The following is a 248,408-nucleotide window of genomic DNA, read 5'->3' as shown; positions in this document are numbered from 1 at the left end:
CAATGAGAGCGCAGCGTCACGGAACATCAGCAAATCAGAGCGGAGCATCACACAGACACACACACACACACACACACACAGACAGGCACACCTACACACACACACAGACACACACACAAACACACACACACACACACACAGACAGGCACACAGGTCAGCCAAACTTGGGTTGCTTTCTATCAAACACATTAGAGTGAACATTAATATTAACACCAAGTTTAATGACTATTTTCGTTTGTGAGCTCGTTTTTTAACTCCACACACAGACTTGCGCTCGCACTCCCTCATGCACACACACACACACCCACACACACACACACACACACCTACACACACACACACACATTACACAGAAAGGAAAGCATGCCTCCACAGGTTCTTTCTTCTTCTCTTCTATTGCCTTAGAGTATATCTGTGTTAACCTTGACCCTTTCAGCTCCTGCTGTTGTTCTGGATCCAACAGCCTCTGTCATTGGGACTTGTCTTGTCTTTCCTCTTCCAGTTTCAGCTGTTCTCTTTGCATGTTTTGCGGTTGAAAAGTGTCTGTGGAGCGTCCACTCTCATTGGTGTTCCACCACAATATTTCAGGCAGTGCAGAACAGTATACTTCCGCTTTTGTGCAACACATCTGGAAACTGACTTGCACGAACTTTGGCAGTGATATTTGTCAGTAAACATGAGTGTTTTGAATCGCACGTCTTCATCTTCTCAACCGTCAACAAGGAAGTGAACGTGATGACGTACATGTCACACAGACAGGGGTGGGCGAAAGGGGGCTAAGGCGATTAGTCAAATTTGCAAAAAATTCGCGGTGATTGGACGAAATTGCAGCACCGCGCAGAATTCACAGTGATTGGTTGAATTTGCATTAATAGTTGCAATTGCAACATCGCGAATTCTTGGAGTAGTGATGGGAATTTCGGCTCTTTTTAGAGAACCGAACGAACAAACAGGATAAAGGCTCCCAATCAGGAGCCGGCTCCCATCGTTCACGTCAAAAAAATGGCTCTCAGGGCCGTTTCGTTCGCGACCGACACATCACTGTCCTGCAGGGACTGGCTAAGCTAACACTAAGCAGACCCAGCAGTACAAGAATTATATCTCTACTGATAAAACTAACTGAATGAGACAAAGAAGAGGAAAAATAAAGGTCACATTATGAAACAATGATTGTTAATTTTCTTACCTTTTCTGTTTTCTGGTCATAACTTTATTTTATGTGAATGAGACTTCTGCTATCAGCTAGTCAAATGTTTTGTGTTACACTGATATGATTCCTACTGGAAACAAAGGGCCAGGGTTACAAAGGTTAAAACCTATTTTTACTATCTTTTCAGACTCTGCTCTTCTTTTATTTATCATTATTTTTATTGTTTTATATTATTTGTTTTATATTTTGATTGATGTACAGCACTTTGTTTCAGCTGTGGTTGTTCTTAAAGTGCTTTATAAATAATAGTGAGTTCAGTCAAATGTACAGATATGACATAATGTATATGTACAGATTTGGTGTTAGTATCTGGATAAAATTTATATGGTGGAATATGGAGTTCAGATATATAACAAAGCACAAAGCAATATTTTTACTACACTTGGACATGATTTGAACTGTATAAAGAAATAACCTCAGTGTAAATTGCAATGATTTCATTGGATTTACTGTTGTATTTTACAGGAGGGTAAATCACAGCGTTGTCAATTTATTTATATTCACACAGAGTGATGCAGTAATTCTACAGTAGCAGCAGTAGTAGTAGTAGTAGTAGTAGTAGTTCAGTAGTACAGGAAGTTTCTTTTATGCATTGTCTTCTGTTTCGTTGTCATCTTTAATGTTTTTCTCTTGTATATACTTTTTTTGGTTTATTTTCAGTGTTATATATTCTTCGTTACATCATTTTTGTCTTATTTTCCTCTCTTATAACACTTTTATCTTGTCAAGTTTCTTTACATATTTTACATTTTTATGTCATTTTCATCTTTTACGATGATTTTGTTTTGTTATGCCTATTTTGAGGCCTTTTCTCTGTCTTTCACATGGGTTTGACATTTGGTGATCAGATTTTAAAAAAGCTCAGCGAGCTATTTTGTTCCCAACCCAAAGTTTGGGAAAGGTTGATGGAGTAGTACAACAGTAGAACTACGTTCAAAGACCAGTGGAAGTCTCAGAGTTGTCTTTTACATGTTTATGCCCAACCATCATTTCAAAATATGCTGCATAAAGATGGGGATGCTGCTTCAACTACAACATGTTAGCCAAAAAGAAATAATCTGTGAAGACTGACATGTTGCAGTGCAACAATATTCCTTCTGCAGCCAAAATCATACATAAAAAAATTAGAAATTATATAGTTAACTGACCACAGATAAGTGGATATTACAATATCTTGTCATAAAGAAATGCAAATATGTCATATATCTTTAATATTCAGCACATTTTAACATTATTTTACAATATTCTAAAATGAAGTTTATATACATGACAGTGTAATAATCAGAGCAATAAGCTTATATAAAAGGTCCGATATACAATATATCATCCAAATGTTTCATATGGTACCAGTTGAACACCACAAACATTCTTGCAAAGGATCACAGAGTTAATTTAGCCAATACTGCCTACTTTCATTTCCTTCTCCCTAATCACTTTGTCTTTGGTGCACAAATCTGTGATTGTAAATCATATGTAATATTTTTCTGCTTTGAATGATTACTCCAAGAAATGTTCTTTTTAGTACTGATATAAATCTCAAACAAAATGAGCTTTCAGTGAATAAAATAACAATAAATAAAGTATCATGATAATATAATAATCTTATTTATTTAACAGGTGATTTAACTCAGATCAAGGGGTGAAAATTGTGTTCAGTGCAATGGAGTAAATGGGATTTTAACTCAACACTGGGGAGGATGCAAATGACTTCTACTCCTTTTCTGAATAACTTTAACTTAGATGTATCTCAAACTGACCAGAAGAGTGGTGTTATAACTTTACTCCACTTCCATCATCCACCTGATTATTTGGCTTTTTTCAAGTCACTTTACAACAGTAGATGCCTGGGTGATGGGCTGCTACACATCGAGTGTCACAGGTTCAGGGCGTCGAACACCGCTAACAGCTCTGCTCCTTGTCTTCCATACTGGAGCTGGAACTGTGGTGACTGCCGCCGTGATTGGATCCATCAGGGGACATCGAGGACAGCAGGGGGTCACTTGGGGAAATGGGTGACATGGTGTTGTCCCTTACCAACTCCTTCATTTTACAGGTCCTGGAGGTTCTGTAGGGGCCGGGGTCCCCGTCTGCAGGCATCTGGTCGAAGGTGATGGTGCCGTTGTTGAGGTCCAGCGTGGTGGGTGGGGACATGTCAGGTGGAGACGAGTGTTGGTAGAGATCTGAGGGGCAGTCGCCGAGGACGGGCTCCTGTTTTATGGCTCGGGCCATGAGCTCTGATGCACAGACGGATGGAGAGGACACCACTGTGATACCGTGAGCCCGGGCCTGGATCTCCAACTCCTACAGGAAAATACACACAATGACAAAATGAGATGAGAAAACATTTTTATCTCACCGGCCGACAGGGCATGAGCTATTGTGTAGGCACTGTGTCCGGTGTTGTTTTCGTCATCTTTGTCTTCGTGTTCATCATCGTCATCATCGTTATCTTCATCATCGTCATCTTCATTATCATCATTCTTGTTGTCTTCGTCATCGTCATTTTTGTCATCGTTGTCTTTGTCGTGATTTTTTTCATCATCGTTGTCTTCGTTATTGTCATTTTTGTCATCATTGTCTTCATCATCATTGTCATTGTCATTGTCACTTTTGTCATCATTGTCTTCGGCATCGTTGTCTATGTCATCCTTGTCTATGTCATCGATGTCTATGTCATCATTGTCTTCGTCATCATTGTCTTCATCATCGTTGTCTATGTCATCATTGTCTCCGTCATTGTTGTCTATGTCATCGTTGTCTATGTCTTCATTGTCTTCGTCATCATTGTCTTCGTCATTGTCATTTTTGTCATCATTGTCTTCATCATCGTTGTCTTCATCATCGTTGTCTTCGTCATCGTTGTCTTCGTCATCGTTGTCTTCGTCATCGTTGTCTTCGTCATCGTTGTCTTCGTCATTGTCATTTTTGTCATCATTGTCTTCATCATCGTTGTCTTTGTCATCGTTGTCTTTGTCATTGTTGTCTTCGTCATCGTTGTCTTCGTCATTGTCATTTTTGTCATCATTGTCTGTGTCATCAGTGTCTATGTCATCGTTATCTTCTTCATCGTTGTCTTTGTCATTGTCATTGTCATTTTTGTCATCATTGTCTCCGTCATTGTTGTCTATGTCATCGTTGTCTTCGTCATCATTGTCTTCGTCATTGTCATTTTTGTCATCACTGTCTTCATCATCATTGTCTTTGTCATCGTTGTCTTTGTTATTGTCATTTTTGTCATCATTTTCTTTGTCGTTGTCCATGTCATCATTGTCTGTGTCATCAGTGTCTATGTCATCGTTGTCTTCATCATCGTTGTCTTCATCATCGTTGTCTTCGTCATTGTTGTCTTTGTCATTGTCTTCGTCATTGTTGTCTTCGTCATTGTTGTCTTCATCATTGTTGTCTTCGTCATTGTTGTCGTCTTCATCGTCATTTTTGTCATCATTGTTTTGGTCATCGTTGTCTTCGTCATCGTCATTTTTGTCATTGTTGTCTTCGTCATCGTCGTTTTCATCACCATTGTCTTCGTCATTGTTTTTGTTAACATCAGCAATTTCTTCAAACATCTTCTCAGACAAAACTACTGGTCAGATTAATTTCAAAATTCTTGCTTGTGCCAGTGTCTACAAAGTCTGTTCAAAGTTTCAAGAAATTTCGATTTTTGCATTTTTGGCAAATTTTTGTAATAATACAAATGTACTTTTACTCATAATGGCCCATATTTTGATGTTTTATAACATATAAATGGTTAGAGATATCAGTATAGTTTCTATTGATGAAACGTTTAATAACTGTTGAAACAATAAATCTATCAATACATGTAAATAACTGAGTTAAAATGCAGGTTGTCATCTTTTCATGGTCATCAGATATGACCCATTTGGACATCCAGAGGCTCTGTATTTACCGTGGAAACACCGTCATCTTCTGCAACATTGATTCACCAGTAAAACCCATGGAGTTGGATCAATGACAGTGGATGGAGATGCTTGTTTTATGTTCATTTATTGATATATTTTGCTGAAAAAGTCACTTTCTCTTAAGTTTTCTCTGTTTTGATATGATAACTTTTGAATTTACTCCTAGCTTTTGTTAACAACATGATCAGTGAATTAATAATCAAGAAAATACCTGATTTACACTGAAAAATGCAAAATGCAGAGGATAATGATATAATAAATGGTGATAAAACACTTAGGGAAGGTGAAACGCAGAGAAAAAAAAAATTAATTTAACCCTTTAATGCCAAACGTATCATATTTGATACATGAGTTTTGAAGCCCTCTCCATGATCAGTGTGATTTTTTTTTTCTTGAAAAACCTGATGTACACAATTAGATACATGCAATACAGAGATAATCCACCAGGGGGGAGGAATTCATTCACCAGAGGCCTTTCCAGTGACACTACAAGACTGTCATTAATGAGAAAGGAGGAAGAACTTTGACAGTTTTGAAAAGGAATTACCAATTTGTTAGACATGTTAGTGTTACATTATGTTTTTGTTTGTTCAAAAATAATATTTGAGCATTGAGACCTGATGTATCAAATATGATACAAAGTTGAAACTCATACATGAAAATTGATATTTGAAAACATTTTTTCTTGGTTCTTAAGAAGGACCAATAAAGGCTCCACTTTCAAAGAACTGGAATTTTCTGTCAATGATTTAATGGTTCAACCTTTACAGGGTTAAGGTCTTTAAGGGTTAATAAGCTGAACCCAGTGGTGAATATGTGTACCTGAGTAGCTTCAAGTGTTACCAGTAAAGTGCTGGTAAGTTGATTGTTCACTTTCTCTGAGTCACCCACCTGTATACGAAGCATCAGGTGGCGGTTGGCGTGCTCCAGTTTTCTCTGTCTGCACTCCAGCTCCTTGGCCCTCTGCTGCTCACGCTGTAGTTTCCGGATGTAGTCCACCGAGGCTTTCAGAATGGTGCCCTTATTCCAGCGCATGTCTCTGGGATTCACAACAGACAAAGCTCTACAGTCAGGGTCAGCTGACCAGATGACCAGAACAGCACAGGATTCTCTACGGCCCATCAACTCATTACACTTTAATGGCCTTTGGATGTGTGTGAACAGGAAAATGTTAAAAACAAAGTGGATGATGAAGGAATGAATGGGTCCTTTGATGAGAATTTACACAAAACACTCACGGGTCATTAGACTTCGGTATTAAGGTTCCCAGCTCCTTGATGCGATCGTTGATATTAAACCTCCGCCTTCGTTCAACTGGAATTAATCACACAGAGTTTTAGGGCAGAAAACAAACCAACAAAAGTAGAAATATCCTCCAGTTTCTGACTAAAACGATGCAACAGATAGTTCTCTGAATGCGCCCACAGCAGAAAGACAAAAATAATAAGTCATTTCACATTTCCTAAAGCATCAGTAGAATCGTAAAAATAGACTCACTTAAATTATGGTTGTCCTTTTTCTGTCGCTCTTTAGCTAGAGCTCGAACCTCAGCCTCTGTGAAGACAAAAGAAGCGACTGTCAACGCCGTGAGGAATCGACACAAATTAAATTAACAGGCTAATAAGGCTTTTAGTCTACATAATGAATGGAATTACATATCACTACTTCACATACAGTTAATCTGACACCTTTTCTACAAAGTGTTAAATTATCATGTTACAAACTGAATGATATTGTGTGCAATTTTAGTCATATACACAGAATACGTCATGTTTGGACAGTTACCTACTGTACTTTGCTTACCTACTGGAAAGCCCTCTGGCCTTTGATAGTTTTCATACTGGCCACAGGATCCAGACTTGTCCAGTACTTGCTTCATGTCAGGAGCTGGAGTAATTATTCGGCAAATGATTGACTTCATAGTATCTTGTGCATATGCAAATTGCACACAATATCTATGTACATTTCATTGACGACATCCTATTAAAAGTGTGATTTCTTTTTCTGCATGTGCATGTGTTTTTATCTGCATGTGCATGTGAATTCTACAAGTCTAGTGTGTATTTTTTAATCGTATTACATTGCAGTGAGCGTTTACAATTTATGGTATTAGTCACAGAAAAGTGTACTACATGAACTGTTAAGTGATTTCATAGTTGTAACTCACAGCAGTAGCTAATATCAGCCTACATTTTACAGTGTACAATAGTAAAAATACATGTAAATGTTGATAATTTGGGGTGAAAAGCAATTCTTAGTCATTTACCTGTATATTCCCTTTTGAGGTTTGGTGGGCAGGAGTTGCTGATGGCGAGGCCTGGTAGAGATAGTCCTTGGTTGCCGTACACATCGAGAAGGTTTCCAGAAACAGGGAGCTACAGGGTATGAAGAATAGAATAAAATAAACCATGAACTATGAACATAAATGCATGGAGAATAGTGGAATTAGCATCAGGAATTTAGCATCTTTCAAGACTTGGATTACCGGGTTGTTCATTTGGAGTCCCGGGTCCATAAGTCCGAGAACGTCGTCATTGTAGCTCGACTCTAAGCTGATAATGTCATCAATGACGTCATCCATCTGCAGAACACAAAGCCACATTTCATTTTATTACAGTAACACAGATCAGGTGGAGTCGAGTCCAGTGGGAACCTCAGCGGTACCTCTTTCTCGCAGTTGGAGCTGAGGGTGAGCAGGGCCATGGGGCTGTTGGGGGCGCTGCTGCCGGGCCCGGGTGGCATGCCGTGTTCGGGCGGCTGGCTCGGACACTGGCTGCCGGCTTTACCGCCCAGCGTGGTGGACAGGTACTGCCTCACCTGCTGCCTCTGAGCCTGCTGGATGTGGTACTTGGACGGGTTCTCCAGGTGGGACTGCACCTTCATGAGCAGGACATAAAGCACAAGAGGTTCATACAGGCCGATCATCTGCACTTTAAAATGAAATATCTCAAACGAATAAGGTAAAAAGAAAAAGAATAATTAACATGGATGAGGATGGATGGAAGCATACAAATATCTGCTTGTATTTTGTTGAATAAAACAGATGATGACTTTGCAATTTACATCTTTAAAAACCAGCAGCAAGACTGTGACTTCCATCAACTACTATTAAAAAAAGGCAGCGTTCCACAGATATTTTCTCAAAACATTTCCATTTAAATTCGACGAAGAAGATCACAATAAGAAAGTAAACAATTATCTCCACCGCTGGACTTGAAAACACAGTTTAAAAGCGGGATTGCAGGAGCACTTTGGAACATGTATTCTGAATTTCTACACAGAGTTGCAGACATATCAAGGTTTTTCTCTTTATATAACAATTAGAATTAATTCGCAAGTGCAAAAACACTATATTCACACCAACGATAGCTGATATTACACACCAAAGACTAAGGAGAAGTGATTGCATTGTGCAGTTCTAATATCATAATCAGTTCATGTAGCCAGTTTCAATAACATATAAGAAGCTGAAATGTTGGTTCATATATTTAACATAAATAATAAAATCAAATGTAGCAGAATACATTTCATATTAACGATGCTCACCTGATAATGGCTGTATTCAAGCATCTCCAACATGTTTTAAGTTGTAACAGATAAAAAACCTTATGGATACACAGTATATAATCCCTTTATCTCGTTAGCTTGCAGTGTGGATGGAACGCTAGCTTGTGCAAATCTGAGACCAGTAACTAGTTCTGCTGAATTTATCCAGGGCTCAAGGCTCATTAGTTATGCAAGTTAAGAAATGAGGAGGGCTCATCCTCCCACTTCTGTTTTTCCAGCTAAAGTATGAATTTATGTCTTTATACGGCCCATTTGACGTCACCACCTCCGTCTCACAAAGAGGTCTTTCTGCTGGTCGGCCGGTAGTCTGCGAACTGGAGCTTCCTCAAGGCCAACTAACGTTTAATCTTTAGTTCTGCTCATCTAGTATAAAACATTATTTGTTCTGAGGAACAGAAACACAATTGACGCCACTGTTAAGCTACAAACTCGCCATATGAAAACCCAAATGTATGGTGTGTTTAAAAACCACACCCATTTTTGGGATTTTCAGAGATTGATTAAATTTAACTGTTAATTGTGGTGAAACTAGAAATGTTTGCGGTCTTTTTAAAACAATGCAATTGAGATCAACTCGTATTTTTAGAGACTAGATGCTGATGCTGCTTCGAGTTCTGATTGGTTTCACTTTTGTTAATGTGTTGATACTTTATGGTATTCTGAAAGAGCCCCCGAGGCAAAACTATAGGGTAATAGTCCAAATAAAAAGATGTTTCTAAGGGTAAGAAAAAGTCTATTATTTTTTAGGAATTTTGACATTTCTCTGTTTGATACTGTTCCCATTATCTATCATAACTTAAGGGTTTTATGTTCAGTCAGATCTTCTACAGTATGAATGACAGATGTGTTGTTTACATCTTCCACTCGCCTGACTCGACAACCAGATACAGTTCAGTTTTATCAAATCACACCAAGTCAGAGACACGTGAGATCAGCACAACACCCCCTGAAACCTCTGAACGCTGCCAAATGTTTATAATTACACAGTGAAAGCAGCGATTCCTGCTTTCATCGCTCAGTAAATGAATCAATAAATCTTGGACAAGGAGGAAAAAAATCCAGTGTTAAATACACAGTAATTTCTGCTCGGAGGGATCTTTCAATCAGAACAATAACAAACACTGTAGTTTGTCTTGTTTTCAGTGTCACTGCCAGTGAATATCCAACTGATGTGACTCAGGCAGAAATCATGTTTTACAGAAGAGGCCATGGTTGAAAAGTGTTACTCACTGTATATTCTAATTAAACAGCCACAAGCAACAATCAGCAAAGTCACTACAGTCAGGTCAATAAGTATGTGGACAGTGATGAAAACAGTGTATGTTTCTTCTGTTCGGCAGCACAGTGGACCTGACATGAATCAGTCCAGATCAAGGTTATTATCGTTAACGAAAACTAACGAAATGACGAAAACTAGAATTGTAAAAACATTTTCGTTAACTGAACTAAATAAAAACTATAATTAAAAGAAAAAAACGATAACTAACTGAAACTGTATTGTGTGCTTACAAAACTAACTAAAACGTCTAAAAATTCTGGACAAAATTCCCTTCGTTTAAGTCTTTGTCAATGTCGGATTGATATAAAATCGATTTATTTCACTCAAGCAATTTTAGCTGCTAGCACCATATGATATTTAACAGTCCGTCACTTGTCGTCACTTGTGGTCTAGAGTCGTCTTCTGGTCCCCACTCTACCTGGAAACATGGAGACTAAAGTTGGGAGAAAACAGCAGAGTCCTGTACAGGATTTATTTGAATTCGACGGTGAAGATGATAAAAGATATAAAGAAACTAAAACTAAGCATTTAGAAAATAACGAAAACTAATAAAAACTAGCAAACCTGCTCTAAAAACTAATTAAAACTAACTGAATTAGAGAAAAAAAAAAAGTCAAAACTAAATAAAACTAAACTATAATGAAAAATCCAAAACTATTATAACCTTGGTCCAGATGTGGCTAAAGTGTGGACTTTAGGATTTAATTCAAGGGGTTTAAACAAGTGATATTTTACTTTTTAAATGGAATTATGCATTTTGAAACATGTGATTGACAAGTGATTTTAATAAATACTCTTATTCACAGTGAATAAAAACCACAATTTCTGTCGGGTCTTGACCTTATGAGCCCTTTGGGAGCAGCGATACTTCACAGACAATTCATGGAGGGATATTTTTCTTTTTTAAATAGAATTATGCATTTTAAAACATTTCCCTTTGGTCTACATAAACTGTAAATGCTAAGTTTGGGTCTGAATTCTTCATTAATTCAACTCCACAGGTCCATCTTCAACCCTATTTTTGAGTAATGACACCAGAAAGATGGTTTTGAGCGCTGGCTCTTTAAATGCACATGACCCCACCCCCTCCAGGTTGTTGACTGTGCTTCTCTGTCTCGTTCAACCACTTGGATTCGTTAATACAATCAACAACTGAACATTTTAGGTAATTGGCTCGAAGCTTGAACATATTTTCAGTTTTTACTACACTGGAAAAAATCCAAATCTTACCAAGTGTATTTTTCTCATTTCTAGTCATAATATCTCACCACACTTAAAATAAGACATAATCACCTAAAGGGTAATTTTTCAGTGAGATATAAGAACTTATTTTTAGACAATAGATCTTGAAAATCTTATTTCAAGAAATCTTACCAACATAATTTTCACTTGTTCCATTGGCAGATTTTTTTTTTTTTTGTTGCTTGAATTAAGCAAAAAAAATCTGCCAATGGAACAAGTGAAAATTATCTTGATAGATTTGTGCAGGTTTGTGTAAATTAAAACTTTTCTGACAACGATTTGGTGTGTCCAAAAATTAAGGTGGGAGAATATAAATTTCTACAAATACCCGGATGCGTGTATATATGACCTTAGTCTTGTTGTACAGCAGAGTAGATTTCGTCAATGTTATATTCATTAATAAAAACATAATTACTTTTTTATTATTACTACTGTTTTATTATTTATTTCCACTAGTACTTACTATTGTGCAAGTGCTCACTTTTCACTACTTTATATGCATATATTTACCTCCGCCAAGGAGGTTATGTTTTTGCCAGGGTTTGTTTGTTTGTTTGTCTGTTTGTTTGTTTGTCTGTCCGTTAGTGTGCAACATAACTCAAAAAGTTATGGACAGATTTGGATGAAAATTTCAGGGTTTGTTGGAAATGGGATAAGGAAGAAATGATTAAATTTTGGTGGTGATTGGGGGTGGGGAGGCCCACGGGGGGGCCCATTTCCAACAAACCCTGAAAATTTCATCAAAATCTGTCCATAACTTTTTGAGTTATGTTGCACACTAACGGACAGACAAACAGACAGACAGACAAACAAACAAACAAACCCTGGCAAAAACATAACCTCCTTGGCGTGGGGGGGCCCACGGGGGGGGCCACTGATCAGCCTTGGCGGAGGTCTGCGCTCTCCGAGTGCTTCTAGTTTATATATATATTAAATTAATTTCCCTCTAATTTTTACTTCTTATTTTGATGATATAACAAAGAGAAGAGTTATAAAAAGTAATATTTGGTTCATGGTTCATCTATCAGAGTCTCATCAGTAGCAACACCTCAAACTGCCTCGGTCATAAAACCATCATATACTTCATATTCTGATCAGGTGTCATCATAATCTACTGGTGTATGGATCACAGAGGACCCCTGGTTGTTGTGGAACCACGTTTCCACTTAATTGCTGTTTATTCAGTGAACTGAGACACTTCTCACATAGGATCCGTTCAAAGACCCCCAGGATGTGATGTGATCACACTATGAGACTAGAATCTTGCATCTTTGGTCAGAAAATCATTGCTGAAGCTTTAACATCTGTATGATAGTGACATTTTTGTTTGTTCCTCTTTGCTCAGTTGGATACAAACAGTATTGTATAACTCGTAAACAAGAACCTTGGAGACGGCCAGAATAATCTAGCTGGTTCCTGCTGTATCTTTGTGCTGCAGCTAAAGCCTTAAACAGATTTATTACCCCGCCCCCCAAAGAGGAGGCAAGGGATATACAGGGTGGGGAAGCAAAATTTACAATATTTTGAGGCAGGGATTGAAAGACAGTGTATGACCAATTAGTTTATTGAAAGTCATGAGAATTTATTTGCCACAAGAAAATTGACATAGAAAATGTTTTTATTCTATGTGTCCTCCTTCTTTCTCAATAACTGCCTTCACACGCTTCCTGAAACTTGCGCAAGTGTTCCTCAAATATTCGGGTGACAACTTCTCCCATTCTTCTTTAATAGTATCTTCCAGACTTTCTCATAATAGTTTTGCTCATAGTCATTCTCTTCTTTCCATTATAAACAGTCTTTATGGACACTCCAACTATTTTTGAAACCTCCTTTGGTGTGACGAGTGCATTCAGCAAATCACACACTCTTTGACGTTTGCTTTCCTGATTACTCATATGGGCAAAAGTTTCTGAAAAGGTATGGATAATAGTGTTAGGTATGATTATGACATCAATATATGTTTGGTTTCAAAACAATTGACGTAGTGCCTGCTGAGAAAAAACAACTAAATGTTCATTGTAAATTTTGCTTCCCCACCCTGTATATATATTTTTTTGTTAAGTTTGTTTGTTGTTAACGCTCTAGCACAGAAAACTATTGCTTAAATTCATACCAAATTGGGTTTATAGATTGTCAGAGACCCAGAATAGATGTCATTACTTTTTGGGAAAAGTAGGTCAAAGTTTGAATTTTTTATGAAGTTTTGTAATGTTTTTTTCTCCCATTAACTTATAATGGGCGAAATTTCACATGTCTACAAATACATCAATTTTGTTTCAGTTTACTTCAAACTTATATATGCCACATAACCACATACATAGACATAATGACATCAGCTGGATCGATGCCAAAATAAGCAACAATATGTGCGAGGGCGGGGGGTTGTTGTGCCTGACACCACTTGTTCATTTATTTATTTATTTAGTTTTCTTCAAGCAGTAACACATCAATGTGAAGTTGATCACCAACCTGTTGTGTAGACTTTATATGGTGTAAATGTAAATAAGTGGTAACTGTTACATGTCTTGTGTTGGATAATCTATCTCATATCACCCACATAATAATAGTTTTAAGGCTTTTATTAGTGCTCCTTGGGGCGATAACATCAGTGTCACGCTAGATTCTTTCCCAATTTGGCCTTTGTATTTCAACTATTAAGGATGCAGCTGAATTCGGCTCTTCACGTAAATGTTTTACCCTTGGAAATGCTCAAGTATTGATTATTTACAGTGTAATGGAAATTTATTTAACCCTTTCATGCACAGTGGTCACTACAGTGGACAGTTATTCTGGTCTCTTGTACATTTATGGATTTTGTTGTTTTACTTGCATATCAACCAACACAGTGAATACTTATGCACCATCCCATAATACACTGCAATTCATACCATTACTGTAGCATTCCTGTTCTTGATAAACCTGATCTGCAGCAACATATTTGTGTGTAAATCAATTGCTAATTGTTATTAGACTGTAGTTAACAGTTTTGTTTTTTGTTTTTTTATGTTGTGTTTTGTTGTTTTTGCATATTATTTGAGTGAGTAATAACTACTATTATAGTATGTTAAAATGTGAGAAAACATTAGATTAGCAACATTAAACAAACATTTATTTCATAGTTTTCACACAGTATATCAGTAAATACATGTTTCTTTGCTTCAAAAATTAAACGCATGGTGTCCAGCTGAGTGGACATTTTTGGAACTCCACGAAAAATAGGTTCATTAAAAAAAAAAATAAATCACATTGTTTTTTTTAATGCTCAAAGAGGAATAAAAACACTCAGGAAAAAAAATCTTGATTAAGGTTCTTATAATTCATGCATGAAAGGGTTGATTACATTTTTTTGTAGTTAACCCTTTATCGGGCAAGTGACTATTTTTGGTCATTCCTGCACACATTACAAGACAGTGACAGTAACTGTTAGAGTAAGAACAGTAAGTCAACAATCTCAGGTCCAATGTGGTCTACAGCATCTGTAAGGTCCACCTCTGCATGAACAGTGAGTGTACCTGCTTTGTTAGGTACCATGAAGTAATGGTACTGATGTACAGTTGCGGAGAAATTATTAGACCACCCCTTGTTTTCTTCAATTTCTTGTTCATTTTAATGCCTGGTACAACTAAAGGCACATTTGTTTGGACAAATATAATGATAACAACAAAAATAGCTTGTAGTAGTTTAATTTCAGAGCTGATATCTATCCATTTAACATGTTTTCTTGATGATAACCAAAATCACTTCAGTTCTTCCATCAATATCTATGGCATTGTACTGACAAAAACAGTGCTTTTAGGCATTCCATTTTTTTTATTTTCAGTCTGTTTTAGTCACATGATACACACAGGAGTTAGTACTTGATTGCATAAGCATTGTTTTTGTTGATTTTTGATGGTCTAATAATTTTTTCCGTGATTGTAGGTAATGATGTTCAATGGGATAACGTGGATGTTGACAGGTGTCTGGATCAGCACGCATGTTGGTCTAATGAGTTTTTCTTGTATTTTTTATATTTACTTCTTGGATATATATATTATTACTACCTACTCTACCACCCAGAATCTTATTGAATGTGCAATAACCTACTCTACCTCCCAGTATTTTTAATTCAAATTTGCAATAACGTGTTTATTACCTCTCAGGACTCTTATTATTATTACTATTACTCTTTTTTTTTTATACTCTATTTTACAAATGTGTATCTGAGCTGTATGTGCTGTTTTTTCTTTGTATGTTTTAGCTGTGTTTATGTTTTGGTGTCTGTCTGTTCTAATCATATCCTTACTTAGCTCTTTTTCTGACTCAGGGAAATGCACAAGAATTCCAATGCGCCTATACTACTATGTATCAGTGCAAATGGCAAATAAAGTTTATTCTATTCTATTCTATTCTATTCTAATATTTTGCCACTTAAGGCGGCCATACACTGTGCGATTATTTCGATCGTTGCTTGCAGCTCCATCTCAAACTGTGCGAATCAATCGTAAAGTCAGGCTCACGATTCATGTTCTCACACTGTACAGACCGATGCTCGTACGTGACCTGACTGCTCACACTGTAGGACCATACACCAGAGGACGCACGACACGTTCGAGTGTTGTATCTGGAAATACAACGTTAAAATACCAAGGAATCCGAAGTGCATAGACGATTGTGTATTGGTTTGAGTCACGAAATGGTAGTGCTAAACAAAAACCAACGAGCCGCTTTGGCAATATGTGCCATTATCTGCGGGGAATCAAAAAAGAAAAAAAGATGACGACGTGTTTGGTGCAGGAATTGGTTGTCCAGACTTGGACAGTATGGGCTGTCAATCCTACAGCAAAGGGAACTAGAGGGAAGCTGCAAAAGCTAAACTGCACTAGGCCAATAGTGTAATGCGGCTAGTACAAACACTGAATCCAAATGCAGTAACTCGGACACAAAAATAAGGTTCAATGGATTTATTATTCACACACAGGTGGAAGAATAATAATAATGACAGAATCTTGAGGATAAAGGTGGGAGATATCCTCCTCTGATTCGTCCTCCGGTTCGAGGGCGGCAGCCCATCTCCCCGAGCGGCGTTTGGGGTATTTTCCCCGACTGGGGAAAAGCAAAGGGAGGTCAGGGACGGAAACAGGTCATGCACAGGCAGGCTATCACTCAGGCAACAGGACATAAGGGCTAGACAAATACTCACGTACCAGAAAGTCAGGGCGAGAAGATCGAAACCAGGAAATCCAAAGAGGCAGACAAAAACCGACAGGGAGCAGGCAGTAGGCAAAAAACTGAGGAATCCAAAAAGGATCACAACAGGCAGACAAAACGAACAAACGAGGTCAAGACGCTGGTAAGAACTACGAGAGTTACAAACTGGCGACTGACAAGGGGAAAGGACAGGGTTTAAATACACAAAAGGGAGGGAAGACAACTAGACACAGGTGGAGCAAATCAGGGCGGAGACAGGTAATCAGGACAGAGGTCAGGATGAACGGGGAACAGGAAGTAAAGACGACGGACAAGACACATGAGGGAAAACTTAACAAAATAAAACAGGAAATGACAAACAAAACATAAAAGACAGACAAAACCAGACTAGCGTCTGGCAGCAGGTATGACAAATAGCCAGCTATTGTTAGCTTGTACGCTACTGTACGCTTCTGTGTTCGCGCATGCACAGTGTGAGAATTTGAGGCACATCAGCTCGTGACACTGCTTTGACAGTGCGATACCCTCACGAGGAGCGAGCAGGATTTCAAACAGCTCCGTTTTCCTTGCGAACACACAATTGCTGATCGTGAGGTGGTTGTGAGGTGCTAATCGCTTCTCCTTACCCCATGTACACTGCACGAAGCACGACACACGATTAGAGGCACATCTGACCCGATCCCAGAAAGAGTCACACGAGTGAGAAATCGTCTCTAAAATCGCACAGTGTATGGCCGCCTTTATGGGTAAGGAACCAAATATGGTAACTTCATTGACCTTGAATTTTTATATTTTTTTAAAATTTCATAAAAGTAATAAAGTCTTGTTAATTCCTCCAAAAACACACTTACAGGGTGGGGAAGCAAAATTTACAATACTTTGAGGCAGGGATTGAAAGACAGTGTATGACCAATTAGTTTATTGAAAGTCGTGAGAATTTATTTGCCACAAGAAAATTGACATAATAGAAAATGTTTTTATTCTATGTGTCCTCCTTCTTTCTCAATAACTGCCTTCACACGCTTCCTGAAACTTGTGCAAGTGTTCCTCAAATATTCGGGTGACAACTTCTCCCATTCTTCTTTAATAGTATCTTCCAGACTTTCTCGTAATAGTTTTGCTCATAGTCATTCTCTTCTTTCCATTATAAACAGTCTTTATGGACACTCCAACTATTTTTGAAATCTCCTTTGGTGTGATGAGTGCATTCAGCAAATCACACACTCTTTGACGTTTGCTTTCCTGATTACTTATATGGGCAAAAGTTTCTGGAAAGGTATGGATAATAGTGTTAGGTATGATTATGACATCAATATATGTTTGGTTTCAAAACAATTGATGTAGTGCCTGCTGAGAAAAAACAACTAAATGTTCATTGTAAATTTTGCTTCCCCACCCTGTAGGTTAACATTTTGAATTTCAGAGTGTTTCTATGAGTGCCCTATAAGCTGAGGGTTGAGCTTATTTTTTAACATTTCTAATAAATGAATCTGTTGATACAAGCCAAAAACAAAGCTTATTTTATGCCTCATGTTCATATTCTTACTGGCCAGTCCCTAGAATTGAACATTTCTTCAGTGAAATAAGTTACTCAGAGTCTTCACGTGTGATGCAGCTACATCAGTCCTGCAGTTAATTATTGAAAATGCCAGCCACAGCATCTCGTGTACAACCAGACTTACTGAGTATCACGCCTTTGACTGCATTATTGGAAACTCACTAGGAGGCATAGAGGTGAACGCAAACACAGGGGAAGTGCCCTGTGGCTGGACAAGGCCTTGGAAGATAAAACAGAGAAAGCATTCTTTGTAAACTCATAGTAGAGCGTTTCTTTGTTTTCCCTCTGCAGTGTGGCCTTTTCCTTCAGCCAGACCTTTGGGTTGAGAGCAAACTATTAACAAAGGGTGTATTTCATTTATCCCTAAAGCAAACCGAACTCTCACTTTATTCATAGTCCCTTTGTGAGACGGTGGTTTATTACCTTCTCAAGGAGAGCACATGGGACTATGTTTGAGACTTAACGCCTTGAGGACCAATAACATTTCGAAAGATAGTCGTCACTCCTTGACCCCTGAAAAGAAACAGATCCATTCATGAGTCTCGACTAACTCGAGTCTGTTTCTCACTTCCTTGGCAACCAGCCACACTGGAGGGCATTTTGTCAAAGGGGATGCTAAACATTTAGAGTGCATTAACATTTAAGGAGATTGTCAAACTGGAGCTGCTTTCAGAACACATCAAAGACCCAACAAGTTAATAGTCAAGTGAAAAGTTGGCATACAACTGGAGGGATAATCGAGCATGTAAGATGAAGAGCTACACATTTAAATTTTATAATATGACACTACGATGTGCAGTTTTATTCCATAAGTTTATGTTATTGCATTGGTTTGCATGTGACAGGTGCAGAGACTGAGGGCTAAAACCAAGCTACCGCTAACGCACTGAAAACCATGACCGCAAATATACACTGATATCCTAAACACCATGTAAATTCAACTGCTTGACAAATGTTAACACATACCACTGATGCTACACTACTATAAACTGTATTTCTTATCTTGTTTTACACTGCTTTCACATACCATTGATGCTACACTACTGTAAGCTGTATTTCTTATCTTGGTTTACACTACTTTCACATACCATTGATGCTACACTACTGTAAACTTCGCATTATGTACAGACACACTGTTGGTCTAATTAACTGCTCCAGGCTGTTTGGACCCTTCACACCCACAGCTTGGTTCACGTTTCCGGTTGTAAGTCAGACTCATCCCTGCAGCTGTGAGACTCCTCCAGGGCTGGCCTCCATCACCAGCTGGGTCTCAGCTTTTATGGATTTTATTTATGGATTTCATTTCTCAATCCAGCCAAGGGGGTGGAGGGAGTCTGGTTCAGTGACCTCAGGACTTCATCGGGGCTCTTCGTGGACGTTGGTCCCGGTGACTTCATCCAGCTTTGATGTCTCCCCTGAGACCGAGGCCATGGTTCTTATGGGGATGGAGCAGGAGATCAACAGGCAGATCAGAGTGGCGTCAGCAGTTATATGGATGTTGTACTGGTCTGTTGTGGTGAAGAAGGAGCCGGTGGCTGAAGATTTACCAGTCAGTCTACATGGGTATCGACTAAAAGGACAAGATCGTAGATACAAGTGGCAAAAATGAGTTTCCTCAACATGGTGGGTGGGCTGTGGGCTGTCCCTTAGAGGTAGGGGGAGGAGACTGGTCATCAGGAGGATGGTTAGGATGCCTCCTGATGCATCTTTTAGGACAACCTAGGGTAGGGGTCAGCAACCCTGGCCCTCGAGAGCCGCTATCCTGCATGTTTTAGGTGTATCCCTCTAACCAACACACTTGATACCCTACCCCACTGCAGTAAATGCACTCAATGCTGCTAAAAGATAGTGCAATAGAATGTGATTGTTTGTGTGTTTTTACTTTTTTATTGTATTTATTATGTGGTTTGTGTTTGTTTTTACACTGTTTTTATGTCGGATGAATGAATACCATTAAGGATTGCACTTTTTAATTTCATTGTACAATGTAAGATATAGATCTATTCTATTCTATTCTATTCTATTCTGATTCAAATGACAAGCCTATCATCAAGCTCTGCAGAAGCCTGATAATGACCATCAGGTGTGCTGGAAGAGGGAAACATCTAAAACACAGGTGTCAAACTTGTGGCCCGGGGGCCAAATCCGGTCCGCCAAAGGGTCTAATCTGGCCCGTAGGATGAAGTTGTGAAATGCAAAAATTACACTGAAGATATTAACAATCAATAGAGTAAAAAATCATTTTAATTCAGGTTTTGCATACACACACATACAGATCAATTAGATCTCAACTGGGTCAGACCAGAAAAATACTATCATAATAACCTATAAATAATGACAACTCCAGATTTTAGTTTTGTTTTAGTATAAAAAAGTGAAATTACATGAAAATGTTTACATTAACAAACTGTCCTTTTACAACGAAAATGTGAATAACCTGAACGAATATGAGCAACGTGAAATATCTCGAGAAAAGTAAATGCAATTTTTATCAATATTATACCTGTTACTAAATGTTTTGTGTATTTGTATTTGTAATGTAAGTTGTAATGCACATGTGTAAATGATAAACTGATAAACTGAGGCAGAATATTGTTAAAACTGCACTTGTTTTTCTTTAGACATTTCAAGTTGTTCACGTTATTCAGATTTTTAAGGAAATGTTGTAGATGTAAACATTATCATAATGTAATTTTACTTTTTTTCACTGGTATTATTCTACTGGTCTGGCCCACTTGAGATCATATTAGGGTGAATGTGGCCCCTGAACTAAAATGAGTTTGACACCTCTGATCTAAAACATGCAGGATAGTGGCTCTCGAGGACCAGAATTGCTGACCCCTGACCTAGGGGGTGTGTATGGATGCTCACTAATAGATCATAGGCTAACCTAATACAGTGGAACCTAGCAGTACGAATGCACCGTAGTACGACAATCAACTTTATGAGTCGAGACTCTTGAGAGTAAGTGTAAGTGGGCAGTAGGAGCAGGTGTTCCTCCAACAGGTGCAGCCTCCACAGGCTCACTTCATGTTCAGGAGTACCAGTTTTCAGATGGAGGAGGAGATTAGGAAACTCCCCAACGAGGACAGTGTAGTGGAGGAGGTGAGCTCTACCAGGAAAGTAAAAGAAGTATTGGCAAAGTGGACAGAGGTTTCTGATTTAGTTTAGGTCTTCTTATATTATCTTGTTTTGTTCTTATTTATTATTGTTTTAATTGAATGGCTTTTTATGCTTGTTTTTTTTTTTAATCCATTCTTGTATTTTATTCTTTTATTTGGGTTTTATTTATTCTTCTGTACAGCACTGTTTTCTTTTTTGTACAGTTCTATGTCTTTTAATCTTTTCTGTATTTTATTGTATTTTTTTTTTCTGCCTGTTAAAGTGAAGTTTTTCCTCACCACTGTCACCAGTCACAAGTGTTTGCTCCTGGAGGATTCTGTTGGGTTTCTGTAAATTGGCTTAGAGTCTGGTTTTGACCAACTCTATATGTAAAGTGTCATGACATAACTTTTGTTAAGATTTGGCGCTATATAAATAAAAATTGATTGATTGAAATAAATTTGATTGATTTATTCTTTTATTTTGGTTTGAATTATTCGTCTGTACAGCACTTTGGTCCACTGTGGTTGTTTTGAAGTGCTTTACAAATAAAGTTGGATTGGATAGGTCGTGCAGCTGCTTTATTTAATGACAATGGTCTGGTACATTTTCACAGTATTTTAAACACCAGAACAAAGCAGATTTCTGTAAATAAGTTTTTAATGAAACGACCCGCAAATCACAATTGAGTGAAGAGAGAGAGAAAAGGGCAGAAATTCTTCTGACATTTTACTGAAGGAGATTCTCCTTCCAAAGAATATTCCTCCTCTTCCTCCACCGTCTTCCTCATCCACAGATTTTTTCATCTTAAAGGTAAATATGTTAATAAAACCAGTATATTTGTTTTTATAATTGTTATTTTCTTTCTAACTATTTTAAATCTAACTGTAAATCCAACTTTTTGCTAAAAATCAGTTGCCTTTTCAACACGAAACATCCACCGTATGTGAAAATACTCAATATGTTCAATTAATTCCACCAAAAATACACGCTTATGAAAAAAATCTAATCTGGCTTTACAGTTAAACTATGTGTTTTCATTTTCTTTTTCGTAGTGTCTTGTATTTTATGAAATTCCTGCTAATAATAGGCTCACAGTTGCATCTGCATGCACATCTGACTTTTATTCAGTCTTCGTGAGGTTGGTCATGTTTAATAACACTCAGAGAAAGATGTAGTTTTATTAGATTAAAAGCAGCACAAATTGATTAGAGAGAAATTAAAAAAAAAGCTTGCTGCAGCAGTAAATATGTAGTAAGAGAAATCTTGTTATTGGACTATTTTCTACTTGTACAAATTGACCTTTGTGCTGAACGAATAAAAGTGGTTATTTTAAAACACAACAACTTTTTTTTTCATACTGTTAAGTTCTGCCAGTGCTATTCTTATTTCTGATCCCCCTCTGCACCCAAATGGTGATGAAAACCCTAGAGTTCTCATTTCTGGATTACACATGCATGGAAATTACTGCAAAAAACGATGGAATGGACAAAGGCATGTTAGTGGTTAGTGGACACAGTCAAAATAATCTGGTCCTCAGGGGTTCAACAAGTGGTAACTGGTGGAACTTTATCCTTCTGTTCCACCACCAGAGGCAAGTATTATACTTTTACTTCATTACAGTTGACAGCCTTAGTTCCCTTCCCAGTTTTTCATCTCCTTCCTGTCCTGTGAATGTCATGGATCTCCAGATGTTTAATGGGATTCTAAATGTTTGTAACAAACTAAAGGATGAAGTTTTTCTTGTATGTTTTGAGTTAAAATCCTCCACTGCAAAAAAGGAATATCTGACTTAGATAAACTGACTTGAATTTGAAGTATTTATGTTGAAAGATCATTTTTTAGATTTATTTGCTAATTGAGAGACTTAACCCATGAAAATCCAAACATCCATCACTGACCAAAAGTATCTACTGATGTAAACTGTTAAATACCTGTTAATCCACTAATGCTATCAATACATGTAAATAACTGATGTAAAATACAGTTTGACATCTTTTCATGGTCATCAGATATGACCCATTTGGACGTTCAGAGGCTCCATAGTTACCATGGAAACACTGTCATCTTCTACAACATTGATTCACCAGTAAAACCCATGGAGTTGGATCAATGACAGTGGATGGACACACTGGGTTTATGTTCAGTTAATGAGAGATTGGACTGAAAAACACCCTTTTTTTTTTTTTTTTTTTTTTTTTTTTTTTTACAGTTTTCTCTGTTTTAGATATAATAATTTTAATCTGAGATTTTATGAACATCTACTTGATAAATGAATTGAATACAGGAAAATACCAGATTTATACTGACAAAACACAAAATACAGAGGATACTTTTACAAATAAATGGCGATAAATCATTTAAGAAAGGTTAGATGTAGAGAGAATATCATTTGGGAACTGACATAAAGGTAGTGCTGGATCTTCATGGGTTAATCTTGTTAAGATTGTTTGACTTGTTCCAAGACTTTTCATCTTGAGCTACCCCACTTACAACTAATTTTAAGCAATATTTGTAACAAAACAAGCTGCGTTGTCAGGGATGAGTACAGTGGACACAGTAACTGTTTGTCCTCAAGATATTTTGACTTGTTTTATGCAACTTTGCCTATAAATACATATCTATTGAGTCATTACATTTCAGAAGATCATATATATACACTATAGATTTAACAAAAAAAAAAAATCTTACTAGGAAGACTTGAAACAAGTATATTCTGCTTAAAATAAGAAGTTTATCATATAATCCGTAGATAATATTTTATTATTTGAAGAAAACTTGATACTTGCAATTTGCTTTCTACACTGGCAGATAATTTACTTGAAATAAGACATTTTAAACCACCAATAATGAGTTTAACCCTTTCATGGATAGTGGTCACTACAGTGGACAGCTATTTTACAGCTGTTCTCTTGTATATTCATGGATTTTGTTGTTTTAGTTCCATATCAGCCAACACAGTGGACACTCATGCATCATCCCATTCACTGTAATTCATACCATTACTGTAACTTTGCTGTTCTTGATAAATCTGGTCTGCAGTAACATGTTTGAGTGTAAATCAAAAGCTTGTTATTGTCATTAGACTGTAATAAACAGGTTTTTTTTTTTTTTTTTGCATATTATCTCCATGTAGGGAGTAATGACTGAATATTAGCGTATGTTAAAATGTGACAAAACATCAGATTAGCAGCATGAAAAATGTTTTTATTTCATAGTTTTCACACATTATATCAGTAAATACATGATTCTTTGCTTTAAAAATTAAACACATGGTGTCCAGCTGAGTGGACATTTTAGCAACTCGATAAAAAATAGGTTCATAAGAAAATTTTCAATCATTTTGTTTTTTTCATGTCTAAAGAGTTATAAAAACACTCAGGAAAAAAAAAATCTTGATTAAGGTTCTCATAATTTATGCATGAAAGGGTTAATTTTCTTATTTTTGTGCAGGCCTTTTTTGCAGTGTCCTTCTTCAGCTCAGTAATCTCTTTAAAACTCCTCTAAAATGCATCAACACAAAATGGCCTGTTTTTCGGACTTCACAGAATGCTGACTTTTTAGATGCGATGCAATAAATATAGTATGTTGATCTTAAAGAAAATGATGCACTAGATAAAAATAACCAACAGTTCATAAACTTCTTCCAATGAGCTCTACTTAAACAATGCAACATATACATGAATTCAGCTGTAAAATTAATCCGGAAGATGAGACATAATAGGGACCATTTTACTGCACAAAGAACACTGACTTTTCATTCCTTAAAGGGGCTACATTTAATGTAATGTAATATTTCTACTGTCAAATGGTGGGTGAGTATATTATGCACACTTGGCACTTCATGTTATAAAAGGTCACATTATTTTTCACAATTTGTTTTAAGTCAGGAGTCAAAACCTGTTTATTTTTACATGATTTTTAAAATTGTGACCCAGCCACTAAAATCAGCACATTGTAAAAAAAACAAAACAAAACAAAAAAAAAACAGAAAATAACTGCACTACCACTGTTCTCTGAAGTGAGTAAAAAATGCACATTGACACATTTAGCAACATTTGACCTAGCAGAAATAAATAAATAAATAATACATACTTGACCAATGCTACTGTCTCACCACTGCCTCTAATAAGATGTTCTTCCATAATAAAGTTCCATGGGACACAGTTTAAATGGGCAGGACTCTTTAAACCAAAAAGTTGCTTCTATTCATATTTTATATGTATTTTTATTCTACTTTTCGTTCTATTCTTATTTTACTTTTTGTATTTTCTTATCTTACTTTTTAGTTTTTGTAATTTTATATTCGCTCGATTCTTATTTTCTGACATATTGTTGTTTTTTTTATTAATATTGTTGCACTGAATGGAGTAGCACTACTAATTTCATTGCATACACAATGACAATAAAAGCTCTTCTATTTTATTTTTCCAGAAGATGTTTGAAGGAGGTGGAACATCTGCCACCAGTGAAAATCTATTCCTGAAAATATAAACACTATTATTTTTTATTAATCGTGTAAACTGCTTCTGGAGTCGGGAATTTTGTCTTTTTAAGAAGAAGAGCAATGACAGGAATATTTGGTGTGTACAAACATAGTCACTGACTCAGAATGAAAACCTAGACAGAATCATGATTTTTTAAAATTATTTATTTATTTTTTAAATTTTCCTGGAAGTTTGACTCCTGTTACTAAAGTAGACTCAGTATTCTCATTAGTTTAAAATGATAAAATCTAGTTTTTGGTATCCGTATGTGCTGAGAGCTGCTGTAGCCTGTAGGAAGCTAATTTCGCTATCTCATCTCATGCTCTTAGTAACAATCCTCAGCAAACAGCCGGAATGCAGAGACAGTTCACTTCAAGAGGAGGAGCCACAGACAAAGACCCGTCTTCTTCGCTTCTTACCCTATGGCTTCAGGGTAATATTTGCAAGAATGTAACATCCTATTCCAAGAATGAAACACACTGTCCAGTTTGTGTGGGACAGGAACATGCACTTGCTTAAGTGACAACAATAGAGCCTGATTTAGCAGCTACACAAACACACAGAGTCTCGTTATCATGCCCAAAGCAGGGCTATGCAATCTGTCAGCTAAGCTTCCTATAACAGTAGGAACAGTAAAACGATTCATTTAAGATGCTATATTTTCCTAACAAACAGCCACGGAAAAGGTCGAACATATTTCTGCAATGAAAATCAGCAAAATAAGATGAAATATACCCACTTGATATGCAGCTAAAGTCTTGCAGTTAATTTCGAGACGTGTTAAGACATGTCTCAGCTCCTTAAAACTCTATCTTGAATCAATGCTGGCAATTCAGAGCAGAGCTCTAGGTGTAGTGTGATGGGTTTAAGGAACAAAAGACTCTCTTAGCTGTTCCTCTGCTAAGTTTGAGACCTCAGAGTCTACCCTGAAAAATCAAAGAGCACATAGATGCAGCATTATTCAGCTGCTTGTGCCTGGAGTCTGAGGAAAAGGTCAATGTAAACCATGAATCTCTGCACGTGGAGCTGAATCTGATGATTTTTTTGTAAGTCAGGGCTTTTCAGGGCCATCAAATAATGTGGATGTCTTTGATCGTGCTGCTTAATGCATTCAAAGCCCCGATTCAAGCTGAAACGTTTTGGGTAGATCGATTTCATGCTTTCATCCAAGGAAAAGACTTGCTTCTGTCTCTTTCTCTTTTAATTTCTTCCCCATAAGCAGATTTGAGTGGAAACACCAAATGAAGAACCACAACACACAATCAACACATTACACATGCAGCCACAGCATGCACTGTACCTGACTCTGGAGGCGTTACAGGGGTCATGTTTTGCTAAACCCACTTTTATTAGTCTTTGGTTCCTTTATTTGTGTATTTGGACCCTAATAGTTCAAAAAGTTCGAATTTGAACCCTCCAGGTGCTGCAAAGCTATCTTTTTATTCATTCCAGCAAAAACTGGAGTGGATTTTTACAACCCATTTCAATTCCTGCTTAAATAGTTACGTTTTATAACTAGTTACATCACAACATTTGCACATATAAGGTCAAGACTTCAGATTCAGACTGCTTTATTAATCCCCAAAAGGCAATTCAGTTCACAATTACCATGCCTTATTGGATGTCCAAACAATTAGGGACAAACAAACAAATGCAAAACATTCATAGCAGCATATGACAGCCACATACAGTACATACACATTCACCTGCCAGTACCCACACAACCAGGCAACAAGTTCAACAGGGAAATGAAATGAAATGACTAAGATGCTAATAAATAAATAAAAAAAACAACACAATAAATAGCAAATCAAATCACCTTCAGTCACTTCCCAGCATTAAGCAGCCTGATAGCTGAGGGAATCAATGAGTTGGAATATGTGTTCGTTTTCCTAGGGGGTGCATAGTAGCGCCGCCCAGAGGGTATGAGAGAAAAGTCGGGGAAGAACATGTGTCCAGGCTGATCTACAGGGTGTCCCATAAGTCTCCATACATAGGAGACATCATACAGGGGTTGGACAAAATAATGGAAACACCTTAAAAAATCAACAAAATATAATTTAATATGGTGTAGGTCCGCCTTTTGCAGCAATTACAGCCTCAATTCTCCAAGGTATTGATTCATACAACTTGTGAATTGTTTCCAAAGGAATTTTAAGCCATTCTTCAGTTAGAATACCCTCCAACTCTTTTAGAGACGATGGCGGAGGAAATCGACGTCTTACTTGAATCTCTAAAACTGACCATAAATGCTCAATAATGTTGAGGTCTGGGGACTGTGCCGCCCATACGAGATGCTCAACTTCATTAGAATGTTCCTCATGCCATTCTTTAACAATTCTAGCTGTATGGATTGGGGTATTATCATCTTGAGGTGAAGGTGTTTCCATTATTTTGTCCAACCCCTGTACATTCCATGGTTCTAACATGTATTTCTTTATATTTCTTCTTTATAGTTCTTCAGCAGTGGAGGACACGCATTGAAATGTGTTCCCAACAAAATGGCAGTCATATAGAGCATATTATACAAAATAAAAATGGTTTATGTCAAGAAACGTTTATTTTTCCTATGCATGGAGACTTATGGGACACCCTGTATAATTCCCCTGGCTTTCTGGACCACGTGTTTCTCCCAGAGAGAGCTCAGGTCCATCGCTGAACTCCAAAAATCTTTGAACAAACTTTAACAACCTGGTTCAAGCTGTTTTTGTTCTTTACTGACATTTCAGATGAACATTTCTCTGAGTACTGGATGGCCCAATCCCAATTCACCCCTTACCTCTACCCCTTGGCCCTTGCCCGAAACAGAGCTGCAAGGGTTAGGGGTTGAAACATTCCCCTAAGAAATGGGACAACCCTTTTGCAACCTGTTCCTGAATCAGCGGTCATTGATGTCGCTATAAACAGATGTGACAACTTTGTTTCTGAAAGTATTCCCCATGCCGTCAGCAGCTGTAACCGTCTCTGTTCCATGGGCTTTGGTCATCTTTTTGAGGCTATCAACCACAGGTTGGGGAAGCAAAATTTATAATGAATATTTAGTTGTTTTATCTCAGCAGGCTCAATTGTTTTGAAACCAAACATATATTGATGTCATAATCATACCTAACACTATTATCCATACCTTTTCAGAAACTTTTGCCCATATGAGTAATCAGGAAAGCAAACGTCAAAGAGTGTGTGATTTGCTGAATGCACTTGTCACACCAAAGGAGATTTCAAAAATAGTTGGAGTGTCCATAAAGACTGTTTATAATGTGAAGAAGAGAATGACTATGAGCAAAACTATTACGAGAAAATCTGGAAGATACTATTAAAGAAGAATGGGAGAAGTTGTCACCCGAATATTTGAGGAACACTTGCGCAAGTTTCAGGAAGCGTGTGAAGGCAGTTATTGAGAAAGAAGGAGGACACATAGAATAAAAACATTTTCTATTATGTCAATTTTCTTGTGGCATATAAATTCTCACGACTTTCAATAAACTAATTGGTCATACACTGTCTTTCAATCCCTGCCTCAAAATATTGTAAATTTTGCTTTCCCACCCTGTATAAACCTCAGAAATGTGATCTATAACACATTGAAATGGCATTAAATGGTCGATCAAATGATTAAGTTGTTTACAAAGAAAATACATACATTTGTGTGTTTCTTTCATCACACTGCTGCACTTTTTGGCTCTCTTTACCTTCATCTTGCCAATGATTTGAACAGAATTATGGGAAATTTTTCCCTACCCCTCCGTTCGTAGTGTGGTCCTGAAAAATCTCCGTTTTGAGAGCTATACAGCCGTCCACTTTAGCCCTTCCCCTTCGTCTAATTGAGAATCGGGAAAACACTACCCCATCATGTGTACGCACAAAATACAGGGGTAAGGGTAAGGGCTGAATTGTTTGTCAGCAGCAGTGGTTGTAGTAAAAACTGAAAATATGTTCAAACTTTGAGCCAATTCCCTAAAATGTTCAGCTGTTGGTTGTATTAACAAACTCAAGTGGCTGAACAGGATAGAAAGCACGGTCAATAACCTGGAGGGGGTGGGACATGAAGTGGCTCATGTGCATTTAAAGGGCCAGCGCTCAAAATGACCTTTCTGGTGTCATTACTCAGAAATAGGGTTGAAGATGGACCTGTGGAGTTGAATTAATGAAGAATTCAGACCCAAACAGAGCATTTACAGTTTATATAGACCGCAGGGAAATGTTTTAAAATGCATAATTCCATTTAAAAAGCTAAATATCACTCCTTGCATTGTCTGTGAATTATCACTGCTCCCAAAGGGCTCAAGACCCGACAGAATTTGTGGTTTTTATTCACTGTGAATAGGAGTATTTATTAAAATCACTGTATACACAATGCACTGTACAGATAATTCATGCTTTCATAAGCCTTAGTTATCAAATATGTGGCATTAAGATTTGACCTAAAGGCCATTTTAGGTCAATTTAGGACAAAACACCACAGCAGAAAAACTTAAATAAATATGTAATTTCTATAAATGACATACCTGTGTTTTTATTTCTTCACATTTCATTTAACATTTTAATTTCCCATAACAGATTTTTACCCATTCATTTATAAACTCACTACCTCCACAGTAAACTTTACAACTTTGCAAATAAAATCCAAGATCTGAGAGACTAAACATGTGAATTTGTCATCGAATAACTGTGGAAGAACACTGAGATCCAGAGTAAATAAAGTCTAACAGTTCTTTTATACTATGCCCAAAACCCCTGAGAATTTTGCTCGCAGATAAAAATAATCAGACATTAAATTGGATTAACAACAGCTGTTCCTATGTCAACAACATAAAATCAAAACACAAAATCCTGCACCATCTAATTTTTGACTAATTTATATAATTCAACAGTTTCATACAGTTTTCTCAAGTGCAATATCCTTAACCCTATAACGCCGAACGTATCATAGTTTATACGAGTTTTGAAGCCCTCTACATGATCAGTGTGATATTTTTTTTTCTTGAAAAACCTAATGTGTACAATTAGATACATGCAATACACAGATAATCCACCAGGGGGGAGGAATTCATTCACCAGAGGCCTCTCCAGTGACACTACAAGACTGTCATTGATGAGGAAGGAGGCAGAACTTTGACAATTTTGAAAAGGAATTACCAATTTGTTAGACATGTTTGTGTTATATTATGTTTTTGTTTGTTCAAAAATAATAATATTTGAGCATTGAGACCCGATGTATCAAATATGATACAAAATTGAAACTCATACATGGAAACTGATATTTGAAAGCAATTTTTTTTGGTTGTTCAGAAGGACCAATAAAGGCTTCGGTTTCAAAGATCTGGAATTTTCTTTCAATGATTTAATGGTTCAGGCTTTACAGGGATAAGGGCAATTTGTTGATAGTATTTATTTTTTTAGATATTTATTACAAGTCACTGTGCTACCGTCTTTTAATTGTTTTTATACTGCTTTTATGCTTTTATTATACTTTTGTACTGCTTATATCTCTGAATTCTATTTTGATTGTATATTTTAATGTTTTATACTTGTACTCTGAGAGACGTCTGCATAATAATTCCTATGTATCTGAATCTTTACAAATGGCAAATAAAACTACTGTATTGTTATCTTCATCCAGTGATCAAATTAATCATTCTCCCTGATCATACTGACCATTAAAAGGCACCTTCATTACGCCCTTACATCGCACCAGAAGTAGTTCGGGAAACAAAATGAATATTGACTATTTTCTTCATTAAAATAAATTCCAAAGTTCATCTGGAAATAGTTTGATGCTTCAGGCATCTCATTTGGAGTTTATCACTTGGAAATCTTTCAGAGGTTCTTTGCACAAATTCTTCTTTATTTAGAGTTTTATAGCTGATTAGTTGCAGGGGAATAATTTTCCACAAATTTATACTTTGCACCTCAGTTTGTCTCTCTTCATATTATTTTCCAAGCTCTGGGCCTGAAAAGTGAAGCTTATGCATTATTGTTAATCTGCAGTAAATTAAATGTCCACTAGGGGCTGGATCCAAAAGTGAGTTGATCCCATAGACTCTCATGTTAAAATGTCCAACTTTACAGCAGAAAAATAACATGTTTACAGCCTGTTTTTTTTTCTGTATGGATCATTTTCCCCTCTATGACAATGTGCAAGGGGGGAATTTATATATAAATCATCTATTGAGATTATATCAAGCTAAAAATTTCAGCAAAAATAGACAAGGGCCAACAGTGTCTTCCTTTACTAGCATTAGCGTAGCTGCAGGGTTAGACATTCAGAGTTCTAGTTACGGAATAAAACGTATTTTTGTCCATGACAGGCTCCTCTGCTGTAGTTGTGTTGAAGGAGTTACACTGACCAGACCTCCAGAGGATTCTGTCATGACATTTATGTTTATGTTTATGTTTACGCATTTGGCAGACGCTTTTTTCCAAAGCGACTTACAGGGGAAAACCAATTAAATCACTCAATCAATCAAATTTTATTTATATAGCGCCAGATCACAAGAAAGTTATCTCTTGACATTTTATATATAGAGTTGGTCAAAACCAGACTCTAAGTCAATTCTACAGAAACCCAACAGAATCCACACATTCTCTCATACCTCTCGTCCATCTGGACGAGGAGGTGGTGTGGGTCTGTTAATTTCCAACAAATGGAAACACAATCAACTCCTACCTTCAGTCAAATACAACTCCTTTGAATACCATGCCATCCTAGTGACAGCACCAGTCAAACTTTACATAATTGTCATTTATCGTCCACCAGGGCAACTGGGTGATTTTCCTGATGAGCTTGACACTCTGCTTTCCTCCATCCCAGAGCATGACTGCCCCATGCTAGTCCTCGGTGACATGAACATCCACTTAGACAATCCCAGCTTCTCAGATTTCATGTCACTAATACTCTCTTTTGAGCTACAGCGGGTTTGCAGTCCTCCAACCCACAAAGCTGGTAAAGAGCTCGATCTCATTTTCACCCGAAACTGCATCACAGATGCCCTCACAGTCACACCTTTACACCTGTCTGACCACTATTTCATTCAGTTCAGTGTGTCTCTCCCTGAAAAACACTCTGCTCCCTCCCCCATGGTCTCTTTCCGCCGCAACCTCCGCAATTTGTCCCCCACCCACTTCTCCACTGTCGTAGCCTCCGCTCTCCCTCCCCCCAGCACTTTTTCCTCCTTAGAGGTTAATGATGCCACTGAGTCTCTGTGCTCTACACTTAGCTCCTGTCTGGATAATCTGTGCCCTCTATCTACTAGACCCGCTCGATCCTCCCAGTCCCACCCATGGCTCAATGATAACCTCCGGTCGCTGCGTACCAACCTCAGAGCCGCAGAGAGAAAATGGCACAAAACAAAAAGCTCTTCTGACCTGATCACATTCCAGTCACTATTGGTATCCTTCTCATCCAGTGTCACTGCTGCGAAGAAGGCTTACTATAATAACAAAATTCATTCTGCCACCGACACCAAGAAACTATTCTCAACCTTTAAAACACTACTCAACCCTCCACCTCCACCGCCCACTACTAATCTGACAGCAGACAATTTTGCTTCATTTTTCACAAATAAAGTGTCTACTATCAGCAGTCAGTTCACTGATCCACCCATAGACTGCACGCCTCCTTCTTCAACATCATCATCATCACACACTGCTTCTTCTCCCCTGACTATGGCTACTACTAACTCAACTGATAAAAGCCCAACTGCGTCATTCCCCTCATTTACTCCCCTCACAGAGAACGAGGTGTCTAAACTCCTTTCCTCTAGCCGTCCTACAACATGCTTGTTGGACCCTATTCCATCCAACCTCTTACAGTCTGTTGCCCCTACTATCACAGCACCAATCACACATGTGATTAATGCTTCACTGACTTCAGGAACATTTCCTACAGTATTTAAACAAGCGCAGGTAACACCACTACTCAAAAAACCTTCCCTCACCCCCACTCAAGTGGAGAATTATCGACCAGTCTCACTCCTCCCATACCTTTCTAAGATCATCGAAAGGGCTGTTTTCAAACAGGTCACAGAATTCCTCTCCCAAAATAACCTCCTGGACATCAACCAATCTGGCTTCAAAATCGGCCACTCCACTGAAACGGCTCTGTTGTCTGTGACAGAAGCCTTGAAAGAGGCTAGAGCAGCAGCCAAGTCTTCAGTACTCATTCTACTGGACTTATCAGCAGCATTTGACACTGTCAATCATGATATCCTGTTATCCATACTCTGGAACATGGGCATCACAGGCCACGCACACTCCTGGTTTCAATCTTACCTTACTGGTCGGTCCTTCAGTGTGTCCTGGCTAGGGCACACATCAGCAGTTCACCGCCTCACCACGGGGGTCCCCCAAGGCTCTGTGTTGGGCCCCCTCCTTTTTGCCATATACACCACCTCACTCGGTCAGATCATCCACTCACACGGCTTCTCATATCATTGCTATGCTGATGATACCCAGCTCTATCTGTCATTCCCACCTGATGACTCCACAGTCTCAGTACGGATCTCAGATTGTCTCTCTGACATATCTGCATGGATGAAAGCCCATCACCTTCAGCTGAACCTGTCCAAAACTGAACTGCTGGTCTTCCCAGCTAAGCCAACCATACAGCTGGACATCTCCATCACTATTGACTCCATACCTCTGGCTCCTACCAGTGTAGTACGTAACTTGGGAGTCATGATTGATAATCAGTTGACCTTCACGGATCACGTTGCCTCTGTCACCCGATCATGCCGTTTCACTCTGTTCAACCTAAGAAAGATCAGGCCATACCTAACCGAACAGGCCACCCAGCTCCTGGTGCAGACTATGGTTATCTCCCGTCTTGACTACTGCAATGCTCTTCTAACGGGCCTCCCAGCTTGTGTTGTCAAACCACTACAGATGGTCCAGAATGCAGCAGCGCGTCTGGTCTTCAATCAGCCTAAAAGGGCACATGTCACCCCCTTACTCATTGAGTTACACTGGCTACCCATAGCTGCCCGCATCAAATTCAAATCTTTAATCCTAGCCTACAAAATTCTCAGTGGGTCTGCTCCTGTCTACTTAGGTGCACTAATAAAAGCTTATGTTGCCCCACGACCACTCCGCTCGTCTGGGGAACGTAGTCTGGTGGTCCCCAGACCTTGTACAAGACAATCCAGGCTCTTTTCATGGGTCGTTCCACGTTGGTGGAACGGTCTACCAAGTGCTACAAGAACAGAGTCATCCCTGCCTATCTTCAAGAAGCTCCTGAAGACCCAGCTCTTCCGAGAGCACCTCCTGTCCTAGCACTTTCAAACATTCCATTTTAAATATTCTAATAAGGTTTTTCCCAGGACAACCACAGATTCTTTCACGATTATCTCTGGACCTGCTGCGGTGGTCCGGCCTCTTCCCTGCCCTCATCATCACCACTCACTTATCCTCAACCGCCTCCATGTGTCTCCCCCTACTCCCCCCTTCTCCCCCTCTCCCCCAGTCCCTATCTCTATCGCTCTCTCTTTTTCCCCTTCTCTACTCATTTACTAGAGATTAAATAGAATAACCAGAGTAATTTAGCTACATTTGCTAATGTTAGCATTAATGTGTATTTAATTCTATTGTCTTTCCACTAGCATGCTAATTAGCTAATGTGTTTCTTCCTGAAACTATGTTAATTACTTCAATAATTTCAGCTCCTTAATAAATGGGTTTTTTTTTACCTTTATTTAACCAGGAAAACCTCACTGAGATTAAGAATCTCTTTTTCAAGAGTGTCCTGGCCAAGATGGGCAGCAGTACATTTAATAGTTACAGACAGACTTCCATACATAAAACGAATACATAAAAAGCACATAGACAAGTCACACCTTCCAAAGTCAACTCAAAAAGTGCTCATGAAATGTAGACAAAAGTGCGTCAGGTAAAACATCTGCAGCCAGATGTCGCCCTCTCTAAGTCATACAGCATCCTCTTAAAAGTGTCCAACGAAACCAGATCCTTCAGTTTCGGGTCTTTTTGTAGTTCATTCCAGGTGAATGGGGCCGCATACCTGAAGGCCTTTTTCCCCTGTTCAGTTCTAACTTTAGGAACAGACAACAAGAAAAGATCCTGAGAACGCAGATTATAAGCGTCTGTGGTTCTCCGACTGATGTAGGTCTGAAGCAGTAGCGGCTGCTCGTCTTTCAGACAGGGGAAGCTCATTGTCAGCTTACATCAAAACAAAACAAAAAAAAAGTCAAGTTATTTAAACATACATTCGGCCCTCTGTTCCTTTTTAAGAAAATGCTCAGTGACCTTATCGAACCAAGTAGGCGTCTTTTCCAGGGACTGGACCAGTGTCCTCTCTGCTTAGATTGCCTTGGCCCAGTGTGTTGCAGGTGTAAGACTTCAGCCTTTTTAAACAACAGATGCTCCTTTCACTCCGACCTAGCCGACAGTTTGATTGATTTAACTATCTACAAAACGATATTAAACTTGAACAAGAAATGATTAAATTATGAAACCGAAACAAGAAGACGCTGAAATTATGTTAAATTGAAACAAGGAAGTCCAATGAGTGTGTTTTATTTACAGTGCAAGAAACGAGTAATTTCGTAGTGGTTTCTCTCTCTCTTTCACAGCAGAATGTGTGACGGTATTAAACTGAACTGTGTCAGTGAAGGAGTAGATCTGAAAACAGCTGTCAATCAAACGGGATTCAGCCTTTCGACTGATCCTCCAATCAGCACGTGGGATTCTGGCGCCCAGCCTGGCCAAGCTCTGCCCACAGCTCCAGTCACCCCCAGAGACGCCCAGTGTCTGGGGGCGGGACAACATCGTGGCATTTATCCAATTACCGTCCAGTTTTGAGGCAATGAAAAAAACGGTTCCACTCAGTCCCATTGAAGCCCAGAGACGCCCGCAGTCTACGGACAAATGCACTGAGCAGAGATCGAATGAGAAAACAGCGCAACGGGAATGGATGAGAAGTGAACAACATCGAGTCTGTTGATTTGTGATAAAGCTGATTCTGAACGAACTCATCTTTAAGATGAATGTGTTCTAACACATTTGTAGTAAATGAAATGTCAACACAACCGAACATATTTAACCATTCAATTTTCGTAATTTTAGGGGAAGCCGGGCCTCCCTTGCAGTCTATGAGAAATCGCCACTGGTCTGAAGGTAGGATGGGAGCAGACCTAGAATAGACTTGTAAATTAAAATACGCCAATGATGCAGTCTGCGAGCCAACAAGGAAGACCATCCTACACGATCATAAAGCAGACAATGATGGGTAAGAGATTTAAAATTGCTGATGAACCTCAGAGCTCCATGATACACAGTGTCCAGTGACCGTAAACTATGGGTGGAGGCACGCATGTACAAGACATCAGCATAGTCCAACACAGACAGAAATGTAGCTGTAACCAGTCTCCTTCTTGATTCGAAAGACAGACATGATTTAATTCGAAAGAAGAAGCCAAGTTTTAGTTTTAATTTTCTAACAAGCTGCTGAATGTGCGCAGAGAAAGAAAGGGAGCTGTCAATTAAAATGCCTAAATATTTATAGGTCGGGACGAGTTCTATCTGTGTTCTATATGTTTGTGTTGTTAACGCATACAGTTGTGTTTGGTAACAGTATTTACACAGACTACACCTCATATAATATCATTTTCTGTTCCTCCCTATAAAACAGGGGTGTCAGACTCATTTTAGATCAGGTTCCGCATTCAGACCAATATGATCTCATGGGGGTCAGACCAGTAAAATAACAGCATAATAAGCAATAAATAATAACCATAACTAAAAAAGTAAAAGTGCAGTTTTAACAATATTTACCTCAGCTTCTCATTTACGCATGTACATTACAACTTAGATCACAGTGGATCAACAAATACACAAAATATTTAGTAACAGGCAGAATATTGGTACAATTACACTTATATTTCATAAGATTTAAGAATTTCAGGTTGTTCAAGATTATTCAAATTTTTTGTGAAAGGATAGTTTGTTGTAAACACTTTCATCATGTAATTTTACTTTTTCACACTAAAACAAAATGGAACAAAACCAAAAAATGTTGTCATATTTGTAGATTATTGTGTGATTATTTTACTGGTCTGAATTATTGAAAATTAAAAGTGACTGATTGAAAATGATTTTGACATCTTTGATTGTTAATCTCTTCAATGTAATTATTGCATTTCACAAGTTCATCCCACAGGCTGGATTGGACCCTTTAGTGGGCTGGTTTTGGACCACGGGCCATATATTGGATACTCCTGCTATAAAAACCCCTTTCTTTTGCATTTGTCTCAGGTCTCAGAATACCGTTTTATTCAACACGGAACAGACAATACAAATAAACACAAAAGCACAAAATGAGCCTGAAAACTGACTATTTCGGATTGTCCATCATCTGTAACAATCGCTAATCTATCTTAATATACCAGAGGTTGTGTGTGTGAGGTGTTTGTTCCCTCATGGTTTATTCTGATTAGTGCAGCGTTATCATGGAAAACAGCAGTTGTGGTTCGTTATTGGAAGCTGTGCTCAAATTATCCCAAAGTATCACGGGATGCACGAAGAAGGTCAACAAACACAGAAAATCAGACAAAGAACATTCACTGGACACTGAAATTCACTCTTACTTGTTCTGTTGTTCTTTAGTTTAGTTTAGTTTAGTTTAGTTTAGTTTGTTTTTGTCCAGACATTATACATGTTCTTCATTTGTATAATACTTAGCCTTGGCTTTAAATGCTTTGGTCTGTGGAATAAATGTGTTCCTACACAAATTAAATCAGTGTCATAGAAGCTGTGAGAGAACTTCAATGGATTCAATTTCTATTTTTTAACATTTCTGCAGCTGCTGTCTTGGTCTAGACACTCTAACAAAGTAGATTTTTAACCCACAAAGAGCCAGTGCTACTTTTGTGGCAGTTCCTAAATGGATGTCTCTATATTTGACTTTTCTTACATGAATTATCACAATTTATTCTAATATTATCCTCTGTATTTTGCAGTTTTTCAGCAAATATCAGGTATTTTATTATATTTAATTTACAGACCATGCAGATGTTCATAAAAGCTCAGATTAAAGATGATTGTTATTATATCAGAAACAGAGAAAACTGAAGAAAAAGTGACTTTTTCAACAAAATATATCATTAACTGAACATAAACCCAGTATCTCCATCCACTGTCATTGATCCAACTCCATGGGTTTTACTGGTGAATCAATGTTGTAGAAGATGATGGTGTTTCCACGGTAACTACGGAGCCTCTGACCGTCCAAATGGGTCATATCTGATGATCATGAAAAGATGACAATCTGCATTTGACACCAATTATTTACATGTTTTGATAGTATTAATGAATCAACAGGTATTAAATATTTTAGATCAGATGGTTTTTGTCAGCAGTGGCAGCAGTAAGTAAGTAAGTAAGTAAGTAAGTAAATAAATAAATAAAAGTAATAATAATAATAATAATAATAATAATAATAATAATAATAATAATAATAATAATAATAATATAGGAAAAAACCTGATTTTCACTGAAAATTTAAAATATAGAGGATAAAATTATAATAAATTGTGGTAATTCACTTAGGAAAGGCTACATTTATACAGTTGGATAAATATAACCCAATTTGGAAGTTGACACAAAAATAGCTCTAAATCTTAACATGCAGACAATCTGGTGTGTGTGATGTACCATTACTTTTCTACTCTTCTAGTGAGTGCATGTTGGAGATTGGAGATAAGATTATCTACAAAGATTTCAATATATTCTAATCTGCACTAGGTTCTGGGTCATGAAAATATGATTTATATTTCTGCATGTCCATTAGGACTGCACAATATTGGAAAAAACTGACATTGTGATGTTTTGTTTTGTTTTTTTACCCTGTGATATATTTTGCAATATGAAAAAATACTCAGGAGGCTATAACAGCTGTGTGCTGTTGATGTAAATGGTCAAACAAATGATTTGTGTTTCCTCTTGTTGTGGCAACAGGTGCAAGGCACTGTCAACACAGAACACGTGTTTCAATATCATCCTCATTGTTGCTGAAATAATTCCAGATAACTGATGTTGCTTTTCTTTTTGGAACCAAATCTTCATTTACAGGGATTTTTTCTTGTTCGTTGCTCATTTTTAGACTACCGGCCATAAGCTATTGTCGTCATGAGGCATCTGTCGGCATCTGTCGTCGTCTGTCGTCGTCGTCTGTCGTCGTCGTCTGTCGTCGTCGTCTGTCGTCGTCGTCTGTCGTCGTCGTCGTCGTCGTCTGTCGTCGTCGTCTGTCGTCGTCGTCTGTCGTCGTCGTCTGTCGTCGTCGTCTGTCGTCGTCGTCTGTCGTCGTCGTCTGTCGTCCGTTACAAAAATTTGAATCGTCTTCTTCTCTGAAACTACAATTCCCATTGACTTCAAACTTGGTATACAGCTTCTTTATGATGATGTCAACAAAAGTTAGTGAAATTATTTGGATCCGGGTCTGATTCTGGATTTGGTGCAACTTTAAAAAAATTTCCCCATTATAAGAAATAGGAAGTGGATCCATGCAATAACTCAGTAAATCTAAATGATATCCAGTGTAAATTTCTACAGTCCAGCCCTGATGGGGAGATGACCAAAACATAATGTCCACATGCTGATCAGGATCTTCTTCTGGATCCGGGAACTTACGGAAAATTTAACATGGGCTCTTATGGGGAAAAAATTTCAATCGTCTTCTTCTCCGAAACTCCAGTTCTGATTGACTTCAAACTTGGTATACAGCTTCTGTATGATGATGTCAACACAAGGTATTGAAATTATTTTGATCTGGATCTGATTCTGGATTTGGTGCGACTTTGAAAAATGTTCTCATTATAAGAGATAGGAAGTGGATTGAATCAGTAAGTATCAATGATATCAAGTTGGAATTTGAATTTTTTACAGATCTGATGAGAATATGACCAAAACATGGGCTGTTTCTGTAATAGAATAAATACACATAGCTGGGCGATAATAAATGGCATCTGGATACATTTCCCAAAGCTTTTAATTTGGCCAGTAAGCTACAGGGCCATTGGTCCTATTTTTCAATATTGTTACCGGTGACTCGCTCCAAACTGATTAAAAACAATTGTGATTGGTGGATCGCTGCTTGCAGTGTGTGTCAGGTACTCTTGAAATTAGATGAAAACACGTTGAGTTCATTTGCCTCCTACATTGCAGGACCTGCGATGTGACTATTGCGCACATGTACGTCGCGATGACGATGCTCAAACAATATATTGTGCAGCTCTGATGTTCATACTCTAATGAAAAAACTGACATAAATATTCTACAATTCCTGAATCCTGTTAGTCTTAGGCTATGTTCAGACAGCAGGTCTTAATGCCCAATCTGGATTTTTTGGTGAAATCCAATTTTTTTTGGGTGCTTGTTCATATTACACATTAACCCTTTCATGCATAGTGGTCACTACAGTGGACAGCTATTCCACAGCTGTTCTCTTGTACATTCAGGGATTTTGTTGTTCTTTTCGTTGTTTTTTTTTTTCTTTTTTTTTTTCTTTTTTTTTTTTACACATATGTTTATTAAAGTTTTAAGACACTACATATCTTTTCTGACATGAATTGGTATCATTATGTAGATCTCTCCTGATCATAAACCCCCAAAATTACAAGCCCTCCCCATAGTTTTCACACAATTTATCAGTAAATACATGTTTCTGTGCGTCAAAAATTAATCGTGTGGTGTCCAGCTGAGTGGACATTTTTGCAACTTCATGAAAAATAGGTTCATAAGAATTTTTTTTTTTCATTATTATTTTTTTAATGTATTTTTAAAATTATTTTTTATTTTATTTATTTATTTATTTTTTTTATTTTTCAGAAGAAAATTTTCAATCGCATTGTTTTTTTCATGCCTAAAGAGGAATAAAAACACTCAGGAAAAAATTTTGATAAAGGTTCTCATAATTCGTGCATGAAAGGGTTAAATGCAACTTCTCTCAGTTTTGAGTATGAACTGAATGTGACCCTGAAGTGACCCGTATGTACAAAAGAGGTCCTGATGTAATACATGACCACGCAGGGATGCACTGTGTTAATGGAACTAAATACATTCGCAGAAAAAATTATTAGACCACCCTTGTTTTCTTCAATTTCTTGTTCACTTTAATGCCTGGTACAACTAAAGGTATATTTGCTTGGACAAATGTAATGATAACGAAAATAACTCATAGTAGTTTAATTTCAGAGCTAATATCTACCCATTTCCCATGTTTTCTTGATAATAACCAACATCACTTCAGTTCTTACATCAATATCTATGGCATTGTACTGACAAAAACAGTGCTTTTAGGCATTCCATGTTTTCTTTTCTGTCTGTTTTAGTCACATGATACACACAGGAGTTAGTACTTGATTGCATAACCATTGTTTTTGATGACTTTTGACGGTCTAATAATTTTTTCCGAGACTGTATATGCTCCTCCTCCTGGGATGCAAAATTGTGATGTTTGTCGCATTTCAATGATGTCAAGATCGAATAAATGCGACCTAGCCATTCAGACTGAAGTCGCATTACAAAATATCAGATACGTTTCGGATGTAGGACCACATATTTTTTACTTTTAGTTTAGTTTATTTTGAATATGCAACAAGGCATAGCAATCTTACTTAGTCCTTAGAAATAATACAGGTAGGAAGAGGTCATGGAAGAAAACAAAAAAACAAAAACTAAACTTATACATATACACATACACGACCTCCTTTGCACATATGAAAATGGCTTGGGTGGAATTTGAAAAAATCGGATTTGTGTTGTTCAAACTGTCTTTAACAGATCGGATACAGGTCACATATGGGCAAAAAAAATCGGATTTGGGTCACATTTGCCTGCAGTCTGAACATAGCCTTAGACTGTGGACCTTTAACCCAATTATAACTGATTATAAGTGACTCCTTTGCCTTGTTGAACCCTGAACTGGTTTTCACTTGATTCTCTCAGAGGTCAAAGGTGACTCGGCTAATTAAAGAACATCTGAGCTTTATGTTTTCACTGTGACGGTCCAGCAGCTCTGCCTGGTACCACTAAGCTAATTCTGCCTGGCTTGCTTGGTTTTGGGGGGGTCTTTTGTTTAATACAGACAGGTTAGGTTCCAAACTGTCAAAACGGGTTTGGCCCAACAATCTCTGATCTTTTTTAGAGCTTTAAAAAAAATACAACATGAATGAAAATCACCCCTGAAATCCATGTTTTTCATCTGGAAGCAGATATGAGGAGGATTATCCAATTCCACTGGAATATTATTATGAGGAAACAAACAACACAGACGCCAAACCATGTGAGAACAGACTGTCCACGTGCCAGGAATGGACTGTTTTCACACTGAATGGACATGAACTGAAGGCTAAGTGAGTCTGTTATTCTACTAGTAAACACAGTAAGGTCATATAAGAACAGACGTGTTCATCACCCAGCTGTGTAGACGTCACACTTATGTTGCAGAACGTATTGGATCTTATAATATCACATGCATATCTGTGATAATTGGCAGATTTAATAGGAGACTTGGAGATAGATGGAATTGTCATTTAGATCCTCCACTTCACACCCATTGTTTCGGGTCAGTGGAGATTTTATTTGAATCCCAGATAGTGCACGTTTGCGGAATCTTCTCCATTGTTTTTGTTTTGTTTTTTTTTTATCCAAGATTTATATCTGCAGTTCATGTGCCCATAATGCATCTAATAACATTTGACAAGGAATTGACCTGATGCAGTTTATGAATAGATCGCCGACTGAAGGACTTTGGCACAAATCTACTTGTTGTGATAATAAATATGGGTGCTTGTTAGAAACTGGTCCCTAAAAACAGGACATGGGGGGTAAACATTCAAAACAGATGCAGACTAATGTTATGAAGCAGCTATTTTTAAAATCAATATTTACTGAGATGAAAGAGAAACTATTTTTCAGACAAAACACACTTTTAAATTATTTCTACACAAAAATCCGGTTGTGATACAGGAAAAAGGACACAAAAATTATGTGCTATTTTTTCTTTTTTTTTTAGTGTTAGGGTTAGAGTTTTAAAAAAAAGCTAAAAATTTAAAAAAGAAATGTAAAAAAAAAAAAAAAAAAAAAAAAAAATATATATATATATATATATATATATATATATATACACAGTTTTTTTTTATTAAATTTAAAACATTTAAAAATAAATTTGAAAAAACTAAAAAAAAAAAAAAAAAAGAATTAAAAAAATTATTTAAAAAATTACACGGTACAATTTTTCCAAATATTTTTTCATTCTCTCACAGGTACATCTTGAGAATCGAACTAACTGCCAGATACCAAAATGAACCCAGTTTCATAGAAGCACTCATATGAGTATCTTATGAAACACCCCATGAGGACACATGCTTTGAATAGAACTTAATATGGTGATTATGGGACTTATAATGCTGATGAGAAGAAAATGTAGAACCCATTAAGCCTTAAAGAGCTAGACATATTTTCGGGGTTACGTTAAAATGATTTTTTTTCTCTCCATTGAACTTTCCTCAGTAATTTAACTCCATATAACAGCCAGTGTATTTTGCACTTTTCAGTGAAAATCAGGTATTGTCCTATATTTAATTCACTGATCATATAGATGTTCATACAATTACTGAGTAAATTTAAAGGTTATTATATCAAAACAGAGAAAACTGAATAAAATATGATGCTTTCAGCAAAAATAACATTAACTGAACATAAAAACAAGTGTCCACATCCGCTAACATTGGACTGAAGTGAAACCACAGAGAAGGAGATTTTAAGACGTCAGACAGTTTCATGTTGACGCCTGAGTATTTGGGGTTTTATTTGGTAAATTTCAGCTCCATCTTTACACAACAGTGACTAATGTCAGAATTTAACCCATAAAGACCCAGTGCTACTTTTGTGGCAGTTGCCAAATTAAATTTTCTCCATGTTTAAACTTTAACCCATAAAGATCCAAACACCCACTGTCAACCAAAAGCATCTACTGATCTAAATGTGTTGATCCACTAATTCTGTCAATCCATGTAAATAATTGGTGTAAAATACAGTTTGTCATCTTTTCACGGTCATCAGATATGACCCATTTGCACGTTCAGAGGCTCCGTCGTGAATGTGAAAACACCGTCATCTTCTACAACATTGATTCACCAGTAAAACCCATGGAGTTGGATCAATGACAGTGGATAGAGACACTTGGTTTATGTTCAGTTAATTATATATTTTGCCTAAAAAGTCGCCTTTTCTTCAGTTTTTTTTCTGTTTTGATACAATAACCTTTGACTTTACTCTGAGTTTTTATAAAGATCTTCATGATCAGTGAATTAAATATCAGCAATAGATGATTTTCACTGGAAAAAATGCAAAATTCTGAGGATAATATTATAATAAATAGCGACAAATCACTAAGGAACAGTTAAAAAGAGAGAAAAATTCATTAGGGAACTGCCTCAAAAGTCACACTGGCTCCTTATGGGTTATGATTTATCACAATTTATTACAATATTCTCCTCTGTATTTTACATTTTTCAGTGTAAATCATGTATTTTCCTATATTTAATTCACTGATTATGTAGAGAGGGTAAATTATTTAATAATAAGTATGGGTCATATTATAGTATATAGTATAGATATTCTTATTATTACTGTTATTAATTATATAAGGAGAAGGGGTGGGAGTTTATAAGTTATGCTTCTTCTTACTCCTTTTCGAATATCTATTATATCTTATGTCTTTTGTTTAAGTGTTTTGTTTATTTATTTTCTTCTGTTTTGACATTCATATTCAAAATACGTACATCATCATTTTCCTTAAAGCTCAGAGTAAATTCAAAGGTTATTATACCAAAAACAGAGAAAACTTGAAAAAAAAAAAAGACTTGTTCAGTAAAATATATGATTAACTGAACATTAAACAAATGTTTCCATTCACTGTCCTTGATCCAACTCCATGGGTTTTACTGGTGAATCAATGTTGTAGAAGATGACAGTGTTTCCATGGTAACTACGGAGCCTCTGAACATCCAAAGGGTTCATATCTGATGACCATGAAAAGATGACAAACTGTATTTTACACCAATTATTCACATGTATTGATAGGATTAGTGGATCAACAGGTATTAAAACATTTAGATCAGTAGATGCTTTAGGCTGTTGGTTAAGACTTGAAGGATTAACATAAAAACACCTTGAATCCCTGTCATTTAGAGCATCTTTAGGCTCTGTTTATGGTTTTAATAATGTGCATAAAACCAAGCTGTGATTTATCAGATGTATATATCGCTCCGGGTGCTTTGCCTCCTAAGAAACAGCAGCATTAAAAGGCAAAAATTTGTGCATTCTCTAATTTATATAGAAGGTCTTCTGTTCCCTAAGTTTGGGGCCACATTGCTGTAAATTAAAAAAAAAAAAAAAAAAATCACATGAATGACCTTTGTTTTTAGGGCATGTTCTTATCTTTTCTACTGACTCATCTTTATAGCTTTGCATTTTAGGGTCATGTCAGGATCAAATGAATGGAAATATGTCGGCGTAGTGGAGCAAATAGGATTAAATGTGCTGAATGCCAAATGTCTAGAAACAGGAATTCTGTCAGGAGATAATCCCCCCTATGGATTTAATACAGTCCAGCCCTCAAAGAAGTGTTTTTGTTGCTCAGGAAATGAAACAGACCAAAAAATGTCTACAGCTAATTTCTGCAATCTTATTAAATCATAGACTCCAACAAATAAAAACGTTAAAAATCCAGTTTGGAATATGTAGAACATAAGAGTCATGCTGTGTTTCAGTTTCCTCAGGGATACCGTGGGTCTGTGGACGTACCTTTAGGATGTCCATGGGCGTCTGGTTCCCATCGGGCCGGTCTGGAGGTTGGGGGGCATGGACGGTGAAGGTTTGCTGCTGGTCCAGAAGGTTCCTGGTTCTCCTGTCGTGGTCCTGAACGAGCTGCTGACCCACCGGCTGCCCTCGGAGGTGGACCTGTGATGTCAGAGCCCAAAGAGGGGGGGCGCCGCCAAAGCTAGGACCACTGGAGACCCCGGCCCACCCAGGGGGAAAGACAGGAGGGAGGAGTTAGTCAGACTAGAAGAACGACCGGTATATGTGCACAAGAAGTGGCATTTTTCGGAGGCATCCTGAGCAATATGAGGTATTGTATTCGAGTACAATATGATGATTGACTGAGAGGGAATCCACACATTCTTTTACTCACAATATATGACTGTTTATTGTGAAAGACGCTGAAAGATGCAGGATCCGGGTTTGTCAGGTTATATCCAGCAAAAGGGTTATAGCCATTATATTTATATATACATGCATATATTTTGTGGTATTGATAATTACTTTCCTGCATCTTTAAAGGTAAGATATTTTGCTTTTTTACATGGAATTATGCATTTTAAAACATTTCCTATTTTATATGTAATTCTTTCCTCCCTTAATTCTAAAGGCTTGGCAGCTGGAAAACTATTGAAATTTACAGTATCTACAGCTTTTGTAATTCACATTTGACCACTTTAGGTGAGAAAAATCAATATTTGTTTTCAGTGCGGTTTGTGCAAATGACACTTTTAATTAAAAAAATAACCTGTTTTTAAATTAATGACAACATGAACTACATTTTTGCAAGAATAAATAATAATTAACATTGTAATATTTCTTCCCAAAGCGGTGTATTTAATTATTCAGACAGAAGAGAAGCAAAATGTTTGTATGTTAAAGGAGTGATATTTTGCTTTTTTAAATGGAATTATGCATTTTCAAACATTTCACTGTGGTCTACATAAACTGTAAATGCTCTGCTTGGGTCTGAATGCTTCATTAATTCAACTCCACAGGTCCATCTTCAACTCTGTTTCTGAGTAATGACACCAGAAAGGTGGTTTTGAGCGCTGGCCCTTTAAATGCACATGACCCCGCCCCCTCCAGGTTGTTGGCTGTGTTGTTCTGTCCCGTTCAACCAACAACTGAACATTTTAGGTAATCGGCTCAAAGTTTGGACCTATTTTTAGTTTTTACTACAAACGCTGCTGCTGACGAACAATTATGTTGAACTCTGAGAAATAATCGTCTGAGGTCTTGCTCTTATTTGTGCAAATGTTGTGACATAACTAGTTATAGACGTAACAAATAAAGCAGGAATTAAAACGGGTTGTAGAAATCCACTTGATTTTTGCCAAAATGAATATAAAGTTAGCTTTGCAGCACCTGGAGGGTTCAAATTCAAACTTTATGAACTATTAGGATCTAAATAAATAAATGAACCAAAGACTAATAAAAGAGAGTTTAGCAAAATATGACCCCTATAAGGGAAATCTGTGGCTGAAATGAGGCATAATTGCTCTGTTGTCGCCATCTGTTAATAGCAGCATCGATGACTGCTGATGACGTAACAGGTTGCAAAGGGTTGCCTCATTTCATAGGACAATGTTTTAACCTATACCGATTGCAGCTCCGTTTCAAGGGGTAGTGCTAAGTGCAAGGGCCAATGTGTAGAGGTAAGGGGTGAATTGGGATTGGGGCCATGGAGTACTCACAGAAATGTTCGTCGGAAGTCTTGACCTTATATGTGCAAATGTCGTGACGCAAGTAGTTATAAAATGTAACAAATTAAGCAGGAATTAAAACAGGTTGTAGAAATCCACTCGATTTTTGCCAAAATGAATCTAAAGATAGTTTTGCAGCAGCTGGAGGGTTCAAATTCATACTTTATGAACTATTAGGGTCCAAATACACAAATAAATGAACCAAAGACTAATAAAAGTGGGTTTAGCAGGAAACGGGAGAAAACAGGAGAAAACGCCTATGTAAAGATATGCTTCTTTGTCAAATATTTGAGTATAGTTTTAATTTATTACAATTTTGATTTTATATACCTAGTATTTGGAACCAATATTCGTTTGGCATCTTTGTGTTATTTATGCAATAAATTATGTAAATTTTTCCAATCGGATTTTATATTTTTTGTGTGTTTTTTGGCCTTTTGCGTTGATATAGTAGGTTAAAGTGAAAAAATAATAGGCAGATTGTGCTGGAAAAAAAAAAGATACCAAACGTGGGTATAGTAAACATTTGTTTATATAGTACTGTACAGAAAGGTAAAATCAAAAGTACTCAAAAACAGCCAAAATAGGCTCAGAGCCCTCAGGGTTAAGGGAAATCTTCAGCTGAAATGAGGTGTAATCGCTCTGTTAATTACTTCTGCCAAATCGGTTTAGTTTGGAGTATTTGGGGTAAGCTAATTTGCCAACAAACTACCAATAACAAACCTGATGCGAGGTCTGTGGTTTTACCTTTGGCCTCAGGAATAATATCCATCTCACAAAGCCTCACAGATTTATTCGTTCTTATGACACACTGAGTAAAACTGCCCGTGGAGTCCAGTTCATTCCATTTATTCCACGGTACCTGTACAGGGTGGGGAAGCAAAATTTACAATATTTTGAGGCAGGGATTGAAAGACAGTGTATGACCAATTAGTTTATTGAAAGTCATGAGACTTTATTTGCCACAAGAAAATTGACATAATAGAAAATGTTTTTATTCTATGTGTCCTCCTTCTTTCTCAATAACTGCCTTCACACGCTTCCTGAAACTTGCGCAAGTGTTCCTCAAATATTCGGGTGACAACTTCTCCCATTCTTTTTTCATAGTATCTTCCAGACTTTCTCGTAATAGTTTTGCTCATAGTCATTCTCTTCTTTCCATTAGAAACAGTCTTTATGGACACTCCAACTATTTTTGAAATCTCCTTTGGTGTGACGAGTGCATTCAGCAAATCACACACTCTTTGACGTTTGCTTTCCTGATTACTCATATGGGCAAAAGTTTCTGAAAAGGTATGGATAATAGTGTTAGGTATGATTATGACATCAATATATGTTTGGTTTCAAAACAATTGACGTAGTGCCTGCTGAGAAAAAACAACTAAATGTTCATTGTAAATTTTGCTTCCCCACCCTGTACATTTTAAAGTGGAATGGATGAGGCTGTGCATACGCTGTCAGAATGAGGCATTCCCAGGAAAATGATCCTTTTGATAAAACCAGTTTCGGTCCTTTCAGCCTGTGCAGCTGTGTGATAATCGCACTAATTAGACCGCCGTCGTGTCAGATCTGGGCCCGGCCTGCAGATATCGCTTCAGGAGACGAGACGTGATTTTCTTCTTTTTTCACCCTCACAAGAAGGTCTTAATTATTCACAGAAATCTGCACCTTGTTTCTACTTAAGAGTCATCATCATTACACCTTGTTTCTGGTTGTGAAACGTTGCATACATTCTTTTACACGCTCTAAGGCAGGGGTGTCAAACTCATTTTCGTTCAGGGGCCACAGCTAAATTTGATCTGAAGTGGGCCAAACCAGGAAAATAATAACATAATAATATATAAATAATATAATTTTAAAAATTTCTCAATGTTTTGGAAAGAAAAAAGTAAAATTAAACAATGAAAATGTTTACATCTACAAACTATCCTTTCAAACAATGTGAATAACATGAACAAACTGAAAAAATAAGTGTAATTTTAACAATATTCTGCCTCAGTTTATCATTTACACATGTACATTATAACTTACAGATCACAGTGGATCTACAAACACACAAAACATTTAATAACAGGCAGAATATTGTTAAAATTGTACTTACTTCTCTTAAAACATTTCAGGTTGTTCATATTTGTTCAGGTTATTCACATTTTTTGTGAAATTATACTTTGTTTTCAAGTAAATACATGAAAATATTTACATTTACAAAGAGAAAAATTTGGATTTGTGAGTGTTTATAGATTTTTCTGACCCACTTGAGATTGAATTGGTCTGAATGTGGAACCTGAACTAAAAGGATTGTTAATATTTTAGCGTAATTTTTAAATTTCACACATTCATCCCAAGGGCCGGACTGGACCCTTTGGCGGGCCAGATTTGGCCCCCGGGCCACATGTTTGACACCTGTGCTCTAAGGGAAACAGGGCTGACATGACTGATGATCCTATAATACGTAAAGCCCCAGAGCTACTTTTGTGGCACTTTCAAAATAGTTTTTTTTTAAAAATATAAATTAGACTTTTCTGAAGTGATTTATCGCCATTTATTATTGTATTTTGTGTTTTGTTAGTGTAAATCATGTATTTTCCTATATTTAATTCACTTATCGTGTAGATGTTCATACAATCACTGAATAAATTCAAAGGTTATTATATCAAAACAGAAAAAACTGTATAAAATATGACGCTTTCAGCAAAAATAACATTAACTGAACATTAAAAACAAGTATCTACATCCACTACCAATGGACTGAAGTGAAACCACAGAGAAGGAGATTTTAAGATGTCAGTTTCATGTTGACTCCTGAGTATTTGGGGTTTTAAGTGATTTATTGCCATTTATTATGACATTATCCTCTGCATTTTGTGGTTTTTCAGTGTAAATCATGTATTTTACTATATTTAATTCACTTACTGTGTAAATGTTCATACAATCACTGAGTAAATTCAAAGGTTATTATATCAAAACAGAAAAAACTGAATAAAATAGGACGCTTTCAGCAAAAATAACATTAACCGAAAATAAAAACAAGTGTCTATATCTACTACCAATGGACTGAAGTGAAACCACAGAGAAGGAGATTTTACGATGTCAGACAGTTTCATGCTGACTCCTGAGTATTTGGGGTTTTAAGTGATTTATTGCCATTTATTATGACATTATCCTCTGCATTTTGTGGTTTTTCAGTGTAAATCATGTATTTTACTATATTTAATTCAATGATAAGTAGTTCAGATTAAAGTTGAGGGTTATTATATCAAAAATAGAGAAAACAAAGACATAGTGACTTTTTCTGTCAAATATATCATTAACCCCTTTAGTCATATCAGCCCGTGGGTGGGTCGATAGGGCTAAAAAATGATATTAATATTCATCTACTATAAAAATATAATAAATCAGGACAATGGATGTTTTTTTCAACTTTTGCTCAAAGTTTAGACCCTAATGTTAATAAAAGTACATCAAAAGTGTATTTTAGTGAAAACTTTAATGTTCAAACATGATTTTTAATCTTTGTGGGGTGAAATATACGCTATTAAAAATCTCCAACACGAACAATTAATTTATGCATATCATTGTCAATCCAGCCGAAAAAAAAAAAACAGGCGAGAATAAAAAATTCTAATTTCTCTTTTAGTTTGTTACAGTTTACTCAGGCATAGTAATAGATACAATATTTTAGACAATGGGAATAGATTCTGTGAGGTCTCTAAATGTCCATAGACACCAAGAACATCCATATGAACCTTATTATTGTGAAGTAATTCTTCATTTACTTTGGGTATGTCTTTTTAGGCGTTTTTCCCCTGAAAATATGGTCAGGGTCAAACAGGTTTAACTGAACATAAACCAAGGGTCTCCATCCACTGTCATTGATCCAACTACACAGGTTTTACTGGTGAAAGTTGTAGAAGATGAAGGCGTTGCCAAGGATGGGGGAAGCAGTCGCCTTTTTTAGCCAGGCAATGATGTTTACACTGCAGCCTGCAATCCCAATTCAGCACAGTAAACCGTAAATATCTGTCTAAAGAAGTTACCACAAGATGTGTGCACTTTAGAAGATCAGGAACGAGGATAATTTACTCTGACTGAACGCTCAAACAGAACAACGCATCGACTGAATTGTGTTGTTGTTCTTATTTTTAAGGGTCTGAGCTGAATGGTATTGGAATCATATTGTTTTCACTGGGATTTTTTTGTTATTTTTATAGTAGAACTGGTTGTATAGACTGAATGGAAGGCAGAGCAAAGGTGAAATATCGAATAAAAAAATGGAGAAACTTGTCATCCAGAAGGGGGCGCTGGAATAAGCACAGTTGTGTTTTATTTTACCCATTAAGACCCAGTGTGTATTTAGTGGCACTTCCTTCCTTCTTGTGTGATTTATCACAGTTTATTCTAATATTATCCTCTGGTTTTTTTGGGGTTTTTTTTTGCATTTTTCACTGTAAATCAGGTATTGTCCTATATTTAATTCACTGATCATGAAGATGATCATAAAATCTCAGATCAAAGTTGAGGGTTATTATATCAGAAATGGAGAAAACTGATGAAAAAGTGACTTTTTTCTGCAAAGATATCAATAAGTGAACATAAAAACAATTGCCTCCATCCACTGTCATTGATCCAACTCCATGAGTTTTACTGGTGAATCAATGTTGTAGAAGATGACAGTGTTTCCATGGTAACTACAGAGCCTCTGAACATCCAAATGGGTCATCTCTGATGATGTGAAGATGACAAACTGCATTTTACACCAATTATTTACATGTTTTGATCGGATTAATGAATCAACAGGTATTAAAGATTTTAAATCACTAGATGTTTTTTTGTCAGCAGTGGATGTTTGGGTCTTTATGGCTTAATTAATTTCAACAAGTTTTTTTTCCTGATTAAATAAGTAAGTAAGTAAGTAAGTAAGTAAGTAAGTAAGTAAGTAAGTAAGTAAATAAATAAAATTATTAACAATAATAATAACAACAACAACAACAACAACAACAACAACAACAACAACAACAACAATAATAATAATAATAATAATAATAATAATAATAATAATAATAATAATAAGAAGAAGAAGAAGAAGAAGAAGAAGAAGAAGAAGAAGAAGAAGAAGAAGAAGAAGAAGAAGAAGAAGAAGAAGAAGAAGAAGAAGAAGAAGAAGAAGAAGAAGAAGAAGAAGAAGAAGAAGAAGAAGAAGAAGAACAAGAAGTGGAAGAAGAAGAAACACTTATGGAGCCTCTGAACATCCAAATGGGTGAAATCTGATGACCATGAAAAGATGAAAAACTGCATTTTACATCAATTATTTACATGGATTAATAGGATTAGTGGATCAACACATATGAAACAGTTACATCAGTGTAGATGGTTTAGGACGCCGGTGGATATTTGGGTGTTTATGGGTTAAAACCACTTAAAAACCATTAAAAATAACAGAAATATGTTGTAATACATTCTGTCTGTCAGATACTAAGGTTTTGTTACCAGTGGTTTTACACCTTGTAAACCAAATGTAATCACATCTATTCTGGCTCACTGGTAATCCACAAACCAAATTTGGTATGCATTCAACCAATAGTTTTGCTGTTAGAGTGTTAACAAACAAACAAACAAACCAAACCAAAAACATTACCCCTTGCCTCCCCTTCGTGGGTAATAATAATAGTAATAATAATGGCCTAATTTGGAGGATCTGCGTGTCGACTCGTGACCCGCTGACCTTCAGTGCTGGTCATGGTCATGCTCTTATCCATGACGAGGTCAGTGAAGCCAAATTTTAAAGATTTCACTTCAGACCCGTAACTTGTCATAGATACAGTGTGTGTCATTTTAAGTGCAGTTAAGGACAGTGAAATGTCATTTAGGAGACGCTTAAAAATATCAGTAACATCAGCAACATGTCATCTGACTTGGATTGTAGGCCTAAATCTCACAGTATTGTTTTTGTTTTTGTTTGGTGGTTTTGTTTTGGGTTTTTTTCCCCTTATGGTTGTATGTGTTGTCTGCAGTATGATGCATCCTATATGTCATTTCTTTCTCTGTTAATCCTATAGGCTTGGCAGCAGGAAAACTGTTGAGACGTACAGTATCTACAGCTTTTGTAACTAATATTTGACCACTGCAGTCGAGAAAAATCTATATTTGTTATTAGTATGGTTTGTGCAAAAGACACATAAAATATTTTCTTTACACTTTTAATAAAGAAAACACCAGTTTTTAAATGAATGACGACATAAACTACATTTTTGCAAGAATAAATAATAATTAACATTGTAATATTTCTTCCCAAAGCGGTGTATTTAATTATTATCCGACAGAAGAGAAGCAAAAAGTTTGTATGTTAAAGGAGTGATTATTTGGCTTTTTTTAAAATGGAATTCTGCATTTTCAAACATTTCCCTGTGGTCTGCATAAACTGTAAATGCTCTGCTTGGGTCTGAATTCTTCATTAATTCAACTGCACAGGTCCATCTTCAAACCTATTTCTGAGTAATGACACCAGAAAGGTGGTTTTGAGCACTGGCCCTTTAAATGCACATGAGCCACTTCCGGCCCCACCCCCTCCAGGTTGTTGGCTGTGCTGCTCTGTCCCGTTCAACCAACAACTGAATATCTTAAGTAATCGTCTCGAAGTTTGGACATATTTTCAGTTTTTACTACAACCGCTGCTGCTGACAAACAATTGTCATATTCGGAGAAATATATGTTGGAAGTCTTGACCTTATATGTGTAAATGTTGTGACGTAACTAGTTATATATATGAAATAAATTAAGCAGGAATTAAAACAGGTTGTAGAAATCCACTTGATTTTTGCCAAAATGAATATAACGATAGCTTTGCAGCACCTGGAGGGTTCAAATTCAAACTTTTTGAACTATTAGGGTCCAAATAAATAAATGAACCAAAGACTAATAGAAGTGGGTTTAGCAAAATATGACCCCTTTAAGGGTATAATGTCTGTGTAGGTTCTTCTTGGTAGTTCTTCTCAGTTCAACAGGGCTGCTTTAGTTTTTTTGAAAACATTTCGTCTGTCATCCAAGAGAGGAGAAAAACTACCAAGAATGAAGCATATAATCTGTAAAATTTGCATCATAAAATGCATCTCATTAAAAGAAAAGCCACACATTAGTCATAAAATAATGGTAAATATTTGTTTCCATTCAGCATGGATTTTATATTAGGATCGGTCTATAGTCAGTTTGCGTTTCTGTTTCTTTTTTATTAGTTCCAGCTGATTCCAAGTATATATTAAACTGTTAACATTATATCACGCTGCCACAGTGTAATGACAGTGGCACATGTTGAGAACTGTGTTGATTTTTTAATCTACAGTCGCTGAAAAAATTATTAGATCACACCTTGTTTTCTTTAATTTCTTGTTCATTTTAATGCCTGGTACAACTAAAGGTACATTTGTTTGGACAAATATAATGATAACAACAAAAATAGCTCATAAGAGTTTAATTTCAGAGCTGATATCTTAACATTTTCCATGTTTTCTTGATAATAACTAAAATCACATCAGTTCTTACATCAATATCTATGGCATTGTACTGACAAAAACAGTGCTTTTAGGCATTCCATGTTTTCTTTTCTGCCTGTTTTAGTCACATGATACACACAGGAGTTAGTACTGGATTGCATAACCATTGTTTTTGATGACTTTTGATGGTCTAATAATTTTTTCTGCGACTGTAACATCAGGGATTTCTCTCAGAGTTGGATGCTATTTGACTAGAAGCTGTGCATTTGTTTTGACACACACACACACACACACACACACACACACACACACACACACACATACAGATGTAAAATCAATCTCCAAGGTAATCCAATGAAATTCATCCCAATATAAAACTAAATTATGACATTTGCTATTATTGTTTTGTATCCCAGACCCCTGTTAGGAAAGAAACACCTGAATTCAACATGTCCCAATACTTTTGTCCAAAATAGTATAAAAGCCTCAACACAAAATAATGGGACGTTTAGTTCCACTCACACATGACTTAGCAGACGACCTTTGCTGTTCACCGCTGAAAAGGCAGAACACCGATTTATTTCACTTAGATCACTTTGGTCGTGTCATACGGATGTTGAGATGCTTTGCCTCCATAAGTAAACACATTGGGTTGACAGAAAATAAAAACAGTATCTGGCCTTTACATCTGCAAATATTGTTGTCTGTGAATAAAAGCATGTAGATTCAGTATCAACCGCAGAAACCTGATTGTCTACAGTCTGCATTTAAACTGCATTATACGCCTCAAACTCAGGTATGAAACGCTTGTTAAATTCTTCCAGATACTCATCAGTTAAACAACATAAACAGGAAACAACAACTTTGATGTTTCTCCTCAAGCATGACAGAGAAAACCAGACTGTTAGAATGTATTTCCTATAAAAACCTGTTGTCCACGCACAAACGGAGGCGTCTCTTACCTTTGGATTTTCATGTCAGACAGCAGTGGAAGTTCACTTCACTATTAGTGTGGTTTGAGGAATTGGGACCTTTCTTAAAATCGCTTTAGGACGTGAAGACTTCCTGATGTGACACAATAATGTCTCACTGGCAGAGAGTCGACTCACACATGTCGTACATCGTGCACAGCTTTGAATCAGTTTCGTATTGAAGGGAAGGAGGTTTTTGTCGTTTTGCAATGATGGCTGTGATATCACCGTCTTTGTTCCCATTTAACACAGATGAATGGAGCCGGAGTACAACCCATTTTAACTGAGGTGTATTGTAATTTTATTGAGAAGTGTGAAAAGTTCTGAGAAAAGAAGAATAAAACAGGACACAAATTAGAATTTTTGGCCTTGAATGTTTTCTCAGAAGCTCTGCATCCTCAAGGGTAAAGATAAGAGCTTCTGGAATGTTCTGAAGATGTAGTAGGATGTGTTTGATGATTCTAGGAATGAAGACCCATGATTCCATCATGGCCTTGGGGTCTGAAGGTAGACCTGATGTAACAGGCCAAAGTATACCCCCATCCAGACTATAACTGGGGTTAAAGAGACCTAGTCCAGATTAAACCTTGGATCTATTCTATTCTATTCTATTCTATTCTATTCTATTCTATTCTATTCTATTCTATTCTATTCTACGTTGTTATCAGTGTTTAACTTTGAAGATTCATATTGTGTGGAGGACTGGCTACTCTTAGAACTTGAAGTTTCCCAATGTTATAACTTTTATTATATTAGGGACAATTAAATTAATTGAACATTATGTTACAATTGAATTACAGTGTTTAGGTTTTAAATGTGCTTTTATTTAAAACACTACTGAGAAATGTGGTACTAAACTTTGATCTTTGTGGAAGTCCGATATTTTTATTGATTGAAGTTTTGAAGTTTTTCTAGTTGATGTAATACAAGTAATTGTTTAGAGTTTTCAGACTCAAGTCAGTTAGCTGTTTCTTTGTGGACATTGTCCCAAGGAAGCTACATATAAAAAATTTGAAATGAAAAACAACAAGTAATTTCAGAGATGATTGTGGAACTCTAGACATTGGTGACTTTGTCTTCAAGGTCAAAGGCCATGGACCAAAATGAAAGTCCATATATGACTTCTAGTAGTTTTGTCAGAGGAGATGCATGAAGAAATTATTAATAAAATGATGACAATGAAGACAATAACGAAGACAACAATGACGGTCACATCACCTTCACAATAGCTCATGGCCTATTGGCTGATGAGACAACATTGACCAGACTCAGACATGTCACCAATCTGTCCCATCAGGGCTAAGAAATCCACTGTGAACTACAGTACTACCTGTCATAAACCTTAGGAAAACGTTCAACATCGGTAGGGAGCTGATACAAAACTTAAGCTAATTAGCCACTAAATATCTTGTGATGTGAAATGTGAAATAATAACTTTTCATTACAAAGACTAGCAGCATTGTACCCGTGGTGCCATTGTATGATAGCATGAGAGGCTAAAATTGCCCAGCATACCTCACAACATTTGAATACGGACATAAAATTGTGCCTGGTAGATAGTCAGGTAATGTTTCTATTCATTTGGTGAGTTTGGCAGCGATCAGGCCTGTGAAGGCTGAGGAAGATCCATACAAACGCCCTCCTGTGCTGCAACATCGATCGGATGGACACAGAACGGGCATTATATAGTAGGATATTGAAAGTAGGGATGCACCGATTCCGATACGAGTATTGGGCATCAGCTCCAATACTTCGTGTGTGTACTCGTATTCGTACTCGTAAAAAATATCCGATACAAATGCACTGATACCACTTACAGCCGTGTGACATTCACAGTTCAGTGCAGCAGGTACGAGGAGGAGGAATAATGTGTGTGGAGTGTGAAGATTTTTCAAAATAAATGACGGTGATAAAAGTAACGCCTACTGCAAGTAACGTTAAAGACACAGACAGATACGGACGCAGCGTTCTGTCCGTCCTCTGTGTACATTTCATCTGTTTTCCAGGCGCTCGCAGATGCGTACCCAGACAGAGAATACCACCGAGAACCGTGGAGGTAGAGGATCTGTTCAAAGAGCCACTGTGTGAGTTAGAGAAAAACTACTGACACATCTAGGACAACTACCCAGGACTGGGCCAGGGGTACGGGGTGGTGCGGACCACCACCAGCGGAAGTGAAAACAAAACTTACCGCTCATTTCTCTTTTCTCTACCTGCTGAAGCTTCACTTTTAATCCTTTCATGCATGAATTATGAGAACCTTAATGGGTCAAAACGCAGTAATCTCCCATCAGAGAGCGAAATTTAATTGATTGCCATTCCAACATTTATTTCAATATAAAGTAGCTCCTTGTTTTGGATAATCCCTTATGGACCAACTAAAGCAAAAATGAATTTAAAAGTAAAAATGTGGGTCAAATTGTCTCTAAAATATCCTATCGGAGAGATTTTGGATACCATTTTTTGACCATAATCAAGATATTTTTCCTGAGTGTTTTCATTCCTCTTTAGGCATGAAAAAAACAATGCGATTGAAAATTTTTTTATGAACCTATTTTTCATGAAGTTGCAAAAATATTCACTCAGCTGGACATCATGCATTTAATTTTTGAAGCAAAGAAACATGTATTTTCTGATATACTGTGTGAAAAGTATGAAATACATTTTTTTAATGCTGCTAATCTGGTGTTTTGACACATTTCAACATACACTAATATTAGTTATTATTCACTTTATGGAGATATTATGCAAAAAAAAAACCTTTTTGTTTAAGGATAATGGTTAATTACAGTCTATTAGCAATAACAAGCAATTGATTTACACTCAAACATATTAATATAGATCAGATTTATCAAGAACAGCAAAGTTACAGTAATGGTATGAATGTCAGTGTATGGGATGATGCATAGGTGTCCACTGTGTTGGCTGATATGGAACTAAAACAATAAAATCCATGAATATACAAGAGAACAGCTGTAGAATAACTGTCCACTGTAGTGACCAGTATGCATGAAAGGGTTAAACCATACCAGTGAAAACGCTGCAATATTAATATCACATTAGTGTTACCTCTGTCGTCTCCATGTTTGTTACTGACTTTCTTCTTCTTCTTCATAAAGCTTTCCTCTTCTTTGTGGTATTCGTCCAGTATGGTTAATTCAGAGCGGCGCCCCCTGGTGGATTAATTGAGAAATACTCATTCCAACACATTAAATGTCAGTAGCAGCACTTTGTTCCAGTCAGACTAATGACAACGACAATAAAGCACATTTACAAAAGGAACGAACAACTGGAATGGGATTATTAAGTACTCATATTGGTACTCGGTATTGGCAAGTACTCAAATGTAAGTACTCGTACTCATATTCGGTCTGGAAAAAAGTGGTATCGGTGCATCCCTAATTGAAAGTAAACAAACTCACTGGGTCATTTTTGATCCATTTATGCATCTAAGGATTAAGGTGATAGGTGTTCATGGTTTCATGTGTCTTCATCCAGTTAGATGTAAATATGTTCATCCTGGAATTCATCGTAGATATTCTGTCACTATAACAAATGCACATTCCATGATGATGGCTAAGTACAGAAGCCTAAATATTAGTAGAATATGAGCCTCTGTCATAGATTAGTCTCCCACTCAGTATGCGACCACACCAGTAACTATTCACTCATTCATTTTCTGGACAAATTAGTCATTGAATGCTGCGGGGGTGCCAGAGTCTACCCCAGCTACCAACAGGTAAGGGTGGGGTACAACCTGGACATGGCACCAGCTCACTGCAGGGAGCAACATACACATATGAACAACCATTCACTTTCACATTCACACCTAGGGGAAATTTAGGTTAACCCGTTAAAGGTTCATGTCTTTGGATGGTGAGAGGAAGCTGGAGAAACCACACTGACACGAGAAGAACATGCACACCCACACAGAAAGGAATTGATTCTTGCTGTGAGGCGACAATGCTAACCACTGCACCGCCGTGCCGCCCCCATATGTATCTATGCACTAAAAATTTTGCTGACATAGTTACACAACAGTAGTGAATGGACACAGAAAACTGGATTTCCTCTTGCAGACTTTTCTGAAAATTAATTTGAGCGTAAACCTGACTTTAACCCATACAGCTACCAGTGACACTGATCTGAACTGTTTAATACCTGTTGATCCACTAATCCATCAATACATGTAAATAATTGGTGTAAAATACAGTTCAGATCAGATCAGTTCAGTTCAGATATGACCCATTTGGACGTTCAGAGGCTCCGTAGTTACCGTGGAAACACCTTCATCTTCTACAACACTGATTCACCAGTAAAACCCATGGAGTTGGATCAGTGACAGTGGATGGAGACATAGGGTTTATGTTCCGTTAAGGAGAGACTGGACCAAAAAAGACACTTTTTCTTCATTTTTCTCGATGTAATCAACTTTAAATTTACTCTTCAGTCTCTCTCAGTCACACCTCCTCATCTCTCTCAGCCACACCTCCTAATCACTTAACTCCAACCACCTGTATGCCCCAGCTGCAGCTCATTTAGCTGGGGCCTATATATGCACTTCCTCTGCTCCTTGTCCTTTGCCAGATTGTTTCTACCTCTGTGTATAACGCTCCAGCGGTTTCTTCTGTCTGAACCTCTGCTCCTGACCCGACTCGCCTGCCTGGATTCCCTACCTGCTTGCCCATCCGACCAAGCCTGCCTGTCTTCAGCCCCTAGTAACGACCAGCCTTCTCCTGACCACGTCTCTCTGTCTGTGCCCTGGATGTTTGACCCGCCTTCCGTCCCCGACTACGTCTTCATCCTTCGTCCTTCTCGTCCCGTTTGGATTCCTCGGCTCTAGACCCACCGCCTACCTTCGACCTACCTTCTGCCTGTCCCGTCTGTTGTTTGTTTGCCTGTCAAATAAACTGTTAAAGACTTTATTCAGTGGCTCTGCTTTTGGGTCCTCCTTTGTACCGGTGTCAACATGATCTGCGGATTAAATATAGGAAAATACAGGCTTTACACCAAAAAATGCAAAATACAGAGGATAATACTGTAGCAAAAATGGGTGATAAATCAGTTAAGAACGGCAGAAACAGAGAAAAATTCATTTGGAAACTGCTACAAAAGTAGCTCTGGGTCTTAATGGGTTAATATGTTTGTGGTACAAAGGATCAAAATGTTCCTGTTCCTCCCAGTTAATACTTGTATGTGAGGCTGTTCAAGAAACCACAGTAAAAATGTTTTTCAAATATAGGGTGTCATTGTGAAATTATTGTTATTCTGTAATCTCCATCCACTGACAGATGCACGTTGTCATTATGGCTAAATGTAGCTGCGTAAATATGACTAAGCTTCCTTTACAATATCATTTCCACTCAGACTGAAGCTGCAACTATGTGCACAAAACTCTGCACACAGTTCCTGCTGCAGCTAAATTTGTGTGGCCTTATGAAACTCTGAGATGAATTGAGTAACTGTTAAACTACAGCTTTGAACAGATCTCTGTAAGTGAACAAAATGTGAATATTTTGCTATCAGTTTAATCAGAATTCAGGGGAACTAACCCTGTAAAGCCCGAACTATTTAATCACTGACAGAAAATTCCTGTTCTTTGAGACTGGAGCCTTTATTGGTCCTTCCGAACAACCAAAAAAGAAAAAAAAGTTTTTTTTCAAATATCAATTTCCATGTATGAGTTTCAGTTTTGAATCATATTTGATTAATTTTGTATCATATTTCATACATCGGGTCTCAGTGCTCAAATATTATTTTTGAACAAAGAAAAACATAATAGGCCTATAACACAAACATGTCTAACAAATTGGTGATTTCTTTTTAAAATTGCCAAAGTTCTGCCTCCTTCATCATTAATGACAGTCTTGTAGTGTCACTGGAAAGGCCTCTGGTGAACGAATTCCTCCCCCCTGGCGGATTATCTGTGTATTGCATGTATCTAATTGTATACATCAGGTTTTTCAAGAAAAAAAAATATCCCGCTGATCATGTAGAGGTCTTCAAAACACATGTATCAAATATGATATGTTTGGCGTAGGGTTAACTTGGTGCATCTCATTAGTAGGTGTCCATCCATCCATCCATCCATCCATCCATCCATCCATCCATCCATCCATCCATCCATCCATTGCACCTAATTTTTCTAACTTTCATGGTTTTGCATATTATTCTTACACTACTCAATAGTGTTTGGATTATTTTTACACTCTTGTCTTTAATTGATTTAATTATTTTCTAAATTTTATTTTCTTTTTTTGTTCATTTAATGTTTTATCCCATTTAATTGTTTAATTTTAATGAAATACCATTTTAGAATTCTAATTCTTTGTCTTGTTTCTTCTTTTTTAAACAATTATTTTTAGGGTGTTTTATTCTTGATTTACACTAGTTGTCTATTACTTGGTGTGTCTTCTGAAAAAGCAACTACATGTAAATAGTTGCAGTCTGCAACTTTACCGTTAAATGATGATACTCAGCATATTTAGCTTCTACCTCCAATGAAATGTGCTTTACAAAATAAAGTTTTGCCTTCATGCAATGTGTGCATGGTCTAGACTTCCATTAAAATATTGCAATTGAAATTCAGATTTTTTTCTTCTTTTGGAAATCATCACATTAACCCATAAAGACCCAGTGTGACTTTTGTGGTGGTTCCCAAATGCATTTTTCTCTCTATTTAATCTTTGTTAAATGAATTATCACAATTTATTATAATATTATCCTCTGTATTTTGTGGATTTTCAGTGAAAATCAAGTATAATCTTGTATTCAATATACTGATCATGTAGATGTTCATAAAAGTTCAGGTTAAAGTTGAGGGTTATTATGTCAAAAACACATACAACTGAAGAAAAACAGACTTTATCATCAAAGATATCAATAACTGAACATAAACCCAGTGTCTCCATCCACTGTCATTGATCCAACTCCATGGGTTTTACTGGTGAATCAATGTTGTAGAAGATGAAGGTGTTTCCATGGTAACTATGGAGCCTCTGAACGTCCAAATGGATCATATCTGATGACCATGAAAAAATGACAAACTGTATTTTGTATCAATTATTTACATGTATTGATAGGATTAGTGGATTAAAGGGTATTAAACAGTTTAGATCAGTGGACATTTGTTGGCAGTGGATGTTTGGGTCTCTATGGGTCAATAATGTAAAGCATTTTGAGTGACCACAAAAAGCGCTATAGAAATGTAATCCATTATTATTATTATTATTATTATTATTATTATTATTATTATTAAAACCACATAAGATATCAGAAGTAAACAAATCATATTGCCCTACCTTGTCTTGTCTGCTAGTAAACATCACTGTCTCTGAAAATGAAAAGCACAATGAAAATAATCAATGGACATGCTTTTGTGTCTGCTGAGCCTTTTACACATACATTTCCTTCACAGTGGCAGTACTCGCACTAAACCACGAAACAAGCCGTGAGATGTATTCCGCATGGTTAAGTGTCCTCGTTCAACTCGTCCTCAATGGAACGGCTTGTGTTTTCGAGCTGACTCATGTTCATTACACACCCGGGATAAGATCTCATTCATATACATGTCAAACGGGAATTAGACTGAGTTGTTTTTGTTTGGCTCATTGTGGAAGTCAGTGACCTCTCTCACACACCTCAGTTTCCTAATATAATTGTTTTCTGTGATTTTTGAGGCCATTGAAAACAGGAAGCGTGGGCTGTGATTCAGCCGTTTCCATGCTGAAACTTTGCTCTAAAATTGGTGCCTTCTTTTTCCAGACGGTTTCATCACCTTCCTCTAGTTGCGTGTTATGTGGTCCACCTTCATGGAGAATTTCACAACATAACGGTCATCCTAAAAGCCTAAATCTGTTACAATTCAACCCCTTTGACGCATTAATCCGACTCAGATTAAAAACTTTGTGTAAGTGTCATTTCATATCCAAAAGTTTGCATCATAACATGTATCTGTCCTCGTGTGTCTGAGACTGGCACCGGCTTGTGGATAAAGAAAATACATGATGTCCTTTTGGCTGAAACTTCCCGTGTGTCTCCATGCTTCATCACTGGAGGAAGCATAAAAATGGATTTTGCTGGTTGAAAAGCAGGGATGCGAGTCATTAGAAGGCCAGTTGTGTCTGCACAAAAGGACAATTCACAGTAACATGTGTTCTTTCCAAATGAGTTATTCACACAATCTAATGCAGAATGCTGCATATAACGCGTCCTTTTTCTAATTATCTAACCCCAAACTTTGGCCAAAATGGGATGCATAGTTGTCTTCTTTGCATTGAGTAAGACATATTGCTTTAATATGACAGGTGAATTTAGTTTGCAAAATCATGGAACAAAAATGATAATACCAAGTTAGTAAATTAATTTCCTTATTTCATGCATCTGTTAGCCTAGCTGGTGGCAGTTAATACTAATCAGTGTTAGAAGCCTAAAGTTCCAGCAAAGTGCATTTAAAGGGGTCATATTTTGCATATTTTGGACTAAATTTACAAGAATATGTCACAGATTGCCCCAGTTCCAACCTCAGAAAAGTGAAATCGCTGCATAAGTGCCCAATTGTGCAGTCGGTTAAATGTTCTCTATGGTTATAAAGCAGTGGTTCTTAACCTGGGTTCGATCGAACCCTAGGGGTTCAGTGAGTCAGTCTCAGGGGTTCGGCGGAGGTCAAGACACACACTCGACTCATTAGTTGGGTGTGTGTGTCGGGCTAGGTCCACGTATGTAAACAAACGGCTTCGGAGACTCTTTCTCTGATTGACATCCAATATATGCGGTGTATTGTTGTTGCTTATAGCACTACAACACATCCGGAAGTGTTTATAATCTCTTCCACTCGTCTGATGATGAATTATTTGAGTATTTTCCACATCGTTGTTATGACTTTTGCTACATCCTGTTAACCACAGAGGCAGCCATGTGTAGCGTTTGTTTACATTTTTTGGTCACCGCACTGGTCAGTTACAATCATGTGACGACCAACGCACTGTCGCGGATGGAGAAATCGTATTACACTAGAGCCGAGCTAGGGCCGTAATAAAACAACGATCACAAAAATACTGAAGGAGTATAACGAGAACTTTTTTTTGATACACTACATGCAATTATCTTTTTCTTTTTTTTTTTTTTTTATGTCAAAATTGCGTGGTTCGGAAAGTTCGGAGCGAGATGAAACAAAAACCGGGTTGACCTGACGGCCATCACTGGCTGCAGGTGATCACGCTACATTGCCTGGCCAATCTGTGCTGCAGGGAAATTGGTGTGCTCAGTAGAAGGGTTCCGTGAATGTGCATATGAAACTGGTGGGGTTCAGGACCTCCAACAAGGTTAAGAACCACTGTTATAAAGGGAAAGAATCCACATAGACCTCCATGTCAAAGGGGTCATATTTTGCTAAACCCACTTGTATTAGTCTTTGGTTCATTTATTGGTGTATTTGGACCCTAATAGTTCATAAAGTTTGAATTTGAACCCTCCAGGTGCTGCAAAGCTATCTTTATATTTATCCTGGCAAAAATCAAGTGGATTTCTACAACCTGTTTCAATTCCTGCTTAATTTGTTACGTTTACAACTAGTTACGTCACAACATTTGCACATATAAGGTCAAGACTTCCGACGAACATTTCTCCGACTACAAAATAATTGTTTATCAGCAGCAGCGGTTGTAGTCCATACTGAAAATATGTCCAAACTTCGAGCTGATTACCTAAAATGTTCAGTTGGGACAGAGCACCACAGCCAACAACCTGGAGGGGGTGGGGCATGAAGTGGCTCATGTGCATTTAAAGGGCCAGCGCTCAAAACCACCTTTCTGGTGTCATTACTCAGAAATAGGTTGAAGATGGACCTGTGGAGTTGAATTAATGAAGAATTCAGACCCAAGCAGAGCATTTACAGTTTATGGAGACCACAGGGAAATGTTTGAAAATGCATAATTCCATTTTAAAAAAGCCAAATATCACTCCTTTAACATACAAACTTTTTGCTTCTCTTCTGTCTGAATAATTATATACACCGCTTTGAGAAGAATTTTTTTTTTCTTCTTTTTCTCTTCTTCTTTTCTTCTTTATGAGAAGAAATATTAAAATGTTAATTATTATCTATTCCTGCAAAAATGTAGTTCATGTTGTCATTAATTTAAAAATAGGTTATTTTTTTTATTAAAAGTGTCGTTTGCACAAACCACACTGAAAACAAATAGATTTTTCTGAGAGGTTGTAGTCCATACTGAAAATATGTCCAAACTATGAGCCGATTGCCTAAAATGTTCAGTTGTTGGTTGTATTAATGAACTCAAGTGACTGAACTGGACAGAGCACACAGTCAACAACCTGGAGGGGGCGGGGTCATGCACATTTAAAGGGAGTTGATAACGTTATTTATCTTGTTGCTTTTTTTTTTTATTTTTTTTTTTTGGGGGGGGGGGGGGGGGGGGGGTTGGTACGTTTGTTGTATGGTTTGTTTGTATATGTTGTGTCTGTGTAGTTCCCTGTGTATGGGTACATGTTTGTGTAAATGTATAATTTGAAATAATAAAAAAAGATTAAAAAAAAAAAAGAAAATGCGTCCAAACTTCGAGCCGATTACCTAAAATGTTCAGTTGTCAGTTGTATTAATGAACTCAAGTGACTGAACGGGACAGAGAAGCACAGTCAACAACCCGGAATGGAGTGGGGTCATGTACATTTAAAGGGACAGCACTCAAAACGATCTTTTTTGTGTCATTACTCAGAAATAGGGTTGAAGATGAACCTGTGGAGTTGAATTAATGAAGAATTCAGACCCAAGCAGAGCATTTACAGTTTATGTAGACCACAGGGGAATGATTGAAAATGAATAATTCCATTTAAAAAAGCTAAATATCCCTTCCTTTAAAGCCCTATTCACATGGGACCAGTGTAATCTGTGGACCTCTAGTGATTTGGAAATTAAGCTCCATCTGTGTTTCAGGTGGCACATTCAGCCTTGACCAGGAAATAAGTTGAATAAATGCTCAAAAGAAACAAAAGAATGTTGCATATTTTCAAAAAAATTACAGCTGTCAATTTGCCTTGGACTAATTTTATCACTGAACATCTGTGTTTGCCAATATAGATGATTACAAACACACTAATTACAGCTACCTGAGCTAATTAGCAGGCTAGCAAACCGACCATGGGATTCAGTACATATTAATGCTAACATTATCTAATGCAAGTTACTCTGGTTATTTTAACTCACCAGTGAACTTCACAACAGAACCGTCTGATGGTCTTCCTGGTCTATCTCAGAGGTGTCCAAACCTGGTCCTCAAGAGCCAGTATCCTGCATGTTTTAGATAGTTCCCTCTTCCATCACACCTGGTTCAACTAGTGATCAGCTCATCATCAATCTCTGCAGAAGCCTGATAACGATAGAACGGCTTCCAGGTGTGATGGAAGAGGGAAATGTCTAAAACATGCAGGATACCGGCCCTGCAGGACTGGATTTGGACACCCCAGATCTACCTCCTTAAACACAACTACTGTCAGAAGAGCTGACTATCAGTGACAAAAATAAGTTTTTTTTTTTTTTTTTTTTAAAAAGCTAGAGCTCTGAGTGTCTGAATCTGCATCTGAGCTAAAGCTAATGAAGAACAAACAGCATCTGTCATTGTGCCTTTAGTCGTCTGCACAGCACTTTGGTCCACTGTGGTTGTTTTAAAGTGCTTTATAAATAAAGTTGGACTGGATTGGATTGGATTGGACTGGATTGGACTGGATTGGATTAACCCTTTCATGCACAGTGGTCACTCCAGTGGACAGTTTTTCTCCAGCTGTTCTTTTGTATATTCATGGGTTTTGTTGTTGTGCTTGTATATCAGCTGACACAGTGGACGCTTATGGGTCCAAACACAGTACTGTCCAGTCAGACAGAGAACTTCAATTGATTGCCATTCCAACATTTATTTCAACATAAAGTAGCTCCTTGTTCTGGATAATCCCTTATGGTCCAGCTAAAGCAAAAATGAATTTAAAAGTAAAACTGTGGGTCATTTAGCAACACGAATCTGTCAGATTGTCTGTAAAATGTCCCATCAGACAGATTTGGAACACTGTCTTTTGACCCTTTCAATGCACACTGTAACTCAAAAAGCTGTTTTGTTTTTTATTGTATATTATTGGAGTGAGTAATAATTAGTATTATAGTATGTTAAAAATGTGAGAAAACATCCGATTAGCAGCATTAAAAATTTATTTCATAGTTTCAGTCAGTAAATGCATGTTTCTTTGCTTCTAAAATTAAACGCATGGTGTCCAGCTGAGTGCACATTTTTAGAAGTCTATGAAAAATAGGTTCATAAAAAAACCCTCAATCTTATTGTTTTTATTCATGCATAAAGAGGAATAAAAACACTTGAATAAGGTTGTCATAATTCGTGCATGAAAGGGTTAATTCAACTCCACAGGTCCATTTTCAACCCTATTTCTGAGTAATGACACAAAAAAGGTCGTTTTGAGCGCTGGCCCTTTAAATGTGCATGACCCCGCCCCCTCCAGGTTGTTGACTGTGCTTTCTGTCCAGTTCAGCTACTTGAGTTCATTAATTCAACCAACAACTGAACATTTTAGGTAATTGGCTTGAAGTTTGGACATGTTTTCAGTTTTTACTAGAACCGCTGCTGCTGACAAACAATTATGTTGTACTTGGAGAAATGTTCATTGAAAGTCTTGACCTTAAATGTGCAAATGTCTTGATGTAACTAGTTATAAAACGAAACAAATTAAGAAGGAATTGAAACAGGTTGTAGAAATCCATTCAATTTTTGCCGGAATGAATATAAAGATACCTTTGCAGCACCTGGAGGGTTCAAATTCAAACTTTAGGAACTATTAGGGTCCAAATACACAAATAAATGAACCAAAGAAAAAGTGGGTTTATCTAAACCCAAAAGTGGGTTTAGATAAATATGACCCCTTTAAAATTAAGGTCTATGTGGATTCATTCTCTTCATAACCATAGAGAACATTTAACTGACTGCAGAACTGGGGACTTCTGCAGTGATTTCACTTTTTTTGCCCCAGAGGTTACTACTAGGGCAGTCTGTGACATATTCTGGTAAATGTGGTCCTGAGGAGACAGTGGGTCTGGAGCTAAAACAGTTTGGAAACCACTGATGAGTGTGAATGCACACATGGAATACCACCAGCAGACACTGGAATGTGGAGACCGATTCATTCCCAGTCCACAGATGCTTGTTTTGATATGATTTATTATGGGCACAAATAGCTCTTGTCCCTTTTCTTCATTTTTATCTAATAGATCTCAGTCTCGCCATGTCTTCATGGAATTAAATCCTGGAGGGATTCAGCATAAAACAAATTTAAAGACAGTTGTAATATATTTTTGATGCACTATTCAACAGATCTGTGAGTGTGAATTTGTACATAGTTTTATTTCAGAAACTAATGAGTTAGACAAATCAACAGGACGTTCAAATAAAGCAAAAACCCACAATACCAGCCGTATAAATTCAAGCTTTAACAACAGTATGTCTTAGAGCGTAAATAAGCATTATATGAGGTTTTTCTATCTAAAGAGATAATCTATCCTTAATGTTGAGGTTAAATGTATTTCACTTCATACAAGCCCTTGAGTGTCACCAGAAGCTCTGTCAGTTAACATATTTTAAGATTACATACATTTTTGGCATTTATTTCATGTATACATAAGATATCAGTTCAAGTGCGTAAATCCTGACTTTAAACAAGAACAATCGCCCCTCTCAGAATGGTAGTTTTGACTAAGACCTATGTCTTTTTTTGCTTCAGTTTCATTTGTTGTGATGTAATTACCACAGTACTTCCTCATTCCCACATGCTCCACCAAAACCACATCTGTCCTGGTGTGATTTTGCAAAGATGCTGTTGCTACATCCTGCAAGGCCAGTGGGATTTGTGTAATCAGAATACTTTATTAATATATAAAGCTCTAACTACACAAACATATATACAGGGTGGGGAAGCAAAATTTACAATGAACACTTAGTTGTTTTTTCTCAGCAGGCACTACGTCAATTGTTTTGAAACCAAACATATATTGATGTCATAATCATACCTAACACTATTATCCATACCTTTTCAGAAACTTTTGCCCATATGAGTAATCAGGAAAGCAAACGTCAAGAGTGTGTGATTTGCTGAATGCACTCGTCACACCAAAGGAGATTTCAAAAATAGTTGGAGTGTCCATAAAGACTGTTTCTAATGGAAAGAAGAGAATGACTATGAGCAAAACTATTACGAGAAAGTCTGGAAGATACTATTAAAGAAGAATGGGAGAAGTTGTCACCCGAATATTTGAGGAACACTTGCGCAAGTTTCAGGAAGCGTGTGAAGGCAGTTATTGAGAAAGAAGGAGGACACATAGAATAAAAACATTTTCTATTATGTCAATTTTTTTGTGGCAAATAAATTCTCATGACTTTCAATAAACTAATTGGTCATACACTGTCTTTCAATCCCTGCCTCAAAATATTGTAAATTTTGCTTCCCCACCCTGTATACATATCGATCAGAAAAAAAAAAAAAATACTAGCGCTTTGACTCGTGGGGATCCATAGGTTCTAGGTGTGGCAGTTTTCATGCTGTTGTGTATTCGTGCATGCTGTGCTGCATTTGTCCAGCAGTCACCGCCAAAACAAAGCAATGTGATTATAAGGCTATTGTATTACAAAATTACTAATATCTCCCAAAGATTCTGTTGGGTTTCTGTAAATTGGCTTACAGTCTGGTTTTGACCAACTCTACAGGGTGTCCCATAAGTCTCCATACATAGGAAAAATAAACGTTTCTTGACATAAACCATTTTTATTTATATAATATGCTCTATATGACTACCATTTTGTCGGGAACACATTTCAATGCGTGTCCTCCGCTGCTGAAGAACTATAAAGAAGAAATATAAGAAATACATGTTAGAACCATATATGTATGGAATGTATTATGTCTCCTATGTATGGAGACTTATGGGACACCCTGTATATATTAAGTGTCATGAGATAACTTTTTTGTGATCTGGTGCTATATAAATAAAATTTGATTGATTGAGTGATTTGATTGGTTTTCCCCTGTAAGTCGCTTTGGAAAAAAGCGTCTGCCAAATGCATAAACATAAATATAAACATAAAATATTGGTCCTATCAACTTGCTGTTTTCACTACTGTCTTCCTTGACCAAAAACACATAAGTTTGCCAAACTGCAGCAGTCACCTCTGAACGGATTTTGAGTGATTCCTAAGACACACACGTATGCACACAGGGGTCACTTGGCTTTTATAATATACACATTTAAAAGACAAGGTGTGACCGTCACATCTTAATGTATTGTACTAAGATAAATACAATGTTTCCTTGACTTATTTTCCACTGCAGCAAGTTTGAATAAAAACCAGTGAATAAAAATACAAGTAAAACTATGACCTTTATAGATTCACAGTAGAACATTTTGTATTGAACTGCATTGTGGGAAACGGAGGTTCGCGCTGCCGCTGCAGGGATGATCGTGCAGCTGCGGCAGTGTGAGCCTATGTTTCCCACAATGCACAGGGGCGGCTGTGGCTCCGGTAGTAGAGCGGGTCGTCCAATAACAATGGTCTACAATTTTTTAGAAATGATTTGCTTCAGTGATTAAATGTGCTAAATGTTATGTATTTTAATAAGATTAATTGGAAAATAAATGACAAAAGTGCCGGTTTGCTGATGTTTTCAAGGTATATGATTAAGTGTTATTACACATATATATTGGTTTATGTACATTTATATAATAGTTTTAGAAATCTTCCACTAAACAGAACCTGTAAAGTGAATGTATTCCAATGTGCAGACAGTGTTTTGAAGTAGATCTTGTAGCTCTGAGACAAATATTCCTTTTGAGTCAAACCCATTCTCTGGTTAGTGTTATGTATTGAGCATATTGGGGTTATTGGCCACTACTGCCACCCATTGTTGTGCGTAGGCTTTACGCTATTCACTGTCCTGGGTACGTTGTGTAGAAAATAAATAAAGCAGGCACATGTTGCTCCCTGTTCCCGAGCTGAACTGTTCCGTTCATTCATGTTGTATGAAGTATAAATTGAGGAAATACACAGAAGATACAACAAAGTGGCGACGAGGATTAACGGCATCCACGTTTGTTTTCCGGAATTAACTGACCGAGCTGGAATTTTGGCCGTGACGTTGGAAGGCTAACGAGCTGAAAAGCTAGCTTCACCATCCGGAAAAGTAAAAAAAAAGGTGCATGTCTGCATAAACGAAGGACTTGTGAGTACTGTTAAGCTAACGGGAGCTGCTACTAAAGACAGTAATTTACGAACGAGCTAAAATGTCTGGGATTATCGGCAGCATTGGTCCGTTTGATGAAAATGCAGAGCAGTGGAGCTCTTACACGGAACGATTTGAGTGTTTTGTGGAAGCTAATGACATCGACGATGAAAAAGTTGTGCCGACATTTTTGACCGTCATGGGACCGAAAACATTCAACTTGGTACGTTGCCTTGTTCAGCCAGAAAAACCCGGGAACGAAACCTACGACAGCTTAGTTGCTATATTAGCTGCCCACTTCTCACCTAAACCCTTGGTTATTGCCGAACGTTTTCGCTTTCATAAGAGAAATCAGGAAGAAGGGGAGTCGGTGACGGTGTTTGTGGCTGCGCTAAAAAAGCTTGCGGAGCACTGTGAATTTAAGGATGTGTTAAACGACACCATCAGAGACAGGCTTGTATGCGGGCTGAGGAATGAAGCAACACAGAAGCGTCTGCTAACTGAAAGTGCGCTTACTCTGGATAAAGCTATCGAGATTAGTGTGTCAATGGAGCTAGCCAGCAAGGAGGCTCATCAGCTTAGCACGAATGGAAAAGTGTACAAGGTCTCCACCGAAGGACAGAAAGCTCAGCACAGATGTTATCGCTGTGACAAAACAGGACATTTTGCTGCAGAGTGTTGGAGCAAGGATGTGAATTGCAAAAAGTGTGGCAAAAAGGGACACATTGAACGTGCATGCAGAAGCAAAGGACCACAACAAACCAAGAACACAAAACAATGCTACACCACACCAAAGCAAAAGTTCAAGAAAAGACATTCTGTACACAATGTTCAGCAAAGTCAGGCTCCTGTGGACAGCGCCTCATCGGATGAGGCTGCAGTGTATGTGCTGTCAGTGACCGGAGGAGTAGAGGGATACTGGGTCTCTCCACTGCTGGATGGAAAGCCAGTGCGCATGGAAATTGACACAGGCTCAGCAGTCTCCCTGGTATCGGATGCAGTTTACAAGAAAACTCTACAGCACCTTCCTTTACAACCATCCAGCCTCATCCTGAGAACGTACACCGGTGAGCCAGTGCCAACAAAAGGAGTCATCAGTGTCACAGTCCAGGTAAATGGTCAATCGGCTAAGTTGCCCCTGTATGTGGTAAAAGGGAACTTTCCATCTCTGCTTGGACGCTCCTGGCTAGAGGAAGTCATACTGGACTGGCCTGCAATCCGCAGGCTGTGCAGAGGAGATATTGGCCTGACAACAGTGCTTGACAAACATCCTGATGTGTTCAAGGAGGAACTGGGAAGCATGAAGGAAATCACTGTCAAACTGAACATCAAACCAGACAGTAGACCGAAGTTTCTGAAAGCCAGACCTGTTCCTTATGCAATAAGACCAAAGGTGGAAGCAGAGCTGGACTCCCTGGTTAAGAGTGGTGTGCTGGAACCAGTCAGCCAAAGCGACTGGGCAACTCCAATTGTACCAGTTATAAAAAAAGACGATTCAGTGAGGGTCTGTGGGGATTTTAAAGTGACCTTAAATCCCGTACTGGAGGCTGAACAATATCCGCTTCCTCACATTGACGATCTGTTCACAGGTTTAGCTGGTGGACAAAAATTCAGCAAGATTGACCTGAACCAAGCCTACCTGCAGATGAATGTGGATGAGAAGTCGAGAGAGTTACTAACAGTAAACACTCACAAAGGCCTTTTCAGGTACTGCAGGCTACCATTTGGCATAACTTCTGCTCCTGCCCTTTTTCAGCGTGCGATGGACCAGATACTGAGTGGACTGTTGGGCGTTCAGTGTTATCTGGATGACATCCTGGTCACCGGAAAGACTGACGAGGAACATCTGAAGAACCTGGATGCCACGCTGCAGCGCCTGGCAGAATATGGACTCAGGGTGCGCAGATCCAAATGTGAGTTTTTCCAATCTTCAGTGGAATACTTGGGGCATGTGATTGACTCTAAGGGCTTGCACAAGGCTCCATCCAAGATTAAAGCGATTGTGGATGCACCAGCCCCCCAAAATGTAGGTCAACTAAGATCATATCTGGGACTGCTCAACTATTATGGACGTTTCATCCAAAATCTGTCATCTTTGTTGAAACCACTCCATCAGTTGCTGTGCCATGACAGAGCCTGGAAATGGACTGAGCAGTGTGAGCAGGCGTTCCTTCAGACAAAAACGGCATTGCTGGAGTCTAATGCTTTGACACATTTCGATCCAACTCTACCCATACAACTCGCCTGTGACGCTTCCCCTTATGGAGTTGGGGCAGTTATTTCACACATAATGCCTGATGGTGGAGAGCGCCCCATTGCATTTGCTTCACGCACACTCAGCGCAGCAGAGAGCAAATACGCACAAATTGAACGAGAAGCACTGGGAATTGTGTTTGGTGTCCGGAAGTTTCATCAGTATCTTTTTGGGAGGAAATTCATTCTTCTGACCGACCACCGCCCCCTCACTACAATCTTCGGGCCATACACTGGAATTCCACCATTGGCAGCCAGTCGGATGCAGAGGTGGGCCTTGATGTTGTCAGCTCACTCCTACGACATCAAATATCGAAGGTCAGAGCAGCACGCAAACGCAGATGGCCTCTCTAGGCTACCCCTACCAGAAAGTCATGTTGGATCACAGCAGGCTGACATCTTCTACTTCAGGCAGGTGGAGGACGCACCTGTCACCTCTGCTCAAGTGAAACGCCATACCAGAAATGATCCAGTGCTATCAAAGCTGTTGGACGTAGTTATTAAAGGAGAGCGTGGAGATCTCCCTGAACTGAAACCTTACATGGCCAGACGAAATGAACTGTCTGTGCAGGGAGGATGCCTCTTATGGGGACGCAGAGTGATTATTCCACCAGCTTTGCAAAAAAAACTGCTACAGCAGCTACACACTGGCCACAGTGGCATGGTTCGCATGAAAGAGTTAGCCAGAAGCTACATTTGGTGGCCGGGACTTGACGCACAGATCGAAGAGACAGTTAGAACATGTTCATCGTGCATGCTAATCAGCCGCATGCCACAACCAGCCCCTCTCCATCCATGGGATTGGCCAGCGGAACCCTGGCAACGTGTCCATGTGGATTTTGCTGGTCCTTTTGAAGAAAGGATGTTTCTGATAGCAGTGGATGCTCATAGTAAATGGCCAGAGGTGTCCATAATGAGATCTACAACGACAGAGAAAACCATCGAGAAACTTGGTGAAATGTTCAGTCGATTTGGCTTTCCTGAACAACTCGTGAGTGATAATGGACCTCAGTTTATCTCACAAGAATTTGAGAGATTCCTTGAGATCAATGGAGTACAACACATCCGCTCTGCCCCATACCACCCATCCACCAATGGAGCAGCGGAGAGATTTGTCCAGAGCATGAAACACTCTTTGAAAGCTTCACAGGGACAAGGCTCCCTCCACCAGCGACTGAACAGGTTCCTGCTGTCCTACAGAAACATCCCTCACTCAACCACAAGGGTTGCTCCAGCAGACCTTCTCATGAAGAGACAGCTTCGCACCAACCTTGATCTTGTGAAACCGCCGAAGACCAAAGACGTTGTCTCTCGGAGACAGCAGGCTCAAGTTGAGAGACGCAGTCGAAGTAGTAAAGACAGGATTTTCCACCCAGGTCATCCAGTACTGGCTTGTAACTATAGCAACGGTCCAAAATGGATCCCTGCTACAGTCATAGCACAGACAGGCCCAGTGTCATATATGGTTAAGACCACCACAGACATTGTGTGGAGGAGACATGCTGATCAGCTGCTTCCTGGAGCTACACCGCCAGTGGAAACATCACCAGGTCGTGCTGAGCCAGCAGAGCAGACCAGTTCAGCCCAACCCACACTCATTCCGGACCGACCGTGTGCCAGAGAGCCTGAATCAACTGCACCTGTTTCTTCAACTCTCCAAGAGTCTGAACTGTCACCATCATCCTCCATGACGTCTGTTCCGGGGACAGCCACAGTGGCTCTGCCGGATGGCAGTGCCATCCATCGATACCCTCTAAGAGAACGGTGACCTCCTCAACGCCTTAATCTGTAGTTAGTGACTTACCCTGAAGAACAGGGCAGAATAATCCCTGGGGTAATGTCAGGGTCTGAGCAGTCTACCTCATTCCCTTAGTTAGAAAAAAAAAAAAAAAAAAAGGACATTTGGGACATTCATGTTGTGAAATGTTGCATTTTGGTTATGCTGACTGAATAGTTAATATGAGAGATGGCATGGCTATATGCTTAACATATGTGTTTGTGATTATATGATTTTGTGGAATTGGTTGCAGTTATATGGTAACATGCAATACATTTTAGTTGTCACTGAGATACTTAGTCATTTATACTAATGCCATTATACTCTATTTCTCAGCAGCATTTCTAAGTTGTGGATGCAACTTGTTTACTAAGTGGGGAGGAGTATGTTATGTATTGAGCATATTGGGGTTATTGGCCACTACTGCCACCCATTGTTGTGCGTAGGCTTTACGCTATTCACTGTCCTGGGTACGTTGTGTAGAAAATAAATAAAGCAGGCACATGTTGCTCCCTGTTCCCGAGCTGAACTGTTCCGTTCATTCATGTTGTATGAAGTATAAATTGAGGAAATACACAGAAGATACAACAGTTAGTTCTTGAATTTCACATTTTGACCCAAGGCTGTATCTTGGAAAGTTCAGCCAACCAGCATTTTTGACTTGATTTTTCTTTATCAGTGACTCTCATGTGGTAAAATTTCATTACTTTATTCTGGAAGCTTTTTCCTTGTAGACCAGTGTAACCAAAGGGTTGGCGGTTCCAATCCCGCTCTGTCCTAGTCAGTCTGTTGTGTCCTTGGGCAAGACACTTCACCCTCCCTACCTCCAGTGCCACCCACACTGGTGTATGAATGTTCGGTGGTGGTCAGAGGGGCCGTAGGAGCAAATTGGCAGCCACGCTTCTGTCAGTCTGTCCCAGGGCAGCTGTGGATACAAATGTAGTTTACCACCACCAAAGTGTGAATGTGAGAGTGAATGAATAATGGGTCAATAATGTAAAGCATGTTGGGTGTCTAGAAAAGCGCTATATAAATCCAATCTATTATTATTATTAATGCACACAAAAAATGTACAAAAAATTCTGAAGATGCCCGAGTTACCTCCGGGTTCTGAATGTAAACACATAGCATTTGTTTATGGTTGATGACACTTCGAAATTGTTTGCCATAATGCAAGAGATTCAGGTGAGTAATCACAGAAAGACTTAAAGATTCGTGATACTTAGGCTATGACTGAGGTTTGACAGATCTGACGAAAAATTGGTCACGAAAGTCTCCCGCACCTTTAAGTAAAACTGTCAAACTTTTGTCCCCTACAGAGGACAAAAATGCATTGCTAGGTCTCAGGAAGCTATTGCTTGTATTTTCAATATATATATATTTTTAATTTTCACAATTTATTTTCCCTTTAGAAAAAGTTTTTCTTCTTCAAACTTGAATGAAATATGTGTAATACCACTAACGAAAGTACAATGCATGTAAGAGTACTGACTGAAGTACAATGTGTGTAATAGTACTGACTGAAGTAGAATATGTGTAATAGTACTGACTGAAGTAGTATGTGTGTAATAGTACTGACTGAAGTACAATGTGTGTAATAGTACTGACTGAAGTACAATGTGTGTAATAGTACTGACTGAAGTGCAGTGTGTGTAATAGTACTGACTGAAGTGCAATGTGTGTAATAGTACTGACTGAAGTACAATGTGTGTAATAGTACTGACTGAAGTAGAATATGTGTAGTAGTACTGACTGAAGTAGTATGTGTGTAATAGTACTGACTGAAGTACAATGTGTGTAATAGTACTGACTGAAGTAGAATATGTGTAATAGTACTGACTGAAGCACAATGTGTGTAATAGTACTGACTGAAGTAGTATGTGTGTAATAGTACTGACTGAAGCACAATGTGTGTAATAGTACTGACTGAAGTACAATGTGTGTAATAGTACTGACTGAAGTAGTATGTGTGTAATAGTACTGTCCAGTACATGTTTCTGGGTGGTTTGCGGTTCAGTTCCAGAAAAGCTTCAGTTATCTGTAATCACACACCATCTGTCCACATATTTACAGTTCATTTCGTGTAAATCCACCGTTCAGCATACATGTCCACTGTTGAGTCTGTGTCCTTGTGTTATGTGAGGACAGACTCTGTGGTACAGATATGTCTTATGGTTGTATGGAGTCTGGGGCTTATGGGAAATTAGTGAAGGACATTAGTGATGCCTTTTCACATTTCAGGCTGAACAATGCAGATTTAATAAAGTAATATGTGTAAATAACCAGTGTTAAGTGTGTTTTTCATAACACCTATTTAAACTATAACTCGTATTCTGTTTTCCATATATATTTATACATTTTATGACATGTATTTCACTCTCCCTAATTCTGTTGATACAAGTCATGTATGTGAACCAGCAGATAATCAGATATGGGTCTAAACATAAAGGAGATGGACATATGGAGGTGGATGTTCAGGTTCAGTAGTATTAACAGTATTTTAACCAAAAATGTAAAAATAAATTATAGTCATTACACTTGGCTGATACTAATGATCTCTGGCTGGTATCTCTGGCTAATTTTGAATTTTTATTTATTTATTTATTTATTTATTTATTTAACCCTTTCATGCATAAATCAAGATTTTTTTTTTGTGAGTGTTTTTATTCCTCTTAAAGCATGAAAAAAAAACAAAAAAAACACTGCGACTGAATTTTTTTATGAACCTATTTTTCATGGAATTGCAAAAATATCCACTCAGCTAGACACCATTTGTTTAATTTTTGAAGCAAATAAACATGTATTTACTGATATACTATGTGAAAACCATGAATAAAATATTTTAAAATGCTGCTAATCTGATGTTTCGTCACATTTTAACATACTCTAATATAAGTTATTACTTACTTTATGGATTTAATTTGCACAATTATTATTTTTTTGTTTAAAAAAACCTTTTAATTACAGTCTCATAACAATAACAAGGAACTAATTTACACTCAAACATGTTCGTGCAGATCAAGTTTATCAAGAACAGCAAAGTTACAGTAATGGTATGAATTGCAGTGTATGGGATGATGCATTTCAGCATCCACTGTGTTGGCTGATATGGAACTAAAACAATAAAATCCATGAATATACAAGAGAACAGCTGTAGAATAAATGTCCACTGTAGTGACCACTATGCACGAAAGGGTTAAATGACTTGACCTTTATTAACTTTTTTTAAGAAAAAAAAAAAAAAATAGACCATACAAAATATACAATTCCACACCTTAAACCAGTTATCAATGTGAATACACCGAAGACGTGGACAATCTCAAACAAAACAAAACATAAAACAATACAGACGATGCCTACAATACACATATATATGGTTACAGCAGTCATTACTGATCACTGAGTCAAATTTAAATTCTTGAGCTGGAAACGTCACTAGTTGCTTTTCCATTGACCCTCAAATTGTGCAAATAACTTGCGCATAAAAACTTACCTAATGGAAAAACGACAATTTCACCAAACGCTCATTTTTTGATTAAAAGTTTTTGCGCTGGCAGGAGGTGGTTTTTCAGGCGTAGCACAATTGGTATATCACGCAAAAGTGCAATGGATAGACCTTTTCTCAGGTGAATTAAAAAAACGGATGTTGGCGTACGGTACAAAAAGTGAAGAAGAAGAAGAAACATGTCGCGGTACGTGTGGACACACCAGGAAACCCAATTATTTTTTAATTTAGTACAGAATAGAGCGGTAATATATAATAATAGTGAATATATCTGTAAATCAACACTATATTTATGTTCATCGCCATGTTTATGGAATGACTTCTCGTGTCATAGATAGATAGATAGATAGATAGATAGATAGATAGATAGATAGATAGATAGATAGATAGATAGATAGATAGATAGATAGATAGATAGATAGATAGATAGATAGATAGATAGACTTTATTAATCCCCAAGGGGAAATTCAGAATACAAAATGCAGTCACCGCTCCACAAACACAGTCATACCATATCAACAATCAATAAATAAATAAATAAATGCAGAGTATAAGTAGCTGTGAATAAGTTAGATTCAAAAGAAAGTAGAATTAAAAGACAAAAAGTGTTTTCTACCTATCACATAAAAGCATAAAAACATAAAAACATTTGTCATTGTACTTATTTGTCATCTAATCTATTTAACAGTCTGTACAACAATCTTTCAAATGCTACAATTTGACCAAGAGAGGTATGCCACTGGAGGAAAGTCAGAGTCAAAGGGGCCTTCCACTCACTAAGAGTTTTCTCCCCAGCATGATGGCAGTTTGTACCCATTGCACAAGAAAAGTGGGCAAGTAACTCCAAACAGAAGGATCCCCCTGGTACATGATGCCTGTTAGTCAAGGGAATGCCCTGACCAACAACTTTCTCCTCTACAGTGTGAACAGAACACCAGTATTCTTGGACATTCCCAGAACATATGCAAAAGTGTGCCACTGTCATGCTGGTACTTCCAACAGGCGTCAGTATCCACTGGCCCAACCTTGTGTAACCCAGAAGGCATCCACTATACTCGACTGAGGATCTTAAATTGGACCATTCTTGATCGTAATCCCATGACAATTTTTTCATATTCTTAAGAATTCTACTCCACTCCTCTTCTGAGAAGCTGAGCTTTAAATCAGTTTCCCATGTTCTTTTTAAGAGACACTGTATTTAGCTTAGAGGCTGACAATAACATTTTATAATAGACTAGACAATTTTTGACAAAACAGAAAAAGTAATTTAAAAATTTTTTTTAGAATGAATGTGCGCAGTAGCTTTAAGATGTAAATATGCTCCTCAAACATGCCACTAATCTCTCCCATCACAGATTAAAAATCCCCTCTGCTGAACCACAGGATTAACTGCTGTAAACATCAGTCAAAGCTTAAACTAATTAGCCACTGATTATAGCTATTAGGCTTTCATTACCAGTTGAACAAGCAAAACTGGAATCTGTCATCTTTTTTATTCTGTGTATTGTTACCAGTGACCATATTTGGACAAAAGGGGTGGAGTTGCAGGATCCTGAAGTCAGTCAATCAATCAATCAATCAATCAATCAATCAATCAATCAGTTAGTCAGTCAATCAACCAATCAACTGATCACAGAACACTAAATAGAATGTGTAAATAAAACAAATTGGTTGCCAGTGCGTTTTAGAGTTGATTTTAAAACTCTTCTATTTCCCTTTAAATGTTTGAATGGCCTTGCCCCCTCCTACCTGTCTGACCTGATCCACCCCTATGCCCCCCCCCCCCCATGCTCTCAGGTCAGCAGATCAGCTGCAGCTTGTGGTTCCAAAAACAAAAAAGAAGCTTCGTGGGGACCATGCCTTTTCTGTTGTTTCCCCAAAGCTGTGGAACCACTTGCCCTTAGATGTTAAACAGGCTCAGTCTGCCTGTTTTTAAATCACGTCTAAAAACACACTTTTTCTCATTGGCTTTTAATCAATGAGTGACATGTTTCTTCTTTATGTGTGTGTGTGTATATATATATATATATATATATATATATATATATATATATATATATATATATATATGTACATATATATACACACACACACACACACACACTACCAGTCAAAAGTTTGGACTCACCTTGTCATTTAAATGCCGTGAGATGAACCACAGATGGACAAGTGCTCAGCATCACTGGGAACTCCTTTAAGACTGTTGGAAAACATTTCAGGTGACTACCTCATGAAGCTCATCGAGAGAATGCCAAGAATATGCAAAGCAGTAATGAAAGCAAAATGTGGCTATTTTGAAGAATCTAAAATATAAAACATGCTTTGAGTTATGTCACACTTTTTTTTAACTACATAATTCCATATGTGTTCATTCATAGTTTTGATGCCTTCAGTGAGAAACTACAATGTAAATAGTCATGCAAATAAAGAAAAAACATGTGAGTCCAAACTTTTGACTGGTAGTGTGTGTGTGTATGTATGTATGTATGTATGTATGTATGTGTGTGTGTGTGTGTGTGTGTGTGTGTGTGTGTGTGTGTGTGTGTGTGTGTGTATATATATATATATATATATATATATATATATATATATATATATACACACATACATACATATATGTATAAAAAATGCTGTATTTATCACATTTTAATTTGTCTTTGTTTTTATGATGGCTGTATTTTGTTCTTAGCCTGCTTTGCACCCTGTGTTATCACTGTTTTTACTTATTTACTCATTTAATCCCTTGTTTTATGTTTCGTGTACGGCACTTTGGCCAGCTGTAAAGTTCTTCAAGTGCATTATAAATAAAGTTGGTATGGTAACAAATTACACTCAAAGAAATTCCAGGTTGCACGTGGTAGCTCGGGTTATTCACATTTTCTAAATGTAATTTGACTGTTTTTTCACTCTAACAGTTATTATTTATTGGTTAATATGTGTATTATTTTACTAGAGATGTAACTGAGCTGTGTGTGACCCCTGAAACACTGAAAATGAGTTTGACATCCCTGTACTAGTGGGAAAAAATACTTTCTTTTTATTCTTTTCCCCATTTTTGTCTTCATTCTACATGCATATCCTCCCCTTGAATGTAAATTTTCCTCCAGTGTATCTCTATGCAGTACATTTAAAGTTTTTTATATCCTTTCACTTTTGTTTTTTATTTATTTATTCATTTATTTATTCATTTATTCATTTATTTGTATATTTATTTCGAACATGCACAGAAACAAAATAACATTTAAATGAACAGAATCTGTCTCCAAGTACAAACGAGTCTAAATTTGCTGTGAAAAACTTTAACAACTGTTGTCCATTTAAAGCCCAGAATGCGACGCTGAGACGCTCACATACTTTGACGTCACATTTGATTTAACTCTGACATCAGTGCTGCCATTCTTTCATCTTGTGTGATTCCCCTTCTCATTTCACAGATTTTGTGTGTTTCTTTGCCTGTAAAATGAGTGTGAAATGTATAAGTATGATGAGTCTTATAATTTGACATGGGTTGTGTTCTTGTAGTTTTTTATAGTAGAGTCACATGTTTCCACTTGTGTTACAGAGTCTGCATATAAAAGCACATATTTGTTTATTTATTACAGTTTAAAGCTTCAATGTACATGTGCAGCCAGATGTAACCACTGGGAAAAGGTAGAAACATGGATTTAAAACATGCACAAACTTTGAACATTAGGCATGATACTGGGACTGGTTCTTTGGCATAGTTCAGTCATTCATTTACTAATTCTTTCCCCTGAAGGCAGATTGTCTGTTCTGAACGGTTGGGTTTGCAGGGTCAGTCGACTGAGCGCCCACAGATCACAAAGATTAAAGTGTTTCACAGGCTTTGAAAGAGCAGCTGAAGAAGATAAACAAGTAAATATAGCTGATTTTTTCAAGGAAATTTCCAAAAACGGACGTCATGATGAAAGCCGAACCAGTAATAAAGTACAGGAAACATAAAAGTGAAAAAAAAAAAAAAAAAAAACAAACTAAAAAAAGACATGTCTGTGATGGCAGTTCTCATCTATCAGCCATCCAGCTGTAGTTTATTATTGTGTCCATCAGAGGGAGACAAAAACCACCACACAACCAGATCTGACATTGAGAAACAATAACTTTGTGCATCAGAGTTAATCAGATGTTTTCATGTTTTTGTCTTCTTTGATGAATAGAAATGAAATGAGGGAGTTTTAACTGCTCTTCTGCAAATATTTGTTATTATTCTATTTGTTAAGAGTTGTGTTACAACTGAAAGGGAAGGGGAATTATAGCAAAAATTCAGATAAGATAAGATCGATCCCACAAGGAGGAAATTCACTGGTTGAGGAAGCAACAGGGTAAAGTGTAGGGCGAAGACATTGAGCATGCAGCATCAAAAAAGATAATGTTTAAAACAGACAAACAAACAAACAAACAAAAAAACATTACAAATACAAAAATATAATAAATAAATCACAAAAGCTGCAGAAAAGCCATGAGGCATGAAAACAATGGCAAAAACAAAAGGATTAACAGAAGCTACTCACTTACAGATCACTTTCTACTCTAAAAAATAATAAATACAACCTTATACAACAAAAAGTAAAATATCATCATTATTTACATTATGTTTTTTTGTCAAATTAAGGAGAGTAGTTACATATGTCACACTGTGCAGGGTTAGCAAAGGAAAATCCATGAAAAAAGACAATAGATAAGTATTTATTCTGATGTAATGAAGACCCAAATATGATCAAAACATCTTTAATAAGCACTTAATAGTGCCTAAACATGCATTTTAGTCTCCAGAAGGTGGTGACTTTTACAATAGGCACAACAAACCCCACCCCTCACACATATTGTGGTTTATTTTGGCATCGATCCAGCTGATGTCATCATGTCTATGCGTGTGCTGATGTCAGCATATCAATTGTCTATATATATGTGCCAAGTTTGAAGTAAATTTCTTTTTTTTATGTTTTATGTTTATGTTTTTATAGACATTTGAAATTTTGCCCATTATAAGTAAACTAGCACGTTGACCTGTGGGGATCCACAGGTTTTAGATGTGGTAGTTTTTATGCTGTTGTGTATTTGTGCTGTTCCGCATTTGTCCAGTAGTCACCGCCAAAGTGCTCTGAGTATAGCAACGTGATTGTACAGCTATTGTATTCCATAATTACTAATATCTCCTAAAATACTGGTCCTATCAACTTGCTGTTTTCACTTCTACTTACCATTTTTGCTAGTCTGTTCCTTCACCAACAATACATAAGTACGACAAACTGCAGCAGTCAGCTGTTTACGGACTTTTTGTGAGTCCCCAGACACACACACACACACACACACACACACACACACACACACACACACACACACATGCACACAGAGGCCACTTGGGTTTTATGATATAGATGGGAGAAAAAAAAAAGATTAAAAAAAAAAAAAAATTCAGTAGTTTTGCCACTACAGTCATTTGAAATTTTGCCCACTATAAGTAAATGGGGGAGAGAGATTTTAAAAAATCATGAAAAATTTTAACTTTGACTTTCTTTTCCCAAAATGTAATCTATTCTGCTATTCTAGGTCACTGGCCATCTATCAACCTGATTTGGTATGAATTCAACCAATACTTTTGCTGCTAGAGTGTTAACAAACAAACAAATCAAACCAAAAACAATACCCCTTGCCTTGCCTTTGGGGGGTGGGGGGGTAATTGCATTTACAATACATGACTATCAACGCTCATCTCAGCAGATACTTATTGCACTGCACATAAAGTCCACATGGGGGCACTGTCACAGCTTGTAAAGACAGTTTCATTTTTAACTGAAGTGTCCTCAATAAACCTCTGAGTATAGCAGTCACATTTACTTTACAATAATAAAAAAGAAAACAAGGAAAGGGATTGTTTTATTCAATGCTGATAAAGTGATTTCTTAGTAACAGGAAGTTTTTTTAAGTTCAGAGTTTATCACCAACAGAAAATGAAACAGTCAATCTGAGTCATTTAAAAGAATGTATTGACTCATTAAAAACAACTGAAAAGGTGTAAAAAATATTAAGATTAAGAGTCAGATGTTCTTTCCTCTGTTTTTACTTGATCTAAACCTGAGTCATCTTCCTCAGGATGTACAGTGTCTTTCCAGCTGCGTCCTAATCCCTAAACCCTGTGAAGGTTTCGATTCTCTCTTACACTGACTCTTTAAAGGAAAAGTCAAAGTCATGAGACCGGATCCGTCTGGTTTATCTTCACAAAAACGAGGATCTGTGAAGAACCGGGCGATGGGTGGACGTCCTCCAAGTGGCTGAGGGGGAGAACACAGTGAACGTCACACTTCATCCATAGGGCATCACCCATTTTAGAAACATTTTAGAAATACTTCTGCTTTGACCCAGTTTAAAGAGTAACATAAAAACAAAACACAGGAAGTACTGCCTTTATTAAGTCATTTCATAGATATTTACATGTGTCAAAGTAGATGGAGTAGTTTGCATTATTACACCGTTTTTTAAAGGTTCAATTTGTAAAATTCACAAGACTTTAACACCAGAAATCCATAACTACAATTGCATTAACTTCACAACTCACTACTTTCTAAATTCTATAAATCCTTTAGTATCTCATGATTAACGCACAATTGAGATATTTGTTTGTGTTGTGTTACATTATCTTTTTTTTTTTTTTTTTTTTTTTTTTTACAGTATACATGTGGCACATTTATCACAAATTTATACCAGCATGTTAAACTGTAATGGCTGTATAAACTGACTTTCCATATGTAAAACTCATACATTTGATGAGCAATTAGTTAAACTTTATGGAAGGTTTAACACTGCAGTTCTTTAGAATGTCCACATGAGGGAGCTCTACAATGAAAATCTGCCATCTCTGGTTCATTTACAGCTATTTATGTTTCTGTTCATTAATTAAAAAAACAAAACTTAATTTTTCACCATTTTTCCCCCAACATAATATACAAAACAATTCTGTTTCACAAGTAAATACACCAAATTAAACAAACCAGTGAATGAACAGGCAAAAAGAAAGATGAGTGAAAAATAAAAGTAAAATATGTAGAAAAAATAGTGGTGAATGCTAGTTAAGAAGAAAATAAAAATCAGTTATAAAAGTAACAGTTACATGCCACACAAGACTGTATCCTGTCCCATATGGTTCAGTATTTCAGCTTTTTAACAAAACTATAAAAATACATCATTTTTACTCAAATAACAGTCAAACAATAAAACACCATCACTGTGTCTCAACCCACCACAAACCTATGGAAAACCAGGTGCACAGATGCAGACTATAGGAACACACAAACACAAAAGCAGTCTGATGTTCTGTCTGGCAATAAAAAAGATGAAGACCCACTTTTTCCATGACCTTATATTTCCCACAGCATCAAAAACCAGTGAACAAAGCTGAATTTAAAAGCTTCACAGTAGAGCACTTTGTTTTCACTTACTGCTTGTTGTTGTCACTAATCCTCTTTAAGTAAAAAAGGCTCCAGAGAAAGACAGGTTTAACCTTTTCTGTTTTCCCACAGCGAGAAATTGATAAAGGACAATAACAACTTTTCTGTTCAGCTGAATATGCATCCACTGTCTGGTTAAAACCATCAGATAGATACAATGATGTAGATATAGCATTATGGGAAATGAGGGATGCCTTTAACCCTCAGATTTGGAACAATTTTGAAGTGCTTGTATTTGTTACCTCCGCCAAGGAGGTTATGTTTTTGCCAGGGTTTTTTTGTCTGTTTGTTTGTTTGTTTGTTTGTTTGTTTGTTTGTCTGTCCGTTAGTGTGCAACATAACTCAAAAAGTTATGGACAGATTTGGATGAAATTTTCAGGGTTTGTTGGAAATGGGATAAGGAAGAAATGATTAAATTTTGGTGGTGATCGGGGGTGGGGGGGCCCACGGGGGGGCCCATTTCCAACAAACCCTGAAATTAGCATTTTTGTTGTTTTTGTTCTTTATGAAACTTTTTTTTCTCTTTTAAGCCCTTAAAGTTAGCCGTACATGGTCAGTTTCTGAATGAATCCTTCTAGAAATAATTCTTCCTGGGAAACTTAGTCATGTTATTTATAATTTTACTGATTTTCCCCCTGGGGATCAATAAAGTTCCTCTGTATCTGTATTCACTGACTCAGAGGAAGATGATTCTTGGTGAATCAAGGCTTTAGTGTTATTATTTATTGTCACTCTGAATGTCCAAACTGGGTTTTTATGAAGCCACTGAGAAACAGAGAATATACAGTCGCGGAAAAAATTATTAGACCATCAAAAGTCATCAAAAACAATGGTTATGGAATCCAGTCCTAAGTCCTGTGTGTATCATGTGACTAAAACAGACAGAAAAGAAAACATAGAATGCCTAAAAGCACTGTTTTTGTCAGTACAGTGCCATAGATATTGATGTAAGAACTGAAGTGCTTTTGGTTATTATCAAGAAAACATGGAAAATGGATAGATATCAGCTCTGAAATTTAACTTATGAGCTATTTTTGTTGTTATTGCTATATTTGTCCAAACAAATGTACCTTTAGTTGTACCAGGCATTAACCCTTCGGTATCCGGGTGTGCTTTTTAGGCACACTTTGCACTTCATTTTAAAAAACTTCATATTATTTTTCACAATTTATATAAGGTTAGAATTCAAAAGTTGTTCATTTTGCATGATCTTTAAAATTCTGGCCACCAACTAATATGTGCACATTGTAAACAAAAGAAAATTACAAGACTAGCATCTGTCTCCCAAGTGTGCCAAAAATGCACTGTTTCTTCCATTTGATGTCTATGATTAAGGCTGACCTGGATTTACAAAAATAAAATCAAATTAGAGCAGAAAAATAACTCAATATATAATATTTAATAGTTTGATTTATAGGTGTGTATTTTTGGCACACTTGGTGACAGATGCTAGCATTTTTGTACATTTGACCTAGCGCCAAAAATAATAATGCAAATTAACCAGTGTTGGAGTTAATCATTGACATATGCCAAGATGAAAAAATCAAATAATATGTGATCCACTTTTTATGCAGTATATTGAAAATTGTTTTATTTTTTGTGTTTTTTTGCATCCAAAAAAAAAAAAAAAAAAGGTTTGTTTACATTACAAACACGGCATTTAAAGGGTTAAAAAATGTGACAATTATTGAGTATTTGGTATTTTTATTTACACCTGAAGTTGATGAAAAAGAAACAAAGTGTAAAAGAATTACGAACTAACTGTATTTTAAATTTTTTGACATTATTCCACAAGTGTGCCAAAAAGGCACACTTGGTGCTTAGTAAGGGCCTTGGTGGACGGGATACCGGAGGGTTAAAATGAACAAGAAACTGAAGAAAACAAGGGGTGGTCTAATAATTTTTTCTGCGACTGTATAGGCAAGGCAAGGCTAGGTAGGTTTATTTATACAGCACATTTCATGTACAAGACAATTCAAAGTGCTTTACATAAAACATTAAAAGCATTAATACAGAGAAGCAATAAAAAGTATAGACATGAGAGAAAAAAAAAAACAAGTAAATAAATAAAACAAATAAAAAAGATAACATTTTTAAACTTAAAAGAAACAGTGCAGATCTGAACAGATGGATTAAAACTCTTTTCAAATGCAGCTGAGAACAGGTGGGTCTTCAACCTGGATTTGAATAAACTGAGTGTTTCAGCTGATCTGAGGCTTTCTGGGAGTTTGTTCCAGACATGTGGAGCATAGATATTTTCCACAATTCTTTAAAGTGTCAAATCACTAAACATTTTCAGTATTTAAGGGTTAAATTTCATAATATTGCAGACGTTAAAACAGTAATCCCTCCATATAATGTAGTGGTTTTATTCTGTTTTACAACAGTTCATGTATCACAACACAAATGTTTCCCCATCACTGTTCTGTTCTTCAAGAAGATGCCCCTCTTTCTTACAGGAACATATGGGGGAGGGGGGATAAGTCACAGCAGACTATTAATTCATTCACCATGACCTGGAAAATACTAAAGCCACAGTGAAATGACCAAAGCTACCGAGGAGAATGAGGACTGGTGGCACGAGGGCAGCGGCTCCACAGCTGACCTGCTTTGAGGATGAGCCCGGATGGAAGCGCTCACTTTATTGTGGATGGAACGTATTGTCATCCCAGCTTTTGTTTATTCATGAATGCATTAAAAGTTGAATGAAAGTTGGCGAGAGTTAATGTCTGGTCCGGGCACAAAAGGGTTACGACGTTACCAGTCCATCAAGGTCAAAGCTGATGGTAGGGGGGCTTAGTTAATCTGCACTCACGGGGGTGGGGGTAATGTGCAACCAGAGACTCTGAAGACAGGATGCACATTGACAAAGGGCCAACGAGTGTCAGTCAGGGAGCGCTCTCAGGAGGCCGGGCCCTCTCCATGTTAACATCTGCTCCATCAACACAACATAATCCTCTTGTACTTAAAATTCATAGTTTCCTCCTTCTGCGCAAACAGAATCCACTCAGACGGTTTATATTCTAAATGTTCTAGTGTTTTTGTGTGTTCCTGTCCAAAATGTATGTAGATAGATAGATAGATAGATAGATAGATAGATAGATAGATAGATAGATAGATAGATAGATAGATAGATAGATAGATAGATAGATACATACATACATACATACATACATACATACATACATACATACATACATACATACATACATACATACATACATACAGGAATATATAAATATACACATGCATGCATACATACATACATACATACATACATACATACATACATACATACATACATACATACATACATACATACATACAGGAATATATAAATATACACATGCATACATACATACATACATACATACATACATACATACATACATACATACATACATACATACATACATACATACATACATACATACAGGAATATATAAATATACACATGCATACATACATACATACATACATACATACATACATACATACATACATACATACAGGAATATATAAATATACACATGCATACATACATACATACATACATACATACATCTGTCAGTCTGCCCCTGGCCAGCTGTGGCTACAAATGTAGTTTACCACCATAGTGTGAATGTGAGAGGGAATGAATAGTGGGTCAATAATATAAAGCGCTTTGGGTGTCTAGAAAAGCGCTATATAAATCCAATCCATTATTATTATTATTGTTATTATTATTATTATTATTATTATTATTATTATTATTAGTAGTAGTAGTAGTAGTAGTAGTAGTAGTAGTAGTAGTAGTAGTAGTAGTACATACATACATACATATATAAATACATACATACACACATACATACATACATAAATATATACATAAATACATACATGCATACATACATACACAAGTACATACATACATACATACATAAGTACATACATACAGATAGTTAGCTTTTGAACATAAGTAGGCAAAAGAAATGACCAATTTAAACAGGACACTCCAATATCTTGAAGGAAATAAGTCAGCCAAAAAAGAAAAAACGAATGTCATACAATGTATAGGCATTTCATTGTAGCTCTTTAACAATACTTGATGTCCGAAAAGGAGTAGGAAGAAGCCAGGCTTTTATTGCCCTGCCCCAATTTTACACACTGCAAAAAAAGCGTGTCTCAAAACAAGATAAAAACACTAACCCTGAGGAAAAAGGTACTCAAAACAAGTGAATTCATCTGTCCATGCAGCAAGATTTTACTTGACAAGATTCTTGAATTAAGACTGTTAAATCTAGAAATAAGCATGTTCACAATGTATGAACACTTAAAATGAGAAGTTAACTCTTAAGACAAGATAAATTATCCAACACTTGTAAATCTAAGTTGTTTTTTTTTTTAATCTTGGTAAGAACCAAATAATTTGCAGTGCATGGCTTGACTCTACAGCTAATGTATTCAGTCCATAACAGAGAACGTATCAGTCATTAAATTACAAAAAAAAAAAACAACAACAAATGATTACATACCGTTAATAACTATTACTGTTGCACTCCCGTTCATTGTTACTTTATCTCTGGAAATTATACATCTTCTTAAATTTTGTGATGTTTTCACTCTGTTTGATATTTAGTTCCATTCTATCAAAGCACCTACCAGGGTCATTATGGTTAATTTTTTATTCTTTTCTGACATTCTATTCAACAGTCCCCATTGAATCCATTATTTAATTTATTCTCCAGGTTCACCAAGTAAAGCAATGCCGTCTCTTTCCATAATGAGAGTATTTCTTCTATGAAGTGTCATCAGAACAATAGCTGGTGGGCTAATCTCAACGGGAGCCCAGGCCGAGCAGAGATTTGGCGAGCGTGGTTGGGGGGGTGGGAGTGAGGGGGAAGGTGGGGGCACTTGGTGCACACATGGCACTGGGGTGAGCCTAATCATGGACTCACAGAAATCCTCACAAATGGGGCGGGGGGGGTGAGGGCAGTCCCCCGAGTGACTCATTTAGGCTTCCAAGAAAGCATTTTGCTCCAGTAACACACCCTGCCTCTGCCCAGACACGAGGGTTCATCTTTTGTTTTCTTTTTTTTGTTCTGTCTGTTTCAGCACAGATCGTCTGCAGAGCGTCACCTTGTTACTGCCCCGACATTCAGTTCAACTAGATTAAAATAAAGTAGACTGTTTCATCCCTCCCATTTCCTCACTCCTGCATTTTCTGTGGATTACTGGGCTTTTCCATTGTTCAGCTGGTGGCACTCCTTTCCTTCCCTTCCCTTTAGGGCATAGTGGAAACTCTGCATGTCCAAAATATCACACATAATGATAGATAGATAGATAGATAGATAGATAGATAGATAGATAGATAGATAGATAGATAGATAGATAGATAGATAGATAGATAGATAGATAGATAGATAGATAGATAGATAGATAGATAGAGAGAGAGAGAGAGAGAGAGAGAGAGAGAGAGAGAGAGAGAGAGAGAGAGACAGAGACAGAGAGAGACAATACATGGATTAAATTTGGAATAAATTAGTAAAACTTGAATACATGGTACAAAAGTCTGACTGTATGAGATAAAAGTCAGGATATGTGCAATAACATTCAGAAAATATGGAAAGAAAGTCAGAAAACATAGAATACTTGGGAAATATATGAATGAAAAGTCAGGATAAGTGGAATAAAAATGGGGATATATGGACAGAAACTCAATGTTACTTGGAGTTTAAATTGGAATATATGGACTGAAAGTCAAATATATACATTGAATATGGAATTTATGAAATGACATCAGACTATGTGGAAAAATGTTGGACTACATGGAAAGAAAGCTGGAATATATAGGACAAAAGACTGACCGTATGGCATACTCTCTGTTTATGATGAAAGGAAAGAGAAGAACAAACAGATGTAATTGTTTTTTTTGTTTTTTTTTTAATTGAGGAAATTTATACATAAGTATACAAACATTTCAGGATGGAATGCAATTATAACATTTTTATCACAACAAAGATACAACAACAAATGAAAAACAACGTAAAAAAGCTCCAGGTTAATTAGAGTTCAGGCAACAATATAGGTTTCACACAGACTGCTTGATTTGATTGCTTTGTGATTTAAATTTTGCTCAATGCTTTCTAAATAAGACAGCACTACAGCTTTAACAACAATCAGGTTTGGTCATTGTTTAGCAAATTTGGAACAGCAAATGTGGAATTTGGCTATAATTAAGAGAAGGCTGATGATATATATTTTATCTATGCTTTTTTTTTTTTTGACAAACCTACAGAAGAGGGTTAGGGCCACTAGGAAAAAAATAAATATATGTGGTCATATATATATATATATATATATATATATATATATATATATATATATATATATATATATATATATATATACACACACACACACACACACACACACACACACACACACACATATATATATATATATATATATATATATATATATATATATATATATATATATATATATATATATATATATATATTATGGGAAAAAAGTCAGAATTCTGATATTGAAGCCAGAATTATGAGTTTAAAGTCAGAATTCTGAGATTAAAGTCTGATTTCTGAGGAAAAAAAGTCAGCATTCTGAGATTAAAGTCTGAATTCTGAGGAAAAAAAGTCAGATTACTGAGATTTAAGTCTGAATTCTGAGATAAAAGTCAGAGTTCTGAGTTTAAAGTCAGAATTCTGAGATTAAAGTCTGATTTCTGAGGAAAAAAAGTCAGCATTCTGAGATTAAAGTCTGAGTTCTGGGAAAAAAATAAATCTGAATTCTGAAATTAAAGTCTGAATTCCAAGGAAAAAAGTCCGAATTCTGAGTTTAAAGTCTGATTTCTAAGGGAAAAAAGTCAGAATTCTGAGAAAAAAGTCCGAATTCTGAGTTTAAAGTCTGATTTCTAAGGGAAAAAAGTCAGAATTCTGAGAAAAAAGTCAGAATTCTGAGTTTTAAAGTCAGAATTCTGACTTTTCTCTCAGAATAATAATTATACATTGGACCTTAATTTTTTTTTTTTTTTTTTTTTTTCTTCCCCAGTTGCCTTAATTCCTCTTCCGTACAAACCAAACAGTACATGTTGGATATTTAACCACACAGATGCAGTGAAACTCTGTGGTCTGGCTCCATGATGCTCAGTTAAATGAAGTCCAGACTGACATGTGCACGCGGACCCGTTGCGCTCTGGTGCGTTTGCGCAGCAGTGGAAGCGCGTCCATTGGCCAAACGCCGTGCGCACAGGCAGCGGCAGAGGGAGATTCATCTGTCCCGGTCTGTCCCACCAGGAGCCGGAGGACGATGGACGACAACTTCCCTGTGTGGACTTTTGTGTAGTGAACTGTGCCGAACCGGCTCCGGACCATCCGAACGGACCCGGTGTTCTTGTGTGGATCAGAGGTGGATTTATGTGAGTGACCCGGCGGAACCCGGCGGAACCCGGCGGAGACGCGCTGCGCTCAGACAATACGCGTCAGCGATCGCAACAAAAGACACAAGGTAGGAAACGTCTTCTACCACAGATATTCAACTCATTTTACGCAGAGTTTTGGATGAAAAATGAGCGTTGGAAGTGGAATTCTTTCTGCTACACGGTTTCTTTTGTGTTTTCTACATTTACTTTACTCTTTGTTGACACACACAAACGCGTTTACATACTTTATAAAATGTATTGTCTTTACGTGGAGGAGATTGGAACCTGATAAATGAGTTGTTTTTGAGTGGATCCACATCCTACATGTCTTCCACCTGTGCTCTTTCCCTGGTGTCAGCTGGTTCTTCAGATGTTGACATGTCAACACCACTGCTTGACCAGAAGAACTGGAGATGTGAAGGATTAGTTCTGACATTTATAGCAGAGTGAGGAAAGTAGGAATATATTTATTTGGAATAAAATAGGAATATATGGATTAAAAGTGGAAATATATAGAGTTGAAGTCAGAATATATGGACTGAAAGCCAGAATATGTGGAATAAAAGTTGGAAACATTTGTAATGAAAGTCAAATACATGAATTGAAAGTGAGAATATATGCAATAAAAGCTATAATATATAAAGAGAAATGTCAATATATGGATTAAATTAGGAAAATATGGAATAAAAATGGGAATATATGTAATGAAAGTCAAATACATGAATTAAAAGTGAGAATATATGCAATAATAGGCATAATATATAGAGGGAAATGTCAAATATGTGAATTAAATTAGGGAAATATAGAATAAAAGTTGGAATATATGTAATGAAAGTCAAATATATGAATTAAAAGTGAAAATATATGCAATAAAAGTCATCATATATAGAGGGAAATGTCAAATATGTGAATTAAATTAGGAAAATATAGAATAAAAGTTGGAATATATGTAATGAAAGTCAAATATATGAATTAAAAGTGAGAATATATGCAATAAAAGTTATAATAAATAGAGGGAAATTTCAATATATGGATTAATTTAGTGAAATATGGAATAAAAATTAGAATATATGGAATTAAAGTCGATATACATGGAAAGAAAAATGTAGAAAATAGAATAAAGGTTGATAAATATAGAATTAAAGTCGGAACGGAAAGAATGAAGGCCCATCTGGAACACTTTGGTCAAAATACATAGTATAAAAGTTGGAATATATGAATTGAAAGTGAGAATATTTGCAATAAAAGTCATAATATATAATGGGAAATGTCAACATAGGGATTAAATTAGGAAAATATTGAATAAAAATTGGAATATATGGAATAAAATTCTAATATATGGAGCAATTGTTGACTATATGAAATGAAAGATGTAATTTATGGAATTAAAGTCACCATATATGGAAAGAAAGCTGTAGAAAATTGAATAAAGTTTGAATTAAAGGTGGAATTAAAGTCAGAATGGAAAGAATGAAGGCCCATATGAGACACTTTAGTCAAAATATATGGAATAAAAATTGGAATATATGGAGTCAATGGAGAATATGTGGATTTAACATCAAATGTTTTATTGAAAGTCACAATATTTGGAAATAAAGTCAACGTATATGGCATGAAACTTGGAACATGTGTAGTAAAATTCAGAATATATGGAATAAAGTGAATGTGGACACTAGTGGTACCTGGGATGCACTAAATAGAGTGTCTAGAAACTGACTGGTGTAAAATCCATATGTCTCTTCTGTCTTTTTGGACTTTTCTGTGGTCAGCTGCTCTGTTTTGCTCTGTGTGAATATCCTGTTCCCTGGACAAAACAAACAATGTGAGGTCGGCATGTGATATCCTGTATGGGTCTTGTGTCACCTCTGACTCTAAAAAATACCAGCAGGACGTCAAAACACAGTCGTAAAGGTAGATATAACGCAGTAAAAGAAGCGCGGTATGTTGTTCTGTTTTAGTGCCTTTTCATTTCCTGTAAGCGTCTGGTATGAGTAAACCCAGGTGCGTTGGTGATACGATAATACAGAACAAAAGCACCGGGTCTGGTTTGTGTAGGTTGACTGTAAATTCACACCTCGTACGCTCATGCAAACTCTCGCTTTCGGACACACAAACTGCAAAGGCAGCGGGGCTTTGTGTTGACTTTAGTCTAGGATGTTCAGCTGGGTTTTAATGGGGTCAGCGCTTCTGATTCAATAAAGCTATTAACACCGCAGAATATTCCAACACCGCCGCCGCTGTTGCTGCTGCTGCTGCTCGGCTTTGCACAGACACAAGTCATTTACCCACGGTGTCCATTAACAACCTTATCCCTGACAGAGAACCAGGGTAAACAACAGTAAACGTCTCATCCAGTCAGTTTCAGGCTAGTGTGACCTGGACTCTATAGTCGTTCCCACCTTTGTGTTCAGAGTTGTCAGTCAGCATCCCCCCCCCACCCCCCAACAACAGATCTTGATTAGAATGAGTTTGTCAGTTGGGCCATGTGATACTGTTGTCAAGCAAGATCGTACACCTCTGCCAGATAACAAGTTCCTGCCCAACTGGTTCTGAAAAGAGAAGAGATCAAATTCTTTATTGAGGTGCAGCATGTGACAGGTGGTAATCCGCAAAAAAATCAATACTGTTTTGCATGAAACACCAGAAAAGAGGCAATAAAAGTGTGTGAGTTTGATACAAATCCAAGCCCAAAGGTTCAAAGCGGTTCTATGTAGTAGTGATATTCCAAACTCTCACCAGCAGGGGTCAGTCTAGTACCAGAATAGGGCTGCACGATATTGGAAAAAGCTGACATTGCGATTTTTTTTAACCCTGCGATTTGAAAAAATACTCAGGAGGATATAATAGCTGTGTGGCGCCGACGTAAATGGTCAAACAAATTAGTTGTGTTTCCTGTCTTTGTGGCAACAATTGCAAGGTGCTATTGACACGGAACACATGTTTCAGTATCATCCTTCTTGTAGCCAAAATAATTCCAGATAACTGACGTTGCTTTTCTTTTTGGCACCAAATCTTCGTTTTCCGTGATTTTCTTTTGTTCGTTGCTCATTTTTCAATGTTGTTACCAGAGACTCACTCCATGTGCAGGGGGTGTGGTCTGCTTCGGCAAACTGACTAAGAATGATTGTGATTGGTGGATCGCTGCGCGCACCCTGCGGTATATATTGTAATATGAAAAAATACTCAGGAGGATATAATAGATGTGTGGCGTAAATGGTCGAACAAATTTATTGTGTTTCCTGTCTTTGTGGCAACAATTGCAAGGTGCTATTGACACGGAACACATGTTTCAGTATCATCCTTCTTGTAGCCAAAATAATTCCAGATAACAGATAACAACCAGCATTTTTGACTTGATTTTTCTTTATCAGTGACTCTCATGTGGTAAAATTTCATTACTTTTATTCTGGAAGCATTTTCCTTGTAGACCAGTGTAACAGATGTTGCTTTTCTTTTTGGCACCAAGTCTTTATTTTCAGTGATTTTCTCTTGTTCGCCGCTCATTTTTCAATGTTGTTACCAGCGACTCACTCCATGTGCAGGGGGCGTGGTCTGCTTCTGCAAACTGATTAAGAATGATTGTAATGTGGATCGCTGTGTGCAGTGTGTGTCAGGTACCTCGGTTGAACTGAGATGAGAACACGTTGAGTTCATTCGCCTCCTACATTGCAGGACCTTGCAATGTGACTATTGCGCACACGTACATCGCGATGACAGTGCTCAAACGATATATTGTGCAGCTGTACACTTCGGGCAGAGGACTCTACCCATGCTAACATTTGTGGAACGGTGAAAGACGGGTCGACTCTGGAGAGGTTAGCAACACAGCTATGCTTGGGGTATTTCCGACACACAAGTTATACGTCACACTACACGCTGCATTGCGTCAGGTCCCCTTTGATTTCGGAACGTAGGTCCGCTTTGTAAAAGTCCAGCCTGTCTCACCTCTTTTACTTTTCTCTCCTTGATATGTATAGCATTTTTGTGTTTTGTGCTCAACCAGAATGTAGTCTGTTATGTGTCGGATTTTTGAGTTACTTGTGGGATCTGACATAAGAATTTAGGGTAGGTAGAAGAAGGAGATTATAAATTAAACTTTATCCCACTCCTTTTTGAATGTTTGACTCTCTTTTTATATAAATCTTTTCGTTGTATGGTTTTAATGTTATATTCAAAATAAATAAACAAACAAACTCCTTTGGTTTGACTGTGGAAATCGTCAATGGTGGAAAAAAAAGGTGGGATCACCAGCTTACCTTTTTTCCGGGATCTCTGTGTAAAAGTGGCTAGTGACTCTGACAGTTGTTTCAAGGTTCAAGGTTCACTTTATTGTCATTACATGTAGTGTATACATGAAACGAAATCAGTACTCAGGTCCAGCAATGTACATGGTAAAATTCTATAAAAATGAATCCTATATTAAAAATAATAATTATAAAATCTGATAATAACAGTAAAAATCTAAAAAAAAAAAAAAAGAATAAATATACATAAATAAATACTAGAGAGCAGGATTAAAAAAAATTAGCAGTATGTTAAACCAGAATAAAAACAGCAGTGTATTTCTGGTTCTCATCCTCAACTTGACATTGGGTGACTCACTACTCCCTCTAATGGTCATGTAAATCCCCTGGCCCATCACTGGAAATAAATGTACTTCGTATCTCTACAATCCAATACACTGGGATCTTTAGCAGAACTTCACAGGTCTTTATTTCCAAACACTAGTGATAATTTTAACAGTAAGGCAAGGCAAGTTTATTTGTATAGCACATTTCAGCAACAAGGCAATTCAAGGTGCTTCACACAGGACATTGAAATACAACAACAGGGAAAAAGAAACACATTTAAAACATTAGTAGAAATGTTAGATATAGCTCCTTTAAATGACAGGTGATTTGTAGAAAGAGATTTTATCTGCTGTCAGAATCTGAAAAGCATGTTTGTTGTGGATTAACACTTCAGTCCATGTAAATAGGTTTACAGCTGGAGGCCTAATTCAGGGTCATCTGCAGTATTTTGTGGTTCATGTGTTTGTGGGTCAGTAGTAATCTATAGGCTTAGCGGCAGAAATCAATTCAGGTCCAAAAGAGACATGTGAGTAAAGAGGACGTGGTGTTTAGTAAAAACATCAAATGTCCTAGTTATGTTCGACTGTTTCTGTGTGTTTTTTTTTGTCGCCGTCTGTAAAGTAATCACTGCAAAGTTCTCTCCGAGCCTCTTCCTCATTGGCTTCGGTCCACTCAGCGGCGAAACAGGCGCTACATTACATCTCTTTTCCTTGTTTCACGTCTGCTTTGTCCTCTCAGACAGGACATCCTGAGTAAAACAAAGAGTCTGGGCCTCAGTTTCACACTCAGACATTGTGAAACATCCTGCATGCGAGTGTTGTAAACAAGAATACCATGTGCAAAGAGTCTGGTGCAAATATTTTACTGTTTTTCATTGAATTTCTGAGGGATGTCATCCTTTTAAGTGGCGCTCTGGTGGAACAAATGATGTACAGATTTGCTTGGGGGGGGTTATTTCTCATGAGAACACTTGAAGCAAATGGTAAAAGCAGCAGCGCTAGAGGACACCAGTTGTAAACCCTGGAGACCTGATTCCCTCTGGGACCTGGTTTTAGATAAAAGAGACTACATTAAGACAAACGGCGATTTGTTTAAGGACAGACACTCAGCGATTTGTGTTCACCATCCTCTCCGAGCGCACATTCAGGTCAACCTCCATATGAATTATTAAAATAATTGACAAAAGGATGGATTTATAGGTTACTCATGTGTATCAGCGACTATTGACCAGGGCACTTCAGAGTAAAAGCCCAGCATCCCCGGGGAACGTTAGTGTTGAATTAATCACAGCTCTAACAGTGCATGGTTTTTTCTGGTACAACAGCCGATACAAATTAGGTAAAACAATAAGCTAGTGATAAATCATCATTTACTCATTATGAGGACAGACATTATAATAGAAAAACATGAAAAGACACAATGTGAAACAGGGTTCTGCCTCATTCTCATTTGTGCTGCAATTCACTGTGTTTCATTGAAATTTTTCTCCATTTAAAGCCTGTTTTAGAGTCATAATAAGTAACATTTCTGCAAAATATCGAACAACATCCAGGCCTGCGTTTTATGTTTAGTTCACTTGTGTACAATTGATTCATCACAAATGACCTGTATAATTCGTTTACAGCTAAAAAGGTATATTTTAGTATCATCTTAATGACAAACTTGCAAATAAAGATTCTATTACAGTCTGTTTGTCAGTCTGTAAACTCCCATAATACACCTCTATTTCACACTGGCATCAAACTATATCCATAATTTTGTGAATGAAAGATGTACGACCTACAGAAATTGCCTAAAGTGCACTTAAATGTACCGATGAATGAAAGTTTCCCACATAGTCCTGATGATATGAGGAAAATCTGTAATGTGTGATGTTATTATTTTAATTTTAACCCTCTAAGACCTAAAAGCATCTACTGAGCTAAGCTGTTTAATACCTGTTGATCCATTTATCCTATCATTACATGTAAATAATTGGTGTAAAATGCAGTTTGTCATCTTTTCATGGTCATCAGATATGACCCATTTGGACGTTCAGAGGCTCCGTAGTGAATGTAGAAACATCATCTTCTACAACATTGATTCACCAGTAACACCCTTGGAGTTGGATCAATGACAGTGGATGGAGACACTGGGTTTATGTTCAGTTATTAATATATTTTGCTGAAAACATCACTTTTTCTTCAGTTGTCACTGTTCTGACATAATAACAGTTGAATTTGAAGGCTTTGGGGTGCCTCAGGGTTCTATATTGGATACTGTTTTCTTTGTATATGCTGCCCTTGAGTTCCACTTGTAGAAAGCACAACATCCAGTTTCCTTGATTTGCAGATGATGTGCAAATCTACTGTACTTGTCCCTTAAAGTAAATAATAAACCCTCTGTGCAGGTCATATTGGACAATCTGTAGGATGTCGTCTGTCATCTTTGATTCCCTAGTAAAACCCATGGAATTTGATAAATAACAGTGGATGGAGACTCTTGTTTTTGCATTCAGTTAATGATATATTTTACTGAAAAGGTCACTTTTTCTTCATTTTTTTTCTGTTTTGATATAATAATCTTTAAATTTGCTCTGAGCTTTGATGAACATCTACATGATTAGTGAATTAAATATAGGAAAATACCTGATTTTTACAGAAAAATGCAGAGGATATGATAAATCGTGATAAATTACTTAGGAAAGGTTAAATGTAGAGGAAATTTAGAGGTCCTCATAGATGTATTTCTTTGTCTTAAATTGTTAATTCTCTCTTGATGACTTTTTGCTGTGGATATTTTAAGTATTTGATGTGAAGGCTGGACTCCAAGGGTGATGACAATTTTTTAGGAAGCAAAACCTACCAGATTTGTTTCCTCACAAATCTATTTCTGTTTCTTTTGCACAACAAGTGGATTTTTTAAGCGCCTCTAACATGTATAAGGTAAAAAAGTAAAACCTGGGTAGGTGAGGTGTACATGTGATATATCGAGGACCTGCCTCGTAGCGGGTTCACCCACAACCTGACACCGAACCGACAGATGTGCGTTAACTCCAAAAGCACAATCCCCCAGTTTGTGTTCATGTTCACCGCCTCCTCGTCCTCCTCTTCCTCCTCTTCCTCCTCCTCAGTCTGGGATGTAATTGCTGTGAGGCTGAGAAAATGAAAATAACAACAAAGCAAAAGCCCTCATTCACCTTTTCTCTTCCCTGCGTTCTGGTGGGATTTGGACTAGAGGGAAAAGGAGGAGTGGTCCTCGCTGTAATTATCCTCCTTATGCACCACTCTCTCCATGTATTCATCCATCCATCCATCCATTTCCCTCTTTAGCTCTTCCTATTTTCCTCTTAAATGCATGTACACACATCAGGAGAGGCGTGAGTTGGTGATGTAGAGAGGCTGTTTGAAAGCCCGAATACTAATGACCAGCATGAGACTCTGAGACACCGAGTGTGTGTTGAAGGTAAAAATAGGGAGGGGTCGGTGGGTGAATGGGTATAAGCTGCTATTATTACCCTCTCAGGCACAAATAGAGCCATACATGGTCTTGGGTCTGGAAAAAAAAAACAACCGTGCTCCTGCAGTAGACGTACCCTACAGCCTTGGATCCATAGTGATCAATACTACTCAACACTTAAAACCCCATGTGAGTTTTTCACACGTTTAACGCCAGAAGGGATAAAAAGACACACTGGAACCTTCTGTGAATATGTACAGAAACTGACAACCCCCTACCTCAATCTTTCACCCCTCCAGTCATTTCCTGTTGCTAGATTATTTCTTTCGTTTCCATACTTTGCCCCAGTGACTAAATGTTTGGGTTGGATTTATTGTGTGGGTGTTTTGTGGTAGACAATAGAGATGGAGGCCTCGTAGAAGCTCAGAATTCATCATTAATGGAGTGTTATGCGAGCCTTTTTCTTTTTGGGAGGGAATACTGGACACCGACACCCACCCGGGCCGATGCAGATCCTACCCATCACAGTCCTATTCACATGCCCTGTAGAAGGGATAAAGGACTCGTCCAGCTGCAGTCACCTTTACCTCTCAGCTCGCCATAGAGGAGGAGGAGGAGGAGGAGGAGGATTTGGAGGAGGAGGAGGGGGGAAGTCATTATCACCTGCCCCGTGGACCGAATCCAAGAACCCTGCTGGTGTGCTCAGACTCTGAGCTGTGTGACAGTGACAGAGGGCTGTGGAAAAGACCCAGTGCTAACAGTAACCTGGAGGAAATACGCAGCAGCGGGGTACATGTCTGCAAAACACAGATATACTGTATAATCTCAGTGTTTCTGAACCCAAAATACACTTTTAAGTCTATTTTGAACAGAGCTGCGTGATTAAAAGAATCGCAATGTCAGCTTTTGCAGTTATATAATTGCAAAAACCTGCAATTTAAAGGTCCAGTGAATGTAGGATGATATTTTAGATTCAAAGGACAGAGAGAGACGCTGGGTGAAAACTATGGATGAAAGTCAGTACGTACAGTATATGACTTGTTTTAGTTTTTTTTATATATACATAATTTTTGGCAAATTTTACATTTTTTAACAGACAATAAAATGAAAATGCAAAGACATAAGAAGAGCGTCTTGTTTTAGGTTTTTGTAATTTTTTACACGTGCATGTTTCAAGTTGATCGGTAACCTATGCATTTTCCTTGATTAATAAGCAAATAGACTCAGTGACAATTCATGTCATCATGTCTACATATGGGCGACACAGTGGTGCAGTGGTTAGCACTCGTGCCTCACAGCAAGAAGGTCCTGGGTTCGATTCCAACACCAGTCGACGTGTCTGTGTGCGTTCTCTCCGGGTACTCCGGCTTCCTCTCACCATCCAAAGACATGCACTAATAGGTTAATTGGTTAATCTAAATTGTCCATAGGTGTGAATGTGAGAGTGATTGTTTGTCTCTATATGTTCAGCCCTGCGATGAACTGGCGACTTGTCCAGGGTGTACCCCACCTTCGCCCCTATGTAGCTGGGATAGGCTCCAAGCGACCCCCGTGACCCTAGTGAGGATAAAGCAGGTTCAGAAAATGAATGAATGAATGAATGTCTACATATGTATATATCCATGTGAAACCACCCAAAGTACTTAGAATGAAGAGGGTAGAGTGATGCTAATACTGACGTTTTACAAAACAAATATTTTTCTCTAAGTTTAAGCCTCTCGTCCACATGTAAACAGCGTTTTAGGCACAAAAACACAGTTTCTTAAAGTGGAGATTAAATAAAACATTAAATGAAATCTAAAAAAGCATCACTTGTATAAGCCCAGTGGGGGCAGTTACTCTTCTGTTGGTGTTACCACAGTAATACTACGCAACACTTGCTATAATATACACATACTATGCATCCATATAACCAGAAGAACGTTGGCTAAAAGGTCAATAAAACCAGTTTTTTGACAACAGAACACAATCCAGACAACAAACATGTAAATTGATAAATATCTAAACAAGATAACAGTATGAGACCAGCTTACGTTTTGAATAATTTAATAAAACAACAGAGTGGTGAGACCAACTTTGCAGCGCTAAGCTAACACTAAGCAGATCCAACAGTACAAGTAAAACAAGAAACATAGATCAAACCTAGTGGATAAAAATGACTCATTTAAATCAGGTGAGAAAATGTTCTAATGCCTTTAGCTGATCGTTCTGAAGAACCTCCACTTCTATACAACCTTCACAGCTAAGTTTATTTTCTCTAAAGCAGATAATGTAAACTCTCTTAACCTTCCAAGTGTATTATGCACACTTTGTACTTCATGTTATAAAAGGTCATTGTTTTTCACAGTTACTATTAGGTTAGAATTCAAAAGTTGTTCATTTTGCATTATTTTTTAAAATTCTGAACCAGCCACTAAAATCAGCACATTGTAAATAATGGAAATTACTACACTAACACCCATCTCCGAAGGTCCATTTGAGTTTGCACAAACAATAATAATGCATATTAACCAATGTTGCTGTTAATCATTGACATATGCCAGGCTGCAAAAAAAAAAAAAAAAAACAGTAATCCAATTGTTATGTAGTATATTGAAGGGAAAAAAAACAACATATGGTTTATTTACATTACAAAAATGGCATTTGAAGGTTTAAAAAATGTGACAGTTATTGAGTATTTGGTATTTTTGTTTATGGCTCAAACACAAGAAGTATGGAAAGTTAAAAACAAACTGTATAAAAATAATTTTTATATTACTTTTTTTATTTATCTTTTTTGAGCAATGTAACAGTACATACAAAGAAGTGGAATTACTTTGCACACATTATACGTTGCCTTTTATATAATCCCCCCCCATGGCCAAAGTATTTTGACATTACAATGACACTGCGCAGATTATGTCTTTTTGGTGGTTTGGAAGGGCCTTTCTGGGAAACGAACTGGAGGGTTAATCCCTTTTTTTCTTATTTTTCCATTAAAGTCACTTAAAAATTCAGTGTAACCATTGTTGTCTTACAATTTAAACCCAACTACAGTCTGTGTAAAACTCTAACCTGAGCTTCCGACATAAAAACCTACTGGACTCCAACTCCTATTCCACTCACCGGTGTCAAAGTCCAGCTAAAGAAAGGCAGCCCATTCAGTGACATACTCCATTTATTATATATATGGACGACCGTTTATTGTGGTTGTGTAGGTGCGTGGTGAGAACGTGAAGCTGTTTTAGAGGAAACTCTAACTCAGTGGAAGAAGCTGTTTGATCTGGAGTTCTTTTCAAGGTCTTATTGTGCTGCTAAAAGGCTTTTCTTCTTCCTTTTATAACACGCTGTTTGTTGTATGAGTGTGGGTAGGTGTACCCTTTCACCTACTGTACTCTTTTGTAGCCTCGGTAAACACACGTAGCCGGATTTGTAGCGTCTTAAAAAGTGCTTTTATGTCAGTATTTGTGAAGATCTGAGCGTAAAGACAGTCCATCAGCCTCGTAGTCATCATCAGTCATCAATGGAAATGAATGACAGGCCAGCGTTTGACGGTATCTTTGCCTGGAATGAATAGAAATCTGATATGGAGGTTGTTCAGGCCACAGTTGTAACAGGTGTCGAGCACATTAGAAGGAAAGATAACACTGAGTGTCCCCGGGGGAAGGCAGCGATGGAGAAACGAAGCCCAGGCTTAGACACGGACGCATATGTGACCATGTACAGCACTGGTTTGTTGGTTTAGTAAAGTTCTGATGACCACACGTATGCATTCATCTCTGTATTTAGATCCAGTCTGATATATGTGAAGTATGAACAGCAGGAAAAAAGAAAAGTTTCAGGGTAAAAACAGCTTCTATAAACCAAAGTGGTCGTATTTAGCGTGACCTCCTTTAGCACTAAATATGCCTTTAACTCTTTTGTTCAGACAATATGAGATTTAAGGCATTAATCTTCTGAAGTTTCATACCAGTCAAAAATTTAACATAAGTAAGCTAAATGAGTCACAAATTAAAAAAAAAATCAACATGAAGCAAAAATGAACAGAAACAATCAATGTATAGAACAAAGATTACAAAAATGCTCAAGAAAATGAATAAAAACGAACAAGTTAAGGACAAAATGAATAAAGTAATCGACGAAGTGAGTAAAAATGACCAAAGTAATAAACTAATTATATAAAAATGAACGAAATAAAAAGCTAAATGTATAAAAATGAACAAAACAGTAAGCAAAATGAACAAAAAAGAAACAAATGAACAAGATAATCGACAAAATGAACAAAATAATAAACACAATGAACAAAAAAATCAGCAACTTGAATAAAAATGAACAAAATAACAGGCAAAATAAACAGAAATAAACAAAATGATCAACAAAATGAACAAAATAATCAGCACCTTGAATGAAAATTAACAAAATAACAAGCACAATAGACAGACATGAACAAAATTGTCAACAAAGGAACAAAAATGTAAAAAATGAGAAAGAAAATGAATAAAAATGAACAAATTAATCACAAAATGAATAAAATAATCAACAAAATGGGCAAAAATGACCAAAGTAATCAACAAATGATCAAACACAATGAACAAAACAATCAGCAACTTGAACACTTGAACAAAAATGAACAAAATAAGCAACAAAATGAACAAAACTAAATGAAAAAAAAAAAAAAAAAATTGAACAAAATTCATAAAATACTCAGCTTTTATTTAACACACTGATGTTTCTAATTGTTTGTGCTGCTTCTCATCATAGGGTCAGAGGTCTCATTAAATAAGGACTTTAACGTTTTCATCACATTTAGTTCATTTTTTTGTGTGTCTTTCAAGCCTGTGCACATTTTTCCTGTATTTTCTTATTGAATGTGAAGAAAAGAGAATGAGAAATAAATATATGTTTATTTTAACTCTGAAAAACAACAAACCTAAAACTTTCGCTCAGCACTGTAACTGACAAACATGTTATTAAGCATTCGCGTGTGTAGTTTCCTCATCGCTTTGGTTTCCAAATGCTTCTTTTCTCACTGTCACATCATTATGAATTAATTATGGCTGGGTTTTGTCTGGTTGGTCAACACAGACACAGTTTCAGCGCTGGAAAACTGCCACAGTCATTAATTATTCCTCAACACTGTACTGACTAAACAAAAACAAAATGAACAAATAGATGAGTAAAGTAAGCCATGAATATTTCATACCTGTCTGACAGACTGGAAAATAAAATAGTCACTAGCGAAATTAAAAGAACAGTTAAAGTTAAAAGTTAAAACCGATACTATGTCACCTGCAGAGTGGAGGCTTTTTGCTGCATTGTGGTTTTGTGGTTCGTCCCTTCATTACCACAGACCTCTGTAATTAATTCAGCTGCCTCGATGACTGATGATCTGAGTTCATATCTAAATTGAATCCCCTGGTAACGCTACAATTATACCAGACATGACTGTGGAACCTCCACTGGAGTCATATTAATCTGAATGAAGACATCCTCAAACTGTGGTGACACCGTTTTCAAGGGTCATTATAGTTAAAAACAGTGACGCTGTGGGCGGCAACACGGAAACAGAGCGCTTTAAAAGGTTAATACTTTTGTAGAGCTGAGTGGAATTGATTATCTGTAGTTCTGTGGGTGTTTATGCAAAACATTTAACATCCACAGAAGTTAATGTAAAGATATCTGAGGTTCAATATTTAAGACCAGGGCATGTTTTTGTGCTGGGGAGTTGGCCTTTAGTCGGTTTTGTGCTGGGAGGTGGCTATTTGTCGACTCATTTTCAGAATCAGAATACTGCATTAATCCCAAGTGGGAATTTTTGTGTGTTCCAGTTGTTCCATTTAACCCTGTAAAGCCTGAACCAAAAAATTATTGACAGAAAATTCAAGTTCTTTGAAACTGGAGCCTTCTGAACAAACCCCCAAATTTTTTTTTTCAAATATCATTTTCCATGTATGAGTTTCAATTTTGTATCATATTCGATCCATCTGGTCTCATTGCTCAAATATTATTATTTTTGAACAAACAAAAACATACTATAGCACAAACATGTCTAACAAATTGATAATTCCTTTTCAAAATTGGCAAAGTTCTGCCTCCTTCCTCATTAATGACAGTCTTGTCGCACTGTGCCCAAGATGAATTTCCCTCAGGGGACAATAAAGTTTGCTTTACTTTACTTTACTTTGTGTCACAGAAAAGGCCTCTGGTGAATGAATTCCTCCCCCCTGGTGGATTATCTGTGTATTGCATGTATCTGATTGTATACATCAGGTTTTTCAAGAAAACAAATATCACACTGATCATGTAGAGGGCTTCAAAACTCATGTATCAAATATGATATGTTTGGTGTTATAATGTTAGGATCAGGGCATGTTTTTGTGCTGGGGAGTTTGCCTTTAGTCTGTTTTGTGCTGGGAGTTGGCCATTTGTGGATTCATTTTCAGAATCAGAATACTTCATTAATCAGTGGGAATTTTTGTGTGTTCCAGTTGATCCATTTAACCCTGTAAAGCCTGAGCCAAAAAAAAAATCATTGACAGAAAATTCCAGTTCTTTGAAACTGGAGCCTTTATTGGTCCTGCTGAACAACCCCCCCCCCCCCCCCGCAGTTTTTTTCAATATTTATTTCCATGTATGAGTTTCAACTTTGTATCACATTTGATCCATCGGGTCTCAATGCTCAAGTATTATTATTTTTGAACAAACAAAAACATACTATAGCACAAACATGTCTAACAAATTGGTAATTCCTTTTCAAAACTGTCAAAGTTCTGCCTCTTTTCTCATTAATGACAGTCTTGTAGTGTCACTGGAAAGGCCTCTGGTGAATGAATTCCTCCCCCCTGGTGGATTATCTGTGTATTGCATGTATCTAATTGTATACATCAGGTTTTTCAAGAAAAAAAAATATCCCACTGATGATGTAGAGGGCTTCAAAACTCATGTATCAAATATGATACGTTTGGTGTTATAGGGTTAAGATCAGTGGATGTTTTTGAGCTGGGGAGTTTGCCTTCAGTCTGTTTTGTGCTGGGAGCTGGCCATTTGTAGACTCTGTTTCAAAGCTAATAACAGTCTTATTTTAAAAATCAGAATACTTCATTAATCCCAGGGGGACATTTTTGTGTTACAGTTGCTCTATTTAAATATAATAACAAGTAGCAGGAAAGAAATTATAAATATAACTTATATATAAAGCTCTAAATATACAAACATATATAATACAGCTCTGAATTAGGGGTGTAATGGTGAACTCGTTTGTACCGAACGATTTCAGTCTGTGGCCTTCAATTCAATACGGAGGTGTACCAGATGAACACATGTTGCCTATGTGAGGAATGCAAACACTGGCCTTTACCTTTTATAGGGCACTCATTGAAATACTGTGAAATTCAAAATTTCAACCTTAGTGTGTTATTGGAGGACCTAACGAGACTTGAAATGTTTATTATGTAGAAAATCAAGGTTAGTAAAATTACCATATTTGGTTCACAATTAATTACACAATTATTATTGATATTTTCAGATGAGAAAACACTTGTTCATGTTTCAAATCTTTAGTTGATTTATCAAAAGAGAGCCTACTAGAAAATTTCCTCCATTTCACGCTAGTTTGGTTTGGTTTCCCACAAAATGAGGATAAACATTCTGACTGAACCATAGACCAATGTGTTGCATGTGTTTACTGCAAAGTCTCTGTGTTTTTTGGGTGATGACATGACAGAAACTAAAACTGCACAAACATGACAACATGTCATGATAGAAAATGATAAGAATAACATGTAAATGGGAATAAAGTCATTGTACTGGTTTAGTCTCATATAGCCTGAAAAGTGCTGCTTTGGTTCTGCTTCTTCTTCTGTTCCATCAATTAGTGTTTTGCAGTGTTGTTAAACCATCTTAGAGGTGCTTTAGTGCCAAAAAGCAGACTGGAGTCTCTACACTCTAATTCAGACTCTAACCGTGTCAGTATTTCCATTTTTGAGTGTCATTTATGTGAAGTGTGTTGTCTGGTAGCTTCATTTTTAGCTTCATATCAGCTTGTTTAATAACTTTTTACACAGGCCAACCCTACAAATTTGACCATTTTTGTCTTGTTTCTTACTGTTTCCTGTTATATCAGGGCTCAGTTCCTTCCTCTATTGTTAAAACTGTGATATTTTTACTTCTTTTTTTCTGCCTCCACTGCAGCTCCTCTCTGAAAATACCTGTAGTTTAAGAAACATAGTTTGCTCTCATGCAATGTCTTTTCTGAGCACTAAATACTAAAAAAAACATGAGCCGTGTTTTTCCATCAATAGTTAAGCAGATGTTCAGAATCCATGATGGCGTGAACACAGACAGTATTGACCTGCAGTAAAGCAGCGGCGGACGTCCTGTTCTGAGACGCAACCTGCTTATAAATCTCCATTTGCCTCCCAGTGAACTCACCCTCTCTTTAAGTCATGGCATCTCTAAAAATTGCCATGACAGAGCTGGAACCTTCAGCAGCTTTCAGCCCACTGAGAGCTTTTGTATTCATGCAGCAGGACAAAAATATACAGTATCGGTGCAGGTTATTACTGACAGGACAGTGGCGAGTATTCTTCTGAGACCGCTGTGGTCGTTTCAAAGTGACATCCACACAAGCTCTGCACCGTCGAGTGGAAATGAGCAGTTTCCTACGTATGGTCCACTGCATCTGGATCAGTGTTAATTTGTCACGCATGTGTTGTCTGCTCAGATAAGGCCCAGTAAGCGATCTGATTATCTAGTTAGTAAATTGGATTGAGGGTGATAGGGCAGGAGGTTTCATTATTGTAAATCATCCAACTGCAGATACAGTAGAACAGGGTGTCAGACTCATTTAAGTTCAGGCTCCACATTCAGAACCAATTTGACCTCAAGTGGGTCGGACCAATACAGTAATAACATAAAAACCTATAGAATGACATCTCCAATTTTTCACATTTTTTTAGTGTTAAAATATTAATCAAATTATGAATATGTTTACATCTGAGAGTGTCCGACATAGAACAGTTTTAAAACTCTCTTAACAGTGGCTCCTAGAAAACCACAGATGCACTCATTTTTAATTGACATACATACATACCTATACACTTTCTCTGTTTAGTATAGAGGTGAATGTACAGGCTAATGCCCCTGTGATCATACTATGTCTATTTGTTTTTTACCTCCACCAAGGAGGTTATGTTTTTGTTGGTGTTGGTTTGTCTGTCTGTTTGTGTGCAAGATAACTGAAAAAGTTATGGACGGATTTGAATGAAAATTTCAAGAAATGTTGATACTGGCACAAGGAACAAATGATTAAATTTTGGTGGTGATGGGGGGGGCACTGATCTGCCTTGGCGGAGGTCTGCGCTGTCTTTTCTAGAAAAGCATTCATAGAGCGCAGACCTCCGCCAAGGCAGATCAGTGGGCCCCTGCTGTGGCCCCCGTGCGCCCCCCCGATCACCACCAAAATTTAATCATTTGTTCCTTGTGCCAGTATCAACATTTTCTGAAATTTTCATCCAAATCCGGGGCACTGATCTGCCTTGGTGGAGGTCTGCGCTCTCCGAGGGCTTCTAGTTGTTTATTTGTTTGTTTGTTTTATTGATGATGCCTATGTCATCATTATTTGTATTTTTAATCTTTTTAAAAAAAAATTTATTTTATAGTGAACGAGTGATGTATTAATGTTGGCTGTTTTATGTCTTGTTTCTGTCACCTGCCTAGGGACTGCAGATGAAAAGTAGTTATTTTTACTAATTCTGGCATATTTACATAGGTGTATTTTTCATACAGCAATGGTCATAAATGTGCATGGTCTCTATTAAATAAACCAATAAAAAAAAATAAAAATAAATCAAATTTATAAACTATCCTTTCACCAAAAAATAGGACCAATGTCCCTGTTTCTCACCAACATGTTCTATGAAGAATCAATAAGTTGAATTTGTGAGGTTGTCAGCTTCTGTCTCTATGTTAGTCCGATGGTCTGGATGCAGGAGATCAATCTGCCAATAGAAATAGGTGGTACTTTCACTGGAGGAGAACTAATTCAATCAAAGTCCATATATGACTTCCTGTCAGTGCTCAATAGTAACTATATTGATATCTGTAACCATTTACATGTTATAAACCATCAAAATATGGACCATCCTTTATCATAAAAGGGAAGTGGACTCTGTGTGTCTGTGTGTGTGTGTCTCGGGCATCACACAAAATCCGGAAAGAGCGTAATGCTACAGTTTGGCATCCTAATGTATTTTTGGTCAAGGAAGAGACTAGCGAAAACGGCAAGTTGATAGGACCAATATTTTGAGAGATATACAATGCAATAACCTTGCCTAGAATCATAGAATCATAGAATTGAAGTGGGTTACCTAGCAACAGGTAAACAATAGGGCCACGTTGCCATGGTGTTAAATTTAATTTGCAGAAACTTAGAGTCTGGTTGCGACCAACTCGATATGTAAAGTGTCATGGAATAACTTTCGCTATGATTTGGCACAATATAAATAAAATTTGATTGATTGATTGATTGATTGAGAAACAGACAAACCAGCTGAGAGGTTATTCAACTGAAAATACCAAGAAAGTAACGAAAGTATAGGAATGAACTCTATCAGAGGTAAGTTTATTATCTACCACATCAAGAGCCCATGTTCCCCACGGGTCAATGTGCTAGTTATAAGTAAAGGCAAATTTTTAATATTTCAAAAACTTGTCAAAGATTAAAAAATCTAAATTTGTCAAAACTGTGACCAAAATTTGTAGACATTGGCCCAAGGAAGATACATGTAAAGTTTGAAATGAATCCGACCAGTAGTTTTCAGAGAAGATTATTGAAATCTAGACACTGATGACCTTGAGTTTGACTCTTCAAGGTCGTTCAAGGTTAAAGGTCATGAATCTAAATGAAAGTCCATATACGACTTCCTATCAAGTCTCAATAGTAACTATATTAATATCTCTAACCATTTCCATGTTATGAACTGTTAAAATATGGACCATTATAAGTAAAGGCACATTTTTAATATTTCAAAAACTTGCCACATTTTACATTTTCTTTGTCTGCGAATGGATAAATTCAGTAGAATTTCTAACAGGGTTTCAGGAAGTTTGCCTTTTTTTTTTTTTTACAAAGAAAGTCAATGTTTTCAGCTTCCAAATAATTTTTTTGTCCATATAAAAAACTTAAAACTTTTTAGTCTCATATTATTGTGGTTGTTTTTCATTTTTTTTAATTCACATTTCATTAACTGACCATGCACAATGCCCAAAAAGAGTCATATTATCCACTGAACTAATGCAAACACTGACGCAAATCTAAATTCTACACATTCTCTGTAGGGCATCTGAAGATCCAAAAGCAGATAAATTCTACATTACTTGACTTTACATTAATATGATTAGAGGTTTAGCAGTGATTTTGCAGTAAATAGGTATGTTCTGTTCCTGCCTCCGAGGGTTAAAACACAATAACACTGATGCAGACTTTTGAGATTTACGTATGAAACATATTTTTTAGTTTGGACACACAGTTTATTCTGGCAACTGAAGCACTGAAAATAAACGGGCCTCAGACGCTCCTGTGTTGACATGTTCAGCATTAACTCAGACCTTCTTCCAGCCTCCCTCGGGCGTCATTTATTTAACGTTGAATGGAAATGGAACAGACAGTGATTGATTCATTTCTATTTTTCCTCACACAAGAGGTTTTAATTCAGATTTATTTTGAGAGGCAGAACAGTGTGGTGTCTTGAATGAAACCAGATGTTGCTGATGATGCTTTTTCTGTTCTGGGATGTGATGAATTGTGGCAAAGTGGGTAATTTATATTTTTAAAAAATCATAAAACTTAAAAATGTGGATCCATTCATTTGTGTTCAGAGTGTCTTTTGTTTGATAAAAGCCACCAGGAGCCATAGATTCTAAAATGGTGTTTTTTTTTTTCTTGTAATAATTTCAGCTGCTCCTCCAGGCTCATTACCCCCCCACACTCAGGGTGTCTCCTCCCCCTCCCCCGCCTCATCTATTGCATCTCTTTGTTTCATTTGAACGCCCGTGGAGATGTCCACAGTGGCCATTCATTTGACTACGATATTGAAAACTAATGAGTCCATCTCTTCATGCTCTAACTACGAAGTGTCTCTGAAATCCCTCGGGAAAACATTTTGCTGTTGTGGACAAGGGGGGGGGGGGCGGGTAGCAGGGGTAGGGGGGTCTGGTGGTCGACACGGTGGCCTCTGTCCCCACACACTTCCCCCGCTTTGACCTCCTACTCCTCGTAGCATCTGGGTTATGCAAACACATGGTTTGTCGTGGCCTGTGGCCCCCAGTGAGTCCCCCCAAGCCCCATCCAGTACAGCAGGGGTGTCAAACTCATTTTCTTTCAGTTTCCACATTCAGTCTGATTTGATCTACACTGTAAAAAAAAAAAAAAAACTGTAAAAAAACAGGGTATTATTCCGGCAGCAGGGATGCCACAAAAAATACTGTTAAATAACGGAAAATAACCATCTCATAAAAATACGGTAATTTTCCATAATTAAAATACAGTTTTTTGCCCTAACTTTACATGAGATTTTGCATATTTTTTTGACTTTTTAATGTTTAATAAAGAATGTTTACATGCATTAAAACAATCAAATTACCTATAAATATCTATATAAATAATTTTCAGTGAGACTAAGTTGTACCATCCACTGATAAAAACTGTATTTGGACAGTTTATCAGTGCTCATACATGTTATACATTCACAAAAATACATTTATTCAACATTTTTGTTGTGAAACCTTCCGTAATTACACAAGATATTTGTCAATTAACAACCAAGTCTTGGTAAAATTACAGAACAAATACTTCTTTTACGGTTAATTGTCAGTAATTATATCTCGTTTTATTATTTTTTTTGCAGTATTAAACTTTAAATGAACAGTTTAATCTCATAAATAGAAAAGCAATATTTGTGAAATTATGATACATTTGCAAATGTATTTTAACTGTATTTTTTGTGAAAAAAGAAAAAAACTTCTTTTAAAAAATGGAAATTTTTTCATGTTATTTCATGTTATTTTACATTTAACATGAAAAATCACAGTCTATTTTTTGTATTTTCATTGATATTTTCCTGTATCTTAAAAATAAAGGAAAAAACTGTAAAATAAACAGTGAAAATTCTGTTAAATTACAGATTTTTTTTTTATAGTGTAAAGTGGGCTGAACCAGTAAAATAATAACATAATAACCTATAAATAATGACAAAATGTGTTTTCTCTTTGTTTTAATGCAAAAAAAAAAAAAAAACCCATTGAATTCTGAAAACAAACTACCCTTTCACAAAAAAATAATGTGAATAACCTGAAAAAAAACTAAATAAATGCAATTTTAACAATATCATGCCTCAACTTATCATTTATACATGTACATTATGGATCAGATCTACAAATGCACAAAACATTTAGTAACAGGCTGAATATTGTTGACATTTTGGAGACTGGATTTTGGAACTAAAATGAGTCTGACATCCTTGATCCTTGTTAATATCTTCAGCAAATTCATCCCATGGCCCATATTGAACCCTTTGTCGGGCTGGTTTTGTCTCACAGACCTTATGTTTGACACCCCTGCAGTACAGCAAGTGGCGCTGGCCCCAAATCCCCCTGACACAGACGAGCTGATATGTGGATGGTGGCAGCCCGGACCCCCAGGCCCTCCCTCGCCTCCTTCCCTGCCTCTTTTCCCTTCTCACCCCCCCGCCTGGATGCACAAAGCCGGGTTTGACTGTACCGCTGAAACGCACACAAAAACGCTTTTCTGTCACGCCATTGACTTGGTAAATGGAGCTTTATCACATGGTGTTAATTGGCTGTAATTAAGATGCCTTGTGGTTTTTAAACAGATGCAGTGACAATTTCAGTCAAGACATAATGGTGAGCTCTGACTGTCTGGCACCGTCTTCAAATGTGACGGCCCGAGGGTACACGTCTTCTAAGAATCTGTGATTTAATGCTCTTAGTCATTCTGATCAATGGGAAGAACTGTTACCATTGTGTGTCTGGAAACCATGGATTTCCACGCAATTTATCTTAAAAAAGAAAGAAGTTGGCATTTTTCATTCCACAGATGTGTAATCAAATGGTTGTTTTTCCCATTAGGCAGGAGGAGGGGCTGAACTTTGCCAGCAGAGCAGACTGATCACAATAAATGGCGTTATATGTCACGCCAGTTCTTATGGCATTTGACGTCTTATACCTATGCATTTTCGACCTTTCACATGTTATTCAATGCCATTTGATCGCGTGTCAATTTACGCCAAGATCTCCAGTTCATATAACCCTAACCCTAAACCTCAGTGCATGGTATTTGGGTTGAACAGGGGGCTAATAACGGTGTGAACATGCACGTGGAAAGCTTATAATGCGTACAGATAACACACCAATTAAAAGTGGTGTGTATATTTACATGAGTTATGATATCAGGCTGAACAGAAACTAGAATTTATATTCTAGTAGTACTGAAAAAGATTATCTTTTTTTTTTTTGTTAATTTATCAAGGTTTATTTATTGGTATTTTAGCAAGTTTTGACAAAAAAACAACATAAAAACAAACTAGTCCCCGCTGCAGTACAGCTCCAACAGAGGACAATCATTCATATGCAACAAAAGCAAAGAAATCTATACACTGGGCATATTCACTTTCAGTTGTTAGAAGGAAAGGAAAGGAAAGGAACCATAATAATAAAGAAACTAACTGACGTATACGATTAAATTCAAATAACAAACAGAAAACAAACAATAGATAAATAAGTCATATGGGCAACGAAAGGTTATGTGAGGTCCCGCTAGCCCATCTTGTAGCCCATTTTCTATTTAGTCAATAAACAGCTGCCAGCCCCTTGTAGAATATCTTTTTTTTTTTTTTTAGTTTTACATGATATATAATATTAGTAACCCACGGTTTAAAGGTTGGAGGGAGTTCCTCTTTCCATTTCCACAGGATGAGTCGACAAGCTAACAGAGATCCAAAGGCAATTATATTCTCTCCCCTTCGATTTATTTGGACATCTTCTGGTGTCACCTCGAAAATTGCTGTAATGGCAGACAGCTCAAAAGGTTCTCTCAGCACATCTGAGAAGGTTTTAAATATTAACTGCCAAAAGTGTCTGAGTTTTGGACAAAACCAAAACAAATGTGAAAGGGTGCCTGGTGATTGTCTACATCAGTCACATTTTTGTTTTTTTTTCACATTTTTATTGCTGTCTATATTTAACCAATAGTTTTTTTTCTTTAGTTTATAGCCATAAAATTGTCTTGGTTGGGGATAAGAAGTCATTTTCATCACATCTTTGTGGAATTTCTGTGTAGCTTGAACAAACATATGAGCATGATTTCTGTTACAGATGGTTGAAAGGGCATCAGTCATTAAAGCTGAAAGAGCTGAAATCACAGGAAAAGCACAAGAATCTGGTGTTCCCCTTCCCCCTTACTCAAATCAGAAGACTAAAGATTTAAATATGAGAAAGTTGATTCACTAGAGCAGTAGAGTCTGACCGAAACTTATTGGTGATCAATAATTATGACTGTTAGTTTCATATTTAACCTCCCTGTTTGTCTGTAAAGTCACATCAGCTGCCAAAACTACCCATCAGCAGATCTTGTATGGCCCTAAAAACAGAATCCGGAGAAGATGCAGAAGTCTCATTTCCTCTCCTTCCTTATCATCTACATGATCAGTGAATTAAATATAGGAAAATACCTGATTTTCACTGAAAAAATATGAAATACAGAAGACATTATTATGATAAATAGTGAAAATTGGTTAAGAATGATTAAATAGACAAAATAAATTCATTTGGGAACTGCCACATAAGAAGCCCTTTGGTCTTTGGTCTTGTAGATGCTTGATTTTGTGTTCAATTAATAATTTATTTTGCTGAAAAAATCCTTTTTTTCTTCATATAATTACCTTTTGAATTTACTAGGAGTTTCATAGTCATCAGATTTGACCTATTTGAATGTTCAGAGGCTCTGTAGTGTTGGTGGAACATCACATTTAGTATTGTTTCAAGTCACTTAGAAGCTTAACAAAGATAACAGAATGTCAATGGGAAGTAGCAACGTAGTATCATGAATTGCGTACAGATAACGCACCAATTAAAACTGGCGTGTTATCTGTACGCAATTTTCACGCAGCTTTCAGCGTGTATATTTATGTTGCGTAAAATAACACGCCATTTGTGTGATTAGCGACTAGCGTGATTAGCGGTTAGGGTTAGCGATTAGCGGTTAGCAATTAGCGTGATTAGCAACTAGCGCATTGGCACATCATCAAATGGCATTAAATAACATGCGAAAGGATGAAAATGTGTACGTATAGCATGCCAAATGCCATAAACTGGCGTCACATACAACGCAGTTTCATGAAATCAGTACATGGTATCATGAATTGCGTGCAGATAACACGACACTTTAAACTGACGTGTTATCTGTATGCATTATAAGCTTTCAGCGTGTATATTTTCGCCGCGTAAAATAGCACACCATTAGCGCGATAAGCGGCTAGTGTGATTAGTGGTTAGGGTTAGGTTTAGGGTTAGCGATTAGCACGATTAGCGGCTAGCGTGATTAGCGATTAGTGGCTAGCACATTGGCACACCATCAAATGGTGTTAAATAACACGCGAAAAGATGAAAATGCGTACGTATAGCACGCCAAATGTAATATACTGGTGTCACAATTTCATGAGATCAGTAGGTGGTATCATGAATTGCGTACAGATAACATGCTTAACCCTTAAAGACCCAAACATCCACAGGAGACTTAAACCATCTACTGATCTAAACTGTTTAATACCTGTTGATACATTAATCCTATAAATACATGTAAATAATTGGTGTAAAATGCAGTTTATCATCTTATCATTGTCATTAGATATGACCCATTTGGACGTTCAGAGGCTCCGTAGTTACCGTGGGAACACCGTCATCTTCTACAACATTGATTCACCAGTAAAACCCATGGAGTTGGATCAATGGCAGTGGATGGACACACTGGGCTTATGCTCAGTTAAAGTGGCGTGTTATGCTCATTGTACCTGGTGATACCTGCTCCATCACTGTGGAAACTGCAAAAAAGCTAGGCTGAGTTGGCGTGGGTTAAGCTGATATCAGCAGTGGAAAAGTGCCATTAAAAAGAGAAATAAGATCAAGCAGAAGGCACGCAACATCTCACTTCGGCCTCAGTAAATCCATTAGAAGGTGGTGCATGTGCTCTATATATGCATGGCCTGAGATGGCTATCATTCATGTTTTATGAACTTAATCTATTCATGTATGATGTATGACTACAAATGATCATAATTCCTGACAGCTGCTTCCACCTGCTCCATTTCTAACCAGAAGTGACAATGAGGAGTGGCAGGATCCTTCCGCAGCGGCCCAACCGTCCTGCATGTAGACTATAATATGCATGTGGTGGTGTGTCAGGCATCCCGCCCATTCAGCGTGTCAGCTGCAGCCTCAGTATGTGGCGTGGCCCGTCAGCTGGAGGCCCGTGTGGATGACAGCTGTTTCCCTGCCCCGTTCAGGCTCCGTTAACTCCACTCTGAGGCCCTTCCGCATTTAGACAATTAATCTACCACTTACTGTACACGGTAATTGCCATCCCGTGTTAGAATAAGCCCGGGGAAACAGGACTGTGATGGTCTTGGCAGTGTCATGCCCTGCCTTGTATTCTCAGCAGATTCAGTCCTATTAATACAACTCTTCTGGGACTTGAACAGCCTGTCTGTCTGTATTCTTATTAAACCACAGTCCCTGCATCACAAGTGACAAAAAAGGCCCATATATTAGGAGAAAGAACATTGAGTATAGAAAAACCCACAGGCACATCATTTCTAGCACGAAATATATTTCCCCTTTTGTCCCCAAGGTGCTCAGTTTCCCCATCTGCTGGCAGTAAAAAGAACAGCAGTGAACAAGACTTCTACAACAATTGATTGTACTCAGCCTGAGAGGGAAAGAATGACAAAAGCTTGAACAGAATGAGCCTTTAAGGGAACAGAGTCTTGCATTCAGCACATGACTTCTGGAGGGAAAATATGTTTAGTAGTGACATCACAGAGTATGACGGACCGCGATGTGAGGTCATGGTGGTTACGGTGGCGGTGCCAGGACGTTGACTGTCATCATACAGTCACGGAAAAAATTATTAGACCACCCCTTGTTTTCTTCAGTTTCTTGTTCATTTTAATGTAGTTTAATTTCAGAGCTGATATCTATCCATTTTCCATGTTTTCTTGATAATAACCAAAATCACTTCAGTTCTCACATCAATATCTGTGGTATTGTACTGACAAAAACAGTGCTTTTAGGCATTCCATGTTTTCTTTTTGGTCTTTTTTAGTCACATGATACACACAGGAGTTAGTATCTGATTGCATAACCATTGCTTCTGATGACTTTTGATGGTCTAATAATTTTTTCCGCAACTGCATATTACCTAGAGCAGACTGATCTCATGAATTTGCGTTGTATGTCAGACCAGTTCTTATGGCATTTGGCGTGCTATATGTACACATTTTCATCCTTCCACCTGTTATTCAACGCCATTTGATCGTGTGTGAATTTACAGTAAGATCTCCAGTTTACATATCCATAACCCCTAACCCTAATCGCTAATCGCGTGGTATTTGACGCAGTGTGAACATAGACGTGGACAGCTTTTCATGCATACAGATAACAAAGTGGCGTGAACATTTACACAATTCATGATATAACATTGCCCAGAGGGAGATCTGTTAGAGCAGAGGTGTCAAACATATGGCCTTTGGTCCAAATCTGGCTCAGCAAAAGGTCCAATCTGGACAATTTTTTCATAATTTAGGGTAGATTTCATGTCTATGATGTCCAGCAACTGTAAAATGAACAAAGATTATTTACTTCAGTGCCTATATGAATGAATTAATTTAGTAGTTTCTGGTGGAAATTTTAAATTATATATTTAAGCTTATTATGATATTAAAAAAATGATAGGAAGCTAAAGGATAGACTGTTGTGTAGAGAAGGGGTGGGATTAAATAAATTATACTTCCTCCCACTCCTTTTTAACTGTGCAAATAAAGTCATATGTATAAGCTATAAGGGTTTTTTGTTTTTTTCCCATGACTTCTTACTACCTGTTTTATTCCTAAGGACTAAGTAAAATTACTTTGTCTTGTTGCATATTCGAAATAAAGTAAACTAAAAAAAAAATTTAAAAAAATTGGAAGATACATAACATACAGTACAAATTCATATAAGGGGTCAAAATACTATGGGGTGGGTCAGTTTTCCATACTAGAAAATTGACCCATAGGTGAGATTTCCATGGGGTCAAAATTCTGGGATGAAAAAAAATGACACTGAAGATAGCACTTTTCCACACCTTCATGGTGCCCAAAGCGTTTTACAAAGCTTTACATTCACACACACAGAATTGGGCGGCTGCTGCCATGCAAGACCCTACTGGGAGCAATTTAAGGTTCAGTGTCTTGCTCATGGGCGACACGGTGGTGCAGTGGTTAGCACTCGTGCCTCACAGCAAGAAGGTCCTGGGTTCGATTCCAACACCAGTCGACAGGGGGTGGGACCTTTCTGTGTGGAGTTTACATGTTCTCCTTGTGTCTGCGTGGGTTCTCTCCGGGTACTCCGGCTTCCTCCCGACATGCATTAATAGCTGAATTGGTTAATCTAAAATTGCCCATAGGTGTGAATGTGAGAGTGATTGTTTGTCTCTATATGTTCAGCCCTGCGATGAACTGGCGACTTGTCCAGGGTGTACCCCGCTTTCGCCCCTATGTAGCTGGGATAGGCTCCAAGCGACCCCCGTGACCCTAGTGAGGATAAAGCGGGTTCAGAAAATGAATGAATGTCTTGCTCATGGACACTTCAACATGTGGATAGTTGGAGCCAGAATTCGAACCATTGGATGGCCAGCTCTACCAACTGAGCCACAGCTGCCATATTAACAATCCATCATGTCAAAGTTAATTTCAGAGGTCACATACAGACCAATTCTATCTCAAGTGATTCAAACCAGTAAAATACTATCATAATAACATAGAAATAGTCCCAGATTTACTTTTGTTTTTGTGTAAAAATTTAAATTACAGGAAAATGTTGACATTCACAAACTATCCTTTCACAAAAAATCTGAATAATCTGGACAAATATGATGTGTTAAGACAATTGAGTGCATTTTTATCAATATTCTATCTGTCTAGTGGTAGATCCATTGTCATCTGTAAATTGTAATAATAAGATGCGTCATAATATTGTTAAAATTGTACTTATTTTTCTTAAGAAATTTCAGTTTGTTCCCGTCATTCACATTTTTTAAAGGATAGTTTGTAGACGCAAACATTTTCCATAATGTAATTTAACTTTTTTCACATTAAATCATAGATAAAAGTTCAGAGTTGACATTATTTATAGGTCATTATGGTATTATTTCACTGGTCCAACCCAGTTGAGATCACACTGGGTTGTATGTGACCCTTGAACTAAAATGCGTTTGGCGCCCCTGTGTTAGAGGCTCCAGATATTAATATGTGTAGTGATCTGAGCATCATTCTATGTTGTTGACATACAATTCCTACCTCCCCCTGAATGTGAAAAACCACAGATTTCATTTTGGCTGCAGGTTATTTCCCCTTTCCACACATCTCCTCCAACCTGAGAATGGAGAGTGGAAGTCACCTGGGATTAGTAGCTGCCTGCAACTGCATGAAATGTGTGGTTTGTGGGTGAATATGAGCTCATAAGATGTGAATATGTGCAAACAATCAGCCTCATGCAGTTCCATCCATATTCACTTCCACCTCCACTGTTCTACTACCACCCGGCTATATAACACCTTAGTCTAGTGATGCATAGACCAATTATTGCTTTCATTTTTATTTGGCTTTGTTTTACTTTCTAGGGGGTGAATAAAGTTTATTTATATCTGTGTCTCTTTTATTTAGTATTGTGGGCGTCTGTGAACCATGTAACATCCACCTCCAACCAAAAGCATCTACTTATGTAAAATGTAGAATATCTGTTGATTCAGTAATCCTATCAATATATGCAAATAAATAAGGTAAAATGAAGTTTTTCGTCTTTTCATGGTCATTAGATATGACGTTTTTAGACATTTAGAGGTGCTGTAGTTACCGTGGAAACACCATCATTTTCTACAACATTGATTCTCCAGTAAAACCCATGGAGTTGGATCAGTGACAGTGGATGGAGACACTTGTTTTCATATATTTTGCTTAAAAAGTCACATTTTCTTCAGTTTTTGTCTGTTGTGATGTAATAACCTTACAATTTACTCTGAGCTTTTGTGAGATTCTACATGATAAGTAACTCAAATATAGGAAAATACATGATTATCACTGAAAAATCCAAAACACAGGGGATAATATTAGAATAAATGGTGACAAGTCATTTTAGAAAGATTAAATATGGAGAAAAAATCATTTTGAAACAGAAATTGTTTTAGGTCCTTAACCCTTTATCGGACTAGTGACTATTTTTGGCAGTTTCCTCAAACATTAAATATGGGGCCAATCTTACGCCTTAGTGAGGGCCAGAAGCTGGACCTCACTTGTTTTTTTTTTTTTTTTTTTATAAAACTATACAGTGATTCACAGAGATTTTATATTTGATAGACATTTTGAAGCTGTAAATAGTGAATATGAGCGATTTTTGTCAGTTTTGTCAACGTGTTTACTTTTTAGCAAGTGCTGCTCAGATGTTTTATGGCAAAAGGATGTAGATGACAATGTCCAATAACACACTAAGGTTGAAATTTTGAATTTCAGAGAATTTCAATGAGTGCCCTATAAAAGCAAAATGGCACAATAGCAGAATAAAAACAGAAAACAACACAACACAATAAAAGAGATGAGTAGAGCAAACACGAAAACATGACTAACTTTCAATGTATCATGGTGGAGAGGGCAGAAATAACATAACATGATGCAGTTAGATCAATGCAAAAATTAAGGAATGGAATAAAGCAACATCATGTATGTCAATATAAATGAATAACTAAAACAGGGTAAAATTAAGTATTCAATTCTAAAAACATGAAAAAGAGACATCATATAAAGGCAAGTCTATGAAAATGTGTTTTAAGAAGTGAAAGAAAGAAAGAAGACACAGAAAAAGAAAATCTGCTTTTACATGTCAGCAAATTGACCACATTATGAATAAAAGGAGCATAAAGAACAATCTTTAACACGATACTTGTGCGTTTACAGGAGTAATTTCAAACAGAAGTGTGAAATCAACCTATTAATACAATATTTATTTATTTATTTGCACATCATAAAACAGCAAGAGAAAATTAAAAAACAACGTTCTAACAAGTAACATTGTGCAGGGGAAGTTACAAGCCAAAAAAGGCTTATGTGAATACCTTCCTGGAAATAAACAATACACAGTAAAAAAAAAAAAAAAAAAAAAAAAAAAAAAAAAAGAGAGAAAAAAGAATTAAAAATACAATATAACTGAAATAATAAACTAATAGAAAAACAAAAAAATGCAAATCAAATTACAAATCATCAGATAAAATATCTGCTGCTGCACTTCATCATTGGCAAAAAAACAAAACAAAAATCAAACAATTTCTACTTTAATTTCTCATTTTCTTTGACCTCAGCCAAGCTCTATAGGGTTAAGTGAATACTGAATAGACTGACCTGACAAGTGACACATATTGACGTTTTTCTAAGAAAGTTAACTTGCTTTGTTATCAATGCTTTCTTATATGCACCAGAGACCCAGCATGTATAATGGTCATGGCCTGAACACGCTGCTCTCCTTTACACATGTGGCGATGACGCGTGGTAAACAGCAGCTTGTGTCCGCCATATGTCCGCCCGCCGTCGCCTGTCGTCGCCTCAGGCAGCTGTGGCCTCGTACGTCTGTCCCTGTCTCTCCTGCTTAACCACTGATGGTGCATTTATACCCGCAAAATGCATTTCACATGACGAATCCTGCCCTCCAGGAACACATCCATCTGTATTTTGTAGTGCTGGATTACAATATCAAGGGTATTTAATCCTGTTAGGCGATATTTTTACACTTCAAATAGGTTTTAAGATGAAATGGAATTGTCTTCTTTGTACTGTGTTCACAATAGAGACAGCAAATTGCTATTCTTGGTGGAATATTACTCTTATGTTTTCTTAAGTCTTTTGCAAACAGCCTCCAGTGTAATGTTAAGAAGCTTAGAGTGTCTCATTGAGATGAAGGGAGTATCAGGAGGTTCAATGCCATCGCACAGAACTTTGTGTTTATTTTCTATAGATGTGTTTTGTGTTTGTGCCTGAATAGATTTGTACACTATAATCATATTTTCTATAAAAACTCACTGTCACAGCTGCCTGGCTTTGGTTTGTAGTTATAGTAAGCTTACTGCCTGTACAGACACAGTAATCTGATCATTTCAACACTACAGTATATTGTTATATTGGGTGATTTGGAGCAGATGTAAACGATACATAAGCGTTTAGTGAAATGCATGGATACTTCTAGTCGGTGTTGAGATGTTGTTTATTATTTATACGCAGCAAAGTGGAAAATCTCTGCAACGGTTCCACATTAAAGTGTTAGTTGAGATCGTATCTATTTATAGTCAGTCTATTACATGGAGTTGATGGAGTTTTGAGATGCAGATAAGAGGGTCCAAAGCCAAGCCAAACAGTCTTTATGCAGCCTGAAAAAAAGAGCTACTTACAGGTAAAATGGGTAAATCTATCTCAAACTAGAAGCACTCGGAGAGCGCAGACCTCCGCCAAGGCTGATCAGTGGCCCCCCCCGTGGGCCCCCCCACGCCAAGGAGGTTATGTTTTTGCCAGGGTTTGTTTGTCTGTCTGTTTGTTTGTTTGTCTGTCCGTTAGTGTGCAACGTAACTCAAAAAGTTATGGACAGATTTTGATGAAATTTTCTGGTCTGCGCCCCCCCCCCCGTGGGCCCCCCCACCCCCGATCACCACCAAAATTTAATCATTTCTTCCTTATCCCATTTCCAACAAACCCTGAAAATTTCATCAAAATCTGTCCATAACTTTTTGAGTTATGTTGCACACTAACGGACAGACAAACAAACAAACAGACAAACAAACCCTGGCAAAAACATAACCTCCTTGGTGGAGGTAATAACAAGATTTTTGAAAATTTTCCCAACTGACCATCTCGGATTTGCTTCATACTTCCAAAAAAAAAAAAAGTTATTATTAGGGCTGTCAAAATTAACATGGATTAATCCATCATCATGATTAATCTGAATAAAAATATTATCATCTGCAGCTCAGAATGACTTTGAACGTCTCTGCCAACGCATTCGAGTCAGTTTGTCCAAGTAGAGTTACCGCCGTGCATGAACAAATGGGCAGTTGATCCAGTAGTGACAGGCAGCAGAACCAACCCATAAGGATGGAAGACAATAAACAGCACGTTGGTCCTCTGGATGGAAACATGAGGACAAAAAATCCCAAGATGGAACAGTTGTTTATAGTTGTTTTGTTGAAGCTGTTGAAGGTGTTTAATAAGCATGTTAAGTGCATATATACTCCTTTCTTTCTTAAGTCTGTTTGCTCTTGCAAAATGAAACGCAATTAATATAGATTAAAAATGAATGATATTTAATCATGATTAATTGAAATTAATCCAAGCAACCCTGTGATTAATCTGATTAAAATTTTATATCGAACAAACAGTAACAATGAATGCTTCATGGACCTCCAAGCAGTAATGAAAAACAGTCATGAAAAATAGTAGAAGAGGTGCTCTTTGGTGAAGGGACCGTCAATGCATAAAAAATACAAAAACCAGAACTGTCTTATAATTTTAAAATGCTTTTATTAATTATGGCATGTCTCCATGGACTTCACTGGGGCTCAGTGAGGTCCATGGAGACACGCCATAATTAATAAAGGCACTTTAAAATTATAAGAGAGTGCCTTGGTTTTTGTATTTTAAAAAATGTAATAGTCTGACAGCACTAGTTATTATACGTCCCACTAAGCACTATACAGAATTTAAGCCTGACATATTCATTGGTTTTTGAGATATTGGTCTTTGAAAGTGGAGCAGGATGATGATGTTAAAAGCAAGTGGTACAGAAAAAGAATATATCTATTCAGAATAGACGCATTAAATTTTCAGGAGTTCAAAGGCAGATGATGTCTTTAACTTCTGTAAAAGAAGTTAGTGCTTCAAGGCAAATTCATCCCGGTGTATCTTCACATTCAACCACGTCGGATCTTCCACATTTTGGTATTTATTTCTCATGTTGTAGTGCTAGGTTGGTGAGAATTTTTATAAAACAGATCAAATTATATGATTTATGAAGCATTAAAAATGAAAAAAATAGCCCTATATTTCAAATGCATATTGCTCATGTGTGACATAATTTACCATAAAATAATTACATCACCATAAAGAACATTATTTTTACATTTAACAAATTATTTGGAGTATAAAAAGCACGTCTGACTGAAACCAGTATTAGTTTGGATATCAGACTGCCCATTCTGACAAGACCAAAGCCATTATATTTTCAAAGTCAACAGATTCCTTCATAAAAATGGTCATTTCAAGTTGATCGCAGGAAGTTTTGTGTGTGTTCATATACAAACTAACAAACTAAATAGTCAGTCAAATCAACAATAGATCAACAGCTTCCCAGATTTATGTGAGGTAAAATGACTGCATTTATCAAGGGAGTCTGGGAGCTTTGAAAAGTCACACATGCATTAGAGTATGTTGTATTAAGAGCGTTTTCCCTGCTTCACTTTGCCATTAAACCCACCTCTCCAATGAAACTAAAGCTGTGATGTGGTCTGTTTATAAAAAAAAAAAAAACCAGTCTTTTTACTTCACAGGACATAGGAGTTTCTGGTTGACTCCTGCTATTTAGATGAACTGTATATGTAACTTGTAAAAGCTACATTGGGCAGCATTGGTCACTTTTCCATTGACTCTCAAATTGCGCGAATATATCTTGCACAAAAAAATTTGCCTAATGGAAAAATGACAATTTCGCCAAAACTCTCATTTTTCGATTAAAAGTTTTTGTGCTGGCAAGAGGTGGTTTTTTGTGCATAGCGCAATTGGTGTATTATGCAAAACTGCAATGGAAAGACCTTTTTCCACAGCTAGAGTTATGTGAATAAAAAAACGGATGTCAACGGACGTTACAACAAGCAAAGAAGAAGAGTTTTAAAAGAAACATGGTGTGGTATGTGTGGACACACCAGGAAACTGAATCATTTTTTAATTTAGTACGAGATGGAGGGGTGATATATAATAATTAGGGATGCACCGATACCGATACGATTATCGGCATCGGCTCCGATACTCAGTGTGTATACTTGTACTCGTACTCATAAAAGACATCCGATACAAACACACCGATACCACTTACGGCCTTGTGACATTCACAGTTCAGTGCAGCAGGTACGCGGCGGTGGAATAATGTGTGTGGAGTGTGAAGAGTGTGGAGATTTTTCAAAATAAATGACGGTGATAAAAGTAACACTGACTGACAGTAACGTTAAAGACACAGACAGATACAGACGCAGTGTTCTGTCCGTCCTCTGCGTACATTCCATCCATTTACCAGGTGCTCGCGGATGCATAAACGGAATGAGAATACCAGCGGGTGTACAGAGCGGTGCGGACCGCCGCCAACAGAAGTGAAAATGAAACTTTAGCTCCTTTCTCTTTTCTCTACCTGCTGAAGTTAAGCTTTTAAACCTTCCCAGTGAAAACGCTGCAACATTAGTATCACATTAGTGTCGCCTCTGTCGTCTCCATGTTTGTTATTACTGACTTTCTTCTTCTCAAAAAACTTTACTCTTCTTCGTGGTATTTGTCCAGTATGGTTAATTAAGAGCAGTGCCCTCTGGTGGATTAATTAAAAAACGCTCATTCCAACACATTAAATGTCAGTAGCAGCACTTTTTTCCAGTCAGACTAATGACAACGACAATAAAGCACATTTACAAAAGGAACTAAGAACTGGAATGGGATTATTATGTACTCGTATCGGTACTCGGTATCGGCAAGTACTCAAATGTAAGTACTCGTACTCGTTCTCAGTCAGGAAAAAAGTGGTATCGGTGCATCCCTAATAATAATAATGAATATATCTGTAAATCAACACCATATTTACATTCGTCGCACTGTTTATGGAATGACTTCTCATGTCATCTCGCAATAATAAATAAACAAATCATCGCATTTGTGATTTAATGAAAAAACCGACATTACGCACTTCTGTTTTTTCCATATTTAGTAAAAATCGGTAAAGTTTTGCGCAGATGTCCAATGGAAAAGAAACTATTGTTATGTTATGGTTGGCATATCCACCTCCTAGCTTGAAGGTTCCATGTTTGATTCCCAGTCAGACTGAAGCCGTTCTGTGTTGTGTGGGTTTTCCCTTCCATCCACGGGTTCTGTCGGTGCCCTTGACCTCAGTACTGATGAAAACCTGGATTTAGTCTGTGAGTGTCTTCAATGGCAGCTCACTGCTCCTAAGTGCTAATGCTAATCATTAACGCTAAAGCACCATGTGCATTAGAGTGGGTAAATGTACAGACTGAGTGTCCTTATGGGGATAATAGAGTAAGTTAACCTTTAACTTCAATTGAAAGTCAACGCTAGCATTTGTGCATGCTTGTGTGCTAATGTGAATTCTGTGTTACACTTGGAGCTGAATGTTTGTTGACATTGGACACAATATTATGTTTCTAAGCTAATGATTGACTAAGCCTGTACTAGAAAAAGAAACTCTATTTGTCTGTATATTTACATGTGGACATGCAACACACACTGAAACTGACCCTCTTTATTTAACCTATCACTGGCTGAACATGCGGGAACACACCTCACACTGCAAACTAGGAAAGGCCACCTGGGGACCCAGTGGGGGGGTTATATGCCTTGCTCAATGGCACATCAGCCAACAATTTTTATGCAAAAATCCTCATCTTTATCTCGAGTTCTTCTTTTTATCTCCTCTGCTCCTCTACAGCAGCATCATTTTTACATTATTAGAAATGAAAGGAGTTATATTTAGCTTTTTTTAAATGGAATTCTGCCTTGTCAAACATTTCCCTGTGGTCTACATGAACTGTAAATGCTCTGCTTGGATCTGAATTCTTCATTAATTCAACACCACTATTTCTGAGTAATGACACCAGAAAGGTAGTTTTGAGCGCTGGCCCTTTAAATGCACATGAGCCACTTCAGGCCCCGCCCCCTCCAGGTTGTTGACTATGCTGCTCTGTCACGTTCAACCAACAACTGAACAGTTTAGGTAATAGGGTCAAATTTTGCACTGCAAAAAATCAAAATCTTACCAAGTGTATTTTTTCATTTCATGTCAAAATATCTCATCACACTTAAAATAAGACATAATCACCGAAAGAGTAACTTTTCGGTGAGATATAAGAACTTATTTTTAGACAATAGATCTTGCAAGTCTTATTTCAAGAAATCTAACCAAGATAATTTTCACTTTTCACTTTCACAATTTTGCTTGAATTAAGCAAAAATATCCTGAATTAAGCAAATCTTGAATTAAGCAAAAAAAAAAAAAAAAATCTGCCAATGGAACAAGTGAAAATTATCTTGGTAAGATTTCTTGAAATAATATTTTCCAGATCTATTGTCTAAAAATAAGTTCTTTAAATCTCACTGAAAAGTTACTCTTTAGGTGATTATGTCTTATTTTAAGTGTGATGAGATATTTTGACTAGAAATGAGAAAAATACACTTGGTAAGATTTTGATTTTTTTCCAGTGTGGACATATTTTCAGTTTTTACTACAACCGCTGCTACTGACAAACAATTATGCCGTACTTGGACAAATGTTCATCGGAAGCCTTGACCTTATATGTGCAAATGTCGTGATGTAACTAGTTATAGATGTAACAAATTAAGTAGGAATTCAAACAGGTTGTAGAAATCCACTCGATTTTTTCCAAAATGAGTATAAAGATAGCTTTGCAGCACCTGTAGGGTTCAAATTCAGACTTGTTGAATGATTAGGGTCCAAATACACAAATAAATGAACCAAAGACTAATAAAAGTGGGTTTAGCTAAATATGACCCCTTTAAGTTAAGTCATGACAAAACAACAAACAACTGCCTCCCAGTAAAACAACACCAAATCATTATTAAACAGACATGTGCATTAACAGACCTGCCTCTCTAACCTTCCAAACATCTTCCTTGTGTGATATTTCTGCAGATTTAGACGTGACAGTCTTCCTGCTCTGAAACAATTATGGCCATCATGCTCGGTGAAACAGCGCAGCGTTAACTGTGCACACTTAAGCGTTCTTGGAAACTGGGGTCACATAAACAAACAGCAGGATATTGTTTCCAGATGAAAAGCAACACGTCACTGCTGAGAGCTGCTCCACCTCCTGTTTCTTCAGCCTTGTTTATGCGAATCAGGTGTTCAGTCTTGTGTGCGACATTTACTTATTAATTGCAGATGCACGGGGGAGAAGATGGCTGCTACATTTTTTTTTTTTTTTTTTTTTTTTTTTACATCAAAGCTTTTCTTAAACGTTCCACCCCAGTTAATCGGTTTCACTTCTGCCCTGTCAGTACTCCCATCCCTGCTGATGCAAACAAGCTATTATTTTTAGTGTTTCTGCCGAATAAAATGGGTGTGGACGTCTGGACTGCTCAGGAAATTATGATTCCCACACCCACTGTAGACAATGAAGCTGGCGCACATGTGGAAATAAAACACAAAATATAGAAAGATGAAGTCATTTGCAAGTCACTTCACTGCATCTTCACCGGTTTATTATATTTCCTGCTATTATGAGCAACAATAGGAGAGTATTCCTGGTGAAAGACTTAGTTGGGTGCATGTTTGTGTTTGTATACAAATGTGATTATGTGGAGGAGCCTCTGCAGCGGGGGCCTCATGGTTCTGTCCTGCCCTCCCTGCTCTCTATGAGGCAGTGTTTTGGACCGGGGCCCAGGACCAAGCCTGAGGCAGCCTCTCCACAGCACCGACTCTCACTGACATTACATCAGCTGAGGAGGCATAGTAGACAATGTGTGCAGCGCTGGTGCGTAGATGCTCCTTTCAGATTGTCGCGGTCCAAGGGGGTGAAGTAAACCAGAGCGGCCTGAAGTGAAGTGTTATTAGTAGAAAACTGGCTGTCAGGGAGAAAAGGCATCCCGCCATGGCTGTACGTATCATCAGAGGGATGGAGGACCTGGTGGCATCCAGTAGTCAGCTCATCTGGAGCATGGCACACCAGACCCTGAGGAGGTGGTACAACCGGGGGCTCATTCCATGCCAGCGCTTCCTAGAAACTTGGTTCAGGATCGGAAAATGCTACCAGGTATGACAGCTCAGCAGCTAGGACTTTATTGATAGCTTTATTGACACCAAATGTGAGCAATTACTCGGTGCCAGATGGATTTCTTTGATTAGCCACTAAACTTTTCCTTTTTTTTTTGGTTTATATTACCTCTAATTTCCCTCCAACTTTCCTTTGAAAGTGAGTCAGTCCTTTTCCTCCACTGGCTCATTAGTGTATGCATGTGTTTATTTGTGTGATTGTGAGGAGGCTGCTTCGTACTGAGTCACACGGTCTGTTTTTAACGAGGGTTTCTCTCCCGGAACATATGGGAGTCATTAGAAAGCAGCATGACCGGCCGTTTGATCTCACTGTCTGCCTCAAGTGGAGACCTTTAAAGTGGGCTTTGAAATGCATTGTTGCTGGAACACCTGAACGCTGTTGGTGAACACACACTCTTCCTCCATGGCCTCGGTGTAAACTTAGAAGACTTCAGGCTCTACTTCTTTAGTCCAACATTAAACCCATCATCAGTAATGTGATCATTACTCTTAAGTTTGGATTTCTTTGGTATTTTAAGTATAAGAACGTTGGAAAGAGTGATGAAAAAGTTGTAGTTTCATCCAAAAAAATTCATTAGTTTTAATATTTATGGATCTTTTCCGTTGGATTTTGGGTTTTTATGTGTGGTGATTAGAACTAAAATGTTGGACGAGGACTTAGGGGAATGCGTATCAATAAATATGATTTACAAAACTGTTGTTTTTTAATGGCCCCATTTCAAGAAAAGTCACTTTAGTTTTATTAATGTTGCAAAGTCCATTGCAATTTTGTTTTTATTGCGTTGAAGTCTTCAGGCTGTACTGCGCTATTTCAACATTAAATCCATCATCAGCAATCATCATTTCTGTTAATTTTGGATTTCTTTGTTATTTTAAGTATGAAAAAGTTGTAGTTTCATCCCCAAAAAATTGTTTTAATTTTTATTTATCTTTTCTGTTTGGCTTTGGGTTTTTGTGTGTGGTGATTAGAACTAAATAAACAAAGCTAATGCTGGACGAGGACTTAGGAGAATGCCTGTAAATATGATCAACTAAACTGTTATTTTTTAATGATCCCATTTTAAGAAAAGTAATTTTTATTCTTGGTAATGTTGCAAAGCGCAATCCAGTTTTTAATTTATTTATTTTTTGCATTGAAATCTTCAGGCTCAACTATTTCAACATTGAATCCGTCATCAGTAATCATCATTACTGTTAAGTTTGGGTTTCTTTGATAAAGAGTAAAGAAACAGTTGTAGTTTCATCCAAAAAAGTCATTAGTTTTTATTTATTTTCATCTTTTCCATTGGGTTTTTGATTTCACTTTTAGTTTTACAAGTTACAAGTTGAACTGACTGGGTATGGTATAATTTTTTATACATTTTCTGAGTTATTTTTTCATGCATTACTATCAGGAAAGGGCAGAATCACATGGTACATGTCATTAAATATGATTTACAAAACTGTTAAAGGTCCTCTATTGTGCAAAGCCATTTAATTCTTCTTAATTATGCATAGTTCATTGCACTTTTTATTTATTTTTACATTTTAGTCATATTTATTGTTAACTGTAACGCTGGTAGGAAAATGACATCAGGTATGAAGCCTCGTTCTGCATTTTATTGCTACCATTTTTTTGCTTCCTGTGAGTTTTTTGTCATCTTTTAAAGTGTTCCGAAGCAAAACAGAAGATCTTTTCCATTTTTACCTAAAATATCAGTAGGTATTTCCTCTAAAACTCATGCTGTATATAGGTTTTAGATGTGGTGGTTGCCCATAGGGTTCACAGTATAATGGCCATGGTGTGGATGTTGTTCAGAGTGAACCTGGTCCAGCCTGTGCAGGTCAGCGGCTGAAGGTCATGTGAAGAGGGCACTTCCAAGCCCTCCGAGCCCATAATGACAGGGCTTTGGGGGGGTGACCTCCGTGACATGGTCCTGACCTTCCTTTTCATCATCAGGGACCTCACTCTGAAGAGGTCCTCCCTTCAGCTGGATCTGTCACCCTTAAAACAGGATAAAACATCTTTGAAAAGCTTTCTTTTCTTCTCAGATGCTGTTTTTGTTGCTGTTGTGCAGAAAAGGAATACAATGCATGTTTCAATGCCATGCAAATATACCGTCATTTAGTTTTAACTTATGTAGCAGCTTCAAGAAAAGTGTTTATGCCAGATGTGTCAAACTCATTTTAATTCAAAAGTGGTGCAGACCAGTAACATACTATCATAATTACTATCATAATAACCTAAAAAAAACATGTCAACTCCAAACTTTTGTGTCTTAGAGTGAAAAAAGTAAAATTATATTAAGAAAATGTTGACAATGGCAAACTATCTGTTAAAAAAATCTAAAAAACATGAACAACCATGGACAAACTGAAATTTCTCCAGAAAAAAAAGTGCAATTATAACAATATTAAGCTTCAATTAATCATTTATACATGTCCATTGCAACTTATGATGACAGTGGATCTACAAATACACAAAACATTTAGTAACAGGAAGAATATTGTTAAAATTCCACATACTTCTCTTCATATTTGTTCAAGTTATTCACATTTTTTATGAGAGGATAATTTGTAAATATTAACATTTTTCATGTATTTTAACTTTTACACTAAAAACAAAAAAGAAAATTTTGGAGTTGTCATTATTTATAGGTTATATTGATAGTATTCTACTGGTCCGACCCACTTGAGATCATATTGTTTGAACTAAAATGATCTTGTCATCTGGCCATTTAGACTGAAGTCACATTGCAAAATATAAGACATGTATCAGATTTAGGACCACATATGAAAGTGGTCTGGGTCCGATTTGAAAAAAAAAAGGACTCGTGCTGTTCAAACTGTCTTTAACAGATCGGATACAGGTCACATATGGGTAAAAAAATCGGATTTGGGCCACATTTGCTGCAGTCTGAACGTAGCCTTAATAGTCTTAAAAAGGTCTTAAAAGAAACCTGTAGGAACCCTGTATACAGAATGATGCTGACAGAGACGTTGAAGTCAAAGGGGTCATATTTCTCTAAACCCACTTTTATTAGTCTTTGGTTTTCATTTGTTTGTGTATTTGGACACTAATAGTTCATAAAGTTTGAATTTGAACCCTCCAGGTGCTGCAAAGCTATCTTTATATTCATTCTGGCAAAAATCTAGTGAATTTCTACAACCTGTTTTAATTCCTGCTTAATTTGTTATTTTATAACTAGTTACGTCACAACATTTGCACATATAAGGTCAAGACTTCTGACGAACATTTCTCCGAGTACGACATAATTGTTTGTCAGCAGCAGCGGTTGTAGTAAAAACTGAAAATATGTCCAGACTTGGAGCCGATTACCTAAAATGTTCAGTTGTTGGCTGAACGGGACAGAGCAGCACAGCCAACAACCTCATGTACATTTAAAGGGCCAGTGCTCAAACCCACCTTTCTGGTGTCATTACTCAGATATAGGTTTGAAGATGGACCTGTGGAGTTGAATTAATGAAGAATTCAGACCCAAACATAGCATTTACAGTTTATGTAGACCACAGGGAAATGTTTTAAAATGCATAATTCAATTTAATGATGCAAAATATCACTCTTTTAAATCTAAACATATGGTCGTATCTAATGGCGTTTCTTCATGTTTTGAGGTCACCGACCCACGGGCACTGCTACCAACTGTCAGCCCCATGAAAGGTAAACATTATGGACCCTTTCATAAAATTCAGTATCTTGTCAATCTGTCAGAGCAGGGGGGTCCGTACATGACATCACTTAGGCTGGCGTAAAAACGAAACTGAAACTTAACATAGTTTTAACATCTGATTCCTGACTTCTGTGCATCTCTTATATAGTGAATTTTACACGAAATTTTCACACCTTCTAGCCTGTATCCACTGGACCCCTTCCACTGCTCTATGGGCTCCCCACAAATTCTGGGCCCCATGAATTTGTCATGTTTACCCCCTCTTATCGGCGCCCCAGCACCAACCTGCAACAGTACAGCACTGATTAGATTAATGGTTTGTGCTTTGGACGACCACATCCAAAATAAAAAGTAATACAAATAAATGGTAACTATAGAGATTAATCCATGGCCAAGCAATGGGGCATGTTTAACTGGTAGCCAGTGGTATAACAAATCTAATAGATGTGTGTTTTCCTTTGGGTTTATCTTCAGTCCTGTTTTTTCTTTTCCAGTTTTGTTTCAGTGGTAAACATCTTTGCCTTTTGGACTGCTCAGATATGGAGCTTAAAACATCCCTGCTGTGCGGCTCATATCACTCTTAGACACACAGTAGAAGTACGGTGCTGGGACCTGCGGCTTTAGAGCAAAAGTGTACATATAATACCAAGTTAGCGTGACAGTAAATGAAACCCTTTGTTGAGAGGAACAGTTCTGCTCACAGAACTGTAAATCTCACTGTGGTTTTAAGGCGTTGAAAAACAACAAAGTGGAAAAGTATCTTGTGTGGTATAAAAGTGAAATCATGGCTTTGTTGTGGCACAGAAGACAATGTGTCCGGGTAGACGCCACGCCACAGGGCGTCTTCCAGCGTCGCGGTCACGACTGGACGTCAACATGACCCTCACTTTCCACTACGGAGGCCAAACAGTTGTACACCACATGGTTTTTTCACAGAAGAAACAGGAATACAAGGCCACATGAAGACAAGTCACACAACACTGTCACGTAGAAATACTGACACATTTTATGATTAGACTCAGTCAGATTTTATCACTTTGTACTAAGTCACATTCTCCTGAGACCCAGTAAGTCAACATTTTCACCATTTTATGTTAAATAACTGCCTTAATTGGAAACAGCGTGATGCAACTGTTTTTTCAGATACATTAAAAAAAAAAAAAAAAAATTAATATATCGTCCTTTTCAGTGGACATTTTTTAATTTTTTATTTGAAAGTAAAGCTGTAAAACTCTTGTCCATTACAGAGGACAAAAATGCATTGCAGGGTCTCAGGAGGATATCGTCCTGAGACCCAGCAATACATTTTTATCCTCTGTAGTGGACAAAAGTTTAACAGTTTTACTGAAAAAAAAAAAGTTGTCCATTGCTGTCCATTAAAATAAATAAATAAATAAATGAAAATAATTAAAAAATATATATCTGAAAAAACTGTTGCATAATGCAGTTTCCAATCAAGACAATTGTTTCATGTAAAAAAGCTAAAATTTTCACTTTCCTGGGTCTCAGGAGGGTATAGACTATATATAGATGGACTCTTTCCATCTTCAAGTCCAGACTCAAGACTCACCTGTTCAAGACTACCGACCCACCATAGTAGTTCCCTTACATCTTACCCCATACTACATTTCTTGCACTTGTTTTTCCTTTGTATTTTATTTGCTGTACAGTGTCCTTGGGTTTTATGAAAGGAGCTTACAAATAAAATGATTTATTTATTTATTTAGTTAGTTAGTTAGCTAGTTAGTTAGTTAGTTAGTTAGTACATTAAAGCTAGAATGGATGGAATTATTATATGATAAACTGATTGTGCTGTGTCCAATGCTATATCAGCTGTAGCCACTAGGGGGTGCCACAGTGACTTTTTTGCCCCTTTCTTGCAGTTGATTAGTAGTTTCATTTCATATTTAATGCTAAAATGTCAAACACTGTAATTAGAATCCAGGGTTATAGCTGGATTATTTGCTGCTTTTGTGATACAGCGATCTTTAGTCACAACTTTGTATAATTTTAATTAAGACCTAATAAGACCTAAACTATTTTTGTGCACTTCCAAAATAAATTTTTATCTACATTAAACTTTTTCTAAAGGACTTATCAGCATTTATTACTCAACATTTTGCATTTGTCAGGGAAAATCCAATATTTTCCTTTACATAATTTAAGGATTTTGTTGATGTTCACAGAAGTTTTGAAATAAATTCAAAAGCTATTGTATCAGAAAAGAGAAAAAAGTGGCTTTTTCAGCATAATATATCATCAACTAACCATAAAAACAAGAGTGTACACCCACTGTCATTGATCCAACTCCATGGGTTTTACTGGTGAATCATTGTCGTAGTAGATGACAGTGTTTCCATGTTCACTACGGAGCCTCTGAACGTCCAAATGGGTCATATCTGATGACCATGAAAAGACGAACTGTATTTTACACCAATTATTTACATGTGTTCATAGGATTAATGGATCAACAGTTATTGAACATTTTAGATCAGGTGATGCTTTTAGTGCACGGTGACTGTTTAGGCCTTTAAGGGTTAAAATGTCACTTCTGATACTAAAATGTTCATTTTTGGGGGATATTTTGCAACCAAAAAAGTTCTTCAGATAATTGGTGAATTTTAGATTTATATTTATGTAGAGAGAGTCTGGATAAAATACATAAATTGGACACTGTGTGTGTTATTTTAAACTAAAAGTACTTTTGTGGTGAAAATAAACTTGTGGGTTTTTGGTTCTCAATTTAGTAAAGTGGTTTTATGCTGCACTAAACAACTCAAGTGGCTGCAGTGATAAACATACACAGCATAAACTGTGTCTAAACACATGAAAAGTGTCATCTTCCACAATTCCACACTTTACTTATAATTATCCTTCCTGGAATTTTCATGGTCCATCCACAGACTTTTAGAAGTGGAGCCAGATTTTACCAACAACTCACCATAAGTGCTTTAAATCAGACTATAAACATTATGTTATCAAGTCATATAAAATATATTGAGAGTATAAACAACTCTAAATAGCTTTTGACTCTGAAATATGACTTGAGTCTCATTCGTCTGCACACATTAACATTTCTGTATTGACGGACATTTCTGCTGACTCCAACTGGACGTATCTTAAAACCATTCATCCTAAACAATAGAAGCGCAAATTCAATTAAAAACTGAGAACCGGTTCTTCATTGTCTGTTTCTGATTCTTTGCAGGAAAATGAAATGTGACAGTGGCGTGTCTGAATGTTTTATTAGTGTTGATGCAGAGGAAGGATATGAGTGTGAAACAGACAATAGGGACGTAAATGGCGAAAGAGGCTCAGAGTCTTTGTCTAAAGTGTTCTGTTTAAAAAGAATGAGCTGATTTATGGCTGGAATATCCTTCCTGTGTGTTTTTCTTCCTCTCTTACACACACTACACACTTTGATATGTGGAGCGTGGGATGTCCCATATGGACACTTGCCCAGTGGCTGTTTTTATCTATTAATTCAACACAAAGACAAACCAGGGACTCTAGATTGTTGCAATGGACACTCTCCAATATCTAACAGACTAAATGATCCTTTCGTTAAACAAGAGCACAGAGGACCAGTTGACAGTGTTCTGTTTTGTACCTTTTCTACATGTCTTTACATCATGTCTGTTGTTGTCTTCTGTTCCAGATGACAGAGGGGCGTCTAAGCCAGGTTCACCTTCTTGATGGCAGGAAGCTGGAGCTGCTGGTTCAGGTACGATTTAATCTAAAATGATAACTCAAAAAAGATAAATATATAAAACGATGCCTCATAATCTAGTATCTCTGTTTTTACTTTTACAGTTTCTATTTTTCAAACCTGTCTTGTAATCTGCTTTTTCCTTTGTCATTTTTGGACATACAGTTCTGTGCATAAGTGGTAAGACACCATTAGATTTATAGTTATAGCAAAGTTATAATAATATATTTAACCCTTAGATGCATAAGTGGGTCAGAAATGACCCAGTGAGGTTGTTTTCTTGCAATAGCTTTGTAATGAAAAGTTATTACTCTGTTGAGACTTTTAAAAAAACATCTTAAGACCCTTTTGTTCAAGCAGGCATTTTAATCCAGCTGACTCAGGGTCGCTACAAACTGACTGCACTCAATGCATTTATTGCATTTTAATTGCATTTTAAAATTGTATTTTAATTGCATTTGCACTGTAAAGTACTTTGTGACTCCCCATTTGTGAAAAGTGTTCTATAAATAAAAAATACTTACTTACTTATTATGTAATATTCCAGGTATTCCTCAAAAAGCATGATATTGACATCATGCCATTTAAATGTTTAATTTAACTTCTACAAATTTTATGATATTGTAGTTTTTGTGTTACTATCTCAAGCTTCCATCGGTGGGTAAAAATGACCCGCATTCATTTTCGATAGAATTTCATCTGAAAGGATTCACTCACTCACTCACTCACTCACTCAAAAAATGGATGTTGGCATTGTTCTATGGCCGTTGTATACTATATATTATATGCTATATATACTTTACAAATTTTTAAAATACAAAAAAAACCTCTTTTCAAAATTGTTATAAATGTTAACAAATGAAAAATAAAAATATCTCAAACATGAAATCATTCTTTTGTGGTCCAAAATATAATACAAATGATTATTTTTAACATGACAAAATGACAAAAGTGGCATAAAAATACATTGATTTCAACACGGGTCATTTTTGACTTGTTCATGGAAGAGTGGAAGGTCCAGACATTCATACATCTAAGGGTTAAGCATTTCTGTATCAAGACACACTATATGGACAAAAATATTAGGACACATTACACTTACAGCTTACAGGACTTCAGGACTGATTTAAAATATTATGATAAAAATATTCATGTAATTTGTTGTCAATAATGATCAAAACAAATAAATATTTCTTTTCAGTATAGCAACTAAAATATACAGGAAATATGGAGACAGCCTATCCAAGGGTCCAGTAGAGATCAGGATGTACTTAAATCCAAACAGAAGCCACACTAAACACTGACATGACCCATAGATTTATATCTGAATTTTTACATATTCTTTGCATTTTCTTGTTGTTGTTTTTTTAACGGAACTGAGATACAAGTATGTAAACTCATTAAAATGATGAAAAGAACAAAGCTAAAGGTGACCTGAGACTTTTGCACAGTCCTGTATTTTTATTTAAGTTAAGAGCTTTGTATTATTTTATTGGTTTTTTTTTTTCATTTTCCTGTATTTTACCTTTAATTTCCAGCCTAAGCTGTTGTCCCGCGAGCTGTTGGATTTGGTGGCTTCCCATTTTAACCTGAAGGAGAAAGAATACTTTGGACTCTGCTTCATAGATGACACGTAAGTACCGATAAAAATGCGTTTTTAAAGCTTAATGTTAACGTGTTAGTCTTTCTACTTTGTTTCATTTTGTTGTAATTAAAGGCCTGAGTTGAAAAACTTGAGTTCAGAACCAAATTAACCTCAGTTAAAGAAGAGGAGCAACTTTATAAACAAAGACTCAGCATTCCAGTGCATGATTCATTCATTTTATTCCTCTTCAGTGGCCAGAATAACTGGCTGCAGCTGGATCGCAAAGTCCTTGATCATGGCTTCTCCAAAGCCTCAGGTCCTGTGGAGCTCAAGTTCCTTGTGAGGTGAGTTTTACTCCTCTTGCAAAAGCTTGACTATGCGCTTAAACCGGTATGGAAGTTTGGAAGTTGCATGTAGGGTTGTAAATAACAGAGATCACTCAATTTATCAACAAATACCCAAGTTGGGCTATTCAGAGCTGTTTTGCTTTGTCAGAGATTCTGATCTGCTGATTCTGACCAGCAGATGGCAGTGATAGAACACCTTTCAGATCCTATTTCACTGCTTAATCTTTAAGTTTGCAAATACACCAACAAAATGCTCTTTTATGTCAAACCTTGTAAAAAAATAAATGAATTCTTCACAGGTTTTACATTGAGAAGATTACATACCTGAAGGAGAACACAACAGTGGAATTATTCTTCATGAACGCTAAATCTTTAGTGTTTAATGTAAGTTTTTTTTCACCTATATGCACGATTCTTTTTTTTAATGATGCTTTATAGTGAGTAGCCTGCAAATATGATGATCTACATATTACCTTGAACCGTTGTGCGTGTATACAGTACTGTGCAAAGGTCTTATTCCACCTTTATCATGGTTGTTTTTCAGGGCTGAAATGAACATCCATATTTAATAATCATTCTCTTATCTTCAGATATAACAAGAAAATATAGGAAATATGTGCACAGCCTTAAAAGACACTAAAAAAACTGAACTAAATGGGTTTCAAAGGTTAACGTCACTATTTAGTGACCTCTGACCCCATGACAAGAAAAAGCACAAACAATTCGAAACATCTCACATGTGTTGAATGAAACCTAGTATAAAACATCAGAAAATTAATGGAATAATTGTCATATTGTTTGAACAAAGTGGTTAAATACATGTTAAGTGCAAACAGAGGTCACACTAAATACGACCACTTTGATTTATAGAAGATGTTTTACCCAGTTTTTATATGTTCAAACCTCATGATGGCTGAGGATCTTTGCACAGTATAGTGATTATTTTTTTGTTGTTATTATCGTTTTTGGGTTTTTTTGGGGGTGGGGTGGGGGGTTTACATTATTTTATATAATCTAACAACATTTTAATCATATAGAAGTCTTTATTGTCATGTTTTCACTGATTTCAGTTATTGAGAGTGATGCATTCATAACAGTTGTAAATTTCACTATTATAGTTCAAGACAACGTTTACAGTGTACACAACTAACTCTGGCTAAGTTATTTTTTAGTAGATATTGTTAATAGCAATAGTTTAACATTTCTCCTGATAAAATGACCCCACACAGCACTTGTAAAATTTAGAAGCCATACTAATTGAAGCTTTTGCTCGACATAAGTAACTGATTGCAGACGGACTAAAATATGGATTATTTGCTATTTCTTGGCGCCATACATTTCTGTTAAGGTGTTAAAAGTTTAATTAAAACCAAAGACCGTCAAGAAAACGTGTTGTTTTGTGTTGATAGTAGGCAAGTTAGTGGTCCAGTTAAAAGGTTGTAAATCGTACGAGTAGCAAGTGAACGCATCATGCACGCAAACGTTGCAGTGCAGTTCTTCGTGCGCGCGGAGAGCGGGCTGGTCGCCACGGGAGACGGAGACTGTTGAACCTGCTGTCGGACCGTACCACTTCAGAAAGGGGGGTGCGTCAGTCCAGAAAATGCGTATAGCGGAGCGTTTTGAGCTTTAATGTACGTTTTATTTTTTTAACAGAACGTGTTTCGATAACGTTGGTGCTTAAATACGTCATTGAAATCCACTTGTGGGTTAGTTTCAAACACCGCGTGCGCGCTTGCGGCGGTGGTTCGGTCGGTAACGGTGGGACCGAGGTACGGGACGGGGGTAGACAGCTTCTTTCAAGTCAAGTGCTCCGGACTGGCTGCAGTAGAAGTGTGTGTGTTCTTAAAAAAAACCCTGTTATTTCTCTCCGTTTTCTCACCAGGAGACTATCGAAGTAGAGAGCGAACATGTCTTCAAGCTAGCTGCATTCGCGCTGCAGGTAAGAAAAGAGTTTATTGACAGCCTTACCATGGTGAATGCTTCCACTGAATGGACGCTTGGTGCAACATTTGAAAACAGTTGTCTCCGGGGATTCGCTTCTGGTTCAGGCTTTTGTCCACAAAACTACTCCTCTACTATTTACACAGCCCGTTAAACTGGATAAAACAACAGTCTTTTACAGACACGTTGGCAAATAAACAAATTAAGCCACTCATTCAAAGTGTTACTCACAGTTTGTAAGTTGTTCTGCTTCAAGTAACTGATTTATTTCCTGTTTTTTTTTTAGGAGGGCAAAGGAGATTTCACCAGGTAAGAGTGTATTTATTTGCACTATTTATTTTCAGTTGTTTTCAAAGTTTTTCATGTTGAGAACTAAACTAAACTAAATTTGGAAGATTATGTCACTTTTGTTTTCTGTGTGTTTTGCATCATAATGACGTTTTCATCTTGTCACGTTTTCTACGTCATTTTTGTTTTTACTGATATTTTTATGTTGAAATTGACATTTATGTCTTTGTCGTTTATGTCCTGTGGCATCTTTTTACATGGGTTTTACTTTTTTTTTTTTTCCCAGCCTTTTTAACCCTTTCATGCATAGTGGTCACTACAGTGGACAGTTACTCTACAGCACAGGTGTCAAACATGCGGCCCGGGGGCCAAATCCAGCCCGCCAAAGGGTAAAATTTGGCCCGCGGGATGGATTTGTGAAATGCAAAAATTACACTAAAGATATTAACAATCCATGGTGTCAAAATCATTTTAATTCAGGTTCCACATACAGACACATACAGTCCAATTAGATTTCAAGTGGGTCAGAACCAGTAAAATATTATCAGAATAACCTATAAATAATGACAACCCCAAATTCTGTCTTTGGTTTTTTGGTGTAAAAAAGTAAAATTACATGAAAATATTTACATTACCAAACTATACCTTTACAAAAAAAATGTGAATAATCTGAACAAATATGAACAAATGGAAATGTCTTAAGAAAAGTAAATGCAATTTTACCAATATTCTACCTATTACTAAATGTTTTATGTGACTGTAACGCACATGTGTAAATGATAAACTGATAAACCGAGGCATAATATTGTTAAAATTGTACTTGTTTTTCTTAAGACAATTCAAGTTGTTCATGTTATTCAGATTTTTAAGGAAACTTTGTAGATCTAAACCTGATCATAATATAATTTTACTTTTTTCACTATTATTATTTTACTAGTTCGGCCCACTTGAGATCAAATTGGGGTGAATGCGGCCCCTGAACTAAAATGAGTTTGACACCCCTGCTCTACAGCTTTACTCTTGTATATTCATGGGTTTTGTTGTTTTAGTTCCATATCAGCCAACACAGTGGACACTTATGCATCATCTCATACACTGCAATTCAGACCATTATTGTAACTTTGCTGTTCTTGATTGGTTCTTGAGTGGAAATCAATCGTTAATATTTATTTTTTGCATATTATCTCCATGAAGTGAGTAATAACTAGTATTAGAATATGTTAAAATGTGAGAAAACATCAGATTAGCTGCATTAAACATGGTTTCATTTCACTGTTTTCATATCACTTTATGTTATTGAGTTTTAAATACACGTTTCTTTGCTTCAAGAATAAAATTCACGGTGTAGCTGAGTGGACATTTTTGTAACTCCATGAAAAACAGGTTGATTTAAAAAAAAAAAAAATTCAATCACATTGTTTTTTTTTTCATGCCTAAAGAGGAATAAAAACACTCAGGAAAAAAAAAAATATTGATTAAGGTTCTCATAATTCATGCATGAAAGGGTTAATTTTGTCACATCTTTGACGTCACTTTTGTCGGTTGAGCATTGCTGTGTCATTTTTTTCATCATCGTTTTCATCTCATTCCTTTTGCATCATTTTTATCCATTGTCGCAATTTCTTGGTAATGTTTTGTCCCCTGTGCTGTTGTGGCTATGTGTGTCTTTTTTCATTATTTTTGACTGATCGCATCTTTACATCATTTTTGTTTGTAATGTAATTTTTAAGTTGTTTCATTTTCATTTTCGGCTTATCCTGTCTTTTACATCGCCCATGTCTTATATGTTGTTTTTTTCTTGTCACTTCTTATTTTCATCTATCTTGTCATTTATATCTTGTTGCATCTTTTATATCATTTCTGTTGTTTGTGACATTGTCTTTTCACATCTTTTTACATCATTTTCATCTATTATGTAATTTTTACCTTTTTCACATCCTTTACATCATCATTATCTTTTCTGTTTCAGTCTTGTCACATATTTTTGCATCATTTTTGCCTTCTCTGTCATATTTTCCCATCTTTCTAAACTCATGTAGCAATCATTATCACAATGACACATATTTTGTTAGTATATATTTTACTCTGACAGTTTGTTCTCCAACCTGTTTTGGTAACTGACTGTAAGTTTGGTAAATGCAGTTCTAACATTTTCATACAAAACTTATGAACTTGTTTTGAATGAGCAACACAGTGTATAAATCCAAGACAAATGCCATTATATCAAACAGTCAGCTGCAGCTACAGATGCAGGTTTTTATCTTGCTGAACCGTACACTTCTGCTGAATAGAACACAATATCCATATTTTCATAAAATACAATCTGCACTTGGAGGCAAACTCTGCACAATCCATTAAGTATTTGTTGTTACTCTACAAGCAAGTAGGCTTTGCTCTGCCAAGATGTTTGGCCAGGGCTCAGCATATAAATAAAACTGTGTATAGTAAGTTAATATTCAACTTGACGGGCTCAGATTTTATTTTACACTTGACTTTCCTCAGTTAATAATTCACCTCGTCTGATTCTTGGTGACATTGAGCTCAACCTGAGCTCACTTGCTGGCTTTGCTTTGGAGAAAGTTTACAAAGGGGGCTCTTTATGGCATGTTGTTTTTGCACCACCTCTTAATAAATATCACATCTCCTAAGAATCAGACAAGGACATTGTGTTTGTTGTTTTGTCTGATGCCACTGGTGGCAGATTTAGTACAGAGCCTCTATAATCTGCAAACTAGAGGAGATACTGTTTTCACAGTGGGCCCTGCTCTTAGAGGCTTGACCTGCTGATAAGGTATGCTGGGTTTTTTTTCCGTCTTTTTTTGCTCGCTGTGTGAGAGAAGGGCATTGGCTGCGTTCAGTAAACAGTACTCTGTGAGTGGTTGAGCAAGTTGAAGCAGCAGAACCTGTGTTGTCCCTGTGTTGTTTTGCTTCTAAAGGCCATTATGTCCATTATGTGAACACAAAGATTTGTGCTCTGTAAGGAATTGCACATGTATTCTCTGAATGCACACTGTGATATATGCATTGCTGAAAATGCAGTTTAACCTCTTGTCAAACTACAGCCTTTGTTCTCTTGCAAAGACAGAAAAAAACTTGGCTTCATGTGTTGGTGCTCATTAACAGCCCCGTATTTTACCACCGTGTTCAACCTGATAAATGTTAATTATTATTTATAGCAGTTTTAGTGCTGTTTTATGCCTCAGTGCGTTGATTTAAAGCCTCTCTACCCTGAAGTGTAGTGTACCGGCTGAACTTTAAGCTCATGTGGGTGTGAGGATGGGCTGAACTTTGTCCCAACTCTGAAAGCACAATACAAGACAACCAGCCAACAAATCTGGTAGAATCAGTGAGGGATGATGGGAACACGTCCAAATAAAGCCATCTTTTTCCTATTTTGTACACTTTTCTCTGCTCATTCTGGTTCTCATTAAGAAGTGGAAAGACACTTAAAGGATTGACGTTACATTACTTGTAACAATTATTAATACTCAATGTTTCCTCCCATGCAGAAGGGACGAAACAACTTGTTTTGCTCAGTTTTCTGAAACTCAAACACAACAGCTTTGAGATCAGACTCTATTGCGGCACAGATGCATCCCCTGCTGCTCCGAGGCAGCATTTGTCATTCCTGCCAGTGATGTCCTTTATTTCTTTGGGAGAACTGGCCAAGCAAATCCCCTCATAAAGCATATAATATAAATGTGTCTCCCCTGCACCGTATCAGCAAAGGGCCCTGGAGCAGTGAGATTAGCTGTGGAGGAGTTAGGGAGACCTCCTCCACCAACAGCCAGCTGCCTTAAGAAGGATGAGCCAGGCCCGGTGTCCAATGGTAGACTACATGGCGTCAGGAGGACTTGCTGCAGTCGTGTTATTATGGCGGTGTGGGCCGCTCCCCCACTGTGCACTGAATTAATGCACCACCAGGTCCCACTTTGTACTGTATGTAGATTCCCTTAGTGTGTTAATTTGTTGAGAACACAGTTATTACATTGCGTGTTCTTGCTACTGCTCTGTTTCACACATTAGTGCTGCAGCTCTCACCTTTGCAGTAGGAGAAGTATTACTTTAGGTCCTTCATTGAGGTAAAAGTGCCAAGAGAGCAAAGTAAAACAGCAAAAAATGCAAGTAAAAGTAGTTGCATAACAGGTAAAGTATTGAAATACAGGAGGAGAGAAGGAGTTGGAGCTAGTTTGACACACTTTATGTCAACTTTTTAATACAAGGACACCAGATAAATGTGAGGACTCATCACTAAATTAATACTGCAAGGTTAGAGCTTGAGATAGGCTGATTAAACCTGCAGGGATTGATAGTTTTTTTAGCATCGCTGGGCAAAAATACCATAATTCTCTTTCAGCGTATTGTAATTCATGTGGCTGAGTGGACTAAGACTTCTGCATATACTCCTTGCCAGTGTTTTCAGTGTTGGCAAATCACAGGTGTTTTTAGACAGGTAGGAGGGCTAAAGATGTGATTGACAGCAGTAAATACCAATTAATAATCAGATTCTGTCATATACAACATGACTCTTTTCCATAATACCATGAAACCGTGTGAGGTTGCTCTATATTTATGTTCAGTATTTTCAGATCCTGGTGTTGTTTCCCCCCCTGTTGACTCCAGCTCCTTCTGTTTTAATTGGCTTGGCTGATGGGATGTATCGGTATTTACAAATGCTCATGCCAGTAGTGGCTCATAACAGAGATTGTGCTTCTAAACTGGAATTTCGAGGGAAAATAATAACTCACAAGGCTTCTCGTATGGCTAGTTTGATGTTTAATTTCACATTTATCAATTATACTTACAATGAGTTTGGTGTTTCAGCTTTATTCATGTAGCTATTTATTGCTTTGACTTTATCAGAAACCAAGTAAGTGTTGAATGGAACATGTGAGTCATTTTAGACATGTGTTGAGTTGTTAGTATTTTTGGGGTGACATATGTTCATGATATCGGCCAAAGCCCTGATTCAGATTTATCATTATTATTATTAATAGGCCTGTAATTAGAGCATTTATAGATATGGAATCATGCAAATGTTTAGATGGTATTCAGTGGGGTGATTTAATCCAACTACCACTTTTTTTATAGGCTGTCAAAACCCAAAAGAGATGGAAAATATTGGTTTATCATAAAGAATGTGTTGTAATATGTTATCCATAGTATGACATTGTAATCTTGAAAATAACTACAGCTGGCACAGAAATGCAGTGGAATAAAAAGTGTAATGTTTGCATAAAAAATAAATAAAATGGAAGTACTTTTGTAGAATTATACTGAAGTGCAGTGGTTCTAGAGTAGATGCACTTTTTCCACCATTGACTTCCTGTAGGTGTTAATTTGTACAGTTTTGTGGGCTGATGAAAAGGATTTTGGGAAATGTAGGAGCCGGAAATCCATACATCGACTCTTCAATTAAGCCTTACGTTTCAGAATATTTAAGAGTGAAGAGGGATGTTTTTCTTGGATGTTTCTCAGAACATCCATCAGTGCCTGGAACTTCTAGTAACTGTAAACGAAGTGGGTTAACACAGCATGGGTAGTGTCTTATACATACCACACAATAATATTACACCCAGTCACAGTTTTAGCTGTGAGTTCTATTTGCAGGTGTAGTCTGTAGTTAGTGGTTCATTCACAGCAACAGGCTCTTTCATTGTGTTCGTCCACAGCCACCACGTCTCAGCCCTGTGGAAGCGCTGACATGAGTATTATCTCTCCCACACTGGGCTGGGGTAAGCCGGGCTGGGCCTGGGCCGGGCTGGGTTGTTTCGGGTATAGGAATTGCCCCCACGCTGCAGGGGAGATAACAGACGTAGTAATGAATTCCAGATTGCTGACGGGGCAGCGAGCGTGGCTGTGGAGTAGATCACCCCGACAACGCCAGGCCCCAGCTCCCCATAAAACGTATGCCATCAAACACACAACGAACTGCCATGGCAGCAAAACTCAGTCAACCTAGGAAAGGTAGCTACAGGGAAGACTGATTCCACAGCCTCTGCCCTTGCAGCCGCTCACCCCTGTTTTAGTTTAGTAAGCTGCTCCACATAACTGGATCATTATGGTTCTGTCGTACCACGTCAGTGATTGCACATTTCATTAGACGATGGTTAAAAAAGTGAACTTAAGGTCAGATGACACTGACCTAACAATATCTAATTATATTCAATATGTTCAGGGTATTTATTGCTATACATCTTTTCTTTTGACCTCTGAGAGATAAACATAGATAGATAGATAGATAGATAGATAGATAGATAGATAGATAGATAGATAGATAGATAGATAGATAGATAGATAGACACAGTAATGTCTGGTCAGAGAGTGTACTTTAATTGATTGCAATTCCAACATTTATTTCCATGTAAATTAGCGCCTTGGTTTGGATAATCCCTTATGGTCCAACTAAAGCAAAAATGAATTTAAAAGTAAAAATGTGGGTCATGTAGCAGCACTAATCTGTCAAATCAGGGCTCAAAATTAACTTTTTGACCTAGGAGCACTGTGCTCCTAACCCTAAAAAGTTAGGAGCACAGGCTAAAATCTAGGCGCACCACTATTATATAAAAAATTTGGAGAACAAGCAAAACTCTTGGCCATACCAAGTAATATTCCTATATCTATTTAAGCAATGTTAACAACCTAGAATAAAGTATTTGAATAGAGTATGAAAGAAAAAGCTTTCATTAACACAGGTGCAAAACAATTGTCAATGTGTGGTATATACTTTAGTTGGTTCTTGGAGAAGAAAGACGAATCACACCATTATTTGCAACAACCAACTTTTTTATTTCATGGCCTAAAGGCCCTTAGTCACTGTGGTCTACACCACGCCTGAAGTCAAGTCAAACTTTTGACGAATCATGTACACGTCTGGATACCGCTTGTCGTTTATTCATTAGCCCCTCGATTTGCTGGTTAAGGCGGCCTTACACTGTGCGAGTTTAGAGACGATTTCTCACTCGTGTGACTATTTCTGGGATCGGGCCAGATGTGCCTCTAATCGTGTGTCGTGCTTCGTGCAGTGTACATGGGGTAAAGAGAAGCGATTAGCACCTCACGACCACCTCACGACCAGCAATCATGTGTTCGCAAGGAAAACGGAGCTGTTTGAAATCCTACTCGCTCCTCGTGAGTGTATCGTACTGTCAAAGCAGTGTCACGAACCGATGTGCCGCAAATTCTCACACTGAGCATGTGTGAACACAGACGCGTACAGTAGTGTACAAGCTAACAGTAGCTGGCTGTTGTCCTAGTGCAGTTTAGCTGTTGCAGCTTACCTCTAGTTCTCTTTGCTGTAGGATGACAGCCCATACTGTCCACGTCTGGACAACCAATGCCTGCACCAAACACATCGTTGTCTTTTCTTCTTTTTTGATTCCTCACAGATAATGGCACATATTACCAAAGCAGCTCGTTGGTTTTTGTTTAGCACTACCATTTCGTGGCTCACGCCAATACACAATCGTCTATGCGCTTTTACGGATTCCTTGATATTTTAACGTTGTATTTCCGGATACAACACTCGAACGTGTGGTGCGTCCTGTGGTGTATGGTCCTACAGTGTGAGCAGTCAGGTCACATACGAGCGTCGGTCTGTACAGTGTGAGAACAGGAATCGTGAGCCTGACTGTACGACTGATTCGCACAGTTTGAGATGGAGCTGCGTGCAACGATCGAAATAATCGCACAGTGTATGGACGCCTTTACGGTCAGCTGATCGTGTAGCAAGTTGATTCGCGCAACATGATCATCTGACTTGCAGGATACATTACGTCATGGGAAAATACTTGGAACAACGCCAGGGCTACAAACCGGGTTTGACGGGAGATTGTTTCAAACGTCGGTGGAGTTATTTGATCCCTTTGTTTATGCCGCCTGCGCACGCGAGGGGGCGGGGACTAGATTTTCCGCTTCAGTCAGCGGGGCGTGGAGCTTGTTTATTTTCAGCTGACGAGTTACTTCTGCAGCCATTATTCTAGGCGCACATATTAATTTTCGCTCATTTTTTTATTGGCGCACCGTGCGATCGTAATCTCAAAAACAGTCGCACTACCGAAATTCTCAGGCGCATGCGACCGTAATTCAGTCGCAGTCACGAGCCCTGCAAATTGTCTTTAAAATGTCCCGTCAGAGAGATTTCGAATACCGTGTTTTAACCGATGGATGAATGGATGAATGGATGAATGGATGGATGGATGGATGGATGGATTGATGTCAAAACACAGTAATGTCCCGTCAGAAAATGAACTTTAATTGATTGCCATTCCAACATTTATGTCAATATAAAGTAGCTCCTTGTTTTGGATAATCCCTTTTGGTCCAATTAAAGCAAAAATGAATTTAAAAGTAAAAATGTGGTTCATTTAGCAACACTAATCTGTCAAATTGTGTCTAAAATGTCCTGCCCAAAAGATTTTGAATACTGTGTTTTAACCCATAGATAGATAGATAGATAGATAACTCACATGGCACTTTTACATATCCTTTTCTTGCCATGTTTGAATAGGAGTAGACAGAACCATAAGTGTAAGTTTCTTAACTAAATGTTGAAAATGCAGCTCACAACTTGTATCAGAACATCTCGGGACCACTACCAGCTAGGAGGTCCCATGAAAAGTTGCCATGGACTGATATAGTCAGGTCCATAAGTATTTGGACGCGAGTCAAATGCTGTAATTTTTCCCCTGTGTACCATTACAGTGGATCTGAAATGAAGCCATAAAAATGTGATCAAAGTGCGGGCTCGGCGTTCTCAATCTCAGCATTTGGTGATGTACACAGGTTCCAGACTTCAGACGACCGTTGACTGGAAAGGATTTACATCAAGTATTAAAAACAATCCTCATATTTATATTCTTAGTTTGTCCGATTACTTTTCAGCCCCTGAAAAAGGAGGGGCTGTGTTTGAAGTGGTTGTGAATCCTAAACAGTTAATCCAATATGTTTGTTCTTTTTTTTTTTTTTTTTTTTCTTTTTTTAATATGTTTGTTCAAAATATTGAACTAAAGCTGAAAGTCCACACTTGAAGATGAAAGAGGACATCGCTTTGGCCAGACAGCATCAATAATGTAATATCAACAGATATTTTGACTTTTGTTTGCAGCTAAACTTGTCTTGGTCTGTGGCCAATGGTTAAAATCAGGCTTCTATTGTTCTCTATTGTTAACTACTTTAACCCATAAAGACTCAAACATCCACCGGCATCCAAAACCATTTACTGATTTAAAATGTTAAATAACTGTTGATCCACTAATCCTATAAATACATGTAAATAATTGGTGTAAAATGCAGTTTGTCATCTTTTCATGGTCATCAGATATGACCCATTTGGACGTTCAGAGGCTCCATAGTGAACATGGAAACACCGCCATCTTCTACAACATTGATTCACTGGTAAAACCTATGGAGTTTGATAAATGACAGTGGATGGACACACTTGGAATATGTTCAGTCAATAATAGATTTTAATGAAAGAGTCACTTTTTCCTCAGTTTTCTCTGTTTCTGATATAATAACTTTCAACTTTAATCTGAGCTTTTATGAACATCTACATGATCAGTGAATTTAATATAGAAAAATATCAGATTTTCACTGAAAAAATGCAAAATACAGAAGGTAATATTATGATTAATGGTGATAAATCAGTCAAGAAAGGTTAAATAGAGAGAAAAATCTGTTTGGGAACTGTCACAAAAGTAGCCCTGGTTCTATATGGGTTAAAAGTAATTTATATATGTCAGGAAATGCTTTGTATACTTGAGATATTTATTTTTTGTTTACGAATCCTTGAGGGCAAACAGATGAACGTTGTCTTCATGTGTTCCAGAGGACAGAAAAAAGAGTAATTCAATCGTTAATCTCAATTATTTATACAACCCTTAATAACTGAATTTCATTACTGTCTAATATGAATATTTGGGTCCTGTGTGAGGAGCCACAGACTGTTTCGTAACAGCGCTGGGACTCGTACAATACCTTTCAGCACCGGTGCAGGCTGCCAAGCGCTCGTGAATGGCTTTTGTTCAGGTCTCCAGTGGACAGGCTCTCCAAACCAGAGCCGCTTTTGTCCACCAGGAACTGTAAACCGAGCGCTCCCTCCTACACCCGACGGACTTACTCACAGTTCACTATCGGAGACCTTGACAGTGACACACACCACTATTTGTCTGCACAGATAACGCGGCTCAGTTTTGTGTAAATGACATCAGTCGAAGCCTCTTCATCTTTGGCAGAGTTTGGGGGTGAGGCTATCTGGACTTGTTGCGTCCGTTATGTTGTAATCACTGGCTGATTTGTGAAGATGAATCACTGTTTTCTAATTTACCCTCATTTGACATCGGGGAAGTGCTAGGAGGAGGGGGTTTCTGAAGCTCTCCGAGGATCCAAAGAGCAGTTCTGATGGAGCGCCTTTAAAGGTCTGCAAGTGCTTTTATAAATGAAGTCTGGCGAGACATGAGGGAAGTCAGGTTTAGTCTTGGCAAGCAGAGCAGCTCTTTATAGATAAGAAGGATGAAAACAATATCCAGACGTTGCACCTTTTTTCTGAAGGTTCACAAACAAGAATTATTGCGGTCACGCCTTAAGGTAGAAATTCAGACCACACTGTGGAAGCACAAACAGGTGTGAAAAAGGCTGACTATGCAGTTTTGGACTTGAGTTAAAATGGACCTTGTTTTGTCATGATTTACAAACTGATCTGGAGTAAAAACTCACCAACAGAAGTAAAAGTATTGTTATTTGGTGAAAAGTTATAGTCAAAAGCTCATTTTAGTTATTAAAAGTTGTTGATCACCCCAACCTCTGTCACGTCTGAGATGAAATGTAGATTAAGAAACAAACACAAAAAACATCTGTGAGTTTCTACCAATAACCTGTGAACCATCAGAATGTATTGACTATTTATGCGAACAGATGTGAAGTTCACTCACACAGGCTGGATGTGAGCGGCTGTCTATGGTTGTGGGCAAATAAAACTGGTGCTGCAGAGTGGATGTGTTGAATTTGTCCCTTCAATGTGGCCTCAGATTTTCTTCACATTCAATCCCATTCTTGGCTGCAATAATTGGATTCAGATTTACTTTTTCAGTCTGCATTAAGTTTTTTTTTTTTTTTTTTTTTTTTTTTTTTTTTAAATTCCAGTTTGTGGTTCAGGAAGACTTTTTCACTCTGTCCTGTAGGCAATTAAACTTGTAGCAAAATAAAAATACCTCAGAATAAAGGAACTTAAAGAAATGTTAAAATGAAGCATAACCACACAAAACAATAATATTGAGATATTTCAGGATTTTGCACATTTTCTTTGCTTTTCTTTGGCTTTTGCGCAGTTGTGTTTTGAAGTCTGTGCAGGTCATCTCCGAAGAAATTCGATGCTATTTGACTAAAAACTGCATTCTTTTTTTTTTTTTTACTTAGTTTTTATTAGATTTTCTTTTTTCATCAGTGCAATACAATGAATACATTTAAATACACTTCAGTAAGTTTCTTTTCCTTTTTCTCAGCTGTATATGTATTCCTACAAACCTATATAGGCAACATAGGATGGAAATTAAAGAAAACAATAACAATCACAGCAGACAAATAATGTTCACTCCAAAAATAAGGCTATAGGTTACATCTTAGAAGCAGGATGACAACACCTTGATTAACAACATGGAGTTTTGCATCACCAATAAATATTATTGCAACAACAAAGCTAACATAGGTTCCCATCTTTTAGTTAAAAATTGCATTAATTTTCACACATTTTTAGTCAAAACATCCAAAATTAGTGGAAGATGTAAACGCATCCCTTGGGGTTTCCTGCAAGAAGAAATCTAATTTCACAACATTTTAGAGGATTAACATAACAATCATATCTTTTCAAGTTGGAAGAAAATGGATGAACAGATGGACGGACCATATCTGTGTGCAAGAAACTGGAAAATCTACAACAGAATATAAATACATAACAAAAAGCTTAAAAATAAAAGTCCAATGGGAACCAACTCCACTGTCTCAGCAGGATTGGACACATTTGTGAATAAAGAATCCACATGTAATAGAAAACTACAGGTTAGGGCTGCACGATTAATCGATTTTAAATCGAAATCGGATTTTTTAATTAGGACGATTTTTAAAATAGGGAAATCGTAAAATCGATTTAATCTCTCTCGTGCCTGCGGGCTCCGCGCTTGCGGGCTACCGTAGGCTCCTCCTCCTCTCAGTGACAGCTGTCTGTCACAGAAGTCCGTGTAATGACCGGACTTTAAATGTGTTCATGAACCCGCAGTACTTATAGCAATGTAAGCCGTGGCTTCACGCACGGATCCCGCAACTGAAATAGAACTGCATGCGGATCACTCTTCTTACGTTGTCCCGGATCCGTACCGTACTGTCTTCTTCCGAACCGGGACTGGGTCCGGGTCCGGGTCTTCAGCCTCAGCAGAGGAGCTCAGACAGCCCTGTGCCCACACACATCCACCAGCTCCACAGATAGAATCCCTCCAGTGTGTCCTGGGTCGGTCTGTTCCACACACGGATACCCCAGTTTAAATAGAACCGCATGAGGATCACTCATATTAACGTGGTCCACACACACACAACTGATGCCTGTCACTGACTTACATTGGTATCTCTTCTGTGGGCCCAGATACCCAGAGGAGAAAAAAAAAAAAAAAAAAAAAAAAAAAAATATATATATATATATATATATATATATATATATATGTAAGAATTAATTTAGTCCTCTTACTTGCTAAATTTTTCATTCACAAATGTAAGTTCTGTAACACAAAACCAAATATTATTTATTTTTTGAAAGATGTTGAACTTTATTTAAAGCTGTTAGATAAATCTGGAAACAAAAAGGCTCTAAAAAACATAAGTATTTGCTCTGATTTGGACATTGTATTATAGTGTATTCCCCCTGGCAAACTTATGTTATTTTCTTGTTGTATACATTGTTTGTATACTCCATTCAATAAAGATTTAATTAAGAAAAAAACTTCTGTGGGTTCATCACGTGATACCATCACAGATTTGAGGTAGGGAGCAGTGCCTTGCATTGTTGGCTGCTCACAAAAACGACATGCTGACTTCTGTTGTCTTTTGTAATTTTACCCAAAAATCAAAATCAAAATCGAAAATCGAGGTTTTAGAGGAAAAAATCGGGATTTTTTTTTTTGCCAAAATCGTGCAGCCCTACTACAGGTACTTAATATGCCAAGAGCAGCGCCGACTCATTCCACAGTAATAATGTGTCTCTGTCACCTCCACAAGACAAAAAAAGTCCCGCTGTTGCTCAATCAAAACAAATCTAAAATAGTGCTGTTGTAAAATGAATGTATGTGTTGCTTGTTTCCATTATTTATGTATGTTTTATTTTTAGCGTCGAGACTGCCAGATCTGACCTGAAGCAGCTTCCACTCTTACCCACCCGAGTATTAAGGGAACACCCGTCTCTCAATTACTGGTGAGTCGTCCAAGTCTGCGAAACCCACAAAACGCAGGGTGAGGGCTGGGAGGGTCAACCGTTGGGGACCACATGCAGTCATATAGATACTGACAGTTTAACCTAGATTGTACAATACACCATGACCTCTGAGCTGGCGGGTCAGACACCTGGTTCTATAAAACAGCCCGTTCCCAGAAGAGCCATTTGAGGTGATAAGGTGCATGCAGGCATGCCTGGCTCTTGGCAGACATTGTTCCTGTGATGTGGTGACTAATTAATGCCTGGGTTGTGTTAATTACGTTTGCCCATTAGCCATGTGAGGGAGTGGGGTGGTGCTGAAAGCCCACGGCGGTCTAACTGATTGCTGTCTGTGTCTTCACTCCACACTCCCCCTCCCCTTCAGTGTGGTCATCTGAGGCTACCGCCGCCTCTAAAGCAGCCAGAATCAGTTTAATACCCAAATTAAAATAATGGTGAGTGGCTGAGGACTTACAGATCTGTCTGTTAAGCCGCAGTGAGTTTGCAGCCTCACCATCCTAATAGAAGGAATGATTACAGGGGGAGGTAAATGGGATGCATTTGCAGGAGTGGCAGATGAGAGCCATCAGCAGGCCAGTAGGCCAGACTGCATTTTCTGCATGAGCACACAGAATGTGTGTCGCAGAAAAGGGCCTCTGTGGCTGGAATGTGTAACACTTGATAGATTATTCATTAAATGTTTTATCTATCCATTTGCAGCGAGGACAGAGTGATTGAACATTACAAGAAACTGAAGGGATTGACCAGAGGACAAGCCATTGTTCAGTAAGTTTCTGAATACTAACTGTTTATGAATTCCTGTTTGGAAGCGTTCACAATAGGTTTTTCATGCTATGCTCTTTACCCTGTTGTGTGTGCACGGCGGGTGCTGCTGTAATAAAAGGTGACTGTCCTTATGCCAGAATATGTCATTAACCAGGGGAGCTGCTCTTAGCGTAGGCAGCCGGCCAAACCTGAGACGATGTCAGGACTCCACTCTGGGTTTTTTTTTTTTTTTTTTTTTTCTGTGGACTGTAACTCACAGCAACCCTGAGTCATTTACGCTCGGATGATTTGTGCCCTTGAATTGATCAATGGACTCTGTCACGGCCCTGAAACAAATCGATCAGGCCGGCACTGCAAATGACTATGGCTTCTCAATGACTGGAGCTTAAATCCCACTTTGTCTCTTGTACAACAGCCACCAGTTGACAGTGATAAAGTGTTAAGTGGCTGAATTCATGTTAACCTGTTTCCCTGAAGGTATCTGGCCCTGGTGGAGTCGCTGCCGACATATGGAGTCCATTATTACCAAGTGAAGGTAACAGCAAAGCCTTGACTCATGTAGTAGCGTTATAGTAGAGTTACATGTAAACAAGCTTCGGTCAGCATGTGTTTATTGCCTTTTGTGCATCTGTTCTTACATTTCAACACATGGTGTCAACTCGACTCTGTTTCAGTTCTGGCATACATGTGCAAGAATACAACTTCCTGTCACTCCTTCCGTAATGAAATGTTTAAGATATTAAAACAGGATAAAACAATTTCATATTTCTGAAGATTAAAATTACTTCATGTTAAAAAATACACATTTTTGTTGTATAGTGTCCATTACGTGCTATCAAAACAGAATCTTAGGTACATTTTAGGTTTTTTAATGTAATTCAGGGGTTCCCAAAGTGGGGTACGTGTACCCCCAGGGGTACTTGGAAGAAGCCCAAATACATTAAATAAGTCATCATGTACCGAAGACAAAAAAAAATAATGAGATTTAATACTGAAATATAAAACACAATAAATACATTCATATAACAGTTTTTATTGTCAATCATCTTGTTTAAATTTTGATATCATTTTAAGAACATTTCTATTTTATATTATGTTGATGAAAGGCTCATTTATTAATTAATTCTTATCAATGAAAGAGGGCACATTTCAGTTTGTATTTTGCATACAAACTTTACTTTTAAAAATGTGTTATTTTCTATATATTACAGTTAAATATATGCTGTTTGTTTACAAAGTTTTGAAAATATAAACAGACACCTTTGGCAAAGGAAGACATTTTGCCTAATTTTTTTAAAATCAAAAGTGCTGAAGTGAGAGTTGGGGGTACGTGGCTAAAAAAGTATATATCAGGAGGTACTCCACTGTAAAAAAGTTTGAAAACCACTGATATAGAGCCTTTATGTGGCTCCTTAAACTAGTACTGCAATAATCAACACATGAATATATTTCTTCAAAAACAATATGGTGAAACACAATAACTGTAATAAAAACAGAGATGATGCTAATACATCATTGCCAATAAAGCCTGAGTAAAATATTTTTACCTCTCATGAAATGATTTTGACAATTTATTGTTGATAGACAACCTATAACTGGGACTCATATATAATCCTCACACCAGGTCAAAGATGATTACTGACGGTTAGAAATTGGAATAAAAAGAAGAATGTGTCTGACAACAGTTTATATAATTAATATGTATAAGTAGTGGTGAAATGATTAAATAAACTCCAGCTGCATCCACAGAGGTTTAATAAAAAAAATAAAAATAAAAAAAAAACCTGAATAAAATATCTTTTATAATAAAATAACCTCTACTTAGTGGGTACTTTCCGTTCAGTCTGACTGAACTGTCATTACCTTGTTAGCTACCATTAGCCACTGTTAGCTAATGTTGACTGGTTGGAAAAAAACATGAAGGCATTTGATGTAAAGAATCATTTTAAGATTTTGTAACCATTATAAAAAGCAGATTCATATTCACTCTCTTTAAATCCCAGAATCTGTAAATGTTTTCACAGTACAGATTACAGGAAGTAGTAGAGGAAATCTGTTTTCCAGTATGACATTATGACAAATATTATTGACACAGAGATGATCATTCATCCACCAACCTATGATCTATGGTTTCATATCAATTTTTATTATCCCATCTGCTGACTAGAAGTAAAAATAGCATCTCTTCTCACATAACAGAAATGAAAAAATAGACATGCTGAGTAAAGTTGAGTTGATGCCATCAGTGACTATGCAGCTTAATTCAACTACTCACTAAACACTCCCACACTCCTGTTCTCTTTATCTCTTGTGCCATTTGTAGGACTGTACCTCCAACGGTGGGATAAATGAAGATTAAGTAATTATCTAAAATAATTACCTCGAGATTCTTTAAAGTAATTGTGGCAGATATCTAGTGTAGCACATTGCGACTAATTCTCCCAACACCTTCACCGACTTGAGCCAAGACATATTAAATTAAGGTGTCTGAGAAGATCAAACGGCAGCCTTTGAAAGCCTCACGCAGAATTTTAAGACCATTAATGTATTTGATCTCGTCTTGTGTTGCCGTTTCTGCGAGCCTAATGGGGTAATTGCATTGGTAACAGGCCTCTTTTTTAAGAAGGCAAAAAAAAAAAATCCACCAATAAAGCTGCCTCTAATGAGCGTTTGCTGCGACGTGTGTGTGCGTGTGTGTGTTTGCAGGACAAGCAGGGAATACCGTGGTGGCTGGGAGTCAGCTATAAAGGCATCGGCCAGTACGATCTGCAGGACAAGCTGAAACCCAGAAAGGTAGGTCAGGGCTCTTTTTATATCTGCTGGGTTGTTTTAACTGGTTTTATATGTGGAGCTGAATATCTACGGGTACGAGGTTTCAGATTTACAGACTGTAAACCCTTCTGGCCTAAATAAACTGAACTTGGCTTGACTTTCTCCCACAGTAACAGCTGAAATATAAACGTACATGCCAAACCTGGACTACTACACTAAATACCGATCATTGTGTTGAAACTCTGATCGCCGTGCCTCTTATTAGCTAGTTAATGATCCTACTGAACTGCATACGGTTGTAATTGAAAGCCCGGTTCCCATGCCAGTCAGGAGGAAGAGGAAGACAGATAGGAAAAACACTCTGAACTATCAGTAAGTCAGACGAGTGGTCAAGGCTGCAGCTGGCAAAAGAGAAAGATATTGTCCCAGGGATGATAAAACAGTCTAAAGGGATAAACACGACAAAATATACAACACATTGTGAAACTCAAAATATCAGACGGGTCGTTGTGTTCCAGTAAATCTTAAATAATAAGCGTTATCTCCTTGCCATTAGAAATATTATACGTATCTGTGACCTTTTAAACAAAACAAGGGGTCTTGCATTTGGTCTAGTTTGTACAAGGATGGGCGATACAGCGACGAAACTGAGGCTTGGTTTTTGTTTTTCTAGTGTTAAACCCTATTTGCACATGACTAGTGTTACCTGTTGACCTCTGCTAGTTTGCGATGATTGCATAGGTTGTGTCTGACCTTCTTAACCCGTGTGAATCTGCCATGTCTGTAATTTGTAAAGTAAAGATCCCACTTCTAATTTACAGATTGTGTATCAGCAAACACAGACTTCCTGTGACAGTACTGCAATTTCCTTCATCTGTCAATTTATTCAGCCTATTTACTGGTCAAAAACTAATAGAGGCTGCACTGGTGATTGTTGATTGATTGATTGATCATTGTGGTGAAAATCAGATCACTGTACCTCCTGTTAGCTGTTTAATGATCCTACTGAGCTGTAAATGGTTGTAATTGAATGTATTAAGTGGGGTTTTTTTTGGGTTTCAACTGAGGCTGGTGTCACAGGATAGCACAGATCTTTACTGAAAGAACAAGAAAATCTTCAGGAGGAAGGAGAAATTTCAGAAGATGAACAGATGGATGACTGTTTATTCCAAGCAAAGTGCTGCAAAAAATATACAAGGGCTTAATTTCTAAATCACCTGAGTCTTTGGGTTGTTCTAGTCCCATGGAGATTTTTCACAGCTTTGATTGTTCTTGAGTTTACAGTTTTCGGAGTTTTCTCTACTACAGTAGAACCTCACAGTATGACTTTAATTCGTTCCATGACCGAACTTGTTTTGGGATTTAGTCATTTTTCAAATACATTTTCCCTATTGAAATGAACTGAAATATAATTCATTCATTCCAGCCCCCCAAAAACACCCAAAAATAATTTTTAAGGGTTTTTAAAAGTACAAAAAGTGCATTTAGAAAGAAAATAGCAATTATACGAACATAATAAAAGGGAATGCAAAAAAAATATACTGGTTTTATCAACCTGATACCATGTTGCTTCACTAAGATGAACATGTGACCTGAGAGACCCGAGGCTGCTCCTGTTGGGGGAGTATGTTGTTAGCCTCCTAGCATAATTGCCTAAGTGATATTTTTGGCCAAATTGTGATATCTGCATGAAATGAAGCAGCAACATTAGGAGAGTGAAGTTACGCTGATATCATAATTTGGGCAAAAAATTGACTTAGTTATGCTATGAGGCTAACGATGTGCAAGCTCAGTGCTGACTAGAAGTAGCTAGTATGAAGCTCGCACTCTGGATTTCCACTCGTATTACAAAACAAAAGCACTCACATGTCACAGCTCATAAAGCAAATTACTCATACAATAGTGCACTCGTACTGCCAAGTTCTACTGTATAACTATATGCTACATTTGTGTAATATCTTTAAACAACAATGGCAACAAAAAAGAAGCGTATTCAAGTGAATTACTTTGCATTATAGGTTATAAAACTGAATAATATCACATCCACTGGAGAAACGGATAATTCTGAAAATACTACCAGGCTGCACTTTGATTTTTTTGTTGAGTACCCTGGTCTCTAGAGGAAACACTAATCTCAATTTCACGATTAGGCATAAAGCAAAAAAAAAAGGATCAATCTAATTAATTGAAGCCCTAGTTTGATATGTAGGTCATTATGTGGCTCATTCCGGTACATCCACAACTACGTCTGTAGAGTCTAAAAACACTGTTGCGATGCCGCTGTGTGTGAGCGTGAACTGGAAGGTGTTACCTAAAATCGTCCTAAACCTCTTCATGGCCACAGTCATCTCATGGTTGTTGTTTTATGGCAGGAACCTGTTGACATAGCAGGGTGTGCTGTTACACTGAATACCGAGGCATTAATGGGCTCAGCCTCAGCGTTTCTCCCCAGCACTCCTAGTGGAGGGTGTAATTATGGCGCGCTGTGGGAAGCTTCAGGCCTCTGGGATTGGCACGGGGCCAGGCCGGGTGGGTGGTGTGTCGTGTTTGAGGATGAGGATGTCGGGGTGCAGAGAGGGTTCATCGGACAGAAGTACATTCATCCTTCTTCTTACACAAGGCGAGGGCAATCACATGATAGAGGAGTTTACGGTTGTGGGAAAGTGTGGGCTGTTCCACAGTGGAAAGCAGCTTTCCTTTTGCGTCCAAGACAGACCTCAGTATCTGGGGAATATTGATAGAGCTTCCTGCTTTAGTTCACGGCCCCCGTGTTCGACCCAGCCCGTCCCTCCTTGCCCTCTGCCCAGCCCCTCTCAGCAAGATGCATTCATTATGCAAACGTCTGCTTTTGTGTTTTGCAAAGAAGACAATTGATCACACAATTGAAGAGCAATTATCTGTGTGAGGAGGGTGGGGGATGGATTAGAGGTGATGTTTGTGTGTGGTCAGAAGTTAGTCACATTAAAAAAGCTTGACATTTTTATGTTTTAACAGATAACAGTCTCCTGTTTGTCTTCATGAAGTTTATTTTTTATTATAAAGACTGAAACTCAAAAGCATATAGGTTATAGAGTTAATCGAATCATAGTCATAGTCACAATGTCAGCCTGTGCAAATGTAGAATTACAAAAAGCTGCATCTGAAAGACATTTTTCTTTTTTAGATTTAGTGATCATTATGTCTGTGTTACAGTTTATGACTTCAATTTCTGCAGAATGTTTCTTTTTAGACATATTTTTTAATGTAATGTCAGTTACTCTTACAGATCTATTATACTCTACTGGCACTTTTTATTTCCTCTGCTATAAAATCGTCATATATCAAGATTTTTTCTGCTTTTTTCTGCATAAATTTCTTAAGCTACTTCAGCTCTGCTCAAAACTACCAAATGTTCAATAATTTTCAAGATTTGAACCCTTTAAATGCCAGTTTGAATATGTGATGCCACTAGTTTTATTAAAAAACAACATAAATTAGGAGGTATTTTCCACATGGTACAGGGATGGTAGAGGGATATGACATTGTTTTATGTCAGAGTATTGGACAAAGATTAGCAATAACACTGATGTCATTGCATTAGTGATGTGTTAAAGTAATTATAATGCAGTTTCCTTACTAACAGAAATCCACATATAATTCAGAATTATCATAGCATGGCGTTTTCACCAAATCGTTCCTACTGAAAAGGCTCAGAGTTTAGGAGAAGTGGATTTGCTGACATTTCAGTTTCCTATGAATCTTTTTATCTATTGAAGAAGCCACAGAGGAAGCGCCATCACAGAATACAACTCGATCATTCAGACTGTTCAGTATAAGGGATTCCTGAGAGAAATGAGGCTTACTATTTCCAGGACTTAGAGTATGATGGGACCCAAACAGATGGCTTTGAATTAAACCAGAAGACGTCCCAGTGTGTCTCCCTCTCCCAGCGGGTAACAGGATACTCTCTAAGACCACATGCTGGTCCACGTAGATGATGAGCCAGCAGAACCAAAATAAATCCCCTGTTTATTATGGGTGATATAGTGTCAGCTTTGGGCTATTAGAGAAAAGACCCGACAGGAGAATAAAGCATGAGGAGGAAGTGGGTCTTATTTTTTGTCACTCTCATTTTGACAAACATCCTGCATCGTCTTCTTGTGTCAGGTCGGCGTGATGTGTCACGATGTGGAAATGTACAGCGTTGCCAAGCACGGCAGCGAGTATGTGTGACTATGACGTGGTATGTGAAGTGAAGGGTGGGGCAGAGTTTTTTTCTGTACAGGCATGAGTCAAGGCCTTTGACACATTTTCATCTATGTATGATTTTGCGTCCCGGCGGCCCCTCGGGGGGTCTATGGGCTATGGGTGTGATCTGGATCTGAACAATATGATCCCATCTCCAACCACAGGCATTTCTGGCCCACGTCCACCTGCCTGTAATTAGACGTTTGGCAAAAACAAGAGATATATGCACACTGAAGGTGCAAAATTTTTGTGTATTCATCTCTTTTCCGTTCTAAGCAAGTATTTGCTCAGACTTCAGAATGATGAGTCACATTTTTATCAAAGGCAGAGTACGTGAAAAGAGGCTGGATGTGCAAAGACTGAAAGAATTCTTGGATCATTTCCTTCGTAAGAAGACACTTCCAGTCTTGTGATTGTAGACTCTTAAGGTGTGTCACATCCTTGACATATTTTGACGTGAGCAGAACTCACAAAACAGTCATAGTGCATTAGTTTCACAGCACACAGGTGTAGTGTATCTGTGATACAATGAATGAGCCAGTGAAAGTGTGTGTGTAAAATGTAAATGACACAAAGTGGTAGTAGATAGAGGGTGTGAATTGGTTTAGGAGTGTGTTTCTTTGAAGAAGCGTCCTGCTGGCAGTTTCCCATTGTTTATTAAGGACTCTGCTTTTCATTTCTCTGGCAGGCTTACAGTGTGTTTAATGAGGAGTGATGCAGTATGTGTGCCCAGATTATTTTTCTGTCCTCACTTAAAACTTTGGCCATGTCCACACGAAACCGCACCTTTTCCCATCCAATCTTTTTCTTTGTCATTTTCAGAAAAGTGAGTTGCTTCAGAAAATATTTGTACCCACACAAAACCACTGAAAACGACTAAAAACAATGTAGTACAAATGCCAGGCCTGTATGTGGCGTTGTAATGCTCTTTCAAAAAACAGAGAAGACGTGGAGCATGCGCATAAAGCTTACTTGGGTCTACTGGGTCTGATCCAATATTTCCTTCTGATTGCCCCTCTCTGCAGTAGATCCAAGAGCGTGTAGTGAATATTGTTAGCTATGTTTGTTTGTTGCTCATTGTAATGAAAGAGTAGCTGAAGATTTGGATTCAGTATTTCCAATAAGTTCAATAGCTGTTGTAGCACAGGCACTACTCTGTTGTCCGCCATTGTTGTTGTTGTGAAGTGGCATCTTGCTTCTGGGGTGAAAGGCTAGAGAGGTGGGGCTATGACATCATCATTTTAGAAAAGTTGCAGTTTGGTTGCACAGACGAAGATGCGAAACTGGCAGAACCTCGGTTTCAAAAAGTTGACTGAAACGCCAGTTACATGTGGATAAAAGCCCTATCCAGTACCAAACTTTTGCAGCTACAACCGAAGCAGTCTTCATATGGACAGAGCCTCAGTGTACTACATTTTCAATGTAACATGCAGCGATACGGCATTGAAACTACAGATAATGCAAATAATCAGCACCAATAGCACTGGTATCAGCAGAACTTGGGTCTGATATAGGTTCACATCAGACTTTTGAAGTGGAATAAATGACTTACAGGGAATATTTAAAATAAAAAGTGAACTACAATTTCTCAATTTATTGTTTAATTCCTTTGAGTCAATGTAAAGCTGGTACTAACAACTGTTTTTGTGGTTGATTATATTTTAAGTAACTTTGTTTTGTAAAATAATAGAAAATTGTGAAAAATGGTGAAAGTATTTCTGAAAACCCACCATGATGTCTTCTAATGTCTTCTGTCACAACCCAAACATATTCTTACCTTTTTTTTTCTTAAAAACCAATACTCTAACCAATTAACGATCTGAGGAAAAAAGATGGCTTAGTTGTAGATTAACTCAATTGTCAACATGTAATCAGTCACTTTAGTTTAATCTAGTTTAATTTGGTTCCAGTATTTGCTCATATTGAGCTTCTCGACTGGAATAACTGACTTACAGGGAGTGTAGTGGATATTACAGTAGAACTACAGCTTCTAGATCAATAGTATAATTATTTTGAGTCTAATGTAGAGCTGACTAACCTAATTTAGATTAATTTAGATGTAGCTAGGTCTATAGAATGACATAAAAAGGTGTAAAAGTGTCAGCTTCAATTGGCATGTTTGGCCACAACTGAAATATATTAAGTATATGATTGAAGAGGAAAGAAACCAAAGAATATTCACATTAAAGAAGAAAGAACTGGAGAATTTTTGCCTTTTTTAATATAGATTATCAAAATAGTTGCTGATTAATTACTGCAATTAAGGAGATTCTAACCACAAAATGATTAACTTAAGACCTAAAGTAATATTGTGTGTTTACAGTATAATATAATATAATCTTTTCAGAACTGTGGGGCTCCTGTATGACTAAATATTCACTTCAACACCTATCCAAGGCGTCTAATATGTGAAACGGTGAAATCTGGTGTTTTCCTCTCTAAACTATCATTATATCAGCCTTTAAAAAGTTAACAGTGGACTTGTACAAAAACAACAACAACAAAAAAATCACTGTATTTTTATGTTTGTGTTAAATCCTTTTAAGGCTGAGGGTTAAAATGTGTAGGTTCATGGTCAGTGAGTTTCTCTCTCTTCCTGGCAGAGTTTCTGTCACCTCACTATTAATGATTAGACTGTAGTAACAGATTCCTTACATGTTTGTCCCTGTGGGGGAGATATTAGTGTGTATTCAGCTCCACTACAGGGCTTTGTGTAGTATTTACAGTATGAAAAGCACACCACATCCCACATGGAAAAGGTGCATTCATTCCTACCAGTGAGGGTTAATGGTTTATTTGAGAGTGTCAGATAGCAGAGAAGAGGTGAAAATACCTACAGCCACAAAAAAAAAAAAAAAAAAAAAAAAAAAAAAAAAAACTGGTCGAGTGTATGCTTGGATACAACCAGTCCATCTGGTCTGACAAAAAAGGAAGTGAACAGTGCTGGAGTGGAGGAGAGGGAGAGAGAGCGGCGCAGAGCAGCACAACGCCTCAAAGGCGGCGTGTGGTGTCAGTGATGTCACACGGAGAGGGAGGGGTGGGGGGGGGGGCTGAAGGGGCGTGGCCAAATCAGCTGAAACTCTTGCAACACCTATCCAGCTCCCTGAGAACAGACAAGAGAGAGTATTGTTCGAGGAAGCTCTAGCCCTGTGGGAAACTCCAAGTCAAAGGATTCAGTAGAATTCACCAGGGATCTGATAAGAGCAGAAAATACCTCTGAAGGTAAGCTTTTTCACTGTGTCCACCTACTACAGGGGATGCTGCTTTAAGTATTAAATGGGTTTCAGGGTTTTCTTTCTTCATGTGTGCTTTTAAGTCGTCTTTTTATTGCAGTGTTGTACCTGTGTCGTGTGGTCTAAATGGACTCACCTTGTGCAGCTTATTTAGACTTTCTACTCTTAACATTTCTCCCCTGGTTCTGACAGATATGACATATAGTTGAGAGAATGATCATAAATTCTGAGGTTGATTACCATGCAGTGTTTTCCCTGAGACGTGAGCAGATCCGTGTAGTGATCCCGGTTGGAAGCGGCACAGATGTTTCATTCTGCCTCTGTGTTTTCCCTGCTCGGAGAGAGGGAGGCTGGCTCGCCGCCTGGCACGATTACTCTTCCCCCGCAGTTTGCAGCAGCGTTATAATTGCTCCTGTGTTAGCCCGAACTTACACCTGACTGGCTGGCCCGCTGAGCCACGCCGTATCAGCTGTTACGGTCGTTCTGCTAATGTTGCAAGTCAGCTAGAAAAAAAAAAAAAAACTGCGCTGAAAGGCAGACTGCTGTGGATGAAACACTGTGATTGTGTTGTTTTTGGATGAGATTGAGCCCCCTACGATGAAAAGCATCCAGCCTTTTTTGTGCTAATGTGTGTTTTACAGTCTGTTTGTCCGATAATACTTGTGTTCATATTCTGTAAATACTCGTTTCAGTGAGTAGTTCTGTGTTTGCTTCGTACTCAGTGGTGTGTTATGTATTAGAACCCCCCCCTTTAACAAACTGTCTCTTTCTCTGCAGTTGTTTCAGTGGAAGCAGTTGGAGAATTTGTATTTCCGTGAGAAGAAATTCGCTGTGGAAGTGAACGACCCACACAGGTCAGAGACGAACCACTTCATCTATTTTAACTGATCTTAATAGGTGCTTCCCTGCTTTTGAAGAGCTCCTGTTTTAGCTGCTGCGGCTGCTGTCCTACTGATGTCCTTATCTTACACCTTGCACACGGTGAAGGGCATCAGCAGCCAGCAGCCCCCGTTCAGGACCCTGTTATAAAGCCTGTAGCCTGTCTGTTAAATGACTGTTTCCTGGTGTTAAAAGCCCGCTCTCTTATTCTTATTCTAAGCTCGTTAGAAGACCTCTGCTCTTCACCCAGGCTTTAATGTGGCACTTCGAGCCACAGAAGCCGTCATTAAATCCCACTGTCTGTTCCAGAATGAGTTTGATGACTCCTCTTTTCATCCTTGTATTATTACACCCTCCCACCACTTTAATTAGATAAAGATTATATCTGACCACAGTCTTATTTTACACCAGAGTCAAAGCTGTCATTTTCTACCTTTAAGTGTTTGAACTGAACACATTTATTCTCAGATCAGCAAATGTGTTAAAGGAGGATTTGTCTTACTATCTGCTCCAGTAGAACTGTGACCAAACGGACCTTTGGACAAACTGGACTGGTCATTCACACGTGGTATGCCAGCCACTCTCTGATTAAAACCATCTGGGTGATGGCCATCAGTCAGCACCAGTTCTACCTGGACAGGAAGCAAAGCAAAGTGAGTGTTTGCATCTGTCTCCTCTAATCTGCACTTCCCCTCAATCACTTCAGTTTATCTACATTTATCAGGCTGTTCCATCACTGTCACGTTTTGTACAAGTGCTGGACCTGCATCTTCAGTGAGTTCAGTCTTTATATTACTGATAAAAATCATCACATATCATTAGCTTCATAGCATAATTGACTAAATCATATTTTTTTCAGGACATGATGAGGAGGCTAAAGTTACGCAGATATTACAATTTGACCAAAAATATGACTTAGGTAATTATGCTATTAGGCTAACGAAATGAAAAATATGAACCTAGATGAAGAGTGATATCAATAAGGTAAATTATTATCATATACATACATTCTCTGGATATGGAAATATATCACTTTTTAATGTTTGCATATGCTCAGGATAGGAAACTTTAATACTTTAGTGGGAGTGATGGCGTTATTTAGATACTGATACTGAGTATCAAAGAATGTCTGGTATCATTTGATTTCATTTAAATACCTAATGAGTAAATCTTCTAAGCATCGGTGTATACTTCTGACAACTTTTTACAGTTAAAATACTAATGAAATATTTACAGGGACCTTTAAGTTTTCGTGAATAAGATTATTTTTTATGTTTTAAAACTAACTGAGTGTAGAGAAATCCAAATGAGCTGCAATATGAAACTAAAGATTTTTTATCATAACACGCATTGTAATTTTCATTTTGAGAAAATGAGAAATTAGTTGCAAAAGAAGTGTAATTTAGATTAAGTCTTGAAGCTTCTGTATCAGTACCGGCGTCAGTATCTGGCCCAATAAATTCGGGATTTGACTCTGCAGAAATGGGATTTATTTGCCATTGAAAGTCTTTGAAACTTATCAACAAACTGAAATGGCAAGAAAATTCATGTCATTGCCAAAAATGATCAATATATATCCATATGAATGAAACTTTAGATATAGTGTGTACAGATATTTACATTACATATGTTTTCATACATTTGTATGCAAGGCAGCTCAAAGGCAAGCTGAACAGTTTGGAAAAATTCATTCAACCTTTATTTATATTCAAGAAATCAGTGAAGCGTCCCCCCCTCGTTTGCACTAACAAAGCGAAGAAATACTATTACAAAGAAACGTAATGACACAAATTATCTTAAATTACAGTAATAGAATGCAAAATCATCTGCTCATTAGTTTTTGCATAATCACTTCCTCCTTTTCAACAAAACACTTGACCTGATTAACCAGTGTTTCTTCCTTTCAGTTTCAATATAAAGTCAAATTCTGCTTAATCTCATTGTGCAACGTGGACGCTGACGGACGACCATGTGACGCACTGCATGACCCATGCCACATGCTCTACATCCACAGCTCAGATCCTTTTTTTTTTTTCTTTTTCTTATTTTTTTTTAAGCTCCAAAACTCGACTATACTCGGACCTTATATGTTTGTGTTTATGATTTATAACGGCGCGGTGCAGAAACTATTATACAGCATAAGTGGTGTGTGATGTTCACTCGGTGGTGAAGATGGATGAGCGAGTGGCTGCAGTCAAATGAGGTTATTCAGCCAGTGTCTCTCTCAAAGGCAGATGGTGTGTCGGTGCTCATCCAGGAATAGAGCCCACTCTGATTGATGACAGAGCAGTTCTCTTGGAGTACCCAGTATGCAAATGCAGCCACGATCTCAGTGCGCTATCATTAAAGTGAAATACTCCCAAACCCTCCATCACATCACTACTCTTCTCCTTCCTCCTTCCTAACTGCGTCCTCCCTCCGCCTACAGGTGAAGATGACCACGACCAGAAGCACAGGGGACATCGCTGTGGACCTCACAGAGATCTGCGCCCCGCGGATCAGTAAACTCTCCAGCATCGAGAGCAAAGATCAACTCATTATGGCCAGTAATGGCAGCCTCATCTCAGCCGGTATGCACGGAGATAACTGTTAATGACTCAAACTGATGACTGATGATTCACGGCTGTAATTTAAAGCTAATCAAATGTGTGATTATTGCAGGTTCGGTCGACTCTGAAGTGAACGAGGAGCAGAAGAAAGAAAAGATTGCGGAGTTGAAGAAGAAAGAGAAGGACCTTCAAGACACGCTGACACAGAAACTGGAGGAACTGAAGAAGATCTGCATGAGAGAAGCAGTGGGTGTCTCGTTCTGCCGTCGGTTTTTCGACGTTTCTTGAAGAGCCCACACAATCAGCTGACTCTTTGTTATTGTTGTTGTTTTTCAGGAGCTCACGGGCAGATTGCCTAAAGAGTATCCCCTGGCAACGGGAGAGAAAGCACCTCAAGTACGTCGACGTGTTGGAACGGCCTTCAAACTGGACGACCTTTTCCCCTACGATGAGGTTAGGGCGGATGTGAAGACTTGCTTTTGTTTTTGTTGTGTTTGTTTTGGTTGTTATATAAGTGCAGCAGTGGATTATCTAATTAAGCACAACACCCTGACTTGTTTAGCAAGAGATTACAAAGACACAGACTTCTGGCAATAAGGATTAAGAGACTTGCAGTTGCATTTTGAGATTTAGATTGCTAAATGTTTTAGTTGAAACACACTGGAAATTGCAGCTGTTTTCCATCAGACACACACAAATGGGAATATGAACAGATAAAGAATGTATTAACTCGAAAAACTCAGCTGGATTAATGTCATATGTGGTTTTAACCGAGAGGTGTTTGACTGTTTTGCTCTAACGCTGACAAGATCTGACTGTATTTTCGGGAAATTCTCTGCAGGATCCACATCTGAGGAATCTGGAGAGCAGGTTTGCCTTGCAGCAAAAGATCGTGGAAGCGGCCATGAAGCTGGCCAATGAGGCCGAGCTCTGCAAGACGGTGAAGAAGAAGAGGAGGAACAACTGCCTGGATGCCATGAGGAAGCTGGAGGAGATCGAGAAGGAGATCAACGCCTACAGGATCAAGGCAGGGAAGAGGCCGACGCAAAGAGCCTCGCTGATCCTCGCAGGTAAGAGTCAGAGCGTTTTCACAGAGATCATGAATATTTACCAAGTGTTGTCTGGTTGAAAATAATGTCACTGTATGAAATGCATCGCTGAAGCTTCTCTGAGGACCGTTCTCTGTCTTCTGTCATCAGATGATGTCAACCCTTCAGATCTCAGCTCTTTATCTGACAGCCTCACTCTGGATGACGGTGTGTGCCCGGGCATTTTAATACCCACTGCGTATCTGTCTGATGCCTCTTTACTTCCCATCCTGCATTTTAATGTGTTTCAATGAAGCGTTGTTTCCCATCTTCCAGACGACGAGCTCGTTTCTCAGAGACTGAGGTCGAGGTCGGTCCAGTACTCCCCGCGACCTCACCACGCAGAGACGCTGGACATCCACTACAGCAGAGACCGACGGGGCTCTGCCAACGACCAGAACGCAGACACCAGGTACACATCTGGAGCCGACCCCAGTGGAATTTATTAATATTTGTTATTTCCATTGAGTGTCTGACTGTTGTTTTCCTGGAGGCATAAAGTGTGCTACTAGTACAGACCTGCAGAGTAGATCCAGAGCTACATTCCTGCCAGTCACCTCCCTCTTCCCCTGCCTCTCCAACAATCTCCCCCTTATCAGCCAAAATGCACCGGCTTTAAAAATAGATGGAAAGGAACATGTCGCTGCCTGCGAAGGAGCAAACAACAATCCAAACCTGCGAGAGGAGAGGAAAAGGGAAACAGGAAAGTGGCTCTGGAAGTCTAAGTGGGAGCGTGACTGTTTAAAGAATGATGTGGTTCTGCTTGGGGGATTTAGACTCATTTGAAACAGGCATAAGCGTGTTGGCCCATGAAAAGAAAGATAAATGGACTATGAAATGACAGGCAGTCAGGTGTAAGCAATGACTAAAAACGCCGCATCCAAGGAACAAAACAGAAGACGCTTGATTTTCTCCTCATTTTGAGAGCGGGTGAAGAAAGGGCAGCGGTATGTGTCTCGATTAAAAGGCCCCTAAACACATCGCCCTTATCTGGTTTTCAGATTAAATTACGGCCAAGGCCAGGAGTCGCTCCACTACAGTCAGTGCGATGCCTTATCGAGCTACAGCAGCCCATACAAACCGGCCTCCAGACAGCCACGTGACGCCCGCAGTATGCCGCCCACGCCCCTCCTCACCCGCAACGCCTACAGCAGCACCCAGCTCAGGTAAGACCACACGCTCCTTACAACTCGGAAATATATGCCTCCCCAGCGGCGCTCAGATCCAGTTGCGCCCCAGCTGCATCACTTACATATGAGGTATTCTTCATCAATCAATCAAAGGAAAACTTACTATAGGACTTCAGGTCATTAACAGGTCTGAAATTCATCTGCTGGGTTTTGTGCCTCAAGTCAGGATTATTTAGTGAATGGAGTTTTATACAGTTTCGTCAACCTCAGCCTTGCCTTTAAATGTCTTTTTGAGAAAACACACGAATGGATTATGTAACAAAACTACTAAACAAACTGAAAGCAGTAGCCCGGTCACAGTCTATCAGCACACACCCGTTATATGTTGCAGTGAAGTTTTTCCTTTCATCAAAAATCAGTTTGTACTTTAGCAATGAAAGGTTAAATCTGTGTCTGTCAATGTTATTCTATTTATCTAATATGGGTACATAAAGTCCTGGCTGGAGGACAGTACGTTTAGTACTTTGTCAGAAAGATAGTGAAAATAATTTGAAGGTCGTTGCTCTTTGTACAAGAACAGACTCATATTAGGAACTTTGTGTATGATGGCAATAAAAAAAATGCACTATGCTGCCAATATGCACATAAAATAGGTCATAATGGTCTTTAAATGACAGAAATACACCAAAAAAAAGTAAATATTTCAGATCCTCCCGTTGGATAGGGACTGCAGTGATTATTATGTTTCAGTTCTTTAACCCTTGAACTGACGCACTGAGGGACTTCTCATTTCAGTTTGTCGAGAGAACAAAGATTGGACTGAGATTTAATGGAAAAAGGTCATGTGGTCCAGAGTGATGAAGTGATTACCCATCATGCCTAGTGATGACAATACAAGCCTGTGAGGACAGTGTTCTGATCTGTGGTTGTTTCAGTCGGTCGTGTCTAGGCTCACAATGTTGCGTGTCCATAAAATGAAGGAAATAACTGTGACAGTGGAATGATGCCACAGTGAATGTAATCAAAGCTGAAGAAAGACTAAATAAGGCGAAAGATTAGGATTTTTTTTTTTTGGCCTGGCTGTGTATGTCTAGTTTAAATCTGTTTGATAGGAAACAAGATGGTTTTTAATTTTCAGTTTGTTACGTCTGTGAAATCACAATATTTACACTGTTTTTCTTCCTCTCAGATCGGACGACGCCCCTCAGCATTTCCGCCAGCGGAGTGGGAGTCTGGAGTCCCAGTCTCAGTTCATGACGGAGCCCGACCCCCCAGTGCCGACGTTCACCTTCTCCCCTGCCCGACGCAGCAACAGCACCGAAGTCCTCGACGACGGCTCCTCCTACACCAGCCAGTCCAGCGTGGAGTACAGCGCCCCTGGCAACCACACCTACAGACGCAGGACACGCGGCCGCCACAAAAAAGACCTGTACGCCAACACGGGGAGCATGCCCAACCTGGCCCAGACAGACACGCGCTGCTACGCCTACCAGCCCAGGTCCCGCCCCACCACCACCGCCTACTACGTCACGGGTTACCCCACCTACACGGAACCAGAGCCGTACTCCAACGGCGTCTACATGTACGACAACGAGCTGGAGGGCCACTATAACGTCAATCCCTCCTACCATCCGACGCCGATGGCTTACCACGGCCACGACATGCACGGTCACTACGGCAACGACGAGATAGACGGCATGTCGCAGAACCCTTACGCCACGCTGCGGCCACCCAGAAACCGTCCAGCGCCGCGGAGCAACGAGCACGTCACCAGGAACATCCAGAAGGCGCTGGTGGCCGAACACCTGAGAGGCTGGTACCAACGCAACACCACCCACAAACAGGCTGCGTACAACTATGACTATGACAGAGGGTCCCAGCAGAGCCTCGGGTACCAGACAATGCCCACCCCCTACTGCCACAACAACAGGAACATGTCGTCCTACTCAACAGGTCAGAGGCACCGCTGTGGAAAATTACACCAGTCGACAGCTATTCAGAGCAGATTTTAATTAGCATAGATGAGGAGATGTGGATTTGGATTCCAGTTTAGTTTCAGTCAGTTTTAAGAGTCTGTAATAGGAGTATTTTTATTTTCATTCTGAGAAATTGTCTAGTTTTGGTTTAGTTTTTGTTGAGCTTTAGTGTTTCACATTTTACAAAGAAAGCCTTACTTTTTAGAAGCTGAAAAAGGCCTGAGGTGTGCAGAGCTTTTTTTTTTTTTTTTTTAATTCTTAAACACCATGAACCCTCAGCATCATTCAACTGACACAGGAGCTGAAACAAAAGAGACACTTTAGTTCTCATTAATACCCAAAGAAGTAACAAAAAAAAAAACATTTATAACACACCAGAACAGTTTTAAATGTTGATGGGAATCTCTGTTCTGAATTAGAGCCAAATTTTACATCTCAAAATTAAAACATAATGAATGCCAATGTCTGGAGCAAATGGAAGGAGAACAATATTTTCACTTTGGTGTAAAAAATTCTTCTCTCTGTTGGCATGTTATTAATCATAGTTTTAAATTAAAGGTTCTTTGAGATTTGCATGTGTCCACTGCCCCCGTTGAGAAACACTGTAATAGTCCAACTGCTCGCATTTCGACATGGGGGGAACCTGCTGCATCCCCTTTGTACAAATTGCCAGTGAGTCCATGATTTTTCGTCATTTTTTTTCCCTCCTGCCCTGTGCTCGCACTCCCCCTTCAATGCAAACAAAGCTTCATGCCCCCCCCCGGGACCTCTGGCGCCCCACTGTTATAAAGTAACAGCAGTCAGTAATGCACACTGTACAACATCACAGTAGACACAGTGATTACAGTGAATGTAAGGCTGTTTCTCACATATTCCAGCTGTTGTGACATTAGTTAACACTGTTACTGTGCTAAACAGACAGTGTGTCTTCCATAGTGCATCTCTGGTTTACATATAGTTTAATCATTTGCTAACGTGACACCTTCTTTCACCAGTGTCCACGGCCTCCTCCAGTGGAAACTGGCACAGCCACATGAGTGGCGGTTTGGTGGACTATGACGTGCCCGTGCATGCGCAGCAGTCCTTCTCGTACAGCTCAGCCCCCTACAGCCACTCAACCCACAGCAGGTGAGAAAAAAACTTGGCCTCAGCTCAGCTTCTTATCCAATAAGCCACTCCCTGATCCTCCTGATCCCCCAAGCTAAGCACTACTTTTTAATTAACTACAGTGGATGCCTATGAAAATATAAGCTTCTATTTGGTTCTTTATCCTTAAATGCTACATCACTGAGAGTTAATGTATAGCTAAAAGTTAAGTCTTCTTCTCCGATAAGTCAGATGCTACAAACTTCCGTGTGCTCGACATGACAGGCTGATGCAGGATTATGTTTGCAGCCAAAAGCATCCATGTTTCAGACTGGTGTTAACCGTGCACTGGCCCCTGCTTTTCTTGTAGATATGGCACCTCCCAGCTGTTAAAGGGCTCCTGGTACAGCCCTGATGGCCGGAGGCGCTGTACCTTTATCCCTGCTAGTTCCTCCTCCTCAGCTTCCTCCTCCACCTCCTCCCTGCTCTCCTCCTCTTTCCCTACCTCCTCCTCCTACTCCCCTGGCTGTCGAGGCCGCCAGGTGTCCTCCAGCCTTGCGCAGCCACAGTCCAGAGGACACCAGTTCAGTAAGGTGTCCTTTCCTAAAGGTAGCTCATAGTAAGTAACCAGCAGCAGCCGGACCTGTGCATTTGCTTCCTTCAGTTTGTCTGCAGAGTGACTCCATAGTCTGCTTGTTCATGTTTTGAAGTGAACTTTGCATATTTGAGATGCTTGATTTATAGTTCATTGACATGTATAAGTAGGGATGGGAATCGAGAACCTGTTCTTGTGGAGAACCGGTTCCCAGTAGCTCAGTTAATTCAGAATCGTTAGTTTGCTTAACGATTCTTCTTATCGGTTCCTTGACGTCATCTCCTCAAATGCATCATCAGGTCATTTCTGTGTTTTGGTTGTGAATCCTGTAAGGTCTGGTTGTATTTTGCCAGTAAAAACGACACTGGGGTCATTTACAACAGTTGAAGAGCTTCCATTACGACAAAGGGTTAAATACCTCCAACATGCACAAACGGTTAACCACAGCATTCAATTAAACTGCGCCAGTGGCACGTCTCTGATTGGCTGCTTAGTGAAGGGGGCAGTAGCTCTGGAGGCGGAGCCTACAGCAAGGTTTCCTCTGTCAAAGCTGCTAACATTGAACTTCTCCAGGTTCTATCGATAATGTTAATGTTAACCTGCTTTACTGTTGTTCATGAATAACCTCCATGTCCTAGAATTACATTTAGATGAAGACGAGGCTCAGAGGCTGCAGCAGGTAGATCTGACACACCTTTAACTACACCTTTATGACCCTTTTATGAGGTTTGTTCAAATTTAATGCAAAATGTTCGTGCATATTAAGAGTTTGTACTATAGTTTATTCCCTAATCCAATGAGAATCGATAAAGAGCACCAAACTGATAAGTGATATTGATAGTAGAACCGAAATCGCGAAATTCTTACCAATTCCCATCCCTATGTATAAGGTAACTGCATGGCTTCTTTACTCAATATGCCAGCTCTCCTTCCTCTTCCTGCTGGCATATTTTCACCCAGAGGTCACATTTCTCTGCCCCTTACTCCTCAGATTTTTTGTTTTCCTCAGCTGTTTGCCCTCTTCTCCCCCTCCTTCTTTTCTGGCTGTTTCAGAGGCACTTTGCTCAAGTGCTGCCATTCACACTTGACCTTTGCACCCTCTCATGCGCAGATGCCCCCCAGAGTTTGAGTGGCGGAGCTGTGATAGGATGGCGAGCCCTGCGGGGCCTTTAGAGAGGTGTTGTGCTGTTGCCTATGCTACTGACCAGGAAAATTGCCCCCTCCCCAATAATCAAAGCGACAGCACAAAAGAAAGGGTGAGACAAGAATGAAAAAGTATCCCACGTGGTAATTATCTTGGTGATGGTGATGTGTCTTCTATTTTATTTTGATGTGGATTTGACAGAAAGCACCAAATCACTTAATTAAAATCCTGCTGATGTTCTGATTGACTTTCCTGGTGGTTTCACGGTGGTGGGAGAGCACTTGTGTGGCAGAGGGAAAATGTGACCCCTGACCCTGGAAGCATTGAAGCGCTGTTGGTGTGTACAGTGTGTGTGTGTGCATCTGCCGTCGGGTGTGAATGTTTGACCCTGGGTTTTAGCCTCATCTGAAACTGACATTAACACAAACAGGCCTGAAACACATGCGCTCGGACATGAGTTCCTGTTCAGTTTCAGATCTCGCCACCATTACGGGTGGATTAACGCAGGATGGTTCGACATCCCAGGGTTAATTCATTCTAAGCTCAACCCAGAGCCCTCATTCAGCTGGACATATGTCTAATGTGTTTTAATCCTGTGTGTTTACTACAGGTCTTACATAGACGTCAGCCAAATGGACCCACATATCAGCCACGATAACCCGGCCCCGGATGACCAGATTTACTGGCACGAGGACTCCAAACCAGGAACAATAGTGTGACACCATTCGACATGTTCACCGTGACAACCCGTCATTGTGCCTTAGACTGCACTTACCTGTTTTTTCTGTACGAGGGCCGGAACTATTCTGAAGGAAATTACTTTTTGTGGAATTCACCGTACAGACGAAATGAAGTCGTCTCATTTTTCACTCTGGAAACCGTTTGCAAACTGACCCGGATCATTGCGCTTAAAAAGCATCCGCAGGGTGTCGTTACGTCTGGATTGTGAGTGTTTGTGGTGATGACACTTGTGCACTGAATCTACACCGGGAGCTGCTGTGGATGGTGTGTCACAGCCAAAGGGAACGAGGACTCGGGCCTCTGGAACTGGACCCAGTGTTACTGTGATACCGGCTTTATTAAACGGACTAGGACCACCACTGACGCTCAGCCACAGCGAACAAAAACGACCCATCCTGCTCTGACACAGACACACATACGAACACTGTAACAATGAAGGATTAGACAAGGATTAATAGGACTTTACTGAAGAAAATGAAGGATTGAGCTCATTAAAATGAGTCCAAAGATGGCTACTTCCTGGAACATTCTGCAGACACCAGCTCCATTTTTTTCAAACCATTGCTTGTTACTACCATAGCGCTTCCTGTTCACGTCGTCGCATAAAAAGAAGTGTTGAGTCTTTTTTTTTTTTTTACTGTCAGTACAATTGAGCCAAAACGTGTGTTTCACACCATTTGAGTATTACAAAAAGTCATTAAGATCACTGCCACATCTGAACAGTCACTGCAGGAAGACGGAAAACAAATTTACTTTTATTTACTAGGTTATCTCATCCATGCTGGAAGTCATGGACTGGTGCTCCCAATAGTTCTCTACAGAATGAAGCTGTATGTAAATGTTGGTATTGTAAATACACTGGTTCTGTCCTTTTTAAGAGCAATTTTTATGTATTTGAAAGGCATGTAATATATAGTAAACAATGTTGTTAAGCTGGTTCTTAGTAATTTGTATAATTGCATTTGTTTGAATTAAAAAAAAATCACGATTTCAATCAGTCGCCTAGTTTACGAGTGATACTTTTCAATAATCAGAAGTTTCTCTCTGGAAATGTAAGCAAGGAAGGAAAACGAACTGCAGCAAAACAAAGAATTTACATCCATTGAATTAGGTGCGTCAGCGTGTGTTCACTTAATGAAATGGGGATTTAAGAGTGCAGTAATTGTCACCAATTACAGAGTGAAAGAACCTCAAGTCTCATTTTCATTTTAATGGCTCTGAAGAACAGGCTTTGTGAGACTCTGAATGGTGGTCTTGGCCAGTTGGAACTCATAAATGCATTTTCCACGTCTAAATGGTTTAGAAGCTGCTTCATTCAAAGGCGGATTCGATAAGTGTAACAGATAACTTTTTGGATGTGAAGCTGCAATTACTCATGATGAGTGTTAATTATGAATAAGTGATGAGTCTGTTTTTAGACATGCCCTCCTGCAGCAGAACTGAGAGAAACTGTCGCTGTGCTGTTTTCTCACACTGCTGTGTTGCCAGACTGGTTTTCTGTATCCTTAAGCCATAAAGTGACCTAACCAGTCTTTAACACCAGTCACACCCACCATGGGCAGTAAACCTCCTCCTCTGTCCTGTGAATGACAAGCCGGTGTTTATAACGCCAAACCCTCCCTGTAGGCGTCCAACTCCTCTCTACCGACACATCCACCCCACCCCTCCTGCAGATTACATCGTAACCCTTCACCTCTTTCCCTTCGCTTCCTTCACACGTTGGTTTCCTGCCACCGGTTGCCTCTTCAGGTCACAGATGAGCAGCTTTTCTTGACTTCCAGTGGCCCCTCGTGCTTCTTGAAGGAGCTCAGGGGAGGTCTCACACACTTCCAGCCCCTCGCCTTTACCCGAGGCAGCGAGGGGGGGGGGGGCGGGTTGGGGGGTGTTTTCATCCAGCTGTCTCCCTCTGTCTTTGAGCCTGTGCTGCTTCACACCAGCTGCAGCCAGACATCAGGGAGGCAGTTCCAGCTGACACTCCACCGCATAAACAAAGGCCTCTTATGTACTTTCACACTAAACCCCTCATGTTCAAAGTAGGAAACTGGTTAGAACATCAAGTATTAAAAGTGGACATGTATTTAAAAACTGAATCAGAATACTTTATAAATCCCAGGGGAAATTATTGTGTTACAGTTGCTCAGTGAAAGTATAATTAAAGTAACAGGAAAAATATACAAATATACAGGAGTGAAAAAATTATTAGACCACCCCTTGTTTTCTTCAATTTCTTGTTCATTTTAATGCCTGGTACAAGTAAAGGTCCATTTGTTTGGACAAATATAATGAGAACAACAAAAATAGCTCATAGTTAAATTTCAGAGCTGATATCTATCCATTTTCCATGTTTTCTTGATAATAACCAAAATCACTTCAGTTCTTACATGAACAGCTATGGCACTGCGGCAACAGTGACTGAAATATGTGACTGAAATATCTGTTGGTTTAAACCTGGGTGTGCAGAAGAGCACCTTGGCAGGCTTTCTGGAAAACAGCAGCAGCGTATACATTCACCGGCCACTTTATTAGGTACACCTGGTACTAGCAACAGTCACAGAAAAAATTGTTAGACCACACCGTGTTTTCGTCAGTTTCTTGTTCAATTTAATGCCTGGTACAACTAAAGGTACATTTGTTTGGACAAATATAATGATAACAAAAATAACTCATAAGAATTAAATTATTAGAGCTGATATCTATCCATTTTCCACGTTTTCTTGATAATAACCAAAATCACTTCAGTTCTGACATGAATAGCTATGGCATTGGGGCAACAGTGACTGAAATATGTGACTGAAATATCTGTTGGTTTAAACCAGGCTGTGCAGAAGAGCATCTCTGCAAGCTTTCTGGAAAACAGCAGCAGCGTGTACACTCACCGGCCACTTTATTAGGTACACCTGGTACTACCAACAGTCAGAGAAAAAATTGTTAGACCACCCCGTGTTTTCATCAGTTTCTTGTTCAATTTAATGCCTGGTACAACTAAAGGTACATTTGTTTGGACAAATATAATGATAACAAAAATAGCTCATAAGAATTAAATTGTTAGAGCTGATATCTATCCATTTTCCATGTTTTCTTGATAATAACCAAAATCACTTTAGTTCTGACATCAATATCTATGGCATTGGGGCAACAGTGACTGAAATATCTGTTGGTTTAAACCAGGCTGTGCAGAAGAGCATCTCGGCAAGCTTTCTGCAAAACAGCAGCAGCATATACACTCACCGGCCAATTTATTAGGTACACCTGGTACTAGCAGCAGTCACAGAAAAAATTGTTAGACCACACCGTGTTTTCGTCAGTTTCTTGTTCAATTTAATGCCTGGTACAACTAATGGTACATTTGTTTGGACAAATATAATGATAACAACAAAAATAGCTCATAGTTTAATTTCAGAGCTGATATCTACACATTTTCCATGTTTTTTTTTATAATAACCAAATCACTTCAGTTCTTACGTCAATATCTATGGCATTGTACTGACAAAAACAGTGCTTTTAGGCATTCCATGTTTTCTTTTCTGTCTGTTTTAGTCTCATGATACACACAGGAGTTAATACTTGATTACATAACCATTGTTTTTGATGACTTTTGATGGTCTAATAATTTTTCCGCGACTGTACACACACACTAAAAGAACAGCAATTTGTACAATATGTACTAGAAAAATATTATCAATATGATAATTAAAAGAAATATACATAAATAAGTGCAAAAATATTGTTGTGTGGAATTATAATGATGAGGTTTTAAGGTGGAATTAAAAGATATAAAGGGCTTACATCCTGTCCCTTCCACTGTGGCCTACAGGGTTTAACTTTTTTTTTTGGGTTCAATTGTTTTTATTGATTTTAAATTTCAGTTTGCAAAAGTAAACAATTAGAACTTCTTCAAAAAATATGGGAATAGATTTTTTTTTTTTTTTATCCTCTTGATGTCAATATAAGGGATATTTTTACAAGCCAAAGTCACAGGTTGTGGTTAAGAAAATAAAGAAACATCAAGTTTAGTGTTCAACAGCTGAATCTTTCATCACACTTGTCATCATACATGTCACCAACACCAAAGCAGCCACTGCCTGTGCTTGTTTGACTCTTCTAATGTGACACCGGTTTGCAAAACTAACAACCGGTGGCTTAGACGTGATGTCAGCTGGCATCACAAAATATCCAGCTCCAACCTCAAAAAAACATATCTACACCCTTGTCCACACTAGCACTGATATTTTCTTCATCAATTAACAATCTCTACCTTTTCCCTGTAAACACATATACAAACCACACTTTACAAAATATATAATTTGGAAAGAGTTTATAAAAATCTGTCTTCTAAATCACAGTTTACATGCAAATCAAATTTTATTTATCTAGCGCCAAATCATAACAAAAGTTATCTCATGACACTTTACAGATAGATACAGATACAGATATTATATAGAGTTTGTTGGAACCAGACTCTGAAGCTAATTTTCAGAAACCCAACAGAATCCTCCAGGAGTAAACACTAGGTGACGGTGGAAGGAAAAACTTATTTTTAACAAGCAGAAACCTGGAGCAGACTCCAACTCCTGGAGGATGGACATCTGCCTTGACCACCTGGGGTTAAAGAGAGAGGGTAAGGGAAGAGAGAGAGAGAAAAAAACAGAGATTGGAGGAGGAGGGGGGCCCGTGGATGCACAGGAAATTGAAATAGAACTGTTAAAAAGTAGAACAGCTGGTGTTAGTATAATTACCAATAACTGAAACAAAGGTCCATAACTGTTAATATTGCTACAACAAATGTAAGTATTAACAGTGGATATACTACTACTGTAACTGTTAGTACATAGAATAGAATAGAATAGAATAGATCTTTATTGTCACAGGAACAATGAAAATCAGTTTAGCAGCTCAGTTCAATTTAGCAGCAAAACACTTAGTGCAAAAGGGACTGTATGAGAAAAATAAAATAAAATACAAATATCAATTTTCACAGTGTTAAGAAAAGTGACCTGCGCAAGGGCTTCAGGATAAAAAATGAATACACATGTGCTACTAAAGTAATACTAGAACTCCTGAAATGAATATAATATACAGAAAGAATATCCAAAAGCTAGCTCTATACCACAGATGAGCAATATGTACAATAAATAGTATATATACAGGGTGGGGAAGCAAAATTTACAATGAACATTTAGTTGTTTTTTTCTCAGCAGGCACTACGTCAATTGTTTTGAAACCAAACATATATTGATGTCATAATCATACCTAACACTATTATCCATACCTTTTCAGAAACTTTTGCCCATATGAGTAATCAGGAAAGCAAACATCAAAGAGTGTGTGATTTGCTGAATGCACTCGTCACACCAAAGGAGATTTCAAAAATAGTCGGAGTGTCCATAAAGACTGTTTATAATGGAAAGAAGAGAATGACTATAAGCAAAACTATTACGAGAAAGTCTGGAAGATACTATTAAAGAAGAATGGGAGAAGTTGTCATGCGAATATTTGAGGAACACTTGCGCAAGTTTCAGGAAGCGTGTGAAGGCAGTTATTGAGAAAGAAGGAGGACACATAGAATAAAAACATTTTCTATTATGTACATTTTCTAGTGGCAAATAAATTCTCATGACTTTCAATAAACTAATTGGTCATACACTGTCTTTCAATCCCTGCCTCAAAATATTGTAAATTTTGCTTCCCCACCCTGTACGGGTAGTAGTCAAGGTTATTATCATTAAAGAAAACTAACGAAATGACGAAAACTAGAATTGTACAAACATTTTCGTTAACTGAAATAAATAAAAACTATAATTAAAAGAAAAAAAACGAAAACTGACTGAAACTGTATTGTGTGTTTACAAAACTAACTAAAACGGATAAAAATTCTGGATAAAATTCCCTTCGTTTTCGTCTTTGTCAATGTCGGATTGATATGAATTTGATTTATTTCCCTCAAGCAATTTTAGCTGCTGGCACCATATGACATTTAACGGTCATTTCTCGTCACTTGTTGTTTAGGCGTCTTCTCGTCCCCGTTCTACCTGGAAACATGGAGACTAAAGTTGAAAGCAGCAGAGTCTTGTCTGGGATGTATTTGAATACGACGGTGAAGAAGATAGTAGATATAAAGAAACTAAAACTAAGCATTTAGAAAATAATGAAAACTAATAAAAACTAGCAAATCTGCTCTAAAAACTAATTAAAACTAACTGAATTAGAGAAAAAAAGTCAAAACTAAACAAAACTAAACTATAATGAAAAACCCAAAACTATTATAACCTTGGTAGTAGTAAGGTGCATGTGTTGTGGCTATTGTACTGAGGTAGGGTGAGTATTGTACTGTCCATTACTCTGGGGGTGGAGATTGTTCATTCTGGATGGATGCATCCGGATAGAAACCTCTACCATCTACGTAACTATAAAATAAACACAATCACAACTATATGAATAAATGAGTGGTGATGATGAAGGCAGGAGAGAAGAAGGACCACAGCAGCAGGTCCAGAGATGATCAAAGGGAAAACCTGTGAAGCAATAAAGAACAGAGACTCTGGGAAAGAAGTCCAGTCAGTAACATCTATTTGCTGAGGTGTAAATAGAAGAGAAGATTAGGAGAGAGAAGGTCAGATGAGAGGTCCAACTGTAGAGAACGTCCATGTGTGATGTATCAGCACAGGGAGTTTAACCCTTTCATGCACTAATTATGTGAAATTTAGTCAAGATATTTTTCTGCAGTGTTTTTATTCCTCTTTAGACATAAAAAAAACAAAAACAAAAAAACAATGCGATCGATTTAAAAAAAAAACAAAGTTAAAAAAATTTCCACTCAGCTGGACACCATGTATTTAATTTTTGAAGCAAAGAAACATGTATTTAAAATCTAATATCAGAAAATGATACGGAAAACTATGCAATAAAAATATTTTTAATGCTGCTAATCAGATGTTTTCTCACATTTGAACATACTCTAATACTAGTTATTGTTCACTGCATGAAGATAATATGCAAAAACAAAAAAAAAGTTTAAAAAATACCTGTCAGTTACAGTCTAACAACAATTAGCAATTGATTTACACTAAAACATGTCACTGCAGATCAGGTTTATCAAGAACAGCAAAGTTACAGTAATGGTCTGAATGTCAGTGTATTTTCGGATGGTGCATAAATGTCCACTGTGTCAGCTGATATGGAACTAAAAAATTGGGGCGGCCATGGCTCAGTTGGTAGAGCGGGGGGTCGTCCAATAACCGAAGGGTTGGCGGTTCGAATCCCGCTCTGTCCTAGTCAGTCCGTTGTGTCCTTGGGCAAGACACTTCACACTCCTTGCCTCCAGTGCCACCCACACTGGTGTATGAATGTTCGGTGGTGGTCATAGGCGCAAAATGGCAGCCACGCTTCTGTCAGTCTGCCCAAGGGCAGCTGTGGCTACAGATGTAGTTTACCACCACCAGAGGGAGAATGTGAGCGCGAATGTGAAGCGCTTTGGGTGAATAATGTGAAGCTCTTTGGGTGTCTAGAAAGGCGCTATATAAATCCAATCCATTATTATTATTATTAAAACAACCCAAACCCTGAATATACAAGAGAACAGCTGGAGAACAACTGTCCACTGGAGTGACCACTGTGCATGAAAGGGTTAATGAACTGTAATTGTTTGGTTACAGTTACAAACATATACAGACCTACTGACCTGAGACGTCTGAGAGGTTCGTACCGGGTCAGATCTGATCAGTCTGTGGCTCTAAACCACGGGTGTCAAACTCATGTTATTTCAGGGGCCACATACAGCCCAATTTGATCTAAGAAGAGTCAGACCAGTAAAATAATAACACAATAACCTATAAATAATGACAGCTCAAAAGTTTTCTCTTTGTTTTTAGAGCAAAAACAATAAAATTAGATTGTGCACAAACTATCCTTTCCCACATAATGTGAATAACCTGAAATCACACAAAATCCATACAGAGCTGACTCCTGCAGTTTGGCATACTTATGTATTTTTGGTCAAGGAAGAGACTAGCGAAAATCGCAAGTTGATAGGACCAATATTTTGGGAGATATTAGTCATTTTGGAATACAATGGCCTCCCAGTGGCCAATCACGTTGCTATGCCCAGAATCATAGCATCATCATGGAAGTGGGTTACTTAGCAACAGATAAACAATAGGACCACGTTGCCATGGTGTCAAATTTCATGTGCAGAAACAGATATACCAGCTGAGAGGCTATTCAACTGAAAATGCCAGTGGAATTTACCAAGATAGTAAAGGTATGAACTGGATGAGAGGATCTAGAGCCTGTGGTTCCCCACGGGTTAATACACAAGTATATAAATATTTGCAATTTCAACAATATTATTTCAACTTATTAACACGTGCATTACACTTTATAGATGGGCATGGATCTACAAATACACAAAACCTTTAGTAACAGGCATCTGGAACCGAAAAATTTATACATATTGTTCTGTGGAATTTTTGCACTTCATAAATTCATCCCTAGGGGCCGGATCGGACCCCTTGGGAGGCTGGTTTTCAGATTCAGATTCAGAAAACTTTATTTATCCCATACGGATAATTCATTAGCAGCTTACCACAAACATCAGCCCACATCCAAAGTGCGATGTGACAAACATAAATAAATAAATCAGCGTACAAATACAAGTTCATTGGAAGCAAATACAAATAAATGCATAAAATATTCAACAATAAATCATCAATAAATACTAATGCAGACTAAAAGACCCTGTTGGTTCTGCTAACATAAAACAAAATCTCATATAAACTGACTAAAATGGCTGCTGTCAGAGTTTGAAAGTGTGATAGCTGAAGGAATAAAAGATTCTGAATATCTGTTGGTTGTCCTCTGAGGTGCATGATAATGCTGGCCTGAAGGCATCAAAACAAACTTCTTACACAACACATGGTGAGGATCCCTAATGATGGTTTTGGCCCACAGGCTGTGTGTTTGACACCCCTAATCTAAACTGTTCAGATATTTATGGGCAATCAGTAGAATGTTGAGCAATATTTCCAAGTAGACAGAAGGCTGATTCTTGTTCACGATCAGCTTAGGTCAGAATTCGCACCAATACTAAAGTTTCTCGCTTGATTTTTTTCCATTAAGGTGAGCACAAACGTGAAGTCTTTCTTTCTTTAGTGTCCATAAAAACATTGATTTTTATCTTTTACTGGAGGAAGTTAGGCACATTCTGCTATTAATTTGTTTATTTTACTGCCCTGAGAAGACTATCAACTGTATTCATTTGGCTACACAGCTACATTTGGGTGTCATCTGCATATAATGATATAAAACTGTATAATTTCAGTTGAGACTTGTGTGCAATGATTAAATAAAAGACTATAACGTAGACAGTATTGGATCCACAGAGCGCTATCACCTGATGCGGCAGCTTCCGTCACTTCTGCAGAGGTTTATTGCCTTTTTTCTTGTTAATTTTACTCTTAATACTCTTGTCAGTTTTGTTTCGAGCTGAATCCTGCAGTTGTTTTCCATATAAATGCTCCGTTAGATCGAATGTGGACCGTTGAGCAGCCGGGAGCTCAGATTAAAGTGGCTGTAAATCATATTAGGCTGTAGCTTCACCGCCATCAGCACAAAACATTGACCTTGGGTTTCTGACATGTTATGAAGGGGACAATAGTTGGATTAGACGACCGGTCACATGCACTCGAGTCTCGTTCATGGGCTAATAACCTCCCATCAAGGAGGAAAACAAAAGCATTGTGGGTATAAAGCCCCGCCGAGAAGGTGGAGGAGCTCGCATGAGGATAGAGCAGACTGCAAAGGTCACGACGGGTCATCATTAAAGTGTCACATGGTCGGCTGTAGCGTCGTTCAGATCTGCTGAATGACAGGCTTTGAGCTGTGAGGCCGGTTAACCAGCTTAGGCAGCCAAATGCCAAAGCCTCTGAGGGAAGTCGAGAAGACGAGGGGAGTGGGGGTGGGGGGGTGGGGGTCGACCCTAAGGCAGCGTGTTTTTAGAGTATACTTAACACGCTAAGTATTCTGTGATGAAAGATACTCGCCACCCCACACCTTCGAGATGACGAAACTGAACGGCGAACAGATGTCCCACGTGGAAAGTATGGAAAACATGTCAGCACAGAGGAGGAAAAAACAAACAAAAAAAAAACCTATAAAATATAAAGTTTAAATAATAGTGACTTAATCTCTCAAAAATAATGACTTAGCATCAACATGATAACTCTCAAAATAATGAAAAACTATCTGATAACTACAAAAATGAAGCGTCAAAATAAAAAATAATAAATGAATAATAAATAAGTGAAATTTAAAAATTAAATAAATAATAAATAAGTTACTTAAAACTATAAAAAAAATGTGATCTGAAAAACAGCATGATCTTAAAATAATGACTTAATGACTCAAAATATTTACCAAAAAAGTCAAAATAATGAGAAAATGTCGATAATTACACAAATAAAGTGTCAAAATAAATAAATGAAAAATAAAATAATAAGTGAAATTCTTCAAAAATTAAATAAATAAATTTTTTTTTTTTTTTTAATATAATGACTTGATCTCAAAAACAACATCTTAAAATAATGACTTAATGACTCAAAATAATTACCAAAAAAGTCAAAATAATGAGAAACTTTATAGTACCTTGAAATAGCTTGAAATTAATATCTCAAAATATTAAGTTAATTAAAAAAAAATAGAATATCTCATAATGATTAAAAACTTTCTAAAAAATACTGACTAAAAATCTCAAAATAATGAGATTTGGTAAAATGAGCCACTTGAATCTGATGCATGGATTTACAAGAAAAGAGTCGTACCGACTCATCACATAATGGAGAACTTGGAACATCTTGTGAGGTTATACTTTCATTTGAGGTTTATGCTCGGCCAAATACTGAGCCTATTAGCCCCGCCCACCACCAACACATTAGCATTAGTCGTCTGGTCCAACAGACGTGAAAGTTGCTGCCCATCTGTTTTTAAACTACGTTATTCTCGAAATATTACGACTTTAATCTCATAAAAGTAAGACATTATTTTTGTTAAATTATGATTTCTTTTTAAATTTTTTTAACTAAGACGTATTCTCATAATATTATGGCTTTATTCTCAAATTATTACAACTTTATTCTTGTAAAATTATGACTCTTTTTGGATTTGACTTTATTCTCATAAAATTACAGGTTTTATCTCTATACTTTGTGACTTTATTCTTGTAGTGACAAGTGTTTTTATTTTCTTATGTGGCCCTAATACACTCATACAAAACAACAAAAACACTGACTTAATTTGAAAAAAAAATGAAATAAAATTCCTCAAAATTATGAAAAACTCTCTAAAAATACTGGTTAAAAATCTCAAAATAATGTGAAACACAAACCAACCTTTATCATAACTGAGAAACCACCATTATTTCCTTTCCTTTCTGTCCCTGTCTTCCATACACAGCCTACACATGTGTAACTAAACTACCAACAGTCCACAGCTGTGGTTTTTCATCCCATCTTCCTTCTGTTTCCACACAGAACCACAACAACACAAGTGTAATTCACTGAAAATGATGATCAGCTTCCATCGGTGTGGTTGATCTGTGCGTCAGCGTGTACTTCAGAAACACTTCCTCTGCAGAGTTCTTAATTTGTTTTGGCGAAAACACACACCTGTTGGCGTGTTGCGGTACACATGTGTGGACGGTGTCGTTACGGCAGCTGCAGAAGCAGAACAAGGCCCTCCAGTGTGTCCTCAGACATCTAGGACATGACTTTACAGGAGTTTATCGCCACCAGCGCTTGTGCTGTTCACTCCCCCTGAGTTTCACAACGTGGAAGTAGTCGAGGCATAAATCAGCGCTGGTGAGCATGGATGAAGGCGAACGGAGCCCCTGGAATATAACACCACAGCATGTAGAGGTCATCGGATGGCTTATGGTCAGAGATGCCTCGCATTCCTCACCAAGAAATGAGGCTGGAATATTAATAGGAGGTGGTTTCCACTGCTAAATTCTGTTTATGTAGTTTTTTTTTGTTATTTAGTCTTACTTTTGTACCTGGGAAACAAAGAAATCTTCACTATGTATTGTAAAAATCAAACTCCCCTGGGTATAAATAGTTAAAACTGTTTTTGTGTCTTTACCTGTTACATATAGTCTCACTGAACTGTTTGAACCCATAAAGACCCAGTGCTATTTTTGTGGCAGTTATCAAATTAATTTTTCTCTATTTTTAAACTTAAGTGATCTATCACCATTTATTATACTATTATCCTCTGTATTTTGCCTTTTTTTCAGGCATTTATTTTCCTATATTTAATTTACTGATCATTTAGATCAGGGGTGTCAAACTCATTTTAGTTCAGGGGCCAGATTCAGCTAAATTTGATCTGCAGTGGGCCAAACCAGTAAAATAATAACATAATAATATATAAATAATGTCAACTCCAAACTTTTCTCCATGTTTTAGAGCGAAAAAAGTTAATTTACATTATGAAAACGTTTACATTGACAAACTATCCTTTCAAAAGATGTGAATAACATGAACAAACTGAAAAAATAAGTGTCATTTTAACAATATTATGCCTCATTTTATCATTTACACATGTACATTATAACTTGCAGATCACAGTGGATCTACAAACACAAAAAACATTTAGTAACAGGTGGAATTATTGTTAAAATCGTACTTACTTCTCTTAACACATTTCAGGTTATTCACATTTTTTGCAAAATTATACTTTGTTTTAGTGTCAATACATGAAAATATTTACATTTACACAGAGAAACATTTGAAGTTGACATTATTTATATGTTATTATAATCATATTTTACTGGTCCTGCCCACTGCAGATTGAATTGGTCTGAATGTGGAACCTGAACTAAAAGGATTGTTAATATCTTCAGTGTAATTTTTTTAATTTCACAAATTCATCCCTAGGGCCGGACTGGACCCTTTGGGGGGCCAGATTTGGCCCCCGGGCTGCATTTTTGACACCTGTGATTTAGATGTTCATAAAAGATCAGATTAAATTTGAAGGTTATCATATCAGAAACAAAGAAAACTGAAGAAAAAGCGACATTTTCAGTCAAATCTATCATTAACTGAACATAAACCCAGTGCGTCCATCTGCTGTCATTGATCCAACTCCATGGGTTTTACTGGTGAATCAATGTTGTAGAAGTTTACAGTGTTTCCATGGTAACTACGAAGCCTCTGAACGTCCAAATGGGTCGTATCTGATGACCATGAAAAGATGACAAACTGTATTTTACACCAGTCAGTTACATGTATTGATAGGATTACTGGATCAAATCTGTCCAAACTGAATGGACATGATGGTGAACTCTGATATTTTAAGATGCTATAAAGTACATCCAGCTACAAAAAAAAACAAAACAAAAAAACCAACAAAAAAATCGATCGTTAAAGTTGTGAAAGTAAAGTAAAAAGAGATGTTTTTCCTAAAATAATACAGGGGTTTCAGAACATTGTAGACCTGAGCTTTGCTAAAGTTTTCAGATCATCTTGTCACGAATCTGTGTCTGAATTGAGATTAACTCCACGGTGAAATGAAACGTACCAACATTGAGCCGATAAATCTGTGCATCCCTAGTTTTTCCTCGGGCTATTTTGACCCCTGCAAGAAAAACCAACAAACAAACACCTTTGAACTGGTGAATCTGTTGAAACGCTCATCGTTCTTATCTCCATGTACAAGCTGCCACTTAAATAACAACATTACGTTCCAGACGGATTCTCGTTATCTGAAGTCGGTTTCAAATGGAATCCAACCCAAAAAAAAAAAAAAAAAAAATCTGAAGTAGCTGACACAGCGCCTAACTGGGGTTTAGAGCTGAATGACTGCAGATGAATCCACTCTGTCGCTCTGCAACGCTCAGCTCTGCACACTATAATCTACTGCAGTCCATTGATTAGCATTGGGGTAAGTGGAGGGGAAAGCAAAGTTGGCCAATCCATCACCCGGGGGGGGGGGGGGGGGGGGGGGGACTCTGTCAGGATTAAACAGTCGGGAGGAGCAGTGATGGCGTGGGTTAAGACCTCACGCTGCTTTGAAGTCATGTTAAATATTGACCCAGTGATTTGAGTCACATCATGTTCGCATTCAAGACAAAGCAGAAGGTTGTGTTTCGTCTAAGTCTTTTTTATTTGGTTACTCGCTATTCACATCTGTGCAAGAAAGCATTCAGCAAACAGAAACAATCCAGTCTTTTTTGGAGTATCTTGGCAGTGGTGTGCACTTTTTGTATTCTTCGTTAAAAAGCGATGACACATGCCGTCGCTTTCACAATTTTAGTATAAAACTGGCAGGACCGACGGCTGTTTCTGAGACTGATTAAACAGATTCAATACCCGGGGAAGTGTCTGCAGCTGCACGGCAACGCAACACAGACACGTTGCATAGTTGCACAGGAAAAAAATTGCCCCGACAAGTTGTGGGTTTAGAGGCAGAAGTCCTGAGGTGATTATGAGCTGATCTTTTTTTTTTTTCTCTTCAGGTGGAAACAACCAGAGGGGGCGGGGTTTCATTACAATCTAAGAAAGTGAAAATATCTGACCCCCCCCCCCCAAAAAAAAAACCCCTAAAGTCCGATCAGATCATTTGTTTTTCTTCAGGTGGAAACAACCAGAGGGGGCGGGGCTTCGTTACAATCTAAGAAAGTCAAAATATCTGACCCCCCCCCCCCCCCCCCCCCAAAAAAAACAAAAACAAAAAAAACACAAAAAACACAAAACAAACAAAAAAAAAAACCCAAAGTCCGATCAGATCATTTGGTTGTCTTCAGGTGGAAACAACCAGAGGGGGCGGGGCTTCGTTACAATCTAAGAAAGTCAAAATATCTGCCCCCCCCCCCCCAAAAAAAACAAAACAAAACAAACAAAAAAAACAAAGTCCGAGCAGATCATTTGTTTTTTCTTCAGGTGGAAACAACCAGCGGGGGCGGGCCTTCGTTACAATTGAAGAAAGTCAAAATATCTGACACCCCCCCCCCCCCAAAAAAAAAAACAAAAAAAAAAACAAAGTCTGATCAGATCATTTGTTTTTTCTTCAGGTGGAAACAACAAGAGGGGGCGGGGCTTCATTACAATCTAAGAAAGTCAAAATATCTGACACCCCCCCCCCCCCCCCCCAAAAAAAAAGAAATCCAAAGTCTGATCAGTCTTTGAGCTTTGCCTCCAAAAAGTTCTGGATCTTCTGCAGGTTCTCCTCCTGTTGCCCCAGAGCCTCCAGTAACAGGCCCATGGGCGAACGCTTCAAACCGGCGCATTCGATCTTATTCTCCAGTTTGTTCTTCATGTTGCGGAGGCGAAAGGAAGCGTGTGCACATATCACTGAAAGACAGATGGGAACGCGACGGTTAATGCTGGAAACGTTTGGCAAAAACAAACTCATAAACGTCTGTGAGTAAGAGGCCGAAGGCGTCGATTCCCTAACACACTCCATTCATTTCAGTTAAAGGTGAAAGCAACAACACTGCGAATAGGCCGATTGTTAAACTCTGAAAAGATTAGTTATAGAAAATCAGGTATTTTATCTGCTAATAAATTTAATTTCAGTCTGTATTCACTTATAATGGGCTCTTTGCACAGCCCCACTACTTCCTGAACTTCAGGTGGATCCTGTATTCCCTGTCTTTCATAATTGGACACACTGATTAATCCAGGTGTGTCTGCTATGTCTTGTTGTGACTACTGATTAATTAGGAACACCTGGATTAATCAGTGTGTCCAATTATGAAAGACAGGGAATAAAAAAGTTCAGGAAGTAGTGAGGCTGTGCAAAGAGTCCATTTAAAATGTTTTCCCCTTCTTTATAAGAGTTATGTGCAGCACCAAGATATAATCCAAATTTATGCAAAACCAAAGTATGATAGATAGATAGATAGATAGATAGATAGATAGATAGATAGATAGATAGATAGATAGATAGATAGATAGATAGATAGATAGATAGATAGATAGATAGATAGATAGATAGATAGATCTAATAATTTTTAGGATTTATTTTGTTTTGTTTTTGATGCTTTTCCAGATGTATGAGCCATTCCATCCAATGCATGCCATTTCCATCCCATAAAACAGATCCAAATGAACAATATAATACATTTCATTGTTAGTTTCCACATTCATTCAACTGCAAACTTAAAATTACTGTAAAGCGTCTTTGATTGCCTAGAAAAGCGCGATATAAAACCGATGTATTATTACCTCCACCAAGGAGGTTATGTTTTTGTCGGCGTTGGTTTGTCTGTCTGTCTGTGTGCAAGATAATTAAAAAAGTTATGGATGGATTGGGATGAAAATTTCAGGAAATGTTGATACTGGCACAAGGAACAAATTATTTAATTTGTATGTGTGTGTGTGTGTGTGTGTGTGTGTGTGTGTGTGTGTGTGTGTGGGGGGGGGGGCACTGATCTGCCTTGGTGGAGGTCTGCGCTGTCCAAGTGTTTTTCTAGTTATTATTATTATGATGATTAATAAAGTAAAAAATACAAAAATATTAGTAAAAACTACCAAGCACACTGTTCCTAGTCTAACACTTGACTTCACTGTGAAATATCGTGATTAAAATCCTTCAGGAGTCTTAATCAGGTGAGTTTTCTCTAGCCTGGCCAGCCATCCGTCTCTCTCAATAAGAAATCCGTCTGGAATCGCAGAGCTTGAATCCAAATATGAAGGCGGGACTAACAGGTGAACCAATCACAGATAAGATGGACGTGACGTTTTTGTCAGAGAAATTTAAGAATACAGGGTGTAATCTGTAATTCATTCCTTATTTTTGAATCAAGTAAACAATGGACAACAGTAGTAAAGAGATTTGCGGACTTGGAACTGACATTAACTCGCGAGAAAAAGAAGTATGATGCATTACGAAACACCCGCCCCCCCCAGACTTGTGTTTGGTCGGTGTAGAATAGATTGTGCATATTTCATAGTGATCGGCCCAATTCCAGACTGTTTTCTCAGTATTGAATACACTGAGAAAACCGGATAGCTAGCCAGGCTAAGTTTTCTCATATTCTGTTCTATCTTTGTTTAAGTTACGACTTGGACAAACTCTCACAACATATCGATACCTGATTTCTTTAAAAAATTTTTGGAAATCACTAAAACATGCTGAGTGTCCACATGCTGTTAGCTCGAACACTATGAGCCTTTATTTCATGTATCATGTATTTGATAATATTACTTAAAAAAAAACACTGTAACAGGACTGAAGGTAACAGGGGTGAGCAACATCATGTGGTTTATTGATTTATTAGTGTATATTATTTGCTATCATGCTTTTTGCCTTAATTCTAAACTCTTTATTTGATACAGCCAATCCACTGCTGAGTGCTTCCAAATAGCAGTGGTATTATCGCAAATATTAATCAATTTCTGCATGTAACCAACTATTTCCTTAATGCAATTTGTTTTCGAGGACAAATAGCATTGTTTGCAAGTGAATGAATTAGTTGATACTGCTTTAAAATATGCTTTTAAATAACACGGGTTACGGTAACAGGGCTGAGAAATATTCTTTTTTGATATACAATAAATAAATAAATCGATAAAGATGCCTGGAACAGACTGTTACACATTCTGAACAGTGAACTTTGTGCGTTATTAGATTCTTTGTCAAAAAAAGATTAAAACTGAAGCTGATTTTGGACGAGTTTTATCATCAAATGGCAAATCTCTGGTGAAATGGCTCAAATGCTCATAAAAATGGTCCAAAATGGAGGACCTCAATGTCTTGCCTTGGTCTGGAAAAAAATCCGCCATTCTCTTCACTTCTCTGACATGAAATCTGACATGATATGGGGCCCCTTTATGACCTACTTCCACGACTCAAAAACCCTCTGACTTCTTCAGCAAACTTTAACATGAAGCTCATTATTTCATTTACTGTATCATGTGGGGCTCTAAAGGCAGTAAATCAATGGTTCTTGTCTTTCGTTTTTGGGGGGTTTTCCTTCCTTTTTTTTCCTGTCTTGTTTTGATTGTTGGGAGTTTGATGTTTGTTTCCTGTATTGAAAAAAGTTGTCTTCAATTGAACAAGGATTGCATATGTTCCTTCAAAAATCAATAAATATATTTGATTTAAAAATACGGTTCAAAATGATGCAAAATTAAACATTTTTCTGCTGAATAACTTGCAGACGGGCCTCCAGAACCCAATGATCTGGAACCAAAACCCCTGAACCCTCATGTGCGTCTTGGACTTACGGGTCAGGGGTAAGGTGATCGCTGTCATGAAGACCATGACGCTGCCCAGCAGAGAGATCACAAAGTAGCTGAGGACCATGACGGCGATGATGAAGGCCGTGGGGTTCTGCCTCTTGAAGGTGTTGATGGCGGCTCGGTTGTCTCCGGCCCAAATCGAACCCAGGAAGACGGCTGACACCACGGCCATGGCGGTGAACATCTCCAGAGGGTTCAGGAACCTGCACGGCGAGCACATGAAGACTCATGAGACGGAGCAGGAGGGTCAGAGCAGATCGGGTTCTTCTGTGGACATCGGCTCCCCCAAGTGGTCAGACGAGGTTTTACAACAACATGAGCCTGAACCTCCTGAGACCCAGTGAGTAAAAGTTTATAATTGCCTTGATTGGAAACTGTACGACGCCAGTTTTTCAGATCTACAGGGTGGGGAAGCAAAATTTACAATGAACATTTAGTTGTTTTTTCTCAGCAGGCACTACGTCAATTGTTTTGAAACCAAACATATATTGATGTCATAATCATACCTAACACTATTATCCATACCTTTTCAGAAACTTTTGCCCATATGAGTAATCAGGAAAGCAAACGTCAAAGAGTGTGTGATTTGCTGAATACACTCGTCACACCAAAGGAGATTTCAAAAATAGTTGGAGTGTCCATAAAGACTGTTTATAATGGAAAGAAGAGAATGACTATGAGCAAAACTATTACGAGAAAGTCTGGAAGTGGAGGAAGCAACAAAAAACGTACCAAAGCTTTTATTAAAGCTCTCAAATCCAAAATCCTAAAGGATCCAACCAAATCCATGAGAAAAATGGCAATTGAACTTGAGGTAGACAACAAGACCGTTAGAAATGCAGTAAAATATGATTTGATGTTAAAATCTTACACAAGAACACCAAAACACTTGTTGACAATAGCAACAAATCCAACTTTAGCAATTTTTGGGAATCATGTTTCTGGCCACCTTCTAGCCCAGATCTAAACCCTCTGGATTATGTTGTTTGGGGCGTTTTAGAACATGCTACCAATAGAACATCACACAGCAATGTCGACTTTCTTAAAGATACTATTAAAGAAGAATGGGAGAAGTTGTCACCCGAATATTTGAGGAACACTTGCGCAAGTTTCAGGAAGCGTGTGAAGGCAGTTATTGAGAAAGAAGGAGGACACATAGAATAAAAACATTTTCTATTATGTCAATTTTCTTGTGGCAAATAAATTCTCATGACTTTCAATAAACTAACTGGTCATACACTGTCTTTCAATCCCTGCCTCAAAATATTGTAAATTTTGCTTCCCCACCCTGTATATTTTTTTTAAATTTTTACTTAATAAAATGTCCTTTGCAGTGAACTTTTTTTTTTTTTAAATAAAGCTGTGAAACTCCTGTCCACTACAGAGGACAAAAATGCACTGCTGGGTCTCAGGAGGTTAACTGAACAACAGACACTGAGGAAACACTGGTCAAAACACAAGCCAATGCTTTAAGACTGAACTATATGGACAACATAACACTCAACACAAGAGACTCACACTCATATGCCTCCTTCACACAAATCACAACTTAAACATTGGATGAAGGAAAACCAAGCCTGTGACCATCAGTCCTCACCGTATTATTCTGTGTGTTATTATGATGTTTTGCCTTTTTGTCAAGTGTCTTTTTATGATGTGTTTAATGATCTTTTGCTTTTTTGTCAACTGTCCTTCCTGTCACTTGCCTAGGGACTACAGATGGAAATCAGCACTGCTGCTACAATCTGGCATATTTACAGCTGCAATTGTTGTAGATGTTCATTAATATGCACTGTCCCAAATAACTAACTAACTAAATACAGGGGTTGGACAAAATAATGGAAACACCTTCACCTCAAGATGATAACGCCCAAATCCATACAGCTAGAATTGTTAAAGAATGGCATGAGGAACATTCTAATGAAGTTGAGCATCTCGTATGGCCGGCACAGTCCCCAGACCTCAACATTATTGAGCATTTATGGTCAGTTTTAGAGATTCAAGTAAGACGTCGATTTCCACCGCCATCGTCTCTAAAAGAGTTGGAGGGTATTCTAACTGAAGAATGGCTTAAAATTCCTTTGGAAACAATTCACAAGTTGTATGAATCAATACCTCGGAGAATTGAGGCTGTAATTGCTGCAAAAGGCGGACCTACACCATATTAAATTATATTTTGTTGATTTTTTAAGGTGTTTCCATTATTTTGTCCAACCCCTGTAAATAAAAGTATGTGGACAAGTTGAGTTCAGGTGTTTGTTTTCTTACAGGGGTCTGGGATAGAAAACAATAATGACAAATGTCATAATATAGTTTTATATTGAGATAAATATCATTGCATTTGTTAGTTTGGTTTAAATTGTTATCTTTACTTCCAAAATTCCTCAGAGACAGTTTTTACTTAATTTCTCTCAACATTGATTTCTAGAATTTTTTTTTATCCATGACTATGATTTTAACAGTTCTACCTTTAAATTTCTAAAATATTCATGTTTATGTCTGAAATCAGCGTGAACAGGACATCTTACAGCTGTAGATATGTGTCCCAATATATTTGTCCATATAGTTTATAAACATTAATATTTCCTTAAAAGTTTAATGGAAGATTTTTCTTCCTGAGTGAGATGTGAAGAAAGTAGATGATTAGTTGTGGTTGAAAATTATTATTTACATTAAGAGCACAATTTTTTTTTTTTTTAGAAATTTAGAGGTCGAACATTTCAAATCATAGCCATGGAAAAAAATTTTAAAAATCAATGTTGAGAGAAATTAAGTAAAAACTAGAAAAAATAAATATATAGAGCACAAAAAATATTTCTTCTGAAACATGTTTTTTCTTATATTTATGTAAAACTGACCATATATCACTCAGGCCTGACTAAACAGAGCAGTAAATTAAAAGAATGACTTAACAGAACCTGCTGCTATTTGGTGAACTGTAAAAACATTTTCACAGAATGATGTGTTGCCTTTGTAAAATACAGGAAACTCAGACTTTTCATGGTTTGACAGATGGTCCAATAAAACTAAATCTGATAATCTCGTGCTCTGAATCGCAGACGGCATTTTAGAAGTGTAAATTCACCGTTGCTTAAAGCCAAACTCCATGGAGTGTTTTAAGAAGATGGTGAGCAGCTGATGATTAACAGGTTTCACTTTATATGTGCCCTTTCACTGGCGTACAACGTCCTTTGCCTTACATCAAACTCATTTTCTTCCAGGTTCCACATTCAGCCCAATTTGATCTCAAGTGGGTCGGACCAGTAAAAAAAATAACATAACAACCTATAGCTAAATAACGACAACTTCACATTTTTTCTCTTTGTTTTACCGGAAAAATAACATCAAATTATGAAAATATTTCCCTTTACAAACTATCCTTTCACAAAAAAGACGTGAATAACCTGAAAAAATTGACATTTCTTAAGAAAAATAATAGCAGTCTTTCAAATATTATGCCTCAAACTATCAATTATACATGTGCATTACAGATCAGATCTTCACAAAACATTTAATAACAGGCAGAATATTGTTAAAATTGCACTTAATTTTCTTTAGACATTTCAGGTTGTTCGTATTTGTTCATGTTATTCACAATTTGTGTGAAATAATAGTTTGTTATTGTAAATATTTTCAGAATTTATTGTTATTTTTTTGCACTAAAACAAGGATAAATGTGGAGTTGTCATTATTTATAGGCGTAATGGAATATTATTTGTTTTGCATTAAACCAAGAAGAAAATTTGGAGTCATTATTTATAGGTTATTATGCTATTATTTTACTTGAGATCATATGTGGAACCTGAACTAAAACCAGTTCTACTCTTTCGACTCTTAACATCTTCAGTGTAATTTTTGCACTTTTCACATCCATCCCACGGGCAGGATTTGAACCTTTGGCGGGCAGGTGTTTTTGACTTTCCTTCATCTATGGTTGAATAAACATAAGTGATAGAGAATAATAATAATAATAATAATAATAATAATAATTTATTTGTAAAGTGCTTTCAATCAAAGTGCTGTACAGATATAAAATCAATCACAATAAAACATAAAAGCTAAAAACATAAACAGTAAAAGCACATCAAGACTTATAACACAGAGTGAACAAGTGGGTCTTGAGCTTTGCTTTAAAAACATCCACAGAGCATGCCTGCCTTATGTCCAGATTAAGACTATTCCAAAGTGTTGGTGCATGGAAAGAAAACGCTCGCTCACCGACTCGCTCACCGACTCCGAGACCGTACCTAATTTTTGTTCATGCTGTTGATTTTTCCTTCATTTTTTTGGTTGTTTTGCTAATTTTTGGTTCATTATTGTACTTGATGTTAATTATTCTGCTCATTCCTGTTCATTTTTTTTGAGAAGTGAAACTCAGGTTATGTAGCCGCAGTCGCTGTGGCTGCTCTGGAATCTATTTTTATAGTTTCCACCTACAATTTTCGTTAATTTTGTAACTTATTTTGTTTTTTTTTTTTTCCCATTTTTCCTTCATTTTTGTCCATTTTGCTTACTATTTTCTTTGTATTTGTTCATTTTCTTGATCATGTTCTGTAAATGTGTTAATTTTCTTATTTTCTTTCATTTTCTTGATTATTTTGCTCACTTCGTCAACTTTATGCATCGTTTTCTTCATCCTTGCCCTTTGTCTTGACTATTTTGTTAGTTATCTAGCTAATTTTTGTTCATGTTGTTGATTTCTTCTTCATTTTTTTGTTCATTTTGTTGGTTGTTTTGCTAATTTTTGGTTCATTATTGTGCTTGATGTTAATTATTCTGCTAACTCCTGTTCATTTTTTTTGAGAAGTGAAACTCAGGTTATGTAGCCGCAGTCGCTGTGGCTGCTCTAGATTCTATTTTTATAAACTAAAACCCGTCACTCCACACACTATGTTTTATCGTTCTGTTTGACACCCCCGCCTTACACAGATTTCTATAAGTCGCATCATGAGCTGTATTATGTACAAACAGAACCGTGTGAGAACCAGAATTCATCGTCAGATCATTGTTCCTGTTCCACACGAATAAGACTAAACCTGTGATGAACTCTCCTCCAATACTCTTTATGTGTCACACAATGGAATACAATGTAAGACGTTCTTTAAACAAACACCCTGAGCTAGTATGATAAGATACTAAGCAAACTAACATAACGTCTATGTGACACTTCTACATTTTTGTCGTTGTTGTTCATCGGCTTCATCCCATATTCAGACACGTAGGTTTACAGTCACTGTTGACTCATGGACAGAACCCCAGATACTGGACCGGACATAGGGTCAGATAACATCATGTCAACACAGAGCTCAGAGGACAGGGCTGTGATATATTTAAACGTGGTTTTTAGTTGGAATACACTGGAAAAGTGGTTTTAATGTTCACAATGGGACCTGTCAGTGGGTGGCTATATTAGTCACAATATGAACATTTAGAACAGGAAGTTAATGCATTAGAAACAGTAAAATTTGACAGGGGAGAAATTGTGATGGTCAAAACACTGGGTCAGAGCATGTCCAGATCTTGTTCATCTCCAATGTAAAATAGTTTGCAACTACAATTTTTGTTAATTTTGTAACTTATTTTGTTATTTTTTTTTCCATTTTTCCTTCATTTTTGTCCATTTTGTCTACTATTTTCTTTGTATTTGTTCATTTTCTTGATCATATTCTGTAAATGTGTTAATTTTCTTGTTTATTTTCTTTCATTTTCTTGATTATTTTGCTCACTTCGTCAACTTTACGCATCGTTTTCTTCATCCTTGCCCTTTGTCTTGAATATTTTGTTAGTTATCTAGCTAATTTTTGTTCATGTTGTTGATTTTTTTCTTCATTTTTTTGTTCATTTTGTTGGTTGTTTTGCTAATTTTTGGTTCATTATTGTGCTTGATGTTAATTATTCTGCTAACTCCTGTTCATTTTTTTTTTATTGTTTCATTATTATTGTCCTAATTTTTCTGTTCTTTTTCATTATTTTGTTCATTTTTGCTTATGCTTGCTTGTGTTAGTTGGTTGATTTGTCTTGTTGCATCTATAACCAATGTTTTCATCCCGTTATGTCTTTCATGAATAATTTAAAATCCCACTGGTTTCTTCAACTTTCACTCTTGACCAAAAAAGTTAAAAAGAGTGAAATAATAGTTTTCTGTAGATTTTCAAGGGGCTTGGGTATAGTCTAGTTCTGATGTTTTCCCTCTTTTTGCAGTTGTAGCCCATTCTGCAGGAAATCTTCACATAAAAAATACACAACTTTACCACATTTTGGGTCAGTATTATTTCCGCATGTGTGCACAGAGAGGAAAAGCTAAAGCAAATACCCAACAATTTCCAAAATGCATGAAAACAAAACGTTCATGAATGACCTGCAACTATTCGATCAGAGAAAAGTCATTAGCAGTTTTGATGCTCTCCACTACTACATTCATAAAACATTAGATTGATCTGACTGTAATGGTTTGGAAGCTGCACTTAAGCGTTATAATAATACGAAAAACAAAAATCTATTGTTAAAGATGAAGATATTTACTGATATGAACATGTTTGTCTGTGTCACCTGTAAATCACTGAACCTAACTGCTATTATTTTGCATAATTACAACAAATGTCATCATATTTTCTGCTATTATTGTTTACGAACTCTAAAAAGTGAGCATAAATGCAGTTTTTATTTGTGTTTCATTCTATTTTTTCCAATAGTTTTCGCATATAAATATATTACTGTTATGCTTATACTACACCAGTGGTGGAAAATTAGCAGAAAAATACATTCATTTCTAAGACAATTCATCATCAATTAAAATTTAATTGTGGTGAAATCTCTGTTTGCATTTATAACAGTCTCAGATCATTTCCTTCATGATGCACAGACTGAAGGATTTGTTTCATTTGCTTCCATATGGGTTACAATCAAAACATTCCATCACACAGTGTTTATATTCATTCCTCTGGGACTCTGCAGCTCCTATAGAGGTGCATTTTAGATCCTTGAACTTACATCAAAAAAAAATAAAATAAAATAAAAAAAAATACAAAAACCATCACAAATGAAATCACTAAGGCATAAAACGGTTCTGCTACTTACCCAACAACGAGGAAAATCACTATGGCCGTTGCTAAGTAGTTAGTCTGATAATACAGCAGATTACTGACTACCCTGTTGTTCCATTTCGCTAAATCTTTTACGTCTGGTTTTGCGAATCTTTCCCAACCAGGGAAAAAGTCGTCCCACGATCTGAGCGGTGTCAGCTCAACTTTTGCCATTTCTTTCCTGTTGATAATCTGACAGCGGATGAAAGAACCCGGAAAAACACCTGAAAACATGACCCAGTACTTCGCGCAGAAGTATCGCGAGAAGTCATAAGTAGGACGCCAAAGAGTATTGACTCAAAAGATGTGCCTCCGAGATTTTTTTTTTTTTTTTTTTTTAATAAAACAGCTTTCAATCCAACATGGTGGAGGTATAATGATGTTTTAATGAAGCTGTTATCTTTTACTTCTTCTCAAGTTGTTTTTTTTTTAAATAAATATTATTCGGTACTATCAATAAACAATGAGGAAAAAGACAAAGTTATGGTGTTTTCAGTTCAACATGGCGGACGTGTATGAGTTGTTTCCATAGAATCAACAGTTAGCTTTCAGTTATTATTAATTTCAGTTTTTTTATACAATTGAGAACATTATATGAAGCAATCTTACACAAAAACGAAATTTATGTGCTTTAAGAAAAGTTTTAAGTCTGACACAACGCAGAAGAAGTAACGGGTATACTATCTTTACTTTCCTGTCAATGTCAGTCCCGTTCCCTCACGCTATTCGCTACAAGGCATCACGTGTCACCTACACACTTCCTGCCACTCTCTAACGTTGACAAGTGAAGGATATAATGAAGTGAAACTCCTTTGTATGCGTAGAAATCCTTCCTTTACACCTGTAGGTCAGTTGTTCTCGTTGTATTTGTTACGCACACATTTATATTTCGGCATTGTTCGTGTGCTGAGTATATGTGCGCAGTGTGACAGGTCCACGCGGACCCAGTGTGCCTCGTAGACATGACTACGGTGATGTTTAGCTAGGCTAGTTAGCTCCATAAACACCTCTGTTGTTCACAGATGTGGAGCAGACTGCTGAGTCCTGGTCTGTTTAGTAGGACAGGGTTCTGTGTGAGGAGTCTTTACACTATGCAGCTGAAAACCACTGAGTTCCAGAGTCTGTTCACGGACGGGCTGAATGGACTAGCAGGTGAGACACACGAACACAACTGTATGAACCGACTTGGAAATGACAGTTAAAGTGTAAACAAACCTGTAGTGGGACAATAAAATACACTTACGTCTGTAGTTTTATATGTTGACAGGCTGGACATATCGATAAAAGTAACGCAGACATATTTAGAGAATATAAACAGTCATTGTTACGGAATTTGTCCACCAGAGAGCGCCATCAGGTTTATTTTACTGTTATTCTACTAGTTTACTGTGACATCTTATCCATTTGACAAGTGGTCAAGTTTTTTTTTCTCCACTTTATTAATCACAATCTGGCAATACATTCAAAAGATTTCCATAGTGGCTAAAATTTGCTTAGAGGTCTTATTTATGTCTTTGTGCATAAGAAATCAATATAAGTGAATCCCCAAAGGGACTTTGTGTTGGTAAATGCAAGTTATGCAAATTTACAGGATTTCAGTTCTGTTGCAACATGTTGATGGTCATTTGAACTATGTTTTCAGGTCAAAAATGTCCAATTTCATCACAATTAATACTATATTTTCATGTCATAAATGGCCAAGTTATATTTGAACTGAATTTACCTGAAAAACAAACATTCTATTCTTTTAGATTCCCCAGTTTTTCTTACAAGATTATATACTACATATCACATGTTTTATTTTTACATTTTGCAATATGGAGTATCGTGCTGATCCATCCTGCTTATGTTACGCCAATACATACATTAAGAATGTCACACGTCACTTTTTAAATCAACAGTTTTCTAATAATAAGCATTTTTATAAAGAAATAACAATCCTTTATTGTTATTTACTCTTTAGTATGATGATAAACTATACAATAAATAATTCTGATACTAGTTTTTGCACAGGAATCATTTCTGGAAGCGGTGACATGGCTGCCGAGCATCAGTATGATGGGATCCGTAACAACCATGTCACATCCGTCCACTGCCACATTTTGTGTTTTTGTTCAGCTGTTATTGTTTTAGATCCACAATACTAACATGAGTAAGAGGATAACTAGCAATAGTAAGTATATGAGTTTATTACTAATAAAGTACTGGTACTGACCAGATCATCATGGGTAATGTCACTGTCCACTGCCACGTCCGTCCACCAGCAAAAGTTTTCACATACACGTGCTATTCAAAATCCAATATTTCTGAAAATATAGCTTCCACTGTCAAATAATATCAGTAGTCTGTGCAAAAATGTATTAGCATTATTTCAACAGTTCTTTGCATTTCCTACAACTTTTTTTTTTGACAAAAATGGCCACTCATTTGACCCCCTAAGTAAATTGTAGCCGATCATAGCCGAACATTAACAACATATTTGTATAGTACAATATTTGTTCAGAACTGATATTATTCTGATAGGACATACCTGACAGATGGATTGACTATCTCACCAAAGCAGAAGGACTTAGTAACAGATTTAACTTGTGAGCATTTAACAAGAATAGGTCTATTTTGTACAGAAAAAGCTTTATATCCTAGATTTCAACCCAACAAAATTAGTGCAAAAACAAAAGCGGTGTGTTAATATTTTTGTCAATATGGGTACATGAGGGTGACATAAGGGTAGAGTGGTGCAATGTGGAACTTCACCACTAGATATCACTAAACATCACATACTGAACATATTGAATGCAGGACTTCTACTCAAGCAGTGTTTCTGCACAGATGTTTCTCCATTTCCTCATATTAAAGATGAGAATATCCGCTTATGTAATATGTCATATCTTTTTCAGGTTTAATGCAAATCCAAATCACTGTAACTGAATTTCTAGAGGGATCTATTCATTTAGAACCACCTCTGCATCGTCCACTTATTGTACTGTGTGTTTGGTCTTTCTAGAGGTCTTCGAGAAGCACCAACATGAGCTGAGGATCGCCGGAGGTGCTGTCCGTGACCTGTTGTCTGGGAAACGGCCTGAGGATGTGGACTTTGCGACCACTGCCACTCCGGATGAGATGAAGCACATGTTCCAAACTGCAGGCATCAGGATGATCAACAAAAAAGGGGAGGAACACGGAACCATTACAGCCAGAGTAAGAAACCCATCTGAGTGGAAGCAGCTGCTTTTGCATAAAGGTTATTTGATATAAAATATTTATTCATTGAATTTACCGGAAATGTGGTGTATTATGATATCTAGTGTTACCTGGATATTAATCCATGAAGACTCAGTGATATTTTTTGTCAGTTCCCAAATGAATTTTTCTCTATATTTAACTTTTCTTATATGATTTATCATCGTTTATTGCAATATTATCCTCTTTATTCAAGATTTTCCAGTGTAAATCATGTATTTTCTTTTATATTTAATTTACAGATCATGTAGATGTTCATAAAAAACTCATTAAAAAATGAAGTCAAAGGTTATTATATCAAAACAGAGAAAACTAACAAATATGTGACTTTTTCAGAAAATATATCATTAACTGAACATAAACAAAGTGTCTCCATTCACTTTCATGTATCAAATTACGTGTTTTTTACTGGTGAATGAATGTTGTAGAAGATGACGATGTTTCTACGTTCACTACGGAGCCTCTAAACGTCCAAGTGGGTCATATCTGATGACCATGAACAGATGACAAACTGTATTTTACACCCATTATTTATTTATTTTTTTCATTGTTTTTATTGCAGTTTTTTGTTTCCCATTCAACAAAACAGTGTCTTCTAAAGACTAGACACAAAACAAAACATCCACGACAGCTCTTACATGAGAAATAAAACACAAAAGCATAGCTTGATACAGTAGGTGGTAGGTCAGATGTACATTGTATGGGAGTCATATTTATAAATATAATTTAAGTGCACAACAGTCCTTTTAAAATGGTAGATGAGCGGTCCGGTCCAATATAGTCCAAAAATGGGCGCCATACTCTGTAGAACTGATCTGCACTGTTATGTATGATGTTGGTCATATATTCTAGGGGGATCAGTTCCAAAATTATTTTACGCCAACCACAGATAGAAGGAATCTTGTCGCTGACCCACTGCAAGAGAATATTTTTCCTTGCTGCAAATGTTAGAACATTATACAGTCTTTTGCCAACTGTTGTTTTCACATATTTACTTGGAAGATCCAGGATCAAGGACATGGGGTCCATTTCTATATCAGTATGGAAAAACTGTCTCCATTTCACATAGAGTTTCAGCCCAATATTTTTGCAGTTTACGACAAGATTTACACCCATTATTAACACGTATAGGTAGGATTAGTGAATCAACAGGTATTAAACATTTTACATTAGTGGATCATTTTGGTCACCAGTAGCTGTTTGGGTCTTTATGGGTGAAATTGCATATATGGGGAAATGAAATTGTGGTTATTTTATGTGACACTGAGATACAAATGCACAGATAAGCAGTAATTGTGAGATCACAGGTGTTGAAATATGTCGTTTTACCGTCCAGTAGCTCTTCCTTGTGTTCTATTTAATTACATCAATGACTGGTTTTGTTCTTCTTTTCTGATGGATTTTGGGATAAGATTCCACAAATAAGCACCCTGCTAAGAGCGGTGCTTAAATGGCATAATCGCATGAGCAGAAGTCAGAGGCTGGAACATTCGGCCTGACGACACCAGCTGTTATTTAAAAGCAGATGGTCGGAGTTCATCAAATGCACACTTCATTGTATGTGCGACGGTTGAAGTACTGCACTTACCCTGAAAGAGAGAGTGAGTGTGGGTAGAGGGACCCTTGTCAACGGCAGCATTCGCCTGATTTTGAGTGGGTTGTTTGTCATGTTTCACAGCTACACGATGAGAACTTTGAGGTGACCACGCTGCGAGTAGATGTTCAGACAGATGGACGCCACGCTGAGGTGGAATTCACCACCGACTGGCAGAAAGATGCAGAGCGCAGAGACCTCACCATCAATTCCATGTTTTTAGGTACCAGTGTCACTGAATTTTAACCTGTGGTGGGGAACACTCATAAGCTTTTTGTTTTTTAAGCATTTCATTGTTATACCATGTTCAGGGTTCCTATAGTCATGGAGAAGCTTATCTCATTTCCAAGCCTGAACAAGTGGTTCCAGGCACAACAAACCCCGCCCCTCGCACTTATTGTTGCTTAGTTTGGCATCGATCCAGCTGATGTCATTATGTCTATGCATGTGCTGATGACAGCATATCAATTGCCTCTATATGTGTGCCAAGTTTGAAGTAAATAGAAACAAAATTGATGTTTTCATGGACATTTGAAATTTCACCCATTGTAAGTAAATTGGGGGGGGTTAAAAATTCATAAAAAATTTAAAGTTTGACCAACTTTTCCCAAAATGTAATGCCATCTATTTTGGGTCACTGGCAATCTACAAATCCAATTTGGTATGACTTCAATGAATAGTTTTGCTGCTTCAGACATTTGAAATTTCGGCCATTATGCTTAAAAGGGGGGGGGGGGGTGGGTGTTCATAAAAACTGTTAACTTGGACCAACTTTTCCAAGTTTGAAGTAAAGTTTGAAGTAAATTGAAACAAAATTGATGTTTTTATAGACTTTTGAAATTTTGTCCATTTTAAGTAAATGGGAGAAGAAAAAAAGATTTTAAAAATTCATAAAAAATTTGAACTTCCACCTACTTTTCCCAAAATGTAATCACATCTATTCTGGGTCTCTTGCAATCTATAAACCAAATTTGGTATGAATTTAACCAATAGTTTTGCTGCTAGAGTGTTAACAAACAAACTAATAAACAAACTCAACCAGAAACAGTACCCCTTGCCTCACCTTCAGGGGGCGGGGTAAAAATTATGAAATCGAGTAACATTTGTATCATTTTTTGGAAACGTTATGTAACTTCTAGAGATGTAAACTTTTCATTTTATGGCTGAATCCATCATTTTGAGGCTGACATAGATCATAGATTTTTCCCCTCCTATTATTCTAATGTGAACATCCACATTTTACAATTAATATTTTGCAGAATTTCTTCACAAGGGAATCCATGAAATTTACTTATCAGATTTAGACACAAGGCCTATGCACAGGAGTAGTATTATCTGTAGATCCAATGTGATACGGAAAATTAATCCTGACTTCATTGAACACCAGCAATGGGGTTAACTGAAAAATCAGAGGGTTCGTTACTGTTCACTGACATACAGCGCTGTGTAAAAGTCCTAGGTCAACATTCTGTTTGTTGTTTTAGTAACTTTCTAATGTCCACACATATGCATTTGTCTCTGTATTAAGATCCAGTCTGGATAGTATGAACAGCAGGAAGAACATGAGTTTCATTGAACTGCTTTTACAAAACCAAAGTGGTTTATTATAGTGGTTCATTTAGTGTGACCTCCCTTTGTATTTAACATGTCTTAAACCCTTTTGTTCACACAATATGAGATTTATGGCCTGAATTTTCTGATGTTTTACACCAGGTTTCATTCATCAACACATGTCAGATGTTTCTAATTGTTTGTGCTTCTTCTTCTCATGGGGTCACACTAAATGTTGACTTTATCATTTATAACACATCTACTTAATTTTTTTTTTCTGTCTTTTAAGGCTGTGCACGTTTTTCCTGTATTTTCTTATTGTATCTAAAGCAAAGAGAGTAAGAAATAAATAAATATATATGATCATTTCAGCCTTGAAAACCACAAAGCTAATGGTGGAATAAGCCTTTTACACAGTACTGCCCATCTCACTAACATTAACTCATCATGTAAGGTGTGTGTGAACTCAGTACGTTTTCTTAACGTGTGTTTTTCCTCTTCACAGGTCTTGATGGAACCTTGTACGATTATTTCAAAGGATACGAAGACCTGAAGAACCGTAAAGTACGATTTGTTGGCAGCGCTGAGCAGAGGATCCAAGAGGACTATCTGAGAATATTGAGATATTTCAGGTGAGTTGTGTCGTCTGTTTTTAACCTGCAGGTAACAGTTTTACAGAGGGAATAAAGGGAAAGTCCTAATTTACCTGAAGTGGAGGTACTGGGCCTCCCTCCCTCTGGGAGGCGCTGTCTCGCTCCCAGCAGGAAAGCTAACTGATATGCCAATTCTTTTAGTCCTTCTGCCATCAGGCCTTTAAATGCCAGTGACAGTGCATAATGTAGGGTGTACACTGTTCATTTACATGTGTTGTTTTTTACGTTTTAAAATCAATTTTGTCTATTTATTGCTACTGTTGTACTTTGTCACTGCTGCACTTTATGGCTGGACCCTTCAGCTGTCCTGTTGATTGACAGATCTGTGTGTGTTGTGGAATGTGTTTATTGTCTAATGTCCTGATCTTTGCTGCGACCCATGTCTGCAAACTGAATTGCCCCTTGGGGATAAATAAAGTGATCTGAATCTGAATCATTGACCTGAACCCTGGTCTTTCATCACAGGTTCTACGGCCGGGTGGCTCCGGAGCCTGACGACCATGAACCGGAGACACTGGCCGCCATCAGAGAAAACGGCCATGGACTGGCGGGCATAGCAGGGGAACGGATCTGGATGGAGTTAAAGAAGATGGTGGTTGGTAATCACGGCGGTCATCTGCTGGAGCTGATCTACAAACTGGGACTGGCCCAGTACATCGGTGAGACCTTCTGTACCACAGCAAATTCACACAACAAACGCACAAGCAAACTTAGACTGCAAAGAGTTATGGACTTCTTCACAACTTAAGGGCACTTTAGGCCAAAAAACAGCCTGCAGCACAGAATCTAGTTTTTTTCTTTTTACCCCAAACTTGGTTTTTTTGGCATGTACAGGTTAAATTTAAAGTATCTGGAAGGTGAAAAACAACAGAAAACAGTTTTTCGTTTTGGTTATCAGAAGGTCTGGAAGACTTAGGTGCCCAATTGTGGAGTCTGGAGGTCCCTTGGCAGAAAAAAAGTTATAAAAAAAAAAAAAAAAAAAAAAAAAATATATATATATATATATATATATATATAATTTTGCATAATTTTGGACCATTTTTATTTTTCTACATGTGAAAAAAGTTTGGAAAAGCATCTCAAACAACTAGAAAATGTCAGTTCAGTTAGTTTTAATGCTCTAAACATTGATACTTGACTGAATGTGATGTTCAGCAAGTGGTGAAAATCTCGATCTAAACCACACTTGGAGGATTAAAATGTGTCTCCATTGATGAAAATTATTTGATTTCAACATCCAGAATGAAACATTTGCAGAAACCAGTGTGTTATTTGCCAAACTCACATTGCAGTCCATGATGATGATAATGTCAAATCCATGGTGAGGGTTGAAACGGATCAGTATCCAACAGAGCACTGTGGAGGACAGCAGTGGACACTAATTAATTCAATGTATTGCACAGTCTAGTTTAGAATCAAGGCTTTCTTCTCAGTAAAACTAAAGATTTTTTGAAATTAAACTTAAACTACATGCGCATTTTGAAAATAAAATAAGCTGAAAACCAAACTGAAAAGACTAAACAGATAATACCAAGAACTGAATGAATGAACTGAATGAAATGCACGTATTGGAACATCCGCTTGTTTTGGTCATGACTGGAGTGGTTTATGAATCACTCAGAGTGCACATGTGGATCAGAGTGGAGTCCTGAAGTGGTTTCTAAAAGGAGATGAAGCAGGTTCAGTGACAATGTGCTCTGAACTCAGAGACCCCTGATCATTTAAGTCCTCAAAGACTACATCATCCTCTAAGGACCACTTCAATTTGAACCCGAGACATGATTCCAGGTAAAGGTTCTGCTGTGAATTGTCGTCTGTTTCAGTGTCATAAAAGCTGCTGTAAGTATGTGCTTGTGTTCCTTTTCTTCAGTGGTTTTCCTTTACTGTGTGTTTTAGGGTTAAAGCAGGGTGGAATAACAGAAAAAGACAAAGAGAGGAATGGAAGTTTGACAGGTTTTTACTAAATGAGGCACTTGGAATGTACATCAATGAGAGATATAAGCTGTTTTTTTTTATTAACTTTCTTTATTCAAAGTAATTTCACAGGCATGACAGTGTAATGTAATAGAGAGGACTTCCATTCTTTCATTGTTCTTTTTATCCCTCCCACAATCCCACCCTACCCAGAAGAAGACAATCCTAGATGTAAATCCAATATTAACATGTAATCAGTACAGAATACATACAACAATTGTCTAATTAACAAAACAAAACAAAAAAGTAGCTAAAATAAAACAAGCAGACAAACAAAAAAAAAATAAGGGGGGGAGGTGACTTTAAGGAGCCATTTAAGGAAAATCTAAGCTTTTCAAGTCTAAAGGACAGTCATCCTATATCTTCATTAGAGTTATTGGATGTTGAACATGAACTGTGAACTAGAACACACTGAACAACAAGTATTTGAATTTTGGTCCAGTAGTTTTTGTTTTGGGGCTCTTTTTTTTTCTAAATCGGTTGCTTTTTGGCACCTGGTTGAACTCCAAAAAGCAGTTACACAGTCAAAATTCAGTAAAAACACAGTAAATAAATAAAGGAAAATTACTGCAACACTGCAAAGAACAATAAAAACAAAATTTGATGAGAAAAACAGTGTAAAAAAAAAAAAAAGCCCACATGGTCTATTTCAGTGTTTCCCAACTACTGTGCCGTGATAAGTCAAAATGTACTGAGGAAAATGTGTGTTAACAAAGCAAAGGAAGTGGATCTAGTTTGATTACTAGTTTGTAAAAAGGGTGTGGGGGTCAATAAGTTATACATCTTCTCCTTTTCGAGCGCAGATAATTGTTTGTTTGTTTGTTTTTTGTAATTATCTTTTTATTATTGTTTTTTCAGTCAGCATCATCTTATCATTTTACATCATTTACATGACTTCTATGTATGTAAAGAAAAAAAATAAAACAAATAAACAAAAACACAAAACATACTCAAACAGGGGAGCATTGACAGAAATAGTAAAAATATACAAAGCAACCCAAAATATAGTTAAAGGGAAATAACACATATTTCAAGTTCCATTCTTTTCCCCTGTATAAGATGAACATTGAACATTTAAAGTGTAGCGCAAACCCAGGGTTTACATGGATCTAAATGCACATTACTCTGATCAAGTAAAATCCGCTCTTAATAGTCTTATAAAATCAACCCAGTTTTTCCAATACTTGGTGAATTTGTCTGAATCAAGTCTGACAGAGAAAGTCAACTTCTCCATCCTATAGATGTCATGTATAATGTCTATCCAGTCCTCCATTTTTGGTGTCATCCTTTTTTAGCCACTTCCTAGTGATAATTGTTTTTTGACCATGTTGTGATGATTCTTTGCTTTCTGATGATTCTATGTGCTCAAAATAAAAGTAAAAAAATAAATTAAATAAATAAAAATAAAATAAATCATCAGGTGTGCCGTGGAAGATTATCCAATTTCACTTGATTGGTACTCTAAGCGAGCAGTGTGATATAGATGCATACAACTGCACGCACCAAAGAAATAGTGAAAGTGAACCGGCCCTGATGCAGTGTGCTCTGTTGATAAAGTCCCCCTCACTAGTGATGCACCGATTACCTGTGAAACCTGTGAACCCCAGGTGTCGGGTTGGGGCAGGGGAGATATGCCCCCGATGAGGACCTCAATCCGTAAGCTGGGGGGTCCATCCAAGTGGTCTTTGACGCACCCCTCCCAGCTATCTTGTTCCAAAGGCCCTGCACCCCCAGTGCCCCCCCCAAACACACACACACACACACACACACACACACTGTATCTATGCAAGATGGGCTTTTCAAGCGTGACTGATATAAAACAAAAAAAGAGACACTCAGAGCTCTTGAGGAAGATTCGTGTGGGTTTTTCTTCATTTCCTGCTAGAATATCAGCTTTGTGTTCAACTAAACAGGCCCAGGTTTCACATTGAGGAAGTAAATTGAGACTAGATTTGCATTATATTTCAATATATATATACACTTTTTGTGACATTTTTCTTTGGTGGTGTGCCTTGTGATTTTTCTAATGTAAAATATGTGCCATGGCTCATAAAGGTTGGGAAACACTGGTCTATTTTATAGTGTTTATAGTGTGGTCTCAGTCACTGCTCCATGCTTTGCCCCCCATTCTACAGGCAGCAGGGGGTGCACTGAGCATGCTCCAATGTCTTTGGAAAGAATAAGGTGTATTCTATCAGCACATTTTGAAATTTTTCCCATTGAGCAAACGGTTGAATTTGTATGAATATTTGAAGTAAATCATACATTCAGAATGAGCACCACAGACACATCAGGGCTTAAAGGGTTAAAACATCTGGTCTTATTCTTTGCATGTCCTCATCCTCAGGTCTACCACCAGATGGCGACGTCGACGAGATGATGCGGGTGTGGCAGAACGCCAGCGAACATTCGCCCAAACCCATGACCATCCTGTCCGGTCTGCTCCACAGCAAGGAGGAGGTGGAGAAGATGGACCTGCGGCTGAAGGTCTCGAAGGAGGAGAAGACCCTGGCCCTGTTCCTGGTCAAATACAGACGGGAGCTCCAGAAGAACGCCGACGAGCCAGACAGCCTCAAACCATTCACCGACTTCATCATCGACGTGAGTTTCAGCCTGAGAATCTTTGTGCAGAAACAAACAGTTATTTGTGTTGAAGCAGAGACGGCATTAAATTACTCCTGAAAGATGTGAACGACCTCCAGGCTTTAAGTATTAACTGTTATACAACTTATTCCTGTTCCTCTGGACTTGTTTTTGTGTTTGATGCTTTACTAGATAATGATTCCTCTGATTAAAATTACCCAACGTAGCCTAAATAAAGCGTCATAAGACACAAGTCCAGACACAGCTGCTTTTATTTGACGTCCAGTTCCATATTGGACAACAGCCTGTTTCCGTTTGGTTATGAATGGTTTTCTCACAAATACCTAAAAATACACAAATGTCTTGGAACAAATTCTTCTTGTTGCTGTTTCAAAGGCTGTGGCGAGGACACCGTGAGATCAGTCAGAAAACAGTTACTGAATTGTAGAATTAGATCATCAAGTTTGTTTATAGCATTTATGTCAAGGTTGATTTGAGCTCTGTGTCATGACTCATCCTCTCACATAATGAAAACCTTACAGTTACATCAACAATAGTGATTCTCCCATTTGACTAACAGTTAATAATAAGTCCTACACTGCTCTTACAGCTGCTCATCTGATCTGTGGTTATTCACACAAAACAGGTATAAATCTGAGAAACTAACAGTAAGTTTACTTGTGGGTTATTTATTGATTACAATAATGTATAAGGGTGACTTGGGAGGGGCAGAGTAATATTTCAAGAGAAAAACTAAACATTTTGTTCGATCAAATCAGTAGGTTTACAGCAAAAAAATATATTACAGTATGGATGCTTCTATGAAACTGGTCCCTAAAACAGGACATGGGGGCTAAAAACTAGATGTAGAGTAATGTTATGAAGCAAGTTTGGAAGCACTTTGGGTCTGTTTTAAAAGTAAATACTTACTGAGATAAAAGAGAAACTATGTTTCAGATAAAACACATTTTTATATTATTTTTATACAGAAATCCGCATGTACCGGTTAAAAAGGACACAAAAATGATGTGCTACTATTTTTTCAAATATCTTTCGACTCTCTCACAGGCACATTTTGGGAATTGAACTAATTATGCAAAGCAGATTGTTTCACAAAAATGACAGCTGTTGGAAAATCCCCTGCGATTTATATGTGTTTAACTGGGCAGGTTCTGTGTGTAACACCAGTGGACACGATGGGTTACACATGAAACCTGGAATGAGACTGAGATTCATGAAAAACCCATGTCTGGACTAGAAAAACCACTAGGATCAACAAATTTAAGTGTCTTTATTTATAGTGATATATAAGACCATTTACGGACATGTTTTCAGATCAAATGCGCTGACACCTAGGTAGTTTTTCATGTCCAGATTTTGGTCCTATTTTTGGCCCCAATATTTAATAAAAAATTCACTAATTTTGGGATGGCTCAGAGCAAGAGTATAATTTTTTTTTTGCATTTATCTGAGATCATCATTAAGTACATCCTGGGGTGAAATAGGTCTAATTTCTCTTCTATTAATGGGTATAAAAAGTTACCAAAATGAACCCAGTTTCATAGAAGCACCCGTATAGACAGTGTTATTAATATCGAAGAATAAAGCAGCAAACTCCACAAAAACAGGAACATGTGTCCACTGTCTTTGCATCATAACCTGTTTTATTGTTTTATAATCAGCTGTTAAGGGAACATTGTGTTTAATGAGGTCACACTCACCTTGACCTTTAACCTTTGGCCACAAAACTGTATTGAGTTCATCTTTAAATGTACATCTTAAAACGTAAATGTTTGTGCCAAATTTTGCGACGTTTTGTCAAGTTGTTCCTGAACAGACACATCTTATAGTGATGCCATGTTTGGTAGAAACGCTGATAAAGGTCATCACTGTTGCTTGTCTAATTGTGGCGTGTTTAGGGCTGCAACGTGGAAGTGTAAAGGTTGCATCCAGTTGGTTATCATCTGTGTTGCTTTTCCGTTTCCATTTAATTTGTTTTGATTATATGAGGCAGAGTGCCATGGAAGAGGTTCAGTCTGAGAGAAACTGAGTCGACAAACAGCGGAACAATTTCAGAATAATGTTCCTCTGTGTAAAATTACAAAGGCTGAATATCTCATCATCTGCTGCTCAAAAAACAATCAAAGGATTCTGAGAATCTGGGCATAAAGGACAGGACTGAAAATCAATACTGAATGTCTGAACTTCAAGTCCGCAGACAGCACGTCATTATAACCAGACGTGATTGTGTAATGGAAATCACTGCATGGGCTCAAGAACATTACCTATCTGGTATCCAGGTGAGCATATTATGCACACCTTGCACTTCATGTTATAAAAGGTCATTTTATTTTTTACAGTTTGTATTAGGTTAGAATTCAAAAGTTATTCTTTTTTTTTTAACTCTTTTTATTAAAATTAGGTCAATGACAAAATAAAAAAAGTCATATACAGTATCCAATATAAAGGGCTCAAAAGTTGTTCATTTTTGCATGATTTTTAAAATTCTGATCCAGCCACCAAAATCAGCACAGTGTAAACTGGAAAATTACTACACAAGCACTGCTCACCGAAGTGAATAAAAAAAGGCACATTGATGCAGTTTAGCATTTAACATTTGACCTACCACGAAAAATAATAATGCATATTAATCAGTGTTACTGTTAGTCATTAAAATATGCCAGACAGAAAAAAATAAAAAAGCTAATCAAATATTTACGTAGTATATTGAGGATAAACTTTTTTTTTAATGCAAAAAACACCTAAAATGGTTTGTTTACATTACAAACATGGCATTTAAAGGTGTGAATAATGTGACAGTTATTGATTATTTGGTATTTGTTTGTGGTTCAAGTTGATGAAATACAAAAAAATGTACAAAAAGTTCAAAACATTTTGACATTACTACAGTGCTGCGCAGATTACGCACTTTTGGTGGTAAGGGTGTTTAGGAAGGGCCTCTATGGGCGAGATAACAGTGTTTGACATCCACAAATGCAGGATAAAGCTCTGTCATGTTAAGAAAAACACATATGTGAACATGTACACCCCAGTGTCCAGCATAACAACTCAACACAAAGCAAACAAATCAGATAACGATAAAATTTGCAGGCCTTTAATTTAAAACTATCATGACTATTCTTTTTTTTGTTATAATTTACTTTGTCAGAAAAAAATCTTCTCTTCTAAATATTTAATTTTTCACAAAATTTCACCAAAAAATAAGGCAAGGCAGGTTTATTTATATGGCACATTTCATGTACAAGACAATTCAAAGTGCTTTACATGAAACATTAAAAGTATTACAGCGACATGCAGGGGAAGTAATAAAAAGTATAGGCATGGGGAAAAAAATAAATAAATAAATTGGTATGAGGGACCCGTCCTGTGTCCACAGTATAAACCTGTGTGCTCCTGTGTCTTCCCAGAGTCGGGAACTGGACACCCAAAGTAAAGTGTTGGAGCTGCTGAAGTATCAGGGGGAGGAGAAGCTGCTGACAGCGCTCTCCGCATGGTCCATTCCTCGCTTCCCCGTCAGCGGCCATGACCTCCGCAGGATGGGCGTTACCAACGGGAAGGAGATAGGAGCCACATTACAGAAACTCCGCGACATCTGGAAGAAGAGCCACTATCAGATGGACAAAGACGAACTCCTCAGCTACGTCAAGTAACACACCCCTGAAGAGCAGAGGCGTCTTTGTCGGACACGTCGTCTTGGTTCTCAGAGGTATCAGTCAGGATGTAAGGAGACCTGCTTTACCACTGATGAATAAGACCTTACACTAACCCTGTTCATTTACAGGATGAGGAGGAAATATAAGGCTTGTGCTCTCAATATCACATTTTCCATCATCTCATAATATGTGGAACAGCTGATTTCACCTTATGTGTGTGTTATCATAGAGCTCTGCTCATTATGGGAATTCCTAAGAGAAGATACAGCATGATCTACTGATGTTCGGCCAATTTAGTCTAAATATTGTCCCATATTCTGTTTGAAGCAAGGACATGGAAATGCAAATGGATGGTCAGTTACAACAGGAAATATGTTCAAGCAAGAAGATGGTTATTTTCTGAAACAATATTGTAAAACTGAGTGTGAGTTTGACTGAAGTCATTATTTAGGTTTATTTTAAAGAAAGACAAGGACAAGTTATGTTAAAAGTCAAACATATAAAACAGAAGAAATTAAGAGTTTGTCTTATCACGGAAATGTTTATATTTACAAACTATCCTTTCATAAAAAATGTGAATAATCTGAAGAACTTGAAATTTCTGAAGAAAAATTATTTTATTTATTTATTTTAACAATTCTATGCCTCAGTTTATCATTTACACATGTGTATTAAAACTCACTGATCACAGTGGATCAACAAAGGCAAAAACATTTAGTAACAGGCAGAATATTGTTAAAATTGAAGTATTTTTCTGAAGAAATTTCAAGTTTATATATGTTCAGGTTAGTTTGCAAACGTAAACACAGCTGTCATTATTCAAGATTCAAGATCCTTTATTGTCAACATGTGACATGAAGAACGAAATTACAATACATAGGATAGACAAAAAAAAATTACACATTTAAAGTAGAAAACCAAGATAGGACAACAATAAAAGCAAAGAGCAGATGATAAATAAATGCAGATAATAAATAATGAACAATAATGGAGGAGGAGAAATGACTGAAATGTAAACATTAGACTGATTGAATATTGTGTTATAAGTTCATATGCTGTTATTTTACTGGTCTGGCCCACTTAAGATCCTCTTGGGGTTTATGTGGCGCCTGAACTAAAATAAGTTTAATATCTTCAGTGTATTTTTTTTGCACTTAGCTATTTTAACCCACAGGCCGCATTGAACCCTTTGGCCGGCCAGTTTTGGCCCATGGGCCATATGTTTGACACCCCTGTTCTAGATCTATTGTACATAGATCAGACATCCTTGAGTTTGCTTCTGTTTCAACACACATTCAGATGACGGTGTCTGTTTTTCACTGCCTTTATGTTCCATTAATTACCTGAAAAATGAATAAAAACGCCTCAATCAGAAAAGACTCGGATTAGAATGAGATCCATGTAAAACACTAGGTCTGATTGTTTCTCTCATGCAGGATTTATGTAACAATAAGTCACATGATACATTTCCAGGGGAGACAGAAAACATGGCGGCAAGAAAACAAAACTGCTCAATGGTTCAGATGACTGTTTTTTTTGTTGCAGACTTTGATAAAAGTGAAGGATTGTTGTGTTTAAATGGTCATTTGGTTCCTTGTAATGGGAATAAATGGGTCCATCTTGGTCATCTTAATAAAAATATGTAAAATAAAACAAAAAACTACCATTTCCTCTGTTCTTCTCTTCCAGCAGAACAGGCTGCATTCATCAGCACATGTGGAAAAACATTATATTCTGATTAAAGTCTGAAGTTGACCCCGTTCTGAGTCCAAGTCCATCTACTGCAGGAGTCTGAAAATAACTACGTCTTTCAGAGGCTGAGACGGAGGTGATGACGGGTCTGAATGGGAGTTGAGAGTAGTTCAGGGACATGGAGATGATGGAGAATCACCAGACACTCACCTTACCGAACCGTATGAGGGTTAGTTTGACACATTATCAGCTGAAAAGGGTCCACCTGAACCTCAATATACTTTAAGTGGGGGCTATATATTTTTTTGCGCTCATATAGTCGTCTCCTACAGGGAACTGAGGTGTCTTAATCCTAACAGAGTTCATGACAAAAGGAGCACCACCACAGCATGTATTTTTGTGTCACTGTGATGTTTTAAAGGAGTGATATTTTGCTTTTTACCTCTGTCAGGAGGTATTGTGATCACTTTGCTTTGTGTGTTTGTTTGTGTGTTTGTTTGTTAGCATCTTTATGGGAAAACTATTACAACCATCTTTATCAAACTGTACCCACAGATAGGCCTAGGCCCTGGGATGAACCCATTTAATTTTGGCCAAGTAGGCCAAAGTTCAAGGTCACAGCAAGGTCACAAAATCTCAAATTTTCCTATCTCTCATCACAGCAATTTTCAAAAATTCATAAAAAATTCAGAACGACTCCGATTAGCCTCCAGTTTGATCCACCTGTAGCTTATAACAATATCTTGTATCTGTCCACAGAGTCCACATCCACTGTGGAATGTGGACTCTGTGGACATTTCAATTTAACATTGAAAATCCCATTTACGCCACATTTTACATTATAACTCAACAAATATTGATTGGAATTTAATATAATTAGACACAGATGGCTGGTACCAAGCTTAAACTTTTTCTGCTGTATGGAACAACGTTGAAACTGTTAAATTTAAAAAGAAATAGTTGATCCACACATGCGCACCGTTCGGGGTGCTTGGTGGAGGTTTGCGTTCTCTGATCACTTGTTTTTAAACGGAATTCTGCATTTTCAAACATTTCCCTGTGGTCTACATAAACTGTAAATGCTTTGCTTGGGTCTGAATTCTTCATTAATTCAACTCCACAGGTCCATCTTCAACCCTATTTCTGAGTAATGACACCAGAAAGGTGGTTTTGAGCGCTGGCCCTTTAAATGCACATGAGCCACTTCACAGCCCGCCCCCTCCAGGTTGTTGGCTGTGCTGCTCTGTCTTGTTCAGCCACTTGTGTTCATTAATACAATCAAAAACTGAACACTTTAGGTAGTTGGCTTGAAGTTTGGACATATTTTCAGTATGGACTAAAACCGCTGCTGCTGACAAACAGTTATGTCTTACTCGGAGAGATGTTCATCGGAAGTCTTCACCTTAAATGTGCAAATGACGTAACTAGTTATAAAACGTAACAAATTAAGCAGGAATTAAAACAGGTTGTAGAAATCCACTCCATTTTTGACAGTGAAAATATAAAGATAGCTTTGCAGCACCTGGAGGGTTCAAATTCAAACTTTATGAACTATTAGGGTCCAAATACACAAATAAATGAACTAAAAACTAATAAAAGTGGGTTTAGCAAAATATGACCCCTTTAACACTTTCTTTCAGATTGAAACTGACAAACAAATGAACCAGCCCAAGTTGAGAATAAGGCTTCAGGTTGACCAGTCAAAAAATGAATGAAGCTTGGAAGAATTGGCTGAATGACAGGTGGTGAAGACCTCAGATCTGAGGCAATAACATCTTTTTGTCATGACAAAGTCACACTCTACATCAGTACTAATTCATATAGTCACAGTGTGAATGCCCAAGAAGATCAGATAAAATACTGTTATTGTCCCAAAATGGGGAATTTTCCATTTTGCAAAAGCGGGACAGTACAGAGCAAAATAAAGTACATTCAGAGCAAACTAATATACAGAACGGGAAAAATTATTAGACCATCAAAACTCATCAAAAATAATGGTTATGCAATCAAATCCTAACTCCTGTGTGTAACGTGTGACTAAAACAGAAAAGAAAACATGGAATGCCTAAAAGCACTGTTTTTGTCAGTACAATGCCATAGATATTGATGTAAGAACTGAAGTGATTTTGGTTTTTATCAAGAAAACATGGAAAATGGATAGATATCAGCTCTGAAATTAAACTACTATGAGCTATTTTTGTTGTTCTCATTATATTTGTCCAAACAAATGTACCTTTAGTTGGACCAGGCATTAAACTGAACAAGAAATTGAAGAAAACAAGGGGTGGTCTAATAATTTTTTTTGCGACCGTATAAAACAAGTGGTTCCAGGCACAACAAACCCCGCCCCTTGCATGTATTGTAACTTATTTTGGCATCGATCCGGCTAATGTCATCATGTCAATGCGTGTGGTGATATCAGCGTATCAATTATCTCTATAAATGAGTCAAGTTTGAAGTAATTTGAAACAAAATAGATGTTTTTATAGACATCTGAAATTGTGTCCATTATAAGTAAACAGGAGAAGGAAAAAAGATTTTAAAAATTCATAAAAAATTAGAACTTCGACCTACTTTTCCCAAAATGTAATAACATCTATTCTGAGTCTGTTGAGCCACATTATGTAATAAATTCCCATTATGTAATAAAAGTTCAAAATGTAATAAGAATGTCACGTCATCTTGTAATAAAGCCACATTATGTAATAAGCTGACGCATTTTGTAATAAACTACGTCAACGCATTATATAGTAAATTTTTTCACATTATGTAGTAAGTTATTACAATCTGAGAAATTTATTACAAAATGCACTTGACGTATTTTTATTAAAAAAATGTAATAACATCGTTCATTACGTAATAACAATCCAAATTAATATAATTTCAGAGCAATTTAGAAGAAATTAGTCACAGGAGCTACAGGTAATGGAATCAGAACTTTAACCACACAGTTTAAAGATTAATTGAGCACATTACATTTTCCTGTAAATAAAAATGTGCCAGGTGCGTTTTGTAATAAATCTCTCAAATTGTAATAACTTACTACATAATGTGAAAAAATTTACTACATAATGCATTGTGGTGGTTTATTACAAAATGCGTCAGTTTATTGCATAATGCGGCTTTATTACAAGATGACGTGACATTTTTATTACACTTTAAACTTTTTTTGCATAATGGGAATTTATTATATAATGTGGCTCAACAGGGTCACTGACAATCTATAAACCTAATTTGGTATGAATTCAACCAATAGTTTTGCCACTAAAGTGTTAACAAACAAAGAAACAAACCAAACCAAAAACAATACCCCTTGCCTACCCTTCAGGGGGCGGGGTAAAAATTTGGAGTTGTCATTATTTATAGGTTATTATGTTATTATTTTACTGGTCAGGCCAACTTGAGATCAAATTGGGCTGAATGTGGAATGTGAACTAAAATGAGTTTGACACTCCTGATTTGGAACAACCATGCTTTACTCAGTCCACATGTTCTTCAGTCTGATTCTGTCAAACCTCATTCATTTTCCAGGAAGTCAAACTTTTCTGTTCTGCTGGAGGCTTCTGTCTTCAATTAAACTCATAAATCATTCTGTTCTGAATTTCCAGACTCATACAGAGGCAGTCATTTCACCTCGTAAACTGCACTGGAAAAAAATCTAAATCTTACCAAGAGTATTTTTCTCATTTCTAGTCAAAATATCTCATCACACTTAAAATAAGACATATTCACCTGAAGAGTAATTTTTCAGTGAGATATAAGAACTGATTTTTAGACAATAGATCTGGAAAATCTGATTTCAAGAAATCTTACCAAGATAATTTTCACTTCTTCCATTGGCAGATTTTTTGCTTGAATTAAGCAAAAAAAAAAAATCTTGAATTAAGCAAAAAAATCTGCCAATGTAACAAGTGAAAATTATGTTGGTTAGATTTCCTGAAATAAGATTTTCAAGATCTGTTGCCTAAAAATAAGTTCTTACATCTCACTGAAAAGTTCCTCTTTAGGTGATTATGTCTTATTCTAAGTGTGATGAGATATTTTGACTAGAAATGAGAAAAATACCCTTGGTAAGATTTTTATTTCTTCCAGTGCAGTTTATGAGGTAATAAGGAGGTAATAAGACATAATCACTTAAAGTTTAGGTGATTATGTCTGGGGGGGCACGGATCTGCCTTGGCGGAGATCTGCGCTCTCCGAGTGCTTTTCTACTTTTAAGTGTGATGAGATATTTTGACTAGAAATTAGAAAAATATACTTGGTAAAATTTAGATTTTTGCAGTGCGATTAAACTTATAAATCATTCTGTTCTGAATGTCCAGACCGATACGGAGGCAGTCATTTCACCTTGTAAACTGCTGCTTCAGTCAGTTCATTTATTTGTTGGTTTGAGTCTAAAATAAGGCATTAACACAGCAAAGTGACACAACATGACAGGATGAAGATTCACTCTTTTTGTCTTGAGCCCTGGTAGGTTTAAGAGGCTTCTGGGTAAAGTTCCAAACATAGCGTACATGTTTATTTGGGCTTTTATTCTGTGGTTCTGCATGTGTCCTGTGGTTCTGTCATTCAAATGAACCTGAACTATCCCACAGCCTTATCTGGACTTTCTGACACCACTCACAGCCTTGTTTCCCAAAATGCTTTGAGCATAAAACCACACGTCTCATCAAATCAGTGTGTAAATAAACACTTCAGTTTGAATCTGTGATCAGACTGAAGAACTATTGTCTATGTTCTAGAAGTAGATCAGATCTGAGGGTTGTTGAAGTACGTCCACATGCAGCTGATGTTGTACTTTCACTGAGCCTGTTCATATTCAAAACTCTGATTTCTAAAACTCTGATTTCTGGAGTTGTCAGGTTATTGAAATAACCACATCAACAGCAGTAATCCGATTGAGAATTTCTTAATACTCTGATGTCTTCATGCATGTGTACAGGATAATCTGGTTTATTCTGTTCTTTTACATCTGTGCATGTGCAAAAAAAAAAAGTAGAAATGGAAGTGATGTAGCTAAATGTGAGCAGAAGACAATAATCGGAAGTTATAGAGTCGAAATTCACTATATGTACAGACTGAAATCCGATAATGAACGGCAACCAGGGTTTTTGATTAACGCATCTCTGAAGTGCGTGTAAATGCGTCAGATCCGATTATTATAATTATCTGATTACTCCCAGTTATGTTTTGATCCATTATGAACCTCCTCACCTCATAACCATTACTAATTGCACTACCGCTGCTATTAATTACATTTATGCATTTGACACATGCTTTTTCCAAAGCGAGTTACAAGGGCAGGATTAACCCTTAATTGGGTGACTATTTTTGGTAATTTCTGCAAACATTAAATATGGGGCCAATCCAGTGCCTCAGTGAAGTCAATATGTATGTTGGTTTTTATAACAGTATACAGTGATTTGGAGAGATTTTATGGGAAGATTGGTGAATATGAGTGTTTTTTGTCAGTTTATGACGTTATAACAGTTGTTTTATTGCATGTGTTTACTTTTTAGCAAGTGCTGCTGGGATGTTTTACGGCAAAAGGAGGTAGATGACGATGTCCGATAACACACTAAGGCTGAAATTTTGAATTTCACTGTATTTCAGTGACTGCCCTATAAAGGGTTAACAATTAAGCGACATAAAGGAACTGTTGAAAAGAGACCAGTGGTTAGGAAAAGGGGGGGTTCCAGAAGGGTGAGGGTGCAGAAGGAGATAGAGCAGGGCATGGCAGAGGTGGATAACCCCGGGTTCATCAAGTCAAACTCCTGTCATGTATTGGTTCCAACCTGTTCACTTAACACTGGTGATTCCACTAATTATCGCATATACCTACTTTGTGAATCCATCTGCTATATTCAGAAAAAACATGAAAAAACCGTCATCCCAAAGACAGTGAGCCCGTTTACATGACCATAAAAATCCAGTTACTGTGAGTAATCCGATAATTCCCGTAATCAGATGCGACGTCTTTACATGTACTTCAGAAATGCGATAATCGAAAAACCCTGGTTTAGACGTGTCAGTCCAATATTTGATTTCTTTTGGACTACGTACGTACATTATGATGCAAGAGGTACACTTCCTGTCATTTTCAAAACAGCCGGTCTTGTTGCCCATGGCAACACCTACGGCAGTCGTTCCCAACCTTTTTTGGCTCGTGACCCCATTTTAACATCACAAATTTCTGCCGACCCCAGACATTCAAAACAGAGATTTTTTTTTTTTTTTTGCTAAAATCAATTTTTTTTGATCATGTAATAGTTCTCTACTATGTAGCAAATAAACATTAATTTTAGATGATATTTAGTCTATATAATGTATATTATTATGGACGGAGGCAGAAAAGCCAGGTGTAGATTACTGCACAAAGTGAGAATTTGATTTTCCTTGGTCAGGATATGTACAGTCAGTCCAGCTTGGATTTACAAGGCTGACAATTAATACTGAACAAACAAGAACTCAAACTATGAATTATGAAAGAGCTGCAGCATCTGAAACTGACCACAATGAACATTTGACAGATAAACAGAACCACAGTGCTGCAGTTTCAGCTTCACAGTTTGTCATGTCTGTTATGGATTTGGATTGTCTCTGTCAACTCACCATATATTTTTTATTAGTAAGTTTTATAAGTAAGGGTTTTTTTTTTTTTTTAATCAATTACTAGAAATTTCAGGTGACCCCATTTGAATTCCAGGTGACCCTATGTGGGGTCCCGACCCCAAGGTTGAGAAACACTGGCCTACAGTGTCAGCGTTTGCTGTCCTAATGTGGGAGGAGCTAATAAGACTACAAAATAAGTCACATGTTGTTGCTATCCATTTCTTTTCATTGTTTACCTTTTTTCTTAGGCTCATGTTGTCACTGTGTAACTTCAGTTCATATGGATTTTTTTTACACATGCGTAGACGTAAAAAAAAAGAAATCAGATTAACCTGTATACATGCGTGAAGACATCAGAATATTGGGGAAAAATCTAGGTGTGTTTATCCAATTTCTCATAGTCAGCTAACTGCTGTTGTCAGATAAAGCCGATCAGATTATCCTGTTTACATGATCACTTGAATAGTCTGATAACTTCAGAAATCGGATAATGATGGTAGTGTTGGTGTGCATTAGAGCTGCACAATATATTGTTTGAGCATCAACATCACAGTGTAAGTGTGCGCAGTAATCACATCGCAGGTCCTGCAATGTAGGAAGCAAATGAATTCAATGTGTTTTCATCTAATTTCAAGGGTACCTGACACACACTACACACAGCGATCCACCAATCACAAAGGTTCTTAATCAGTTTGGAGTGAGTCGCTGGTAACAATATTGAAAAATGAGGAACAAACACGAGAAAATCACTGTAAATGAAGACTTGGAGGCAAAAAGAAAAGCAGCGTCAGTTATTTGGAATTATTTTGGCTACAAGAAGGATGATACTGAAACACGTGTTCTGTGTCACCACCAAGGTTCTAATAGTTTTGGAGTTTTCATTATAGTTTAGTTTTATTTAGTTTTAACTTGTTTTTTCTCTAATTCAGTTAGTTTGAATTAGTTTTTAGAGCAGGTTTGCTACTTTTTATTAGTTTTTATTTTTTTTCTAAATGCTTAGTTTTAGTATTAGTTTTAGTTTTTTCATATCTTTTCTCTTCTTTGTTGTCGTATTCACATAAATCCCAGACAGGACTCTGCTGCTTTAGTCTCCATGTTTCCAGGTACAGTGGGGACCAGAAGACGACTCTAAACCAAGTGATGCACCGTAAAGTGTCGTATGGCGCCAACAGCTAAAACTGCTGGAGTGAAATAAATCTATTTCGTATCAATCCGACATTGACAAAACGAAAACGAAGGGAATTTTATCCATAATTTTTATATGTTTTAGTTAGTTTTATAAGCACACAATACAGTTTCAGTTAGTTATCGTTTTTTTCTTTTAATTATAGTTTTTATTTATTTCAGTTAAGGAAAATGTTTTTTCAATTCTAGTTTTCGTCATTTCGTTAGTTTTCGTAAACAATAACACTGGGTTACAAAAAAATGTTTTTTGCAAGTTGTCTAGGTTTTTTCAACTGAATTAGGACCATTTTGCACCGCTAAATCCAAAAATGACATCTGTTTTTCTCAATCAGGTCAGGTTTTTTTGCTAATTTGATTTTTAAAAAATTGATCCTCTCACAAAATTGATTACATTTTTGTGACTCTATCAGTTGATTTTTAATATAGTTCTCACCCAAAATAGGTTTTAAGAGAAAAAAAATCATTTTCTAACAGGATTCCTGTTAGGTACAATGGTGTATTCACCGCAGATGTAGCAGAATACGTCAGGCTTATTTTTGCAAGATCTTCTAGTCGAAGCCATTTCATTCACCTGTAATATTAACGCTTTCATGCATAGGTCACTACAGTGGACAGTTCTTCTCCAGCTGGTCTCTTGTATATTCATGGGTTTTGTTGTTTTAGTTCCATATCAGCCAACACAGTGAACACTTACGCACCATCCCATACACTGGCATTCAGACCATTACTGTAACTTTGCTGTTCTTGATAAACCTGATCTGCACTAACATGTTTAAGTGTAAATCAATTGTTATTTGTTAGACAAGAAGTTTTTTTTTGCATATTATCTCCATGAAGTGAGTAATTACTAGCATAAGAATATGTTAAAATGTGAGAAGACATCAGATTAGCAGCATTAAAAATGTTTTAATTTCATTGTTTTCATATCGCTTTCTGATATTGGATTTTAAACATATGCTTCTTTACTTCAAAAATTAAATGCAAGGATATTTTGTAACTCCATAGGAAAAAAAAAATTCAATCACATTGTTTTTTTCATGCCTAAGGAGGACTAAAAACACGGAAGAAAAAAAATCTTAACTAAGGTTCTCACAATTCATGCATGAAAGGGTTAAAAAAAAAAACAATCATAAATTGGCAAAAGTAAAATCTTCAGAACTCGTTTATTGCAAGAAATATGAAAGAATTTTGTATCATATGATGTGAAAATGCCCATAAATGTAAGCAAAAATGTTAAAAAGCCAATATGTAGCATAGTTCAGAAAGTTGACCTGATTGAGCAAAATTAATGTGATTTTTGGATTCAGCACACCAAAATTATCCTAAATCAGCTCAAAAAACTTAAATAATAAATTTGTTGTTGACCAGTGTAATAACTTTGGCCACCACAACCAGAGGAAACACAACTAATTTGTTTGACCATTTACGTTGGCACCAAACAGCTATTAATATACTCCTAAGTATTTTTTCATATCGCAATATATATCGCAGGGTTAAAAAAAAAATCACAATGTCAGTTTATTCCAATATCGTGCAGCCCTAGTGTGCATGTAAACAGGCTCAGTGTTCGCTAAATAAAGAACAGTTGATTCCATTCAGGTCTCACAGACTGGCGGCGGTCTCTAAAGTTCTAAGACGTTCCCAGCATCTCAAAGCTCTATTCACTGATAAGTCCAAGTTTCAGATTTATGTTGTGAACAGAGGGATGTAAGGACAGGAGGGAGGACATCAGAGTGTGTTGAACGTGGTGGGAATGTCGGAGTGTGGACACCTGCATCCGATCGCTCACAGTCGACCTCGGCCACGCGGAGAATGAATGATGTCCTGAAATGCTTCCACTCAAAGCCGGTCCCCTCCTCCCATTAACATACGCCTTTAGATTTCCAAACAGCACATGGAGGCGTCTGTTCACACCTGCTTATAAATGCATCTCAAATGAGTCTTGAGTGATCACTTGCGATTGGATTTGACGTCCCCGCTCTGTATGCAAATGAACACACTCATCTATGGCCTCCAATGCTGCATCAGCTTTCAGTTCAAGTTTAACCCTTTCATACACAGTGGTCACTCCAGTGGACAGTTATTCTACAGTTGTTCTCTTGTATATTCATGGATTTTGTTGTTTTACTTGCATATCAACCAACACAATGGATACTTATGCACCATCCCATAATACCCTGCAATTCATACCATGACTGTAACATTCCTGTTCTTGATAAACCTGACCTCCAGCAACATATTTGAGTGTAAATCAATTGCTAGTTGTTATTAGACTGTAATTAACAGTTTGGTTTTTTTTTTAAGTTGTTGTGTTTTGTTGTTTTTTGCATATTATTTGAGTGACTAATAACTACTATTATACAGGGTGTCCCGTAAGTCTCCATACATAGGAAAAATAAACGTTTCTTGACATAAACCATTTTTATTTATATAATACAGGGGTTGGACAAAATAATGGAAACACCTTAAAAAACTAGAAGCACTCGGAGAGTGCAGACCTCCGCCAAGGCTGATCAGTGCCCCCCCCCCCCCCCCCCCCCCGTGGGCCCCCCCACGCCAAGGAGGTTATGTTTTTGCCAGGGTTTGTTTGTTTGTTTGTCTGTCTGTCTGTCTGTCTGTTTGTCTGTCCGTTAGTGTGCAACATAACTCAAAAAGTTATGGACAGATTTGGATGAAAATTTCAGGGTTTGTTGGAAATGGGCCCCCCCGTGGGCCCCCCCACCCCCAATCACCACCAAAATTTAATCATTTCTTCCTTATCCCATTTCCAACAAACCCTGAAAATTTCATCAAAATCTGTCCATAACTTTTTGAGTTATGTTGCACACTAACGGAGAGACAAACAGACAGACAAACAAACAAAGAAACAAACAAACAAACAAACCCTGGCAAAAACATAACCTCCTTGGCGGAGGTAATCAACAAAATATAATTTAATATGGTGTAGGTCCGCCTTTTGCGGCAATTACAGCCTCAATTCTCCGAGGTATTGATTCATACAACTTGTGAACTGTTTCCAAAGGAATTTTAAGCCATTCTTCAGTTAGAATACCCTCCAACTCTTTTAGAGACGATGGCGGTGGAAATCGACGTCTTACTTGAATCTCTAAAACTGACCATAAATGCTCAATAATGTTGAGGTCTGGGGACTGTGCCGGCCATACGAGATGCTCAACTTCATTAGAATGTTCCTCGTGCCATTCTTTAACAATTCTAGCTGTATAGATTGGGGCATTATCATCTTGAGGTGAAGGTGTTTCCATTATTTTGTCCAACCCCTGTATGTTCTATATGACTGCCATTTTGTCGGGAACACATTGCAATGCGTGTCCTCCACTGCTGAAGAACTATAAAGAAGAAATATAAAGAAATACATGTTAGAACCATATATGTATGGAATGTATTATGTCTCCTTTGTATGGAGACTTATAGGACACCCTGTAGTATGTTAAAATGTGAGAAAACATCAGATTAGCAACATTAAAAAAACATTTATTTCATTGTTTTCACACAGTATGACAGTAAATGCATGTTTTTTTTGCTTCAAAAATTAAACACAAGGTGTCCAGCTGAGTGGACATTTTTGTAACTCCATGAAAAATAGATTGATAAAAAACAAAAATTACAATCACATTATTTTTTTCATGCCTAAAGAGGAATAAAAACACTCAGGAAAAAAATCTTGATTAAGGTTCTCATAATTCATGCATGAAAGGGTTAACAGGCTGACTTTGACTTGAGTTACGATGATGCTCAAAGGACACAACGGCAGCTTTTAACCCATAAAGACCCAACGCTACTTTTGGAGCAGTTCCCAAATGATTTTTCCTTTTTTTTTTTTTAATTTTTTTTTTATTTTTAGCCTTTCTTAAGGTTGAGGTCAAGTTTATTTCTATAGCACATTTACAACAACGCAAAGTGGCCGAAGTGCTGTACAAAGATATAGGTAGAAATAAGTAATATAGTAAAAGTAATAAAAATATATACATATAAAAGATAAGATATACTAAAACAGATACGCAGTAATAGGATAAATAGTACCTACAAACGCCACCGAAAAATAAAACAAAAGTCACACACTTGTATTAAAAGCCAGTGCAAATAGGTTCATCTTAACCAATAAAGACCCAAACATCCATCACCGACCAAAACAATCTACTGATCTGAACTGTTTAATGCCTGCTGATCCACTAATCCTATCAATACATGTAAATAATTGGTGTAAAATACAGTTTGTCATCTTTTCATGGTCATCAGATATGACCCATTTGGACGTTCAGAGGCTTCGTAGTTACCGTGGAAACACCGTCATCTTCTACAACATTGATTCACCAGTAAAACCCATGGAGTTGGATCAATGACAGTGGATGGACACACTGGGTTTAAAGTTTAGTTAATGATATCTTTGACTGAAAAAGTCACTTTTTCTTCAGTTTTCTCTGTTTTAGATATAATAACACTCAACTTTAATCCTATCTTTTATGAACATCTACATGATCGGTGAATTAAATACAGGAAAATACCTGATTTATACTGATAAAATACAAAAGATAATATTATAAATAAATGGTGATAAATCACTTTAAAAAAGGTTAGATATAGAGAAAATTTTATTTGGGAACTGGCATAAGTGATTTATTACTATTTATTGCAATATTATGCTCTGTGTTTTGCATTTTTCAGTGAAAATCATCTATTTCCAAATATTTTATTCACTGATCATGTAGATGTTTATTAAAGCCCAGATTAAAGTTGAGGGTTATTATATCAGAAACAGAGAAAACTCAAGAAAAAGGGACTTTTTCAGTCAAATCTATCAATAACTGAACATAAACCCAATATCTCAATCCATTGTCATTGATCCAACTCCATGGGTTTTACTGGTGAATCAATGCTGTTGAAGATGACAGTGTTCCCATGGTAACTACGGAGCCTCTGAACGTCCAAATGAGTCATATCTGATAACCATGAAAAGATTAATAACTGTATTTTACACCAATTATTTAAATGTATTGATAGGATTAGTGTATCAACAGGTATTAAACAGTTTAGATCAGTAGATAGTTTTAGTCGGTGATGGATACAGAATTGATTTTAAGATACTACTCCTCACGTATAAAGCTCTAAATGGAACCGGACCAAGTTACATTGCAAACTCACTGATCAATTATGTACAAACTAGAACACTGAGGTCATCAAACGCAGGGTTACTAGCGATTCCCAGAAATATTACAAAGAAAATGGGGGACGCAGCCTTTACTAACTATGCACCAAAGTTATAGAATACAATTCCAAAAGACATTAGAGAAGCCAGTTCACTGAATATATTTAAAACCAAATTAAAAACATTTTTATTCTCATTAGCCTTTGAAAGGAGATAAAAAATGGGGTCACAATTCAGGAACCAGGAATGTGCGCTGTTTTTATTTTTATTTTATTTTATTGTATTTCTGTTTTTTTTTTATTTTTTATTTTATTGTATTTCAAATATCATCTTATTTCTTGCACTTCAAAAATTCTATGCATAATCAAATATTTTAATGTGCGCTATTTTTATTTGATTGTATTTCTCCCAAATTTCATTTTATTTCTTGATGTATAAGCAAATCTTAATGTATTTTAATATTGTATTTTTTCAATCAGTGTGAAGCACTTTGGGCTACAATTTCTGTATGAAAGGTGCTATACAAATAAAGTTTATTATTATTATTATTATTATTATTATTATTATTATTATTATTATTATTATTATTATTATTATTATTATTATTATTATGGATGTTTGGGTCTTTATGGATTAATGTTACATGTTTTCTTTTTTTTTGTGTCTGCACTGGTAATAAGTCTGACCCCATTCTCTGTCCATCTGGACCAAAGGACAACACACTGGGTTGTTTTTTTAGGTTGTTTTCCCTCAGATGAATCATATTCATCTTGGACGGCGCAAAGAACAGGATGTAGTAACACCATCTTGGCAAAATAACCTCAGAGAACAGCTTGTTTTGGTTCAACATTTGCAGGTTGGAGCTGAAAACCGCGGTATTAACTGGAATAAATTCACACTCAAATGACTTGCAGACTTCAGTGAATATTTGCAGCTCAGATGTATAAGTCTGTCACAAATATTACATAACAGACCATTTAAGCCCCGCCCCAAATCAGCTACGGTTCAATCCTCTTTTAGCAACTAGAACTAGAACAAGAGACACCAAAGAGATAAACCTTTATATATGACAACAGTTATTATCAGAAATTAATCAAATATGAATATTATACACTAGTTTTATCTCTAAAGTCACAGTTTAATAGAATGTAACAATAAGTGTCCATAACCATTAAACACAGTCATTCATTTATATATATATATTTTTTTATCAGTGTTTATTTGAAACTGTAAATATGACAGCAGATTTATTTTAGCTTTGGAGGAAGGTTTTGTCTTTTTTTTTTCTGAAGCTCAAATCCTCTCACAGCTGAGCATTAGTGACCATGTTATTTATTACAAACAGACGTAGGTTCAAACTGACCATAAACAAATGAACAAACAGTCTAAAACTAATAATGCGTGTATTTTTGTTTAAGGATGTCTGGGAACTTGTGAAGGGATTTTCTTTGCTTTATGACATTATACATACATACATGATCAGTCAGATACAGAAGATAAAATAAAATCAGAATCAGCTCTATTGGCCAAGTTTATGCACACAGACAAGGAATTTAAGCTTTGATCTTGTGTACTATAAAAAAAATGTGAATATATAATAAATGTAAGAAAGCACATATATATATATATAAATATATACACGAGGGCCGTTCAATAAGTTGATGGTCTCACCCAGAAATACTGGTTGTTATTATACAGGATGTTACATTCTTTCGTGATGGGATAGTGATGCTTGAACATCGATGGACCAAGTGCATTGCTGTAAATGGAGATTATGTTGAAAAATAAATTATAAATTATCAGTCTGTGTTGTTCTGTTCTGGGTGAGGCCATGAACTTATTGAACAGCCCTCGTATATATACAGGGTGGGGAAGCAAAATTTACAATATTTTGAGGCAGGGATTGAAAGACAGTGTATGACCAATTAGTTTATTGAAAGTCATGAGAATTTATTTGCCACGAGAAAATTGACATAATAGAAAATGTTTTTATTCTATGTGTCCTCCTTCTTTCTCAATAACTGCCTTCACACGCTTCCTGAAACTTGCACAAGTGTTCCTCAAATATTCGGGTGACAACTTCTCCCATTCTTCTTTAATAGTATCTTCCAGACTTTCTCCTAATAGTTTTGCTCATAGTCATTCTCTTCTTTCCATTATAAACAGTCTTTATGGACACTCCAACTATTTTTGAAATCTCCTTTGGTGTGACGAGTGCATTCAGCAAATCACACACTCTTTGACGTTTGCTTTCCTGATTACTCATATGGGCAAAAGTTTCTGAAAAGGTATGGATAATAGTGTTAGGTATGATTATGACATCAATATATGTTTGGTTTCAAAACAATTGACGTAGTGCCTGCTGAGAAAAAACAACTAAATGTTCATTGTAAATTTTGCTTCCCCACCCTGTATGTATATATGTATAAAATTCTTTTATTTTTTCTCAAAATATAGTATAAAGAACAAAAAGTATGACGGTACACTGACTTTATTGATCAACACTGGGATGTTATAGTGCAATAGCAGCAAGACAAACAATAAAAACAGAATACAAGAATAAAGAATAGAATGCAAGAGCAAACACGCTATACATAATAAAATAGAAGTATAAAAAAATTAATTGGTTGAAAAAATCTGATAATTTAAATAATCCAGATTTCATTCAATAAATTGCAAACACAAACTTCAGTCAGGGTTTTTTAGGCTGTGATTCACACTTTCCTTCCTTATTGTGAAATCTATTCATAGTTCATACCAGGGGTGGGCAACCTGTGGCTCCCTGGCCACATTTGGGTCTTGGGACCTTTTCAAGTGGCTCTATGTGGCTTTGTCAAAAAAAAAAAAAAAGGGAAATGAGTCACACTTTTTTTTTTTTTTTTTTTTTTTTACATGTTTTACTATTATTATTGCAACCACAAAGTAATTCTGATGTCATGCAGTTGTAAAAATGTAGATTACATTTCAAATTAATGAAAAATAGTATCAGTAGCAAAGTGTTTGATCAGATGTGGGACCCTGTGTTCAAATTTCTGAGGTGACTGATGTGAGTGACTGACCTTGCTGTTTTCTGCATTACATACACTTTTCTGTCTTTTATTTGATATATGATTACTAATTGTTGTCAGGACTGTGTTGCTGTTTTATGTTGTTTTTTGTAAAAATGAAAAAAAAAAAAAATAGTAGTAGTAGTAGTAGAAAAGTCGACTACTTCTTATTTCTGACACTGCAGGTATTCATCTGTATCCAATGCAAAGACAACCTTCACATACCAGTGGATTTTTCTGCAAAACACAATGATACATTCCACTGTTTTTCTTTAACCCTTTCATGCATAGTGGTCACTACAGTGGACAGCTGTTCAAAGGGGTTCTCTTACATACTTATGGATTTTGTTGTTTTAGTTCCACATCAGCCAACACAGTGGATGCTTATGTATCGTCCCATACACTGTAATTCACACTATTACTGTAAATTTGCTGTTCTAGATAAATCTGATCAGCAGTAACATGTTTGACTGTAAAAAAAAAAAAAAAAAAAAAAAAAAAAAAAAAATGCTAATTGTTGTTAAACTGTAATTAACAGTTGTTTTTTTTTTTTTTTTGCATATTATCTATATGCAGGTATTGTTAAAATGTGAGAAAACATCAAATTAGCAGCATTAAAAATGTTTTTACCTCATAGTATAATCAGTAAATACATGTTTCTTTGCTTCTAAAATTAAATGCATGATGTCCAGCTGAGTGGACATCTTTGGAATTCCATGAAAAATAGGTTCATTAAAAAAAATTCAATCACATAGTTGTTTTTTTTTTTCATGCCTATAGAGGAATAAAAGCACTCAAGAAAAAAAATCTTGACTGAGGTTCTCATAATTCATGCATGAAAGGGTTAATATAGTTCTGTAATTTCTTTGTCGCTCTCTAAATGTACTGAAACTCTGATTTATTCTCCACATATTCCACACAAACTAATCCTAAATTGCTTCTTCAACAGCCCCCAGGTCAAACATATTAGGATGTTTTGACTCCAGACAGATGAGTTTTTCTATTTCTGTTCTAAAATGGTTCTTCAGGCAGTAAAGTTTACCGACCCATTTGAGTTTGATGAACATGTGAGTCAATCCTGTGCCCCTGTTGGTCTTTGTGACTCAGGTCTGCCCCTCCCTCCTGCAGACCGAGGTGATATAAAGCCCCCAACTCACTTTACACCTCAGTCTGTTAATACTTGTTGCACAGTGGAAACCCACCTGCTCAACACTTAAAGGACGTGGAGTGTGTTTTCTGTGTCTTTTCTTTTTTTTTGAGTGTTTATTTTTCCTCTGGATCTTCTGGGGATGTCCCTGTAACGGTGTTGGCTGTTTTTTTATTTTATTTTATTTATTTATTTATTTTTTTATTATGGAGCCTTTGTCTTGGTTCGGTGGAAACGCCAGTAACCTGAGTGCGCCACCGCAGGACGAGCCTCGGGATGAGCACTTGGCGCAGGTGGAAATAGCTCTTCTGTCCATCATCTTCATCACTGCGGGGATCCTGAACTTCGGCCTCATGTTGGTTCTGTGGAAGCGCAGGAAGCAGCTCTCCAGGATGCGCGTCTTCGTCTTCCACCTGTGCGTCGCGGACCTGGTGGTCACCTTCTTCCAAGTTTGCCCGCAGCTCTTGTGGGACATCACGGACCGGTTTGTGGGTCCGGATATCTTGTGTCGGTTGGTGAAGTACCTGCAGGTGGTCGGGATGTTCGCCTCCACCTACATGATCGTGGTGATGACGATAGACCGGTACCAGGCGATCTGCAACCCCATGGTGACGTTCCAAAGGCGCAGGGCGCGTTGGAACGGTCCGGTGTGCGCAGCCTGGTGCGTCTCTCTGGTCGGCAGCCTCCCGCAGCTCTTCATCTTTTCTCGGGTGGAGGTGGCTCCGGGTGTGTACGACTGTTGGGCAGAGTTCATCCAACCGTGGGGACTCAAAGCCTACGTGACGTGGACCACCCTGGTCATCTTCGTCCTGCCCGTCCTCACCGTCGTCGTGTGCCAAGTGCGCATCTGCCGCACCGTGCACGTCAACTTCCACATGAAGATGCACCACGCAGGGGAGGCGGTGAACAAGCCCCTGTCCTCCAGGGCCAGCAGCGTGGCCGGGGTGTCCAAAGCCCGGGTGAAGACCGTGAAGATGACCGTGGTGATCGTGCTCGTGTACATCGTGTGTTGGGCGCCGTTCTTCACCGTGCAGCTGTGGTCAGTGTGGGATGCGCAGGCGCCCACGCAGAGTAAGAACCCACTGAAACATGTTTATGTTTATGTTTATGCATTTGGCAGACGCTTTTTTTCCCAAAGCGACTGACAGGGGAAAACCAATCAAATCACTCAATCAATCAAATTTTATTTATATAGCGCCAGATCACAACAAAAAAGTTATCTCATGACACTTTATATATAGAGTTGGTCAAAACCAGACTCTAAGCCAATTTACAGAAACCCAACAGAATCCTCAGAATCCTAAAACATTTCACAAACACATCTGACATAAGAGTAGAAGTTTTTTACCCAACTTTTTAAAAAATATATATACAAAACATAGAAATTTTGAACAAATATCAAGATGTCAAAAGGAAAAAGCATCTAAAAATTAAATCATTAAAATTGAAGAAATAATAAAATAATAATAATAATATATAATAATATACAATAGTAATAATAATTAAAAATAATTAAATACATCAAAATAATGCAAAGACTTAGACACGAAAAAAAGAACAGACAAATAATAATAATAATAAAAAACTTAAAATATACACATTTAAGAAAAATATATAAATACATCAAAGAGTAAGTTCAGTCCATTTTAAAGAATTCTTTCCCAGGGTGTTAGTGTGTTTTTTTTTTTTTTTTTTTTTGTTAAAGATGAATTCCATTGACATAAGAACAGAATTTTTATTTTTTTCCCCCAACTTTATTGAAAATACAACATAGAAATTTTGAACAAACATCAAGATGTCAAAAGGAAACAGCATCTAAACAAATACATTAAAATAATGCAAAGACTGAGAGACGCAAAAAAGAACAGACAAATAATAATAATAATAAAAACTTAAAATATACAGATGTAAGAAAAATAAATAAATAAATAAATACATCAGAGAGTAAGTTCAGTCCATTTTTAAGAATTCTTTATAAATTGTCAGGGTGTTAGTGTTTTTTGTCTTTTTTTTAAGATAAATTCCATTGACATAAGAGTAAAAAACACAAAGGAAAGTGTCCTGATGATGTCATTAAGGAAACAAAAGTCATGTGTTCTGTTGCATAAATGTGAGATGGAGGTGGGATTTAATAAGTTTTCTTCTTCCCACCCCTTTCTGAGCAGTACATATTGAATTTATTTTGTTATTACTACTGTACATGACAATTGCTATTTTGTCTTGATCACCTTTATTTATTAAAGTATTTGCTCTGATATTAGTTCCTTGTACACATGAAAATGTTTATTTTTTTCTTCTGCTCAAAACAAATAAATGAATGAGTATTAACCCTTTAAAGCCCACATTTAATGGCAATTATATAAAAATATAAATGACTTGAGTTGTTGCTGCCAAGCATATCCTAAATTAACCCATGAAGACCCAAACCACCACTGGTGACTTAAAGCATCAAAATATGTAATAACTCTAGATCCATTAATCCTATCAATACATGTAAATAATTGGTGTAAAATGCAGTTTGTCATGTTTTCATGGTCATTTTTCAATTTGTTAGTTTGGTAAGAATTCAACAAATAGTTTTGCTGCTACAGATGTGAAAATGTCACCCATAATAAGTAAATGGGATTTTTTTTTTCTCTAATTCATAAAAAAAATTAAATGTTGACTTACTTTTCCCAAAATATAATCACATATATTCTGGGTCATTGGTAGTCTATAAACCCAATTTGGTATGAATTCAACTGATAGTTTTGCTGCTACAGACATTTGAAATGTTGCCCATTATAAGTAAATGGGGGGAAAAAAAGATTAAAAAAAAAAAATCATTAAAAACCATTTGAACTTTGACCTACTTTTCCCAAAATATTAACCACATCTATTCTGGGTCACTGGCAATCTATAAACCCAATTAAGTATGAATTCAACCAACTGCTTTGCCACTAGAGTGTTAACAAACAAAGAAACAAACAAACCAAACCAAAAACAATACCCCTTGCCTTATGTCCAGGGTTAGAGCTGGAGATTCAGTAAAAACCAAAGAATATAGACAAAGACAAATGGATGAAGTCACATTTTAACCCATGAAGACCCAAACATCCACTGATGTAAACTGTTTAATACCTATGATCCATTAATCCTATCAATACATGTAAATATTTGTTGAAAAATACAGTTTATCATCTTTTCATGGTCATCAGATATGACCCATTTGGATGTTCAGAGGCTCCGTAGTTACCATGGAAACACCATCATCTTCTACAACATTGATTCACCAGTAAAACCCATGGAGTTGGATCAATGACAGTGGATGGACACACTGGGTTTATGTTCAGTTAATGATAGATTTGACTGAAAAAGTCCCTTTTTCTTCAGTTTTCTCTGCTCTAATATAATACCTATAATACCCGGTGAATTTACTCTGAGCTCTGTGCTACATGATCAGTAAAACAAATATAGGAAAATACATTATTTACACTGAAAAATGCAAAATGCAGAGGATAATATTATAATAAATTGTGATAAATCACTTGGGAAAGACCAAAAAATTATTTTCAAACTGTGGGTCTTTATGGGTTAATATTATTTCCTTCATTTTTGTCTTTTTATCCTGAAGCTTCTGGTCAAACCGAACAAGGATCTCCATGTTTCAGAAAAAGAAAAATCTGTTCCAAGGCTGAATGGAACTAAGAAGTGTAATCATGACCATCAGAATTAAGGTTACACAAAACATTTCAATCATAAAAATGAAGTGTATGTTAATGATTCAGGAGAAAAAGCTGACTTTAACCCTGTAAAGCCTGAACCATTAAATCATTTATTTATTTCTTTATTAGGATCCCCATTAGCTGGTGCAGGACATCAGTTTACTCTTCCGGGGGTCCTCTCATTCCAAACAGACATACAGTATCCATTTACAAGCACAAAAACAATGGGATTCACCCTTATATTTCCTTCTTGGGAACAACTGACAGAAAATTCCAGTATGAATTTCCATGAATGAGTTTCAATTTTGTATCATGTTTGATACATCAGGTCTCAGTGCTCAAATATTATTATTTTTGAACAAACAAAAACATAATATAACACAAACATGTCTAACACATTGGTAATTCCTTTTCAAAATTGCCAAAGTTCTGCCTCGTTCCTCGTTAATGACAGTCTTGTAGTGTCACTGGAAAGGCCTCTGGTGAACAAATTCCTCCCCCTGGTGGATTATCTGTGTATTGCATGTATCTAATTGTATACATCAGGTTTTTCAAGAAAAAAATATCACATTGATCATGTAGAGGGCTTCAAAACTCATGTATCAGGTATGATACATTTGGCGTTATAGGGTTAATGCAGTGGTTACCAACCTTTTTTGTCTCGTGACCCCATTTTAACATCACAAATTTCTGCCGACCCCAGACATTAAAAACTGAGATGTTTTTTTGTTAAAATTTATTTGTTTTTGATCATGTAATAGTTTCCTATACTATGTTGCAAATAAACGTTAATTTTAGAAGACATTTGGTCTATATAATCTATATTAATCTGGACGGAGACAGTAAATCCAGGTGTAGATTACTGCACAAAGTGAGAATTTTATTTTCCTTGGTCAGGATATGTACAGTCAGTCCATCTTGGATTTACAAGGCTGACAATTAATACTGAACAAACAAGAACTCAAACTATGAATTATGAAAGAGCTGCAGCATCTGAAACCGACCACAATGAACATTTGACAGATAAACAGAACCACAGTGCTTCAGTTTCAGACTCACAGTTTGTCTTTTATGTGTTGTGATTGTCTCTCTCAACTCACCATATATTTTTTATTAGTAATTTTTTTTTTTTTTTTTTAATTTTATCAATTACTGACCCCATTTGAATTCCAGGTGACCCCCCATGGGGTCCCGACCCCAAGGTTGAAAAACACTGGGTTAATGGATAAATCCAAAGTCCAACCAGGATTATTCAGTTAAACTTGATTCTTAAACCAGTAGAAAATGTGAATATCCGTCCTAATACGTTCCTGTCTTTGCCTCCAGCTGCGACCTTCACCATCCTGATGCTTCTGGCCAGTCTGAACAGCTGTGCCAACCCCTGCATCTACCTGCTGTTCAGTGGGAAACTGCCCAAGAGGCTGGTGGCGCTGGTGTGTGCAGCCCAGCCCGAGCTGAAGGAGTCCATGCAGGAGGAGACCACCATGGTCAGCTCCCTGTACATCAGCCTCAAGAGCCTGTCGGACTGCAGGTGAACCCCAAGGACCGCCACTGAACGCCTGGTTCTGACCTCAGCCTGTTGAACACGATGTAAAAACACAAACTCCATATGAGCAACGGGAAACACAGCAGCAGAACGAAACATCTATAAAAGACGACTCCGTGGAAATACAACGATCAATACAGAAGCATCTGTCTTCAAAGGAACGTTACAGTGGATCTGGATGATGAGGCCGAAAATATTACCACGATAAACACTTTTACATCAGTCAGTATCAAGAATTACCTCAGTAAATATCAAATTATTCTTGTTTTTTCAGTTTAAAGGCTGGAAAAAAAACAGGTGGATATTTGTGGTGTTAAAATATTTGTTAAAAAAAATAAATAAAAATGCAACAACAGATGAAAACCTGCACAAAAAAAGAACAAAAAAGACAAATCACAAGAAGAATTTGAAACCATTTAAAATGAACACCAAGATATTTATGGTTTTAAATTATTCTGTGATAAACGGAAATAACGTAAAAGACTCAAAAATGCTCTGATTTCTTGATTTTTTTTTTTTTTTTTTTTTCATAATGTTACATCAAAATAAGCTAAAAGAGAAAAATCTGAAGGCTGGAAAAAAACAGGTGGATATTTGTGGTGTTAAAATATTTGTTAAAAAAAGAAAAAAGAACATAAAAGACAAATCACAAGAAGAATTTGAAACCATTTAAAATGAGCACGAAGATATTTATGGTTTTAAATTATTCTGTGACAAACGGAATTTAACGTAAATGACTCAAAAACGCTCTGATTTCTTGCTTTTTTTTTTTTTTTTTCATAATGTTACATCAAAATAAGCTAAATGAGAACAATCTGAGTTCTTATTCAACAAGATAAAACTGACAAAATCCAGGTTCTTTTGATATTAAACATGTCTAATGCAATGATGATGTTTTTTGTTTAAAATGTACTGTATGAGTAAAATGAAGAAAAACAGAACATGGAGACACTTTTACATCAGTCAGTATCGAGAATTACCTCAGTAAATATCAAATTCTTATTTTTTCAGTTTAAAAGATGAAAAAAACAGGTGGATATTTGTAGTGTTAAGATATTTATTTTTTAAAAAATGCAACAACAGATGAAAATCTGCACAAAAGAATTAAAAAAAACAAAAAAATCCAAAAAGAACAGAAAACACAAATGACGTCAACATTCCTGTACTGCAGTGATGGCTGGTCCACAGGGGGTGCTGTGGTGGTGCCCACTCATAATTGACTGTAGAAGAAGAGCTGGTCAAACATTACTTTTAGCAAAAATGGAGCTGAAATTAAAAAAAAAAAAAAAAAAAAAAAAGGGTGGACTTAGATTACATTTTCCGTTAATCACAATAAACATCAAATTGCAGTTTCATTGTTTCTTCAAGACTCATTTTTAATTTCTGTGAAAGTTAACGGAACCAGACGGATATTTATGATTTTAGATTATTTTTACAAGAAGCAAAAATATGAAAATAATGAAAATATACAAACAATGTAAAAGACACAAAACATATCTACACTTATAGAACTGATTATGTCATTTTGCGCTTATTTTGTCCATTTTCATAATGTTTTTTTTATTTATTTTTTGTTCATTTTGATTTGGGAGAAGCCAGCACATAAAATAAAATAAAGTAAATGAGCGTCATTGTAATTTTTTATATGTACCTCTATAAAGATGAGTTTAAAACCTGACAAACACTTGTGGTCCTGAGTGAAAACTGAAAAAACAACCCAGGAAGTTATTTATGGTTTTAAATTATTGTGAAAAATAATTACAGAAATGATGTAAAAGACTCAAAAATGCTCTGATTTCACAATTTATTTTCCCCATAAAGTTAAATTAAAATAAACTAAATAGCAGCAATCTGAGCTCTTATTCAACAAGAGAAAAAAAAGGCATAATCCAGGTTTTTTGTGATATTAAATCCATTCAAAATTATTCAAACTAATCTAATGATCTCAATTTTTGTTTAAAATATTTGAGTAAAATGAATAAAAACAGCAGAATATTGAGACATTTTGTAAGTGCTTTAAATGAGACTAAAACAAACATGAGGACACGAAAACAAAGTAAAAGATGAAACCAATGATGTGAAACGTGCAATGTGATGAAAATGTTAAAGATGCTTTATGACAAAAACAAAAAAAATGAATACTTTTAATCTTTTTTTTTTTTTTTTTTACAACATTCAATCAAAACAAAGCAAATGAGCACAATCTTTCAACCTTCAACAAGATGAAAAAGACACGAGAGGCTGTTTTTTTTGTTTCAAACCGTATTTAACATATTGTTATTGTACTTTTATTAACAAATCTGAAGATATGATGATAAAATGTTAAAATATGAGTAAAATGAAGAAAAACAGCACAACATTGAAACATTTTCTAAGTGATTTACGTGTGAATGTGAAAAAAAAAGTTAAAGACAAAAGAAACATGTTTCTAGTGAATAAATATTAAAATATTGTCATTTTATGGCCCCATCTTAACGCGATAAACAATACAACAATAACTGCAATATTTTGTTCTATGACAAACCAAGCACATTTAATTCAGGATGAAAAGTAGCAAAGTACGACAGCGAATTAGGGCCACATCGGAAAAATACAAACACTTGTCACTATGAAAATAAAGTCGTAATATTAGAAAACAAAGCCATAATATTCTGAGAATAAAGTTGTAGTTTAAAAAAAACACAACTCATAATTTAATGAAAATGATGTACTTCTATGGGATTAAAGCCGCAATATTTTGAAAAGAAATTTGCAATAGTGCGATAAAAAGTCATAATTTAAAAATTGTAAGCCACAAAAGAGGCAATTTGCTCCAAATTCGTTCAATTCTTATGACAAAATAAATCCAAACGTGCAAATTCGCTTC

At 37.3% G+C, this 248,408-nt stretch overlaps 5 protein-coding genes and 2 long non-coding RNA genes across 16 annotated transcripts; 3 read left to right on the top strand and 4 right to left on the bottom strand.

Moving 5' to 3' along the window:
• Positions 1 to 2,404: 2,404 nt before the first annotated feature.
• On the bottom strand, positions 2,405 to 56,662 carry mitfa (melanocyte inducing transcription factor a). 4 transcript variants are annotated; one of them, XM_030135460.1, is made up of 10 exons: positions 56,543 to 56,661; positions 46,373 to 46,577; positions 7,795 to 8,007; positions 7,616 to 7,711; positions 7,397 to 7,505; positions 6,934 to 7,017; positions 6,628 to 6,684; positions 6,369 to 6,444; positions 6,022 to 6,169; positions 2,405 to 3,511 (listed from the first exon to the last, which is right to left on the bottom strand). In XM_030135460.1, the coding sequence occupies exons 1-10, from the start codon at positions 56,554 to 56,556 to the stop codon at positions 3,110 to 3,112; spliced, it is 1,404 nt and encodes a 467-aa protein (XP_029991320.1). In that variant the 5' UTR covers positions 56,557 to 56,661; the 3' UTR covers positions 2,405 to 3,109. The 4 variants fall into 4 exon arrangements, with proteins under 4 accessions (XP_029991320.1, XP_029991322.1, XP_029991323.1 ...); XM_030135462.1 differs by lacking the exon at positions 6,934 to 7,017 and having other exon boundaries at positions 56,543 to 56,662; XM_030135463.1 differs by lacking the exons at positions 46,373 to 46,577; positions 56,543 to 56,661 and adding an exon at positions 8,677 to 8,793.
• Positions 28,830 to 42,415, bottom strand: LOC115420203 (uncharacterized). Its single transcript, XR_003935516.1, has 3 exons — positions 42,264 to 42,415; positions 37,927 to 37,931; positions 28,830 to 28,840 (listed from the first exon to the last, which is right to left on the bottom strand). It is a non-coding gene; the product is annotated as an uncharacterized LOC115420203 (long non-coding RNA).
• A 38,417-nt stretch (positions 56,663 to 95,079) lies between the features above and the next one.
• Positions 95,080 to 181,855, top strand: frmd4ba (FERM domain containing 4Ba). 6 transcript variants are annotated; one of them, XM_030134556.1, is made up of 25 exons: positions 95,080 to 95,336; positions 140,988 to 141,053; positions 142,577 to 142,671; positions 142,875 to 142,967; positions 143,270 to 143,354; positions 144,853 to 144,909; positions 145,198 to 145,220; positions 158,569 to 158,652; positions 159,373 to 159,438; positions 159,916 to 159,973; positions 162,145 to 162,231; positions 170,448 to 170,524; positions 171,064 to 171,202; positions 172,978 to 173,119; positions 173,211 to 173,344; positions 173,435 to 173,551; positions 173,940 to 174,168; positions 174,298 to 174,354; positions 174,463 to 174,598; positions 175,188 to 175,352; positions 176,506 to 177,269; positions 178,288 to 178,420; positions 178,749 to 178,987; positions 180,085 to 180,229; positions 180,728 to 181,855. In XM_030134556.1, exons 2-24 carry the CDS (start codon positions 140,988 to 140,990, stop codon positions 180,144 to 180,146), a joined length of 3,108 nt encoding a protein of 1,035 aa, XP_029990416.1. In that variant the 5' UTR covers positions 95,080 to 95,336; the 3' UTR covers positions 180,147 to 180,229; positions 180,728 to 181,855. The 6 variants fall into 6 exon arrangements, with proteins under 6 accessions (XP_029990416.1, XP_029990412.1, XP_029990413.1 ...); XM_030134552.1 differs by lacking the exon at positions 95,080 to 95,336 and adding an exon at positions 133,353 to 133,638; XM_030134553.1 differs by lacking the exons at positions 95,080 to 95,336; positions 180,085 to 180,229 and adding an exon at positions 133,353 to 133,638 and having other exon boundaries at positions 178,749 to 178,997.
• Positions 181,856 to 194,993: 13,138 nt separating this feature from the next.
• Positions 194,994 to 195,823, bottom strand: LOC115420106 (uncharacterized). Its single transcript, XR_003935502.1, has 2 exons — positions 195,619 to 195,823; positions 194,994 to 195,338 (listed from the first exon to the last, which is right to left on the bottom strand). It is a non-coding gene; the product is annotated as an uncharacterized LOC115420106 (long non-coding RNA).
• Positions 195,824 to 195,865: 42 nt separating this feature from the next.
• Positions 195,866 to 206,429, bottom strand: arl6ip5a (ADP-ribosylation factor-like 6 interacting protein 5a). The gene is made up of 4 exons (XM_030135338.1): positions 206,172 to 206,429; positions 199,080 to 199,297; positions 196,006 to 196,199; positions 195,866 to 195,905 (listed from the first exon to the last, which is right to left on the bottom strand). The coding sequence occupies exons 1-3, from the start codon at positions 206,408 to 206,410 to the stop codon at positions 196,024 to 196,026; spliced, it is 633 nt and encodes a 210-aa protein (XP_029991198.1). The 5' UTR covers positions 206,411 to 206,429; the 3' UTR covers positions 195,866 to 195,905; positions 196,006 to 196,023.
• A 486-nt stretch (positions 206,430 to 206,915) lies between these two features.
• trnt1 (tRNA nucleotidyl transferase, CCA-adding, 1) lies at positions 206,916 to 223,106 on the top strand. 2 transcript variants are annotated; one of them, XM_030135038.1, is made up of 8 exons: positions 206,916 to 207,023; positions 207,199 to 207,328; positions 209,181 to 209,374; positions 211,095 to 211,233; positions 213,067 to 213,193; positions 213,680 to 213,873; positions 217,536 to 217,789; positions 221,200 to 223,106. In XM_030135038.1, the coding sequence occupies exons 2-8, from the start codon at positions 207,199 to 207,201 to the stop codon at positions 221,440 to 221,442; spliced, it is 1,281 nt and encodes a 426-aa protein (XP_029990898.1). In that variant the 5' UTR covers positions 206,916 to 207,023; the 3' UTR covers positions 221,443 to 223,106. The 2 variants fall into 2 exon arrangements, with proteins under 2 accessions (XP_029990898.1, XP_029990896.1); XM_030135036.1 differs by having other exon boundaries at positions 206,932 to 207,328.
• A 17,391-nt stretch (positions 223,107 to 240,497) lies between these two features.
• Positions 240,498 to 245,598, top strand: avpr2b.1 (arginine vasopressin receptor 2b, tandem duplicate, 1). Its single transcript, XM_030135039.1, has 2 exons — positions 240,498 to 241,363; positions 245,323 to 245,598. The coding sequence occupies exons 1-2, from the start codon at positions 240,499 to 240,501 to the stop codon at positions 245,529 to 245,531; spliced, it is 1,074 nt and encodes a 357-aa protein (XP_029990899.1). The 5' UTR covers position 240,498; the 3' UTR covers positions 245,532 to 245,598.
• The last annotated feature ends 2,810 nt before the right edge of the window (positions 245,599 to 248,408 follow it).

The sequence above is a fragment of the Sphaeramia orbicularis genome, chromosome 5 (assembly GCF_902148855.1).
Source record: "Sphaeramia orbicularis chromosome 5, fSphaOr1.1, whole genome shotgun sequence".
Taxonomy (NCBI): Eukaryota; Metazoa; Chordata; class Actinopteri; order Kurtiformes; family Apogonidae; genus Sphaeramia; species Sphaeramia orbicularis.
This window is presented reverse-complemented; position numbering and strand designations above follow the sequence as displayed.

What these genes read in the sequence shown, in the direction of transcription:
- arl6ip5a (XM_030135338.1), bottom strand. Translation starts at nt 206,410, where the DNA reads ATGTTTTCAGGTGTTTTTCCGGGTTCTTTCATCCGCTGTCAGATTATC. An exon ending in GTGATTTTCCTCGTTGTTGG is followed by an intron (nt 199,298 to 206,171) that starts GTAAGTAGCAGA and finishes CTCGCCGTGCAG; the next exon opens with GTTCCTGAACCCTCTGGAGA. An exon ending in GATCACCTTACCCCTGACCC is followed by an intron (nt 196,200 to 199,079) that starts GTAAGTCCAAGA and finishes TCTGTCTTTCAG; the next exon opens with TGATATGTGCACACGCTTCC.
- mitfa (XM_030135460.1), bottom strand. An exon ending in GCTCCAACTGCGAGAAAGAG is followed by an intron (nt 7,712 to 7,794) that starts GTACCGCTGAGG and finishes TGTGTTCTGCAG; the next exon opens with ATGGATGACGTCATTGATGA. An exon ending in CCTCAAAAGGGAATATACAG is followed by an intron (nt 7,018 to 7,396) that starts GTAAATGACTAA and finishes TAATTACTCCAG; the next exon opens with CTCCTGACATGAAGCAAGTA.
- trnt1 (XM_030135038.1), top strand. Translation starts at nt 207,199, where the DNA reads ATGTGGAGCAGACTGCTGAGTCCTGGTCTGTTTAGTAGGACAGGGTTC. An exon ending in AGAATATTGAGATATTTCAG is followed by an intron (nt 213,194 to 213,679) that starts GTGAGTTGTGTC and finishes CTTTCATCACAG; the next exon opens with GTTCTACGGCCGGGTGGCTC. An exon ending in TCACCGACTTCATCATCGAC is followed by an intron (nt 217,790 to 221,199) that starts GTGAGTTTCAGC and finishes GTGTCTTCCCAG; the next exon opens with AGTCGGGAACTGGACACCCA.
- avpr2b.1 (XM_030135039.1), top strand. Translation starts at nt 240,499, where the DNA reads ATGGAGCCTTTGTCTTGGTTCGGTGGAAACGCCAGTAACCTGAGTGCG. An exon ending in TGCGCAGGCGCCCACGCAGA is followed by an intron (nt 241,364 to 245,322) that starts GTAAGAACCCAC and finishes CTTTGCCTCCAG; the next exon opens with CTGCGACCTTCACCATCCTG.
- frmd4ba (XM_030134552.1), top strand. Translation starts at nt 133,477, where the DNA reads ATGGCTGTACGTATCATCAGAGGGATGGAGGACCTGGTGGCATCCAGT. An exon ending in CTAAATCTTTAGTGTTTAAT is followed by an intron (nt 143,355 to 144,852) that starts GTAAGTTTTTTT and finishes TTTTCTCACCAG; the next exon opens with GAGACTATCGAAGTAGAGAG. An exon ending in AGCCTCGCTGATCCTCGCAG is followed by an intron (nt 174,169 to 174,297) that starts GTAAGAGTCAGA and finishes TTCTGTCATCAG; the next exon opens with ATGATGTCAACCCTTCAGAT.